General features: G+C 40.0%; 11 protein-coding genes, 2 long non-coding RNA genes and 1 other non-coding gene across 22 annotated transcripts; 6 read left to right on the top strand and 8 right to left on the bottom strand.

Moving 5' to 3' along the window:
* The first annotated feature begins 7818 nt into the window (after nt 1-7818).
* Nucleotides 7819-73070, top strand: LOC124881259. 2 transcript variants are annotated; one of them, XR_007041595.1, is made up of 6 exons: nt 7819-7989; nt 8095-8161; nt 27558-27697; nt 72166-72293; nt 72799-72859; nt 72954-73070. It is a non-coding gene; the product is annotated as an uncharacterized LOC124881259 (long non-coding RNA). The 2 variants fall into 2 exon arrangements; XR_007041598.1 differs by lacking the exons at nt 27558-27697; nt 72166-72293; nt 72799-72859; nt 72954-73070 and adding an exon at nt 9911-10616.
* Nucleotides 13211-33409, bottom strand: LOC124881043 (transmembrane and coiled-coil domain protein 3-like). Its single transcript, XM_047386532.1, has 4 exons — nt 33125-33409; nt 19120-20084; nt 18580-18715; nt 13211-16215 (listed from the first exon to the last, which is right to left on the bottom strand). The coding sequence occupies exons 1-4, from the start codon at nt 33188-33190 to the stop codon at nt 15910-15912; spliced, it is 1473 nt and encodes a 490-aa protein (XP_047242488.1). The 5' UTR covers nt 33191-33409; the 3' UTR covers nt 13211-15909.
* Nucleotides 43206-51405, bottom strand: nr2c1 (nuclear receptor subfamily 2, group C, member 1). Its single transcript, XM_047386447.1, has 14 exons — nt 50529-51405; nt 48284-48418; nt 47900-48133; nt 47665-47743; nt 47383-47562; nt 47146-47296; nt 46649-46745; nt 45781-45965; nt 45238-45391; nt 44993-45114; nt 44741-44883; nt 44440-44577; nt 44236-44341; nt 43206-44083 (listed from the first exon to the last, which is right to left on the bottom strand). The coding sequence occupies exons 2-14, from the start codon at nt 48353-48355 to the stop codon at nt 43912-43914; spliced, it is 1833 nt and encodes a 610-aa protein (XP_047242403.1). The 5' UTR covers nt 48356-48418; nt 50529-51405; the 3' UTR covers nt 43206-43911.
* Nucleotides 47189-47640, top strand: LOC124881267. The gene is made up of 2 exons (XR_007041600.1): nt 47189-47321; nt 47402-47640. It is a non-coding gene; the product is annotated as an uncharacterized LOC124881267 (long non-coding RNA).
* LOC124880926 (FYVE, RhoGEF and PH domain-containing protein 6-like) lies at nt 53162-85521 on the bottom strand. The gene is made up of 21 exons (XM_047386370.1): nt 85314-85521; nt 77052-79044; nt 72939-73083; nt 72673-72740; nt 70886-70916; nt 64107-64255; nt 62316-62472; nt 62100-62187; nt 61626-61676; nt 60816-60874; nt 60652-60723; nt 60423-60491; nt 58668-58751; nt 58478-58557; nt 58268-58370; nt 58007-58156; nt 56242-56347; nt 56008-56087; nt 54122-54250; nt 53884-54023; nt 53162-53793 (listed from the first exon to the last, which is right to left on the bottom strand). Exons 2-21 carry the CDS (start codon nt 79040-79042, stop codon nt 53757-53759), a joined length of 3789 nt encoding a protein of 1262 aa, XP_047242326.1. The 5' UTR covers nt 79043-79044; nt 85314-85521; the 3' UTR covers nt 53162-53756.
* Nucleotides 85522-88090: 2569 nt separating this feature from the next.
* Nucleotides 88091-91450, bottom strand: LOC124881172 (uncharacterized protein C3orf20-like). The gene is made up of 4 exons (XM_047386711.1): nt 91373-91450; nt 89562-89925; nt 89145-89261; nt 88091-88236 (listed from the first exon to the last, which is right to left on the bottom strand). The coding sequence occupies exons 2-4, from the start codon at nt 89859-89861 to the stop codon at nt 88102-88104; spliced, it is 552 nt and encodes a 183-aa protein (XP_047242667.1). The 5' UTR covers nt 89862-89925; nt 91373-91450; the 3' UTR covers nt 88091-88101.
* A 15335-nt stretch (nt 91451-106785) lies between these two features.
* On the top strand, nt 106786-115454 carry LOC124881028 (methionine aminopeptidase 2-like). Of its 2 annotated transcripts, none has more exons than XM_047386516.1 (11): nt 106786-106969; nt 107634-107765; nt 107903-107965; nt 108461-108563; nt 108757-108918; nt 109020-109201; nt 109967-110061; nt 111630-111726; nt 111827-111930; nt 113110-113225; nt 113328-115454. In XM_047386516.1, the coding sequence occupies exons 1-11, from the start codon at nt 106792-106794 to the stop codon at nt 113578-113580; spliced, it is 1485 nt and encodes a 494-aa protein (XP_047242472.1). In that variant the 5' UTR covers nt 106786-106791; the 3' UTR covers nt 113581-115454. The 2 variants fall into 2 exon arrangements, with proteins under 2 accessions (XP_047242472.1, XP_047242481.1); XM_047386525.1 differs by having other exon boundaries at nt 113309-113488.
* Nucleotides 115455-116703: 1249 nt separating this feature from the next.
* Nucleotides 116704-131769, bottom strand: LOC124880959 (netrin-4-like). 3 transcript variants are annotated; one of them, XM_047386434.1, is made up of 10 exons: nt 131448-131769; nt 130782-131341; nt 126945-127217; nt 126397-126523; nt 125122-125310; nt 121297-121504; nt 121047-121159; nt 120876-120944; nt 119411-119584; nt 116704-118531 (listed from the first exon to the last, which is right to left on the bottom strand). In XM_047386434.1, the coding sequence occupies exons 1-10, from the start codon at nt 131506-131508 to the stop codon at nt 118389-118391; spliced, it is 1917 nt and encodes a 638-aa protein (XP_047242390.1). In that variant the 5' UTR covers nt 131509-131769; the 3' UTR covers nt 116704-118388. The 3 variants fall into 3 exon arrangements, with proteins under 3 accessions (XP_047242390.1, XP_047242398.1, XP_047242397.1); XM_047386442.1 differs by having other exon boundaries at nt 121297-121468; XM_047386441.1 differs by having other exon boundaries at nt 130782-131338.
* Nucleotides 131770-148660: 16891 nt separating this feature from the next.
* Nucleotides 148661-148747, top strand: trnay-gua. Its single transcript is given in 2 exon segments — nt 148661-148697; nt 148712-148747. It is a non-coding gene; the product is annotated as a tRNA-Tyr (tRNA).
* A 1585-nt stretch (nt 148748-150332) lies between these two features.
* On the bottom strand, nt 150333-158996 carry hal (histidine ammonia-lyase). Of its 2 annotated transcripts, XM_047386410.1 has the most exons (20): nt 158662-158980; nt 158457-158517; nt 158284-158311; nt 158133-158207; nt 157978-158050; nt 157800-157866; nt 157671-157708; nt 157446-157571; nt 157151-157290; nt 156936-156983; nt 156128-156275; nt 155915-156010; nt 155584-155642; nt 153976-154056; nt 153784-153849; nt 153543-153708; nt 153306-153440; nt 151416-151524; nt 151235-151304; nt 150333-151010 (listed from the first exon to the last, which is right to left on the bottom strand). In XM_047386410.1, the coding sequence occupies exons 1-20, from the start codon at nt 158906-158908 to the stop codon at nt 150879-150881; spliced, it is 1965 nt and encodes a 654-aa protein (XP_047242366.1). In that variant the 5' UTR covers nt 158909-158980; the 3' UTR covers nt 150333-150878. The 2 variants fall into 2 exon arrangements, with proteins under 2 accessions (XP_047242366.1, XP_047242377.1); XM_047386421.1 differs by lacking the exons at nt 150333-151010; nt 151235-151304 and having other exon boundaries at nt 151412-151524; nt 153535-153708; nt 158662-158996.
* A 6131-nt stretch (nt 158997-165127) lies between these two features.
* Nucleotides 165128-173235, top strand: LOC124881146 (ETS domain-containing protein Elk-3-like). The gene is made up of 5 exons (XM_047386681.1): nt 165128-165438; nt 167906-168114; nt 168378-169142; nt 171759-171881; nt 172589-173235. Exons 2-5 carry the CDS (start codon nt 167908-167910, stop codon nt 172685-172687), a joined length of 1194 nt encoding a protein of 397 aa, XP_047242637.1. The 5' UTR covers nt 165128-165438; nt 167906-167907; the 3' UTR covers nt 172688-173235.
* A 1141-nt stretch (nt 173236-174376) lies between these two features.
* LOC124881012 (cyclin-dependent kinase 17-like) lies at nt 174377-217479 on the bottom strand. Of its 2 annotated transcripts, none has more exons than XM_047386498.1 (17): nt 217113-217479; nt 204437-204585; nt 198815-198973; nt 196720-196853; nt 188229-188354; nt 186243-186299; nt 185876-185990; nt 183351-183445; nt 183096-183158; nt 182681-182804; nt 182346-182466; nt 180158-180255; nt 179901-180006; nt 179467-179509; nt 179210-179300; nt 178993-179070; nt 174377-175442 (listed from the first exon to the last, which is right to left on the bottom strand). In XM_047386498.1, exons 2-17 carry the CDS (start codon nt 204561-204563, stop codon nt 175405-175407), a joined length of 1575 nt encoding a protein of 524 aa, XP_047242454.1. In that variant the 5' UTR covers nt 204564-204585; nt 217113-217479; the 3' UTR covers nt 174377-175404. The 2 variants fall into 2 exon arrangements, with proteins under 2 accessions (XP_047242454.1, XP_047242462.1); XM_047386506.1 differs by lacking the exon at nt 217113-217479 and adding an exon at nt 208748-208884.
* Nucleotides 217480-222188: 4709 nt separating this feature from the next.
* ucmab (upper zone of growth plate and cartilage matrix associated b) lies at nt 222189-231246 on the top strand. 2 transcript variants are annotated; one of them, XM_047386713.1, is made up of 6 exons: nt 222189-222327; nt 222688-222759; nt 222924-222986; nt 223069-223164; nt 230773-230871; nt 230964-231246. In XM_047386713.1, exons 2-6 carry the CDS (start codon nt 222702-222704, stop codon nt 231059-231061), a joined length of 414 nt encoding a protein of 137 aa, XP_047242669.1. In that variant the 5' UTR covers nt 222189-222327; nt 222688-222701; the 3' UTR covers nt 231062-231246. The 2 variants fall into 2 exon arrangements, with proteins under 2 accessions (XP_047242669.1, XP_047242673.1); XM_047386717.1 differs by lacking the exon at nt 222189-222327 and having other exon boundaries at nt 222603-222759.
* A 1705-nt stretch (nt 231247-232951) lies between these two features.
* On the bottom strand, nt 232952-271938 carry camk1db (calcium/calmodulin-dependent protein kinase 1Db). Of its 2 annotated transcripts, XM_047386591.1 has the most exons (12): nt 271550-271931; nt 271246-271426; nt 257802-257933; nt 254292-254366; nt 246096-246234; nt 245685-245811; nt 242668-242743; nt 241732-241844; nt 237415-237493; nt 236636-236723; nt 236375-236528; nt 232952-234663 (listed from the first exon to the last, which is right to left on the bottom strand). In XM_047386591.1, the coding sequence occupies exons 1-12, from the start codon at nt 271566-271568 to the stop codon at nt 234515-234517; spliced, it is 1332 nt and encodes a 443-aa protein (XP_047242547.1). In that variant the 5' UTR covers nt 271569-271931; the 3' UTR covers nt 232952-234514. The 2 variants fall into 2 exon arrangements, with proteins under 2 accessions (XP_047242547.1, XP_047242553.1); XM_047386597.1 differs by lacking the exon at nt 257802-257933 and having other exon boundaries at nt 271550-271938.
* Between the last annotated feature and the right edge of the window lie 568 nt (nt 271939-272506).

The raw sequence follows: 272506 nt of genomic DNA, 5'->3' as shown, positions 1-272506 counted from the left end.
ATGGCCTTTCCTGCTTATCCGTGGTTGGTCCAAATAAAAGATAATTTCCTCTTTAACTAATCCACACAAAACAAACTCATTTAACATTTCTCATAAACTTATGAAAGCTAAAACTGAAAGAACATCTCTGGTGATCCCAGTCATTCTTTCCATGAACATCCATTTCTGCAAGTTTACTAGAACGTAGTGGGTTTACCATGCAGGTAAAGATGCGTGTGTGATAGCAGAGACGTAAACTTTGGATCGCTATCACAAGAAACTGCCCATTATGAGCTGCAGGTGAGGCAGCATGAGCATTGAGCATGCTCTATATACATGAGACAAATGCAGCATTTCAGAGAAATTAAGTAAAGAGATAGATGCTATGATCTTCTGCTGCGGCTACCCATATGCAGAAGGAGGTATTGCAAGGATTTAAAACTTTTCAGATTATATATATCATTGTAAATCCAAAGCCAGTCACTCCCTTTGGTTCATTTTCTCTCTTTGGTTCCCAAGATAATCTGTTTGCTTGTAAGTGTAAGTTTGCTGTAAGTGAACCACACCAAAGTCCACTTGCAAGTGAACCAAAACCCATGCTTTTAGGTGGAACAGAGTTCACTTGTTTCAGATTAGATTTACTTATAAAACTTATTAAAGTGATCAGCTGATCATCATTGGGTTATGGTGAACTACTGTTTAGTCCTTGATCAATTCCACATTAATTCCTTTGCAGCAAAACAACTTTTTATGGCCCTTATTAGGAAATATCACCTGTCCATCTTACAGGGTCAAAGTGTGGCCCCGGGGGCATTTTTAGGGCTACATTTTTATTGTCTTTTATTTACTACATTTCTACTTTGATTTTAATGTCAGTGTACGTAGGAACATAAACATGGGCAGTTTTAAACTTGGCTAAATGCGCTTTTTTTATGTGCGCCCGCTAGTATTTTCAGCATGGTGATTTTGATCCAAGTGGAAAAAAAGCTGGACACCGCTGGTCTACCGGGTCCGGCAATGTACCTGGTTTTAAATCCGCACCAAGGGAGCTTTTGTCTGCCAATACAACCTTGAGCATTGTGGTCTGTCAGCTATCTGTGTTACAGTCCAGTGGCTTTCTAATCACTGTGGCTTTGTTTTCTTCTTCTGTTGTACACGGCATTGTGGGTGTATGGCTCCATGTACAGTTTTGTTAAATTTAGCTTGGTTTTACTGTTCTTTGTCTTTGCGGTCAGGTTTTGTTTTTCTTGTTTTATTTTAAGTGTCCCAGTCAGTTTTGCTTCATGCTCACTGCGCACCTTGATTGAGTTTACTTGCTTTCACATCTGTCTGCTGTGACTTATTACCTACTTCCGTGTCTCAGTATTCCCATGTTTCTATTGTTTCTTGTCACATTCTTTGCTTTTGTGTTTCTCTTTTTGTCTAGACACTTTCATCTTTATCTTTTCGTCTTCTGATTTCACAGAAACCCTGCCTCAACAACAAATCTTGTTTCTACAGATTATTTATGCATCATTCACCTGCCTCTAAACACTGGTAGCTATTTAAATGATCTTTTTCACTCAAATACACCTGAATTCACAGCCCTGCATTGGCTGTGGGTCAGGTAGAAGGGACAGACACATACTGGAAAGGTTCAGACTTAACTTAGGAGTGACTGACGTCAGGAAGAAGACTACCGAAGTGTCAGAGGTCAGTCCAGTTATGTGTCCTGTGATCCGTAACATAAACTGAATGCATGGCGCCCTGCCTCAATGCTTCTCAACTGTCTAGCCCAAGTGAGACTAGCAAGTTGAACCAATTTACTACTAAAATCAACATGGGGACTAAAGAAATTTGAACTATGCAAGCCTGAGAAGCACACAAACCCTGCCTCAATGCTGTTGAATGAGGGTGTCCATAAAAGTCTTTGAATGTTCTTACAGCCCATAGTTTGTTTTGATCAGTAGTGTGTGTGCATGGAGCAAGTCTTTCTGTTGACAGCAGACTAATGCAAACGGTAAATGAAATGTGCTCCTAAACATACATTCCAGATGGGTTCAACAGTAAATCACACAAAAGGGAAACATTAATAAGTAATTATTATCAATCAGTTATCTCTGCAATTTTTGAGGCCATAGTTCAAAAGTGCAATGTTGAAACTAAATAATTCAAGCAGACATAAAGAAATTGCCAGCTGATGGTGGTCAGAGGGCCCGGTGGTGCCAATTGTATGGCGGTCTCACTCCTGTCAGTCTGTCCCAGGACAGCTGTGGCTATAATGTAGTCTACCACTGTCAGTGTGTGAATGTGTTTATGAATAGGTGGATGACTGAATGTAGTTTAAAGCGCTTTGGATTTGATAAAGTGCTAAACAAGTGCGGTACTGATGGTGTAGGGGTTAAGCACGCAACAATATACGGAGGCTACAGTCCTCAAAGCGGCCGTCCCGGGTTTGAGTTCCGGACACGGCGACATTTGCCGAATGTCTCCCCCCTCTCTCTACCCCTCTTTCCTGTCTGCCTACTGTCAAAAATAAATAAATAAATAAAGGCCACTAGTGCCGAAAAAATATCTTTAAAAAAAAAGTGCTGAACAACTGTAGCCTATTTTCCATTTTACCATACTTGCACAGTACCCTTAACAAAATGCCCTGGGAAACATGGTTATAAGACTTCTCCAGTTCCACAGTACACATGTGGATTGTGCAATCAACGGTCCCATCAGTCAGTCGGAGTCTCCAGATGAGTTCCTAATCTTGAATTGAACCGATTTGCAACAGGCCTTTGTTACACCTCATACATTTTTGATCCTGTATAAGCTATGAATGCTTGCATATCTGAGTGGAGTAATTTACATTGGTGTGAACTTATGGATGCACAAATTTAACAAAACTGAAAACGAAACGAACTTATACTGCACTTTCTAGTCATAAATACCAATTATATTATTACTAGAGACCAAATTCACTTAAATGTAATAACAAATTTTCACCTATTCATACTTCAACATACAATTTGATAGGTAACATGGCCTTAGGTTTGACCGGAGGAAGTTGGAATTGAACCAACAGCTTTTGGACTGCAAGGCAGCTACTCACTGAGCTACAGTCACCACCCATGAATTAAACAATACAACTAGCTTGACTCACAGAACAATATCAAAAATCAGAAGTGAAAGGGAAACAGTAGTAAAAAAGTAGTAATTATCAGGGGGAAAAAATTAGGCACATGGCTTTTAAAACTATAAAAACAAAATTCGAGCAGAGCTGCTGAATGAAAGGGAACTAATGCTTGCCGTTACATTCAAAATCAGTTTGTAGATGTGAACATTTTCTAGTTCTTAGCTTATTGACCTCCAGATTCACACATGTAAATCCAGGCAAAATCTTGTAACTATTATCAAGTTGGAGCTGGCTCAGTTTTGATTAGCTGCTAGCAGAACACAGTACAGCAGTGCCAGCAATAGCACAAGACAGCCCAATCTTAGCAGTTTTTTGGTTTGTTTTTTGAGCAATCATAATTGCTTTCTTGTTTTACATAACTACATCATTCTATTAAAAAAGACACAGTAAAAATCTTAATTAGATAGATTTTTTTTACCTTTATCACACTTCAAAACATACTTCTGTAGTGGTGATCCTTCTGTCACCCACTTTTATTTTTTACTGTAACTTTTCAACTTTAGTGTTTAAAAGTCTTTTGTCTGACAGAACACAATAATGGTAAGGCATTAACTGCAACACAATTGCAACACAGCAACAGTATTTTACCTGAAAAATTCTAATTTGCTTTTCAAGTTCCAACCCAGAGGTCTCATAATGAGAGCAGAGAGACATAACAAAGCAAACTCATTTTTGAATGCCGCTCGGGGAAATCACGGGACAAAAAGATGTGCCAAATCTTACCTCTCACTGTTTCTCATAGCTTCTGTAATCATACAGATGCACATTTAGTTCCTCATTTGCTCATGAACATTTTGGTTAGAGGCTCTATGCCAAACTAATTTACACATAATGAGATCCAGACAGGCTGCTGCAACAGAGGCTGACAGCTAGCTTTGCAGATTACTGATTACTTCCTCTTTATTGTTCATTTCCTACCCTCCTCATTCTGACTGTGTCTCACTGTCTGCTGCTTGCAAACTAGTGCTATGAACAGCACAAGAACCATAACACCAACCCCCACTGTTTTCATCACATGCATTCTCTTTATATCTGTTTGTCCCTCAGTTCTGTCTCTCAGCAGCTATCACATCTGGCAGCTTCTGTTGGGGGGTACGTAAGGAACCAGAAATGTGAGGTGTGTCAGGAAACTCAGAGGATGTGTCAGCAGGGAGAAAGAGAGAAGGCCAGGCTCAACTTTTGTCTGTACCTGCAGAGGATATTCCTATCAAAGCACTGTCATGGAGCAGGAAGTGCTCTGCAGGCACGCTGACAGCACAACGAGATATAAACACACGTGTTCTCGTGTACAACCTGCTGACGTCTGAAAGAGGAAATGTTGAAAAGGAAAGAAGAAGTTTCTGAGATGGAAATAGAAAGAAGAGCTCAGCAAGAGCGGGTTCGCACCTGCTGTGAACAGCAAGTCATTATGCACGAAAGGGCGAGAGGACGATATGAATAAAACTTGCTAAATTAAAAAAAGGTGAGGTCTGCTACTAACATCTTAAAGTGCCATGCGAAAGCATTCATAACCATTTTTTATATTATTACAACAGAAATGTTCACCATGCACCATTCACACATAAGGTATTTCGGAGTGCATTACAGGAGTAAAAAGAAACATGGATTATAGTAAAATAAATATATTAAAACAGCTGTGGGAAGATTTATGTGGCACATAAAAAGAAAGAAATGATAAAATGCAGACTTAAAACAAATAAATACCTAAACGTAGTATAAATGACCAGATAACGCTATGTTTGGCCTTTATGGGAAAGCTGCAGTAAATAGAAATGTTTGAGTTTCTGCACATCGCAGGTTTTCAGAGAGTTTGCTGTGGTGTTGAGGAGCATAGAAACCAAATGCTGCCTCCCCTTGCTTAGTTCGGGTCCTGGGAACATTGCATAAAGAGGTCTGTGATGATGTGAGGAGTCTACATTGTTCATACTCAACCAGCAGCTCAGAAATGTATTTAGGCCTAAAAGGATTTGGGGACTTAAACACTAACAACAAGATTTTAGGAGCTACCCTAGAAAACCACAAGCACTGTTGGTGTTCATTAAACCTTAGTTGAACCCCTTATGGGTCAAATTAAGTACCATGAAACACATCTATGGTAATCTAAGACCAAAATGTAGCTTTTTCTCTGCAAGTAAAGCTCTGTGTATAGAGGGATACCAACACTGCACATCACCCTGAAAACACCATCACCATGGTGGTGGCAGCATCATGCCCTGGGGATGTATTCTGTTAGCAGAAAAGGTGACTCTGGTCACTTTTGCTTTTTACTGATAAAAATCTATTCAGATTTCTATCAGTAAAAAAACTGAAAACCCCTCTCCCCCAAGGCACTGGTCTATGTTGTTTTGTCATATAAAATCCTAATATTACATTCAAGTATTTGGTTCTTAGCCGATAAAAATTGGATAAGAAAAAGTTTAACAGGTATGAATAAATTTCCAAGGCACTGTATTCACTTCTCTATGGCCAGCACGCAGCGCTGCTCCAGCAGGTATAATCCCTAGACGAAGCAGGGAGACATCTTTCAGTTTAAAATCCTCCAACAGTCCTTTTCACCACACACACATAGAGAAGAACTGGCTGACAACACATGACAGGGAGTTGATAATGAGCTGACAATGTCTGGCTTCAATCCATAAGTGTCACTGTGAAGTGGAAGCAGTCTGCTTGCAGAACAGAAGAAACAAAGACAGGAAGCAGACTCCATCAAACTTTGATCATAATATTAGTTTTTTTCACCTTGAACTACACATATTCATGTAAACCGCTTTATTATTACGCTTTTTGTCTTTTTACTGAAGTTGAATTTTAAATGTTTCAACACAACTGTGGTAGTAAGAGTAAAATCTCTGCTTTAAATTAGGCGTTAACAAACAGAAAAACCAAGCAAATAGCAGGATGTATTTGGATAAAGTCTGATCACCCTGTACTGGGGGAGTGTTAGAAAGGAGTAGCTTGTTCTATAACAGAGTACTCCCATAAGGTGTGAGATGATATGAGAAGTGTCTGTCCTCTCTTCTCATGATGTGGTCTTTCTGTGGTCCTGACTCTGGAGCTCACAGACATGTTATCCACAGCTAAATTAATAATCAATGAAATATAGTAGTGACTGATATTCAACAGAGATGGACACATTGGGGAAAAGAGAGTTGCCTCGTGACAGATTCCTTATTTTTCTCTTTTTTGATCATGAATATCCGGATTTGAGTGCTAGCTTGAACTAGGCCACTTCAAAACCTACAAAATCAACTTTCTGGTTTTCTTTTAGATCATTGTCCTGCTGCATAACTCAAGTGCAAGTCACTTTAAGGCAGCAAAGCAGCCCCAGACATATCTTCCCTTTCTAAATGTTGTGTTAGTTTCACATCGATTGTATAGGTTTGCACATCTTCCAAAAATTCCATTTTTGTTTCACCTTGGAATAATCAGGTTTGGTTTTCTTGCAGATGTGACACTGGCTTTTGCTTTCATTTTGGTTACTACTGGTTTGGCCTTGTATTTCTGCCGTGGACGTCATTTTGTTATTGTAACCCTAACAGAGGCAAGGGAGGAATGCAGTGCTTTAGATGTTGCCCTGAATTATTTTGTGACCTCAAGGATGAGTTTTCATCCATGTGAATGTAAACCACTAATAGCTGTCTAGTTTAAAAGATCCCACCAGAGCAATGATTTCTGCAGCTTCTCCAGAGTTACCATGGGCCTGGCTGCTCCTCTGATGCTTTACCTGGCCCGACCTGTGAGTTTAGGTGGGCAGCCATGTCTCGGTAGGTTTGTAAATGTGCTACAGCCTTTCCATGTTCAGATGATGGACTGAACAGAGATATTGTTTTATAATCTGAACTTCTCCACAACTTTCTCCATGACCTATCTGCTGTGTTCCTTGGTCTTTGTGATGCTATTTGTTCACTAATGCTCTCTAAGAAACCTCTGTGGCCTTCACAGAAAAGCTGCCTTTCTACTGAGATTAAATTTCTCACAGCTGGATTCTAGTTGATTAGATGATTTAATGCACTGGGTTGCACTGGATTTTATTTAACAGTGTCACACTAAAAGGGGCTTAATGCAAATGCATGACACATTTTTCCAGAATTTTATTTGTAGTAACGTTTGAAAATCATGTATCTTTTTCTTTCCACTTTTCCCAATTATGCACTAGTTTGCCTTTGCCTATCGCCTAAAATCTGACAGGACGAAATGATGTATTACATTAACTGGGGCAAGCACCTTCTTCCCTCAACCAGAACTCTACAGATGTTGCAACATTACCCTTTCTGCAGTTTGCTACTAGTTGGAATATAGTTAAATAAAAGATTTGAGGTCAAAACAGGTGCTATTTCAATGCCACAGTGTGTCAGGTCAAGGCTGTCAAAGATTTACTGAAACTGTTAACAGATTCTTTCTTCTTCTGTGACTGTGGCTGAGTTGCAGAGATCTGGTAAAAACACTTAGCTGACATAATTTGTTAGTGGAATATGCCAGAGGAATGAATAGGGGTGGATAATTACTCAGCAGTGACAGTGTATCATTGTCACTGTCAGCTGGCCATGTAATGAAACCTCAGAGCTATAAAAGATAGTGATTCAGGCAACAATCCACTTTTTCTCCTCTGGGTTGTCAGCCTTTAACCACGGAGCATCACTGTGGCGTTCCGTGGTTGCCTAGCAACTGAACGAAATTGGAGGTGCCTTTGAATTAGGGCATTATGGGAGGTGATTTATATGTTGCTTTTAATGACAAATGTCTCCATAAAAATTCACTAATTTTCTACCTACTATTTATATCTGTTCATCATTGGAAGATCTAATTCTGGTCACAGATTCTGCATAGTCACCGAGCTGCTTGTTGAGGTGGGTGGCTGAGGCTTGTTGCATTACGTATGGTAAGTTTTTGTGCTACTACAACATGGAAGCAGAGGAAAGGAACACTGACTTTTTCCATGACACCATAAACAGGAAAGGGGAAGGGCGTCACACGACCAGAAAAGGCTACGTAAATCTGAGTGGAAGCTGCTAAAAAAAGGTCAGAGCTTTCCCATATTCATGCAGTTTATACATGACTGTCAATTCAAAACTTGACTGATTGAGTTTTTAGCACTTAAACTGAGTTAGGCAATATACAATGACTTGCAAAAGAGGTCATGAAAGCTGACACCTTTTGGATTATTTGCAAAACATGTTGAAAACCGTGTATCCTTTTTTCACTTCACCATTACTTTGTGTGGGTCTCTGAAATAAACTCCCCCTAAAATAGATATTTAGATTTGTGTATGTAATGCAATAAATCAAATAAAAAAACTAAATTGTATGAATATTTATGCAAGGCACTGCAATATGGAAACAATTAAAGCCAACCATGCTTATAGATAACGCATTTCGTGTCCTGTGTGGCGGTTCTTTCTGGTGGCCTCCTTCAGGTCTTCCTCCCCCTACAGTCGCCATGCCAACCAATGCGAAGAGGAGGCTTTGCTTTGGCCCCCAAAGAAACTTGATGAGGTCCTGGGATAATTAGCAGCTTATTATGGAGCCCAATGAATAGGCCGGTGGGCTTCAGGAGCCACACAGGACTGAACAATGGAAAACACTCTGAATTGAAGCTGAGATCAAAGGGAAGCGCTCGGTCATATGATAAAGAGCAGAGAGAGATCTGAAAGGAAATATTGCTCTACATACACACCTACAAATATAGCTCATAATCCCTGTTTTTAAGCCTCTGTGATGCAGTGTGTATTAGGATTTCTGTATTTTTTTTTTCCTCCCCAGGGGACTTGGGTGCTGCAAAAATGTCTGAAAAACAGCTGGTCCTCACCTCTCACAGGCACACATAGACATACATGCTTAGTACTCCCCATTAAACAACTGAATTTTATATCAAACATAGGACCTATGCAGAGCTAGAGAGCTCCAGTTATGTATGGGAATTGGATCCAATCTTATTCAATTTACAATATTGATCAGAAAAACCATTAAGCACAGCTTTTAGTACTGTTGAACACATTATACTATTAGATAGGATCAAATAGATTTAAATGCTTGGTTCAAATCATATCTAACTGATTTATTTATTTGTAAATGTCCTCTACACCAGTGACACACAGCTTTACATCCACTAACTGCTTTATTAGGTACAGCTTAATAGTACCAGACAGCCCCCTTTTGCCTTTAGAATTTCATTAATTCTTTGTAGCATTAATTCAGCGAGGTGTCAGAAACATTCCTCAGAGGTTTTGGTCAGTATTGACATGATGGGATCACACTGCCACAGCAGATCTGTTGCCTGCACATCTATAATGTGAATTTGCCATTATCACATCTGAAAGGTGCTCTAATTGATTGAGATCTGGACTGTGGATAACATTAGAGAACAGTCAGCGCATTGTCATGTTCAAGAAACCAGTTTAAGATTCTTTGAGGTTTGTGACATGGTGCACTATCATTCTGTAAGTAGCCATCTTCTAACTTAGAAGATGGCTACTCTGTGGTCATAAAGGGATGGACATGTTCAGCAACAATATGCAGATATGCTGTGGCGTTTAATGCTTATTTGGGACAAAGGGGCCAAAAGTGTGGCAAGACAATATCCCTGCACCATTATACCACCTCCACCATTCTGAACGAATGGTACAAGACAGGATGGGTCCTTGGTTTCATGTTATTCTGACCCTTCCATCTGAATGTTGTGGTAATCAAGACTAATCGGACCAGGAAACATTTAACAACCTGTTGTAACCGCTGTAAATTATAGTGTCATTTTCCTGTTCATTGTTGACAGAAGCGGCACCAAGTTTGGTCCACTGTGGCTCTACCCAATCTGCTTCAAGGTTGGATGGGTTGTACCTTCACAGATGGTATTCTCCATAGAATATCATCATAGGTGACAGCAAGAGTGATGCATAGCGCTCTCCTGCATGTGTCTCCTTCTCTCCTGCTCAACGTGAATCAATTTTCATCAGAAAACTGCACCGAGGCCCACTGCTCCCGCATCAAGCGTAACTGTTCTCTGGCTCATACAAGACGAAGATGCCTGTGCCTGGTGATGTGGTCAGGTACCCTTGCAGCTTGTCCACCACGCAGACCACATTGATGTAAACGGTTTGGAATGGTCTGACAACACTCGGGTGCCTCTCACCTTCCTTAAATGTGCCTGGAGTTGAGTGGCATTCATCATCTGGTTCTGCAGGGCACTGTTCACAATGAAGTGGTCATCAATGTAGGATGTGGCCAAATAACACCCACTTCTATGTCTTTCTGTGACTCTTCCTGTCTCTCTGATGCAACCTGTTGATATCACTCTGATACTCTAAGCTCAGTGGTTACTTCCGTTTGAGAACATCCTGTCTTGTAGTGGTGTGGTACTGTTAATCAAATCTCAGGTGTCATCTTGATCTCATGATGTCAAAAAATGTACAGCATTGTGAGGAGGCCTGTTTAGATAACAAATCTGATTGAAACAGGAAATGTGTTGGTCAATTCAAGGATTAAACACCTGTTGTGAATTTTGCCGTTAAGTTTGTTAGAAAACAGCAAGTTTAGCAAAAAGTACAAAAACATTGAACAGCTGGACATCACAGAATCAAAAAAGGTCTTCAAGATTGCCCACTGCAACCCAAAAGACCCCAGTCTTCTCAGCAGGTAGAGTCTGCTTTGAACCTGTAAAGAGCATTAGTGTTGTGGTTTCAGTCCAGTTTAATGTTTAGGTGAACACCCAGGTATTTACTTGAGTCCACTATCACAGTGTACACTACCTAGATGTTCTACAGTGTCAGTGTCGTGGGTGTGCCTGCAGAAATCCACCACCAGCTCCTTAGTTTTTATTGCACTGATCTGGAGGTGGTTCCGCCAGCACCAGTCCTCAAAATCCTGTGTCCTTTCTCTGTACTGTGAATCTATTTTAACAAGTAACTTTTCATTTAAGTATTAATTTATCTGTTTGATCTTCATGTAGTTTTTATGTATGTCTGTTTTTAACCTAGGCAAAACAGCTTTTGTTACAGTTGGTTGTCTGAAAAGTGCGAATCAACTTGATTTCTATAGCTGCTACTACTTACCAATCAACACCTCCACTTACATCTACATAAGCAGTGTCTAATTTAAAAAAAAATCCATTTGCTTGTCCTTTTAGTATTAATTCTTACCTTTAATTGACAACCTGATCTGTGCAATGCTTTCTGAATGTCTGGCTGGCACATGAAAGCTGAAAAACTTCAGCCTTTAACATTTGGCAGGCAGTTGTTCTCTGATGAAAACTCTCTTTTAATAATACAAAAATCCAATTGATAGTTAAGCCCCAAATGCTCTGTTTACATTCCAACCTTTTTGCATAATGCTGTTGCTTTGCAGGCTTCAGTAGTTGCTTTTCATTGAGGTTACAGGTCCCCATCTGATTCATCCGACTCATCCATGAAAATCCTTTTTGTGCACCAGTGCTGTGCAGGGAACAGTGCACCTTCCTTGCACTGTTCCCTGCACAGTATGGGGGGTGGGGGGGGACCATTGTTTCATCTCTTCATCTCAAGACGGAACCATTGTGATTTGCCCTTTAGTACATTTTCTTTTTGGTTGTAATGTTTTGTTTTTTATAAAACACCAACCCTGATGAGGATAAATCAATTTTTCATATCAAAAAGAAAGCATGCTTGAACCACTTTGGTACAATGAAGTCAGTATTCTGCAGCTGTTTTGTTTGATCATGAGCCCAGTCAGATTAACAGTGAAACACTTATGCCCCCAACTGGTCATATCAGGCAACTGCAAAGACTTTTAAAGCCCATGGTGATTGACGAGCTCCGTTTTTGTTTGCCCGTTCAGTTACTTCATCAATTTTAGAAAGACTCAGTCCTAACTTTATGTTTGTATAACGTTTTTTTTTTTCTTTCTAACATCCTATAATTATGAAATAGTTCCAAGATGACACTCAAAGGAGTCTAAAAATGGTATCTGCCAGGCAGACCTTTCTTGCTCTTTTTCTTTCTCTCTCTCTTTTCTTTTTCTTTCTTTCTTTCAGCAGTCAAGGAAACCTCTTGAAATTTAATTTTTTAAAAGGTTCTTAAGTGAAATTTCAGGGTTCGCTAATGAAAATTCCCTATCATTAATATTACTTGTACTTTACAACCTTACTTTAGTAAAGGTTATCTTATAAAAAAAAATAAAAAATTGAAACGCATGGAACAAAAGGGGCTTTGAAAAATTTCCTTGGAGAATTTACATCTACTTTTTGGGGAAATTAATGTTATATAAAGCCTATTTTGTAAAGGCATCAGAAAACATTTGCCCGTTTTATGATTTTTTTGGAATCTTCAGCAAACATTTCCCATATTATTATGCATATCTAAAAATTTTCCCTGCACTTTTCACCTATTTTCTCCCCGCTCCTACCTTGGGATGTATCAACTGAGGGTTGCTGCTTAACTTGGTCGTTCCAAAAGTTTAAAAAAACAGCTTTGTTCCACTCTTTTCCCTCTGACTGCTCACACACACATTCCATTCTGTATGCATAATTGTTTTTTGTATAAATATATCAGAAAAAAACATAACATATATTTCTTTTATAACTTAATGAACAAATACCGGTTTAATATAAGATATTAGGCCCCAGTTATCCCGTTATGCCCCCTAATCCTCTGATATCCACTGACACAACCCAAACTAAATATGTCCCATCTCATTAGTTTAGGTCTTCTTGAATTTCTTCATGACACCATCCCCTGTGTTTACTTTAAGGGGTTGATGCAGGGTGTTCGTATAGCATGCTAAAACCACTTCAGTATAATTACAGTAATGTTTTTCTCTAGCTACTATGATCCCCCAGGGATATATAGGCTGAAAAGCCAAAATCTGTCAATGCAGAGAAGACGCAATGTCCTCTTTTACCATATAAATAGATCTTTTCCTGAAACTGACCATGCAAATTTCCAGGTTTCCTCCACTTCTTTCTTTAGAACAATGAAATAAAGACACGTAAAGCCTAATTTTCTGATGGCATTTTCCAACACTCTGTGCAAAAATAGTAAAAAAGATCATGTGATATTGCAAATGCATGATTTGCACAGCAGTTTGAAACTTCCGTAACATGTTGATTAAAAAGGTTTGTTTAATTTAACAGGAATGATCAGACAAAGGCACAAAATGCATAAACATACAACTGATTGATCACATAGTGCACCACAGATAAATACAGAATGTAAATGAGATCATAGTTCTGCATGGAAAACTTCCTCAAATGTGTCAAAAAATAAGAAGAAAAAAAATGAAATGAGTAAAAATAAAAAGGTGCAACAAACCATGACAAAACTGCTATTACGGTAACAAAAAAAAACCCAACATCATCAGTGGTCCTTATACATTTATGTGCTGTCCTCATAGACAATGTTCATAAGATAAACATAAAATATTACAATAGTGATTTCAAAAACATTGGCTTGTAGTTAATCACAAAAAACAGTGACGTTCTCCTTTGAAACTCAAGGCAGTTGTTAAAAAGAACTGCACTTTTTCTAAGAAAAAAGTCCTATCTCACAGTATAATCCTCCTCCTCTACCTCACATTAGAAAACAGGGCAATGAAACTGGGCAAGGCCTTAAGACTTTTATAAAACAGAAAATCAAGTGACAAAATGTGTTTGTTTTTTTTTTGCCTTTTTGTGCATATGTGTGTCTATGGCTGTACTAGAGTACTGTTGGGTTGCTGTTACCATGCCACTGTCAAGATAATGCAGCGCGGCATTGATTTTTGGCCTTTAAGAGAGGAGACATCTGGTTTTATCAGACTCCAGCAGTGGACTAGATGTTTATGGATCTCTCATGACAGCATTAATGACACTTCTTTACATGTGTTTTCAGCAATAACCCTCTGTCACTCCTGTAAATCATTAATGTAAAATGCTCACTCCTTTAAGAATTATTTTATAAATAATGCTCCTAGAAGTCAAACATATTGCACATTAAAAACAGCAAGTTAAATGTGATAGAGGAACACATTGCATAAATAAGACTGCAAAGAGTAACAGAAACTAAAAAAAAGATGTCCAGACACTTCTGCTTTAGTTTGTAGTTTCTCCCTTAAGTAGAATATTTTAACATTTTGGAACCCAGCAGTCTGCAAACGAAGCTCACACATAAAGTGAAAACAAGAGCAAGCTGCTAAAACAGCTCTGTCCAAATGAAAAAAGAAAAATTAGCAAACCAAGCTTTTCAAAATTAAGAGGCTGTGTTTCCAGTTTGCATATTTTGGAGAGCTTTCAATTCAGTGTTATAAAGTGAGCTTATCAATTTGATGGTATTTTAATGATATAACTTAGCTAAATGGCTATTAGCACTAGCTTCCTAGCTGCTAGAAAGCAAGTATGTGTATTTTAAACGTGTCTGCAAGCCAGACCTTTATGCTGGCATGCAAAATTTGGACAGCAACTCTTTTGAGAATCTCAAATGAGGTGTTTAGCTTAACAGTGTTTTTTTTGTTTTTTTTTTTTTTATGCTAAACTGAACCAATTACCTGCTAGAACTATCTTATCAGAAACAAGAAAACAGGTGTTCATGTTCCCAACTACTGTTTTAGACAAAAAGAAACAATGAATCATCTCCTTCACATAGAGTATTTCAGCATTTTAGTAAGAAGCAGTCTGATTGTTTAGGTCACATACAGTGAAAATACGTTAAAGCTTCTAGCTCTGTCCAAAACCAAAAAGCTTTGCACTCAATATTTTGAAATTAAAAAGTTTTGCATATTTTGACAGTATCTCATTTGTGCAGCTCAAATGAGAATCTAGTGAACTGGTTTGCTATCCGCAGCATTAGAGCATGTAAGTATATTTTAAAACTGTCTGTACATAAAACAAAATTGAAGAGGTTTTGGATTGCCAATCTTGGACAGCATGTCATTTTAGTTTTTAAAATAAAATGCTTGACTTAGCACTTCAAATTGGATGCTAGGCTAATTGGCTGCTAGCACTAACTTTTAAGTTGCAAGAATGCAACTAAGTGAATTTTAAAAATGCTTGGAAACCAAACTTATACAAATTAAGAAGCTGTTGCTAGTTAGCACATTTTCGGAAGCATTTTGTGTGTGACTCTAAATTGAGGTGATTAGCATAGCAATCCATGACTAATCTAAAGCTAAATTAGCCTTACACACTGCTAGCATTAATTAAGCGGGTGAAAGGAAGCAAAAAGGTGTATTTTAAAAATGCCTGCAAACCAAACCTTCTCAAATTGAGAGATTTTGGTGTTAGTTTGCTATTTAGGGCAGCATCTTGTTTGTGAATCTGAAATAAGATTCTTAGCTTAGCAATATGTTGGTATCTTGATGCTAATTCAAGTGGCTGCTGGCGCTATCCAACCACTCTTTTAGACCAAAAACACACTATCAGTAACATTTTGCTCCTGAGTGTGTTTCCGATTGAGCTACATCATAAATCTGACTGAAACAAAATGGGACAGAGTGGGTTTTTTTTTTTTTTTCAGTAAACAAACTTTCTTACCTTTCTTTATCCTAACTTTGACCTATATTATTTTATGACAATTTTATTAAGAAAGTAGCAAATGTACTGTAACAAATATTGTTTTTTAGTTTAACAAAACAAGTTAAACCAATTTCATTTTCCATTCAACCAAAACTAAAAACCAAAATTTTATTTAAGTCTGTCTTTAAAAACATAAACCACTAAAATGATAGCAATCACATCTTCTGAAGATTGTACAACCAATCTTCTGAGACCCTTCTATTACAACTAACATCGATAAAGTGAATATTATTTTTAGAGTGATCTCCTCATTGCTATTCAGGCATCAGCATCCTGTCTATGGCATACTGTAAACGGTCCCAGTTCTTCCAGAATACGGTCAAAAAGCACACACCCAGCAGCGTTGCTACCATATGATACCGACTCTTCATGAGTGGAGCGGCAAATTTGGCAACAGTGGAGACACACACCAGGATAACAGTAATGATGGCCAGCATGATGTTGATGCTCTTCCCGAGCAAGACCCGAGCGTCTGGGCTTTCAAGCTGCACTGTTTGCTGCTGGTGCTGCTGTTGGAGCTCCAGCTTGTACACCCGGGTCTGACATGACTCCAGGGCTTCCTGAGACACATGGAGAGAGATGCTTTCAATCACAATGCCCCTCAGTTTGCTGCAATTCCTAATCATCAATCACTCATCAAATAAAGTTATTAGCAAAAAAATATCAGGATATCAGGATGTCACAAGAATAACGAAATGTCATCTATCTATCTATCTATCTATCTATCTATCTATCTATCTATCTATCTATCTATCTATCTATCTATCTATCTATCTATCTATCTATCTATCTATCTATCTATCTATCTATCTATCTATCTATCTATCTATCTATCTATCTATCTATCTATCTATCTATCTATCTATCTATCTATCTATCTATCTATCTATCTACAGGGGTTGGACAATGAAACTGAAACACCTGGTTTTAGACTACAATAATTTATTAGTATGGTGTAGGGCCTCCTTTTGCAGCCAATACAGCATCAATTCGTCTTGGGAATGACATATACAAGTCCTTCACAGTGGTCAGAGGGATTTTAAGCCATTCTTCTTGCAGGATAGTGGCCAGGTCACTACGTGATACTGGTGGAGGAAAACGTTTCCTGACTCGCTCCTCCAAAAAACCCCAAAGTGGCTCAATAATATTTAGATCTGGTGACTGTGCAGGCCATGGGAGATGTTCAACTTCACTTTCATGTTCATCAAACCAATCTTTCACCAGTCTTGCTGTGTGTATTGGTGCATTGTCATCCTGATACACGGCACCGCCTTCAGGATACAATGTTTGAACCATTGGATGCACATAATCCTCAAGAATGGTTCGGTAGTCCTTGGCAGTGACGCGCCCATCTAGCACAAGTATTGGGCCAAGCGAATGCCATGATATGGCAGCCCAAACCATCACTGATCCACCCCCATGTTTCACTCTGGGCATGCAACAGTCTGGGTGGTACGCTTCTTTGGGGCTTCTCCACACCGTAACTCTCTCGGATGTGGGGAAAACAGTAAAGGTGGACTCATCAGAGAACAATACATGTTTCACATTGTCCACAGCCCAAGATTTGCGCTCCTTGCACCATTGAAACCGACGTTTGGCATTGGCATAAGTGACCAAAGGTTTGGCAATAGCAGCCCGGCCGTGTATATTGACCCTGTGGAGCTCCCGACGGACAGTTCTGGTGGAAACAGGAGAGTTGAGGTGCACATTTAATTCTGCCGTGATTTGGGCAGCCGTGGTTTTATGTTTTTTGGATACAATCCGGGTTAGCACCGGAACATCCCTTTCAGACAGCTTCCTCTTGCGTCCACAGTTAATCCTGTTGGATGTGGTTCGTCCTTCTTGGTGGTATGCTGACATTACCCTGGATACCGTGGCTCTTGATACATCACAAAGACTTGCTGTCTTGGTCACAGATGCACCAGCAAGACGTGCACCAACAATTTGTCCTCTTTTGAACTCTGGTATGTCACCCATGATGTTGTGCTCATTTCAATATTTTGAGCAAAACTGTGCTCTTACCCTGTTAATTGAACCTTCACACTCTGCTCTTACTGGTGCAATGTGCAATCAATGAAGACTGGCTACCAGGCTGGTCCAATTTAGCCATGAAACCTCCCACACTAAAATGACAGGTGTTTCATTTTCATTGTCCAACCCCTGTGTGTGTGCGTGTGTGTGTATATATATATATATATATATATATATATATATATATATATAGATCCAAAAAATTTTGAGTACCACGAAATACAACTGTCAACATAAAATATATAAAATTGTGATAATTTGGAAATTTTATAATTGGCAGTGGTTTCCAAATTTTATATTAAGTAACTCCTCACTAAATGCTAGATTTTTCAAGTACCCCCAAACTGTCAGGACAATTAAAATTGCTATAGGATTTGGACTTGTTCCATTTCTAGTGTTTTGTCACAGAAAAAGGAAAATAACTTTTATTATTTTTCCTGAAAGTTTGACATAGAAGGTTTTCATTCTAAATTCCAACTTGAAAAAATAAACACGAGGGCCTTCCGATGTCAGATCCAAGATGGGAAAACTGAGGTTTCTCCCCAACCTTATTCTCAAAAACCAACAAGGCACAGTGTTTTTTAAATATAGTGATTACTGCAGAAATAAACATTCTGTTTATACTTTTTAATTTCACTAAATCTTTTATGTATGTAAAAACTTGTACAACCTGTATGTGAATATGTTTCTTCAGAGTTTGAATGTATAAAATCCACAAAGAACTATTAGCCACCAGTGGCACGTACCAGTTTGACAACCATCTATGTGATATAATAATAAAATATTCAGAGAGTTCTGAAAAATCTGAAAAGTCTTCATTGAATGGAGGTATACCCTTGGGGCTCCCTTCATGACTGTTATAAAATCTAACAAATTATTTGACTTGTATGAACCTGTATGTCCCGGGCCCTTTCATGAGCCTGGTAGGCCACCCTCTCCTCTATGCTGGCCCGCTCCTGCTTCAGATTTGTCATCTCATTTTGATGAAGTTCTGTTAGATCATTCAGCTGGTCCTCCAGATGCTCATATCTGCCAATCAGGATACAGAAACACAGATTAGAGAACCTTTTTTTATGGAAATATCATATTTGGGAAGGGTTTATAGGCTCTACAGGGTTCTTACACTTTTCTCATTTTGAAATCTCATACATGTTTGAGTCCTTGGGTTCTCAGTCCTTTATAGCCAATTTGCAAAGAACAAACACAAAAATTGACTATGAATTTATAGCATATACCTCTACAGAGGTCCGCCTTTAAATATAGAAAATTCAAAAGCCAGACGGAAATGAGAATGAATTCAGAACGGATGGATGGATGGAAGCTAAGATATTTTTCCATGCTCCACGTTCATTCTCAAACCTGGAGAATACTTCTCATTAAAATCCATATCTGTCCAGAATTCTACACAACTCTGGAAGCAGTAAATAACTCACCTGTACCTCTCCTCTTGTAGTGTTTGGCTCAGAATGCTGTACTCTCTCTTGAGCTGCTCTTTAATCTCCTCAATGTCCTCCTCTAGCTGGCTCTGGGCTTCCTTGATCTCTCTCACCTCTTCATAGCAGAGCTCCAATCTGCCTTGGCTGTCTCCCACTACTTGCTGCCCCTGCCCCGGACTCTGCAACTGTCCTACAATGGATCCGCCCATAGCAGGGTTCCCGTTGCTGTCTGCTGAAATAGAGGAGCACTCATCATCACTGGTGTACTTGGGCTTGCTCACCATAGAGGTGCTGCTGCTCAGCCCTTTTCCTACACTGTCAGAGGGCAGCGCAGAGGACGTGTCCAGATTGTTTTTGAGGTGTGCGATGTTATCTGCGCTGCCAAACTTGTTCCTGATGAGGTTGGCAAACTCTCTGGGCTTGCTGAAGAAGAAAGGAGGGGAGAGAGAAACGCCAGGTCCAATGGTTTTGATCTTGTCCATTGTTGGGTGCCGGCCGCTGCTGGTCATGTCCCTCAGCTGTCTGGGTGACTCCCTGGGTATGGTGCTGCGTTTGGCCGAGGAAGTCCGATGGGGTGGACTGTGAAGAACATCGCTGTCCTTCATCTTTCGATGGTACTGCTCCAGCTTCTTCTGCATCTGCGCAATGTTTTGGGATGACTTGTAGTTCTTCTTCTCAAACACCTGCTTGATGCGCCCTAACTGCTGCTTGTCCACACTGTTCACCAGCTTCAGGTACTCGGCCACGTTCTCGTCCCGGGCCGTCTGCTCTATCTTCAGCTGCTCGGTGACCTTCAGTATCTTCTGCTGGAGGTTGTCCAGGCAGGAACGACTCCGGTGGACCTCCGAGACGAGAGCAGAACGAGGACTCCCATCACTGAGGTCTAGGTCTAGGTTGTTGTCAGATGAACCCCGACGCATTGATGGAGGCAGGCTGAGAAATCCAGCTTCTGTGCTCCGGTCCTGCAGTGCAAACAAAAAGGAGAAGCTCTATTAAGACTGATGCTCTTATGGACAAACCGTTCTCCAACAGAAATGTGTCTCATCAGCAATAGTGTCCATCCAGGAGGAAATGAATGTACAATTTCATGCCTTAACAGTCCACAGGGTATGGGTATAACTTTATAAATATTGCATTCATTTGCAGTTCTAGCAACTTTACATGGCGTTCCTGTAAAATCTTTCTGCTAATGTTTATGTTTTTGACTTGAATAGCAAAGATCATCCTAGTTACTTTCTTAGAAGTAGTTACATTAAACATAATAATAACATTAAATTAAGTTTTAAAGGTAAAAACAGTTCATTAAAACAAATCTCAGTAGTTAATTGTACATTAATACTATGAATTTTCATGTAACCAGCTGGTCATGTGCAAGTTCAATTTGTGAGCAGTTACCATGGTTACAACAAAATCTTACATAGGTTTGATAACTTCCTGGCTGATATTTAATAAAAAAAGTAAGAAAGCAGAATTAGTCTTCTAATGGCCTTTATTACTTGAGTGTGAACTTCATTTAACATTTGCCTGCTATTTCGCTTTCGACACCATGAGACCATCTGGGTATATCTGTAATGCTCTTATTTGGCACATCTGCTCCTTTTTAAGAGCCAGCCTGTAATCCCATTTGTTTGTGGTGTTAAACACAGACGACACAGATGACATTATTCACATTGCAGCTATTGAATATGTGTGGAAGAACTGGAGCATGGGGATGTAATGTAGGTTAGTAATAACGCGACAGGAAAACCCCAGGGCTAACTAAATCCCAGCCTTTCCTCCTTCCAGTTAATTACCGTTTCTCCCCAGCAGGACTAAACAGTCCACTCACTTTTTCACTGAGTCAAAAGTTCAGTGACCAGAACAGAACTAAGGCTCGTATGCTCGTTCCGAGGAAGTAGAGAAAGATGTGTAAGGGTCACGCACGCTAGTTTAATAATGGCAGGAAACCAGAAGACGCTCGATAAAAAAATATGGGTTTTGGCAGACAACATAACTTCAAGTGTAATGAAACTGCAACAGCGGTGGTGTGGCATCTCAAGAGCCGGTCACAGCTCAACACTGGTGTTATGACAGGAAGTGTAAGCTGATAAAAGCTAAAGCAAAGTGTGTACAGCGAGTACCATTGGTGGTACGAAACTGCGCCAATCCCCGCCAAATATAATGCTGCTATTCAAGCAAATAAAGAGATCACAGCTGAATTAAGAGGAGTTAGATCCCAATCCTGCTTAGCGTTGCAACATCACCGTGGACTGGTGACATACTGCAAGCTTCGCATTTGAGCCATGGATTGCAACACACTGACGTTAACGAACACATGACTGTCATGAGGAAATAGGGGGAGGCTTAACCTCCAAATGGAAGGATTACAACTAGATGTGTGCTGACAAAGATTGAAAGAATAGTCAGACAAGAACAGAAGGCACATTCTCTCTTCACACAGTTACAGTTTGATCCAATTATCCATACAGATTCCAGTTACTTGCTGGTGACCCCCTAATAGCAAATTATGCCATGAATATTATCATTTTGCACAGACAAAGGTTTTTTTGATCCATTTTCTTCATAAATCTCCCCCCTTTTCAATACTAACCAAGTTTGGTCTTTTGGGAGCATGAAAGCTGCATCATTTCTCAGCTATTAGCATAACTGTAAACTCAAGTTTTTAAATGTTAGTGTCATACAGGAATGGGTGGGTTAACGGGATCAGGGTATACCAGAGTTTCAAAAAGTTACCCTTTCAAATCAACAAAGATTTTCATTATTCGATTTTGGCAGGTTTTAATAAGATGCAAGAGAAAGTTCTGGAGGGTTCAGAGTATTCTCTGGCTTTTTAGAGGAAATTCGCTTTGTACTTCCCTTCTCCAACCAATTACTGAGTGGGGATTTCCTAAACTAGGCATGGGCTGGTTACAAGTATCAAGGTATGCCAAGATATTAAAAAGTACGTACGCTTTTTGTCCTACCATTCCTACGGTTGAAAGTCCTTTTTTAGAGTGACCTGAGTTTTCTCCGGCTACATGGTGCAGAAAGAAAGTCGGCGGTAAGGAAAGTCAAACTAAAGGGGCACTGCCCATTACTTCTATTAAGGCAATGCTGCTTTGAAAGTACAGCTAGCATTCTAAGAGTTTAAAGCAGCATGTCTGTTAAGTGGCAAACTGCAAGCTCCCTGTCAGAGCAGATAGCCTGGCTAATTAACCAGCTAATGTCAGCTTGGTATACTTCTAGTGTTATTCTATGTTTACTCCTGCACACATCTTTAAAAGAACTTGGTTGTTTGGAAACATGTTCTAAGTATAAGAAACACAAACCATCATGGTGTGGACACTAAAGGAGAACACCCACACATCTCACTTATTAAGGTTGAAAACTACAGTTGGCAAGTCACGAGGGACATGGTTGTTCAGCAGCAGGTAACCCGACTAACTAACCAACTAAAATCAGCTTGGTATACCGGGGTTATTCTATAAGAAGGAAAACAACAAAAAATACATAATAATTAGCAAAATAAGCACCTGAAAATTAAAATTAAACGTGGTAGGTATCTTTAACTAAGTCTAGGTTTAAATTAGCAATACATCATGTTCTATATTAGCATATCATAACTGTACTTACTAGGGATGCACCGTTTATCGGCATTGACATCGGTATCAGCCGATGTTAGTCATTTTTCAACATATCGGTATCAGCCCGATACGTAAACTGGGTCGATATTAATAACTGATATTTATTACCATCTTGTCGCTGTTTGTGTGTGTTTTTGGAGGGAGAGGGGAGGGGGTTGGCTATGTGGTATTTGTTTAGACAGGTGACCCCCTAGGACTGTAGGGTGTTTAACTGAAGCTGAGAAGCAATGTCAGCGATGTGGATGTTTTTTGACAGTGTTGAAAGGGCAGTGATATATATCATATATAACATTAGTAAATATTGGTTATCTGCCATAACGGTGTTATTAATTTCGAGTATCGATATCAGCCTGAATTTTTAGATAGGTGCATCCTTGTTACTTCCCAATATGTTAGATTGTTTTAACTGCAGAAAGAACAATTGTTGATTTTTTTGTCTAAAATTGTAACAATTAGATCATGTTCTTCTTAAAATTAACACAGAGTGAGAATCTCATCCCTGCCCAGGACTGGTGTCAAACTCTTTAGATTACACTATACATACTCAGCTATTACTTATTTATGTTTAGTGTCTGAATAGAGCAGGAAATGTTCATTTCTTCAAGCCTGCCTCTCTCCTCATCCCACCCTCCCATCTATCTTCCGTGAATACAGAACTCTTTGTGCTGAGATAAAAAAGCCCACTTTGTCATGTCCCACCTCTGACCGAGCTTGATACATATGGATTTGTCGGTCCGACGTACGTATCGTCTGAGGGGCCCTGTGTCCAGTCCAATCACTATCCAGCTCTGTCCAGTGTGCAGGTTGCTTATCTAAATCATTCACACATTCCAAACGCTGCCCTTTCGTCAAACCTGTTAGCCACACAAAAGAAAGTGAAGCCTAACTACATCCTTTTTAAAATAAAGCGTCAACCAGATTGGTGTGTTGGTTGCTTAAACTGTCAGGTCTATTGGTTTACAAATGATGAACACAACAAACTGCCTGTTTAACCCAGCAGGAGAGGAAACAAGCTGTTCCTGAACAACTGGATCTAAACCTGACACTCAGGCAGCCTCCATCTCTGGTGCTTACTTTAAAAAAAATATGAACAACAGCAGTCCAAATCTTCTCCATGAAAGCTCTGTCGTATGTTGATGCAGTAAGAACAAAATATCCTAATTAGGTATGAATGAAAAGACAACATGTATAGCAGTGGATCATGCTTGTGTCAATACATCCACTGTATTTACACTGAGCCCAGAGCACAAGATATCTCGCTGAGTTTGTACTGCACGGCCGAGGGCCAGGGGTGCATATTTTGAGAGACAAAAACAAGACAGACTTTGGCAAGATCGGAACTAATTCACACAACAGGGTTATCGCACAACACACATCTTTGTTTACAAACCACAACTCGCCAGCAAGTATGGCATCAGCCAGTTTCCTGGTGAGAGATTTAATGAAACCGTACTTCAGCTGAATGAACCCTCTTTCATTGCCGCTGCTGGATGCTAGAGTGAAAGTCACTCTGAAGTGAATGTGCTCCCTGGATGAGTGGCCCGGCTTAAATGAAGTAGCCTCCCGCTGATGGAAACGTCCACATAAATCTGATGGTGTGCTGCCCTACTTTCACACTCATGCAGCAGTTTGAGATGTAGCTGGGTGAAAAATGCTATGCTCAGAAGAGAGAGGTCAGATGATTTGGTATTTTTAAACAATATAAAGAACTTGTGAGTGCTGCGTTTAGGTCTAGGTTGCCACAGGTTAAAATTGGTTTCCAGCTTCAAGTTAACAGTTTCAAAACAATTAAAACTTTCCCTCATTCCCATTATGTGGATTAAACTTCATGTAATGTAATGCAAAAGACGGTGCAGGGCTTTCACTGATCAATTAGAGCATGAAGTAACACTGAACACGGCTAAATGACAAATGGCAGGGAAAAGATCACATTCTGGGCAATAAGCACATTTGAAACAAATATTTCAACAAGCGAGTTCCCGTGTCTGTCGATAAAATAAACAGCCCACCGCAGGTATTTTAACAAGATGGAGAACCCGGCTAAATAACAAACAGCAGAATAAACACAATAGTCTGTGCAATCAGCATATTTACCTACAACTAATTTTATCCAGGCACAAATCTTTAATTTTGTTTAGTGAATAAACAATAACTTTTTTAAACTTCATGGTATCTTTGAGGTGTTTCACTTTAACTTGTATCTCAACACTTTAAATTAGGACTTTAACATAAAATATTTATAGCACACACTGAAATTGATCAGAATCTGTTTTCTTATAGCACATCAACCTAAAAATGCATGAATAAATGATTAATCACAACAATAATAATTAATGTAATGGCAATCTGTGAATGGATTTTTTGCAGCAGAAGCAATAGCAGCTGCACTCTGCAAAGCAAAGAGAAGATGTTATGCATTTTTGCATGTTTTAAAACCGGTTAAGGTTATTATATCATCAGAACCTCATACTAGCTCATTGTTGTGTCTCTTGCTCTTGATTTCTTGTAACAAATGTCAGTTTTTGTACTGATTGTGTTTTCCACACCCCAGGTGCTCACCCACTGCTGCCTGATTTCCAGGTCAAAGCAGATGTGAAACAGCAGGGGTGAAAAACTCAAACAAGACTGATAAAAGAGATGGTAGGAAAGGAAAAGATGATGCTAAACAGCTCACATTCCTAGAATAACCATCATTTATACCAACACGATTTACTCAACTCTCCTCATGACGTCTGAGTGCCTCTTCTATACCTCAGCCCTGTAAAACCCCTGTCACCCTCAATACCCTACCTATCTCAATCCTAACATCACGCTCCATTTAAGACCTCTAGGCAGAATAACATAAAGATCCATATGCCAGAGCCTTAATCTTAACCCAACATGCACACTTAAGTCTCAGCAAAGTCAGAGAAGTCGATAACAACCTGCCAATGCTGTTTATCTTGCGCTGCAGTTTGTCCTCCCCCTCATGGATCAATGATGTAGTTGGTGATTCAACTTTCTTTTGCAAAAGCACCAGCATCATATGATATAAGCAGAGCATCAGTTTAGCTCTGAACCAGAGCAGGGTGAGAGCTCACAAATTATTTAAAACAGACTGGTACCCCAACAGTCAAAAGTTTTAGAACCACTTTCTCATTTAAGGGTTTTCTTTAATTTTTTGACTATGTACATTGTACGTAGATTCTCACTGAAGGCATCAAAACTGTGAATGAACACATATGCAAATATGTAGCAAACAAAAAAATGTAAAAGAACTTTAAATGTTATATTTTAGAATCCTTAAAGTAGCCGCCCTTTGCTGTGATGACTGAAATATTAACCTTTGGCCGTCTCCCAATGAACCTCTGGGAAGTTCTTTCAAGACTCTTTGGAAAACCATTCCAGGTGACCACCTCATGAAGTTCAGGAGAATACCGAGACCTAAGTAAAAAAGTAATCAAACCAAGGGGTGGCTATTTTAAAGAATGTAAAATATAAAATTTTTTATAGTTATTTCAAACCTTTTGTTGACTTTATAATTCCATGTGTGTTCATTCATAGTTTTGTTGCCTTTGGTGAGAATCTACAATTTAAACAGTCATGAAAATAAGGAGACCCATTGAGAGAGAAAGTGTATCTAAAACTTTTGACCGGTGGTGTATGTAGAGGGAATTTACTGAAAAAACTGAGCTGGACCAGTAGAATAAATACTGGTTCGAGTTAGCAGAACATACAATAAACCTCCTGGCTAAACTCATTTTCTCCTCCCTTCAGGCAGAACATTACAAGAACCAGAGATATTCTCGTATGTAAACAGGCTGCACACATTGTACCCATGATGAGGAAGTTATGCTCTAAGTGCGCACAGTCACAGCTGTATTCTCTTGAAACCACAAGGTCAGGTCATGAAGGCATGCAGGGACTCCTGCAGATACAAGCACAGGTGTTTGTGGTGGTCTGGCCTGCTTAACAAGACCCTTATGTGTTGCACAAGAAATGGCACTTATTAAGCATGGCTTCTGGCAGAGGGCAGTCCACATGAGCAAAAAAGGGGGAATAGAGCTGGCATGCTCATGGAGATGGAACAAAACCGTCCCTTCAGCAGGGAACAGAACCGCAGAGGGCAAGAAGCCTCCAACGCTTATTGGTATTCCCTCCAGCTGATCCGCATGGATACAGACTCTCTCCCAGGCAGGACTCACACAGAGAGAGATGGAGAGAGGACCAAAGACAGACAGAGGAACAAGGGGCACATCTTTCATTTAAGTCAAACAACTGACCCAACATCTCCTGCTCCTTCTACTTCTCCTCCCAACTGCATCCCACAGCTGCCTGTGTAGTCAAACTTTGAATTTTTTCTTCAGAGTGAACCCAAACAATGGCCCTCATTCAAAGCAAAGTAGAAATGAAACAAAAAAGAATTAACAAGGTTTTCTGAATGAATAATCCATATGAGATCAGGGGCATGAATTGCTTTAGGGCACATTCAGTATTATCCCACACAGACAAGCTGTTCCAGGGCTAAATCAATAACCCATTAACAGTACCAGTGTCTGCGTGCTGTATATTGAGTGGGATCTAATTACAGTAAATATGCTGGTATATTCAGTGTAATGATTCAAAATTAGATGAATAATGGAGCCAGTGATATATCAAGGCTGGTGAGGGCGTAAAGCGCCTAACTACCCACGAAAAATGTAACAGCCTGCCTAACCTTAAAAAGGGCACAGTTAACAATTCTGGGCATAATTTCAGAAACATGTTAACAGTAATTAATGTCTGTCTTTCACCTGATATATTAATTTCACATATTTGCTCCTTCTTGTTAAGATGGATTTTATGTGTGGAGGGACAACATCACGGCGTGACCTCTAACCTACTAAATCTGCTGAAAAACATCTGTCTGAGGAACAAACCTAGAATGCCATTGACATCATTCAGAATGAGGAAAAAGACAGCTATGTAGTTAGGTAAGTATGAAGAAGTCAAATGTTTTGTTCCATTTTTTTAAATGTTAATTTCACATCACTATCTGATCCTATAAAGGGAGACTTCACAATGTTTGTGAAGTGACGTTCCGATAAAAAGTCAAAAGCAGTTAATATCTTGCCTGTATTGAGAAACTTTCTTGGTTTCTTTAATTAGTACAAAACAAGTTATTCTAAACCCAATTTCTCAGAATATGTTATGAGCCAATTTATCAAGCACTCCTATCAAAACAGAGAGGAAGCAAGCTATTGCTAGCTTAGCCCCTTTAGCTGAAATAGCATAGATGTTTAGGTTTGGTCACCCAGTTACATAAACCGCATATACACCACATGTTCCATTCCCACAAGGGAAGATTGTTAGGTAGACCACCTCCTACTTCATTTACTGTGTCATCATTTGCTTTGGCATAAAAATTTGCTCAATGGAAATGAGATTGTGATTTGAAAGTTCATGAAATCGCATTTGCATAAAAAGTTATGTTTTTTAGATGGTAGTTAATTAAAGAAGGTACAAGTCTGCTTTGGCCTTAGCTAAACATGAGCCGGTTCCTGATATCAAGGTATATCAAGGTTTTGGTTCTTAAATCCATTAAGACTTTCTGTTATACCTTTCCTATGGTTTGAAGTTCTTCTAAGGAGAGGCAAGAGAAAGGGCAAGAGTGACTGGAGTTTCCTCCGGCTATATGGAGCAAAGTAATGCAGTAATGCACTTGTTTCAAGGCAAAGCAGGTCAGCTGGCTGAATAAAAGCTGTTACACTTTTCCATTGCAAGAACGAGATATGTATCTGTTTGGAAAAACTTTCAGTCATGAAAATCAGCGCCAGCGCATTGGTTGCTCTATAAAGAGCAGATGGCATTAAGCCCTTGAGCTGCCACTAAATTCAGCAGGTGTTCGATCTATAGTTTTGCTTAAGTCTAAGCATCAAAATGGATCAAAATAACAAATACAACATTTCATACATGTAAAAATCAATAATTGTTGATAAATACACATTATAATTCTTGGTTTTCTGCTGTGACTAAAAGCAAGGCCTCTTGGGTAAGCTGCTTGTGTCAGCCTAGAACAACCTACTCTGGACTCATTATAAATGAAAATGCCAAGCGAGTTTTCTACTGCAGGTAGGATATTGCTTTTAACAGAATCTCAATTTAAAACCCCTGAGCTGTTAAGTGTGAAGGTTTCGAACTCTACTAGAAAATATCAATATTTCACAATTTAATCAAAGGTTTCCTCTGTTTTGTAATGGGACAGCTGAGGTTCCTTATTAATGCATTTAAACCAAGTCCAAAGAAAAGGCTTGGCAGGGATGAAACATTACTTAGAGTTAGAGTGATTAAGCTCCGGTCTCAAGGTTCAGGTCAAGACTTTCTGGTTGTTCAAGAATCGCACATTCTCACTTCTCTGTGTCACTTCCACCTGGAAAACCTGCTTTATGCAATGCTTTAACTGATCAGACCAAGATATGAGGGGACTTCTGAACTTGTCAAGCATTACTACCACAAGTACCAGAAACACTGGAACATTTTAAACCTCTACTGAAGACACAGTTTAACCACTGGCTTTTAGCATGTTGACCAAAACAGTTTCATTTTAACAGCCCTAATCATTGTTGCTTTAGCTGTTTTTAATCGTCCTATTGTAATTTATTGTCATTTATATTTCTATCATTGTTTTGCATTTTATTTATTTTAGTTTGTAAAGCACACTGTGCAGCTTGATTGGTTGAAAATGTACTATATTAATAAACTCAACTTAACTTGATTAGAAGATGTTTCTGTGGCCAAAAGCCAGAGAGGCATAAAGGATTTCTAGGGGAATTCCTATATTCAGATTTTAGGCATCTAAAATAATCTGGAGCAGTAAATTTTGCAGAAGTAATGTGGGGGAGAAATGGCAAACTCTTGTAGTATATATTTATAACAAGAGTTTCCAGTTTGTAGCAATTGCATTTTTTAGAATAAAGTATGTGACCAAAACATCAACTTAAACCACAAACATTCCCCCTTTTTCCATAACAGTTTGGATACATGCCAGGTATCATTTTGTAGTACTACTTAATCTATAAAACATTAAGTAACAGATGAAAAGTTTTTATTCTTATTGGGAAATTAATATGTTTAGGTAACTGCTCATATCGTGTCTTTGCTGTTTTCATACTTTTGCACTTTTTTGGCTGAGAAACTGAACTGAATTCCGCAACATGTTTCAGATCAACCCTGCGTATATTAATACCCGCCTTGAGGATGTTCACTAAGTGCTTTGACAACCTCTGATTTAAAATAGCTTTCTGTATTCTAATTGTGTCCACTGTAGTGAGGTCTGATCAAATACAATGCCAATAAATGTTTTCTACAAGCAGGAGGTCACTCAGATATTTTGGATTGATCAGGGTTTATAATCTGTCATATTCCAAAGGAGCCAGCTGGTCTATAGGAGGATCAGAACCACAATCAATGAAAACACTATAGCTATGCTTACATGCACAAAATTTCTTGATCTGATTCAAATATTTACATACTGAAAAAATGAAAAAAAAAAAAACAGAATTCACCATTTATTTCAGCGCAAAATCAAAAAATCCAATCATGACGTGTGTTTACATGCACCACCCCTCATTGAGAATAGAAGCTCTTTGTTATGTGCAGAGTTGTTAAATTTCCCAAAAACAACCGTGCTGAAAAAAAAAGGACAATCACAGAAGTGTGTTGGTCCTGAGTACCTAGAATAGATCCATAATTAAGCTACAGGCTCAGCAACACATGATTTTGCTGTCCGTCTTGACATAGACGTGGTTCGTATTGAGGATTGGCATAAACCACCCCCTCTCGTTCGGAATACAATTTCTTTCCGATTAAGCCAAATCAGATCAGAATCGTCCCGACTGGCGTGTTTACATGGCGCATTTTTATTCCAATCGGCCCTTTATTCAGAATACTTTCAGAATATAACTAAATTACATTATATATCAAATTTGTGTATCTTTACAATTATATATCTTCATACTTCGTCAAGAATATCAATTAACAGAAATAAACTAATATGCAATGGTTGTGTACATTGGCACGAAATGGAAGTCCAAAGAGGTACAATCGCAAGAGTCTGTTCATGTTTTAATAAATGAATGTTCTCCTCAGAAACCAGGAATGGAGACTAAATGGAGACTATGTTTTCACCAGAAAACAAAAGTAGATTAACAACATCTACATTTGTTTTGTACATATTTTAAACTTAAATGACTTTACTGGCTGAGATAAACAATTTTTTTTTATCGCACTGTGAACCTAACCTCAAAAACATTCACTTCTAATGTAAAATCCCAGGTTGAAGCACAGCAACAGAATATGAGAAAACAGACCAATTTTTTGCTTCTCTTTGCTTGTTCTTTTGCTTTTATGACATAAATTAAAAAGAAAATCAAAATTAATTACACTTTTCCACTCATCCAAAAACATAAAATCACCAAAAAAGACAAGTGTAAACTGACCTATTTTCTCATATTCTGACACCTCTCTTGTCTCTACTTGTGAGAGCAGTGTTCATCCTATGACATCACTGCCCATATATGATAGGGGACAATGTTTTTGACACATGAAATAAAAATTGCTACATTTTTGAAAAGCATTATTAAAAAAATATTCAATATTTGTTTAGTTTATGTTTGTGCTTGTTTATATTTGCTTTTTGGTGAAAACAAAGTTGTGGGGACACACCTTTGAGGTTTACAGAAGGAACAGCGCCTCCTACAGTCTACAGTATGTGATGGTAGAGCGCAAATTTAGGTGCCTGTCAAGGAATGAGGAAAAGTTTGTTTCTGGCCACAAGAAACAAACAGGCTTGTATATCAATGTAATATTTTTAAAACAATAATCAAATTACTGCGTATTTTAGTTTTTGGCATCTGGTTTAATGAGAAAATCCAAACATCGCCACAAACCGCCAAAACCTGGGTACGAGATGTGGGTGTGTAGCAACCAACAATAAGATAACGGCCAATGACATAATACCTACAGCCAATGTGATCACTTTGGTAATTTTAAATGTAATAAATTAGTAACGTAATAATTTGCCAAATAGTATAATAAAACGTGTGAGCCAATAACAAAGAATTTTGCCAATACCTGTGTTACACCTGAAGGTCACATAACCTCTGGTCTCCTCCAGTAATCTACATTCCACTGAGGGATTTTACAGTCAACTGCACTTCACAGTAACTGTTTAAATAATATTTACCCCTACATTAAATTACGGATTTACATGTCTATCTAATACTTTAAATAAACATAAAGTACAACAAAATATTCTCAATATTTTAACCAGGATAAAGGAAGGGTCCTGAATGAAAGTGTAAGTGAATGATGACTGACATCAACTATACCCAATTTTGATGAGCAAAATGCTCAAAAACAGCAAAAGAATTGTGTTATTTCCAAGACGTGCAATACTATTTATGTATTATTACTTTATCAGCTGCTGTTATTACATTTTTTTTCAAAGAAAGTTTTCAAATCTACACAAATAAGGCTGAAAAACTTTATTGCACCATTGGCAATTTTATCGTGTAATTGGGTTTATTACATTTAAAACAGCCAGAAATATTACATCATTAGTAGTTACATGGTGTACAAAATTGGGAGGATTTAAAAACATATTTGTGCATCCAGTGTCATTTACAGGAAGATTTAGAGGGAATGGAAGTAAGAGGCCAGTTAAAAAATAAACACTGGGACAGAAACTGATTCACTGAGTGACCACAAAAACAGAAACACATTTATAAACCAGTGCGACTCTATAAATACATTATTCAAGTATTTCAGTTTCTGTTTAGCCAATTAAATTTGTGCTGTTGAGTCAGGTTTATGGTTTCATTACAGATTGCATTTGGTGATAGAATCTGCTGATGACCAGCACTACCTGCGCACAAACAGCCTCACAAACGGCTTCATTTGATGCTCATCATTCAGTAAAAGGTGAATTTCTTTTGTAAAAAAAAACATCCTACTTATTATTACATGAAATGAGATATGTTGTGAATATGTGATATAGAACATAGAATAGAAATCTGCTGTGTCTTATAACATTTGACAATATAAATAATTAAAACACATAAGGAAAATAATGAACTTCATTAATCATGGCCACATCCGCCCCAGCATCACAGATACCTTCAAGCTTCATGTTCTACCACATCTTCTACGTCCATTTTATGCGCCTAAATGCATAACCGGGTTACTTAAAGCTCTTTGTTTGGAGAAACTGTGGAGCTTTAAAGCGGCGCAGCTGTTGGCCTCACATGACGAATAGCCAAACGGACAACAATGCAGCGCTGGTACGGCGTGGGAAGCTCGGTTCTGACACAACATCATGCAAAAACAAAGAAAGGGCAGCAACTCGCTCCGACATCACTCACCATCCGGCTGCTGAGGTATTGCTCCACTTCAGACAAACTTCGCACAGACACGCTTACCCCGGGCATAATAACCTCCCAGTCGGAGCCGGAGAGGCGCTAAAGGGGCTTCAGTTCGGTACTGGGACCAGTTTCCAACTCACGTCTGGAGTCCTATGCATGCTTAGCCCCTTTAGCGCCGTTTTTTTTCTCTCTCTCTGTGCGACCCTGGGTTCGCACACGCTGACTGTACTCTTAGACAACAACTGTGTGTGAGGGCAAAACTCCGCCTGTTCTTCTCCGCAGAGAGGAGGAAGAGAGAGGAGGGTTTAACCCTTTCAGCATGCCTGCCTATCAGCGGTAGATAAAGAAAAACTGCCGAGCAAAAACACATTACAGCACCTTGCGAAAGTATTTACACCCTCTCCCTTGAACATTTCCTCATTTGGTTACAAAATGCAGTGTATTTCAGCGGACATTTATGTGATAGATTAAAACAAAGTAGTGCATAATTATGAAGTGGAAGCAAAATTACACACGGTTTTCTACATTTCTTACAAATACAAATCACAAAAGCGTGCCTTAGACAGGGATTGGAGAACATTAGGAAAACAAAAGCATCTCGGATTAATGGCTCGGGTGGAAAAGTCTGTTTGCAGGACAACTTTTAGTCATGCACGCCATAAATCTAGCATTTCATGGAAAAAGGGTAAGAAAAGAGCCATTGTTGAAAGGAAGTCAGAACAAGGCACGTTTGCAGTTTACCTCAAGCCATGGTCAGATGAGACCAACATTGACTATGTGGCAAAAAACCTAACAATGTACAACACCAGGAGAATGGCATTCCCTTGATGAAACATGGTGGTGGCAGCATCATGCTGCAGTGATGCTTTTCTTCTTCAGGGACAGAGAAGCTGGTTAGAGTAGACGGAAAGATGCGACACAAGACAGGACAATGACCCCAAACAGCAACATAGAATATACAAGGAAGTGCAATAGATTACTAAAAATACTTAGTTGCGTTCTATAAATATTTATTATTTGTGTTCATGATGTTCTCTCAGTTTGTTAGAAAATGTTACAATATGTAGCTAATTACATATCTCACATGTCTGACTAATATATATTGTTTCCCACAGTTATTTTGGAACATTTGGAACAAGAAATGAATACTAACCTCACAAAACAAACAAAAAGCGGATGAGTATTTTTCATTCTGGTACACAGTATTCAGTCACAGAGTCCTTTTACTGCTATGACATGTTTCTGAAGATATGCCCTAATAAGGCTGGTAGTCATGCAGGAGCTGGTTTCTGAGTGCTCTTTATGAGGAGGTCTATGAAGTTTGAAGGCACCAGCATCACAGAGTAAGCACCAAGATAAACCTGCTATTTTAACACATTAGGTAAAAAAAAAAAATCTACTTTATTGGTAGATGCATTTACCTATCAATTGGTGACATAACTTAAAACTATGAAGTTATTTATGGGGTTCCAATTACAGTTTAACTGTTTTTAATGAATAAACAAAATGATTTTTGTTGCGAAAGTAGTGACTTGAAGTGGGTGTATAAAATAAAGCTGGAGGACTAATGTGAAATAATCATAGTATTTTATTTAAAGCTGTGAAAGTTTGAAATGTTTGAAAAGCAACAAAGAACATCTCTGAAAAGTACAATAGAAATGCTTAACTTATCAGCACATAGGTTTAGCAGGAAGTGTGTTTCAGATGTCTCATATGTATCATAAAAAGAAGAGAATTTTTATTAAAAAGTCATTGCTCAAGTTCCCCTCACATTTGTGGGAATTTAAACTTTATTTAAGAGATGTACAGTGGTGTGAAAAAGTATTTGTATATACAGATTTCTTCAGATTTTGCTTTTTTTTTCTCACACTTAAATGTTTCAAATCATCACACAACTTTTAACATCAGACAAAAATCACCTGGAAAGTACAAAAAGCATTTTTTTCAAAGGATGAGTTGAAAGGGATTTTAAATAGTGATTGGCTGTGATGGACTGGCGGCCTGTCCAAGGTGTACCTTGCCATGACAGCAACAGATAGGCTCCACCCTCCCAGTCATTGTTCATGATTCAACAATAAGTAGCAGAACAAAAATGGGACAGTTCCAAGACAGAAACCACTGCTGACCAAAAGGAACAGAAAAGCCCATCTCACCTTTGCCTGAAATGATCTTGATGAATCTTGAGACTTTTGGGAAAATATTCTGTTGACCAATGAAACAAAAGTGGTTGATTTTTGGAAGGTGTGCGTCCCCTTACATACTTACATACCTGCGTTAAACATACACTGCATTTTAGAAAAATAACATCATACAGACAGTCAGACATGATGGTGGTAGTGTGATGATCTGGGGCGACGTGCGGTAATTGATGAAACCATTAATTAATTTTGGCTCTTCTTTTAAAGATTATAAGTAGAATGTCTGATCTTAATCTCATTCACGCTTGGGTTGGAGCAGCAGGACAATGATCCAAAATACACCAGCAAACCAAACTCTGAAAGGCCTATAAATGAAGAAATAAATATGTATATAAACACTTTGGAGTGTTTATATACATATTTATTTCTTCATGTATATAAACACTTTGGAGTCCCCTCCTTGAACCGTCACCTTAAAAAAAAGAGATGAAATCTGTAAGAGGGAAAATACTTTTTCAAGCTCTGTATGGTTGTTTGTTTAATCAGTGCTGTTAAGTTGTTTTGCAACACACCTCCCATGCCGTCCAGCCACCCAGGAGTCCATGAAACTAATCCAACTGGTTTTTCAACTCACATTTATTCATAATCTATCTAGCATTAAACACAAAAGCCTGAAATGCAACACAAATCTATGACCCCTTACAGTTTCAATGAAGGGTTTTGTCATTCTGAAGTATAGGAAAAGATTATAAAGCAACCAGAGCATTTTTATAGGTGTGTCCAGGCTGAGGCCATGATTCTCAGATTCACATTCGTTTCCACCTGCTATTTGAGGACATGCATTAATGTCATATGTAACACGTATGTTGCATATGTGTTCGTGACTGCTATGTACAAGTGAAACATATTAATGTGAAAAGATCAGAATGAGGTTAAAACAAGATGTTCTCTGAATTGTTCTGAAAAGTTATTAGCATTTAATATTTTCACACACATAATGAAAGGGGTAGCATAGTCAAGTGTCCTTAAACAAGATTATTAATTTCTTATTTGCCTGCTGCGAAATATTGAGAGTGGGTGTATAGTAACAAATCTGTCACAATCAGAATCAGAAATCTTTATTGCCAAGTACATTTTTGGACATACAAGGAATTTGTTTTGGCGTAGTCGGTGCAATACAATACAAATTAAACAGTATAAACATATCTACAATATAATAAAAATACAAGTGCACAGTTTTAAGTGAGTGAGAGTAAATATAGAGCAGTATAGGATGGCAGAGCGGTACAACAGTGCAGGTGATCATTGTGCAAGTAAAGCAGGAGTTCAAGCTGAGCGTTAATGTAACGCATAGAGTTGCAAGTTAACAAGTGTCCTGTCAGCAAAAAAGGGGGGGTGTGGGGGAAAGTTATAGTGTCAGGGTGGTCATGGCAGGGTCTGCTGCCGGCAAGTCAGATGAATAAAAGTGATGTTGCGCAGTATTGGAGAAGTATAGTTTTTACATGACAGGAAAACATTAACTACTGGTAGGTAATGACACTTGACAATAACAAAACAATTGTCAATATCTTAAAAGAGAAAAAGACAGCTACCACTCTATACATTTGTATACAGGTCCTTCTCAAAATATTAGCATATTGTGATAAAGTTCATTATTTTCCATAATGTAATGATGAAAATTTAACATTCATATATTTTAGATTCATTGCACACTAACTGAAATATTTCAGGTCTTTTATTGTCTTAATACGGATGATTTTGGCATACAGCTCATGAAAACCCAAAATTTCTATCTCACAAAATTAGCATATTTCATCCGACCAATAAAAGAAAAGTGTTTTTAATACAAAAAACGTCAACCTTCGAATAATCATGTACAGTTATGCACTCAATACTTGGTCGGGAATCCTTTTGCAGAAATGACTGCTTCAATGCGGCGTGGCATGGAGGCAATCAGCCTGTGGCACTGCTGAGGTCTTATGGAGGCCCAGGATGCTTCGATAGCGGCTTTAGCTCATCCAGAGTGTTGGGTCTTGAGTCTCTCAACGTTCTCTTCACAATATCCCACATATTCTCTATGGGGTTCAGGTCAGGAGAGTTGGCAGGCCAATTGAGCACAGTGATACCATGGTCAGTAAACCATTTACCAGTGGTTTTGGCACTGTGAGCAGGTGCCAGGTCGTGCTGAAAAATGAAATCTTCATCTCCATAAAGCTTTTCAGCAGATGGAAGCATTGAGTGCTCCAAAATCTCCTGATAGCTAGCTGCATTGACCCTGCCCTTGATAAAACATAGTGGACCAACACCAGCAGCTGACACGGCACCCCAGACCATCACTGACTGTGGGTACTTGACACTGGACTTCTGGCATTTTGGCATTTCCTTCTCCCCAGTCTTCCTCCAGACTCTGGCACCTTGATTTCCGAATGACATGCAGAATTTGCTTTCATCCGAAAAAAGTACTTTGGACCACTGAGCAACAGTCCAGTGCTGCTTCTCTGTAGCCCAGGTCAGGCGCTTCTGCCGCTGTTTCTGGTTCAAAAGTGGCTTGACCTGGGGAATGCGGCACCTGTAGCCCATTTCCTGCACACGCCTGTGCACGGTGGCTCTGGATGTTTCTACTCCAGACTCAGTCCACTGCTTCCGCAGGTCCCCCAAGGTCTGGAATCGGCCCTTCTCCACAATCTTCCTCAGGGTCCAGTCACCTCTTCTCGTTGTGCAGCGTTTTCTGCCACACTTTTTCCTTCCCACAGACTTCCCACTGAGGTGCCTTGATACAGCACTCTGGGAACAGCCTATTCGTTCAGAAATTTCTTTCTGTGTCTTACCCTCTTGCTTGAGGGTGTCAATAATGGCCTTCTGGACAGCAGTCAGGTCGGCAGTCTTACCCATGATTGGGGTTTTGAGTGATGAACCAGGCTGGGAGTTTTAAAGGCCTCAGGAATCTTTTGCAGGTGTTTAGAGTTAACTCGTTGATTCAGATGATTAGGTTCATAGCTCGTTTAGAGACCCTTTTAATGATATGCTAATTTTGTGAGATAGGAATTTTGGGTTTTCATGAGCTGTATGCCAAAATTATCCGTATTAAGACAATAAAAGACCGGAAATATTTCCGTTAGTGTGCAATGAATCTAAAATATATGAATGTTAAATTTTCATCATGACATTATGGAAAATAATGAACTTAATCACAATATGCTAATATTTTGAGAAGGACCTGTACATTTATGTAGAGTGGTAGCTCTATAAAAACTCTTTACATTTGTTTAACCTGGTGTGATAACTTTGCATCAAGTCAAACCATTTCTGTTTATATCAATCACATAAACGTAAAGCCGACTCATTCTAATATGCAGGCAAACAAGTGTGCCAGTGTAACTGAAACTGGACCAATTCCACAAACCGACGGTACCAGAGGCCCTGAAAGTATGGTGGTAGAATCTGTTCACAGGACGACAATTAGTCATGCACTCCACAAATCTGGTCTTCAGGAAGACTAGAAGGAAAAAAGCTGTTGTTGAGGGAAAGTCACATGAAGTTTAATTTGCAGTTTGCCACCCATGTAGAGGCCACAGCAAACATGTAGAAGAAGGTACTCTGGTCAGATGAGACCAAAATGTAACCTTTTGGGCTGCATTGATATTCAAAGATGCTCCCCATCCAATCTGTTGGAACCTGAGCTATTTTGCAAAGAATGGGCAGACATTTCAGTCTCTAGATATAAAGAGCAGGTAAAAACAAAGAAGCTTTTTTCTGCAGGTGTAACTGTAGAAAAGATAGTTTAACAAATTAGATTTTTATTTTGACTTAATTTGAAATCCATGTATCATTCTCCTTTCACTTCACAGCGATGCCTTACTTTATCTATCATATATATTGCCGTAAAGTACATTGAGGTTTGTGGTCACTGGCAAATCTAGACAGTGTCCCTGTAGAACTGGTCCTGGCCCCTGTTATGGCCCCCTGTACTGAAAACATAATACTAAATCAATTTCTTATAATGATATGTGCTGGCACAGAATCCGTAACCAGTTGGTCCCTTGGATCATTTTCATTTTTTACCCTTACAGTTTTACTTAACAATGAATTAAAAATAAAGGTGTTGCACTTTTAGCTTTAGCTGTATTGAGACAGGATCACAGTTTTCATCTTCTAGATCAGGGGTCTGCAACCTGCAGCTCCAGAGCCACAAGTGGCTCACTTAATATATTAATTGATGAAATATTGCTGTTTTTCAGCAGACTAAATGAGGTGGTGCTATGCCGGGACATTGCAGAATAACACAAAGAAGCTGCTTGATAGACTTCTCGATGGTCTTCTAAAGACAGAGCAGGAAATTGTATTCATCATCTTTTATTACTGCCATTACTGTCTTCATTAGCTGGATGAATTTATGGAGTAACTAAAGCAAAGAGAAGATTAGAGACACCGTTCTCTGCTCTCTACTGAGCCCCAATGAAAAATTCATCAACTAATAACACTCTGAAAGTCTAGCCCACCCAGCAACAACTTACGTGTTCCTGACACTTGACACGAAAGCCAACAATAAGTCACTGGGGTAGGATAGAGATTTAGCATAATTAATTCAGGAAAGGCATGTAAACAATCTACTTTTTATAGAAGCCGGGGCGAGTTCTGAGAAGCATGATTAAGCTTTGACTTACCTCGCATATACACCCATTAATTGGTTTCTTGGAACAGGAGTGCATGTACGTAGGAAACAATGTGCTTGCAAAAATCCAGGAAACTCCAGCAAATTTTGAATAATAAAATGAGTTGGTTAAAATAGCTTCATATTTGTCTGTAAACATTTTTTCTTTTTCCATTATGGATGTTCAACTTTGTTTTTCAAAATGTACCCACTAAATTATTTATGTAGACCATTTTATAGTAACTAATAAATAGAACCTTTTCAATTTAAAAGGCTTGAGCTGTTGACGTGTGTGTGCATGTGTGTGTGTGTGTGTGTGTGTGTGTGTTTGTGTGATCTCTTCATTTATTCAATTCAGATGATTTGCCCTTCTCAGAGTTACAGAGCGGGGTCAGAAGTTTATTTAGTTTTATTTACTGATCATCGGCATGAATGTTGTCTATTTTGGGCTTTCGATTATTTATTTATTTGTAACGTAAAGATTATACAACAGGAATTGTGTTTAAAAGCAAGGATAGGGAGCACAGCAAGTCAAGCCTACAGCCTAAAATACAGTACATATACCCCTACTTATATTTGGTTTGAATAGAAACCGCATGCGTTATGTTGCCATGACGAATCCTGGCGAGGTTCTGGGTGCATATTTCACCTTTCTTTTGGGAGGAATTGGTAGAGCACCTTTAGCTTGGAAAGTTACCGGGCACAGATACAGCTTTTGAGTACACTCCACCAATTTTTTAATTGATTTCAGGTCAGGATCGTCCCACAAGCTTGACTACTTTCTGCATTCAAAAATTCACATGTACCAATGGCAAACCCTCAGCATGGTGCCACCTCCACCAGGCTTGACAGCTGGAACAGTGTTCCCCAGTTTAAAAGCGTCATCTTGAATCCTCCAAAAATAATTTCTCGAATTTTGATCAAACAGCTCAGTATTTGTCTCCACTGACCATAAAACCTTTCTCTGGGATAAATGTCCTTTAGCAAGTTGTACCACAACCACATGCATTCATGTAACCAACAAGCTTCCAGCATAATGCTGATTGCATATTTGACCACTTTTCACATCAGAAATACAGGTCCTTCTCAAAATATTAGCATATTGTGATAAAGTTCATTATTTTCCATAATGTCATGATGAAAATTTAACATTCATATATTTTAGATTCATTGCACACTAACTGAAATATTTCAGGTCTTTTATTGTCTTAATACGGATGATTTTGGCATACAGCTCATGAAAACCCAAAATTCCTATCTCACAAAATTAGCATATCTCATCCGACCAATAAAAGAAAAGTGTTTTTAATACAAAAAACATCAACCTTCAAATAATCATGTACAGTTATGCACTCAAAACTTGGTCTGGAATCCTTTGGCAGAAATGACTGCTTCAATGCGGCGTGGCATGGAGGCAATCAGCCTGTGGCACTGCTGAGGTCTTATGGAGGCCCAGGATGCTTCGATAGCGGCCTTTAGCTCATCCAGAGTGTTGGGTCTTGAGTCTCTCAACGTTCTCTTCACAATATCCCACAGATTCTCTATGGGGTTCAGGTCAGGAGAGTTGGCAGGCCAATTGAGCACAGTGATACCATGGTCAGTAAACCATTTACCAGTGGGTTTGGCACTGTGAGCAGGTGCCAGGTCGTGCTGAAAAATGAAATCTTCATCTCCATAAAGCTTTTCAGCAGATGGAAGCATGAAGTGCTCCAAAATCTCCTGATAGCTAGCTGCATTGACCCTGCCCTTGATAAAACACAGTGGACCAACACCAGCAGCTGACACGGCACCCCAGACCATCACTGACTGTGGGTACTTGACACTGGACTTCTGGCATTTTGGCATTTCCTTCTCCCCAGTCTTCCTCCAGACTCTGGCACCTTGATTTCCGAATGACATGCAGAATTTGCTTTCATCCAAAAAAAGTACTTTGGACCACTGAGCAACAGTCCAGTGCTGCTTCTCTGTAGCCCAGGTCAGGCGCTTCTGCTGCTGTTTCTGGTTCAAAAGTGGCTTGACCTGGGGAATGCGGCACCTGTAGCCCATTTCCTGCACACGTCTGTGCACGGTGGCTCTGGATGTTTCTACTCCAGACTCAGTCCACTGCTTCCGCAGGTCCCCCAAGGTCTGGAATCGGCCCTTCTCCACAATCTTCCTCAGGGTCCGGTCACCTCTTCTCGTTGTGCAGCGTTTTCTGCCACACTTTTTCCTTCCCACAGACTTCCCACTGAGGTGCCTTGATACAGCACTCTGGGAACAGCCTATTCGTTCAGAAATTTCTTTCTGTGTCTTACCCTCTTGCTTGAGGGTGTCAATAGTGGCCTTCTGGACAGCAGTCAGGTCGGCAGTCTTACCCATGATTGGGGTTTTGAGTGATGAACCAGGCTGGGAGTTTTAAAGGCCTCAGGAATCTTTTGCAGGTGTTTAGAGTTAACTTGTTGATTCAGATGATTAGGTTCATAGCTCGTTTAGAGACCCTTTTAATGATATGCTAATTTTGTGAGATAGGAATTTTGGGTTTTCATGAGCTGTATGCCAAAATCATCCGTATTAAGACAATAAAAGACCTGAAATATTTCAATTAGTGTGCAATGAATCTAAAATATATGAATGTTAAATTTTCATCATGACATTATGGAAAATAATGAACTTTATCACAATATGCTAATATTTTGAGGACCTGTAATGTAGCTCATTTAAATGCATTGGTTTCCTGGCGAAAGACTCGGCTTCTAAGAATAGTCCATAAACTTTCAATAGAGCTGAGGTCTAATAAGGTTAATGTTAGCCTGCTATATTCATTCAACAACCATTTTTGGTGTTTATTTGGAAATGACTGTCCTGCTGGAACACCCAACTGTGTCTAGATTTCAACCATAAATGTTAAGAGGTGCAGTTGAAAACATTGGAGATAGTCCTCTTCATTATTCCACCCACATTTTGTGATGCACCAGTACCACTGGCAGTGCTCTTTGATTTGAAAGCCTTACCTTAATTCCTTCAGATATTTATGTCAATATGACCAAAACACTTTTGCCTAATTAAATATTAGTGGTGTATATATAATATTGATCTTGTGTGATCACAATTATAACATTCACACAACCATGTAGCCTTTCTAAACCATATGCTGCTTATTACAAAGCCAAAACAACCAAACACATAATTGCACAGCCAAATATCTCTATCTTTACTGTATTAACCTAAGTTTAAGCTTATTTCAATGTAAATTAACAATTACCCATATCCTGGAAGCTAGAATTAAATATTGATTGTGAAAACAACTCAAAACCATGACTGAAAGACGCTTTTATTTTCAAATGACACGACCATCTTTGTCCATCAACATTTCTTTGTCCAAAATGGCAGAATACACAAATTACCAAATCTTGCTTGTATAGCTTTCTCTTGGTGCATTTTATATATAAATATATATACACTTACTTCAGATCCACATGATGTCAAGTATTAGAGGCGTGATGCTGCCAGTCCGTTGGATTAGCAAACTAATAAGACATAAAGGTAGTAACCTTTAATGATAACATCTCACAAATTTATTTAACATTTTCTTTTCTCATAATTACCTTAAACATAAAGTATGGCCATGTCAGAGAAGTGATGAATACAAAAAAACAAACCATGCTGATTCATACAAAATACAAAGGCTTAAATGGTATGAAGCATAAAATACTATACAGTAAAAAGCTAAATCTGCTATGCAGGTTTTGAGAATTGAATTCTCAATGTCTCTGGAGGTTGTCCTATTAGTGAGCTGAGCTCGACTGACGGCTTACGGAGAAGGCAGGAGGAGGAGAGAAGTTAAGAGAGAAAACAGAATTCAAAACAGATAATGGAGATAATAGAGTCATGGATCTGGTTTGTTATACTCATTCAAAAACCGGTTTGAGGAGTTCTCTGAATTCTCTGTTTGTCAACCTTTCACAATCCAAATATAGCTATTTAATAAAAAAAAATAAAATAAAAAAAAGGTACAGTTGTCAGACACTAGAGACTGTTTGGCTGTTATAGTCAGTGGATTCCATTTTGAGGATGTAAGGGATGATGCTGTCAATCTGCACGTTGCCGATGAGCCCCGCGAAAAACAGCTCCTCTGTGACAGCTGCACTTATTAGCCTGAGGGCCGGAAGACGCAGCAACAGCTTGGATAACCTGGGAGTAATGAGGCAAAAAGGAGACATGGAACTAAATACATGAAGCAAGCACATCTGTGATAACATCATCAATCTGCCCTACTTTAAAAAACAAATCTGGCCTGCTGCACCACTGCTTTTCCATCACTGTTAGCTTCACATAGTACAAACCGATAAGAGTCTTCTGGGTACGCTCTCGTAACGTAGTCCTGCAGCTCTGTGTAGGCTTTTTCCTGGAACATCTCTATCTGCGGGATGTTATCTATGCCTGGGTGATCTAGCACAACAACGCACACGCTGAGTAAGAAAAAGGTACATACTAAGCATACGTTAATATCAATGCAGATAAAAGAAAAAACACTTGTTTTCACACACCAGGGCTAAAGAGAACAATAGCTTTGAGGTAGGCATATTCATAAGAGTCTGGTGACAACTTGGACATGCTGTTGCAGAACTCCTGCATCCTCCAGATGTGCTCCATTACCAATTTTCCTCTATCTGGGGACAGCTTCTCTAAAAAATGAGACAAAAACAGGCAATTTTGGAAGACATGGACAAGTAGGCAAAAATTTAACCTATTTAAAAAACACACAGCTCGGCACAGTCAAACTGCTTCCTGCCTCAGAGATTACTCTCCATTAATGGGTGCTTGCAGCCAGTCGCAGAGCCCTCCTACCTTCCTGTAAGCTGGTCTGCAGATGGTTGATAATAGCACTTAGGATGGTACCAACATTCATAACGTTGGAGCACTGTGCCAGGCCCAGGGCAAAAAGTTCATTCCAGCAGGCTTTCATCAAGTTAATCTCATTTTCTTGACCGCTGGAAAAAGAATAAGTCACCATTGTAAATGTAGTAAAGTGTGGGTCACAGCAGAAACACCTGTTCTTAAGATGAAAATTAAAACCAAAAAAGGTAGAAATCATCTTACCCTAAGGCTTGAAAGGCAGGTATGGAGCGAGCCCAGTGCATAGAGAGGAAAAGTAGCCGGGACGCTGACTCACAGATGTAGTTGACATTGAGGTACTCTGGTACAGGCAATGGCATCATTAACTGGAGAGAAATAATTTTGAAGTATAAGGGAAAAATACGATGACAGCGGTAATCCTAAAATACAAACCTGGAGTTAATTTGTGTCATCGCAAGCAAGAACTTTAATGAAACTGCTGTTTTTACCTTGAAAGGGATATGGCTCTCAGAAAGCAGAGGCCCATCCAGCTCCACCACAGGACCTGACTGGTCTCCTGACATCAGCTGCATCGTTGTTTCTAAAGATTCTCCTGCTGAGCCGTCATCAGGATGTAGGACTTTGGCCAACGTGTCAAAGGCTCTGGACATAAAAAAAAAAAAAAAAAAGAAGCAAATATGCACAAAAGGCTTATATTAGAAGATGAATATTTGGTTCTTACATTTAGTTTACAGAAACCAGGAGATTTAACATTCAAACAAAAGCAATGAAGTAGGCCCCCAACTCAAGATGGAACCTTTAGTGATTGACAAAGAGTAAATCTAATTAGGTCCATATTGTTGGAGTCAGAAACCACATGGCCCTGGAAGAAATTCAATTGAAGCTTAAAAAAAAAACATTAAACATTAAAAACAACCCCCCTGGTTTCCTTCTTGTGCTGCTGGAGAACTCAGGTCTACACACCCAGTCATACAAACACAACAACATGTAGTCAATATCCAAGCCTTCTATTTCCTTATGACAGCTCTCACCTAGTGATATCACTGGCAGTCTGATCATCGCCTTGGATGTCTGTCATTGGGCCGTCACCATTGCTGAGCGTCTCAGCTTCCATGGCGTCATTCCCGCTGTCACTCAGCTCCCTGGTCTTGTTAAGGTGGGCAAGTGATGTAACTACGTTTGCCAATGTACCAAGATCCCCTTGTGATAGATCATCCTGTGGGGAAAAGCACTTTTGTAACTAAATATTTTCCTACACATTTTCATGTCAAAATTCCAGATGGTGTTCAAATTCAAATTTCCTGATTTTTCTAACATTTTCTTAACAACAAGCAGAAATATTACATATGAACTTACTACAGATATTTCTACAGAGTAGAAATATCTATCTTCCTTTTAAAATGGAATCAGCAAAAATTACAACATTGATACATGGATGGACTGATGCATGGATAGTTTGATGGTTGATTAGATGGATGGCTGAATGGAGGCCAGACCACTGGAAAAATTAACAGATGGATGAACGCCTAACAAATGGATGGACAGATGAACAAACAGATGATGGACAAGCGGATGGATGGATGTTAAGATGTGGGAAAAATGAATAGAAATATAGGAAAAATGAACAAACGGATGGATAATTAGATTGATGGATGGATGAACAAACGGAAGGAAGGATGGACAAACAAACAAACAGATGATGGACAATCAAATGGATGGGTGAATGGATCAACAGATGTATAGAAGGACTGATTAATAAGCAGATGGTGAATCTTAAGGATGGATGACCAACATTTAGAGAATAGGACAAGGAGCACAGTCTGGAAATACAACTGCCAAACCTTCCCAAACTTCAGGAACACTGCGGGTAACTCCTATGTATTATAAACTCAATGTTACCTTATCAGGGGAGGCTGGAATCAGGATGGTGTTTTCCAGCTTAGGGAAGGGCTGCTGGATGTTGAGCAACATGCTAGACTCAAGCAAACTTGTGGATCTGAAAACAGACATTTATGATTAGACAGCTATGTTGAATAATTATAACTGAAAACATACATTAGCTTTTTACAAAGCTAAGTACAAAACAACTCAGCTGTTGCATTTAAAAACTATATTTGTCCATATAACAGATATGTGCTGATATATCTCATACCTAGTTATTAAAGTCAGACCAAGTAATTAGAAGCCACTGACAAGCATAATATTAGGGTGTTTGATTGCATTCAGCTATTATTGTATTACATTGATCCAAAACAAACAACCAAAAAGACACCTTTATTTAGCACAGTTATAGATATGCAAACACAAACTCAACAGTAAACTCATTTATTGTATACATAGCTCAAAGTCAATATTGCAAATAATCACTGTGTTATCTTTGGGTGAATGTTATGTACCGAGCAGTTTCCTTCTCAGATACAAAAGTGGGTGTGGCAGCCAGAGGACTACAAAGGTTCTTTCGGATGTAGATCTTTTCTGTGGAGGCCGCACAATTCACAGATTTCTCTCTGGTGGCAACTTCAACAGGCTTCCGCTCACACTGCACAGCTGGAATATAAAAGAGTATCTGACAGTAGGTGTATGAATCCTTAACACATTATCAAATGTGTATGTACAGTCGAAGGGTGCCTTACAATCCTGTTTCATGCCCAGAGCTATGCAGCGCTGTAGTCGGCAGTACTGGCAGCGGTTTCGGTGGAGTTTGTTAATGGCGCATTCTCCAGAGCCCCTGCAGGTATACACCAGGTTCTTTCTTATGCTACGTTTGAAGAAGCCCTTGCAGCCCTCGCAGCTGACTGCTCCGTAATGACGCCCTAAAAGTGAAGGAAATGTCGGGGTTTGTTTAAAAAAAAAAAAAAAAGGTTTGGTTTAATTAAAGAAAAATGTCACTACTTGAGTAAACTGTTTATTTCTACCTGATGCCTTGTCCCCACAGACAACACAGTACTCTACCACAGGCTTGACAATAGACTGGTCCGAGCCTTCAGTCACAAACTGACAAACAAGCCAACACAATGGACTGATTTAATACAACAAACACTGCAGTAGGTTTAGGCTGACTAAACATGCTCATGCTTCAGTCATATGATTTTTCAGAGTCTTGTTTACAGAAACAGTACCAGGGAGAAAACACCATGCTTTGGGCAGTACCTGAATATGCTGTCCTGACAGTTCCGGGGCAGCAAATAGCAGCTGGTTAACCCCGGAGCCGTCTGAAGAGGCGAGGATCACCTTGTTAGGAGAGCCTTCCTGCTTGGCCAGAATCACCTTCCCGCCAGGGGAATAGTCGGCATTCGTCAAGATAAACTGTTGCTTCCCAGTGGAGGAAGGCTCAAGTGCTGTGACAAATTGGATCTTCTGCCCAGTCTGCTGATCAGTTACGATCTATCAGAGGAAATTATATTCAAAGGTTGAGGGAATATCCAGGTTTTATACAGACTTAAAAAATGGCGGCAGTAATATGTTAAAGTGAACTGTGCGAGTTTCTGTACTACCGGTCCAACCGCAATAGTTGCCTTTAGGCCTTTGATTCACCTGGATTCGATGTCCTAAAGCCATGCTGTTGTCTGCTGACACAAGCTGAATCTTGCGAGTCTGTCCATCCATTCTAATACTGTGCAAACCTTCATCCGCTGCTTCTCACATCAGTGCCCCATAAGGCAAACACACCTGTACACAAAAAAAAAAAATAAAATCACCACAGTAAGACATCAATCATTTAGCCCAATTACTTCAAATTTGAAGTCCCATTATTTTATCTGGTAAAAAATGATATTCATACAATGTACGCAGATTCATGTTACTGGGACTGCTCTAGAAAAATAAGCTTTTCAAGATACAAACATTTTGATAATAACTTGATTAAAAGCTTACTTTTATTAAGATCTTTTCCCGACCTTAGTGCAAAATATGGTCAGTAAGCTATAAATATCAATTTAAGCTATGTTGAATACTGTGCATTAAGCAGACATGTACGCAGGTGCATATCAAAACAATAGAATATAACCAAATAGTTCTGATCAAAAAAGTGGAACTCATAATATATAGATTCATTATTTCTGTTCATGTTGATGGCTTTAGGAAAATCAACACCTAAATTTAAGCTACTCAATTACAACACTATATAAGACCAATTATCATGTTATCATCTATACAATCATGGGGAAGACTGCTGCCTTACATATGTCCAGCAGATAGTCACCAACACTCTCCACAAGGAGAGTAAACCCACAAACGGTCATTGCTTAAGAAGATGACACATTGCTGTATCCAACAATATTAATGGAAAGTTGAGTGGAAGGAAAAGTGTGGTAAAAAATGTAAACTAGCAACAGGGGTAACCCAAGTTGCTTCAGTTATAATGAGAAGTTTCCGCAGTCAGTAATGATTGAGAAACCATGTACCTGTGTAATTATCAAGGTATTACTGAGCTTGGTTGACCTGCAAGTTGGCCTGACCTGAACCTCAAAGGTATTGGGTATTGCCAAGAGGAAGATGAGAGACACCAGACCCAACAATGCAGATGACCTGAAGGTCCCTATCAAAGTAACCTGGGTTTCCTTAACACGTCAGCAGAGCCACAGGCAGTAAAAGGGGTCCTGACCAAGTATTGAATGTGTACACTGTAGAGGTCATGGACATACTTTGCTCAAGGTCTGCATTTCTGTATTAAAATTTGTGTTGTTGTGATTTATCTTTTGTAATATTCAGATTTTCTGGTAAGGTGATTTTTTTTTTAGTAAGTCTGAGCTGTATGCCATAATCATTGAAATAAACAAAAACAAACGCTTGAAATAGAGTTTTGAATGTCTTAAATAAAAACACTTCGTTGATATTCCTATTGCCTCGCGATAAAGTAGGTTGGTAAACTAAAACAGTGAAAGCGACGTTAAAATCGGACTTTACCTCCACCTTTATGTTTCAGCATCTTATCCAAACTCCTCCACATGGCAAACGCACCGATGTTATCTCTCTATCTGCGATTAAGCTGACATGTATCACTTAACTGGACATTGTCTGAGTCAAAGAGTATAAACAACCACTTTATTTATTGTGTTGGGAGGTCAGAACGTGTTAATTTGGAGCTTTGAAACGGAGCTACCGCTAGCCAAAACCTCCGAAAAACAGCACAACAGCAATGCCCAGTAAAATCAGATTTGTGGTAAAGACACTACATTTACACATGCCACTGACAGCCGGCTACTTAAAATCTATACGGAAGATAAAGGTATTTCTTTTCCTGTCGGTGAAAGGTCAACATTGAAGGGTTAAAGCACACTAGAGTTCAAGGCCCGTGGAGCCAACAGAGACTGTTTGTTTGCGACAACCGGCCGAAATCCGTTTTGTTTTGGCTCTGGATCTTTACCCCCGTCGTCTGATTAAACAGTCAACCGACTTTTTAACACCGCAGCCCGCTGATATGACGCTTATATGTGATACGGATGCATTTGTTTAGGAATCTACGGAGCAGCGCTAGCACCAGAGGTAGCAATAGCGCTGTTAGCTAACACTGCTAGGCTAACTAGCTGTCACCTCTTATCAACAACATTACCTTCGTTCAACGTGTCTTAACATCCACCTACTGGCACATGAGGCTACTATAGAAGTATGGCTTTGTAGGAGCCTTCGCACAACAGAACTCGATGGATCTCCGGACTATAACGAGCTATATTAGCCGCTTGTTAGCTAGCAGCTAATGACAACTTCCTTCCTGCTTCTCCAACATCGTGATGCTATCTCATGAGTCTCGCATACCTACGCAGTAATAAATGCCTCTTACCTTCCGAAAAGCCAATATGTTAAAAAAAAAGTGTTGCTTTCAAAGCAATAATATTGTGTTTTCTGCAGTTGTTGGGAGGGTCAGAGTTCGTGACCTTTTTTCATCAATAAAGGGTTTGACGCACATGCGCATTAAGGTAGCTGCGATTTATGTCAGAGCGGCTGCGGTGTGTTGACGGTCCGTCATCTGACTGTCTTTTTAATGTGTTTTTTTTATATATTAACATTGTTGTTGGCTCGCATTTAGAAAGTCTTTCAGAAATATTGAGTGTGAATGAAACTGAAGATAAATATAAAAAATATATATACATAGTTACTTTTATTAACTTTTAGACCACTTGTTTGAGATAAGTACATGTAGATTTGTAGTTTTGTTTTTAGTTTTATGATCATAGTTTTCAAGTCTTATCAGGAGTTTTAGATTCAATGCTTAAAGTATTTTTCTCAACATATTTGTTTCTCTGTTTTTTAAACCCGTGTTACCTGTTTTAACTATATATACATTTCTATATACACCCCCTCCACTCCCCTCCCATGTTTAGGACTGTCAAGCACAAATGTTTTTTTTTTTCCTTTTTTCAAAACTGATTGATTAGTTGATTTAATGTGTTTTCCAGTAAGTGAATCTGAATATTGTGTTTTATGAATTCATATAATAAACCTTCCTTATGCTTGTCTTTACATCTCTTTTGTAACTGCAGTTGGATTTATTGGAACCAAGAATTGTTTTATATCAAAAAATTGTAAATCGGAATGTATATCTGGCTATTACTTTATGAATGTTTGTCAGCGTATTGGTTTATGCAGCAGGGCAATGATCCAAAGCAGTCTTCAGCTCTTTCCACAGATTCTCCATTGGATTCAGGTCTGGACTTTGACTTGGCCATTCCAAGACCTGGATACGTTTATTTGTGAACCATTCCATTGTAGATTTGGCTTTATGTTTTGGATCATTGTCTTGTTGGAAGATAAATCTCCGTCCCAGTCTCAGGTCTCTTGCAGACTCCAACAGGTTTTCTTCCAGAATGGTCCTGTATTTGGCCCCATCCATCTTCCCTGTCCCTGCTGATGAAAAGCAGGCCCAAACCATGATGCTGCCACCACCATGTTTGACAATGGGGATGGTGTGTTCAGGGTGATGAGCTGTGTTGCTTTAACACCAAACATATCGTTTTGCATTGTGGCCAAACAGTTGGATTTTGGTTTCATCTGACCAGAGCACCTTCTTCTACATGTTTGTTGTGTCTCCCAGGTGGCTTGTGGCAAACTTTAAACAAGACTTTTTATGGATATCTTTGAGAAATGGCTTTCTTCTTGCCACTCTTCCATAAAGGCCAGATTTGTGCAGTGTACGGCTGATTGTTGTCCTATGGACAGACTCTCCCACCTCAGCTGTAGATCTCTGCAGTTCATCCAGAGAGATCATGGGCCTCTTGGCCGCATCTCTGATCAGTCTTCTCCTTGTTCGAGATGAGAGTTTAGAGGGACAGCCGGGTCTTGGTAGATTTGCAGTGGTCTGATACTCCTTCCATTTCAATATGATTGCTTGCACAGTGCTCCTTGGGATGTTTAAAGCTTGGGAAATCTTTTTGTATCCAAATCCGGCTTTAAACTTCTCCACAACAATATCTCGGACCTGCCTGGTGTGTTCCTTGGTCTTCATGATGCTCTCTGCGCTTTGAACAGAACCCTGAGACTATCACAGAGCAGGTGCATTTATACGGAGACTTGATTACACACAGGTGGATTCTATTTATCATCATCAGTCATTTGGGACAACATTGGATCATTCAGAGATCCTCACTGAACTTCTGGAGTGAGTTTGCTGCACTGAAAGAAAAGGGGCCAAATAATATTGCACGCCCCACTTTTCAGTTTTTTATTTGTTAAAAAAGTTTGACACATCCAATAAATTTCATTCCACTTCACGATTGTGTCCCACTTGTTGTTGATTCTTCACAAAAAATAGAATTTTATATATTTATGTTTGAAGCCTGAAATGTGGCAAGAGGTTGAAAAGTTCAAGGGGGCCGAGTACTTTCGCAAGGCATTGTATGTCAAAAAAGCCAAAACACCAAACATTTGTTAGGGGTCAAATACTTTTTCACAGAATTTTATTTAAGAAATCTTTTGTTTGTAAAACTTAAAATGAGGCAAATAAAGCACCTGATTTAGCCAGGCCTAAATCAATTCCAGATGTGCTTGGACAGGTTCAGCACTGAATCCAGAATGTATGATTATTGAAATCTTTATTGTACACACCCGCCCCAAACAAAACTGCAACTGGTTTAAGGTATTCTTGGTACCAATTCATGTACTCATGTTGTGAAAGCACGATTTTACATGGTAGCAAATAAAATTGGCATTAGAAGTAAACATCGCCTTTGGCAGTTTCATGTTTAATACCTGCTTTTAGGCTAAGTAACTCTTTTTTCCTGTAACAACCTTTGCAACACAATACCTAAATTAAAATGCAAATTACACAAATACCCCCAAAATCTATGAATAGTTCCCTAAACCGCTGAGCATACAATGCAGTACTTTGTCATTATATTTTAATAAGGCAGCTGGAGTGGATCATTGCATAGAGTGCAGTAAAATGAACAACTATGACACAAAGAATTTAGGATTCAATTATCTACAGAAGTTTGACTTTTATTTGCTTTACAGTCAACTTGTATTTCACAGCTTACATGTCAGATTCCATATGTACATCCATCTAAGTGACTTAAGTGCAAAATATATTACAGTGAAGTTGTTTTTTACAGTGCGTCTTTGACCAATAGAACAAATGTGGGGCCCTGTGATATTTTTCTTAAACTTTGTCAACACGGTGTTAGGGAACAACAAGGAGCTACAACATGTAGGTGATTTGTTTTGACCTTTTTCAAAACTTGAACATAGATGCAGCAAAAATTATACTTCCAATATTTGTCAGAAATTGGCATCTATCATTAACAAATCTGATAAAGGGGATGGGCATGAAGAGACAAAAGCCTGAAATTACTGAATACTAATTATGTTAGAGTTAAAATGGTAAAAATCCTGGAGAAAACATTTCTCGTTCATATAAAAAAAACATTTACAAAAATTTTTAAAAAATCCAACATGAAAAATATTTTTTAAACTGAAACGGTGTCTCCAGATGATTTTTTTTAAATCTATGGAGCACTGAGGTAAAATACTTCCAAACCCGTTGACAAACCCACATAGAGATCCTCAACAGATGTTACAACACAACCGCCTCTTTGAATGAGTTGATCCATCTGTTCAAAAACAACCAAAAAATATTCTTGACATCATTTCTGTCTCAGTGTGTAACAATAAACAGCAATCACCTTTCGTGCTGTACGTACCTTTGCGCTGTTTGGACATCGTCTGCTTTAAAAATGTAGTAAAGTGTGTTTTTGTGGTAGAGCTTAAACTGCTGCTTCTGGGAAGAATCCACTTTTAACACAAAGCCCAACAGCGGTTGACTCTCTAAGGCTGCGACATCCTGGCGGTAGAACCAAAACGAAGGCAAACATCAGACCTGTTATAGTTCTGGTTAAGGTATACGTTTCTGACACTGCTGACACAGTTGGAGATGCATACCTCACTGGCAGCGTACGTGTACAGGACTTTGTCTTTAATGACGAACCACAGCCTTTTCCCCTGCTTTTTATTGCGCGTGGATCTCTGCAGATAACCACTCATGGAGGAATCATCTGTGTTTGCGGACACCTGAAACAAAGAACAGGCAGTCACATGAGTTTCCCATACTTAAGTAAAAATGCACTTGTGTTGTAACAAGATAAAAAGCAATTTTAGTGTCAGAACACTGAAACATCTGGTCTGAGCACACCATAGGAAAGAGTGTTGTCTATTTTCTAAACAGTGCCCTGTAGAAGTATTCATACATGTAATTGTTTTTTACATTTTCAATATATTTTATTTGCAAAAGACTGGACTCGGGGTTCACTGAGACAACTATAAAGAAAGATTTCACAGATATTACCTACAACTGAAAAATGCAAAGGGAACCCATCATTTCTGAAATCATCAACAAAAACATGAATAATGTTTGTGCCTTGTTTGCTACGGTCGACAGTTTAACAATCCCTCCTGAGTCTGTAGCTTCTGAACTCCCCTCTAATAAGGCCTGCAATGGATTTTCTAAACAACTTCTTTACTGAGAAAAATTCAGAAGGTTAGAAAGGCAGTCTGGAAATCAATATCAAGTCCGGTATCGATGAAACAATTCTACCGAATAAACTACAAAAACGTAGAAGAAATTATACATCAGCTAAGTTCCTCCACCTGCTGTCTCCATATTTTACCCACATAATGAAGTCATCCCTTTCTCAGGTGTTTTCCTCTAGGCCATGAAAACAGCCATTGTCAAACCACTTTTGAAAAGGAACAATCTGAAAAAGTTGCTAATGCCAAAAAAAACAACAACAAAAAAACAAGCCCATCTCAAACCTCCCATTTATCTCTAAGATTATTGAAAAGCTGTGTTTTAACAGTTAAATACCTTCCAAACAATGAGCAGCCACTTTGACATCTTCCAGTCAGGTTCCAGTGTACACCACAGTACTAAGACTGCCCTTGTCAAGGTGTTCAATAACATTTACATAAATGCAGACAATGGAGGAACCCCGGTGCTGGTATTATTGGACCTCAGCGCAGCATTAGACACTGTTGATTACAATATAATTATGGAGTGACTGGAGAAATGCGTTGGTCTTTCTGGTACAGCACTTGAGTCTTTGAGTCTTACTTTAAATATGGCTCCTTAAATTATAAAGTTTGCTGAGTCCTGGTCTATGACATAAAACTTCAACAAGTATACATTGAAATGTATGGTTGTTGTGTGACACAATGGGATATGACTACTCTGACAAAGCACTAGAGTCATATTCAGTAAATTAAAATATGCGTTCTGGTGAGACTGGTTCGTCAGATTAAAAGTACCCTCAGGTGACTGTGGCTCAGTTGGGGCGGTGGTTTTCTTAGAATCCTAAGGTTGTGGGTTCGAATTCAGATTCCTCCTGCTACTTGCTGACGTGCCCCTTGGCAAGGGACTTAATGTAGATAATGCCTACCGATCTGTGTAGGAATGTGTGTGTGTTTGTGAGTGCGAATGGGGGAATGTGGCTTTAATGTAAAGCATGTTGAGTGGTTTGTATGCCTGGAAAAGAGCTATGTAAGTTCAGTCCATTTTACCATTTACTTTAAAAATAACAACCTTAAAAGCAGGTATTGTACATTTACTGGTCTGATGTAATATTTTAATCCTAAATATTGTGTTTTTATTAACTGTAAGTGGAAAATCATCATAATTAACAGAAATAGAAGCTTGAAAACATAAGTCTGTGTGTAATTAATCTATATAATGTTACTATATAGATCATCTGAAAAAAATTAACTTTTTAATAATCTAATTTATTGAACTGTATATGAATAAAATGTCCTTCAGATCACAACAAAGCATTAACCTCTTTAAGTGCTGCTGGTATCCTCTTCTGCTTCCTTGTAAATGTCTTGCTTCCAAGTGTTGCTGATGAGACGATTTTACCTGATAAACAAAAAGGGGTTTAACTCTCAGAACATGTTTATGGACCTCCAGTGTCTTATCCACAAAGATCTGTCATGTTAAGTGTAGAAATGTAACAATGGCAATGTGTTGGCATCAGATTGCAAACAATGACTCTAAACATATCCAGGCTTACTTCTCTGTTGCTGAAGAATGAAGAAACACTGGTCACACACTCGTGCCGACTGGTTCTTTAGATATGCCAGACAATGTTTATTGGAGGAACAAGACTGGCAAACCACCTGAGGGGATGGAACAGCACAACAATTTCTGTCACATAACTGCTAATATTTTTGTTTAAGTACATTAAATGGTCAGCTTGGATTTTCTGAAGTGAAGAGCTGAGATGTTATTAGTAATAGTTCCCTTTCCTGTAGTAGAAAGATGTCATATCACCACAGCTTGTGGAAAAGTAAATAAAGCCTCTGAATGGTGGAAGCTAACAAGCTAGTCAAACGTATCTGTTTTAGCTGGCTTTAGTAATTTAAAGCAATTCAAACTGAAAATGTTCAGTGGTTTGGCATGCTATGTTAGTAGACATTAACCGTCTATAATTTCATAGCAGACCGTTGGTAGGTTTGGTGCTGTTTTGTTCAGTCAAATGACGTTAGCTTGTTAGCTTCAACCACTCAGAAGTTGTATTTGCTTTTCAGACAAGCTCACATTGAAATGCTGTCCTTTAATAACAGGTAAGAAACTAATTTCAACTACTTTACAGAACTGCACTTCAAAAAACTGAATGAACCCTTTAAGGTTTTCAGGGTTTCATGAACGGGTCTCAGATTCAGTGTCTTGTCAAAGTATTCATGGACCCTACAGACTTTTGTCATGTCACACAAACCACAGACTTCAATGTGTTTTAATGTGACTTCATGTAAAAAATCAACACATAGTAGTTAATAACTTAAGCAGCAGGAAAAAGATTATGCACAAATGAACAAATCTGGAAAGTGTGCATTTGTTTTCATTTGATCATCTGGAAGTCTTTTTGGGTATGTCTCTACCAGCTTTGTGTATGTAGCGACTGAAGTGTTTACCTTTTTTGCTATGAAAAATAATTCTTGATTGAAGAGAAAACAAATTTTTGAGTCATGCAGCAGATTTTTAATCGGATATAGGTCTGGACTATGACTGGACCATTTTAAAACATGATTATGCTTTGATCTAAACCTTTCCATTGCAGATCTGGATGTAGGTTAAAGGGTGTTGTCCTCATGGAAGGTGAACCTTTGTCCAATTCTGGAGCCTTTTGCAGACTCCAGGATTTCCCTGATTTTAGCTCCATCACTTTTCTTCTCAACTCTGATCAGCTTCCCTGTATCTGCTAGAGAAAAACATGCCTGCAGCATGATGCCGGCACCACAATGTTTCACAATGGTGGTGATGTGCAGTGTCTGGTTTCCTCCACACATCATTACAATGGTGCCTTCGTGCCATACGCTTTACATTTTCAGACAACTGATGAAGCTGTGCTCTGTAAGATATCTAAGGCTTGGGATATTGGTTTATAAACGAACATTGCATTAAACTTATCTAAAACTTCCCTAGTCTCTCTTCTGTGTTCCTTTGTCTTCATAGTTCTGTTTGTTAACAAATGTTCAATTGGTTGCACCAGATATTATTTAGATGTATTAGATTACGGTATGCACGATACCCACTTTTGATTTTCATTTGTACAAATATGTAACAACCATGAATCGCTTTCTTCCACTTCACACCTAAGCACCATCTGTGCTACGTTAAGTGGGTATGTGAATACTTTTGCAAGCCACTGTACAAATTTACTGTACAAATTAAAGAGTTTCATTATTCTTTTAAAAAGGTAATCTACACTTCTTATTTATCATGTTTGCCTCTGAAGGGTGGGAACATATAAAAAGAGCATGTGTTTGTCTCCAAACCTTTCCACATGCACGGCAGTGGTGTCTCCTCCACGTCAGGGTAAAGTCACAGGTGCAGATCATGCACATGGTGGTCCGTGGGTCTGGGATCCAAATGGGGGCTTTGGATCCCAAAGAAGCACCATCAACACTCAAATCCCCCAAATTTTCCTGAATGAAAGGAAAACAATGCATTTAAATTACCACTCACTGCTCAAACATGCACTCTGAAGTCTGAATGTTTAAATCACGGTAATAGTGTAGACTGAGACTTATTCTCACCTTAGCTGGGGTGTTGGTAGATATGAAGCTAACTTTCTTCTTTGTATATTCGCTGATAGTCGAGGAAATTGTCTTAAGCCATTCATCCCGCTCTGCGGCCGAACTTCAGAAAGAGAAAATGTAAAACCCTCTGCATAAACACAGCCAGAGTAATCTCATCTAGATGAAGGATATTACTCTAATGAGAACAAAAGCGTTTTCCTAACTTACCTTGCAGAGAGAATAAAGGACCGCTCCACACTTTCTATGTTCAGCTCATTCTGATAGGCCTCTTGACTGGGTTTGCTAACCTGTAATTTTTATCATTGTGAACGACAATAGCAGCATGAAGCTTATCTCTTCATAATATGAATGTGATTATATGAAAGCACAAGGATGAAGAGAAAGGCAAAGCGCTCACCTTCATCCCAGCCAGAGACAGCATGTTTTTAAGCTTGTACTGGCCTGACTGAACAGGGGTGGTATACAGCAACACGTCGTTAAGCTAAAAGACAAACAAAAAGAGGTTTTATGACATGTAATACAGATGAAGCAGAACAGATGCCCAAGATGTGACATTTTTCCCTCTCAGGTCGTGAACAGAGTAAGTATACTGGGGTTGGCAGCAGAATAACTGTTTTCTCCAAAGACTCACTGATAACAAGATACTTTGTTCCCCTAAGGGAAAGATTTAAAATATGGAATCATTACTTTAACAAAACGTTGAAGCTTTATTTACATATAAGATTTTTGTGTGGCTCTATTTAATGACGTGATTCTTATTATATGGTTATTAAACCATAAGGCCAACATTTTGGCAACTTTTCTGTTTGAATGTGCTTTTGCTTTGATCGATCAACTACTTTAGATGATTTGTCCCTGATCCTGTGTGGAAAAACAAGTCTATGACTTGAAAAGAATAGATGAGGTGGTTATAAAGTACCAACTCTTCTCTTTGACACATATCCGGTATGGTGGCTTCCACTAATTGGTTTGTTGTACCAGATGTTGTATGGACTTTCAGGGGGAAGGAGACATTTTTGTGGCTGGCAAGTTGAAGACGCCAAAAAGACACTTGCCATCTGAGGGACTTCCAGATCCATCACTCTCTTGAGATTGTTTAGAAAATATGTTGTCTGCATATGTCTGCTTCCCATCATGCCCTTTCGCCGACCAAAGGCTGCCTGAAGCAAGCCACTAAAATCTGTGCTGAGAGACATAAACTGTGGCTGTCTCTGTGTGAAGTGATCCCCCAAGGCAGACTCAAAGGACTTTGCGCCAATATTTCCCACCATAAACAGACGAGGGTGGGAAATATAGGAGATGAGGGGCTGCAGCTTGCTGCCAGCTTGTGACTCCTGGACGAGGAGAGACCAACGTCTTCGGGACTGATGGGATTGTTTATATCATTGGCCAGCAGGAGTCAAGGACACAAGAGGTCCACTGGGATGGAAGTGTAGCCTGTTTTCCTGTTGCAATCTGGTCTCCATTCCTTTAGGAGATAGCTGAATATCAGATAAGGGTCTTGGGAAAGTCTGATAGTTCTTAAAGCTTGAATCGTTTGAGTAAGTTGCCAATTCATTCATTATTCTAGTTAAAGCCCTCTACATATATTCTGATTGATTTTCATTGTTGGTTTTTATGTTTGTGTTAATCTGTTTTGTTAATTCTGTTTTTCATCAGTTAATATCTGTAAATATAGATCAGTTTGATTAATAACACATTAACACTTGATTTTTTTCATTTAGTTTAGATGAGTTTTTTCACCAGTGGTGGAATATAAATCATAGCACTAAAACTGAATAAAATCTTATGAAACATTTAACAATTGATAGTGCAATAGGGAAGGACAATAATTCACATCCAATTGATAATTAGATCATTTAGTAAATAGGTAAATACATGAGACTGCATTACTTATTAATTTTATGGTAATATAATTCAAAATAGCTCTAAAATACAAGACAGAGAGTTGAGGAATTAAAAAGGAACATGGATTAATTTGGCCGGTTTTCACCATGGGAGCCTCTGTGGTGCTTTGAAAAGAGTCATTCTCAAGGTTGGGAGCTTTGCTCTAATGATGTTCTGCTGGACTGGTTTGTGCAGCTTTAAACAATGCGTGTTTACAGTACTCGTTATGAAAACAAATACAAAAGGAGGTAGTTGTGTACTCTACCAGGAAGAACATTCTGGGCTGCATGACCTTCCTGGACAGCTTCATCAGGACACCCTCTTTGATGAAGAGCTGGAGCATAAAATCAACAAATTAATTTAAAAAAGAAGGTTAAACATAGATTTATTCAATGCAGCTGCTTTGGTCAAACAGTCGTGACAGATTTGACACTTCAGAAAGACTTTAATCACAAAGTTATGTGAAGACTAAAACGGATTCTTTAGTGCTTTACCCGTCCTGGTTGGACGATCTCGTGGTTGCCGTTCAAACGACACTGAACCTGAATCAGCTTCTGGAAGTTATCCTTGAATAAAACAAACATGGATAAGTGACATTTACAGGCATTACATGAATATGTTAATAACACTGCCTTAAATGTTTAGACACTGCTCTCACCCCATGTTTCATGATGTCATTGGCATGATTGGCCACTTCTTTCACAAGAGCAAGGGCAGCTAATTGGATTAAAGATAAAAGTGTTTTAACTCGTGTTTTCAGATTTGATTTGTTGATCCTATGCAGTGATCAACATACAGCACCTTCCTAAAGCACTCATGGCCCTTGACACATTTTGTGTGACAGAATAACACAAAGTAGCACATAAATGAGATGTTCAAGAGAAAGGACACATGGTTTTGACTCTTTTTTTCTAATTAAGAATCCAGAAAGTGTTGTGTGCTTTTTTATTCAGTTCATTTCATGCGGACCCTCCTGAATAAAATCCAGTAAAACCAACTGCCTTCACAAGTTATGTGATTAGTCATTTTTAAAAACACACAGCAGGATGGACAGGGTTGATGGGAAGATGGATGAAGCCAAATAATGGGACAATCCTTGAAAAACATCTGTTAGAAGCAGCACTGACTTGAGACTGGGGGTAGAGGTTTATCTTCCAACAGGAAAATACCCCTTAACGTACAGAAAGAGCTACAGCGGAAGGGTTAATATCAAATTTCATGAGCTAGAATGGTCCAGTCAAAGTCCAGACCTAAATCCAATTGATCCAATCCAATCCTAAACGTCTTGAGGTTCACCGACATTTTCCTTCCACCTCATGATTATGGACCAACACATAAAATCCCAATATTAAACATTTCAGTTTGTAGCTGTAATGGGACATAATGGGAAAAAGTTCAAGGGATATGAATACTATAGCAAAGCGCTGTATGTTTCATGTTACACAATAAAGCACAACTGTGAGTTTACCTTCAGTGTCTTTGTGGTCATCTGCGTCTTCTGACAGATTCTTTAGGTAATCTGCAAAAGGAAAGAACACATTTTAGATTTGGGATCAACTATGAAGGCATATGAATGGAAAACTTCGATTTTCACTCCAGGTTTAAAGTAATCGCCTTTCTGTGATGTAAATTCCACGAATGTTTAGGAAATGCAATCCTGGATCAAAAGAGTCTGCAGGTGCTTATGTAATGTAATTACACAACAGTGACGTAGAGAACATTTTCGACCTGATCCATTCCCCTAAACACTTCTAAAGCTCCTGTTATGTCACCAAATCTGATTTGGCCAGCTCTTTAAAAATCTTATATGTGGACTACGTAGGCCTTCTTGTATGTTTTGGACACTAGAGGGCAGCATGGCATAGAAAGTGATACCTTAAGGTATGAATGAATGAAGACCTTACGACTCACGATTTTTAAAAAAGACAGGTTTTATATGTACCTGTGAGCAGCAGCTGGTACTGAGGAATTCTCTGAATTGGCTTCAGCAGGTAATGCTTTACAGCCAAATTGGCACAGCGAGGACTCGCCTTAAAAAAAAAAAAGAAAAAGAAAAGATTATTCATTATCATACCCTGACATAAACTATGAAATGTCACCAACATAGACACACCTCCTCAAAAAGGAAAAATGAAACAGGTTTGGCCGGCAAGATTACCTCAAAGTCTTTCACCACAGCGCCAAATGCAGGGTTCTTTTTACTATGCTCTTCCAGTAGGGCCACATTCTTGTCGAACTCGCTGATGTATGTGGAGTACATCTTTAGATAGGGCCCTTTCTTCAAGAAGATGTCAGCCACCTGGGAGCTCTCATTCCTGTGCACAAGACAAACCGGGTCAACTTGATCTAAGGATGTGGATGCCTGAAGTTCCAGTGTTTTTATAAACTACAAGCATAAAAATGCAACTTTTACAGGAAAACTTTAGAGTCCGATAACTTTATTTTGTAACAGGTGCAACGATTTACACTTGTGTTAAAAATAATAGCAGTGTGTTCAAAGAAGGTGAGTAAAACCGAGATTCTTAAAACACCTTTTATTTTTCTGCATGCAACTACAGCGGCAGCATGGCACAACCTACTTTAAAGCAAAACATGAAGAGAAATGTACCAAATTTGTTCTCAATCTACAACAAGTGAGAAAAATGGAATATTAGACTGTTCAAATATACCAGTATCTGCAGATTTCTTTAAAAACTCAAAGATTTAAGCTGAAAATGCTTCAATATTTAGGTGTCCTAGTTATCTCTGATCTAATATTTGTCTATCCACTGTTTCTGAGAACTCCTTTAAATCTGTGTTGCATAGAGTCAAGCAGGTATTCTAGCCCAAGACAATTGGACTATGTTCCGCAAGTCCTCTACAGTTCTTGGTCCTGCCTCAGAAACATCATGTTTGATGTCATCCCACCCGTTTTCTAATGCAGCAACGTTCAGCCCTTCTACAACTTTAAATTTGTTGGTCAACAACCTATATGCTGCTTGCTTGCTGACATTTTGGGGATTGTTGTCTTGCTGAAATGCCTATTTCTATACATTAGCTTTCCAGCGTAAGGCAACATGGCCTCTTTTAAGTATTTTGTACCAGCTTGAAATGATGATGCCTGGTATGCAATAAAAACCTTTATTGCACGAGAAACATTTCCATGTTATGATGGCTGAACCACCATGCTTCACAGTGAACTGTTGCCTTAATTCAATGTTTTCAGGTTGCCTCACACACCATCATTGGCCTTTAGGTCCAAAAAGAACAATCTTGCTTTATCAATCCATAAAATGCTGCACAATTTCTCTCTAGGCCAGTAAGTGTGTTCTTTGGGAAATCATAACCTCTTCAGCATGTTTTTTCTACCTTGGCAGGGTTTCTAGCTTACAACTTGGCTTAGGGACCCTCTAGTTCTGATAGTCCTGCCCAGGAATTGTAGACCTTCTTTGACCCCTCTTGGAGCTTATCATTGGCTGAGTCTTTGCCTTGCTGGCTGTTCTTAGATTCAAATGGTAGTTGTCCACTTTCTTTCCTAATTGTATGGTCTTCGCTTAAAAGCATTTGAGATCATTTTACCTGGGCATATCATTTTCTGCAATTCTTCATCTGTTTTCCTCTTTCTGTCAAAGTAGGCTACTTTTCTGCCTTCATCTTCAAACAACGGCAACCTGTTTTTTCACAGAATAGATGACCTCACTGATTGAACTCCACATGTATTCAGAAAACACAACTCCATCTCCTTTCAGCTAATGATTCAAACACACAGAACCAATGGCATGCAAGTCTAGTCCTGCATTACACCCATTGGCAAAATGTAAAAATATTACTAGAAATATTTATATATGTATACTAGATCTGGTTAGTGATTTTGGACTGATATTAATCTGAACACAACCGGTGCTATAAAGCCTGGCATTTGGTGGAATTCACTGCCTTAAATAGATTTGATTATAAAGTGATGTTATACCACTTGGCAACTCTCTGCGTCAGCTCCTTAAGCAAGTCTTTGTTGAGTTCATACAACTGAGGGAGGTAGTACAGGATCTGATTGAGAAGACGTTCCTCAATCACCGGCTTCCCGTTCTGAGATGCCTTGCGCACGGCTTCACGGAAATCCTGTAGGTTAGAGAGAATGACAACATTCAACCCTGGAATTCGCATGCAAGTACGCACAGAAAGACAAGGCTGTGCTAAATAATGGGGTTTTAGGCCTGGTGTTATATTACTTTAGAGGTTCAGGAATTGTACTCCCTGCAAATCACTGAACATTGCCTTGAAACTATGACTCAGACATCCTAAAGTTTTCAGTTTAAAAGATGACTAAAGAGGAACTCTTCTGACCCAAGCTGATACACATTAGGAAGTCTTATATTTCCCCAAACTATGAATCAGGACTGAAGCGAGAAAGCAGAGAAGCCAGAGGCACCACTGAGCAAATCAGATGATGTGGAGTCTTTTACATGGTTTATAGGGCAGGTGCCAAACAAACAGCTCCTGTGGTGATCATTTGCGGCTCAAACAGTTGATGCAGATAAAGTTGGGTAACGTGGAAATGATGTGGTAGCTAACTAGAAAAACCGTTAATGTTTCAGGGGATAAAAAAAGGATGACTCTGCAGAGAGTTCAGATAACAGAGTTAATCATTCTGATAAAACTGCGCGCAGCCCAAAACAAGGCGAGCAAAAGGCTGCAGTGTTCAGTTTGGAGGATTTTGACATTTTTTTTCTCCAAACATTGTTTAGACCTGAATATGTGACTGTTTTGCATTACTGGACACCCTTCCTCCACAGACAACAGGGACTTAACCACTTCCTGTTCATGCACTCATGATTCACTCCAACTATGCTCTCATTTCATGACCTTTTTTCTGCAAATATCTTCTCATTTGGTTGCACGCCTTTGTCTTAAAAATAGGGATGTAAAAAACAATAAAACAATGGAGGGGGGGCAACCCTTTCTACTAAATGGCCCTTATATGTGAGCAGGTAAACATGTGAGCCTTTTTTCCAGTGTAAAGCAAATACAATTACTATACAGGTCCTTCTCAAAATATTAGCATATTGTGATAAAGTTCATTATTTTCCATAATGTCATGATGAAAATTTAACATTCATATATTTTAGATTCATTGCACACTAACTGAAATATTTCAGGTCTTTTATTGTCTTAATACGGATGATTTTGGCATACAGCTCATAAAAACCCAAAATTCCTATCTCACATAATTAGCATATTTCATCCGACCAATAAAAGAAAACTGTTTTTAATACAAAAAACGTCAACCTTCAAATAATCATGTACAGTTATGCACTCAATACTTGGTCGGGAATCCTTTGGCAGAAATGACTGCTTCAATGCGGCGTGGCATGGAGGCAATCAGCCTGTGGCACTGCTGAGGTCTTATGGAGGCCCAGGATGCTTCGATAGCGGCCTTTAGCTCATCCAGAGTGTTGGGTCTTGAGTCTCTCAACGTTCTCTTCACAATATCCCACAGATTCTCTATGGGGTTCAGGTCCGGAGAGTTGGCAGGCCAATTGAGCACAGTGATACCATGGTCAGTAAACCATTTACCAGTGGTTTTGGCACTGTGAGCAGGTGCCAGGTCGTGCTGAAAAATGAAATCTTCATCTCCATAAAGCTTTTCAGCAGATGGAAGCATGAAGTGCTCCAAAATCTCCTGATAGCTAGCTGCATTGACCCTGCCCTTGATAAAACACAGTGGACCAACACCAGCAGCTGACACGGCACCCCAGACCATCACTGACTGTGGGTACTTGACACTGGACTTCTGGCATTTTGGCATTTCCTTCTCCCCAGTCTTCCTCCAGACTCTGGCACCTTGATTTCCGAATGACATGCAGAATTTGCTTTAATCCGAAAAAAGTACTTTGGACCACTGAGCAACAGTCCAGTGCTGCTTCTCTGTAGCCCAGGTCTGGGGAATGCGGCACCTGTAGCCCATTTCCTGCACACGCCTGTGCACGGTGGCTCTGGATGTTTCTACTCCAGACTCAGTCCACTGCTTCTGCAGGTCCCCCAAGGTCTGGAATCGGCCCTTCTCCACAATCTTCCTCATGGGCCGGTCACCTCTTCTCGTTGTGCAGCGTTTTCTGCCACACTTTTTCCTTCCCACAGACTTCCCACTGAGGTGCCTTGATACAGCACTCTGGGAACAGCCTATTCGTTCAGAAATGTCTTTCTGTGTCTTACCCTCTTGCTTGAGGGTGTCAATAGTGGCCTTCTGGACAGCAGTCAGGTCGGCAGTCTTACCCATGATTGGGGTTTTGAGTGATGAACCAGGCTGGGAGTTTTAAAGGCCTCAGGAATCTTTTGCAGGTGTTTAGAGTTAACTCGTTGATTCAGATGATTAGGTTCATAGCTCGTTTAGAGACCCTTTTAATGATATGCTAATTTTGTGAGATAGGAATTTTGGGTTTTTATGAGCTGTATGACAAAATCATCCGTATTAAGACAATAAAAGACCTGAAATATTTCAGTTAGTGTGCAATGAATCTAAAATATATGAATGTTAAATTTTCATCATGACATTATGGAAAATAATGAACTTTATCACAATATGCTAATATTTTGAGAAGGACCTGTACAATGAATGGTAAATAATTTAAACCCTTAACTAAATTGGAAATGGAAAATAGTCCCATCTATGAAAGGCTAACACTGTGAAATGTTGGACTCCAAGTCAATTTACCTCCATTTCATCCATTCCTACGTTTAGTACTTGTAAATAAACTATTTCTTACGCATGTGCCTAAACCATCGTGTATCAGTTTATATTTCTTTGTTCAATAGTTTTATGAATTATGGAGACAATCAAAAATGTTCAAATCTCATGTATAATTTAAATTAGTTATGTATTATTTTCTGAAAACTTTGCATAATATCCTATTTTAAATTATTTTGGGGTTGTTTTCCATTTGGGCCATTTGACTCTTATGAATATGACAAATAATGACCCCTGATTAGGAATGGGTCGATTACTGACATTAAACTGGCATTTTATATCTATGAAAATTTTCTATCATACTGTTTCTTCAGCCTAAAGTTGTTTTAATAAGATGGTAATCCTGTATCAAAAGGACAGCTGGCAAGCTATGGGCTGGATGTCTGTTAAGCAGCTGACTGTAGGCTAGCTACCAGAGCTGACAGCCTAACTAATTAATTAGCTACTGTTACTGCATAAGGAACAGAATGGCAAAAGGTTTAATGTTCTGCCCAATAAGCAATTTTACTTCAAAACTACTACTAAATGTAGCAGGTGTTTATTTGGTATTTTTGCTTTAGCTTTGTATTAAAATTAAAATAATGAATTAATAGTAAATATTTAGTTATGACTGTTATGATCAATGTATTACACTATTTTAGATGGAGGAAAAACTTGTTTACCAACTTTAAATAAAATGACATATTTTACATTTTTGTTTTAAATTGTGTAAATACCATAAACCTATGGGAATTTTTTTTACCATGAGATCCTCATACAGACTAATGCCTACCCCTGACTAAACCAAAATAGCCGTGCTGCTTGGCAAAGAGAGTACAGAGGTTTTCAGTCCTCGGTACACATGTCCTGGGTTTGAATCCTCATCTGGGACATTTACTGCATGTCTTCCTCTTCTCTCTCTGACCCCTATTCTGTGTATTAAACTGTGAAATGAAGGCCATTAATTAAATTAAATTAAATAAAAACAAACAAAAACAGAAGTTTTGGCCATTTTTCAGTGAATATGAATGATAACACAAAAAACTATTATTTTCACTCATGGTTAATTGTGTGACACCATTTATTGTGAAAGAACTGTGTTTCCTCTTTTTAAAACCACGATGACAACAGACACCACCTAAATGACCCTGATCAAAAATGTACATACCCCAGTTAGTAATACCATGTTTTGCCCCCCTTAATCAATGACAGCTTGGAGTCTCTTGTGGCAGTTGTGAATGAATATTTTCTGTGATGGTAAAGCTGCACATTCTTCTTTGCAAAAAGCCTCCAGTTCCTGCAAATTTCCAGGCCGTTTTGCATGAACTGCCCATTTGAGCTCCAGTGAGTAGCTCAAATGATACTGAGGTCAGGAGACTGAGATGGCCACTCCAGAACCTTCACTTTGTTCTGCTGTAGCCAATGACAGGTCAACTTGGCCTTGTGTTTTTGGATCATTGTCATGTTAGAATGTCCAAGTACGTCCCGTGGCCAGCTTCCGGGCTGGTGAGTGCAAATTGTCCTCCAGTATTTTCTGGACATGCTGCATTCATCCTGCCATCAATTTTGACCAAGTTTCCTGTGCCTCTGTAGCTCACACATCCCCAAATCATCAGCGATCCACCTCCATGTTTCACAGTAGGAATATTGTACCTTTCATCAGTGGCCTTGTTGACTCCTCTCCAAATATAACGTTGATGGTTGTAGCCAAAAAGTCTCATCAATCCAAATGACTTTGTTGCAGAAATGTTGAGGCTTGTCTGGTGTTTTGTAAATGGGATACTTTGTGAAGTACTTTGTGATATTTGTGTAGTAAAGGCTTTCTTCTGGCAACTCGACCATGCAGCCCATTTTTCTTCAAGTGCCTCCTTATTGTGCATCTTGAAACGGTCACACCACTTTTCTTCAGAGAGTCCTGTATTTCAGCTGGAGTTATTCCTGGGTTTTTCTTTGCATCCCAAACAATTTTCCTGGCAGTTGTTGCTGAAATTTCTATTTGTCTACCTGACTGTGGGTTGGTTTCAATATATTCCCTCTTTTTCCACTTTTTAGAGTTTGAACACTGCTGACTGGCATTCTCAGTTCCTTGGATATCCTTTAATATCCCTTTCCCGTTTTATACAGTTCAATTACCTTTTCCCACAGATCCTTTGACAATTATTTTAATTTCCCCATGACTCAGAAACCAGAAACACCATTGCAGCACTGGATGAAAGATGCAAGGTTCTGTCAGGAGCCCAGAAACTCACTGACCAGTTATGCACACACACTGATTACAAGCTAACAGATCACAGACATAGTTACCTTTAGTAGCCATTTAGCCTGATGACCCTCTCGAGATTTGGTTGTGATAAACGTGTTTACACGACAACGATCCATTGAAAACTGGATTTTCTTTTTCAGTTTGTTATCACGTCTACACAAGAAAGTTTTAATTACATTACAATCTCCGTTTATGAGGAAACAGCAGAGACGTAAAGATGGTGTGATTCCCCACCACACACCTAGGTGGAGGTTACATACCCTGATGGAATGTTGTTCCAGTGTTTGTGGAAATGTTTTAAAATGTTGTTGAAATGAAAGTTTGTACATGTAGTTGAGTTCTTTGAAACTCAACATGTACAAACAATTCCTGCTTACAAAGCAGGGGAGAAAATTTGCACTTTGTTGGAGAACCGTTGCTAGATTTAAAAGAGTCAGCAGTACAAGTAAGTACTCTGCAATCCACCATTGTTATGTTGATATCTTCGTCTTCTATAGCTTTTCAACTGTTCAGCAGCCATTATGTTGTGCATGTGCACATTGAGCTAGGGCTTTCCCATAAGAAAGATTGCATTTTTCCGGTCTACACAACAACGGAGACCAGGACGTTTTCAAACCATCACACTCGGAAACCCTTTTTTAAAATTGTGCCATTTTCTGAGAAAACGTGTGCCGCTGTCATGTAAATAAACAGTAGAAAAGCAACTAAACTTTTCACTTTTCACCAGAAAACAGGGCATCTGTTTTACATGTTTGAGAGTCGCTCTGCAAGACTCCTATTTTTTGTCACATTTGTGAACACATCTGTTTGAAACTTCGGTAAGTTCTTCCAAGGGCGTCAACCAGTTCTAAGTTCAAAGTGAAGAACTTCAAGACATCTAAGTCTGAAACAAGACAGACCACCACTACAGTTTAATCTGAAAGTGACCTCAGTGGGTTTTCAGTGTCCAGATGTTGTCTCTTAGACAAAGAGACAATCAAAAAGGGAATCCAAAATCTGTGGGGGTACAGTTGGTCAAATACACAAACAATACTAAAAAAACAATAATATATGCTGGACTCAAACATACACTTTGCCCTTGTCCTAAATGAATTCTGATGTGAATATTGACTAAACAAATGACACTAGCTGCAGGTTTAGCATTGCCCTTCGCATTTCAGCTCTTATTTAGCATAAATATTAAATCACGCTTTAGTTTTCATTTGTTTTTGAATTGGATATTAAACCTGTCTGATTTGTCAGTTTGGTTGTGTTGTAAGTTTAACTATGAGCTATTTTTTAAATACATTCATGACGTTTTATATCAGAGGAGGTTTAAGCAAAACAACTTTAGAGTTAGGACTCAAGGTATGAAGGAGCAAGGTAGATATTACTTGTCTGTCTTGTTCTTTGTCATTTACAGCAAACACTTTACAGGATCTGCTGCAGGGAAACCCATAATCATCTGTCTGTGCCTTAAATTTCTCCAAACATGAAGAGGTTCATCTGTCTAAATAACCCAGAATGAATTACTTCCATCGGATTTTACTCAGTCTGGGGAACATCAAGAGGAATGTGAAAGGGGGCTGAGGGGGTTAGGCTGCTCAGGGTGTGCCCCCATTTCTCTACTCATGAAACACATCTGGAGCAAATGAGCTCAGGCAGAGAGGGGCTCGGTGCAACACAAACAGAAAAACATCACACCCTGTTATTGTAACAGCAAAAACAAAGGTGGTTTTATGTGGACATGAAAGCTATTTAGCTGACATTTGTGGTTACTTACAACATGTAGCAGCTTGAGTACATCCACAAACCTACAAGAAACAGGAAAGGAGAAAAACAAAACAATGTTACAATCAGCAAGTGAGGAGCTTCTTTTAAGACTAAACAAGTATTATTTAGAATCCTTTCCAGAAATAATTTTAGATATCTATTTTTCCGTACAAACTGAGCTAGCATCAGTTGATGCTTGTTGCTTAATTGTGCTTGTTACACTAATAAAAATAGGTTAAATGAATTATTATACACATATTTATAAAGTAAAACAGCATCTAAAACGTTTGATAAAATCCGTCTCTGAAGCAAAAGCCTCTTCTCTGGATATTATTTGAAATTTCTGTTAAGTTGCTACATTTGATCCAGTGAATAGGAAGAGATATTTCAAAACTTGGACTTAACTTGGATTTTGTGTAAAAGTGCATAACTTTTAAGTGGAAGGTAAAACTATACAGGGTTTCCAAACCTTTCTACAAATAAAATCTGGAAGGTTTGGCTTGCATATTCAGCCCCCTAAGTCAGTAGTTTGTAGAACATCCTGTGCTGCAGTTACAGCTGTATGTCTCTATGTGTATATCCCAGCTTTGCACATCTAGAGACTGAATGTCTGGACCTTTCTTCATTGCAGAATAGCTCAAGCTCAGATGGAACGTGTCTTATGAACATCAATTTTCCAGTTTTGCCACACATTCTCAGTTGGTATTATGTCTGGACTTGGACTGGGCCATTCTAACAAATTCTAAAACTTTTCATCGTAGCTCAGCCTGTGCATTTCAGAATCAGAATCAGCTTTATTGCCAAGTTCGTACATACAAACAAGGAATTTGACTCCGGTACACTTTGCTCTCTGGGTTTTTAAATACATTTTAAATATATTTGTGCATATTTCTTTATGTCCTTAAATATACATATATACAAAGGTGCATTTGCAACTTCAGTATGCAGTTGTTTGGTCGTTATGTGGCTGAAAGGTGACCCATCGCCCCATCTCAGGTCTTTGCAGCTTCTAAACAGTTTATTTCAGGGTTGCCTTGTATTTAGCTCCACCTGTCTCTTCAGAGTGATGTTCACTGTTGGTTTTGTTGCCATATAGCATTTGCACGCAGGCCAAAAGGCATAATTTCAGTCAAAACTAAAGAGAGCACAAAATTTGCTATGTTCCCATGTAGCTTATAGCAAACTCTAAACCTGGCTTCCAACAGCTTTAATTCAACACTGGCTTTCTTCTTGCCAGTTTTCCATGAAGGTCAGGTTTGTACAGTGCACAACTAATTGTCATTTTGACAGATTTTCCCACCTGGACTGTGGATCGCTGCATTCCTCTTACTCCAGGGTTACCATGGGGTTCTGGGCTGTTTCTGTGATTTCTGGTCTCCTTGCTCGACTTGCCAGTTTAAGTGGACATCCATGCCTTGGTAGGTTTGTAGTACTCTGCATACTCTTTTTTTTGGATGATGTTTATTTCTTGGTCTTTGTGATGCTGTTTGTTCACTAATGTTCTCCAACAAACCTCTGAGACCTTCGCTAACCAGCTGGATTTATACTGAGATTAAATTAGACACTATTTACTTATTAGGTGACTCCTAAAATAAATTGGTTGCAGCTCATTTTATTTAGGGCTATCAGAGTAAAGGGTGCTGACTACAAATGCACAACACTTTTCAGATTTTTTTGCTATTTTGTGGTTTGGAATGTGACAAATGTTAAAAAGTTCAAGGGATATGAATATTTTTGCAAGGCACTGCATAAGCTAGAAAATATATCTGAAGAACAATAAAAACATTAAACTCTTACACACTCTCGGAGGTCATGATTTCTGTGGCGATGTGTTGTATCTTGCTTTTCTTCCTTCTACTCTGCACCTACCAAAGATGCAGAACCAGACTTTGATTTAGCACGTTATACATTTCTCTGTTACAGACAATAAGCGCATGCAGTGCAGCAGAGAATGTTCATGCAGAGCTTCCTTTCCAGTGCTGAGGTGCACAATGACAAGAAAAGATGAACAAATGATGTGAGGTGATTCTTGATACACATGATTAACAATGTCTGAACCTCACCATACTCTCCTCTAGATGCTCAGGGTCATCTTTACTTGAGTTGCAACTGCCATCATCTCCATCCTCTTCATCAGAGGTGTCGACTGTGATGTCATCGTCGGAAAAAGTCTCGTTAATAAAAGCCACCTCCTCATCAGCTGAGTTACTGATAAAATAATGCATAAATAAACATGTGAATACACAGATTAGCAAACTTTAGAGGCTGATGAACACATATTTAAACATGCACATAGCGAACAGGAAAGAAACCAGGCTCTTTATAGTAGATGAGGGAAGATTTAAAATGACAACACTTGCTAAAGCACATTATCTGATAAATTGCCCACATGCAAACAAAGCTTCTTTATCTTTTTACATTTCCTGCTTTAATCGAAAGGGAGTTTTACAAACATACACCAAAACCAAACATAGCATGAAAGAAAAAACCCCTGAAATGATAATCACTTATTACTGTCACGCCCCACTAATGCCAGTCCGGCTGCTTGTGTATAGTCAGAGCACGCTAATTTGGCTACATAGTGCCAAACCCAACAGGTGTCTTGGAGACATAAACCAGGCATATATCACTAACCATGACACAGTACCTGTGCCATGGTTGCAGCTTTAAAGATTAAAGTGGAAGAAACTGCTTTGAAGATGCAACTTGTGTCTAAAATTCCACAATTCCCTGAAGGAGCGCTGCATCTGAAACTGAAACTGCGGCACCACCCTTAACAACAACTACAGAAAACCATTACAGCTGAGATCTGAGAGTCTTTAGTTCATACTTGGTCATGTTTATTTTAGCTTTTGCACTTAACTGTGACCGTTCTTTGTTTGGGATCTGCTCAGGACCCTTATTAGCATGTGTCTATTACTCAGTTTGAACCTCAAAAAAAGAGGCACATTTGACCATACAAAGCAGAGACCCAACAGGCTTTTATTCAATGTTCATTCTTAGAAGAATTTGCGTGCACACATGCATTCCTTGCAATACTAGTACCACACGTTCACAAGTAGTAAAAAAACTAACACCTAACTGCTCTGGCTGACAGCTTTAAATACGAAATTCACTTCTGATAACACAGAGCTATAAACAAAGTTTCAGCAAATACATTAATTCCTACAGTGCCATTCCCAATTACTGAAACATTTAGTAGAGATGTGCAAAAAGTCTTAATATAAATCCATCATTTTGCTCCAGTTTTCAAAGTTAGACCTTTGGAAATTAGTTTAGCTTCCAGAGTTTGGGCTTCCAAAGTTTGGTCCTTGATAAGCTTTGACTAACACAGCCTGGTATAAGAAAGTGTGATGAGAACCTTCATAGGGCCAGAAATGACTTGAAGAAAATCTTCTTTGTTTGAACTACATTCACAATGGGGTCCCATGTATTTGCTTTAATCACCTGACCTGAAACATTTCTTTTTTTTGTTTGTTATTTATGTACTCCTATGAAGATCAGCCCACATCTGCCCTACTTAAATGGCATGCCCTCTTGTTTTCCCTATTTTGATCAGTGCCTTAAAGAAATGGGGTCTGTGTCACATCATATCTATACCTCTGGAAAACAGTGAGGTTACTAATTACAGGTTCGTTAGCACTCTGCTAAAACATTTTACAAAGAAATGCTTTGGTTAGTTAAAAAACAGCTATCTTAGCAGGGGATTTTTCCCATTGAATAAATGTAATCAAATTACTGGTTGGGCAATACATATTTTCAGTGGGAGATTACACTGAATGAGTTTCTTCATTTGTTAAACTTATAACACCAAGTGAGTCAAAAATATGATGGGTGCTGCATGGAGGACTTCTGCATGGTCTTTAAACGCTTTAAACAGAATGAACTCAATTTTAGGCATTAAAAAGTCTCAAATGCTTCCACATTTGTCCCACCAGGTATTCAATTATCTTTATTTAGGTCTTACTGCCCCATTCGTACTCTCCAGTGATGCCTTGGTAGTTAACACTCCAATGCTAAATGCCACCCATAATCACGTCTCTCCAATCTCCCTCTGATTTAATTAAAAACAGTATCGAACAATAAACTCTCCTCTTACCCCCTTAAACCACTATCTCTACATCTTTTGAAAGAGTTGTTCAACACAACTGGTCTTTCAGTTCCTTCCCATCATAAATAATTCTCTGATTTCTGGTTGAGACCCAACAGTTTTTGAGCATGCAGTTTTACGGCTTGTTAGAAAACCTGGTGCTTCCACAGATCCTAAGAACTAAAGACCAATTTCAAACCCCTCGTTTTTAGCTAAGACACTTGAAACAGTTGGATTTTAGCAACTTCAGTCATTCCTGTCAAATAATCCTGTATTTGCTGTAATTTACTTTGGTTTTAGGGCAAACCAAGAGCACGGAACCAACCCTGATCTGCGGCCTCAAACAACTGTGTGACATTATTGGATCTCTGTGCCACATTTTAAGGGTTTGTGTGGCATTGGTGGCCTTTATTTGACAGTTTAGATCAGGGGTGCACCGATTGATCGGCTCCGATGTCCTTAATTTTGGGAGATTGGTGATTGGCCAATACTTACATGTGAAACCGATCTTTTCCACTGATCTTATCTACTTGTCTAGCCCACTGGGCGAATTTTGTTTCTTTTTAAAATGTGAAAAATGAAAGACTAAAGGAACTGCAATGCTCTAAATGTTTCATTTATATTTAAGAGCACTGCCCCATGTTCAGTTAAATTTGTATTGTTTTACGGGTGTTGTTCAATGTTTTTGAATAAAATAAGATTGGAACTTTAAAAGGTGTATTGTGACCTTATAACACCTGACAGTGTCAGTCATAAAAAAAATTGGAATTGGCAGGTCAGGCTTTTTAAAGATCGCTAATCAGTTATAGGCCAGAAAACTGCAATTGGTGTACCCCTAGTTTAGATGACAAGACGCATTGAGAAGTGTTAGCCACTGTACATGGTGTGCCTGCTCTACCCATTGCACTACACTCAACATTTGACACTGTAGATCACTGCATTGTTTTAGAGCATCTAGAGCGCTGGGTGGGGGTCTCTGCTCTGATCTCAGCTTATTTGCATCTCATTTAAAATCTCAAACATTTTTCATTATTCAGTGAAACATCGTCCACCACTGGTCTGAGATTTGAATCATAATGGTCCCATATTATCACAAGTTGATCTTACTCTTTGTTTATGAATAATTACATTGCTAGAATTTAAATAAATGTTTCAAGAGGCATTGTGTGCATGTCTAAAGACAGTAAAATTGTGGTGTATTGATTGTTTTCTTCATAAAAACTAACATATGCAGTTGCATAGGTGGAGCATTTGCTCACTAAATGTCCCCATGATTGGATTATCTCAGTAGTAGCACATTAACTCTATCAGAATGTAGTAACATCTGAGGGATGCATTTCTCAGAATCAGGTCTTTTAGATGTACTGGCTCTTTAAGAGGTGAAACAGGTGTTTCAGTGGAGCGTTAGCCTCAATGTAAACATGCACTGTATGGGTGGAAATCACGTTGGTACACAGGAAGGTATTTCATTCAACACCATGACGTGGTGCACAGATAAACTATCTACGTATTACTTCTTGGCAAATGGCTGTATGCCATTTTTGCATAACAATTGCAATTTGTTGGTTTATGTGTACCAGTTGGCTAAATACCTAATTAATCTACACATGGTTGTACACATAACCCACTACACATGTTAAACTGCCTTCGAATTTGCAACAAGATCCAAAATGTCAATTGTGTCCTCTTTTTTGTCTGGTAATCTGAAACTCCCACCATATTAAATTATATGTCTAATTAGGGATGTAGTCTTAAACTATTTAACCCTCTAGACTATGGGATACTTCAAGACCAAACTTGAAGGCACCTCGTCTTCTTATAATGTCTCTATTTGCTTCCCTTGATGTTCTTTTTTTCTACCCTCATCAACCAGAGCCAAGCTTACCAAAAACAGTATCTAGTTTAGAATACTAGTAATTCTTTGTACATTTGGTCTTGATTAGTCATCTTTTGGGCATCTACAAGATGTTTAAAACAGAGTGAGTCAGGTTCTGTAATTTAGCAAGTATTTTGCAGGTGAACAAGCAGAAATTGTCAGGGACATCATGCATAACACATTATTGGACATAACTAAAATTAAATCTACCTGTCGTATTCTGTTGGTGTCTGATGCTGTTGTGAGTTTTTCACCAGGGAGAAATATGGGTCCTGTTCCTCATAAATCCCATCATCATCATACAAAGAGCTCTGCCTGCCCTCTGTGTGGAAGGCTGTAGGAGCAGAGCCAGCCTTTCCCACAAATACATTCTCGTAATCTGGAATATCATAATATAGAGAAATGGTTTCATAGATGGGAGACTTCTGCAGCTCAGGGTAAATCTCCTCTCCGTCAACGCTCTGTTCAACACCAGTTTGCGAATAATGAAAATTACTGTCACTGCCAAGAAATGCTGGCAATCTCTCATATTGATCCCCTTGAGGATTTGGTACAGAATCCTTCCCTGTGGATTCAGGAGTCTGGCCTGATATTGCTGTCTCCTTTGGTAATGTCTTCTTGCCGAGTTTCCGTTCTAGGATTTTCCTGAAGGAGTTTCTCTTCTGTCCTTCAGAGCAAATGAAGTCAGCAGTAGAAAATGACTTGGCTTTCATTTTGGTGAGGCTAGTACGTGAAGGCTTGATGTTTCCAGATGTTACAGGTTTATTGTCTGATTTCTCATGTGGAGGTAAAGGCAGTTCCCTTCGCATTAATTCCTTTGATACTTCATCTGGTAAAGTATTGGCTTGCATTGCCTCAAAGTCCTCTAATTTATTTATACCTTTATCTTCGATGGATTTCTTCTTCTCAACCAGTCCCAACGTGCTGTTGTTTCTACGATGCTTCCTTGGCATTTTGTCCCCTATCCATTTGTCCTTTGCTGGCAAAATGATTGTTGGAAGATCTTTGAGTTCAGGTGGACCAAGCAAAGTCTTAGGGGGCAGAGGATACCTTTCTACCTGATCATCCACGACTTTCTTCTGCAACTCGTCAGCCTTACTGTCAACACATAACTCCATCTCATGGATGCTGCTGCCCCTACTCGAATCTTCAACATTCATATCCTCAGAAGGCGTCTGCGTAGCGGAGAAAGGTGCTTTCAAGGGGTTAGTTAGTAAAGGTTTTTTCCTGGAAGGAGGGACTGGTGGTGGACAGGCCCACCTTGCAGACAGAAAAACGGGTGGACTAATTTCATTGCTGGGTAAGCTGGCAGACAGGAAAGAGCCTCCCTTTTCGTCTGATGACACCTCCACCTCTTTGACACTTACTTCCTTCCTTTCCTGGATAGCATTTTCATCCACATCCTTTTCCTGGTGAGCTGGAACATATCTCCTGGGTTTCCGTGGAACAGGGACAGGGTGAGGCTTCCTAAGGACTGGTTGGGGAAATCTGGGTTGTGGCATAATGGTTCGCTCTGAGCCAAGACTACCACCCTGTTGTCCTGTTCCAGGTACATCTTGATGTATTGCATGGATATCTTTGCTATCACTCCATGTTCTGAGAGATGGCCCAACAGCCTGTTCAGGACTAAAGGTGTTAGAGTCAGTGTTCTGGTTTTGGGTCTTATTATCTTTATCATGATTCACGATGTGACCATTGTTTAAGGAGTTGTTCATCACTTGGGACTTGGCATTGCTTGTTTTCTCTTGGTTATTTTCCTGAGACACCCGAGGTATAGGAGCAGTCTTTTTGTTTTCTTCAGTCTCGACACTGTGTGATGCTTCAAATTCGTTTTTCCTCAGCTCGAGCTTCATGTGGTTGATGCATGTGCAGTTTTCTTGGCTGCACAAGCAAATAGGAATAATATAATCCCAGTCAGGCTTCTTGCTATGTGGAATCCCATTGTGAGAATTTGGATTGACGACCGTCCGATGGGTTTCCAAAGCAGATTTTTGTTGCGTACTCTTCAAAATCGGGGGCTTGGACTCTAAGGCAGTGGGGAGTTTAGACAAGCAGGGCTTTGGAGAGAGCACTGGTTTGACCATCCTTGGTGTGCCAGTAGATAGAGGTGAGAGGCCATCTCTTCTGGGTACTAAAAGAGACAGGACTGGCCTCTGGTTGGAAATAAACTTTGGCTTTGGGGCTATAGGTGGCTTTTCCATTCCTGGGGACAGAAAAGAAGTAGAAAGGGACTTTAAATGGCATGCAAGAAAACACCAGACATCTCATAACTGGAGAGAAATATGCAAACAAGTTTATAGGAAATTGTGGCAAAATCAGTTTACCATTTCTTACCATAGGTATTATTATAGTAGAGTCAGTGTCTATATTTTTATTGTGAACTGCAAACATTTGGGTTTGAAATGAAAAGATGAACATGAAACAAGACATCAAAGTTAAATTGACCAACTGAGAGAAAATGAACTTGTACAAAGTGATGGAAAGGCTAAGATTTGGAGAAACAAAATTGCGCATGTTCTCAAACATACCAGCTTATATGTGAAACACAGCAGAGGTAATATAGTTTGGGCTGGCATGGCTTCTTCTGGGACAGGCTCGTTAATCTTTATTGATAATCAAACACAGGAATGTCCAAGATGTTCCCAGGTTCAACAGATCAAGTGTATGATGCATTACGCGGCTTCTGCAGACCTTCATGAAATGCAGATAAGGTCGCTATGTGACTTATTAACCTGTGTTGGCGTAGGGACACTTCTAAACCATGCAGGACACTAACTTATAGGGAGATATTCAATATGCAACAAGATAATGATCCAAACCACATAACCATACCAAAAAAATTTTAATCAGGGGCAAGAAGTGGAAGATTTTGGATGGGCCAAGAAAATCTATAAACATCAATGCCACTTGTTATTTCTTACAATTGCCGGGGACTGCGTGTCGGTAAAACAGCTGGAGATAAAGCACGACGTCTGGTTGTGGATAGACTGTTGCAAAAATGTGATGTTCTTTGTTTACAAGAAACCTTTTTATCAAAACAGGATTTGGGAAGTCTGAACTGCATTAATGACTATTTCAGTGGAGCTGGTGAGTCTACTGTGGATCTTTCTATGGGTATAGTGAGGGGGCGAATCGCAGGAGGAGTAGCCATTCTATGGCACAAAAAGCTGGGTCCAGTTTTAAATGTCATCAGAACTGGTGTTGACTGGTGTTTTGCTGTGCATTTAAAAAGTTGGAAACAAAGAATTTGTCATTATTAATGTTTACATACCATATGAGTGTCCTCAGAATGAAGACATTTATTTGAATAGACTTGCTTTTTTGAACTCTTTTATTGACAACCATTATTTTACCTCTGTGTATGTAGTAGGTGATATGAATGCAGATATATCTGATGAATATTCTTCATTCGCTAAACATATGCATCAGTTTTGTGATTATAACAGTTTTGTATTGTCCAGTCAGCTCGTGCTACCTGCAGAAAGTTATACCTACAGGTCCTTCTCAAAATATTAGCATATTGTGATAAAGTTCATTATTTTCCATAATGTCATGATGAAAATTTAACATTCATATATTTTAGATTCATTGCACACTAACTGAAATATTTCAGGTCTTTTATTGTCTTAATATGGATGATTTTGGCATACAGCTCATGAAAACCCAAAATTCCTATCTCACAAAATTAGCATATTTCATCCGACCAATAAAAGAAAAGTGTTTTTAATACAAAAAACGTCAACCTTCAAATAATCATGTACAGTTATGCACTCAATACTTGGTCGGGAATCCTTTTGCAGAAATGACTGCTTCAATGCGGCGTGGCATGGAGGCAATCAGCCTGTGGCACTGCTGAGGTCTTATGGAGGCCCAGGATGCTTCGATAGCGGCCTTTAGCTCATCCAGAGTGTTGGGTCTTGAGTCTCTCAACGTTCTCTTCACAATATCCCACAGATTCTCTATGGGGTTCAGGTCAGGAGAGTTGGCAGGCCAATTGAGCACAGTGATACCATGGTCAGTAAACCATTTACCAGTGGTTTTGGCACTGTGAGCAGGTGCCAGGTCGTGCTGAAAAATGAAATCTTCATCTCCATAAAGCTTTTCAGCAGATGGAAGCATGAAGTGCTCCAAAATCTCCTGATAGCTAGCTGCATTGACCCTGCCCTTGATAAAACACAGTGGACCAACACCAGCAGCTGACACGGCACCCCAGACCATCACTGACTGTGGGTACTTGACACTGGACTTCTGGCATTTTGGCATTTCCTTCTCCCCAGTCTTCCTCCAGACTCTGGCACCTTGATTTCCGAATGACATGCAGAATTTGCTTTAATCCGAAAAAAGTACTTTGGACCACTGAGCAACAGTCCAGTGCTGCTTCTCTGTAGCCCAGGTCAGGCGCTTCTGCCGCTGTCTCTGCTTCAAAAGTGGCTTGACCTGGGGAATGCGGCACCTGTAGCCCATTTCCTGCACACGCCTGTGCACGGTGGCTCTGGATGTTTCTACTCCAGACTCAGTCCACTGCTTCCGCAGGTCCCCCAAGGTCCGGAATCGGCCCTTCTCCACAATCTTCCTCAGGGTCCGGTCACCTCTTCTCGTTGTGCAGCGTTTTCTGCCACACTTTTTCCTTCCCACAGACTTCCCACTGAAGTGCCTTGATACAGCACTCTGGGAACAGCCTATTCGTTCAGAAATTTCTTTCTGTGTCTTACCCTCTTGCTTGAGGGTGTCAATAGTGGCCTTCTGGACAGCAGTCAAGTCGGCAGTCTTACCCATGATTGGGGTTTTGAGTGATGAACCAGGCTGGGAGTTTTAAAGGCCTCAGGAATCTTTTGCAGGTGTTTAGAGTTAACTCGTTGATTCAGATGATTAGGTTCATAGCTCGTTTAGGGACCCTTTTAATGATATGCTAATTTTGTGAGATAGGAATTTTGGGTTTTCATGAGCTGTATGCCAAAATCATCCGTATTAAGACAATAAAAGACCTGCAATATTTCAGTTAGTGTGCAATGAATCTAAAATATATGAATGTTAAATTTTCATCATGACATTATGGAAAATAATTAACTTTATCACAATATGCTAATATTTTGAGAAGGACCTGTATATAAGTGAAGCTTGGCACACAACGTCATGGGTTGATCATTGCATTAGCTCTGCTGGTGCCCATGCTGTTGTAAAATCAATAGAAATCTTATATGAGTATTCTATGTCAGATCATGTTCCATTTTCAATGATGCTGGATATTAAACGTCTTCCAGAGTTTATATGGGGGGCAAATGATGCCCCCACAGTTAAGTTCAAATGGTCTAGACTATCTAAAGATGACATATTAGCATATCATATGAAAACTGATCTTCTTTTGAGTAAAATAAGTCTTCCTCTTCAATCTATTATGTGCTCAGATGTTAATTGCAGTGATATTTCTCACTGTACTGACCTTCATACTATGTATGATGGCATTGTGGATGCTTTGTATGAGAGTACAAGACCATACCTTACATGCAGAAAGGCAAATAACATAAGGCCAGGTTGGAATAAACATGTAGCAGGATATCATGCAGAAGCTAAACAGGCATATAAGATGTGGGTACAAGCAGGTAGACCAAGAGAAAGGACTCTCCTAGATTATAAAAAACTCACCAGTGCAAAATTTGAATATGCCATTCGATACATTTCTAAATGTGAGCAGAACATGAGAGCAGACTCCATGGCTGAAAAACTGCTTTGTAATAATGCCATTGGCTTCTGGAATGATGTCAGAACCTTAAACAGGTCTGCTGCATTACTCCCCAGTGCCATAGAGGGCATATCTGGGGCTCATAATATAGCAGATCTATGGAGACAGCACTATTCTGCCTTATTTAATTGTGTAAAAAGTGAACCCTATCGACTGGGAAACATTGCTAAGAGTGATGCGGTTATAATAACCCCTAGTGAAGTCCAGCAGGCTATAGTGTATTTGTGTGAGAATAAGGCAACAGGTTCTGATAGCATTACAGCAGAACATCTGAAATATGCTAGCCAAAAAGTGGCTGTGCTACTTGCAATGTGTTTTTCTGGGTTTATGACCCATGGGCAATTGCCTGATTCCTTATTATCTGTTACCCTTGTGTCGGTAATTAAGGACAAAGCTAGTAAGGTTGGTAGCCTTAATAATTATAGACCAATAGCTTTAGCTAGCATGATATCTAAAGTATTAGAAAAAATCCTGCTTGGTCGGCACAATCAGTTTATTAGTACAACAGATAATCAATTTGGTTTTAAAGCCTTGTTGGGAACTGATTTCTGTATTTATGGCCTAAAAGAAGCATCAAGAGCATATCTAAGGAAAAATTCATCGGTGTTAATTGGGTTTATTGATGCCTCTAAGGCCTTTGATCGTGTCAACCACTTTAAGTTATTTGACAAATTAAAACAGAGAGGTGTTCTAGATATTATTACATGAATTTTAGTTTACTGGTACTCTAACCAGAAAATGCATGTAAAATGGGGCAATGACATCTCTGCTTCCTTTGGTGTGCGTCAGGGTGGACTTCTTTCGCCTGCCTTGTTTAACTTGTATATGGATGACCTGTCACAAGAAATGAACCCCTGTAAAACTGGATGTATGATTGGTGATACGTTGGTCAATCACTTCATGTATGCTGATGACCTGGCTGTCCTCTCACCCAGCAGTGCAGGTTTTCAGCAGTTACTGAACATCTGCTCTGATTATGGGTTGAGTTTTGATGTGCAGTATAATGCTAAGAAAACTGTTGTACTAGTTTGTAGGACTAAAGCTGACAAACAACTTTGCTTCCCTGATTTTTTCTGTCAGGGCAAAAGTTAAATGTTTGTTTCAAAACTAAATATCTGGGTCACTACATCACAGACCAACTCTGTGATGATGATGACATTTATCGGCAGTGTCGCATGTTGTACGCACAGGCCAACATTCTGGGGAGGAAATTCCATATGTGCACTGATGAGGTAAAAATAAGCCTATTTAAAGCTTACTGTACATCCTTGTATACAGCTCCTTTGTGGTATAAATTTAAAAAAGCATGCAGAAGCTTAAGGCTGCCTATGATGACTCTTTGAGAATTCTGCTCAAGAAACCCAGGTTCAGCAGAGCAAGTGAGATGTTTTTTGATGCACATGTCAGAACATTCCAGGCACTTGTGAGAAATCTGATATATAAGTGTATGTGTCGTTTGTGCAGCTCATTGAACAGTCTTATTGTAATGTTTTCACATCCATCTCTTAGTACGCTAAGATACCAGTCGGCTCTGTGGAAACATTGGTATGCAAGTCTTTTATAATTTTTTTTTTCTTCTCTCTTCTCTTTTTTATATGTCGTGTTGTTGTTTTCTTGTGGACCATGAGTCTGTTGAATAAAGTAATCTGTATCCACAATGCATGCATTTTATCTGCCAAAGAGGGGCCTGAAAGGAGTAACCCTAACAACAAACAACAGCTGAAAGAGGCTGAAACGTTTGGTGAAATCAGTGGGTCACAATTATTTCAAGTGAAATTATTTAAAATTAGTTATCAAGTATAATTAACTGTAATCTATATTAGGTTTATTTGTTCCTATTCATCTGCTCAGGTAAACATTTGATGATTTGGTGTTTCATTAAAAATAATGTTTAATTCTTAGTTGTGTATTACATCCAGATGTAAATACCTGGAAAAACAAGTATTGATCTCTTGTCTGCTAGTCATCCTCTCATCTTAAACCCAAATGTTTGGAGTCTACAGCAAAAAAATGAAAAACGCTGGCCTCACTGCTCACTTCGTAAATCTACTAATCCCAACTTCGAAAGAACTTAATGTACAACCACCTTAAAGAGCCCCTGTGAAGAGGGTTTAAACATCACATGGCTTTCTTTTGTCACCCCTCAGCACAGTAATATGCCTCATAGCAGGCAGGAGGAAGAGGACAGATGGGAGATGAAGAAGTGGGAGGCAAGCTGAAGAGGAAGGGGTACAGGGAGTGTCAAAACAAACTAGTACATCTGGCTGAACTAGTGTCCCAAATTCATTTGTGCAGGTTAGAAAAACATTCTGCCCTGCTGTCAGAAAGGGATGTAGCTGTCAGAGAGTTCCCTGTTGACCATGACACGGTGTGAACAGCTAAATGAGATTAAATCTATCACGAATTAACAAAGGAGGGTTGTAATCTGCAGGTGACAAGAAAGAAATACAGTCAGTTGTTTTGACAGTTGGATTCTAGCAGTCTATTAAATTAGAGAGATAATATGTACTTAATAGAGCAGGGTATTGTTTTCTTTTCTTTTCTAAAAATAGTCAAATAAAACACATATACAGACTACAGAAGAGAAAAAAACACAAACTTCTACTCTTAAAAAGTTCTTAGTTTTGTAATATTAGTAAAACTAAACTAAGCGCTTCTCAGATTACATTAGCTCAGTGGGGACAGCTGTCACAAGCCGATCGTTAACCAATAAAAAGACGTTCGTCGCTTACCTGCGCTTATTCTGTCCTCATTCACTTCGCCTTTAAAATAAAACCTGGAGTGCAAAACAAATCCTTCATGTCCGGAGACACTCCACCGTCCGCTCAGTAGGAGTTAACCGAGTCAAATGCAGGCCCTTTCTTTGTCTCTGGATCGAACAGCATTTGTAATATTTCGACCCAGTTGATCGGACCAGCTCCAGTCACCTGAGACGTGTTGAAGAACTTCCTTTTAGTTCCCTTCAACTATCCACTAGGGGGCCCCAGAGGGCACTAATAGTCAGGAACAACCAGAAACAAAAAATGTGGTTTTGGATAAAAAAATGAATCATTTTGAAACGTAAAAGCGTAAGCGGAAAAGAAAAAAAAAAATGTACTGATACATTTTTTTCCCTTAATGTGACCTACAAGTTGGTCCTTGTCGTATTAGGCAACAGTTTCTTAAAGTGACTTTCCAGTCACATATCTTTCAACATAGATCATCAGTTCTAATATTAACTGTCTGACTAAGAAGCCAAAAATATGTTTGGAACCAGACTGACAGGCATCACCTGCGTTTTGCATCTTCAATGCAAGGGAAGAAAGGAGTAAATGTATCTTGATTTCTCTTCCAAGCTGTGCTTGTTCATTCTGTATATGATCAGCAGGTTTTAGTCACCTACAGGAAAGGGTAAAGTAAAAGGTCACGTGCCAAGATTATAAAAGATACTTATAAAACAAAAACAAAATTTATGATTTTATGTGATTAAACAACAAAAAGATCCACACAAGAAGCAGAACAAAAATGATGCATGATTTTGGAACCTTTTACATTTATAATTCAGAAAAGCCATTACTTTGTAAACTGCCTTTCACTGCTATATCTGTACGTCTTTTAGGGCAATGTTTACCAGCTTTGCTTATGTAAACTAAAATGTTTGCTCGTCTGTTAAAAATAATCAGATTGGAAGGAGAACATCTGTAAACAGTGATTTCCAAGTATGGACCTTGACTGGGCCACAGTTCTGGCTGTATGTTTAGGATTGTTCTGCCAGAATGGCACCTCTGCCCTAATCTCAAATATTTTACAGCCTCTAACAGGTTTTTTTTTCCAGTTTTACCCTGTATTTAGCCTTATCCATTTTTCCATTTACTCTGGCCTGCTTCCCTGTCCCTGCTGAAGAAAAAGGAACCCCACAGCATGATGCAACCACCACCATGTTATTGCGTAAGTATGATGTGTCCAAAGAAATGTGTAGAGTTAGTTTTCTACAAACATAACATTTGGCATGTAGACCAGAAATTTCAACTTTGGTCTCTTCTGACCAGAACACCATCTCCCACATGTTTGATGCATTCCCTATATGACTTGTGGCAAACTACAGATGGTATATCTGTTGGCAATCTTTCAACAATATCTTTCTTCTTGGCATTCTCCTATAAAGCACCAATTTGTGGAGGACACAACTAATAGTTTTCCTAGCAACCGATTCTCCCAATTGCGATCTCTGTGGCTCCTCAAGAGTTACCTTGTGTCTCTTAGCTGATACTCAGATTAATGCTCTTCTTGCTTAGCTTGTCAGTTAAGTTTGCTTTTGTGCCATATTCTTTCTATTTTCAGATGATGGATTGAACAGTGCTCCCTGAGATGTTCAAAGTTTGGGAGATTTTTTTTTATAACTCACAGCTGCTTTAAACATCTCCGCACCTTTCTCCCAAATCTATCTAGTGTGTTCCTTAATCTTCATGAACCTCTGAGACCTCTGCAGAACAGCTATATTTATGTTGAAATTAAATAACACACAGTAGGCCTCTATCAAATCCAAAGAAAATACCATAAAGTTTATTGTTGCCAACCAGACAAAATGTGGGAAAAAGATCAAGGAGTACAAATATCTTTGCAAGGCACTGTGTAAATCTACAGAAATGTTACTCTGAAGTCATGTATATATTCTCTGATGAAAGATGTTTTGTTTCCTATCAGCATCTCAGTTTCATATTAGACTCATTAGAGGTGGTGTCAGCCTGAAACTTTATTTTTGCATATGAAAACAGCTGATGCAAAAGGGAGACTATTTATGAAGATTTAATCATTTCTGGGAACACCAGGAATATGCTTTTTTAAATCTATGTCACTGAGGTAATGGCTCACAAACTTATTTTACTCTTGTCCAAAAAAGAAAAGAAGAGAAAACAGGGTTACAGAGAGAACATCTGTTTATTTCTTTATCTTCAAAGTTAGTGAGAAAAACAATGAATGAATCAGTTAACAAACAAATAAATAAATAACACTTGTGAGGAATCGTGAACTACTGTTGAGGCCTTAAATTTGTTACATTTAAATGAATCAATGTAAATTTTAAAACATGTTTTTCTTTTCACCCATTAAAAGTTAATTAATTATTCCTAACATTAAAATACACTTAAGCAAAGGGGGGGGGGGGGGGGGTCGTCTACAGATTAACCAATCAAAGCCAGCAACACTGTTGTAATCATGTTTTAAAGCATAAAGTAATCAACCTTGGTTGCACTTTTAAATCAGCTTTAGCATAAACCAAAACAGATACATTCTATAAGATTTCTAACTAGTTACATTAAATATGCAGCGAAATAAACTAACAGAAGTAATGAACAGTGGCTGAAGTCATAAACGTTGCATTGGTCCCTTTTTTTTCTTCCTCAAAAACAGCCCGCTTGGTGTCACATCCTGCTGCTTCTGATGTAATCTATGCTTCTGTGGCTGCAGGAGTTTTTACTGCATCACTGTGATAATAATAATAATACGTCGGTGAAAATGTCATGTGCTTTGAACTATTTCTCTTTATTCTGTAGGGAGACTCAAACCTAGTCTGTGATCTCTCCTGGTCCTGCAGATCTGCCTTTGAAGATCCTCGACTAAGCAGCTGTCACTGGTGAATATGTAGCCTACAAACAGCAGTTTCCCTTTGAGGTACATCTGTCACACACAGAAATATTTTTTTAAGACAAACAGACTTTAAATCAGGTCCAACCAATTTACTTTAGAAGTCACTTAAATAGTACAACTGTGGTTAATTTAATTTCATTATAAATCCAGTTGATCTGTGAAGGCCTCAGAGATTTTTTAGAGAACATTAGTTATCAAACAGCGTCATCAGTGTATTTGTACACTCCACTAATCTTAACTTTCTTACCTAGAGAGTGGCAAGACTTACTATGAAATGGTTGGTTAGAAAGGCCCAATCCAAGTCTAAGTTCAATGGACAAAATTTTGAGATTCTAGATACATTTGCATGCCACACCTTTTTGCTTTTCATTTGAAAACAAAAATTGAATAACCTGTATATAAAATCCCGAATACATTGAATTTCTTCTCTTGTAATATCACAAGAATTAAAATAATTCTAGCTGTTATTTTGTATCTTGATTTCAGAGTTTAATAAGCTATAGAGCGAATTTGATCTTTTCAAAGCATAAACATGATTAGATTCCCTAGTCTATCCACATGTGTGTGCACTGATAATATCAGTGCTTTGTGAGGATAAGATCCCTTGGGCTGCAGAATTTAAGACAATTTCATGCTATGACGACTTTAGTCATTTTTGTTTGATTTATGGAGAGAATAATAATTTTTCGCTGAAAAGCAGAAATCAGTCAAGTCGATATCATGACTTTGGGCCACAGATTAGCGCTATCTTTAGTGATTAAGAGGCAGATCTTCCTAATGCTTGTCAGCTCAAAGTATCTTTAGGATAAATGTGGCATAATGGAAAGGACACTCCATTACCGACCGTCTATCCTCCCTGACAAGAGCTGCTGCTGCCACCTAGTGGCGGCCATTAGGACCTGCAGTTCGAGCATGCAGTCTGCAGTTAGTTCACCTACCAAGAACATCCCAGGAGCAGCACCGTGTCGCTGCTGCAGCAGAACGTTCTCCGGCCCAAAGCCTGCCATGCCGGCCGACATCTCGTACCTGACCAGGCGAAAAGAGTCCATCTGGCACTGGATAAACACAAACAACCTGTTACTGGGTTTTCTGTAAACTGCTGACTGGTCTATGTGTCAGTTTCTGTTCATTTGTTTATGCAACACCGCTTATATCCTTGAAAAAGGGCATCAGCATCAATAAAATTCCTGCTGATTGAACTGAATATTGACAACAGTGATGCTACCGGATGATGATGCATGCCCTTGTAGCTAAAGTAGAGACTTAGTTTGGTGTTTGTGTGTGATTTTTACATGCATCACATGTATCTGGTTACTTTTTTTTATTTAATGCACTGCACAGGGTTCTGTTCACACCTGGATACATGGCATGGCCCTGTTCTTGTTCCTCGTCCTGAAGAGATCCTCCAAAACATCCCACCTGGTTGCTGTGTGTGTGTTAACAGATGGCTGAGGTGGGGTAACACACACCACCAGTATCTGTTTGCTGTCAAGAGGTTGGCCCATGATGAAAGCATCATACTCCAGGTCGGTGACTACTGGCATCAGTGTTGCACTGCAGCAGCACCTCCTCCGCTGCTCCTCCCCCCCTTGCAAGGCAACTCTCAGCAGAGCAGGGCATGTTGTGAGAGGGATGGAGGGAAGAAGCGGCACCATATCTCCCGGGCCGTAGCTGGTGGGGGGAGTTTCAGACTCTGGACCGTGTGAAAGAATCACTGACCTGGGAGACAGTCAAGCTCATGTTGGAAATATAATTGAAACCAGATATTTACATATGCTGTATAAAGATCTCTTCTGACATTAAATCAAAAATAAATGTGTCCTACAGTTAGAATGGGCTAAATTATTTCTATTTGTTAAATGCCAGAATAACAAAAGATGAATTTATTTGAGATATTTTACTTACTTTCTTCATATTCAGACGTTTGCAGCATTTGACAGAAGCACACCTGTGGGTGTTTTATAAGGCAACACCTCAAATACACTGCTTCCTTGGGTGTTATCAGGGAAAGCTCAAAATAATGCAGGCAAGGTACAATAACTGTGGACCTTCACAAGTCTGGTTGTGCCTTGGTTACAAGTTCCAGATGCCTGAAGGTTTTCCTTACATCTGTTCATACAATTATATGCAAGTTTAAACAGCATGCTGTCCAGCCATCAGGAAGTAGACACATTTCTGTCTCCTTGGTGTAAAATGTGCATATTGAACCCAAAAGCAAACGACACTGAAGTAAAGATCCTGATTATGAAATAAGTTGTCTTCCCAACATGTGCTGAGGCTCCTCAGTGAGGAAGAAGCCATTACTCCGGAAGCAAAGTAAAAAAAAAAAAACAGACCACAGTTTGCAATTACACACAAGAAAAAAAAACCCTCATTTTTTGAACATGTTTTGTGGTCTGATAAAACTAAGACTCAAGAGTCATATTTACTATTGTAACAAACACTGAGGTGGCAGCATCATGTTGAGTGGGTGTTTTGCTGCAGGGGAGGCTGATGCACTTTACAAAATAGATGGCATCATAAGACAACAGCATTATGTAGGAATATTGATGCAACATCTCAAGACATCAGCCAGGAAGATAACGTTTTGGAAGGCCCTTCCAAATGGACACTGCCCTAAGCATGCTGCCAAATTAGTTTCAAGTTAAGGACAGCACAGTCAATGTTTTAGAGTGACCATCACAAAGTCCTACAGAATATTTGTGGGCAGAGCTAAAAAGGTGTGTGTAAACAGTCCAGGCTACAAACCTGATTCAGTTACACCGGTTCTGTCAGGAGGAACGGGCCAATATTCCAACAAACTGTTGTGAGAAGCTTGTGGAAGGAAGCCCGAAGGGATGACCCAAGTCATAGTTTAAAAGCAATTCAACCAAATGTATGAAAACCTCTGACTTTGAATTAAGGTTTTTAATATCTGTAGATGTATCTCTCTCATTTTTCTGACATTTAGCAAGTAGAAATATTTTTGTTATTCCTAACTGACCTAAAACAGGAAAACTTTAGTTGTATTTAATGTCAGACAGAAAAAAAATGGTTGTGTCTATTTATACAGTGTATGCAGATATCTGGTTTCAGCTGTAAGGCTCTTAAAATTCAGTAAATGTTGTTTTAGTCAGTTAAAAGACGTTACATGTTTGCACCTTTCTGTAATACAAGCAGCTCTTACTCTGGTTTGATGTTGCCATGGATACGAAGGGGTCCAATCTGTGTGACAGGAAGCTCGTTTCTGCCTTGCTTCTTAAGTATCCTGGAAAATGCTCATTTATTGAGGTATTCATATAGCAGGGTACAGTGTATTTTATCTAATCTTTATACAGTACTATACTATATAGTTGAAGCAATGAGCTGGATTCTTCTAATGCAATAAAAAGGGATGTATAATGAATATGTGGAGAACTGGCCTGCAACATTGGGTTTACCAAAAATGCTGAGTTCCACTTTCTACATGATTTAATATCACATAGGACTAAACAGTTTCAGTTAGGTTTATCCTAAATGGCCCAAAATAAGACAAATAAGACAGACATCAGGAGAGGCCCAGAACGACAGTCAAGTGGCTTTTCACTCACTAAAGACATTAAAGAACTAAAGGATGTAAGACCCAACAAGTGAACAACCGGAGCATCAATAAAAACCTGATAAGGCATCAAATGAAACCAAATCCATTCAGTTTTTTCAAAGCATGGACCCAAGATATTGTTATTATTTTTTCTAAAAAGAACATAACAGTTACACTTTTATTATTTATTATTATTATTAAGTGGACTGTATAATTTTTACTTGCAGCAAAATGCATCTGACCAGACCATAAATTGACAGTTTTTAACATTTAAACTTTTTAACATTTTTTCAAGTCACATCCACATTTGATACAAAGTGATGTCAAAGTCAATAATTTTTGTTTTAATGCAATTAGAGCTGCAGGTGTTTTTAGGTATTTGTCAACCAGCTTTACATCTAGAGACTAAAATGTTTTGTTTGTTCTATTTTGCAAAATACCTCAAGCTCAGATTGTCAGGAATTCTATATTCGATTTAAGTCTGGACTTTGACTGGGCCATTGTAACCCATGGATATGAGTTCATGTGAACCGTTCTTTTGCAGCTCTGGCTGTATGTTAAGGGTGGTTCTCCTGCTGGAAGGTTGACCTCGCCCCAGTCTCAAGTCTTCCACAGCCTCTAACAGATTTTCTTCCAGGATTGTCTTGTGCTGAGCTCCATCCATCTCCATCAATCTCCATCCATCTCCATCCAGCTCCCCTGTCCCACCACAGGAATGTTGTGTTCAAAGTAATATGCAGTGATGTCCACTGCTTTGCATGAAGGCAAAAGAGTTCAGTTTAGGTCTTGCAGTATCTTACCAGAACACCTTATTCCAGAGGTTTGCAGTGTCTCTTGCATGGTTGATGGCTAACTGCAAATTGAGGCCTCTTGATGTTTTCTTTCTTCAATGTTTTTCTTTAGTGCGCAGAACAGCTCCATTTAAACTGGAATGAAACTGTCCACGCGAGCTCGGTTTATCAATTTAGGTAGCTTAGTTATGACTTTTTTTTTTTTCTTTATTTCATGTGTCTTATGTTTTTATGCTTTTATCTGAGGCTTTGTCTTTATGTTCAAGTAGATGCTTTCTTTAATGTCTGTTCTTTATTTCTGTGAAGCACCCTGTAATTGGTGGCACTGGATTTAATGTAAGGGTATCGGATGAAAAGGGACTGACATTTATACCATGCACAGTATGATTTTCTACCCACTTCATAACTACGCACTACTTGGTGCTTGAATATCAAATTAATTCTAAAAAAAATCCAGAAACACTGAGTTTTGTGGTAGTAAAGTGATAAATTATAAATAAATAATAATAATAATAATAAATTTAGTGGCCAAATCTTACCAAAGGTCACCCTGATAATTTATTAATGAGCTAATCTGTGTAGGATATCATGAAAACCCGCTACATCAGTCAGCACCTCTGTTTCTGGATGAGGCGGTCCTGAGGTTTCTCTGGTGATGCTGATAGGCATCTGTGGCTCTCTCTGAGCTCGTCCTTCCTGCTTCTCCCAGCATGCAGCAGTGCAGCCTCTTTGCGTTCAGGTGAGTTCAGAGAGGGCAGAGCGGCCGACTGCGCCGCTCGTCTTGGCTGGGTCCCCAGTTGGCCCCCTAACAAACGCTCCGCGTCAGGACACTTGATACCTGAAGGAGAGAAAGAGGTCACTAACGTCCACAGGCACCGAGTGACACGACTGACCGTGAACAAGATCCTGATGGAACTATTCAATAATGTTGAGTTTGCAGGATGGGGTGATACTGTAACGTTTTAGCTTCAGCAAATTACTCCTTAGAAGCCCACCAGGTCAGATTGCCTCAGCATTTGATTTTCTGCACTTTGCAGCATAAAATGCTTCTCGCATCCAGCATCTTTAAGCCACATTGTAAGAATTTGCAAACATTGTGAAGATGTGTGAATGAATTCAGCTTGTAGATACCAATGGCAACGCGATAACAGTCTAACCAGGCTTCCGCAGCGTTTCGCACTCTCTGCTGAAGCCTCTGCAGATCCCTCACAGCATTTTGTCGCCTTCTCCACAAAGCTGATGGCTCCACTTGCTGCTCCTCCTCTTTGACCATCTGGTGAAGGAAGCTACAATGACTTACTTTAGACATTTGAGGGAGATTTTCATAACAAGAGGTACTGATAAGAATATATTAAAACAAAAATCTTGGTCTAATAATATGTTTGTTAAAATGCTCCTAACCATGTATTCTGGTACAGTGAAGAAAAGAGTCTTACGAGTGTTTTCCTTGGATTCCAGGCGCTCTTTGGAACCGTAGCAGGACATTTTGGCTTCTTTAGCAGATGAAGCTCCTGAGCAGCACCCAAGGTGAATTTGTTCTCTTTCTGCAAACAGGGCTGCATGAAATGTAGATTGTGGAGAAGAGAATTGTTTCCAGATCACCTTTTCAAACTACTGGACGGTTATAAGCTCACCATTTTCTTTAACTGGCTTTTATTAGTGACAAAACAAAGTGTAAGGTGAACACTTTCATTTTGACATCTGAAGCTGAGCACCCCAGACATCCCACTGAAGAGCTTCACTGAGATCTCCTCGGAGACCTGTAGGAATCAAAGAGAAAAACAAAATAATGATGTGCAGTAAACTGGCAGCAGGACTGATTAATTTATTCATCTCTCTAGATTATCCAGAGTTCTGGTTCCTCTCATATGCTAATCTCTTTTCCCCCCACAGGTTTTCGGGTGGGTATAGGGCAGGGGCTTCGGCATGGCCATGGGAAAAAGCTGATTTTGTTTCTGGTGACTTATCGCTGTATGATTTTGGCTATATGTTCAGGATCATTATCCTGCTCTAAGACCCAGTGTCTACCGGATTCTTATTTTAAATGTCCTAGAAAGAGTGTATGATGTCATGCACTTTAACAGGATTCCCAGTGTCTTACTCTACCTTGCAGCTCACTTTATGCGTCAAAAATAAACTTGGGTCCTCGGCCAGCCATGTTTGTCACAGTTCAGTTTTTTGTAAATGCTTAAATTATGGCTTTGACTGTAGATATGGACAAATTAACTGAGTACTGTGAAGATCTAAACCTGCAGATTAAGAATGGCTAAGAGAAATGGGCCTCTGTTTCACATAATATTCATTCCCCAAGGAAACAGGAAGTCATTAATTACTGAGTAAATGGTTCTAGACACTCTGATCCAGTCAAATGCTTCAGTTAAAATAATTTCATAGGAATTGCAAGAGGTGCCATTAAGTGTGGGACTGGTGATTATGTGAAAAAAATATTTCCTAACATGGAAAATATTTCCTACTTATTAAATTAACTAGAAATAAAATGTTAGATTTTCCAAAAATTGTACATTTGAGGTTATGCTGTTGCAATGCAAGCAAAAATGTTCATCCTCAGACATTAGACAACTTTATCAGGGTTTCCAATTAATGTGGAGGGTTCCGTATTTTACCAGCGATAGGCTTAAACCACAGAGATTTATAAAGCAAATATTTGCTTCTTGATGTTTCTTATCTCAATTAATCAAAAACACTTTCCGCTAATGTTTTTAACGTTTCCTTGTCAATGTCCTGGTTAATGATTTGATGACCATAACCTCACAGTGTGCAGAGTTTAATAAAAACAAAGAACACTGAAATTTAGAGACAACATGCAACACACACCACCTGCAACAAATGGCTGTTGTCCTATCTACCACACACTACAACTGGATGACTGAGAAGGGGACAGATTGATCAAAACGCTAATGCAGCATTTTATGATACTGAAACAAATGTGTGATGCGGTGGGGAAATATCCTGGGCTAGAGTCAGAGATCTGACCTCAGTCTGAAGGAGCAGCTCTTCACTTGCTGAGGGTGAGAGAAAACGTGGAGCAAAAAGCTGCAGGAAGCCTGGGAAAGCCTCACCAGAGAGGAGAAAAAGTAAAAATCCTCCACGTAAATATTTGTGCACATCTATGTGAATGCACTAAAAGCAAGGCACAGTTTAGTTATTGTTGTGTCATTTATTTCACATGGCGGAAGAAAAAATGACTCATCTTTTCTTTATTAAGCCAGTAATTCTCACCTGTATGATAACATTGCTCCTCAGTCTGTGATATGTCTGCCAGCTCCACTCCTTCGTCGTGTTTCCGAAATGATCTAACATGAATCCGCCATCATGATCCCACACGGCTGTGATGGTGGAGCTGCAGAACAGAAATCGAACAATTAAATGAAGCATATAATCAAAGCGATCACAGCTTTAAAATATTCAGCATCATTTCTGTATTTATAAATACAGATAGAACAAAGCGCTTTTCAACAAAATAAAGAATATTGTTTTCAGGTTTTTTTTCCCAATACTGGTACCTAGATCAATCTTTATAAAGGTATTATTTAATGCATCAGGTCCATTGAGCTGAGAGACTCATTATTGACAGTTTTGCTTAAAAAATATATGAATCACTGAATAGTCAGAAAGACATCATAGCTTTCAGCCCAATAGATAAAACACCAGAAATGTTATGTGATGAAAATGACAAAAATAAATAAACTGAAACAAGGAAACAAACTAAAAAAACAAATAAAGCATCAAATTTGGAATTGCAGGTCTGAACTCACCTGAGAGGGTGTGTGACTGCCCCGTATCCAAATGGCGTGATGGTCACAAGAGTGACAGGGCGCTGGCCGTCACTGAACACGTTGGTGTAGAAGCCTCCGCAAGGCAGACCTGAGCGACTCTGGCATACTGCCACGCAGCCAGACGGGTAGCTCAGAGAGCACGGTCAAGGACCAAAAGGTCAGCCAATGTGACACATTTTACTCATGCCCTACGTTGTGTTTGCTGCTCTGACTGCCACCCCAAGTAAAACAACTAATAAGGATACTATATAAATGAGGAGCCATCATTTATCCCATAGTGCAGTTTCTGCTGGTCTGGATTCGGCAATTTTACTTCTGGTTTCTGGGGCAAACCGTTAACCAGAGGGACAGACGTCTTTCTTCTCTCATTAAGATCACCCTTTCCATCATCGTAATGACGGAGAATAAGAGCTTTACTCAGATCTTCATCAGGTTGTGGCAGATTTCTACAAAAAGATAGGGTCAATAGTTATGTTTTAAGTCCTTTTAGAGGGAAATCTGATGGAAAACTGCTAAAATATTCATACCCCCTGAAACCTTATCACATTACTATAACAAACTTTTATATGATGGTTATAAAAAGGGAGTGGATGACTGTGGAGAGCAAGGGAAATGATTTTTCTCAATTTTTATTAAAAAAGTAATGATTTAAATTTTTAATATTAAAAATCTGACAAGCATATTCATAATGTTAGAATGGCCCAAAGTCTAGCTTGAGCAATTTTGCAGATGAGAATGGGCAAAAAATGTAATTCCTAGATGTTCACCGCTGGTAGAGACGTACCTTAAAAGAACTGCTGCAATAAATGCATTAAAATATTCTACAAATTATTGAATCAGGGAGACTGAATAAAATTGTCCAACCCGTTTTTCTAATTGTTGTTTGTCCAGTAATTCAAAAAATTGATGATTTTGCTCCCATTTTAATATTATGCACCACTTTACCTTGATCTTTCATATAAAATGCAAAATTTTCTGACTGTAACTTGACAAAATGTGGAATCTTTATACTAATTTCTTAGCGAAGCACTGCTAACCCCTTTTCCTATTCTGTTTATTCTTCCTTTGGTATTTGATTTACATGAGCTTGAATTATGAAGTCCCAAGCACAATGGTAGACTCTCTGGCAAGCTTTTTCCGAGGAATTTGATCATCAGGTATAAAAGCTTTATAAAGTAATCTCGCATTGCCACACAGTATTTAAGGCTGCAGAAGCAGAGAGGGTAAACCCACTCAGGATTTCGTGCTGCCCACAGTCGTTCCACCGCCCACTGACACACTCTGATGCTTTCAGGCTCATCACAGGGGCGCTGCTTTGGCTGAGCGATCCCACCTGGACACAAAACACATCCAGCTGAGGCAGCAGAAGTGCAGCAGAAAGACAGTCAATAGCACAATGCTCTAGCACCACATCATACCTGGATCTCTGCAGCTACAGGCTGAGATGGAGATTCTGACTCCTGTGGAGTTCGGACCTGTCGGGGAGTGGGAATGAGCAACTTTGTCATTATATTACATGGTGTAATTCATTCACGTATGTTAGATTTGTATGAGCATGTAAGTCAATGAACCAAAGAGTAACTCGATAGCCTTGCCATCATCCATTATCAGAGAGAAGAGCCTCTGTGCTACACTACTACATCTGATCTAGTAAACCAATACCCTCAGTACCACAAGCCTGCAACCAAAGCTACCCTACAGGAGCATTTACATTCACAAGCTTTTACTGAAAAGGCAAAGTTTGTAAATTGGCTGTGGAGTAAAAATTGTGAACTATATGCACACTAATGATCATTCACTTATTTTTGTTAGGATGCTTCTTATTTTAGTATGACTGTCTTTTAAATATGATCTAAGATCTGGGTTAAGAAGAGGCTCTTAATGTTTGTGATGTTGAGTTTGACTTTGTATCCTCTTGTTCAATAACTAAGAAGACAGTTATGTTGGATTTTATTTATTTTTCTTTCAAACAGAACCACTGAATAACTGAAACTAAGAGCTAAATGGTTTGTTCAGAAACAACTTTACATGACTAGGCTGCTAGAGGAGGACTTTTCTATGCTCTATGTTCTCCTGCTATTCACCATGTAAAAAAACTAGGATACCCTATGCCAACCTGTGTGTTTTTCTAACACATGGACCTATTGATATTTAATGCCAATTTTCACAAAAACAAAGCAAGATACATAAATGATACAACCTGAAGAAAGAACTGTTAACATGTTCCCGTGAGACTGGTAGGCAGATGGACCTTCATACTGAGCCTGGTTCTGCTTGAAGAATTATCTTGGTAAAAGGGAGTCCTTCCACACTAGCTACCACATGCATGCTCACCAGGAGGGGTTGCTGCAAGGTCAGTGACTTGATGCAATCAGCTGGGACTTCTTAGACAACGTTTTACCAATTTATTAACTGAATTTGGTGTTAATATATTCTAATAAGATAATGAATTGGATTGCATATTAGATCTAAATCTGGTAATTTGATTGTAGATAATTAAATTCCAACAACTTGGTTTTACCTCAACTGAATTGGGACCAAACATGATTCTACATTGATGCTTTGTTGTGAGGTGATGCCACAAGTAAAATTAAGTCAACTGAATCAAATTTATGAGAGGCTAATTACCCATATATTTATGGAAAAATATACAACTATGAATAACATAAAAAAGTTACCTGTTTAGGAATGTTTTATTCCTACACTCTAAGCTACATAAGAGAAATGTTTTGCCACTAATTTGCACAATATGAGTATACTGGTCGTTGTTCTTGCATCTCAATGTGGACATTTTGGATTTATTTGGGCATGCTACTTTGTCTTGGTTTGGACACTCTGTACATTGGTGATTAAATGGGTCATTTTGGGTTTTGTTGTGGCCACTGTATGCCTTCCTTTCATTGTTTTGCTTTTGTTTTTCGATCATTGTCTTCCTTTTGGACTGTTCTTTGCTTCACCTCCATGCCATTCCACTATTTTGGATTTATTTGTTTCCCTGTTATAACTTTGAAGACATATTTGTCTTTTGTAATATATATCTTCTGAGATTAGACCAGCAAATTCCCCCCACCCCCAACTATGAGGACCTTAATTTGCCTAGTCAGTCTGTGCCATCATTACTCTGCTTCATTGTAGGTAAAGTAGAAGCACAGGAAATCTATTTCAGAAAAAAGTGGGAGCTACAATCAAATTACTTTTCCTGCTCTCGCATAACTAAGTTTGACACATTATGATTTATAAACTATAATTACATTTATTTATAATTCCTTAGGGCATAAATTTGTCTCAAATTAAATTTACCTCCATTGTAGCTTTGTTTTTTGTTTTTTTCACATTGATTTGCTTTAACTTTTCTCAGAAATGAACCAGCATTTCTTTCCTCCTTGGCATCGTCAGACAACTGACGAGGTGTTTTCTCCATCTTCAGGGAGACTTTGGACCTCCTCTGTCTCTCTGCCATCGCCGCTGGACTCCTCATGCGGAGCGACGCCCCTGCAGTCAGATCGTGCCAGGAGTAATTCAGGATATTGACAATGCCGCGGGGGATGCAGTCTTTCTCTGACCATTTATGCTGTGAAAGTAGATGAGCCAATTCGTTTAATAAGTGAGGGGCTGCTCGCCTGTAGGCGTCCACTTGATCCTTGGGTGTAGCACTGACAGATGATGTTGAAGGACCAGCTTCTTCATCCTGAAAGGCTTCACCTGAGGGCTTCTGGTTGTTTAAATCCTTGCTTTCACCTTTTTGCTCCTCTTGCTGACTGCGAGAAAATGGGTTGTTGTGTAAGACACACAGCTCAGCAGCAAAACCTATAGGCAGGATCTTAGTACCTTAGTGGTGTGCCTTCCAGCTGTGGCCCTCCACCGGTCATACTGAAACGTAAAATGCCGCCTTTAATCCGATTTTGTCTTGTCGGCTGCAGGGAGGTAAACAATGAATGTGGATTTATTAATTTTTAAAATAGAATCAGCAGAATGAATGTATAGAAGCCAACCTGGTCAAAGAAAAACACGGGGCCACCTCTGTCTGTCTGCACAGCAGCAGAATCCTTCATTGCCTGCATGGATAAAACACACTTTATTAAAACAATAAAACTGGTACTAAATAAGTGAGCTTTCAACCATATTGTTTTAAATCGACTTAAACTTTAGACACAACAGGCAATATTTGTCAATTTATTAATCTAGGTTTAATTAGTCTATCTTCTGTTTTTTTAAACGTATCCTATTAAAATGCTAGAAGAGTATTGAAAATGTTCCTTTTTGTGTTTTTTCACAGACTAAAAGTTTTCTGAATATTGCACTGTGTTTTAAAAGATCTCTGCTCAGTGTAGAATACGTCTGGTCTTAATGGGTCCTAGCAGTAGGCAGAACGAACTCATTTCCCAAACAGTGAAACTGTTTCTCTTTCTACCTAAAATGAGGTCAGATAAATAATGTAAAATCAGAATCAGCTTTATTGCCAAGTTCGTACATACAACATACAAGGAATTTGACTCCGGTACACTTTGCTCTCTGGGTTTCTTTTTTGTTTTTTTTGTGTTATAAGATATATTCTGCATATATCCTTATGTCCATAAATACATATATACAATATACACATATACAAAGGTGGATTTGCAACTTCAGTATGAGGTTGTTTGGTACTCTATTAAATGTTCATCAGAGATTAACATTTAATAGAGTAGGGAAGAAACTGTCTCTGTGGCGGCTGGTTTTAGTAAACAGTGCTCTGTAGCGGCGGCCTGAGGGTAAAACTCTAAACAGTTTATGTGCAGGGTGTGTGGGGTCTGCAGAGATTTTTCCAGCTCGTTTCCTGACCCTTGACCTGTATAAGTCCTGGATGGAGGGAAGGTCAGCTCTGATTACTCGTTGCAGTCTGGACCTGTCCTGTTTTGTGGATGAGCCAAACCACACTGAGATGGATGAAGACAGGACAGACTGAATGATGGCAGTGTAGAAGATGACCAACAGCTCCTGTGGAAGGTTGAACTTCTTGAGTTGCCTCAGGAAGTGCAGTCTCTGCTGGGCCTTCTTTCGAACAGTGTCTATGTGTGAGGACCATCTCAGGTCCTCAGAGACGGTGGTTCCTAAGAACCTGAAGTGGTCCACGGCCGATACAGTGTTGTTGAGGATGGTGAGGGGGGTGTATGGGGGTGGTGTTCTCCGAAAGTCCACCACCATTTCCACAGTCTTGAGTGGGTTCAATTCAAGGTAGTTCTGACCGCACCAGTGTACCAGACTCATCACCGTCCTGGATCAGACCAATGACAGTGGTGTCGTCTGCAAACATCAGGAGTTTCACGGACGAGTCCGGTGAGGTGCAGTCATTTGTATAGAAGGAGAAGAGAAGTGGGGATAGAACACACCCCTGGGGGGCACCAGTACTTATCGATCTGCTGCTTGAAAAGATGCTCCCCAGTCTCACCTGCTGCTGTCGATTTGTCAGGAAGCTGTTGATCCACTGACAGGTGGAGGCTGGGACGTTGAGCTGGGTGAGCTTCTGGTGGAGGATGTCTGGTATGATGGTGTTGAAGGCCGAGCTGAAGTCTACAAACAGGATCCTGGCGTACGTTCCTGGATGGTCGATGTGTTGCAGGATGAAGTGTAGACCTAAGTTAACAGCATCATCAGCCAACCTGTTTGCTCGGTAAGCAAACTGCAGGGGGTCCAGCAGGGGGCCTGTGATGTCTTTCAGGTGCTTCAACACCAGCCAGTCAAAGAATTTCATGACCACAGACGTCAGGGCTACAGGCCTGTAGTCATTTAAACCTAGGATGGTGGGTTTCTTGGGCACTGGGATGATGGTGGATCGTTTGAAGCAGGAGGTCACCCCGTCTCCAGTGACTTGTTGAAGATACGGGTGAAGATCGGGGCGAGTTGATGTGCACAGGCTTTCAAACATGATGGGGAGATGTTATCAGGTCCTCCAGCTTTAGCGGATGCTTCCTCGTTGCTAATGTAACCCGGTGTTAATGGGCTAACGAGAAGTTTTTTGTCACCACAACTGCGCAACTCAAGAGCTACCTCCCTTTGTACTTTATAACAAGAGTTATCTCTGCCAAAAAAACCCGAATGATGAGGATATGTTTTCACAGCTGTTGTCATTCGTGCAAATAAACAAGTTTTATGGATGCATAGGACCCTCTCACATAGACTGCTGGGTCCTCCATGGCAGAACAATCAAGATTAGTCAAGTTTATTTATATAGCATTTTTCAACAACAAGGCAATCAAAAGCGCTGTACATGAGGTTGTGGGTTGTCACTGAAAAGTTATACATCCCACCCAAGATGTCAAACTGAATGTTTTCTGAGATACACGTCATCTCCCGGCTCACGTCCCTTCACCATGGGAAAAAACTAGGCCATGGCACGAAGTTCCGGGAAGTAAGAAGGACTGTGAAAGCTGGACCGCTCAATAACATGTCAGAATAAGAAGAACCAAAACATCGGCTCTGATTAACCTAAGCTGTAATGCAGTCCAGTCTGATCATCTGGGCCTAACACAACAATTAACATTACTTTGTTTGTCAAACGTTGCTTATTTTTCTGTCTGCGATGCTCCTGAAAATCTGTTTTCTCTACTAGCCTTTCTAAAAGAGAGAAGTCTTTTCTGTGCGACTCCTAAAGAGGCTGTTTCAGTGTCATCCTGGGGAACCTCCTATGACTAAACCAGGCCTGGAACCTTCCATCTATCAGATACCCTGTTGAGATCTGGTCCTGGCTGGGATCTGAAAGACTCCAAACACCCCAGTTGGTTGGACAGACACCTACTTTCTATTCCTCAGAGGAATCCACATTGTGAGACTGAAATGCCAGACTTCCTAGACTGGACAGAGTTAGAGGGCTGGACTGCCATCCTCACTGTTGCCTAAGAGCCAGAAAGTATCAGATTTTTCCACAGACATGGGATGGAAAAATTATGTGTTACTCTGCTGAATCAGATAAGATATGATAGAAATCAGATAAAACACAAAGATCTTTGTATACAAAGTTTCTTGAAAATTTGATGAGGCATAAAGAGACATTTGCGCCTATACCATTAAATAATGTGATTTATGACACCGGAGAACATTCTTTTATAACTTTAGACACATGTCCTTTTATTCTTACCAATAGAAGCTGATTGGTTGATCTGTGTTGTTCGTTTAATATGTACATTTTATTATTATTATTATTATTATTATTGTCAATCTACTTACTAAATGCATCTAAAGGAGACATATCATGCTTTGAAATCCTTCCATTTCACATTTTAATCAGTCAGTTGTGGTTTGTATAAAGTGGAACTGCAATGCTTTGGTCTGAACACCTTGTTACTGTAGCTCCACAGGCTCCTCTTTGACCTGTTCTGTGGTGCGTCTGAGAGCAACTTGTTTTGGTGCCGTCTCTCTAAATGCTACTGAGGCACTTCACACCCTGCCCCCTCCAGGTCAAAGAGCATTCCACTTTAACCCGTTTGGCCATTTTTGTAGTTTGAATAGAGATACAATTATGTAGCGCCACAGAAACAAGACAAAAACTGCAAAAACAATGCTAAACTGTTTATGTAATAATAATATTCAACGCACGCAGTACAGTTCTGTCCTCAAGGAGCTAAAAGCAGCACACAGCGCTAACATTAGCAAAAGGCACAATGCTACTGCTGTCAAAACAATGGTCAGGATGTCATATCAACACACAATAAATTAATCCTCTTGCAGCATAAGCATGCTTGAGCTTGGACTACAAAATCACAGTGAGAAATAAATATGGCGGATATGCAAAATTGATCAGCCGGAATCCATAATCGCTGCAAATACCATGATGCAACAGTTTGAAAAATGTAATAGATGATATAGAAAACTGAACATACTGAAAAATATGCAAACAGAATATAAACATATCTCTGCAACACCTTGAGAGACTAAGTTCAACTTTTCTACATTCCTACAGACTCCAAGTTCACAATAACATGTATTTAATGGCTAAAAAGTGGATTTTACATGACATGTCCCCTTTAAATATGTATTAGTTTGATTATTAATACATTTTCAAGGATACATTTAATAGATTGTTAAGTATACACAGCTGATTGATTGATTAATTGATTGATTGATTATACACTTGTATAATTTAATTTAGCACTAATATGTGCTATAGCTGTTAGAATTTAACCATTATTAAATATTACATTAACAAATTAATAAATTAGGACACAGTGTAAATAGTTAAAATGACTGATATTTAATACCAAAAAAAAATTCCTTTTATATTCTGGAAATAGTCCACCATAGAGTTGTTATACTCATAAAAGAAAAAAAAGCAATGTAAATAAATAATAATTTAACAACACAACAGGAAAAATATCTACCTTGTTGTTGTTGTTGCTAGGATACGCGCCTCTGCACACGTCTCCTCGTTTACCCATCATCGATTCATCAAATGCAATGGTATCTGTCACAGTGCAAACAGGAATACATCATCCCCGATAACAGTTAGGGCCCCGAGAGCTTTGTAGACTCGCAGAACAAGTGGCACACAGGCGGGGCTGCTGCTGCTGCTGCAGTCAGGTGCGCACTGCCAGGTAACCTGAAACCCTGAAGCGCCTGGAAGCCCAGAGAAAGTGATGAGTCTAGTGTGCAGTGCAACTTTGAGAGGCCACCCATGATGGACACACACATCTAAGCATTTCATCAGGACCAAGTTGCAGCCAGGGCCGGTTCAAGGCTGAATAGGGCTTTAAATAGGATTTGACTTGGGATCTCATCACTCTTTTATTTGCTAGATAGATAGATAGATAGATAGATAGATAGATAGATAGATAGATAGATAGATAGATAGATAGATAGATAGATAGATAGATAGATAGATAGATAGATAGATAGATAGATAGATAGATAGATAGATAGATAGATAGATAGATAGATAGATAGATAGATAGATAGATAGATAGATAGATAGATAGATAGATAGATAGATAGATAGATAGATAGATAGATAGATAGATAGATAGATAGATAGATCGATCAAGGGAAAAAACGTAATGGTGATGGCTCATCTCTAGCACTGCACCTCTTGTGCAGTGTTGTGCAATTGATCAAAAGTGGTCTGAGTAAGGGACATTTGTGAACAGGCCAATTGGGCACCAAAGGACAAAAATATAAAACTTATCTGCTCCTTGAACAGGGGATTTGTGCCCCGCTGCATTCTGCTGAGAATAGGGAGAGAATTTTACGTGGGTCAGAAGGGGGAGCTCACCCAGAGTACCCCTAATGCGAGAAACGCCACTGAAAATACAGGCCTGGATGCCCTAACAGTGAAATGTGATGGGGTTCATGACTGGTGAGGAACAGACTCCTCTGGAGTCAGATGAACAAATACATGAACCCAAAATAGGGGCTCATATTTCGGTTATTATACCTTAATTGAGACACTTAATTTTTTTAAAGCTTTCAATTTTCCTTTGATCTATCTCTGCTCAACATTGTCAAATTTGATTATTGTAAATTACTTTTTCATTAAAGCTGATCTCTATTTTTTATTAAAACTGAAAATTGTGTATGGCCTTGTCTTTATTTGCATATGAAGGAAGCAGGTTGCATTAATCAAGTCTTTTAAAATCTCCGGGTTCTCCCTCACCTTCAAGTTGTGGACGGTAATGTTCAGTCTTTGCTGCCAAATTTAAATAAGAGTACGGTTACAGGTCTTGTCAGTGAAAACACCCTTGCACCCTGCGTAGCTGAAGATTAGCGTCGTGCTCCTAGCTGTCTGTCCGTATGGGGCTCAGCACTGCCCCATATCAGTGCAGCACTGTACTTTTTGCATGACCCTGTCCATTTTCACGTGGCCATTTAGATAAATAATTATGTCACGCACATATTCATTAAATATGTTAGACAGACCGTGGAACATCAGCGTGTTTAGCACGTGTAATCCACAATGTATATTTGTGATATAATGAGAGACAGCAATGAGCAACTGCCTGCACCGGTCAGTGTGTGTGATACAGCGCCATTGATGGTGAGGCACAGCTATTCACTGCCTCGTCCTGCCTTTTTGCCATGTATTTGAATCGACAATGCGTGAATTCAGCAATTTTGACCATAAAACTTTTGAAATTATACAGTCAAGTGGACAAATTGATTTTCTCCTATCAGTGGCAGTATTTTACTTGTCATTATGGCAGGGAAGGCAGTGCCTCACCTGCCTCCCCTCACAGCAGGTCACTGTGCCCTCAGTAGCGTCTTGGTTCGCTTTTGCCTCTGGCCGGCTCTGGTTGCAATCCTGTTACAGTTTTGACCCAAACTGTTTTTTCGTAATAGATGAAAAAGTTACAAAGGTGTATTCCCCTCCTCTAATCTCAGAAAGTGAAACTGTCGTTAATTAGTAATTACTGGCCGCCAACATTTTTTTTTTTTTATCCTTTTTGACCACTTGGAGGCTCCCAGCAGCCTTACTATGCGTCACTTCGCCTCTCAGTCGTTGATCATGGCGGAGCCGGAGCCACAGCGCGAAGTGAAGCCTCAACTTCTCAATGGGGACGACTTTAACGACGGGGAAAGAGAGGAAGCGGACACCTGCGAAGCAGTAAAGAAAAAGAGAAGAAAGAAGAAGAGGAGCAGGGCCAGTGTGCCAGGTGAGACGCATCACTTTGAGAATCCTGCGGGGGAATGCAGCGCAAAATGTGGCCCCCTCTTTATTTCACTCCAGCTCGGTGTAGTAAAGGACCGTCAAACATGCGGGACAGGACAGAGAGTTTCCAACCTGTCAGATGTTTTTTTCTTTGAGGCTGCAACTCAATTTGGAAACAGAGTGATTACTGGAAAATGTCACTATAGGCTTCAAAATTGCTTCAAAGTTGTCGTGCAAGTACAAAATGAGGGGTATAATAAGGTCTTGTAAAAGATGGGTGAGTTTCATTTAATAGAAGCAGCAACAGTTCAGTGCAGGAAGACATGCAGGAAAGAAAAGAAAAGAAGTCACTGATAACTGCATCTTGGTTATTTTTTTTTTTGCAAGGAGGCACACAATCCAAAAAAAAAAGGCTGAGCTGCTTCTGCTGCATTATAATCCATGTTTATTCCATACAGCACTTATGTCATAATGCTGCAAGGAACATGTGCCCTTGAGGATGAAGACTAAAGTGTAGTTAAGAAATTATTCACAAGCCATGCCAAGTTCAGCATATAGTGGATGCACTTTCTTAAAATGAGCCACAAATTATCAACTGTGTGTGTGTGTGTGTGTGTGTGTGTGTATGTATATGTGTGCGTGTGTGTGTGCACATGGATGCACTTCAGTGTGTGACTTTGCAGCAGGGACAGATGAAACTGAGGGAGACTCTGGTGAAGCCGGAGGTATCGGTGAAGTGACGGCACAGCTGGAGCAGCAAACCTTGGAGGATAGAGAGAGGCCCGAGGATGCAGAAGAAGGTATCTCCTTCATCTCCATTAATGCTCACCTGCAGCAGAGGTGCTGAAGGAGCTCAAAGTGCGCTAAAAGTGCCACTGTGAGATTCAGTCCCCTACATCTGCAGCGTGATGTTTGAAACTAATGATGCCTTCAACAGATGGTGATGAAGGGGAAAACTCAGCTGTCAAAAAGAAGAGGAGGAAGAAGAAGAAAAAAGGAGGTATGGTGATGCAGCAAAATGCATCAGTCTACAATCAGTCAACAAATTTATTACAGTGTCTTGCAAAGCTACTCCAAACTCCTGAACGTTTCCACATGTTTTCATGTAACTTCTGCAAATTTTTAAAGTGTAACCAGCCTCCTTTAATCTAATACTGGTAAGTATATGAATACCAACACATACCAGACTTTAGTAAAAAAAAACTTTTTTCCACTTTATAATTATGCAGCACTTTAAATTGGTCTATCACACAAAATCCCAATAAAATACATTAAAGTGGTTATAATGTGAAAAAATGGGTGAGAATGTACAGCAAACATGCAATAATAATAATAATCCCTGAAATGCATGCTTTCTTTTTTCAAGCAGGTTATGATCTAAAAGCAGGAATTGTTTTATGTTCTCAAATGTAAATATCAGTGTTTGTTAACTTGTAATTCTGCCCTGTGTTCCTCTTCTTTCCCGTGTTTCTGCTTTTTTCTATCTGGGCCACAGTGAAGGGACAGACTGACCCTCCCTCAGTACCTATTTGTGAGCTCTATCCCAACGGGGACTTTCCAAAGGGAGAAGAGTGTGAATATCCCCCATCGAAAGACGGGTGTGTGACCTCCACACTTGGCCAGAAGTCTCCAACAGGGCCTAGTTTTTATTTAGGTCCCTTTACTTTGCATGTTTACTTTGGACATATAAACACATCCATCTACAAGAGTGTGTCCTGTCCTCTTTGACAGTTTTTGTGCAATGAGCAAATAATGAGTGCCTTGTCTTCATGTGGCCACAAACCCTTTTAGTCGCAGCGCAGCATGGCGGACCACCAGCGAGGAGAAGCGGGCAATGGACAGAGCCAACGAGGAGATGTGGAGTGATTTCAGGCAGGCAGCTGAGGCCCACCGACAGGTACGCTCTTACGTCAGGAGCTGGATCAAACCGGGGATGACCATGATAGAAATCTGGTAAGAAACAAGTTGAAAATCTTTCTTCAAGGCTCGAATACTTCCTGCCCCCTATGTTCTCATCCTCCATGTCCCTCTATGCTGCTTTCTGTTCGTGGCAGCGAGAAGCTGGAGGATTGCTCCAGGAGGCTCATCAAAGAAAACGGGCTGAACGCCGGCCTGGCGTTTCCAACCGGCTGCTCCATCAACCACTGCGCTGCCCATTACACCCCAAACGCAGGAGATCCGACCGTGCTGCGCTATGATGACGTCTGCAAAATTGACTTTGGTACACACATCAATGGTAAGAGTTCTTTAATAATTGCTTGAGTGCTTGGAGTTATACCATCCTATTTCACACTTGAGACAAGATAAATTATTTTAATGTTTTATTCCTGTAATAAACGGTGCCCACATTGCCTTTTAAGTATTTACATCCCCCTAAACTTTTTCACATTTTCAAGTCACAACCACAAACTTCAGTGTATTTTGGTAGGATTTTATGTAATAGACCAGCACAAAGTTGTGCATAACTGTGAAGTGGAAAAAAAATAATACATGGATTTTGAGGTTTTTACAATCTTGGGCAGAGGTTCATCTTCCAGCGTGACAACAATCTTATACATTCAGCCAGAGCTACAATGGAATGGTTTAGATAAAAGCATATTCCTGTGTTGAAATGGTCTAGTCAAAGTCCAGACCTAATAGAAACTGACACTAAGTTACAAGGCCTTAAAAGTGACGTCTACAGATGCTCTCCATTCAGTCTGACTAAGCTTGAGCTATTTAGCAAAGCAGGATGGGATAGGGACAGACCCTGACACACTTACAGGGAAAGTTTGAAGGATGGGTAGATGCTTCAAATTATTACCGTAGGCCATGCCATACTTTTTAGATTTTTATTTTTGAAAACAGTATAAGTATGATTCTTTTCCTCCCACTACACAAGTACTAATAATGTAGATGAAGGGCTCTAAAGTGACAAAATATAAAAAATAGGTTGACAATTTAGCACAAGTAATCATTTTCAGAATGTGAGAATAAAGAATTAAGTTGTTTTGTCTTTCAGGTCGAATAATAGACTGCGCATTCACCGTCACTTTTAATCCAAAGTACGACAGACTGCTGGACGCTGTGAGAGATGCAACAAATACTGGCATCAAGGTAACACCATTTCTGGCCCTCTTTTATATTAGGATACACAAATACATCTTATAAATGAGAATCTACCTAGCTAGCATATTTACAGAAATCATATCTAGATATAGCTTGTTTGTGGTTCAAACTCTAAAGTAACTCTAAAGTAAAACGTGCTTCAAAAGGCTGATTCAGAGAAAACCCTCAATGGGTAAACATGAGCAAATGTGACAGAAAATTGCTCTGTAAGCAAACAGCATAATTCACAGGGGGTAAACCGGACATTTCCTTCTATACATCTAGAGAAGGTAGTATTGGGCCTTTCAGCAAAATTCTCTGTAAAAGGTATTGTTTTAAAGAAACTGGAACAAATGGGACCATACCATACTATGCCACTTTATTTATTAAACACTTTAAGCAACAATTAAGCTGGCCAAAGCGCTGTACAGCGTTAGAGTAGTTAATGTAAAAAAGTAAGTAAAGGAGCCTGACTGACGTGCAAAGGTACAGAGTACCAGAGTTCAGGAGCTGCAAAAGAAAAACCTCTGTCACCTCTTGGTTTACATAGTTCCTTAGGAACCACTAAATGCATCTGGTCCACTGCTCCAGTTGGAACAAGAAAGTACATATGGGTGCCGCAGTTCTGAGGAATAAATTGGAGTAGGATTATTGAGAGGCTTAAAAACAAATAAGAGAATTTTAAATGAATAAAAAAATAAACAGGAAGCCAGTGAAGGGAATGCAAAGTCAGTGAAAGGTGGGAACTTTATACGTCCCAGTTAAAAATCCATCACCTGTGTTTTGCACCAGTTATAGGGGAGCAGTTGATGCCTTACTAATACCAAGCAGAGCGCATTGCAGTGATTATGGCGAAAGGCAATGAAAGCATGTATATTATTGTTTCCAGGTTGGTTTTGGAAAAAATGGGCTTCATTTTTGACAAACGCTGTAACTGGAAAAAGCAGGGTTTTACTACTGTGTTTACATGACTGTCACTTTTCAAAGTGGGATCCATTTTTACTCCCAAATTTATAATAAAGAATACCTCATAGAATGCCAAGGAGAAAAACTCAATGCAAGAGGGGCAGGTAGGGCCATTAGGTCTTAACAATGTGACTTAATTCTTGTTTTTATTTAAAAAAAATTATATTTAAAGCCAAACAACTCCTAATGTCAACAAGATAATCAAGGAAAGGTTGGACAGAACACCCACTTGTTAACACTTGTGTTTAGTGGAAAACGGAAAGTGATGTTGTGTCTTTGACAATAGCACCAAAGTGAAAGCAGAAAAAAAGAGAAAAGGAGAGGTCCAAGAATGGAGCTTTGTGGTACCCCACAAGGAATATCAGCAGAAGACATAAAATTGTTAAAATGAGTTTAACCCCTCAGTTTTAAGAGTAAATACATTCTGACAAGATATGAAGTTTTATTATCTGACTGTATTACAATAGTGTGAATTATAAAGACAGCAACCTGAGTTCACAAATACCCAACAGAAAAAAAACTTCCTTGTAAAGTTTTTCATCTTGAAAAATAATGACTTCTGTGTCCCGTGATGGTTGTGTCATTCACCTGGAGCACTGGATCTCTCCTAGTGTGCTGGAATTGATGTGCGCCTGTGTGATGTTGGCGAAACTATCCAGGAGGTCATGGAGTCCTATGAAGTGGAGATAGACGGGAAAACATATCAAGGCAAAAGGAGGTTTATGTTTTGCACTTTCTCCCAGGTCGGCCTCTGCTGTGAACGTATGAATGAAACCCTTTTTTTTTTTTTTTGGTGTTTCCTTTGCAGTGAAACCAGTCAGAAACCTCAACGGCCACTCGATTGGACAGTACAGGATACACTCAGGGAAGACTGTTCCTATTGTAAAAGGTGGAGAGGCAACCAGGATGGAGGTTTGGACTCAAATTAAGCCTTTGACAAATGTGTTTGTGACTGAATTCTCACACATAAAACCCACCCGCAACTTCTTTTTACTGGAGCAACTGAAATGAGGGACCTCTTGGCTGTTTGACCTTGTAAATAAACCTTTTTAATTCTTTAGTGTAATTGGATGAATATTCGGCTGGTTGGGTTACAAAAAGATGTCGGGATGTGTGCCACTTTATTGCTCCTTAGTCACATTCATCAGAACTCGTGTCTTTAATTGAACAGTTTGCCAAAGTACTCACACTCATTGAAAATTGTCTTTGGCACTGTGGTTCATAAAAAATAATAATTACATAAACATAGGACAACATTTAACCAACAATATATTAATAAATCATTAGAAAGAAGGGTTAGATAAAGGAGTTTGTGTATGTATGATATTTAAGCAGATCTTTATTAAAATATTGACTGTTAATTTTTTTGAGGAATCTGAAAGAATATTGATAGATGGGTTTCAGATTATCGTACAAAAAAAATCCACGCCCCACCCCATTCACTCTGTAATACTTTGTGTTGGTCTATCACATAAAATCCAAAGTTAACAAACATACCAAGTACTACCAGACAAAGATCTCGGCTTTGTCTAACACAGCTGCATTTGGACAGAAGCAAGCGTTTTTAATTGGCAAGTTGCTGCGTCGAGCTTTTTACCTGAAGGCTGCAGGAGGGAAGGAACAGGGGCAAGGGAGGGTTGCTGATGTGACACCTTTTGCGCATTGTATTTTTAGCTGAAGTGTGTCGGCATAACAGAGCCATTACCCCTGCTTTTGTGATCAGAGAGTGGAGTAGCAGCCGGGCGTGCCGTGGGGCTGCGAGCACTTTGACTGATTATCGGTGCAGCGACAGAGGGCGGCGCAGTGTTATCAGCTAATACCACAGGGACTCTGGCAACAACCCCAGGATGATAGAGGCACAAAATGTCAGCAAGACGTAGCTAATCAAAGCCGAGGGTCGCTGCTGTCCTTATTACACCTTTCATAAATAAATCAGCAGCTGACAACTGGAGGCTTCTGTCAAATTTACTCTGTCATTCACCCTGTTTCTGCAGTGTCTGTGTCCTCTCGTTCCTGCCCTTTTTAAGTTTTCATGGCAATTCTTCATGTTATGCCAGCAGGGTAATGAGTGCCTCTTTTGCTGCCTTTCAGGAAGGTGAAACTTATGCCATCGAGACGTTTGGCAGCACTGGAAGAGGTGCAGTCCACGATGACATGGAGTGTTCTCACTACATGAAAAACTTCAATGTTGGACATGTGCCAATAAGGTTTAATCTTCATTTTTAACCTCCTCACTGGTACTCAAAGGCTGATTTAAAGTATTTTATCTGTGTGTTTGACACTACAACAGTTTCACACTTGTGTTACAGACTACCAAGGGCTAAACACCTGCTGAACGTGATAAACGAGAACTTTGGGACGCTGGCCTTTTGCCGCCGCTGGCTGGACCGCCTGGGTGAGAGCAAGTACCTGATGGCACTGAAGAACCTGTGTGACCTGGGCATCATAGACCCTTACCCACCTCTATGCGACATCAAGGGCAGCTACACCGCCCAGTACGAGCACACCATCCTCCTGAGGCCCACCTACAAGGAGGTAGTGAGTCGAGGAGACGACTATTAGGCATGCAGCTAAGACCCTCAGGTGAAACTGCCGGAGCATGACAGCTGAGCAACAGCAGACGTCTTCGCACTGACAGCAGTTATGGAATATCTCTCTGACCTAACTTTACATTGCTTGAATCCCTTTAGGTACAGTGCCTTGCGAAAGTATTCATAGCTCTTGAGCTTGTTCGAATTTTGTCACTTACAACCACAGAATGCATAATTGTGGAGTAGAAGGAAAATGATTTGTGTTTGTTTTTTTTTTAGATGATGGACACATACAAAAGTTTTAAAACAAATGACAATCTGAAAATTGTGGCAAGCATTTTAAATCAGTAATTCATAGAACCACCTTTTGTTGCAATCACAGCTGCAAGTCTTTTAAGGCATGTCTCAACCAGCTTTGCACATGGGAATAAGATTTGTGCCAATTTTTCTTTTCAAAATAGCTCAAGTTTGGTCAGTTTAGGTGACTGATGTCTGTGAATGTGCAATTCCAAGCCTTGAGACAGTTTCTTAATTGAATTTAGATCTGGACTTTTAGTAGGCCATTCTAACGCAGGGGATTTGCTTTGATCTCCAGCAGGTTTTCATCCAGGATTAATCCCCATCGTCACATTAGCTTTGACCAGCCTTCCTGTCCCTGCTGAAGAAAAGCATCCCCACTGCACGATGATGCCACTACCATATTTTGCTGTAGGGATGGTGTGATTGGGGCAATGTGTGGTGTTTTCAGTTTGGTCTCATCTGTGAATTTCAGCTGTGGATTTCTGCAGCTCCTCCAGAGTTACCATGGGCTCTTGCCTGCTTCTCTAATCGAAGGGCTTTACATACGCTGCGAGATGTCGCAGCTTGTTCTTGAAACCTCAGTTAGACATCAGTTGGCCACAACGTTTTTTTCCCTGTACAGTGTTGAACAAATGTGTGATTGGTCAAACGTTTCCATGGAGCAGAAAAAGTGCATGCTGCAGTGGCCCTATGAGAACTTCCCAGGGATAAACAAACACATTAACTGGTTCTTATGGATTATGTGCAGCCCATTAATGCTCTCTGTGCCCCAGTCCGTGAGTTTAGGTGGATGGCCATGTCTTGGAGGTTTGAGGTTTTACCATACTCTTTCCATTCTCAGATGATGGATTGAACAGCACAGCTGATATGTTTTGCTGTGTTTCTTGGTCTTCATGTTGTTTGTTCACTAATGTTTTCTAACAAACCTCTGAGGCCTGCACACAACAGCTGGATTTATGCTGAGATTCTGTCAATCACACATTGCTGGACTCTGTTCAGCAGTTAAGGGACTTCTGAAACCAAATGTTTGCACAGGATTTTATTTTGGGTTTTAGGGTAAAGAGAGCTGAATACAAATACTGCCACAATTTTTAGATTTTATTTGTGAAAAATTCTGAAAACCTTGTATAATTTTCCTTTACCTTCATGATAATGCTTTCATAATAATGCTTCATGTAATACTTTGTGTTGGTTTATTACATAAAATCCTAGTAAATACATTGAAGTCAGTGGTGGTAACATGAAAACGTTTGAGTGGTATGAATACTTTTGGAACACTTATTGTAGCAAAACAAAAGCCTTGTATCATGATAAGAGCTTACTAGTATTTTTGTTTTCTTTAAAAGGATCAAGCCAGCAGAAAAAGGGCACCTCTATAATGAAAGTACCATTGCAGGCTTAGTTAAAAGTGCTGCTTTCATTAATGCAACAAAAACAATAGATTTAGATAGAGCAGATGTCCAGAAAACACATTCAGCTTTATTGCCTTGTTAGAACCTCTTGGGGAAAGAATGAACTGCTATAAAATATTTGTATTCCAATATTCTGCTGCTTTATTTTCTTTTGATGCAATTTTTTTAGCAAATAAATTGTTATACATCTGGAGTTGGCGACTGCATCCATATTATGGTTTGTGAACATTAATAAACTCTTGACGGTGAGCTTTTTGGAAATGAAAGAAATATAAAATGACTGCCAATCGCCTTTGTTCTAGGCTCTATGCAATGTGTCTCGGGACCGGGATGATCACGTGAAAGTTGAACAATCCGCCATCAGCTACATGTTCTGAAACAGACCACAGTCCCCTTGAACACCATTAGGGAACATCGGAACAAATAGGGACAGAACACCTTCTCTATGGTCAAGCACGGAGGTAGTACTATAATTATTTGGGGATGTTTTTCTGCTGAGATGCAGGCCAACTTCACTGTAGGAGTCTATGGATAAGGCCATGTTCTGTGAAATCCTAGAGGAGAACCTTCTTTCTCCAGCCAGGACACTGAAGATGGGTCATGGGTGGGAGCCCTAACTGTACAATGACTCCAGATTTACCGTAGAAAAGAATGTAATTAGGGCCCTGGAGTGGTTTAACCAATCTGCAACATGTGTGGAGCGAGCCAAAGCTTTGAGTTGCCTAGAGAGAGCCAAGAAACCCAAAGGATGTAGAGGAGGGGAATAAAATACTTATTTTATTCAATGTTGTGTAGATTCATTTCAAACTTTTATTTTTTTATTTTGGTTATATTGATCTGTTTCTCTATTAAAATGAAAATACCATATAACTGAAAGACTGCAAGTCAGCAAACTAAGAAAATCAGCAGGGGATAAAAATATCTATTTGAGATGTAAATCAAGTTACGGGACCTGAAGAGATGGAGGAATATGTAGCAAGAAGGATTTAAATACACTAGTTGGGTTTTAAAAATAACAACTAAATAAGATTATGTTTAATGTTTGTGAGTCATTAAAAGTTCTGACAAAACTTTGATATGGAAGAACCTATTGTGAGTATCTTATATATGAAGTAATGTACTGAAATTGCAACAGCAGATGAGACCAAAGCTGATAAGTAAAATCTGGAGCATTGACCTTAGAAGTAGATTCACACCACATGCTGAAAGCTCAGCTTCATAAACATTTATGACATATGTATGGAATCATTTAAACAGTTTTGCTCTAATTATGTGCTCTTTACATTTTGTAGTATCTAGGGCTGCTTCTGGTTGGATTTGTGCAGACGTTTAAAGGTTCACCAATGTCTGATTATCAGAAATCTGGTATTAAACATAGCATACTCAGATTAAAAGTTTCAGTGTATATTTAATACAACCGCAACAGAATCAAGATCCATAAATATTTTTTCAAATAAATATTTATAAGTGATAGTTACTAAAACTGTAATAGATACATTAAAAAAAGACATAAATATTGGATAAATGTGCCAATGATACATCAAATACACAATTAAATAAGAAAATAAAAAATATTATTTAAATTCATATATCACTTTTCTTGTAAATACACTGATAAAAATTCTCATCGATTAAGTATTTTTTTAAAAACACAATTAAATATTTAACTTTCAAAAGGAAACGGAAATTTATTTATTTTTTTCATGCGTTTTACTGTGCAATTGTCCAAATACAACAAACTCACATTTTGATCAATGCATTTGATGAATTATAAAGTCAGGTTTTTTTATTATTACAAAAACATGTATGTAACTGTAGATTAATGTATTTGTTTAATGCATGCATTTCCAATTTTATTAACAGTGTCACACAACACAACAGAAGCTGCATCTCGAACAAAATTAAATAATTTCTCAGATGTACTTTCAGCTAAACTAGACATTTACTGTTTACATTAGAAGTCTAGATCATCTGGAAATGTTTTACTCTCTTATAACCAAAGGAGGGAAGAAATCATACATGGCTCATTCAGCTTCATCTGAAGTAAATGCATATCCTGGTATCCATTCTTCAGTATCCAACCAAATTTTATTTATAAAGCCTTTAAAAAATAATTCAAAGGGAGCAAAGTGCTGTACTGTGCAAAACAATCAAACCAGAAAACACTCATAAATATTGTAAGAACAACAAAAATAAGAGCTAAAAAAGAAACAAATAGAAATAAAAACAAACTTGGTTTAGAGTGAAGATTTAAAAGCAGCTAATGAACAGGACAGCCTGATACGTAACAGGAGGTCATTCCATAATTTAGGGCCCGAATCATGGGAAAAAAGAAAAGTATTTTTTAATTTTGTTGACATGTTTGGGTTAATTACATTGCGGATGATGTGATTTCTGAGGAAGTCTTTGCATCTAGTCAGGCTGTTTGTTGCTTTCCTTGGAGACAGAACATCAGGTCTATTCTGAACTTGGCCTCCTACGAAAATGTCCAAATATTTTGTGTTTACTTCTGAAGCTCAGAAGACACATGTTGAGAGCACGCCCACAAACACAAAAAAGGGTTTATGATCCAACATGAGAACGCCTCAGAAGCTCCTCAGATGGAAGTGGATTTTCCATATGACAGAAAGCAACCTGATAATTAGTCTGATTGACTGTAAACTCTGTTTACATAAAAGGCTAAATTACTATATTGCAAAGCAAACAGAGTGGAGCAGAAAGGTTTTTCTGCCAAGGAGTAACACACACATTAAAGTTAACTTGTCATAATTTATTATTATCCGAGATCAAAGGAATTATTTAGACTGTGACTTTGAAAATGTTCAAGTACTTTTCAATAAAATAATCGAAGCAGGACCATAAACACTTTTTGAAACTTTGGCAAGAAAACATAATATAACTGTGTGTAGATAAAAACAATCTGGAAAAAGGATCAGAAAACACTAAATGTAAAACATTAGTTCTCCCTGTATAGAAGTCTTTATCTCTTCTGCATCCTTTATTGACAGATTAAAACCCAAGTCTTTGGTAGTTTTCTGTCTTACAGACATCAGCGTTCAGTCTTACAGGTATCAGTCATACAGACGATGATCCACCATCTCCATCCTTTGTGGTTCTTGGCAGCCTTTTACCTGCGCCCACAGTTCTTTCTGATAATGTAGAGGAGTTTGCGTCCCAGGCTCGACTTCCATGGCTTAACAAAGCTCCTGGTATTCACCATGAGACGGCCAGTTTTCCAGTTTTTATGACCAGCCACTACATACTCATATCCTGGAGAGGAGAGGAGGACAAAAATGGCAGAAACTATTAGTTTTTCTGGTGAGAAAATGAGGGAAATTCACACCTGTGGAGAAAACTCATCATTGAAAAAAAGAAGTTACATTGCCGGTCAGAAGTTTACATGTGTATTATAAACAAGAATGTTATTTTGAGGCTTTCAGTTACAAATAAGAACACTATTCCTTTCACTTTGTAAAATGTGGCACCACCATGCTTGGCAGTTTACTCAGTGCTCTCAGGTTTGAAAGCCATCGCTTGACTTCTCAAATTTTCTTTCTATTATGGTGGCTAAATAGCTCAATATTTACGTCATTTGACCATAAAACCTTTCTCTGGAAGGAATTAGACTTGTTTATGTGAGCACCTGGAAGTTTCTACCAAGCATTAGGGTTTAGATTTTTTTTCTTGGTTGCCACCATATCAGTACTTAGTGATTAAACCTGGCACTAGTTTATGATAAGCTTGAGCTTTCGTTGAACTTGGGTTCTTCTTTAAAATTACAACAATTTTTCCTTCAAATGAGGCTAACATCTTTGGGTCAGATGGATGAGACTTGGACACAAGTGGCCGTTGCAATTTCCAAACAATTTCCAAGCAAATTCCGACCTGTATTCTCAATTCTTGCTTTTTTAGATTCATTAAAGTTGTTTGTTGCATCATCATTTCACCTTGGAAAAAATGTTGAAAGAAATCATTAATAGGCCTAAATTATTATGAGATTCATGACGATGCTGAGTGGGCGTAAACTACAGATCTTTACCATAGATATTACTGCAGCCTTGGATGAAAGTTATCAGAAATTCTTACTGTATCATTTTACTTTTAAAACTAGTCTGTTCCATGTTTTCTTTGGAAATGAATTCGGTTTACCTGGATTGAGGATGGGACAGGTACAGCCTCGGACGGTCCAGGACTCGGGATAAAGTGTGACACTTCCCTGCTGGATCTTCATCTGAGGCTTCTGATATAGAACCTTTTTAAGCTTTACCTCCACCTCGGCATGAGAGCCTTTATCATGAGCAGACATCACTTTCACCACCAGAACTGCAACACAAACAGTACATCTGAAAAATAATTTACAAAAAACAATAACACTAATTTCATTCATACAGTGATACAACACACAACATCTGGATCGTCTCTTTTTACGTCTTTTGGGTTTAGACAATGATTACTAAAAGATGTGCTTTTTAAAACCTGTATTATGAATAGAGATGGGGTATCTAAGAGTCATCTTTAGTGTATTGCTTCAAAATACTGTTTTACAGCTACTTCAGGTCAGTTCCTGTGGTTCTTTGGCAAAAAAAGAAGTAAGAAAATGTGTTTATTTTAGCCTGTGCGTCCTTTCCAAATTATGCCTAAACAAATTAGGTGAAAGTCTGGTTGGTTAGCCATTTTGATTAACACAGAACAAATTTTCCAACACATTGCATGTCTTGTATGTCTTATCTACCAACTTTTTGCTTGATGGTGCAGTTTGTTCCCATATTTTAAAGAGCATGGGTCATTGCTTTAACAACGTTTCCTTTTCAATTTGTGTTACAATAACCATTTGCTTGTTTCTCATCCAAAATCATGAAATACAGAAGAGAAACAGTCGGGAGACATTTTGTGAGGGAGCAGCTGCCAAGAGGGCTAACAAACTTTCTATCCAGGAATTTAGGAAAACTCTGTGGCAAACCCAGTCTGTCTCTAATCCACCATAGGGGCAAATGACTGCTTGTGACAAACATTTGCAGTCAAGAAAAAGCAAAAATTCTAACAGTATTTCGGTTGTGACTTCTTTTTCGGTTGGCTTACAAATAGCTGCTGCTGCTAATTATCATTGATGAAATGCTACATAGTTTCACCGGATGTCACCAGACATCACATTAAAAGTAAAAACCACACTAAAACAACTAATATTCCTATGCAAGTAACTTTATGCTGACAAACGACTGCAGGTGGTGTTTGTCAGCATAACGTTTGTCAGCATATGTCAGCATAAAGTGCTACCCTCCATATTTGTCTGAATTATTAATAAGCAGCAACAAAACAATCTGACATAGTCTTGCTTAAGTTCTTTCTATTTTTAATGACGTGTGGCTAGACTTTCTGCTCTTTATCTGCAGAATTTTAACTGAGCATTTGAATTCAAAAGATATGAAAATAAATGAAACAGATTAGGCACCCAAAGACTTTACTGCATTTTATCTATGTGCATTAAATTTAATAATATCAACACTGCTGAGGTTTAAGACATCGTGTTTGTAATTAAGTCTAGATAACATGGTTGCCTGCACTCTGTATAATGACTGACGTACATAGTTCTGAATAATCAAAGATTTCTACTTACCATAGTCAAACTTAGCTACACAGAACCATTTAGGGCTGCCCAGGGTACCTTCAATACATTCACATTTCTCTGCAACACAAAATCACATAACCAATATAACTATTAAACGATACTTTCTTCAACAGACTTCTGGATAGAAACAGGTGCAGTTTTATCTGCCTAGTTCCTCACCAGAGTGGTGCAGTGCAGAGAAAAGCTCCTCTACTCTTAGGAGTGCTGCCTCACTATTATTGCTGCTGTTTCCTGGGTTTCCAGCAGCTGCATAGAGGAACTCCACATCTAAGCTGTACAGAAGAGGTAAAATCAGTCAGAGACAGAACACAACTCAGTGTTAATACAGAAAAAATGTCTAACTTCACACCATGCATTGCTTTATCTTGATTCATTTATGCTAATGAATACAAACACATTTTGCTCTTACCCAGATATGCAGTCACCCGTGTAGGGGTCACAGTCCCCTACGCAGTCACATGGACGGCAGCCATATTCATGAAACCCCCAGTATCCCATTATGCACTTGTCACAGTGGGGGCCTTCCACACCAGGTTTACAAGCGCATTCCCCGCTGCTAGGGTTGCAGAAGGTGCCACCACCTGAGGGAACAGAACCAACAGGGTGGCAGGAGCAGGCTGTGAAGCAGACAGGTGAAGGAACAAGTGAAGTGCATGTTAATATCTCTGTAACGTCTGCATCTCTGGCACAGAGCTACATGGATTTGGAATACTATCAGCATTGCATCATTCAAAGTACAGCTAAACGTAATGAGGTGCAAGCAAACAAAACATATACAGTGAGATAACAAAGCCATAAGAACACTGACAGGACAGCTCATTGTCTTAGCTGCAGCAGACGGAACAAACAGGGATACATTCTCATAGGGGAGGCTTTGCCTCGAGCAGAGGAGTTAAGTTTGTTGACATCTTGTTCACAAGTGATGGTAGGATGGAGCAGGAGATGGATATATTGACTGGGGCTTCGCCTGCAGCAAAGAGGGTGCTGCTCCAGGGTGTTGTGGTAAGAGCTCAGCAGAAAGGAAAAGCTCTTAGCTTACCAGTCCATCTGTGTTCCAACCCATGAAAAAGTATTTCTCCCCCTTTTAGACTTCTTCTGTTTTTGCTTTTTTGTCACTTATAACTGTTTTAGATCAAACTAATTTTAATCTTAAAGATAATCTGAGTAAATACCACATGCACAATGACTTTTTAAAAGAAAACAAGCTAATCAAACCAACTTGTCTGTAAGTAAAAAAATAATTGTTGATAATTGTTTTAAAACATGCTGCACGGTGGCACAGTTGGTAGCACTGTTGCCTTGCAGCAAGAAGGTCCTGGGTTCAATTCCCGACCGGGGGTCTTTCTGCATGGAGTTTGCATGTTCTCCCTGTGCGTGGGTTCTCACCGGGTACTCCGGCTTCCTCCCACAGTCCAAAGACATGCCTGTTAGGTTAATTGGTAACTCTAAATTACCCTTAGGTGTATGAATGAGTGTGTGTATGGTTGTTTGTGTGTTGCCCTGCGATGGACTGGCGACTTGTCCAGGGTGTACCCTGCCTCTTGCCCATAGACTACTGGAGATAGGCACCAGCTCCCCCGCGACCCACTATGGAATAAGCGGTAGACAATGACTGACTGACTGACTGTTTTAAAACCATGACATAATTGCCCCTGAACCTAACAACTGCTTGTCCCAGCCTTGGCAGTAACTGGTAATGAGTTTTCACATCCCTGTAGAGGAATTTTAGCATATTCTTCTTTATAGAATAGTTTAATTTTAGTCACATTGGGGGGTATTTGAGCTTGAATGGCCTATTTAAGGTCCTCCCAAAGTATCTCCATTAGATTTATTCCCAGACTTTGACTAGGCCACTCCAAAACCTTTTTGTTTTTTTAAGCTATTTAGAGGTGCACTTGCTAGTACATTTTGGATCATTGCCCTGCTGCATAACCCAAGAGGACACGAGCTGATGGCCAGATGGCAAATTACTCCCAGGCCATCAGAAAATCCCCACAATGTTTGATTCTCTGCATGATGTTTGTTTTTCTAAAATGCTGTGAGACCTGCAGTGTTTTCGATGCAGCCCTGGGTTCTAGCTTAGCTTTGACTCACTGCTCCCTCAATCTTACTCAAAAACAATTACAGCAGTAACAATAAATCCATGACTGTCTGTAAGAAAACGCCACGTGTGTTTACACTATGATAGTAAATTATGAAAGTAAAGCCAACATTACTATTATTATTTTTGTATAATTTTTTTTTTAAACAGCACACGCGCACTCTGTCACACAATAAACTTCTAGGCCGGAAAAAGTCTTCACATCGAACTGTTTTATATGTGACATGAAGTTGATAAGGATTGAGAGACATTTAACAGAGCACACTTTTCAGTTATATCTTGGACACATCAAGTGTGACTTTTTTAATGTTTTTTTGCAGCACTAGTGGCCTTTATTTTTCTCAATTTTTACGACACTACGCAGACAGGAAACGGGTGGAGAGAGGGGGAAGACATGCAGCAATGGTCACGTGTGCCGGGAGTCAAACCTGCGACGGCTTTGTCGAGGGCTGAACCCTTTGGATATGGGTCGTGTGTTTCACCCCTGCACCACTACCGTGCCCCACTGTGAAATATTTGATGTGTGCAGGTATCTGTGTCTGGCAGCAGCACACTAGCCTGAGCAACCAGTTGCAAGGACGTGCAGTGGTGGAGAAGAAATGGGGGCTAGGTGCCCAACTAGCTCATCAAACTTGCTACCATCCCTTCAGGAGTATTCAAAGTGTTTCTAGCTGGCCAACGTCTTCATGTCCTTCACCAGGTTATTGTATTCCCCCTCTTCGTCCCTAGTCTGGTTTAATGGCCTTATATACCACCTTCTCTTTTTTGGTTTTCACAAAGCTACAATGCAAATTAGCTGTTTTTCCTTGTCCAATGACGCCATGGCAGAAAGTGTGTGAAATGTAGGAATCTGTCGCTAGAAATGTAGGAAATTGGTAAACTCGACCATGGAATCTCGTCTACGGACAAGAGACGCGTGGTACCCCCCGACTCTGTGGGAGCCTTAGCTGTTTTTCTTTCACTTAGACTGAATGTTCAGGCAGTGGAGAACCCCCCGGGAATATGGATAGTGTAAGGAGTGTAAGAAAATATGCCTGTGCACTGTCGCTTGCTATTGATACTGAAGTTGGTGTCTGATCTAAAGTTTCCACTCACTAAATCAAAAGGGCTGTTTTAAGGGTTTTTACTTTCAACAGATTGTAGGATGCATTACATCATCCATAGCTTAAAATGAGAAAAAAGTCTAGGTAAGGTGGGAATCAAACAGATTGATATATTTTTAGTTTGTAATATTTATGATAAGTTACATAGTAAAAAGTGCTTGTTTTTGTTTTTAAGATAAAGAGGTTTGGCTAGAGCAGCATTCATGCAAGAACGACCAGTGATTAGCATAACATCATTATTGTTAAGTGGAGAAATGATAATATATTAATATTATGGGAAAAGTGATGAAACCATCTATAGCAATTGCTTAGAATGCTGAAACGTTTTGAGTTACAGTTGTTTGATACGGTGGATAGTAATAGTTGTATGGACCTTGCCCTGAGATGTGTTTAGCTTGAATACAGAATGAGAATTTCTCCTTGATCCTCCAAACTGGGAACATTTTGACTGTTGCAGGTATGATACTGATTGCTCACTTGCACTCCACATAGCACTACATTAAAAAGAACGGCATTTTATTTAGCAACAAGCTGAAAGAAAAATGGACGTGTTTTCAATGGACGCATCAAAAACAAGCATTAATGGAATGCTCATATGCTTGTTGCAATTGGGTTTCTATCTTCCAAATATGTGACATCTTCTCTTCCAAAAATGGCATGTTTGCAGCCGAATTCCTTCGGAGGGGCGGTGAGCGTAAGAATCGGAAAAATGTACTAAGGTGAAAATTCCTCTGTTGTTGGACATTACAGTCACATTCCAAAACAGTGATGCAGTTACTTCAGGAAAGATAACGGATATTACAGCATAAGATAAGGATGGGGTCATCCTGTCTCGTTACTGATAACGAAGCGACGGATGCAAATGCTCTTATCAGAGAGATCGGCCTGCTTTAATCTGGAGGCCAATAGGGAAATGAGATGTATTCAAAGCCACTCCTCTTAATTAAACTTTTCTGTTGGCATCCATTTATGGTGTGAGGACAAAAGAAGGAAGACTTAGAATAAATATAAAAATATTAAATGCCCTTACGTTTGCAGGAGTCTGGTGCAGACTTTGGATGACTCGGGTCTCTGTAGAAGCCCTTCTTACAGTTTTGACACTGACGCCCCTCTGTGTTGTGGAGACAGTTGTCGCACACACCTCCTCTCCGCCGTCCCATAGATAGCCACAGTCCTCGGCTGAAGTGGCAGCTCCTGGCATGACCGTTACACTTGCATTCTAGATTTAAACAGAAATGCACAGAAAAAAAAAAAACAACAAAAAAAAAACATGGAGGTTAACTTACAGTGCTCTACACTTCAAGTAACTTTTTTCCATTTTGCCACCTTAAAACCACGAAGTTAAATGTATTTTATTAGGATTTTATGTGACAGACAAATGTTAATCATAACTGTGAAGTGGAAGTTTATTACACATTAAAAACCTAAAAAAAATGCATCCATTTGTGTTGAGCTTCCTTACTCAGATACCCCTAAATAAAATCCACTGTAGCCAAGTACCTAATTGGTGGAATTAATAAATAAACTTAACCTATGTGTAATTAAATCTCTAGAAATAGATATATTTTATCAACACTCAGAGATTTAAAAGATGGGGGTGTCAACATCATGCAGTGGTAATGATTTTTCTTTAGCAGAGACAGAGTATCAGCTGGATGGAGCTAAATACAGGGCAATCTTGGACGAAACCCTGGCTTTGAAAGACTTGAGGCTGGGTCAAAGGTTTACTTTCCTGCACCAAAATGACCCTAAATACACTGCCTGGAATAGTGTTAGTAAAAGCATGCGTTAGAATGGCCTAGTCAAAGTCCAGACATAAATCTAATCAAAAATCTGCTGGATATCTTTAAGGGGCTAATTTACCAAAAACATTAGCACAAGTTTGTGTACAGCCAGTAGAAAAATATCCCAAAGACTTTAATTGCGGTAGTTATTATTCCTTGTAATTGCAGGAAAAAGATAGCTGTCCAAATGTTTATTAAGGGGAGCTAAATACAATTGCAAACCGCATTTTTAAGATTTTATTTTTGAGAATACTTAAACATTTTTCTTCCACTTCACAACGGCGCACTGCTTTGTGTTGGTCTTTAACTGTAAATCCCAATAAAACACATTGAAGTTTATCGCTGCGGCATAACAAAATGTTAACAAACTCAGGGGGCATAAGCATGTTTGCAATGCAATGCACACGGTGCATTAGTGTCTGAAGGGTTGCATGTGATTTATGATGCCTAATTTATTTTCAGGACATGTCAACATACAGTGGCTCCCAATCTGCTTTTGACTTTCTTGCTCCATCACTCACTCTGGCATTCATGTGGTGTACCCATGATGCCATTGGCTGCCTGCCATGGCAGGTCATTGTAGAGAGGGGCACAGCGCTCGCAGTGGTCGCCAGCTGTGTTATGTCTGCAAACGCACTTGCCATGGACCTGCCAGTTGAACAAAAAGAGAGAAAATAGTTTGTGGTTGATGACAAGTGCAAGAGTCAGATTACATGTGTGCCTACTTCAGAAATCCTTGCATTAGATTTTAGAACACCACCCTCCTTCTGCAATATTGCAACCTTTAAATGCATGCTGACAAACATGTCTAAGCCCCTTCAGGCTTGTTGGCAATAAACCAGTACTTTTATTCTCTTGTTACACTGCAGAGAATAAAATACCTGAGATCATAGGCTGTTAAAGTCTTAGGCTCAATACTATAATTGAGGTTTCCACATCGTTAAATCCCTGTAATGGTAGGTAAAACAGTGGTCTTAATTCACATTAAGTCTTAATTCACCTCTCAGCTCAGGCTGCACATACAAAGTGGCACTAGAGCAGAGTCAGTGTTCATTAAATCTAAACTCACCATGCTATTCGCCGTCTCTGGGCCCGGTTGATAGCCCCTGGCTGGCACGCAGTGGTCAGCATGTCCGTTACAAAGGCAGCTGCCTTTGACAACGAAATCGTAGATAGCGTAGTGGTCCATTGGGAGAAGAGCAGCTCCAGGACCTTTGGCCTGGCATGGGCACTGCTGTCTCTGCAAGAGACTGACTCTTAGGTTGGTGATAGTGAGCTGGTTCTGAGCAACTAGTCCGTAGGGATCCACAGAGTGCCAAGGTGACAGGGCTCGATAGATTACCTGTAGATTAAGCGACATGACCAGATGAAATGATGATTTCTTACAAAATGCTTTAAGAAACTTTAAATAAGCGTGAAAAAAACAGAATATTTCTTTTTTCTCGGTCTGTCAAATAAAAAACATCAGTCTGGTTTTGATTTCTGGTTTGATTTACTGCCCCTCTAATAGCTTCTAATATAGGAAAACTTAACTATCTCCAATATAAACATACACCTGCATGTCAATAAACTAGAATATTCTTGAAAAGTTAATTCATTTCAGTCATTCAATTAAAAAAGTGGAACTCATTTATTATTAAGATTCATTAAACACTGTTTTATTTCTACATATTTTGATGATTATGACTTACAGCTAATTAAAACACAGAATGTTCTTTCTCAGAAAATATAATAGAAGTCACAAAAATCCATTGCTAAAGAAGCTTGGTGTCCAGTGTGCTGGATCCAACCTCATTAAGGGAAGGTTCAGTGGAAGGAAAAGATGTGGTAGAAAAATATTCACAAACAACATGGATAAGTAATAAAAGGATTGTGAACCAGAGCTCATACAAGCATTTAGGGAAGGTTCCCAAACCATAGACTGTGGCTGCAGTCAGAGCTTCAGGAATCACCACACACATACAGTATGTACCCAGGACATGGGCTACAACTGTCACATTATTTGTGTTAAGCCACTCCTGAGCCAGAGACAAGGCCAGAAGCATCTTACTTATCTTACTTAGGATAGGAAGACTGGACTGTTGCTCAGTGGTCTTTTTTTCCTGAAGGTTTTTGTTTTTTAACTTTATTTAGAAATCAAGGTACCACAGTCTGAAGGAGGAGTGGAGAGGCAGAAAATCCAAGTTGCTTACAGTGAGACGTTTCCACAGTCAGTGATAATTGGCAGAGTAATGTCATCTGCTGTTGTTGGTTCACCCTGTTGTCACAAGACCAAGGTCAGTGCAGCCAAGCTGCCTAGCAGGATACTTCAGAGCACTTAATCTTTCCTTTTGCTTAGAAGCTTTATGGAGATGCTGTTTTCATTTTCCAGCAGAAAAATGAAACCAGCATCACCTGTTCACACTGTCTAAAGTACCAATACCTGGTTTAATGATCATGGTATCACTGTGCTTGACGGTCCAGGAAACTGGCCTGGCATAAACCCCATAATAAATCTATGTGGAGGCTGTTATTAAAGCAACCTGGGCTTCCTGAACACCTCAGCAGAACCACAGGCTCATCACCTCTATGGTATGCTGCACTTGTGCAGTAATACATGAACAAGGAGCCCTGACCCAGTACTGAGTGCATATACTGAATACTTTCAGGAGGCCCACATTTCTGTATGAAAATCGTTTTAATTGGTCTTTTATAAATTTCTAATTTTCTAACAAACTGAACTCCATGGGCTGCACAGAGGTGAAGTTGGTGGCACTTCTGCATTCTAGCAAGAAGGTCCTGGGTTCGAATCCCAACCTGGGATCTTTTTGTATGGAGTTTGCATGTTCTCCCTGTGCATGCGTGGGTTTTCTCCGGGTACTCCGGCTTTCTTCCACAGTCTAAAGACATGACTTTTAATTGGTGTGTCTAAATTGCTCTTAGGTATGAGTAGGAGTGTACCTGGGTGTTTGTCCCTGTGTTGCCTATGATGTACTAGCAACCTGTCCAGTCTTTCCCAATGACTGCTAGAGACAGGTACCAGCTCACCTGCAACCCTGCACAGACAATTGGGTATGGATGATGGATGGACTGAACTCTGGATTTTTATTAGCTCTAAGCTGTAGTCTTAGAACAATGCATCTATATATGTTTTCTTTTTTTACTATTTGAACTGAATTACTGAAATAAATGAGCTTTGAGGATCCTCAAATTCACTGAGATGAACCCGCAGATTTCGTTATTTTATCTTTTTGATACACAATAAGATCAGGGATTTAAGCTGGGTTAGAGAAGAGACTTTCCTATGATCAACACAAGGAAACAGGAGTGAATTGGGCCCACATCAGATGTAAGTAAAGGTCCATCAAATATCATCTAAAGCTGCACATTAGAAAAGATTTTAACTGGATCCTAATTGGTTTGTGACACAAAAAGGCTTAGTGACTAATCTATTCATAATATTAATTATGTCTGGGCATATCAAGAACATTTTGACTATCGGTGAAAGAAGCTTGATTAATCCATGTTTTTGAATTTACAAATCAAAATTTAACTTTGGGTTTATCTTTAATCTTATCTGTAAAAATGCTGCAGGGCAAACATAATAAAGCTAGCAAAAATCATACTTGTTATGACCTGACCCCCATTATGAAATCAGCAGGGTAATAATTAACTTACTGAACCAAAACCCTACCATAAGCTCTGAGGTTCTTTGGAACAAAACAAATATTAATCAGACTGGTCCATCTGCAGCAATCTGTGTCCGGCTTGTGAATCAGACAGTTTTATCACTCAGACCCCCTGTGAGGGATCTGCATGTCCATTTTCTACCCAATTATAAAAGTAAAAGTGAACCCTGACTTCATAGATGTGCATGTCCAAGCAGTAGGAGAGTTTAAAAGGCATAGCCCATCTGAAAGGACACAAAATCCACATTCTGCCAATAAATGGAGAGCAAAGGAGAGCAGCAGATGGTGTGTGCTGTTGCTGGGGCAAGATGACAGGATGTTTTCAAGTGGACACTCTGATCCCTGAAATATATTTTTCTTTTTATCATGAAACTGTTGCATCCTTAAGATCTCCTATTCCTCTTATTTTCATTCTATATATTCAACCTAATACCTTTTGTTTTCTAAATTTATTAAAACAGATTTAGATTTTTTTTTAAATGTTGTCACATCAGTTGCCAAAACCTCAATGGATTTCAATTAGATTTTATGTGATACACCAACAAAAAGGAGAAAACAACTGACAAACTGACAGGTTGGGCAGGGTGAGCATTACTCAGAGAAGAGGTTAAGGTTAAGAGGTTGATAGTTTCATGGTAGAAGGTAAAAAGTCCAGACCGACATCCAACAGAAATTCTATGGGAAGAATAGAACATTTATATTCAGAAATGCAATCCATATCTGACTGGGCTTGCAAAGCAAAACGGGCCAAACTTCCAGTTTCTAGATGGTAAAAGTTGAAAGTGACATACAGTACCTCAGAAGACTTGCAGCTACAACTTAGGAGGCTAAACATAAATATACGGCACTCGCTTTAGATTTTTGTCAAAAATGTGTCAAATCATGGCTGGAAAACCTCTTCAATCTTTAGAAAGAAATAGCCCACTATCATGAGGTTTTCTACTTTGTGAGGTTGTTTAACACAGTACAACTTTCAGAAAGTGTTGTGTAACTTCACATTTTTCTAACTCTCCTATCTCTCCACATTTCTCTTAGAAACAAACATTCATTTACAACTGGAACAAATTCTAGTTCAGAAATCCCAGGGAATATTTTGCCTACTTGTTTTCTCTGCTTAGTGTCCCACTAAGTCAACTATGGATATTATATTTTGGTTGTATTTTATTATGTGCTGTGATTAACATCTCTTTGTTCTTTTTTGGCTCATTATTGTTATGTATTGCTCTGGGGACCCTCACCTCTCCTCTGGTGCAGGGGAAAGCTCCTGAGTATTTGGAGGTGCAGGTTACCCCGCCTTCCCCGACAGGTAAACCCTCTGCGAGGCCGAACATCTTTTCACAGTGGTGGGCAAAATATCTAATGGTCCTCCATGTGCGTCCAAAGTCTTGGGAGCGCTCCAGCACCATGGCAGCGGGGCGGGGAGACCGGAACACCAGGATCAGATGAGTAAAGAGAAACTTCGTCTCCAGATTCAGCTGAAGCGTCTCCTCCTCCACTCCCTCAGCTGACTGCCACCATGTGTCTGGGTAGCGGAAAGAGGAGTCACTCATGGCCGAAGGAGGGTGAGCTTGACTGGGCTTGGCAGCATTGCAGCGGGTGCATTTAGCTGGAGAGCAGGACTGCTTGCTGCGGGGCCCGGCAGTCTGCGTAAAGAAGCAAAAGCGCTCCGAAGAGTTGGAGCCACAGACGGACTGCGTGTTGAGCACTCTACCCAGAGCCAGGTTACCGATGCGGGGGTTGCAGGCTCGGTCAACGCAGCGGCTCTGTGGACCTGAATCCTTCACTTTAGATAGTTCTGCTGGGAGAAAGGAAAACATATAGTGATGGGGCAGTAGCTTCATTTTACACAAAATAATTTTAAAAAATCATTATATTTTGGCTAAAAACGTTTGATCAAAGCTCACCGGCTGACAGAGAGGAAGATGCGCACATCCAAATAAAAACTAAGAAAGTTCCCAATTTCATCCTGCAGGAGCTGTAACTTCCACAAACTGAAATAATCCGCTGCAGAGCATTTAAAGGCTCGGTTTAGGGAACCCACTCATTAACTACATGCCTCTTCCTGGTTTAAAGATTTTTTTTTCTAAATATTTGCCGCAATGAGCTCACGTCTATCTGTGGGAATATATAATCATCGTTAATCTTATCTTGTTTTAGAGCTCCGCGGTCCTTATCCTCGCGTCATTCCAGGATCCCACGCACTTCGGGATACTCAGTGGAAAGTTTCATTGACATTGGGCACTTAAGGACATTAGCTCCACCCTCCTCAGACCTCTCCACTCCTACCATGCCTCTTATGATAGGACTTCAAATAACTATAGCAGAACTTAAAACAATTGACATGCTTTGCAAAATGATTCATACAGTTTGAACTTTTTAAACCTTCTGTCACGTCACAAACACTTCAATGTACTTTTTTAGGTGTATTTTAGGTGATAGACCAACCAAGAGTACTGCATAATTATGAAGGGAACAAGAAATTATAAAACGTTTTAAAGCTTTTTCACACAAAAAAAATCTAAAGCTTGTAGGATTGGGCTGCACGGTGGTGCAGAAGGTAGCACTGGTGCCTTGCAGCAAGAAGGTTCTTCCAGTGCATGTGTGGGTTCTCACCGGGTACTCCAGATTCCTCCCACTGCCCATGCCTGTTAGGTTAATTTGTCTCTCTAAACTGCCCTTAGGTGTGTGAGTGTGTGCATGCTTGTTTGTGTGTTGCCCTGCGATGGACTGGCGACCAGTCCAGGGTGTAACCTGCCTTCCTCTCGCCCATAGACTGCTGGAGATAGGTACCAGCTCCCCCGCAACCCTCTATGGATGGAGCGGTAGAAAATGACTGACTTGTAGGATTTATCTGTATTCTACTGAGGGGACATGGGGGAATTTTTTTCTTTTGCGTTCGCTCGCAAAAGTTGTTAATCACCTTGAGAAAGCTGTGTATTTTGGAACAGCAGCACAGATGACAAACTGCTCATAAAAAAAAAAGTACTGATATGGCATTGGTATGGTTTATTTGTAATATGTAGGTTAACATGCAGTCAACAATGCGATTAAATGCTTAAGAAGAACTGTTCAAATCACGATAAAAAACAAAAGCAATAATGGCGTCCAAAAAAAAGTACACATCATGCAGCAGCAATAAGCAAAAAAAGTGTCACAGATGTGGTTTCGTGCAGTATTATTGTCCAGAGTTCAGTAGTTTGACAGCTTGTGGATAATGACTGTCTTAGATCCTTTTATCTAAGGCCAATTTCAAAATAAAACTCAATAAGTCTCAAAAACGGGTGTGGTGTTTGTTCCACTTTGCAGTTATCTAGTTTGGAAACTATCCCACAAAGACTATTGCGTGAGATGCAAAAAGTATTGCGTGGGGATGCAAAAAGTATTGCGTGAGAACGCAAAAAGTATTGCATGAGAACGCAAAAAGTATTGCGTGGGGATGCAAAAGTATTGCGAGCGAACACAAAAGTATTGCGTGGGGACTTCAAAAGGAAAAAAAAATTCCCCAATGTTCCCTCGCGGGCTCCGTAGTATTCAACTCCTTTAACGTGAAAACGCCTAAATTAAATGCAGTGCAGCCAACTGCCTTCTGAAGTTCCTACATTAGTACGTAAGTTTCACCTGTTTGCAATTTAATCTCAGTATAAATCCAGCTGTTCTGTGAGGGCTTCAGTGGTTTGTAAGAGAACATTACTGAACAACCAGCATCATGAAGACCAAGGAACACAGCGGACAGGTCAGGTAGAAAGATGTGGAGAAGTTAATGAAGGGTTAGGTTAGAAAACAATGTCCAAAGCTTTGAGCATCTCCCTGAACACTGTTTATCCTATCATCTGAGAACGGAAAGAGTTTTGCACAGCTGTAAAACCGGCAAGACATGGACATCTTGGTAGTTGGTAACTGACAAGCCAGCTAAAAACATTAATCAGAACAGCAGCCAAGAGGCCCATCTTGACTGTGGAGGAGCTGCAGAGATCTACAGCTCAGGTGGTAAAAATCTGGCTTAAGAATGGTCTGAAAAAAGCGGTTGTTGGAAGAAAGCTGTAAGAAGTCCCACTTTCAGTTTGCATGGTTCTTACACCTTTTTCAGTTCAAAATTTCCTACTTTTCCACATTCACATTTTTAGATTTTTCTCTGCAGTTTTAAAACGGGTCATTCTGCATTTTTTGCATCTAGACTAACTTCTACACACTGATTCTTTAGCCTTTGCACTTAAGGTTTGTCAGGTCAGCGGGAGATACCCGAGGGAGATCCAGCAGCGGGCAACAGGAGAGAAGCACCAAGAATGGGCGGTTTTACACAGGGGCCAACAGGATCCAGTGCCCCTGTAGAACCGGCCCTGGCCCCTGTTGTGGCCCCTGTGCTACAGAGATAATTTCCTAATGTGGTATGTGCTGGCACACCGCCGCAGCGTTGCACACGGAGTCTTCAGAGAGCTGCACGCTCTGTTTAGCGCGGGCATTTCTGAAAGAGAAGAGGAAGAAAGGGTCAAAAAGGGAACCACTACACATTGTTAAAGACAACAAAGACGTAAAAAGACGGAGGGACGGAGGTAAGCTTTCGTTTCGTTTCGTGACGGCAATGTTTGTCTCATAGTCGCGTGTTACTGTTGTTAGCTGCAATGAAATCCGGCTTCATTGTTTTAACTTACGTTTAATCCAATTCTTACAGGGTTAGGACTGATTAAATTTTTTCCTTCCTAGTAAATTAAAGATGAATTTGTTCCAATTTTCCCCTTAGCTATATTAAGATAGGATCATTGTTTTCACCTATTAAACATTATAAATTACTTCCTCTCAGCACTGGACACATCATCAGTGGTCATTAAAAGAAAAAGGGACATCATGTAATGTTTTGCCGCTGTTAATAAAGAACGTAGAGAGAGCGAAGATGAAGATCATGAGGAAGCTGAGGGGCAGGATGAAAGAGAGAAAGAGGAACTGATTGGAGAGGAAGCTGAGATTGAGAGATCATAAACAAAGACTGTCAATCCTGAGTGAAGAGGAACATACAATTGTGTGTAAAAGTATTTGCCCCCTTCCTGATTTCTTTTTTTTTTCATTAAACCAATTGTAATATTAGTCAAAGACAACACAAGAAAACACAATGGAATTTTTTAAATGAAGGTTTTTATTATTAAGACAGAAAATAAATCCAAACCTACATGATCCTGTGTGAAAAAGTGATTGCCCCTTAAACCTTATAATTGGTTGGACCACCATTAGCAGCACCAACTGCAATCAAGCGTTTGCGATAACTTGCAGTGAGATTTTTCCAGCACTGTGGAGGAATTTCACTTATCTTTGCAGAATTGTTGTAATTCAGCCACATTATATCATGAATTGCTTAGATAGTCGAATTAGAACAAAACCAGTGGATGAAACAGACTCAGCACACAGGATAAGACGGTAAATTAGGTTTATTTCTACTGTAGACTTTGTTTAAGGAATCTTGAGCTGGAGTTGTCCAGAAGCCAGAGGAGGAGGAGGTAAACCCAGGAATCCAAGGAGAGAGAGTACTGGTGATGAGAATATTTACAGTGCAGTCCTTAGGAGAGAGTATTACCAGATGTTGGCAGGCAGATAGGCAGGTCGACAGGCAGACAGGCAGGCAGACGGATAGGCAGACAGACAGGAGTCCACATAACTGAGGCTATGTTCCAGCAAAGGTCTGTATCAGCAGCTACCTTAAGAAGCCCATGAGCTCATTAGGAGAATGCGTTGCAGCTGCAGACAATGAGCTGCCAGAACCAACCAGAAGGGGAGGAGCAGAGATCCTACAGTACCCTCCCCTTAACGATTGCCTTCAGGCAATCCAGAACGCTTTTCAGGATGGCGTTTGTAAAAGGACGTGATGAGAGCAGGGTCCAGGATGTGAGAACGGGGAACCCAGGTTCTTTCTTCAGGTCCATATCCTGCCCAATCCACAAGATATTGAAAACCACGCCCCCTACGCCGAACATCCAGGATACGATTGACCGTATATGCAGGGTGGTCATCAATAAGTTGAGCAGGGGGAGGGGGTTTGGTGGGAGGACTCAGGGGGCTTTCCGAGACTGGCTTGATCTGGGAAACATGGAAAGTAGGGTGAATGTGCATGGAAGATGGTAGTTTGAGTCTCACCGCAGATGGGTTGATGATCCTCTCGATGAGAAAAGGGCCAATGAAACGGGGGGCCAACTTTCTAGAAGTATCTTTTAATTTAATATTCCTGGTGGAAAGCCAGACTCTCTGATTGATGCGGTAGACAGGTGCAGCAGAACGGTGACGGTTAGTGAACCTCTTATTTTGTTCCAGGGTGCGTAGGAGGGTACTCCTGGTCTGTTGCCAGATCCTACGACACCTGGAAACATAATGCTGAACAGAAGGGACCATGATGTCAGATTCAACACTGGGAAACAGCGGGGGTAGATAGCCCAGTGAAGCCTCAAAGGGGGACAAACCAGTAGCAGAGGAAATATGTGTGTTGTGAGCATTTTCGATCCATGTGAGATGTTTGCACCAAGAAGAGGGGTTGTCATTTATTACGCACCTCAAGGCGACTTCAAGTTCCTGGTTGCATCTTTCTGTCTGTCCATTAGATTGGGGGTGGTATCCAGACGAAAGACTTACGGAGGCACCAAGAGCTTTGCAAAACTCCTTCCAAACTTGCGAGATGAACTGCGGGCCTCGGTCAGAAACAATGTCCAAAGGTATGCCGTGGATGCGGAAAACGTGGAGAACCAGGAGTTGGGCAGTCTCCAATGCAGACGGAAGCTTGAGTAAAGGAACAAAATGGGCTGTTTTAGAGAATCTGTCAACAACAGTCAGGATGACTGTGTTACCGTCAGATGGCGGGAGACCAGTGATGAAATCAACGGAAATGTGGGACCAGGGGCGGCTAGGGGTGGGCAGAGGTTGAAGAAGACCAGCTGATTAGTGTTCTTGTTTTGAGCACATGTGGGACAAGCTGCAACAAAACCTTTATTGTTGAGGTTCATAGTCGGCCACCAGAAAAACCTTTTGGTAAATGTGATCATACGAGTCACCCCAGGATGACAAGTCAATTTATTGTTGTGCACCCAATCCAGAACTTTATTGACGACAGAGTTGGGAACGAACAGCTTGCCCACTGGGCCAGTACCTGGGTCAGGTTCGGACCTCTGTGCCTCCCTGATGTCCTTTTCAATGGCCTAGGTGAGGGCGCCCACAATACAAGAATCCGGTAGGATGGAAGCTTCAGTCTTGAGTTGGTCAGAATGAGAGAACTGGCGAGAGAGAGCGTCAGGCTTAATGTTCTTGGAACCGGGTCTGTAGGAGATAGAAAAATGAAAACGAGCAAAAAACAGAGACCAACGGGCTTGTCTGGGGTTAAGTCTCTTGGCATTTTGAATTTAGGAGAGGTTCTTATGATCAGTCCAAATGAGAAAAGGGACTTCAGTTCCCTCTAACCAATGCCGCCATTCCTCAAGCGAAACTTGATGGCTAACAGTTCACGGTTACCCACATCATAATTTTGCTCTGCTGGAGACAAGCGACGAGAAAAATAGGCACATGGATGTACCTTATCATCCAGAGGAGACCGTTGAGATAGAATAGCCCCTACTCCAATGTCAGAAGCATCAACCTCTACAATAAATTGTGCACATGGATCAGGATGGGTCAATATGGGTGCTGAAGAAAATAGTCTTTAATTCCCCAAATGCCCTTTCTGCTTCAGGAGTCCAATGGAATGTTTTCAGAGAGGAGGTGAGTTGAGTAAGAGGTGCAGTGACCTGACTGTAGTTCCTTATAAACCTCTTATAAAAATTTGCAAATCCCAAGAACCTTTGAAGTTGCCTGCGATCAGTTGGAGTAGGCCACTCTGCCACTGCCTTGGTTTTCTCGGGATCAGTTCTGTACCTGCCTGCCTCAAAAATAAAACCCAAAAAAGACACAGATGTGACACTGAATTCGCACTTTTCGGATGATGTGAAGCTGAGGCACTTTAAATCTCACTTGAGACATGGTTTGACCAGTGATGCCAGTGACAGAAAGGGAAGGGTTGAGGGACTGAGAGGGTATTTGAAGTTTATCAACCAGATCCGAGGAAATAAGATTCTGTTCAGCACCAGAATCAATAAAAGCGTCAACAGGAAACTTCTCTTGGCCAACAATAATAGTGACCGGAAAACACAGACGAGAGACAGGGGAAGAATGGGATGTGCTCATCAAAGTCCCCTGACCTATTGACGAGCCCTCTCTTTTCCCTTCTTGGGGCATCTTGTGATAAAATGTCCTCCTTGTCCACAATATAGGCAAAGACCACCCTCAAAGCGGCGTTGTCGTTCCTCTGGGGAGAGTCGAGTGTGACCAATCTACATTGGCTCCGGTTCCGCAGATCCCTCTGAAGAGGAAGTGGGTGCGTCGAGGAAAGTGGTTCGAGGCGCCAGAGAGTGCTGCCACTGTGAATTGTAGTTCCTTTCTGTTTGTTTCTCTCTTAGACGGTTGTCAATGCGGATCGATAGGTTGATTAATTCATCCAGTCTTTCGGGTTCATCTCTCAAAACCAACTGGTCCTTTACTTGATCTGCAAGGGAATTAACAAAAATACCCTTGAGTGCCGCTTCATCCCAACCCACCTCCTGCGATGCCACCCGGAAGTCGATGGCAAACTCAGCCAACGCTCTCCTTCCCTGTTTGAGGGTGAGTATCTTCTTAGCCGCTGCCTCCTGCTGGAGTGGTTGATCGAAGACTCTCTTGAAGTGACTGAAAAAAATGGCATAACTAAGAGACTCAACAGGGTTAGATGCCAAATAGGCGTGCGCCCAGCACAGAGCAGATCCCTTTAGCGAGGTAACAATATAAGTAATCTTGGAGGCAGCAGTAGGGAAAAGGGAGGGGGAACGACTAAATGCTAATTCACACTGGAGAGAAAAACCACCAAAGTTATTAGGATTACCATCAAACAGTTCAGACGGACGGAAGTCAGGCTCTCGGATCCCAGAAGATAGAATTGTGGGTGGCTGAGGATTCTCTAAACGAGCTGGAGGATTGGAAGAGGCAGGTGAGAGTTTGGTTATGATTTCGCTTAAAGCATTTACCATACCACCAAGTTCTGTGAGATGAGAATCCGTAGTCCTTTGTTGTTGCAGTAGCTGTTGAAGCATGGTTTCAGTAGATTGTAGGCGTTTCTTTAAGGAAGTCTGTTCATCATCTGAATTGTTCTTCGACATGTTAGATGGCTGGAACATACTATCATGAATTGCTTAGATAGTCGAATTAGAACAAAACCAGAGGATGAAACAGACTCAGCACACAGGATAAGACGGTAAATTAGGTTTATTTCTACTGTAGACTTTGTTTAAGGAATCTTGAGTTGGAGTTGTCCAGAAGCCAGAGGAGGAGGAGGTAAACCCAGGAATCCAAGGAGAGAGAGAGTATTGGTGATGAAAATATTTACAGTGCAGTCCTTAGGAGAGAGTATTACCAGATGTTGGCAGGCAGATAGGCAGGTCGACAGGCAGACAGGCAGGCAGACGGATAGGCAGACAGACAGGAGTCCACATAACTGAGGTTATGTTCCAGCAAAGGTCTGTATCAGCAGCTACCTTAAGAAGCCCATGAGCTCATTAGGAGAATGCGTTGCAGCTGCAGACAATGAGCTGCCAGAACCAACCAGAAGGGGAGGAGCAGAGATCCTACACATTAGAGGGTTTTCGAGCATGAACAGTGTTTTTAAGGTCATGCTAGAGCATATCAAAGGGATTCAGGACAGGACTTTTACTGGACCACTTTAAAGTCTTCATTTTGTTGTTCTTCAGAGGTGGACAAGCTGGTGTGTTTTGGATCGTTATGCTGCTGCAGAACCCGAGTTCATATCAGCTTGAGGTCACCAACACATGGCTGGACATTCTCCTTCAGGATGTTTTGGTAGACAGCAGATTTCATGGCTCCATTTATCACAGCAACTCTTCCAGGTCCTGAAGCAGCAAAACAGCCCAGACCATCACACTACCATCGCCATATTTTACTGTTGGTATGATGTTATTTTTCTGAAATGCGGTGTTACTTTTACGCCAGATGTAACGGGACACACACCTTCCAAAAAGTTCTACTTTTGTCTCATCAGTCCATAAAGGATTTTCCCAAAAGTCTTGGGGATCAAGATGTTGTCTGGAAAAATTGAGCCTTAATGCGGTTTTTGCTCAGCTGTGGTTATTTTCTTAGAACTCTGCCATGCAGGCCATTTTTGGCCTAACTTTGGTTGGCCTGCCGCTCTTGGGAAGGTTCACCACTGTTCTATGTTTTCACCATTTGTGGATAAAGGCTCTCACTGTGATTCACTGGAGTTCAAAAGCTTTGAAATTACTTTATAACCTTTTCCAGACTGATAGATCTCAATTACTTTCTTTCTCATTTATTCCCGGATTTCTTTGGATCTCGGCATGATGTCTAGTTTTTGAGGATCTTTTGGTCTACTTCACGCTATCAAGCAGGTTCTATTAAGTGACTTCTTGATTTAGAACAGGTGTGGCAGTCATCAGGCTGGGTGTGGATAGAGAGAGTGAACTCAGGTGTGATAAACCAGTTATGTTTCAACAGGGGGGGGGATCACTTTTTCACACAGGGTCATGTAGGTTTGATTTTTTTTCTCCCTTAATAATAAAAACCTTCATTTAAAAACTGCATTTTGTATTTACTTGTGTTGTATTTCACTAACATTTTTATTTGTTTGATGATCTGAAACACTTATAAGAAATAAGAATCACGAATAGGGCAAAAACCTTTTCACACCACTGTATAGACTGTAAGGGAGAGATTCATCTCCTTTCAGATTTTAGCAAGTGCAAGGATAATCCACCAGTGTAGCCTAATTTGAAGAGCGATTCAGGAGCAATTCACTTTGTTGGCGTTCCAAGTGAAATTCATATATTATGATAAACAATAAAATTTTGCCATCTTTTGCTTCATTCTTTTTTTCTGTGCCCCCATGAAAAAACGCTGGCCCCACCTTGGGCCCCGTGGAAAATTTGGCCTTGAACCACCACTGGTAGCAAGTCGATACACTTAGGCACATTCCAGGTAATTACTTCTTGAGTCTTGAGGTGAAAGTGCGAGATCAGTGAAGGCAACTTGAACCAGAACGAGAGGCAATGTCAAGCTGGTGAGCAAAAACACTCTGACCTCAGCCTCAAGGATGCTGCTTCTCTTTATGCTCCTCCTGATTAGTGCTGATGACTTGCGGCTGTGGATCAGCACCTGGCAGTCACGGCCTGCAGGAGAGAGAGAGAAACCCAAACACATACCCAAACCAGCAGCTCACCGCTCAGAGGATATGAGGAAAAAAGTCTGGAAAATTGAATATTTTTCCATACTCAATACTTTTTTCCCAAATTATCCAGACCTGGAAATTCTTAAAAAAATATTCCATACTTCTCATGGCTCAGTAACAAGGTTCTCTGGTCAGGTGAGAGCAAAATTGAATTTTCTGGCCAGCATGCAAAATGCTAGCACGGCACATCAACCTGAACACATTATCTTCACGGTGAAACATGGTGGTGGCGGCATCATGGCATGGGGATGCATATATTCCCCAGGGACAGAGGAGATGGTCAGAGTCAAATGAAATATTGGATGGCTGTGAAAGACTTTAAACTGACAACACAAATGCACACAACACTTTATAGTTTTTTTTTGTTTTTTTTGTCAAGCAATTTAAAAACATTTGTAATATTTTCCTTCTACTTCCCATTTATGTGCTACTTTTTGTTGGTCTATCACATTAAACCCAAATAAAACACATTAAAGTTTGTGGCTGTATGTGACAGAGTGTGAAAAGTTCAAGGGGTTCGTATACCTTTGCAGTGCACTTCATCATGCCTTTTTTTCCTACATTTTTTTAAAATAATCTGCAGCATTAAATAGAACAGCACATTCTTCTATGACCAACACGTTGTAAGAAGGAGCTTCAAAACTGCCGCTGGTGGTATAAAACATTAACTGAGACATGAAGATTGCCTCCACATTCCTGAAACATATCATTAGGAATACCTGGCATTTATTAACCACACCTTGTCTGTCTCCTCAGACAGACAACAGCCCTGGACCTGGGGAGTTGCACAACCCTTGACCCATTAATCATGCAGCTGCTCGCATGCCTTCTGGCCCATTTATTCATTTCAAAGTTACATCACCTGACTCAGTCAAGAAACAAAAGATTTGTCAAGATGGTATATATAATCTAAACATACGCAGATTGAATACAGAGCCTGAGTCTGTTCACACTGAAAATTAACAGTTTCATTAACCATTCGAACATCATTAAAAGACAAGATGAGGGGGGAGTCATAAATATTCTTCTCCTTAGAGCATCCAGACCCTTACATTCCTGGGATTCTGCAACTCTCATCACAGCAATGCTTCAAAGGAAACAGGTTTGATCTTAAGGTGTTTCTAGATTTACATGGTATATTTCAGTCTTTCCCAGATTGTCTCTCGCATAGCAGACCTCTTTTTCTTTCTTCAAACTCCAAGAAATTCCAGCCAAAACTGTCTCAGGAAGGATGTCTTTATCTTGGATGATCTGTGTTGTATTCCCTTGGCTGGAAGAAAGGTATGCAGATTACAAGCAACTTCCTTTACTCTTCTAAACTCCCAACAATTTCGTTGTTTTTTTTTTCCTTGTTTGGTTTCCATTTACCTATATTAAGAAGAAAAACTAAGGATTGGCTTATCACTATTACAACTATAGGAAACAGCCTGAATTAATTACACAAGATGATTTGGTTTTGTTAAAAGCAAACTTAAGCTCACAAATTATAGTACTGCACAGTTTTTATTTGACAAGTGCATACAATTTCATAAAATTCAGATAAAGTTGTTCAAGAACCCTTAAAGACAGCTAAATAATCAGAAACACATTCAAGCAAATTTTTAGCCTACTTGATTTATGTTTTAATTTCATTAAATGACAACTCCTTCTAAGTTTTAAACAGTTTTTAAGTTATGACCTTGGCTGCTTTTAAAATCTATTTTTGTTAGATCAGTGTTGGATGATCTCAGGAAGGGAGAAATGGATCCACATTTTAATTAGTTTGGTTCAAACCTTCAACAATGTGAACAGAAAAGGTCAGGAGAAAATTCAAACAGGGATATCTTATACAACCACCATGAAATCACAGTGATGGTTCTGTACAGACAAACGAGGGATTTGACTCTGTTACACGTTGCTGTCAATAATAAATAATATCTTTTTAATTATACATATATACACAATTGACTTTATAACGGAATATAATGTGGGATCAGTCCAAGTACGCATGATGTTGTTCTGGAGCTCTGACTGTCAAGTGTTCATCAGAGAAACAGCCTGGGGGAAGAAACTGTCTCTGTGGAGGCTGGTTTTAGCGGACAGCGCTCTGTAGCTCCGACCTGAAGGTAAAGGTCTAAACAGTTTGTGTGCTGGATGTGTGGGGTCTGCAGAGATTTTAGCTGCCCTTTTCCTGACCCTAGACCTGTGTAAGTCCTGGATAGAGGGAAGGCCAGCCCTGATTATTCTCTCTGCAGACCTGAATACATCTAATGATTAAACTTGAGAATGACCCGAAACATACAGGGGTTGGACAATGAAACTTAAACACCTGTCATTTTAGTGTGGGAGGTTTCATGGCTAAATTGGACCAGCCTGGTAGCCAGTCTTCATTGATTGCATATTGCACCAGTAAGAGCAGAGTGTGAAGGTTCAATTAACAGGGTAAGAGCACAGTTTTGCTCAAAATATTGAAATGCACACAACATTATGGGTGACATACCGGAGTTCAAAAGAGGACAAATTGTTGGTGCACGTCTTGCTGGTGCATCTGTGACCAAGACAGCAAGTTTTTGTGATGTATCAAGAGCCACGGTATCCAGAGTAATGCCAGCTCCACAGGGTCAATATACACGGCCGGGCTGCTATAGCCAAACCTTTGGTCACTCATGCCAATGCCAAACGTCGGTTTCAATGGTGCAAGGAGCTCAAATCTTGGGCTGTGGACAATGTGAAACATGTGTTGTTCTCTGATGAGTCCACCTTTACTGTTTTCCCCACATCCGAGAGAGTTACGGTGTGGAGAAGCCCCAAAGAAGCGTACCACCCAGACTGTTGCATGCCCAGAGTGAAGCATGGGGGTGGATCAGTGATGGTTTGGGCTGCCATATCATGGCATTCCCTTGGCCCAATACTTGTGCTAGATGGGCGCGTCACTGCCAAGGACTACCAAACCATTCTTGAGGACCATGTGCATCCAATGGTTAAAACATTGTATCCTGAAGGCAGTGTCGTGTATCAGGATGACAATGCACCGATACACACAGCAAGACTGGTGAAAGATTGGTTTGATGAACATGAAAGTGAAGTTGAACATCTCCCATGGCCTGCACAGTCACCAGATCTAAATATTATTGAGCCACTTTGGGGTTTTTTGGAGGAGCGAGTCAGGAAACGTTTTCCTCCACCAGTATCACGTAGTGACCTGGCCACTATCCTGCAAGAAGAATGGCTTAAAATCCCTCTGACCACTGTGCAGGACTTGTATATGTCATTCCCAAGACGAATTGATGCTGTATTGGCCGCAAAAAGAGGCCCTACACCATACTAATAAATTATTGTGGTCTAAAACCAGGTGTTTCAGTTTCATTGTCCAACCCCTGTACATGGACTAAAAGTTTGTGATACAACATTGTTAGCCTTCTACTTGTCTCCAAGGAGCTCAACCTCGGCTATATTTAAGAAATGTTAGGCATCTAGACTGGTAGGCTAAGCTTAAGGTCTGAAATCTTAAGTACAACCCCCATTCCAATGAGGTTAAGATGTTGTGTAAAATGTAAATAAAAATAAAATACAATGATTTGATAATCCTGGTCAACCAATTTGCAATTGGTCAACTAATTGGGGCCTGCCATAGCAATGCATAGGAGAGCAGATAGCATAGGAGAGCTATCTGCACTGCATAGGAGAGCAGTGCATTGCTTTGCAATGCACTGCTCTCCTATGCAATGCATGGGAGGCACCTATTACTATTCACCTGGTCAAAACCTATCCACTTTAATGCGTCCCGAACCGCAGCGTGCACCCCCACAATATATACATCAAAACGTCCGGCTCGGTCCCGGGAGGTGTGCTATTACTTTTATTGGCGTTTCGAGTTACCATGGCGACGTAATTTACGAAAAACCACCCCCCAAAATCCCCCATAGGAATGAATGGAGTCAGGGGCGAAGGAATCCTCAAAATTCACTGTTTTTGAGGCTCTGCTGTATCGCCATACTTTCACCTAGAAACACAGTTTGACTTTCAGTTTGTAGAAAAATCCGCCAGCTCTTCAGAAGTGAAAACGGTTTGTTTATAACTCCTACAGTTTCTCTAAAATTAGACTCCAAGCGACACAAAGTTTGCGAGAAAATCACACTAACAGTGGAGATGGCAGTTACTAGAGCGTAGAAAGAGGGGATTTTTTAAGGAAAAAGGATTTTTAACTGGCACTCACGGCCACAGATTTTGCTCTAAAGTCACAATTTTCCGTCAGTTTGTAGGGCCGGGCCTCTGCTTTCACACAATAACTTCAAAATTGTTCCAGGTCTCATAGTTTTCTGTCAAAACACCCTCGATCGCCAAGAGTCAGTAGATTTCTGTAGGCCTTCTCCCATGAATTTTCAATGAGAGCTTGACCAGTAATCCATGACTGACACCATTTATTTCGATCCTCCTATTTTATATTGTGAATGACGTAGAGCTATGAAAATCTCCATGATTGGGGACGAGGGATAGCTGTCGACCACAGTTTAAAAAATTTTCAAATACCATGTACGGATTCCGAGATATTACTTTGTTCGGGAGCATGTTCAGGCATTTTTGTCTTTTTCTCCATTTTCCCTCTCTTTTCACCCAGTGTTGTGTCTTTATTATTATATTTTCACTAATAAAGGATGAATATTAATGTTCCCCTGTCCGTTCTGATAAAAACGGTCCGAGAATGACATCGATCGCCCCTACGGTTTCCGAGTTATGGCCAGTCGTTCGGGAGCATGCACCTCCATGTTATAAAGCCAGGCCAGGGGCAGACAGAGTGAGGTGCTGCGTGAGTGAGAAACAGCAGGTGTCAAAAAAGGATAGATATTATCGTTATTGATCCAACACAAACATTTACAGTTCTTTTAAGCTCTTCAAGGCTCTACCATGAATCCTGATGCGAGATAAGCTTAACTCTGCCACAGTTTGGCTCTGCTCGGAGCAAAACGCACCAAGAGGCAGGCCCCGTCTAAATTGCTTCCGAAATGTTCTAGTTATTCAATTGCAATTTGCAATTGAATAAACCACAAAGACAAGATATTTAATGTTCAAACTCATAGACTTTATTGTTGTTTTGCAAATATTCAGTCAGTCAGTCATTTTCTACCACTTATTCCATAGTGGGTCGCGGGGGAGCTGGTGCCTATCTCCAGCAGTCTATGGGCGAGAGGCAGGGTTCACCCTGGACAGGTCGCCAGTCCATCGCAGGGCAACACACAAACAACCAAGCACACACTCATTCACACAAGGGCAATTTAGAGTGACCAATTAACCTAACAAGCATGTCTTTGGACTGTGGGAGGAAGCCAGAGTACCCGGTGAGAACCCACGCACAGGGAGAACATGCAAACTCCATGCAGAAAGACCCCCGGCTGGGAATCGAACCCAGGACCTTCTTGCTGCAAGGCAACGGTGCTACCAACTGCGCCACTGTGCAAATATTCACTCATTTTGAATTGTATGCTTGCAACACGTTCCAAAAAAGCCGGGTTGGGGGCATGTTCACCACTGTGTTACATCACCTTTCCTTGTAACAACACTCAATAAGCGTTTGGGAACTGGGGACAATAACTGAGTGCTCAGTTTAGTAAAGGATGAGCACAGATTTCCACTGGTTTTTTTTTTTTTTTTTTTTTCACCCACTGACACCTACCGGACACCGTAAATAACAGCAACTGAAGTAGAGGAAACAGATGAGGGACTCACACTCAAAACCTAACACAGGCAGATCATGACAACTGTACGAGAAAGAGGAACAAAGGACTCGGCACAAGCCTAATTTTAAATCGGATGACAAGGGTTTTTATTCTCTTTCAAACATTTGCAAGTCCATATATGCAAAAGGGGACACAGTCCAGTTCATCCATCACTGTGGAGGAACAGGTCTTAAAGTCCTGCAGATTGCTGAGGTGAATGTGTCTAATGGCATATGGAAGATATGAATATGAATGGTAAAATATAATATCCTTATAATAAGAGTATAATTTGTGCCATTTAGTTCTTTTTTACAAACTACATTGAAATGTTAGGAAATTTTCAAATGCCACACAAAACCTTTATCTGTTATTTGAACATTTCCCTGAAATTTTAGCAAAAACAAAGTGGATTCAGTCCTTTGTTGTGTTTTTTTTTTTTTTTTTTTGAAGATTTGAACAAAAACACAATTTTCTCTTTTAAGATTTGAACAGACAGAATTTCTCTAAATAAAATCCACTTAATGCAAGCAGAACAGCCTGGTGTTTAGCACTAGTGTTTTACAGCAAAACATTCATGGCTACAAATCCCACGCAGTGCCTTTCTGCCTGGAGTTTTTATGATACCCGGACAAAACATTTATACTGGTACTGTTTTACAGTCCAAAAACATGCAAAATAGGATCAATTGAGATTCTTAATATCCCGTATGTGTGAGTGTGCGTGTCGCTCCGTGTTGGGACTGTGGTGGATAATCTTGGATATACCCCACTCCTGCCATACCATCAAAATAACATCTTTTCTATGACAATCTATGTTTCTTTGTATGTCTTTCTGATTATTTGCTATGTTACTTTTTAGGGTTTATTATTTTATAAGTTCAAACCAGAGTATCTGGAGAAATTTAAACCCAGGACCCACTCGCTGCAAGTGTTCACAACTGCATCATCGTTCAAATTTATTTAGAATTTGGGGTTTTATACCTGTAAATATTGCATAAAACAGCAAGTATTTCACATAATTTTATTTTTGTATTTCTCTTTCACAGTAAAGTGACAAAACATTGTCCAAAAAAAAACAAAAAACATCTGGCACTTACTACTGTAAACACAGCTGATTCTAAAATGCCACATTTACATAAATTGTAAAGCCTCTTGTAGCTAATTAGAACATTCCTTTTAACTGACACAACTCTATAAATAATGTTATTTAAATATGAAACACCCAATGTACCAGTTTGCATTAGAATTTATTTCTGACAAGTGTTGAGTTGCAGATAAACATGTTTTTGTTATGTAGGTGTCTGTTCTGCACCTTCCAGTGTTTGGAAAGGTGACCTTCATCCTCATGTAACATGTAGCGGACTGCCTTCCTTTCAGAGAAAGCAGCATGAGAGAAGGTCATGGGCTTTATATCCTACTTTCAACACTTTAGGGTAATCGATAATTATGATCATTTTGAAAAAGAAACTCTTTACAAGCATTCTTATTATTATATCCCATTCACTTACAGTAAACAGCCCTAAACAAGACCCTAAATTAAAAGGGTATTATTGTCTAAATGTTACAAATGGAAAAAACATGTTCATGTCGCCATCTAGTGGTCAAAATGTGGTATGTTTAAATAAAATAAATGGTTATTACATATGACAAACAAATAAACAAACAAATCTTAAACCTTGTAACTGATGGGGTAGCTAAATAAATACTAAAAAGGAATAACCTAATACTATTTTTTTCTATTCTTATACAAAGTTTGAAAGCAATAAAAATGAATAGCACATTTTTCCAGACTTCAAGACTGCGTAGGATCTCTTCTATCAAATACTTAATTAAAACAACCCATTACATAAACAGGTTCAGGTAACTGCAGACTTGAATTCACCTGAGGGTGTGCAAACTGCATGTTTATTTAGTTGGTCGAAACTGCTAATTAAGCAACAGGTGTGGCATTCAACCATGCATTCTACGTTGTTTTATCACAGAAGAAGCTAGAGGTAACCTCTGCTGACTTTTACAAGCGTTTTCGTTACTACTGCAGGATGACGATAGTAACATATACGGGAGCCACTAATATGCGGAAATATCAACGGCGGGCGCTTTGAAGTACGTCACTCCGTGTTGGTGACAACAGCGCCCCTTCGATAGCTCAGTTGGTAGAGCGGAGGACTGTAGCGGTTGTAGCGGAAATCCTTAGGTCGCTGGTTCGAATCCGGCTCGAAGGAGGTGAATGCTTTTTTTTTTTTTTTCTGTCTGTTCCAACAATGATTTTGTTTTAAATAGTGGCGCTTACGATACTATATCACACTTTTCAAATGATGGCACTTGAGCCGGCCTTAGTGGCACTCTGAAGGAATGTTGTCAACGGTATCAACATGTTATTCTCGTACTTCGATCTTTTGGTTCAAAAGTAAAATGCATTTGAGAAAATGTTGTAAACCAGGATGCTGGTGGCTACTTACGCTGCATCAGAAGTTGGAACATCGAACACGACCAGCTTGTTTGGCATCTCATAGTAATAGACACCCATGCTTTTTATATGTGACTGCCAACGTGAAAACTCATTTAATGTTTGTGAATACATTCCACAGTGATCCATCGTACTGATTAGACAAATTAATAGGTGTTCTGCCACAAAAACATTGCTTTATTTATAAAGAGATTTCTTCATTTGCTAATGATTATGTATAAACTTTGTAGTCATAATATTGTTGTAAAGTCCCTTTAAAATAGAACAAACTAGCGTCCGCTATTACAGTGTTGACATAATTTCTACTTAATTCACGCAGGCTGTGTGCTAATGTTTGCAAACTATTTCATCAACCTTTAAATTCGTTGAACAAAGTTTCTTTCATAGATCAGTGAGAGCTGCTTGATTTTCTGTCCAGTGCCTCAAGGTGGCAGAGTCGTCCCTCAGTCTGAACTAGTAGGTCTGAAAGACTTCAGCCAATAAAGGTTTTGTGTCCTTAGATTTGAATGAATGTTTTATCCTCTCACATTAGGAGTACACACAGTTCAGGTCAACTCTTTGTTGAAGATATTTCTATTTATCAGTAAATTAAATATCTTTTCATTTAGTGTCAAACACTGCACAAAAATAGATTAATTTTCAACTACTCTGAAGCTTTGAAAAATAATCCAACCTTTAATTTAGTCCTACATAGTCATGAAAAGCATCCAACATTGAGAAATAATAATTTGTACAAAAATGTCAGGTCACATCAAGCCCACATGGGGTGTGGCACAAGTTATTCTGGGACTTCTCATCTTTTAGCTGGAGTGTATGAGTGGTACCTTTAACTACATCCAGCCAAGAAATGTAAAGTAATTAGACTTCTCACATCTTTGCTTTACTGGAGGTGTAAATTTAGGGGCGGCAGATCGAGTGGATCACCTAGAGCACCATTTATGTAAGAACTGCCACTGTTGATAGCAAGGCATGACAAGAACCCATAAAGTTTTATCGCCTCCTCTTTTTCTGCCACTCACAGTCATAAAAGCTCACTGCTCACAATAGCCATTAGGTGGCATTTACGTACAGGCCAACGTGTTATTTGGGAGTTATAATAGAAAAAAACCTTGTATGTCGTACCATCACAGATGTAATCATATGCAACAAGCACAAGTGAGTCTGGCATGAAACAAAAGAAGAGTTAGTACAAGAGCACCTCATCCCCACTGTTAAGCATGGTGGAGAATTTGTGATGCTACAGGCCTATTTTTCTTCCAAAGACCCTGTGAGCCCTGTTAGGGTTTAAGGCATCATTAAGTCTTTGAATAAAAAAAAATCAAATCAAATGTAAACGTGTGTATATAAGTGAATATAATTTAATTAGTTCTAGACATGATTAAACGTATACAGTGACATACTGTAACTATAAACCAAGGCATTCTGATTGCAGTAATAACAGTGAAACCTAAAACAATTTTATGAAGCAAAGTAAGAAATATACCAGGAAAATTCGAAGGAATTATAGTAGAATCTAAAGACAAGAGAAATTAAATTTAAAATACAGAAACTACTGGTGCATGAACAGCCTACCAGCGAATAATTACGCACAAACAAATTATATTTAATCAGAGCAGTATTACTGCCACATCATTAAAGGCTTAAGTGGCTATAAAACTACATTAGCAACAATAGCCAAGAGTAAAACAGGTTTACTTCGGTGTTGTAGGGGAAAGTATAAAAAAGTACAACACATAATGATTTCCCAGAGAAATATACCATCTATAGACTTTCATGTCATGAATCATCCAGGGTGTTACCAATAATTCATATCATAGCGGTTTTTGTCAGTGCAAATTACCCGAGCAGAACAGCAAGAAAAATAGAACTTGATTTGAAGCCTGGTTTCACTCATGGCGGACACGCTTCCTCGGTGATGCTGGGGGGTCCAAGGAAAAGGCGGTAGGAGAAACAGGTCGAGACTCTGGGATGTATTCTGTCTGATACTTCTCAATGTAAGGCTTGGCCACGTTCCACACCTGATATAAAATTTCAAATATCCAATTAAGAAAGTTCAACTGTAAATTTTAGGTTGATTTGTTTTTTAAACATTTTGAAAATCTTTGTGTCGTTTTCCTTACACTTTTCCACAGTTATTCACTTCTAACTGTTGGTCTGTTCCATCAAATTCCAATAAAATGCAATGAGGTTTTTGGTTTTAAAGTGACAAAATGTTTGTAATTCAAATGTTTCCAGAACTTGCCTTTTGGTCGAGTAGGAGACGGTGAACAGCTTCAATGTCTGGAGACAGGAATCTGTCTTTAATCCATGGCCTGTTAACCGTTCAAGTAGAAAATGAGAAAAAGGAGACAAATATTAACTATCCTGTGTATAGTGTATGTGGACTGTAAGCTGTGTACCTTGGACACATCTGTCTGACTTACTTGACGACAGTGCGCACAAGGTCATAGACCTTTTCCAGAGGGGTGGTGGTACGAAGTGGGCGGAGGAACTCAATACCCTGACAGGCCGCCAGCAGCTCTATGGCAAGAACTGATCACAAAAATCATCTGTTCAGTGTGCTGAAATAAACAATATCTTTATCTACATGTTTTTGGGTTAAAATGACCAAATACAACCAGCAAATGATGCCACACTAGTTAGTAATTGATACAACTTCTGCCAGGTCAATGTCATTTCCAATACTGTATAACAGACACGTTGTTGCACGGAGCTGAGCCAAATCTTGCGTAGACGCAACACTGATTATTACTGAGTTACTGACCAACAAACTGCCTTTCAGACAAGATTTGTTTTAAACATTGCTGAACGCTTCTCCTCAGGTAGCTTGTTTTTTTCGCATTTTAATTAATTCCAGCACAACTGTAAGTGAGGTATTTCACCTCATATTTATTTATACTTTCCTTCCAAAGAGTTGACTTCCTTGTAACCTTTTAAATACTCTTTATAAATAGTTCATTAGGCTTTCTGAAGGCCTTTCAAAGTTTTTTCTTTGTGTTTGGCTTCCCATATTCTGTCTATGATCATGACAAAAAAAAGTGGCAAGCCTAAAATAAATATGTCCAGCTGATTAAATCTATCCTAGAGTTATGTCTTTCAGAAACAGGAAAAAAGTCCAATAAAGACAAGCATCTTTGAAGCAGGTCCTGTGACAGGATGTGTCGTAATCTACTGTGTGATACCTTCTCAACTAATAGCCCTAATAAGACAATATTTTCTCACGTATTTATCATAGATTAAGATTAAAAAAAGATAAATGTTTAATTTTAACAAGCTACAAGAAATGTGCCACTAGATGTAATTATAAATTGGTTTTCTGCTTGCTGTCAGGTGTCAACACAATGTTGGTTTATCCCCTGAGTTTCAGGACCTTCTATGCCTGATTGACTCAGATAAGTGGGTAATAAACCAAAACATTGATCTAGATATGGGACAGGTACTGCACTGAAAGTGAGTGGAAAAGCAGCCAGAAACTAAAAAAAAATCTTCAGAAAGGTCAAAAAAATTTTAAGCTTACTTTGAAAGATTGAAAGGAAGTCTGGCTACTTGGAAGAAATTAGGCATGATTCAAGGATTTAGCACTGTACTACATTCATTGAACATTTATTAAACAACCACCATGCAAATATTTTTAGACTAATTTGTCTCCATGAAGCTAAAAAAATAGACTTTTAATGGTTTTAAAGTTCAAGATCAGCAGTGTTAAAACAGGGTTCCTAAACAGTTGGGAAAAGTATAGAAAAGTAGGGAATATGATTCAGGTATTTTCCAGGTCTGGATAGGTATCATAAATATTTGTATTTCCAGACTATATTCCCTATCCCAGTCTCTAAAGGTTCCATCCAACCATCTTTGATTTTTGCCATCAATTTATAGTCATTAATAACAATAAAATATATTCAATGAACTGTGCAAAGGACTGTCTGGCCATTTATTTATTATCACTTTTGTTGGTTTTTCTCCTCTACTAGGATTAACTGAATTCAGCATTTAAAGCATTTTGTTTTCTGTTGCTACCCATCAATTGTTACTCTTGTTTAGTCAGTCAGTCAGTCATTTTCTACCGCTTATTCCATAGTGGGTCGCAGGGAAGCTGGTGCCTATCTCCAGCAGTCTACGGGCGAGAGGCGGGGTACACCCTGGACAGGTCGCCAGTCCATCGCAGGGCAACACACAAACAACCACGCACACACTCATTCATACACCTAAGGTCAATTTAGAGTGACCAATTAACCTAACTGGCATGTCTTTGGACTCTTGTTTAAATGATCAGAAATATCCCAGTTGTGCTAGGAACGGAGAGAACCTTTCACCTTGCTCCACATGTTCCACGACCCTCAAGGCTTTCCGAGCAGCCCAGCCTCCCATAGACACATGGTCCTCTGTAGCTGCGCTGGTGGACAAGGAGTCCACAGACGAAGGATGGCATAAAACTTTATTTTCTGAAACTAACAGGAAGAGAGATTTGAATTATTTTTTTTACTCATATTGAATAAACAAATAGCACTAATCTTAGGTAACATCTTCATTTGTTATACTCACAAACCAACCTAAAGAAGCAGCAGTACAGTGGGCAATCATGAAACCTGAGTTGAGTCCCCCCTCATTAACAAGGAAGGCAGGCAGCTCACTCAGTGAGGGGTTACATAACCTCTCGATTCTCCTTTCACTGATGGAAGCCAGCTCATGGACAGCGATGGATAGAAAGTCTAGAGCCTTTCAGAGAAAATATGGCGTTAGAAGTGGAATTAAATCCACAAAGACCATAAAGCTGTTTTATTACCCACAAACCTTTGCTGGATATTCTCCATGGAAATTCCCACCTGAGATGGTTTCACCTCGTTCTGCAAATACCATCTTGTATGGCCATTAAGGTAAACAACTTGTTTGAAAATCCTTTGTAGAAATTGAATGAGTGGTTTAAAAAAGCATCAGACTCATGGAGGGGATTTATCATTTAGTTTACGTGACAGTGAAGGATACAGGGTTGTCCGTAGCGCTGTTGATTTCTGTGTTGATGATGTTCTGCACAAACTTAATTGTGTCATTTGTTATTCCATGGACCTGCATACATTGGACTATTTTAATCAAAAGCCATCTAAACAATACCTATTTTATGACATTGGTATGACATGGCGAGTGTTATTTGCAATGTCAAAGGTTTTGTCTCTTAATTAGAGCAGTGTAGGGTGGGAAAAACGTTGCCTCCTGTTGCTACAGCAGCTCAGAGGCACATGTGCAGGTCAATAAATTAGAGTATTATTGAAAAGTAAATTTATTTAAGTAATTTCATTTAAAATTTGAAACTCACATGTTATATAGACACAGTGATATCATTAAAGTATTTATTCAAGTTCCTCTTTAGGATTATTTGCATCTAAGAAAATCAGAATCTTTCCTGAGACAGAAATTTCAGCCATGTTCTGTACAGTTTTCACTCAACACTTGCTCAGGGCTACTTTTGCATGACTAAGTGCATCTATGCAGCATAGCGTGGAGGGAATCAGACTGCAGCTCTGCTGAGGTGTAAACGGAGCCCAGGTTGCTTTATTTGCAGCCTGCAGATCATCTGGTGTCTCTCATCTTCCTCTTGACAGTACCCCGTAGATTCTGTGTGGGGTTCAGGTCAGGCCAGTTTGCGGGCCAATCAAGTGCAGCGATACCATGGTCATTAAACCAGATATTGGTATTTTTAGCAGGCCAGATCATAGAGAATGAAATCAGCTCTTCCATTGAGTTTGAACCTGATCACACACAGTAGACCAACACCTGCAGATGACACGACTTCCCTAATGATCACTGACTGTGGAAACTTTGCACCTGACTTTAAGCAACTTGGATTATGTTCTTCTCCACTCTTGCTCCAGACTCTTGGGACGTGATTCCCAAATGAAACAAGAAAAGTTTACTGAATACTAAATTTGACCTTACTTCAACGCAGATGTCCCTGTTGCTTGTGCACCTTTTTCTACCATAGGTTTTCCTTCCTCTAAACTTTCTGATAAGATGGTTGGAAACAGACCTGTGTGAACAGCCAGCTTCTTTAGCAATGACCTTTTGTGGTGTTTTAATTCATTAGGAGGGTTTCAGTGACTGCCATTACATGGCTAGAACATAATATTTCTGAATAATAAATACTCTTTTGTCTGTCTTGCGTAATATTACATTTTGAGATACTGAATTTTGAGTTTTATCAGCTCAGCTGTGAGCTAATGAAATTTTACAGAAATTAAAACGTACAATGTATCAGTCTATGTCTGATCAATCTATGTGGTTTCAATTTTGAATTACTGAAGTAAATTATCTTTTCACTTAAAGTCAAATTTATTGAGATGCACCTGTACATGATAAATCTCAGAGCTCTAGTTTATTTTATTCTTATTGCTAACGATGACATATACAAAGTACTTTATCTAATTGTGTTGTTACTGTACACTGGGAAATACCTGGGTAAATGATTGGTTCAAAATGTCACATATAATTTTATTCCCAAATTAGGTGAAAATGTAAGATTGTCTTGGAAATATAGAGATGCTAAGCTTCAACTTTTGGATAATCTGACTAATCAAGTTAAATTTGACCTGAAGTTACCTGAGGACAGCAGCGCATAGTGTAGGCATCCTGGACTCTATCACAGAACCTATGGCTCTCTGAAAATACACATTATCATTACACACACAAATCAAATGCCTAAAGGTTCAGTAGATATGTAATATAACAAATCCACATGGGCAAAAGCATTGAATGTGTTTGATCGTTTCTAACGATACAGATAAGATCTGGGCAGAACTGAAGTTTGACACAAAGTGATACAAACAGAAGTCACACACCTTGTTATGGGTGACAACTTAAATGTGTTTAACTACAGCAATTTGGGATCATTCCATTAATTCTGCTTTTGGCTTTGGGTTGGTCTGCTGACCTGCAATCTCAGATGGATGGTGATCAGAGTCCAGCAGCGAGCGAAAGCGTAGGGCGACTTCCGTCTGTCCTGGATGGGGTCGCAGTGAATGGATGTCTATTGGAGGACAGCAATATACAAATATGAATTGTGGGTAATGACAACAGATGTAGGACGTGAAAAAGTACAACTTGTTCTCTGGATTGATTCACATCTGCTCCTGCTGCTGCTCACCACTGTCAAAGGCCTTAGTGGTTCCCTTCAGCACCTCCAGCGTGAGGGCAGCAACGATATCTGCCTGCTGGGCGATTGCCTGGGCTCGCTCCACTGCTTCTGCCCCTAAAGAGGTGATCATCTGGGTACCATTGATCAAAGCAAGGCCCTGGGGGAGCGATGGACAGAGGAATAGGTGTTCATTTGTGTGTGTAAGTTTAGAAGTTATTTGGCAGCGGGTAAAATGGGGAGAAGGTATTAAGTACATCAACTCAGTCACAGTATGACTGGGATTGGTAAAAGTATGTAGTGTTCTGGTCAGAAACTAACATACACGTGTCATCAGAATAAATGTGACATACATTTAGGTGTTACAATGGATTATTTAAACCTTTTTGGGAATGATGATATATACAACTTTTTAAACAACTTTTAAAAATACAAATTAGGTGTGCACATTAGAATTTATTGTGGATTTTCTATAATCCACACAGGATTGAATTATGGATAAAGGCTCAAGTATATACATACACCACTGCTCAGTCCCTTAACAAGCTACAGAGTGTTTTTACAATACCCCAAACTGTTGCATCATCTATCCACCCTGGAAGAGAACAGTTCAAATAAAAGCTTATTGACTGACTTCATCATCTGCTAGTTTTCTGTCCCAGTTACGTTCTGAAGTCCATACTTAGTATACATTTATAAAACAAAAGATAGGATGCTGTAATTGTCAGAACAAGGTGTGCACTTTGATCACTTTGTCTCAGATAAACAAATACTCTCAGATAAACAAATACTATACCACATGTATAGTTTTTAAATGTACCTCTTTGGGTTTTAGTGATATTGGCTTTAGGCCGTGCGCCTCCAGGACCTGACCAAGAGTAAAAGAAGAAAGAACATGTACAAAGTCAGGGGTCATCAAAAAGCAAATATGTTTTCCCAATGGACCTAGCAACCTTTTGCTTTTCCAAAAACGAGGCTCATTTCCTTTAGTTATTACACAGCTGATGTTTTGAAACTATGGAAAGGTGACTCTACATATTTGGCATCTGCCCATCCGCTCTTGGGGGACCACATTTTCCCCTCTCCCATCAGTCCCAAGGCAAGGTGTGAGAGAGGGGCCAAGTCTCCACTGGCTCCAACAGTTCCCTTCTCTGGAACGAAGGAGAGGCAGGAAGCTGCGAGGGCAAAGTAGGATGGAGACAAGGGTTAGTCACATGACAGCCAGCTCTGGAACACTGACCCTTTAAACAGGTTATCAGAGTTGATTGAGAGGATGTCATAACATATCAGCTTGGGTAAACTGAGGCTGAGGGGTCATGTTGAAACTTACCATTGAAGGCCTGGATCATGGCTTGAAGGGTTTCCAAAGAAATCCCGCTGTAGCCTTTGGCTAAAACATTGATCCGCAGTGCGAGCAGCATGCGGGTCCTCTCAGGGCTCAACGGGTTCCCCAGGCCTACAAATCACAACGAACTCTAAAGCCTTTTCATTTTCTGAGTTACTGAATGCTCAGAAATGTCAGTCTCAGGGTGAGCTTTACAGACTATTTTATTACCTGCTGAGTGCGACCGCACCAAGTTTTCCTGGAGCTCCCTGTGGAACAGAAAATGTGTGACACATAAACGAGGCCCATTCTGCAGCAGTTAACAGAGATCAGAGATTAAACCATAAATGTTGCCTTTACTTGAGCTTGCTGACAGGAATCACAGTTCGGGCAAATTTGCCGAAACCTGTCGTGATACCATAGACGACTGCAGGAATGACAGATACAGAGAAATAAATCCATGGTGTTATCAATTCGGAGGAAAAACTATTTACATCACACCTTCTGCAGTTAATCAAGTGTTAAATAGAAGTTGAACCTTTGTTTTCTTTGACAATGGTGTCCAAAAGTTCTCGTGCTTGCACAACCTTTCTCTCTGCCTCCAAAGTCAGCTGAAAAAAAGTTTGGTGGAGGGAGGCATTACATTAAGTCAAAGATTACCACACACAGAAAAACACAGTGTTTGATCATTACCTTTATCTTGTAGAGTCCTCTGCCTAAATTGACCAGATCTGTGGAAGTCAGGCTGTTGCCATCCAAACTAATGTACTGCACAAGTAAAGATGTGTCACACGAAACAAATCTGACATCATTTTAAGATGTTCAATAGAAAACACACACTTACTTCTGCAGGTTCTTTGTATGCAGCTGTGCTGTTTTGTACTCGAGTTAAGGATACATTTCCTCCAAATTTGCCTGTCACTTCTCAGAAGTCACTGTGTTGTTGTTACTTGTATTTAATTGAATGTCTCTAGTGTCTGTTTTGTATGAACAAATACTTAGCAGGTTTAAGGATACATATTAGAAACTCCAGGCTGACATGGAATGAACTCAGAAGACATGGTGTCTCCTTCAATAGCTAGAAGCAGTTTAGAAAAAGGAAACGGTGTTAAAATAATTACATCTTTGCATGAATCGTTGCGCATTTGCAGTCTACCGACAGTAAGGGTTTAATAATCTACACCTTCATTGCGTATCTTGCATTTATGCTTTAAGTCATTACCAAGCTCAACAAAGTCATTATCCTCCAGCACATCATCGATGGTGTCATCCGGATCCAACAAGCCCGAACCCTGGCACCTGCGCACAATGAACCGCGTCTCCTTCACAGACCCGATGCCGCCGTTGTCCGGTTTGTTCTTTATGTACCGTTTCAGAGCTTCCTGCCCGAGCCACTGGATGGTGTTGGAGGTGTCCCGGCAGGCCACTGCCAGCCATTCATCTCGGATGTGGACAGTGAAACGAGGCATTGCGCGTCTGGGAGGCTCTGCGGCAGTGAGCGCTGCGCTCTGCGCTCCAGGCTTCCACCTTCAGCCGCACGCTGCAGGGACACCAATCAGATGCGGCTGAGGCGGACACGCCTCGCCAGAATCACGCCTTTGTTTTTTAGAGACCAGTGACCTCCTCAGGTCGTTCACACAGATATTTGATCTCATCGACCAAATGTATCCATGTGATCTGAGCCCAAAACGCGCAACAACAAGAGACCTTAGAGGTGGAGGTGCTTCAGATCTTGAAGAGGGAAACAGACTGTTGACTAAATGATTCATGCCAGCAAAATGGATGTAGACCATCAATATGTAGATGCTTTTTGGGATTATGGCAATTAATTTTATCTTGCACTAAAGAAAATGAATGTTGCTTTTAAATGATGCATTTTGTTAATCATACGTTTCTTTTAACATTCACAGTATTATGACTAATGGCCACTCAAGCAATGAGTGGCCATAACATTATAATGGCCATAGCATTATCAAGGTAAATAAGATTTGCATGTTGCAAAATTCTTTAGTCATCAAGATCTTTGCAGAAATGTCACATTGCATCACTTGAGGTGCTTTCAGTTAAGTTATGTTGAGGGGTAAGCATCTAATGACAACAGGTCACAGAAAACTATGAACATTTTCTTACCAGTATGTGCATTGCGATTACAACCAAAGTAGTGTCATTTATACACAATCACATTTGGCTACAGATATGTTTTTGAAGACGTGTCTAAAATTTGTTTTAAAGACGTGTCTTTAAAGTCTTGTATGTACTTTAACTTTAGTATCTCTCTGAAACATTGAGCTTCATTATCAAACCTGAGAAAATGATTGCCCTGAATATACCACATTAACTGCATTCATTTATTTATGAATGAAACATTTAGACTGCCTTTCTCCCAGAGTAAACATAGTGTCTGGTGAAACTCTTTCCAAACAAATATTTCTTCAAAAGTCAAATGTTGATCACTGCAATCCAGTCTGTTTCATTATTTATATCAATATTCATTGTGTCATTGCTTAACAATGTTCTATTTTATTTTGCTTTATTAAATGTGGATGCAATCTTTTCTCAATCATTTAAACCTTTAGTTATTTTTGAAATATCCACTTGTCCTTGCAGGGTCGAGGGGGGCTGGTGCCAGCTGTCCCTGGACAGGTTGACAGTCCATCACAGAGCACCACAGATACAAAGGACAAACAACCATGCAAGCAAAAACACACACACACACACACACACACACAGAGATTCCTAAGGGCAAAGAAAGAGAGCGATTTACCTAACAGTCATGTTTTTACCGGAGCGTCCAGCGATAACCCATGCGTGCACAGGGAGAACATGCAAACTCAATGCAGAGAGACCCCAGCCTTGGATTTTATACAGACTTTTAACTTTATCCAAATAATTTTGTCCAAACGTTTTGAGACTGACACAAATGTTTTTCACAAATGTTACTGCTTCAATCTTGTTAGGTATTTTTGTCAGCTAGTTCTATATTATACCAAAGTTCAAACATTTCATAGGTTTTTAATGCCATTCTCGCTTTATCTGTGCTTGCAGGTTGTCACATTTTTGTATACGTGCTCTTTGTGTAAAGACCACAGGTTCTGGATGAGATCAATATCTGTCATAGACCCAAAAATTTAATGTTTAGATCCCTCAGCTACTTAGTTATCATTTCTGCGGCTGGATTTCCAGTGAGAAATAATAGTAAAGGCAGAGTAATTTGGTGATATTCTCCTGCACTCACACTTTTAACAGATTTTACACAAACATTCGCTCATGTTTCAAAACAGTAGACCTTATTTGCTCTGAATAACAATTCTCTTTTCACAGACACCTACCCCACTTCTTAATGAGGAGCAGCTGTGCAGAGCCTGGAACAAAAGGCCACATGCACATTTTTAAAATACTCAATAAATATTCAATAAATAGTTAAAACTTCAGATACACACTGTGTGATTATCAGCTGTCTTCGCCATAATCTTTTGCAATGAAAGAATTGTGAAAAAGAATCTCTGGTCATGGGCTTAAATCAGTGATCTGTTGTCGTTAAGTGTGACAGACGCACAAATTACCGATTCAGCTTTTTTCAGACTAAAGACAACCTATGACACACATTAAGCACTATCAGATATTTTCTGGGAAAACCATCTGATTCTTGTCCATTTTTGCCCAGCCATGAGTTCTATTATCACTGTCTCTTTTCCCTCCTCCTTCTCTCCCTGTTTTCAGCGTCTGATTTTAAGAAGTGCATGAACACCCTTAACTAGCTGTACATTTAATCGATGGTCTGACATCTCGGTCGGATGTGTCTGAGGTGATTTTGCTGCAGGAACAACTTGCTTAGTCTGACATCTTCCATCGAGCCGTGAGACACAGGTATTATTGGGATTTTATGAAGTCGAGATTGCACAGCATGACATGTTTAGGCCCTCCCTGTCCTTGAAGTTTTTCATGAGCCCAAAGGTGGTTGATTTGGGTGCACTCTTACTTGCAGCTATAACCTTGCCTTTGATGCAAAGCAATGATGGCAGCAAGTGTTTCCTTGGAAGTAACCATAAGGACTTAGATACCACTTCCTTTCAGAGCAGCCAGTCTGCTATTCTTATTCAAACAGCTTGACAGACTGATATCAGCTGCCCAGTTACTCATGAAATTATGCTAGCAGGTCTTCCCGGACTCATCTCGGAATGTCACTATAAAAACAGAAGCAGTAAAGGTAGGTAAAAACAAGACTGGTGTCAGCCTCGAAACTTCTGGCCATGACTGTGGTTCAGTTGCACCTCTAGTTGAGATTAATGGCCCCAGAGGCAACTCCTCCTTTTGCTGCCCAGAATACAACCAAACCACCTTACTACCCCAGACGAAGTCCATTCAACAATATTTTAAGGGAAACTAAAAATCCCCCGTTTTCACTTATAAAGTGAAGGTATTACTAAACACAAACTCTTTAAAAATATGTTTAAGAGCACAAAATAATTCAGTCCAGGTTTGACCTGCTCATGAATTCCACTAATCACAATCATGTCAATCTAAGGTGGAACGAATGCCAAGAAAGCATTTAAACACTCCTTTTTGTTTATTTAACAGATAAAGTAGAGGATTTGATAAATCTCAAACTGTGTTTTAAAGAATCTCTGTTCAGTGCAGAATGATCCAGCTGAGGTCTGACCAGCGAGAAACATAGAACTTTGGATTTGAGATGGTCACTGCTTAATAAACACCACAATGGCCAGAATCATAAGATGACAATCAGACACAAGTTTCATCATCAACCTTCACCACAGTATTCAGTAATGTTTTCTCACAGAACTTCCACTGTGCCTGTTCCTACTAACTGCATATGCAAATATTAAGGAAAATTATGCTAAAATCAAAGTGAAAAATTTATAGATTAACCAACGAAAAAAGTCAATGAAAAAAAATCCTCAAAGAACTAACCAGAAACACAACAAAGGGCTCTTCCTTCCTCCCTATACTATGAAGCAGAATCAACTTTATGGGCCAAGAAATCTGACTTTGGTTTCACACACTTTTGTACAAACATTAGGTATAAATATTTAAACTTTAGAAGAAATAAAATAATAGATAAAAAGAACTGTATGTGTGTATGTACTCCTTAACTTTTTTAAAAGCCAGGTTAGATAAGTGCAAATTATCCCTATTTTGTGTCATAGCAGAGTCGCTGACTACTGTGGCTGTAAGGTGCTCATTGTGTTAATCCGAGAGAGAGCCTGGAGCAAGAAACTCTCTGTGGTGGTTGGTTTTTGCCAATAGTGCCTTGTAGCGCCGCCCTGAAAGTAAAAGTTTAAACCATTTGTGTGCAAGATGTGTGGGGTCTTCAGCTGGCCTTTTCCTGACCGTAGATTTGTACAAGTCATGGATGGAGGTAATGTCAAACTATAGAGACACTGGGTGTGGAGAGTGTTGAGCATGCATAAAGACTGCTTGATTGCACTTATAGTGAAATAACAAAGTAGCATACATTTAGTAATTACTTATAAACATTGTTTGGTCATTATTATTACACCTCCGACTGTATTTAACTTTCTCTGACACTTGACCAGTACAAGTCCTAGATGGAGAGAAGGTCAGCCCTGATGATTCTCTCTGTTTGTTGCAGTTTGGTCCTGTCCTGTTTTCCTGATTAGTGCCTTATCGAGGTTCATTTTCAGTATCACAAAGCTGTTTCACATCTCACTTTGCTCTGTTACCACTGTAGTTTTGATGAAAATCTAGTTTGTAGATTAGAGATCATGACCATGAATGCATTACCTCCTAACTAATCAGTGCCCTAACAATATAAAAAGGTGAAAAAAACAGCTGTTTTTTTGTTGTTTTCTTTTACCATAATGTCTTTATTTTAGTAGGAAATCCTCCAGAGAGAAATCTCCGCAAAAATGATACTTATGTAGTAACAACAGAGACTGATCATTCTAAAATATATCTCGTCATTTATCAACAGATTTATGAGCACAGTATCTCTGCCTGCTGGACTGAATGGTTTTCATCCTTTTATGTAATTCAGTATAAATAGGATTTTTTTTTAAAAGGTAAAAACTGCTGTTTTATTACAAGAAAAAAATGTGACGGCAAAGTATTAGGCTGCAGTATTGATAGGCGCATTAATTTTCACACTGTGGCTTTTTCCTCCCTCTTTGGTGGCCAGCTTTCCTTCTGCACCTTCATTATAATTGGTCCTCCTATTTCAACTCCACCACATGAACACACACATATCAACAGCCAGTAGGTTGACAATTAACTTCATAGTACAACTTTGATGTTAAAGTTAGTTAAGTCAGATCTCAAATGTGTTTTGTTGTACAGAGCCCAACAATCAGTAAGAAAGAAACCTGAACTACCAATCTGGAGGGAAAAAGCAGCTTCCCTTTCTCTCTGTGCTCTGTTCTTGACAAGCAGTGAGGAGTCAGCTGGGACCACTTATCTCCAGAGTCTCCAATAGGGCTTAAAGCTTTATATTAAACTGTGCTGGGAACCGTTTCATTTGTGGAGGCTGTACGGGCTCAGCTGTATGATCAAATGCTAAAGGTCACTAATTACAATAAGATGGTTGCCAAAAGTCTTATCTTTGCATGTTGTTTAAATCTTTGCAGTGGTTGCATTCTGGAGAACTAAATCCACACGTGCATACATTTCTTTCCAAAAAATGTATATTTTAAAGAAGACTGTGCCTTTAAATGGTATGTGAATGTTTATTAGCAAACACTTGGTAAAAGAAGTCAAAAGTCTAAAAAGGGATAAAAATACATGATAAATTGTACATTTTTAACCTGCTATCTGAAACTAATATGGTCAAACTATAGACATGGGTGTGGAGAGGGTGGGACATGTTTTGGGCTTTCAAGATACTCTGCATCAAGACTGCTTGATTGTACTGACGTATAGAGAAATAACATAGGAGTATACATTTAGTAATTACTTATGAGCATTGTTTGGTCATTATTATTACACTTGACCTCGCATTTAACCTCTACTGCCTGGATTAATTTGCAATTACATAAAAACACGAACTGTTTGTGTTTTTGCTGTCGAACAGACGTTTAATTAAATTCAGATAGTTGGAGTACATCTCACACAACAGGGAAATGTGAATATGTAGTGTGCACATTTTCAGAATTAGGCAACTCTGACTGCTAGATCGAGGCATATGCATCAACTTGTGTCAGTCATGCCTTTGGCTGCATTAAGACCCGGGGTCTGCAAAGGATTAAAGCATGTACTGACTCACCTAAGGACACAGGGCTTCATCTGAAAATGCCCTTCCTACACTGTTTGGAGCTTTGCTTCAAGTCACAAACAACAGGACTCCAAAGAGAGGACTGTACCTTAACCAAACGTGCACCTCTGCATGTACAATGGAACATGGCATAACCGTTTTTTGAATTGTAGTGGACCCCTAGGCCATGCCACCCAGGTTGGAAAGCCTTGTGCACATATAAAAATCTGTCACCTCAGAGGTTTGAATCTGTTAACATTTTATCCAATGAAGCAGGTCAAAACAAGTTTAAAAAAAAAAAAGCCAGATAAATGGCTGGTTGGGTGAATGAGTGTCAGGATAACTAATAGACGGTCGCTTGCATCATTTATATTTAGATCACGTGACTTTGCCCCCTTGTAGTGCGGGAATTTGAAGAAAACGAGGCATCCCTGAAGGCATCACAGCGGTACCGGTGATGTCAATTCACGGACTGTAGGAGTTTCCGCTAGCATGTGTGCCGACAGAGAGTAGGCCCACTGCTGGCCGCCGAGGAGGGGAGGAAAAGCGTGTTTACACAGACGGCTAACTGCCTGGGGAATCATAGGGGAGAGGAAGTCAGCCGGCTCTGTGTCTGCCTGCTCCAACTTCCTGCTCAGAACGAGAAAAAAGCCCAGGATCTGATTTCAGTCCAGCACAACCGTGCAGACCAGGAGTCAGCATGGAAAAACAAGGGATCACACAGGCTTCGACGTAAAGTTTCGCGGAGTGAAGAGACCCAGCCGGAGATCGCAGGTAAAGTAAATCAGAACGGGCGTTTTTTTTTTTTTTTTTTTTTGGGAGGGTGGTTTAGCACAAAAGGGGCTTTGTTGGCTAACGGGAGGTCTGTAGAGATTGGCCCAACAGACAGTGGAGGATCAGAGGAGCTTTTTACTTTATTGGAAAGTGTCGCGGCTGTGAGCTTCTGCCTCATGTTGAACCTCTTTAGAAATAGTTTCAGAGTTTCAGACAAGTTAAAGTAGAGGTTTGAGTCGGACACGGTGCCTCCTTCCGGTCCGAGCAACATCTTGAAAATGAGTCAGTGGGACAGGATGATGAAGCAGACCTCTGCGGATAAATACCTACTGAAACCTCTCCGATGTGGAGCACAGTAGATCAGTGAAAGGCCATCCACGCCACTCCCTCTGAGAAGCTTTCCTGATGGCGTCTTGTTGAGTTTTCCACCGCTTGTGAACAGGAAGAGAGCAGATTTGGTCATGGCTAAATAATGTCTGCATACACCATCTAATCTCATTAGGAGTTTCCGTTCAGCCAACACACTGCATGGCTTTGTGCTCACTGAGAAACGTCTTCATCCGAGCATCAGCAGCAGGACTCCTCATCCTCACCTCCTCTCTAAAAACACAGCAGCGATGTTCCTAATAGGAGCAGAAACATCTCAAAGCTGCTCTGGTTAACAGTTTCCTTACAGGTCACTGTGTGACATTCAAGTTCACCAGGACTATACCTGCTGCATCTTCGGTCGCAAGTCATCCTGTACTAACTGCCAACTAACTACAGGCATCTCATTGGCTGTCAGACAAAGCTTTACTTTGTCTGACAGCCAAAGTGAAGTCCAGGTTGAGAGCGGGTCGCTGGGTGGACCTGAGAAGATAGGACAATGTTGTGATCTTTTGACCTCTTCCCTCTGGGATTGTTATGGGAAGTGTGGCCGGATCGGGGAAACTTCCCCCTGCTGTGGGATCCCCTCACCTCACCATTTGTCCTTGAAAGTAGAATAGTAGGAAGTCCTGACTTTGACAGGTTTGTAGTTTTACGTGGCGGACTGGAGACTCTGGGGGATAGCTCGTGTCGGAAACCGGCCCCAGCCCTCTTTGGACGGTCGAAATGCTGCTCTCTATTCACAGTTTTTATCATGTTTTTCATTTGTTGCTTCTCAGATAAGATAATAAAATATATTTCTATCAATCTATTATCTTTTCACATTTTGTCATCTTATAACCACAAACTTCAGTGTATTTTAAGGGGATATTATGCGATAGAGCAAAACAAAAAACAGCATAATAGTGAAAAGGAAGCCCGGTTTCAAAACTTTAAAAATAAAATGGAGTGTAGCCAATTCCCTTTAGAAGACACTTAATTGGTAAATAGTTCACCTGCTTCTAATTTTATCTCAGAAGGAGAGGAAAGATGAGACTGAGGATCTGCATATCTTTCACAAAACCCATCCAAACAGTGAAAAATGGTGGTGGCAGCATCATGCTGTGGGATTGGTTTTCCTCAACAGGTACAGGGAAGCTGATCAGAGTTGATGCGAAGATGGATGGAGACAAAAACAGGGTTACTTTGGAAGAAAACCCTTATCAGCTGCAAAAGACTGGAGCAAAGGTTCACCATCCAGCAGGACGACTCGAAATATGAGGCTAGAGCTGCAGTGGAACAATTTATATCAAAGCACGTTTCTGTGTTAGAATGGCCTAGTCAAAGTTTCAGCCGCTAGATGTGCAAAGCTGGCAGAGACATACCCTAAAAGCAGACTTGGCACTGCATGATTATGCACTACTTTGTGTACATCAGTCAGATATTTCCTGATAAAATAAATTAAAAGGATTGCGGCTGTAACATGACAAACGTGTGAAATTTATTCAAGGCACCTTATCCATATGACAGTTTAAATGCCCTGTTGCCAGGGAAATATTCATTTATAATCCCTTACTAACAATATTGATGTAACAGGTATTATGTCCATCATTGAGATCCAAATCCTGATCATATTTTCTCTGACTGGGACGCAAACGAGCAGCATTTCCCTATTGATCCTCTGTTCCTTATCTGCTAACAAACTGATCATTTGAGCTCCACATTGGTTCCACTATCTGTGAGAACTAGAGCAAAAAGGCTGGATTTTTCTGCGGTCGGGTTGTTGGGGACAGAAGGCTCCTAGTAAGCAGACAGGAGCTCGGAGGCTGCACATTCCTCTATTAAAGGAATAACCCACCCTGGGCCCGTCATGTTTCCTGTGGAGAGAGGGCCAGGTTGAACCGCAGCATATTTGTGGCTTGAGCTGTTGTTCCTCCTTGTATTTTTTCTCTCTCCTGCTGCTGCTGCTACATTACACCATATTCTTTTACACACACTGTTCTATTCATGACGGCTGCGCTCAGACGGGCCGTTTCCGCCCCCTGAGATTCAGCCTGCATGCAGTGAAACATGTTGGCAGGAATAAAGTTGAACCAGAAAGCATGCCTTCCGCCCGCTGCAGGTATGGACAGCGCAATCACTCTGTGGCAGTTCCTGCTGCAGCTGCTGCTCGACCAGAGTCACAAGCACCTGATCTGCTGGACGTCCACGGACGGCGAGTTCAAGCTCCTCAAGTCGGAGGAGGTGGCCAAGCTGTGGGGGCTGCGCAAGAACAAGACCAACATGAATTACGACAAGCTGAGCAGAGCCCTGCGCTACTACTACGACAAGGTTATTTCAGCCAATCATGAGCTGTTTACTTCTTCCTCTGCAGTAGTCTGAGTAATCGTGACCCTGCAGGAGTTTCTTTTAGCTAACAGTTAAAAATAGTTGTAGTTTCTTGAAAATAAGCTTTATTATTCTCTTTAAGCCCATAACCTCTTGCAATACCTACTTCTGCTTCCTCTTTTTCATCTGATGCAGAATGCTCTGAAATAAAGTTTCAGGGCTTTGTTTTCACTTTGTCTTCATTGTTTGTAACGTTTGTGTTACAGAACATCATCAAAAAGGTGATTGGCCAGAAGTTTGTCTATAAGTTTGTGTCCTTCCCTGAGATCCTGAAGATGGACCCGCAGGCGGTGGAGATGGGCTTAGCCTCTGGAAGGTTTCCTCTCCAAGAAGGCGAGGTCCCGGAGCTGGAAGCAGAAACGGAAGAAGAGGAGGATAGTGAGGAGGAGGCCCAGAGGAGGACCCTCGCAGCCTTAGGGGCACAGCAGTGCCAGAGGGATTACCTCCACTCAGGTCTTTACTCGTCCTTCAGCATCAGCTCCTTGCAGAGGAGCCTACGCGAGCATCAAGAGGTGCCGCGCTCCGTCATCCGCTTCGGCACCAACCCCAGCGGGAAGATCTCCCCTCCCTCCATCAAGTCGGAATCCTACGTCTCACCCAGGGCATCCAGACTCCCCTCACATTCCCACTCCCCAACCTCCCCGTTGCACACCCAGCGCAGGCGAAGCTGGAGCCCCTCTGCTGAGGAAGAGGACGAGGAGGACCAGAACGCTCAGCCCCTCAATCTCTCCTCAGGGCACAGGGAGCGAGCCTTGCAGCCTCCTGAAAATAGGAGCAGCAGTGGAAGGAGTAGCTCCACAAACAGCAGCGGTGAGCAAGGAGATGGACTCCCACCCAAAAGCAAAAAGCCCAAAGCTCTGGAGATCTCCACCCCGTCCCTGCTGCTGGCAGGAAGTGACATCGGCTCCATCGCCCTCAACAGCCCGGCTCTGCCGTCCGGCTCCCTCACACCTGCCTTCTTCACCGCACAGGTGAGACGCTCATTTCAGTCAATAAAAAGACACATCAGGAAGCTCGATGCATGAAATACGTGACACCATTTCCTTGTTTGTAGATGTGAGTCACAGGGTTAAGAGCTTTGGGAAAAACTGACTCAGTTATGTTAGCCTCCTAAGGTGTTTTCCAGCCTCATAGAGATCAAATGCCCAGACAGGAGTGACACAACCAGCCATAACATCAAAACCACAGACAGGTAAAGCAAGTATCAGTGAGCGTTTCATTTGTGCTGTGGCCCAAAATCGAATCCCTCGAAATTATTCCAGAACAAAGGTCCTGTTTCCTGTTAGTCAAACCAAACATAATCAGAGAGGTGTTTTAATGATGCGTCCGATTATTTACTGATGTGTGTGTGCTGTGAACCATGCTGTGATTGCTCTGAAACTACCTTCACTTCTAACTTGTCACAACATGTTTCCACACCCTTCCGTCTCCCACTCTGTGCCTGAAGTCAGACTGGATTCTGTCACTTTCTGCCAGTCAAAAGCAGAAAATCACATCCCAAAAACACGAGAAGGCAACCCTTTCTGATCGGACACGCTGATCAAACTTTTCCTGGCTCATATCCATTTCCGGGTTTTCTTTGAGGCCTGACCTGCTTATTCCAGTTTTGACAGATTTCCCTTTTCCTATTTTCTTAAGGACACAGAAGAGAAGAAGAAACAAATCCTGCAGATTTTAATTCAACACAAAATGAAGGATTTAGTAGATTATTACCATTTTTATTCATCAACCTTTATCTGACAAAAGTGCATCATAGCACATTTTGTTGTGTTTACAGATTGGATATGATTGAAGTTCTTTAGTTTTATATGTTAACTGAATAAGAATAAAAACCAGATTTGTCAGTGTTGGACCTGCCTGAAGGTGTCTAGATGTTCCATATTTTGTCCAGATTACATTGAGTTATGTTTTAAATTAAATAATCCAGCTTCTGTTTCCAGCATATTTAGTCAGTTAAAATCAAAACGTTTCTGTTATTTTATCGACTTCTAGCTCCTTCTTCGTGGGAACGTCTGTATTACATGAGGTTTGGTTTGAAAACATATTTCTGTCATTAACTAAAACTTGTCAACAGAAAATATTTTGAGGCCTCTGGTACAGCAGTAGTGAGGCGTTAAAGTTAGGTCAACTATAGGCGTAAAGACACTGGAGTTAAATGGCTGATCAGAAAAGCACAAACAGGTTTACAAATTTATATTTAGTTTATTTTTGCTAACTTTTTACAAAATGACCGTGTTTAAGTAAGTTAATTATGATTTATTATGCCATTGATTGAAGTTAAAAACAATTAAAACATTAAGTAATTAAAATATAAATGATCAAACTGGTACGTAGGTTAAATATTATTTAATTCAAATGTAATTTAAGTAATAAAGTAGGTTAAATAAAATGTATGAAGTCGATTAAATGTAATTTAAGTTGGTTAAATATAATGTATTAAATTATATTTACTAGGTAGGTTAAATATAATTTAAGTAAATATAATTTAGAAAGTAATTATGCCTAATTCAGTGAAAGTAAATATTTAATAAAAAAATGTTTTATGTAATTGTTAGTTATTAAATAGGTAAAAATGATCTCTGAAGATACAGTAAGTCAAATATTATCAGTAACTTGAATATAATTTATTAAGTCACTATGTAGGTTAAATGCAACTGATGGGGTCCGGTGGGTAACTGAAGGTACTGACACCCTGCCAGAAGCAGGTTGAGTCCAACATGTTCCCACAGGTTCTAAGAATTGAAATACCTCTGTGTGAGGACATGAAGTCTACACCAACATTAGTTTGATTTAAAGAGTATGTGTCTGTTTTTTCCCCATAGAAAATAAAGGATAAATGTTTCTTAGAGAAGGTTTTGCTACAGGTAAGAGCAGCAGCATCAGGTCTGTTTATGAGTCAAATATTAGTTGCCTTATGACTTTCCAAGTTCCTCGGTGATGTTCATCCAGACTCCCACTACCTTCAGCTCATATTTGACCGTCTGTTTTACCTAACAAACGTGTTGACTTTGGAGCCGCCTTCAGCAGATCCGTGGTCTTGTTCGCATAGTTTTCCTCAGCCGTCTGTTTATGGGAATCAGGGGAAAAACAAGTAGTTTACCGAAATCCTCAGCAAGTCCAGGCTGTAGAAGAGAGAGGGGGGTGACGGTCCCTAAGTGATGCCATATGCTCCAATAATCCCATTAATAATGGGAGCAGGGCCTGGTCCCTGCACTGCAGCTCTGCCTCACGTCGCTGAGGTGATACAGGGGAAAGTGTGTGTGTGTGTGTGTGTGTGGGGGGGGAATAGATGTAGAAATTGATTTCATATGTTTTCTGTCTTACGGATCAATGCCCCCCTCCCCCTGCTCTCCTCTCCTCTCACCAACCCCGCATTCAGGAGACGCCACAGGCTTCCTTCCTGCTCCCTCAGTGTGTTTTTTCCAGACGCCAAAGCGCATCCATTTACCATTTCAGCATGTTTCACATTATTAAAGCCCTCAGAGCAACGTTGTCCAACCCTGTTTCTCCTTCACTCAAAAAAAAAAAAAAAAAAAAAAAGTTTATTTCCTGTTTTTCCTTTATATGCTCGAACCTGTCGTTCACAGACTCCGTCGGGTTTGCTGCTGGCTCACAGTCCGCTGCTGTCGGGGATCCACTTCTGGAGCAGCCTGAGCCCCGTGGCCCCTCTCAGCCCCGCCCGGCTGCAGGGCCACGGTTCGCTCTTCCAGGTAGGAAGCACAGCGCAAGCAGGTGTGGTTGGATGGCGGAATATAAAGGGCCAAAAATAGCAGAAGAGAACAACAGAAGGTGTAGACAGAAAAAAAAAAAAAAATTGTTTTACTGGAAGTTCTTAAAAAGCGGAGGAAGTGAAAAACTGGTAAAAGAAGTGCTTCTGCAAAACGCTTATTCCCCCAAAAGGTTGAGAACATTTGGTTTTGAAAGATTGTTTGCAGCAGGTCTACACTTTGCAAAAAATGACCTCCAGCATGCTTTAGTTATTTGCGAAGCAGCAGAAACCAACAGTTGAGAAACAAGTTCAGACTTTGTACGCAGGTCCTGCAGAGGTGTCCTGTTTCAGAGCTCATGAGAGGGAGAGGAAATCCTGTGAATACTTCCTGTTTGAGCCCAGGGGAGCCAGTCTGAACTGGGCGGACTGGTTTGAGAGCTGCTCCTCATTTATGAAACACACACACACTGAGACACTACCCTCTGCAGGGGCACACACACATTCACCACAGTGGATACCGTTTTGCACAAATAACACAGACTCCTCGTTCTGATGTAGATCTTAGACTTAGAGAGACGAGAAGGAAGGAAGGACGAAACAGGCAGAAAGAAAAAAAAAGAAAGGAAAGCAGAGCAGTGACAATGCTGCAGTTCCTTACCGGAAAGCAGCCACCCGCTAACTCTCGGCCCGTCTCTCTTCCCTCCACAGTTCCCCAGCCTAATCAACGGACACATGCCTGTCCCCCTCCCAAACCTGGAAGGAACACCCTCCTCCCTGCTCCTGGCCCCCGCCACCCACAAATCCTGATCCAGGCTCTGCGACACAACCTCCGAGCATCATCGTCATCTGCGGACGAGTTCATGTTCAGATTCTGCTTAGAAATAAATAGATAAAGAGACGTGACCTCACTCCTTTTTGCACTTGAGTTGCTCCAGATTGCAGTTGTTGAAAGCACTTGGTAAAAGCCATACAGCACGACGTCTCAGAGACGTCTGTGGTAAAGGAAGAGCACATTTTATACAGGCTCCTTCTCTGCAGAAATTCGTTTTTTAATCTTGTACAAACATTTTCTTTTCTCTTTACAATGTGAAACTGCTGGTTTCACTAATGTTGTAATGTAATGTATGCACTATGCTTTCCAGATAGTACCAGCTGTGCCTTATTGTCTTTTTTTTTTTTTTTTTTTTTTTGCTTTATTACAAAATCTTTTTAATGAAGACGAGATTTCTAATCAATAAAACCTTTTGTAACAGTTATGTACTTTTTTTATACTGGAGTTGGCCAACAGTTATGCATTATGTATATGTTTTGTATTGTAAAAATGTCATTTCCAAATAAATGAGGCATTGAATGCGTGAGAACTCGTTTTCTTTTTTCTTTAAAAAGTATTGCAAAAGTATTCATGTCCCTTTGAACAAAATAGTCCATAATTGTGAACTAGAAGGAAAATTGGTTTGCAACATTTCTCACATGTAAAAATTGGAGAAGTCGAGCATGCGTCTGCTTTCTGCTCCCCAAAGAGGCAATATTGTGCAGAACCTCCGTTCGCTGCAGTCACAGCTGCATGTGTTTTGAGAAATGTCTCGACAGAAACCTCCATCCCTGTCTCAAGTCTTTTGTCGTTTCCTTCCAGGATTTTCTTGTATTTTAGTTCCATTTATCTTCCCATCAACCCTGAAATGTTGCCCTGCCGCTACTGAAGAAAAGCATCCCAGAGCATCATACTGCCAACACCGTTTTACGCTTTGCAGAGTTAAGTTTTTCACCACATGTAGTTTTGCTGGCCAGCAAGTCTTGCCACAGTTTCTCCCTGCTAAAGAAGAGCATCCCCACAGCATGATGGAGCCGCAGCCATGTTTTATGGTGGGGTCTTTGTGTTCAGGACATTGTTTTCTGTTTTGCATGTAGGCCAAAAAGTTCAATTTTGGTTTCATCTGACCAGAGCACCTTTATCCACATGTCGGTCATCAATTATGGCTTTAAACTGGACTCATAGCATTTTGCCACAGTTGGACAAAGGCCAGTTGACAGGTTCTCACACCTGAGCTGTGGATCTTTGCAGCTCCTCCAGAGTTAAAATGGGCATCTTGGCTGCTTCTCTGTTTAATGCTCTCCTTGGCCGACCCATCAGTGCAGGTAGACGGGCCACGTTCTGGTAGGTTTGCAGTTGTGGCATACTCTTCATTTTCAAATGGTTCCATGAGAAGTTCAGAGACTGGGATGTTGTTTCCTTAACTTTGCTTTAAAACGTCCCCACAGCTTTATACCCAAACTGTCAGCTGTGTTCTTTGGTCTTCATGATTCACTGATAGTCTCTAAAAAATCCTCACAGAACAAATGGATTTATACAAATATTAAACACAAATGATGCAAACTATCAGGCGACAGGTTGCTCTATTGCCAGATAGTTCAAGGTGACAAAAAGTGGGAAATTACAGAGGGTATGAATACTTTTTAGGCAAACAGAACCTGATATTAAAGACAAAAAACAAAATCTTTGTTTAAACTTTAAATTTAATTTCTTTTACTCTGAAAAAAACTCAAACATGGGAGGGGCATCTGCAACACAATCCCACACTGTTATCTGTTATTCACAAGTAAAGTTAAAGAACATCATAGAAAACATTTGTTGTAACACTGAGGGATGAGCGATGACCAGGGGGAGGCAGAACTACACCTAGCGCTTCCTGGTTTAGGAGCTCACCTGCTGTGTGCTTCATCACACAACGGAGCAGGCTGGTTCAACACAAAGATGGAGGCAGAAAAAAACAAGAGAAACTCGCATGACTCCCAGAATAAAGTAGAACATGGAGGATTTCTTCCAGTAATGCCCTTGTTAGTAATTCCTCTATCCCTGCTTTTGTTTCCTTGGTCATGACTGAGACCAAGGCGTCTTAGAAGAACACGAGCTTTGCACCGGCATTCGGGGAACATCTTCGGGTCGGGGCGAAAGCGATCAGTTATTATATGAAACCTGGCCTCGGAAGCCTTCAATGGTCACAGATGATTTGTGCAGCACCGTTTAGAACAGACAAAACATTTGACCTCCACTGAGCTGCTACAGAAACGTCGCTCTGTCTGCGCGCCACAAACGCACAAGGAGCTGTGAAGGTGGAGTGGACGTGTTAAGAGAGACCAAACAAACACTGATAGACAAAAAAATATGCCACTTCAAAACTCAAAAAAAGACACACAAAAAAAAGAAGTTAAAAATCTATACACATGGCATGTGTTCATTAAAGTGACTGAGCCAGTTAGAATTCTAAACAGTAGTTGGATTAGCAGCAAGATCTTCTGTCAATAAATATAAATGTACAGTAAATAAATGTCTCTTATTGGAGCCAGGTTCAGACTAAACCTGGGAGGAGGATGGAGGGGCTGGGAGGGAGAGTTGTACTGGGGACAGGTGAGGTTTCCCAGTGATGAAGATCATTTCAACACATCCATCCACCTCTAGGAACTGATCTGTCTGCAGCGAGGTCCTTCTCATCAAAATAAAAATAAAACAGTCCAGTCCAGAGTTTTTAAAACAGCATGCTTTGTCTTCTGTTCTTTCCGTTGCCTGGCGGAAAGAGAAAGGAAAAAGCAGGATTAGAACTCGGTTTCTGTGATTTAAAACAGATGTCTTCAAAACCAGACGCTGGATTTCCTGCAGGCGTGTGGTCACACCGAGGCTTTAAACACATTGGAGACAATAAAAATAATCGGAGTAAACAAGAAACAATCTTTTTTTAAATGCAGTTTGTAGCTTCGTTTTAAGTTTGTGGGAAATGAGTCAGGATTTTTAAAACCATTGTTTTTAACCATCAAATGTAACTATGAATTAATAAACGGAAATAAAACAAAAAGGAGAAACAGTTTTTCCATTGGTGCTTCATTCAGGTGGTTGTTAAAATATCCCACTGAGGAATAGGACACTCCTGCAGGAAACTGATAGATAATCAGTTACAACTGATTCCTGTTATGCAAACATATCCTCATACAGCGAACGCTGCGTAAACCATTAGCAGCCATGCAGCAGATGTCAGAACACACTGTTAGTTAGGGCAGAACCATACTACCTGGTGAAAACTACATCTGCTTGAATGCATTTAGATTTTTAATAATACTGCAAATATACAAAGCAAAATACACAATATGGGTGTTCAAAAATAGTCTTTAAGTATACTGATCTTTACACATACAAAGGGATTGCTGATTAAGTCTGTTAGCAACTATGCTTAGATGACATTAAAAGTTACTGAGATCCACTTCTATACTTATAATGCTGTGAAAAATGATTTAATGAAAAACGTGCTCCACACATTAGCACAAGAGTAAGAGGAAATAATGCCAGCATTGAATTTAAATGGAATTTACAATCCTTCATGGCTGCTTAAAATGAACAGGGCTCTAAGCAAAAGCCTTTACACCTCTATAGATTTCTTCTCTTTCTGCTTTTTTGTCACCCTTACCTGACCCAGATAATTTTACACTTTAGATGTTGTTTTAGAGGTTGTTTGTGACCTCCAAGGTCCCCTTGTCAGGCCGGCCACTGCTGTGAAGAATCACCACTCTTCTTGCCTTCTCCATTTGTGGATAATGTGGTTTGTTGGAGTCTCAAAGCCTTAAAACGTAATTTCCAAAATTGAAAGAAGTCGATGACCTTTTTCTCATTTGTTTTTGATTTGTTTTTAAGACCAGGACATGATGTGTGTATTAGCCTGCTTCGTTTTGTCAGACAGGGTCAAATGCTGTTGATTGAACTGAAGTCAGGCAGTAATCATCAGACCACGACGTGGCAGATGAAACTGAACTAAGCTTCCCGGGAGAAAAAGTGCCGCTTGACTGTTAAATAGTGATTAAACCTTTTCACAGGTTGGTTGGGACAGCTTGTTCCTTCAATAAAAGGAAGGCATCATTTGAACATTTCTTTATGTGCTTACTGTGATTACCTCGTCAAATAATAAAATTGTTTGACATTGAAAGATGCAAGGATTAAGACACAAACTGAAGAAATCTGAAAGAAGACAAATACTTTTTCACAGCACGTTAAGTACGTCAAAATGTAACATACATGGTAATAAATGGTAATACTTCTAAAGTGAACAAAGCAGAAATGACAGTGTTTTTTGTTTACTTATAAACTACTCATCAGTACTTATTGTGCCACTAAAAATATGTGAAAGACAAAATACAAAAAGCACCTTCACAAACACATTTCACCCCTTTATTAAACCAATGCATCCCAGTATCCAAGGCTTTTAAACAATATGGCAGAAAGGAGGGATGATTTTCACCTTTTTAGACAAATTCTGTTTAAAAACATTCTTGAAAACTTAAAACACTTTTCTTTTCCAGGTTTTATGTAAGAAAATAAATAAACACAAGTCTGGTATAATGATCTGGGTCAGCACTATTCTGTACCCCTAAACAGACCACTTGGTAGTTAGGCCATTTAGCCCTAAAAATATTTAAATCTCATGTTTACCATTTGATGTTATATATTTTGTTAGAAACCATTATCAGTGGCTGTGGTTGTGATTGCCATTAAGGAAGGTTGACTCCGGTGAAATAATGAACCAAGACAACTCTGAGCGACCTCCTTCTGGAGCTACATTTAACTATATTCCCTTACAGAAGCCCAGGAGCCGATTCTAGATGATTATTGCAAAACCAGAGACTGTTAAAGTAGGTAGAAAACGTCCCTCTGGCTGATACACACAGATGCCTGGTCGGTGTGAAAGACAGCTGTTTTGTTTAACCAAAAAGGCAGAGAGCGACCCAAACAAAACGACTTGAGGGTGAAATACCAGCAGCCATCCTGACAATCTCCCATTGAACCCTCAAACTTTGCATTAGGTTTTAAAATGTATTCATGGCCTGATAATTGTAGTGCAACACGTTTAGTTACTCAAGCTGCAAATTATCCCAACTTAAAGAAACTGTGCGAAACAACTTGAAACGTTTCCCATTTGTTCATCTCCGCACTTTGGCGGCATTAAGAGGAAAAATGTTCTTGATGCTTAACTGTTTGCACAAATATACAGGAAGCTATGAAAGGATGGCGAAGTTTACGGTTTAAAGACAACTTGATTTCTAATATTTCTGAGCAGATTTATGAGCGTGATCAGTTCTCTGAATAAATCTTTATCTGACTGTTTCACCAGGACAATCAGGGACTTTTCTTTAGCTTTTGATGCTGCTGATCATCAAATATGAGCTTCTTTAAAGGTCACTGCTGCTTTGAGTGCTGATCTTGTTGTTACAGTGCCTTGCAAAAGTGTTCATACCCTTAAACGTTTTCAAATTGTGCCACATTGCAACCGCAAATGTCAGTAAAAGTTACTTTTTATTGTATTTGTCAGACCCGAGGCAAAAATGACGACCTGATTAGTAAACTGGGTCGATTTGTGGGCAAAAAACAGCTGCTGGGTAAGTTGTGGAGAAGTTTAAGGTATGGTTCGATTATAAAATACGAGATCAAAAAGTAAACTTTCTGGCCTACATGGAACGCTTCACATCACCCTGAAAACGGCACCTCTACGGTGAAACAGGGTGGTGGCAGCATCATGCTGTGGGGATGCAGGGACAGGGGTGGTGATGGGAAGGCAGAGGGTGCGACATCCTGAAGGAAAACCGGTTAAAGGCTGCAAATGGACCAGGTCAGAGGTTTGCCTTCCAGCAGAAAAACATCCCTAAACAAACAGCTGGCGCCATTACTGAATGCTATAGAACTAAGCATATTCTTGTGTTAGAATGGACCTGTCAAAGTTCATAATTAAATCTAATTTGGAAATTTGTAGCAAAGCTGGTAGAGACTTACTCTAAAAGTTGGAACTCCAGTGAAAGATGGAAGGGCTGAATGAAAATGCCTTACTTAAGATAGTTGTTTAATAAAAAAATGCCACCATGAAAAGAAACATTTTATTTCACAATCATTCACTATGCTGTGTTGGTCTACTTCAAAATCCAAATAAAAGACATTGAAGTTTGTGGTTGTAACCTGAGAAAATGTAAAAAAAATAAATATATCTCAAGCGGTATGAACATTTCTGCAAGGCACTATAATGTAGCAAAAATCACATGGCCACACTGCAAATATACCTCAGCTTACTCTGACCGTCTCTCACCTGATTCGGCATGCGAGGAGCTCCGGTAGCCGGGATCTCGCTGCAGCTGCACCTCCTTCAGTGTAAATATGGACATGTCTGCAGATGAAACAAGAGTCGGTCACCTGAAGTCTGAGTCTTAGTTGGAAACCTCCAACCGATCCCCCTCTGCTCTCTGGAATATCTTTTGAGCTGTACCTACTTGGCTGCATTTCTGCATCACAATGCGATTACTCACTCTCTGGCAGTGTGTGCACGCGCAGTCCCAGGGTCCTGAAGTACGGCTGCCTCATTGCTTCATCAGCGGAGATCCTCTTTTTGGATTCGTACTGAAATTTGGGACAAAGGTTTGGCTTAAATGCATTTGAAGAACAACTTATGATGGCAAGTGAACACGTTGGCTTGTCATGACTTCAAAAATGCAATCTTAACATAACAGCAAAGTTCTACGCCCTGCCGTCAACACTGCATCAATTCAGGTAACATGTGACTCACTTTTAGGAATGAAGTCAGCAGTTCGATTCCATCGTTATCCAGCCTGCATGGAAAGGAGGAGGGGAGAGAGGAGAGGAGGGAGTGGGGTCAGTAAGGTGGGGGTGACTCACAGATGTTGGCTGTAAGGAAGGAAACTCAGCTAAACAGAGTCAACTATTCCACAGGATTTCCTTACAGGAAGTGACAAAGAGCACACACTCCTAACTAAACAACCCAGTTACAAGAAAGTCCACATCTAACAGCTCAAAACATCTAAATGTGAGCTCCTCTGTTATACCTGGGCCTGATGAGAAATACTTCCTCATTCCCACTTCCAATGATTAGTGGACTGGCACAAATAAGTAGGAGGTTAGGTTAGTGGAAAGGTTACCAGCGGCTGTGTTCATCTAAAAATAAACACACATCTAGAAGATGACAGAATAGCTCTGTCCTACCTGGGTGCATGATTGATCAGAGGCTGTGGCTTGTACTTGGAGAACTTGTAGGACCTGAACTCGTCGATGGAGGATATTCCAGGCCAGCTGTCTTCTGTAGGAGTGCCTGTGTAGGAACATTTAATCAGAGTCAGGCCTCACCGTGCCAGCTGAAGGGAGGGGGGGGGGGAATCTACATGCCAGGGTTGATGCGATTAAAGGCTCATGTCAAAGTTGAGTGTTTCTTCCCCTCACCGTCACCAGGGGGCAGCACTGACCTAACAATCTGAAGATTAGGTGCAGCTCGTCCTCCACTGTGGAACCGGGGAACAGGGGTCTGCCGGCAGCCATCTCGTAGAAGATGCAGCCCACCCCCCTAACGGGATGACAGATGGAGAAAACTGAGTTAAACTCTCACCAATGTTGTGTATCAAGTTCCCAGAGCTGGACATTAATAAGCTGCTTGCAGTCTGTCAATAATAAAACTTACAGAGAGCTAAAGCACAGGTGAACTTTTTGGGATACCATTTACCAGATTTCAGCTACAGTTGCTTGCAAAGCCTCTTCATATCTTGTCTAGTTAGGACCAACAAGTATTTGGACGAAAAATGATTCATGGTTTGATATTTCTATAAAAATCTGAAAATTATGTTGTGCCTTCAATCAAACCCAATCAAAACTTTATTTATAGAGCGCTTTAACATATCATAAGGCTCCCAAAGTGCTGCTCAGGTGAATAAAAAACAATGAGGAAAAATCATAATAATTAAAGAAGTTGGCATGAAAAACACAATAAAAACAATTCAATAAACAATAAAAGACAACAGACAGTGCAAGGACTGGCCAACTGATTGTGCTCTCTGGAGTTAAAGGCCAGTGTAAAAACATTCATTTTAACAGTGATTTAAATTCATTAAGAGTTCTGGCGGACCTCAGAGAAAGAGGGAGACTGTTCTAGAGTTTAGAAGCTGTGAATGAGAAGCTCTGTCTCCCCTATTCACAAGTCAGGTCCTAGGAACCTCCAAGAGCATTTGATCTTCAGAGCTCAGAAAGACAAGTAGGTGCCAGCCTACATTTAAAAACCAAGAGTAACATTTTAAAAACAATTCTAAAACAAGCAGGTGGCCAGTGAATGTAATATTGGGGTAATGTGCACACAGTGTACTGAGAACTTTTATTTTCTTTGAAGAAGAGGGAGTTCAGCTCCATCCAAGTGTCAACATCCTTAAACACTTCTGCAAGTTCTCTATATATTGGTTTTCACCGGATTTGAAAAGGTAAATAAATGTGGATGACGTCTGATGACAAAAAAAATTACTTTTTTTTTTTTTTAAACTGACCCTAGTGGAAGAAAGTAGAGAGAATATAAAATGGGGTAACTCAAAACTCCACTTTAGAGATCACCTAACTAGTTTACCGACTCCATCTGGGCATAATTTAATCTCAGCTGTTCCATGAAGGACCCAGAGGTTTTGTTAGAGAACATTAAACAGCATCATGAATACCAAAGAGCACCGCAGACGGGTCAGGGATACCGCTGTGGAGAGGTTTAAAGCTGGGCTAGATTATAAAACAACATACTGAGTGTTTAACATCCCACAGAGCACTGCTCTAACCATCATCTAAAACATAGAAAGATTAGGACACAGGGGCAAACCTATTAAGATGTGGCCGTCCATCGAAACTGCCAGGAGAGGAGAGCATTATTAATTAGAGAAGCAGCCAAGAGGCCCGTGGGAACTCTGGAGGAGCTGCAGAGTAACAGCAACTTCATTGGTTAAAAAGCGCAACAGTTTATCAGTGAAGATCCATCCATATGTCAAGATAACAATACAGAAGAAATTAAGGAGCAGTTTGGAGCTCTTTCACGCTCTTTATCTAAAATTAAAGCACTTTTAAAACCCTAAAAAGACGAGTTGAAATTTAAGCATTTTCAATTGAATTCATTTTGTTAAAAGAGAACCAAATGTTGGGAAAAATGTTTTCTAAGGAAACCAAGTCGATAGCATCAATACACTGGCTTGCAGCAACCTATCCTCCTGAACGAGCATGTGATTTCAAGCACCTTTAAGAACCCCTGTGTGGTCAGATGAAATTTACATTTCTAGTTTACATTCAAAGCAATATGCATGGCAGGCCACTAAGAGGCTCTCACCATGAACATGCTATTCCTACTGTGAAACTTGGCCAGCAAATGAAATTATAGTTTGTGGTTGTAGCGTTATACAATGTGAAAAGGCTCAAAGGTTTGGAGTATTTTTGCTAGACGGTGTAAGTGCAACACACAACACAATAATACGAGAGGCCTTACATCTGCACTGCGTCCACATGCACCAGATTTAAGCTTCTAACAGGAAACCCTGTCCGTTTTACAGTTCTATCTGGCTGTCCGTCCACTGTGCGGACATATGGAAATAAAGACCATCTAAGAGTTGCTATCTCCCCTGCAGGGTGAGGCCCACTCACCACATGTCTATCTGCGTGGAGTACTCCGAGGAACCCAGCAGCACGTCAGGAGGACGGTACCAAAGCGTCACCACCTCGTTGGAGTATGTTTTAGTGGGCACGGACTTGGCCCTCGCCAAGCCTGTGTGGAGCACGTTTAGAAAATCAGAAGCAACGAACATGAAATTCCTAATTTAAAAAAAAAGTCAGGTGGTGTTCAGAAAATACTTTTTTCACAATGAAAACGAAGTCTGTAAGAGATGACCCAAACACTGATCTAAAGAAGAATAAGACTTAAGAACCACCTTAACCTGAAACTGTTTAATAACACCTGTAAGAACAGCGTTGGCTCCTACCAAAGTCAGCCAGTTTGAGTTCTCCTCTGTCATTGATGAGCAGATTCTGGGGCTTCAGGTCTCTGTGCAGGACTTTCCGTCGGTGACAGTAGGCCAAACCTCGCAAAATCTGGAACAGGAAAATCTGCAGAAACAAATTTCAGGGGTTAATAAAACATGTACTGCTGCTGTATTTCATGGGCTAAAAATCCTTCTGATTAAAGGCCCATCAGGGCATTATAAATTGCTGCTACTTCTAACAATCTTCAGTCAGAAAAGTCTTAAAATCTTTAGCATTTTTCACTGATCCTTCTAGTTTCCACACTGTGCCACCAGGGGGCACACACACAGCGTTTCTTAGACCAACACCAGAGGACAGAAAACCGTGACAGCTCATCAAGGCAGCTGGGCCAGCAGGCCACCTGTGAAGGCTCACCTTAACATTCTGCATGCTCAGGATGTTCCCGCAGTCGTCCATGTACTGCTTAAGGTCTTTGTCCTAGAAAAGAGAGCGAGGCCGTTAAGAGCGGAGAGGTAAAGAGCCCATGACCTGCAAGAGTTGGTAAACAACGGCCGACTCTGCGCAAGGTCATGAATAATAAACGTAGGAAATGCATAAATCTTAGCATCCATGATGACAGGAAGGCATGAGTCACGGACAAGGCGACTGCCGAGGTGAAAGCAGCCTCACCAGGTATTCGAACACCAGTGTCAGCGACTTGTCCGTGTGGATGATGTCGTGCAGCGTGACGATGTTGGCGTGCTTCAGGTCCTTCAGTAGAGACACTAAAAACAAGAAAGAGAAGGCAAAGTTACAGTGAGGATGTGATTTGGTTCTACACTGCCAAACAAACCTAATGAGCTAATTTAACACATTACTGAATGTAATTTATGACCTTTTATGGAAGATCTTGGTGTATTTAAGACTATTTAAGGACCAAAAAATTAAGACTTTTTAAACATTCTTGAAATCCTGTATTTCTAACCAAAGATCTGACTCAATACGTGGAAAATCTTTGGTAAACTCAAATCTTGCCTCTGCTGAGGATCTTTGCACAGGGAGCAGGTGCTAGGCTAAAAGAACTCAGCAAACTGTCCGTCATGATGCGAAACGCTGATAAATTCGGCTCCTGCCGTGTTTTCACTGGAGTTCTTCCCCAAGTGTCTCTCCAGCATCATGAATTAAGTGTTTTGCTTTCAATGTCGCAACACCTAATGACTACACCTGTGCAACATGCTGCCTTGCAACAGTCATAGTTTCAATGTTTGCAAAATCACAAGTGCGAAGGACTGCGACATTTTGTTAGCTGTAATATTTCAGGTGCCATGCATTCAAACTCTGCTTGCCAGTAATACCGGGCAGTTGGAAGGACCGTCACCTTAACACCTGATTATGATCTTAGTGATTGAGATGCTAAAGCTCAGGGAGGTGGTGGGGTCATTGTGATGGTGGAGAAGAAAGAGCAAACTGAGGAAAATGTAGGTTAATTGAAGTGGTAATTTCATGATTTCCTTGCATGGTGCAGCCCTGTAAATAACTAGTGGTATTTGCTCATGTCTCCCAGACGGCTGTCCGTCTGAGGGAAAGTAGAGCCTCTGCTAAGTGGGTCACATCACATCGACTGTAAGGGAGCTGAAACCAGAGATGGACATCTTTACCCTTTTACCCATCCAAGATCAGTCAGACTGGGTGGATGTCAGCTTTGAGCAGCAACTTAACATTTCAGCCAGAGATTCTCCGTGCCGAACAAAAGCATCCCCAGAGCATGATGTTGCCAACACCGTGTTTCGCTGTGGGGAAGATGTGTTAAAGGTATGAGCTTCCAGATGACATAGCATTTAGTATGTAGGTTGAAAAGTTCCTACTTCGGTCTCATCTGACCAGAAAAAGCCTCATCCACATGTCTGCTGTGTGCCCTAAAAAGCTTGAGATATTGTTCAATAAGTAACACGGTTTTAAACGTCTTCATAACTTAATCCATGACCTGCATAATGTGTTCTTTGGACTTCAAGATGCTGTGGTTGTAATGTTATAAAATGTGAAAAAGGTCAAAGGGTAAAACTATGGGGGGTCAAAGTAACAAAAACTAACTTGACATGAATCGAAGGTGTGAAACATGGCAAAACTGAGTGCCATAAAAACCAACATGTAATTAATATCGTCTCTGTGAAAATTAGAATCCGTGAATTTGGAGGTCATTAAAATAATAACATGCTAAATATTAATGTTATAAATAAAATTCCCTCCCTCTTCCGGAGAAGGTGTCTGATTCCCGTGTTGAAGCTCCCACTGGGTTTAACTACTGGGTGGAACGGTGGAACCCACATTTGTCATTGTCTTTTTCCTTGAAATAAACCTTTGACAAGATATACTCCTGTTTGTATATTGGACTCTTTTGAATAACAGACTACGGCCTAAACCACAAACCCATGGTGCGTATCAGTGATTATTTGAGTAAAGTCCTTAGTTTGGTTGATTTGTTTCCTTTGACAAATAGTCACCATACACAGCCTGAAAATAATCCTACAGTGTCCCACTCATATTGGCAGTTTTTGAAAGCGCTGTAAGCAGAGTTCTGGATCCTAAAGAACTTGCAGCAAATCACTGCCGTACTATTGAAAATGCATGCGAATGTCTATGGACTACAAGTACTCCGCTGTCACGCCGGGGCTGCTGCCGTATTCTACCGGAGGTAACAAAATTACACTGTGAACGCGATGAATGATAAAACTGATGTGGTGAAAATGGAGGCGCTAAAATCAAGGCAGTGATTTAAAATGGCAAAATTAAATTTGATAACCTTAAAATTTATAACATTAATATTTACAATGTTATCATATTAATGAACTCCAAATTCACGGATTCTAATTTTCACAGAGGCGATATTAATCACATGTTGGGTTTCACAGCATTCAATTTTACTTTGTTCAGTATTTTACACCTTCAGTTCATTTCAAGTTAATTTTTGTTACTTTGACCCCTCATATAAAACTACTTTTGTGAGGCACTGCAAATAAATGAGACAATACCGCAAATCTTCAACAGTCCTACCTTTCTTTATGCAACATCAGTCACAGACTAGTCTTCTTGTAGACTGATGTGACAACCATCTCCTCAGTGCATCAGGATCATGCATCTGGTTTTAATGTTGCACATTAAAAGCAGATGGTAAACCAGCTTTGCTTGCTTGTTACAGTACCTCTAGGTCTTCTTACCTTCTCTGATAGCTGTACATGGGGCCCCCTCCTCGTGCTCTAGCCGGATCTCCTTCAGCGCCACCAGGTTGTCCGTCAGCTTACTCCTCCCCTTGAAAACAGTTGCATACGTGCCCTGGAAAGCAGGACAGGCGGAAGAACAAAAAGGCCTCAGAAGCTTGACAGAAGCAGCGTTCCTAAACATTTGTAATGTAAAGATTGCAGATTTTTTCCCCCACACTCAACTTTCTAGTTGTCAGACTACCCAAGAGCCCTGGTAAACGGTTAAATCTAACTTGGAGAGCCGTCTTGGTTTTATCAGTCACTATGAGACCGTTAGCGCCTGGGAGACTAGAGGAAAGATGCAGAAGATAACATTCTCACATACCTCCCCCAGTTTGTCCAGTTTGATGTACGTCTCCAGCTTCCCAAATCCGATTTCTGACTGGAGGAAAGAAAAGGACAAACTTCATTAATGTGGGCAGCATCTTTATTAGCAGTGACAAGATTAACAGACACGGCGACAAATCCTTACGACTGCCACGCAGCATGAAACGAGGGGCGATATAAGGAGGTCAAATGCCCGAAACCAAATCAGAACTAATTAGTTGTGACTAAAGAAAGTTCACTTTTGGGTTTTGGACTGTGTTTGCAAACGGTACAGCTAAGCAATAACAAACGTTCCCAATTATAAGGCTTTAAACTTCAATCTGAAATAAAGAGAATTTTTACAATAGACTTTTTAAAAAGGGAAATTCTTTCCTGAATTAGTTTCAAAACTCAGATTCTCTAATGTATGAATTTGATGCAATCCAGAGGGAAGCCTTTGCAGAAGCCAAAGATCCTGCTGAGCAGAAAGGTCAGGGTGTCTGACATATGGCTGAAGCCATTCAGAGCTTTATAAACAACCCTGCAGGGGAGCATGCATGCTAACAACTCAAACTGGGCACAGGACAGGGTTACGTTCTCCTCACTTTTACTGTTTTTTGTCTTTTCTTTTTAAAGATGCACGATCAAAATAAAATCTCGAGCTTATTACAGAGGCTGCTAACAAAGCAAACACATAACAAGCGGCAAGTGTCAGATTCTCACTTCTGCTTCTCGCTGCTTTTTAATAAAACGCCTCTCAAAGCTAAACTCGCCATGACCCAACAGCTCCGTTTCTATTAAACTCTCGTTTGTCTTATTCACAGGTCATCACGCTCAGATGTTGGCACAAGGAATTGACTTTTATTTAGTGTGGTTTCAGATGCGATCATCATATTAAGTCAGGAAACTAAAGACTTTTAAATCAATGTACCTGGCCTGGATATTTGTGTTCTGGATAAACTCACCAGTTTCAGCTTTGCCTCATTATCATACAGGAATGTTGCTCTAACAAGCCTCTGGGAGAATCAGCCAGTAGTTTGGCAATTATGAGCAGCATCCCATTGCATTAACTGCGAACCAAGCCCACAATCCAGATGTATCCGTCATCTAACCAAACAACATGCTTACACTATTCGTCTTTGTTGTTTCTTAGACTTTGTCTACGTAGGTTTGTGCCAGTTAGAAAGCAGGGTTTAGTCTGGTTGTTGTCCAGAGAGGCCGCTGCCCCAAAATGTCACTCACAAAGCTGGAAAAGAAACTCCAACTTTTAATTTGTAACCCAAATACAAAGTCTGAAGGAATCATATGCCTCTTTTCTATTCAAAGCTCCGCTGCGCGCGGCCTCGCTCTGCTCCACACGAAACCCGTTGCGTCCCACTGACTCTCTGACGGCTGGAGGTGTGGCTTCAAGCCGTTAGCGCTTTGCTTCATAATCGTGCGACCAAAACGTAGGTCGTCATTTTTCCGACACACCATCAAGCAGCTGTTGAATATTGCCGTCTCCTTTGATGCACAGAGAAACCCTAACAGGACCTGCTACCGAGCAGGTACCAAGAAAGCCAGAACCGGGCCGGAACAGCCAGTAATAGAAACTGATCACAAAGTGACGAGCAGAACCGGTCCGAGTAGAGCCCAAGGAGCTATAAAGCAGGTATCTGTATTTTAACTTGAGAAATTTGCAAAAACATGTTTCTCATATGCTTTTTCCAGTTTTGTGTCAATAAAAGAAACACTAAGCAGACAATACAATTGATCAACTTTAGGTTTTGAGAGTTATGTTTATGTCGTTTCATTCATTTCCCCATTTTTTGACATTCTGAGGCAACAGATGTGATGTTGGCTTTCACAAAACCAACCACCTTTTAAAGCATCAAAATGATCTTTTACCAACAACTAAATAATTCAATAAAATGCAGGTTCCCTTTTAAAGTCAAAGCCTGTTCCAGTCCAATAAGTTACTTAAAACAAAACTGCTATAATAAGGAAAACGTCCACCAGTGCTCACCAGTGATGCTCTGCGGGAACGTCGGCTCAGTGGCTGATCGAAGGGTGGGCTGCTGAACTGCAGCTTCTGCAGGTAGCCGTCAGGTATCCGGATGTCGGCTGGTAGAGACAGACGCTTGTTCAAGTCCTGCGAACGCGCACACACAGATAAAACGTGAAACAGATTTTAGCAAACTCCAGGGAAAAGCAAATGTTGTCACACTAGAGAGAGACAGATAATGAATCTGGATTTTCAGCTTGATTGGTGCCGACTGGTGACCAGCCTGAAACGTACAGATCCAACTTTTTTCCTATCAGTGAACACACCATACATACTAGATGGCGCTAACAACAACACTGCTCGGTGGGGAAGGTGTTACTGGGGGAAGAAGAGTCAAATATAGCTATTTTTACCATCTCTAAGGTGTTTAAAATGTAGTTAGAAGCACAGACGATGAGGGGACGTGTTTGCAGTTCATTCAGACCACAAAAAGGAGGCGACTGTGGCTCAGTAGGAAGAGTAGTTGTCTTGCAATCAGAAGGTTGTGGGTTCGATTCCAGCTTCCTCCTGCCGTGTCGATGTGCCCCTGGGCACTTAACCTCAAGTTGCCTACCGATCTGCGTATCGGTGTATGAATGTGTTAGTGAGTGCGATTGGGTGAATGTGGCGCTAGTGTAAAGCGCTTTGAGCGGTCTGTATGACTGGAAAAGTGCTATATAAGTTCAGTCCATTTACCAAAAAAGTGAGAGAGCGCAAGACTTTCTGCAGACATTTGGAAGGTTGAATGGAGTGCTGTTTGTTTGTTAGCTTTTGTGAGCATTCAACCTTTGTGCATCATGGAATATGATGGATTTGGAAAATTTGGCAGCATTTTGAAAAGCTCAGGGTTAAGGTTAGAGCTATATTTATAGAATAAATACAGATGTTTCTTTTTCAGGCATGCTAGCCATGCTAACCACGCTGACAGCTAATACAGTGTTTTACAGAAACTGCTCTTAAAACACATGATGCCACATTTGCTGCTAATACAAGCCTAAATAATTAATGACTGCCCAGAGCAGGAAAACTAGACAAAATATTTTGACTGGTGTTTATATACAGTACAGACCAAAAGTTTGGACACACCTTCTCATTCAAAGAGTTTTCTTTATTTTCATGACAATGAATATTGTAGCTTCACACTGAAGGCATCAAAACTATGAATTAACACATGTTGAATTATATACTGAACAAAAAAGTGTGAAACAACTGAAAATATGTCTTATATTCTAGGTTCTTCAAAGTAGCCACCTTTTGCTTTGATTACTGCTCCGCACACTCTTGGTATTCTGTTGATGAGCTTCAAGAGGTAGTCACCTGAAATGATTTTCCAACAGTCTTGAAGGAGTTCCCAGAGATGCTTAGCACTTGTTGGCCCTTTTGCCTTCACTCTGTGGTCCAGCTCACCCCAAACCATCTCGATTGGTTTCAGGTCCAGTGACTGTGAAGGCCAGGTCATCTGGTGCAGCACCCCATCACTCTCCTTCTTGGTCAAATAGCCCTTAAACAGCCTGGAGGTGTGTTTGGGGTCATTGTCCTGTTGAAAAATAAATGATGGTCCAACTAAACTCAAACCGGATGGAATAGCATGCCGCTGCAAGATGCTGTGGTACCCATGCTGGTTCAGTATGCCTTCAATTTTGAATAAATTCCCAACCGTGTCACCAGCAAAGCACCCCCACACCATCACACCTCCTCCTCCATGCTTCACGGTGGGAACCAGGCATGTAGAGTCCATCCGTTCACCTCTTCTGCACCACACAAAGACACGGTGGTTGGAACCAAAGATCTCAAACTTGGACTCATCAGACCGAAGCACAGATTTCCACTGGTCTAATGTCCATTCCTTGTGTTCTTTTGCCCAAATAAGTCTCTTCTGCTTGTTGCCTGTCCTCAGCAGTGGTTTCCTAGCAACTATTTTACCATGAAGGCCTGATTCACACAGTCTCCTCTTAACAGTTGTTCTAGAGATGTGTCTGCTGCTAGAACTCTGTGTGGCATTGACCTGTTCTCTAATCTGAGCTGCTGTTAACCTGCGATTTCTGAGGCTGGTGACTCGGATGAACTTATTGTCCGCAGCAGAGGTGACTCTTGGTCTTCCTTTCCTGGGGCGGTCCTCATGTGAGCCAGTTTCTTTGTAGCGCTTGATGGTTTTTGCGACCGGACTTGGGGACACTTTCAAAGTTTTCCCAATTGTTCGGACTGACTGACCTTCATTTCTTAAAGTAATGATGGCCACTCGTTTTTCTTTACTTAGCTGCTTTTTTCTTGCCATAATACAAATTCTAACAGTCAATTTAGTAGGACTATCAGCTGTGTACTGAATCCACCTCCTGCACAACACAACTGATGGTCCCAACCCCATTTATAAGGCTTGAAATCCCACTTATTAAACCTGACAGGGCACACCTGTGAAGTGAAAACCATTTCAGGTGACTACCTCTTGAAGCTCATCAACAGAATGCCAAGAGTGCGGAGCAATAATCAAAGCAAAAGGTGGCTACTTTGAAGAACCTAGAAAATAAGACATATTTTCAGTTGTTTCACACTTTTTGTTCAGTATATAATTCCACGTGTGTTAATTCATAGTTTTGATGCGTTCAGTGTGAAGTAGAGGGTGGCACGGGAGTGGATTTTTTCTCCTGTCCCATCCCGCTCCCACAGAAAAATGTCTTGTCCCATCCCAATCCCAGGCCAGCATAACGAAAAAAATCCTGTCCCGTCCCACTCCTGGTAAATTGACTCCCACTCCCATTCAGAACAACTCCCACTCCTGTGCCACTCCCATTTTTGTTTTTTTCATTTAGTCTTTTGGCAATTTATTTCTTTGAAGGACCAGTTAGGTCCCTGTTTTTAGCTGTAGTAAAGGCCAGTTAAAGTAAAAAGAATAATAATGAAGAAATAATAAAATATCAAACAAGGAAACAGACCATGCCTATCTTAGTTGAATAAACAAAATGTACATAGTTGTATTTTACTTATTTATTAAGTGATTGTTTCCTTTGAACAATGACATCACTTTTATGTTTCAAGTTGCTGGAACGAAAGAAAAATGCACCTAGTAAGAGAACTGTACTTATTGAACAAAAGGCCAAAAAGGCATTACCTTCATAATTTAGAAACTGTACCTCAATGGTTCACAGCCCTGGTCCTCAGGGACCCCTTCCCTGCCAGTTTTAGATGTGTGTCTGCTCCAGAACACCGGATTCAAATTCTGACATGACCTCCTATACAGGCATCAAGAATGGAGGGTCAAACTGGACAAAATGAATACAATAAAATCATCATTAAATAAATAAATGTTGTGAATGTCCCATAAGTGAAGTAAATGTAACATGAAAGAAATGTAGCATTAAATGTGCCATTAAATTAAAGGTACCATTTATTTTTTTAATACATCATTAGAAATAATAAATGTACCATTATATCATGAAATGGACTATTATGCAATTAAATATGCCACTGAATAATTAAGTATAATTTTAAAGACAACATGACATAATTAGTGGTACATTTAATATTTAATGATGTATTAAATAAATTGTACATTTAATGGTACATTAAATTTTTTTCTATTTCACAACATATTTATTTAATATCTTCCCTTGATGAATCCTTTCTATACGCAGCCCGCGAGGGAACATGGGGGATTGTTTTCGTTTTACGTTCTCACCCAATAGTCTTTGCTTTATTTCACAATACTTTGTGGGATAGTTTCCAAACCAGATAACTTCAAAAATGAAACAAACACTACACCCGTTTTGAGATTTATTGAGTTTTATTTTGAAATCGGCCTTAAATAAAATGATCTTGAATCAGACATTAGACAGTTTTTATCCACAGGCTGTCAAACAAACTGCTGAACAATTATACTGCACGAAACCACATCTGTGACACTTTGTTTGCTCATTACTGCTGCATGATGTGTACTTTTTTTTGTACATCATTAGTGTTTTTGTTTTTATCGTGATTTGAACGGTTCTTCTTATCCTAAGCATTTTATCGCATTGTTTACTGCGTGTTAACCTGCATATAACAAATAAACCATATCAATCACATATCAGTGCTGTTTGTTTTATGAGCAGTTTGTCATCTGTGCTGCTGTTCCAAAATGCCGAACGCAAAAGTATTGCGTGGGGACGCAAAAGAAATACATTTCCCCATGTCCCCTCACGGGCTTCCGTACCTTACCTCTTAAATCTTTAGTGCACATGCAGCAATTTTGTTGGTCAGATGAGACTTGACACATGTTGGTACTTTTGGTTTGATGAATGAAGAGATGCAGGGCTGATTTAATCCAGAATCTGCGTTAGAAGTGTCCCTTAATCACTGGTGAACTTGATTACAACTAAACACGTTTTACAAGCAGCAGACAGCGTGTTAACACCAACTCTCCTGAAGTTCGGTAATATTTGCGACTTTTCTGTCAGCTCTATGAGTTTAATAGATAAGTCTTTACTTCTGACTTTACGTTACAAATCCAATTTTACCACGTCCAGTTCTCCACCTGCGTTTGCTCCCTCCATCCTGAACGCAGGTGGAAAACATCGAGCAGAAGCACTGTTGGCTTGTGGGTTGTGTAGTTCGTTTGACTCACATTATAGTATAGGCTTCTTGGAAAAAAAACTACACAATGGCGGCGTCGATTCAAGTTTTTTTTTCTTAAAGTTTATAACAAAGTCTCAGTTTTACATTTCCAAAGACAATTGATCCTAGTTTATTTTCCCTCCTATTGGTTAGCTCCCGCTCCCGTCTGCTCCCGTTCATTTTTTATCCTGTACCGTCCCAATCACGTGATCTTTACTGACGCTGTCTCCCGTCCCGCGGGATTCCCGTGGGACTCCCGAAAAAATGTCAGCCTCTAGTGTGAAGCTACAATATTCATAGTTATGAAAATAAAGACAATTCTTTGAATAAGAAGGTGTGTCCAAACTTTTGGTCTGTACTGTATATTCTTAATAATATATTTGTTAATGAGAAGGGTTACAGCTTTGCACAAAACAGTTATGGATTGAATTAAATATACTTCATCAAAATCAGTAACTGCCAACAAACATCCCAGAAGAACGGCCAGCCTGAAGCCTCATCAGTCAGCAGAAACACTGAGTTTACATGATAAACCTGCAGCAGAATACTTCTTGTTTTAAAGTATCTTATGATTTATTACAGCCTGATGAAGGCTCCCTTTGAGAAATCCTAGACAAGTCCTGGGCTACCAAACTACTACACCGTGATTCCGTTAACTTCTTACATAAACTCAAACAACTGGATCCTTCCCAAAATGCATCTCTACTTCCAACAGGAACATTTTCACCTAAACTTTGTCTTTTCAGCCAACCCTGACAGTTATGCAACTAACACTGCAGCACATGGTAAACTGATAAATCTATAACAGCCTCCTGGACTGAAGGTCAGTTGACCTTCAGTCACTTATTCAAACGCAACAGTGATCATGTTTAATCTCACAACCAAATAGATGTTTTTAAATAAGATTTCAATCTATCTCGATCAATGCCGTCTTTGTTTGCTTTTATCTAAAGCCGTTAAAAACAATGGCTGTAGTCGAATGGACGACATCTGTTGCTCTTTTGACCATTTTTTTGGAACAACTTGCTGATGGCAGATTATTCAACAGTCACATAACAACAGATGCTCGGCCTGGTGGCAGGCTGCTGGGATGTTTGCATGTTTTCATAAACGTTCCCCTGCTGCCCTGTCATTTCTGTCTAAGCGGCCAGACTTGGCGGTTTTGTCCATACATCGCCTGACCTTTGCACCCATACCACCCTCCTCCACTCGTCCAATTGTCCCGTTCTAATCCCTGACAACATGGGCCCATCTGGGCAGTATTACACTAATCCTGGTGATGTAATCCCAAAACGGCATGGCTTCCTCTGCAGAAAAGCAATCCATCATCTGAGCACGCACTGGGATGCTCTCATTTCTCACTTTGTCATTTCTCAGATTGTGAAGCCGCCGCAAAAGACCACAATGACTGCTCCTCATTAACAATAAGCCAGGAATGCGTCAGATTTACAAAAACAGAGCAGAAGTTTGCACTGTTGGCAGATATCTGCTAATTTCACCTTGGCTTCCATCATAATAAACGTCTTTTGACTGTGAAACAGTCACAGATGTATTCTATATGTGGGCAGCACAAAAACTCACAACACAAGTACTTATAGGTTTTATTCTAACCTCATGTAATCCTGCGCTCATGGTTTATCTGTATCTTGTTTCATGTTGTTCAACATAATGCCAAAAACAACCAGAATAGGAATGTAAAGGTGAAGGAGGGATGTGTTTGCTCTCTTGGTCCTCTGACTCTGAGCAGTCCCTTGGTGTAAGTGGACCGACATTCGCCCTGATTCCTGATTCATGTCAGGTGTTCATCCTGTAAATCCAATTAGCAACAGGTGGCCCGTTAATGCAGGTGTCGTCTGAGATGGACTTGAAGCACCAACTGTTCAAATGAAATGCATATTAAACCTGAAATATCAAGTGCAGTAAGATTTTAATAAACCAGGCTTGTTGCAGGAATAAAATCAGTTAAACGTTTTGTAAAACAAGAATAGTAAAACTCTTAGGCCCTCAAGTCCATCCAACATGGCTGTGTCTCTTTTCTGCATGGGTTCATGGACAGCGCGTCTTCTCTGCGGTTTTCCATGGAGGAAACAATCGCCTCAGTAATTATGTATTTGACCTTGTCTCCTTCCTGGACAGACTGTGTTCAATTTGTTTTTTAATCCTTTACAACTACTGGTCAAAGTGATTCTCCGTTAAACAATTTTCCTTTTTTAGACATGACCACCAACTGAGCTGCTATGAAGTTGATTTACTGAGCATTTCTGTATTACTGGAAATGAACGGTACCCGACATTTGTTGGGAATTAGCCTCAAATCACCAACTTCATTGAATTACTTAATTTCTGTGCTGCTAATACTGAATTTGTTAAGAAATGGATGAACGTACTCTTCAGACAGGAAACGGGCAGAGAGAGGACGGGGAAACGACTATTTAGCTAGTCGAATAGTCTGTTGACTATGTTTTGATTAATAATATGATAGCAAAAAGTGCTCAATAAGTGATTCTTTACAGAATTTGAACCAGATGAAGCTAAAGATATACCACTAAAGAAGTTCTGCATAGAGCATAATTACAGAAAAGAAAATTGTTCATCTTAAATGCAAAACGTAAATGTTTTTTGTACAGTTATGGCTTAATTGCTGCTCTGAGTAGGTTGTTCTTTCAGCAAATGGCATGTTTTAGAGTCTGTATATTCCAGTTATTGATTTTACGATTACTAATTTAGTTGACGATTATTACCATAACCGATTTATTGTTTCAGCCCTACTAAAAAGCATATTAAATGATTTTGTTTCTCTTGATAAAGTTTACAATACTTCCAGTACTTTTTTTTTTTTTTAACCTTGAACAATATCGCATATGGAACAGTTGTTCAATTTAAATGAATTTTATGAGTTACTTTAGCAGAATATCATTCTTTAACCTGCTCTATAACCAAAAGTATTCTCACCCAAATTTTATTTATGTAAGAGTTGCAAAAAACACCCTTTTAATTTGCACCTGAATTCAAAAACACAATCAGAGGTCGTTCTCAACATTATGCAACCACAAGAGGTACATCTCTCTCAGGTTGCTCTAGGCAGGATGTGTGTGTGTGTGTGTGTTCTTGTACTTGTTGTTGAGTGAGAACCATTTTTTGTATTTGTATCGCAAAGTGAGGACATTTTGACAAAGTGAGGACATTTTCCTGGTCCTCACTTTTCCAAATTCCATTCTTGGGACAGGGGTTAGGTTTAGGACTAGGGTATGAATTGAGTTATTGTTAGGGTTAGAGTTAGGTATTAACTGGTTAGGGTTAGGGTTAGGTACAAAAAATCAAGGAAAATGAATGGAAGTCAATGGAAGTAACCGAAAAGTCCTCATAAAGATAGTAAAACACGGATGTGTGTGTGTTTGTGTGTGTGTGTGTGTGTGTGTTTGTGAGAGAGATAGGCAGAAAAGGGGCTCAGAGTAGGCGGACGTAGTAACAATAGTAAAAGCTTCCAAACCACACTTTAAAACTCTTTTCTGAAGAACAATACGTGGAAGAACAGAGAGTGTGTGTGTGAAGAATATGTGAGCAGTAGAAGTCTTGTGTGTGTGCTCATGATGAGAACACGCCTACGTAGAGATGCTGCCTGTCTGCTTTCAGCAGGAAAACCTTCAGCGAGATGATCAGGCTCCTCTTTATTCCTCTGACGTCTTCCAAACATACGTTCAGCGGCAAAGAAGAGGCTGAATGATCAGACAGTAACACACTCGGCTGAGTTAATGCGTTGGTGTGTTTTCATGTGTCACAGTTTAAGGCAGGGAGAGCGATTCACATCCAACAAGATGTCTACAGTTTGATGAGCAGACAGGAGGAGTGAGGACATAGACAGACTGAAATGTGAGACTGAAGCTCACCTCAGCAGAGATCCGTCTGTTTCCTTTGTTCCTCAGACAGACACCCGTGGGAGACTGCACCTCATCAGAGGACGTCCCCGATGCCTGATCGCTCTCCCCGTCTGACCCCATATTTATATTCTCATGAACAATATCTGGAAAACAGAAGGAAAACAGTAAGGCTGGGGTGTGAAACATATGGCTCTAGACCCACATGGGGCTCTTCAGCTCTTCTAAAGTGGCTGTCCTTAACTTAGTTAAACATAACACACAGGAACAGTTTTATGCATAATGCAGACATTTTACACAGAATATCTGCATGAGAACAAACAGAGGAGTAGGTTAAGCTGCCCTAATGTGTGCATTTATCTCATATATTACCAGACATTTCAGCTGCTATGAACACACAGTTTTTCTGTCTTTATTTATCTTTTGTTATAAATGGCATGTTGCCTCCTTGGCATCATCCTAATCTTTAGCTCGGTTCATAGATTCAAGCCATCACTCTGGCCGGACTCCAGTCAGAAGAAACAACCTTTAACCTCTATCTGCCAGGGGTCTGAATAATCTGTGGGCTCAACTGGGTGAGCTCATTAACCTGCTTTCCATGCTTTTATCCAACGCTTGGAGCCAAATCGTCACAGCTAGGGTCAGCCTGCTCTTCCTGAACAACCCCCCCCCCACTCAGCAGAGACCCTAAACAGGGCAAGATGCGAGTTTACCGAGTCAGATTGTCATTTAAAAATAACTGATAAGGCTACGCGTCTCAAGCAAAGAACGCTGTTCTGAAACTCAGAAGGAATCAAATGTTCGGTCGCTGTGAAAAATAACAACAAAAAGCATAAATATGACTGTTGTAGCTGTGCTGGTTAGAACACACAAAACTATCGTGGACTGTGATTTCATAACACTCATATGATACAGAGTGCTACAATTTTACAACAATATCTATATATGTATGGAATATATGAGCTTCACAAAATCATTAAATCTTCAATAAATCTGGGTACATTTTCTATTGATTCATCTATTTCATAAACTAAGGCTGAAGTAAGCATTTGCTTTGTGCTACATTAAATTATGAAAAATGAAAATAGAATTAGAGAAATAAAACAGGATTTGAAAAGAAAAGGTTATATTAAAGAGCGATTTCTTTGCATCATTGCTTCGATGTTACTGCATCTTTTAGCATGCTGAATTCGGGTTCTTTAATTTGTTTATTCTTGTGGGTAAAGTAAGACACTAACATATTTCTTATAAAATTAGAGCAGCTCACAGTCACAACTAAACAGCTGTAGGCGTAAAGTGCCTTTGGTTTTGCTTGTAACTTTTAAACAAATGTAATCAACAAGATTTGCTCATCCCTAGTTGTTCTCCAAAGACCAGATTTGGACCTTTGCATATAAAGATGGAGAACCCCTGCTCTGGAAGCACTTTATTTAGAGTGGGAAAGAGCAATAATGGCTCTTTGGAACAGGAAGATTGCAGAAAATGCTGGACATTAACAGGCCAACAGGATTCAACAGACATTTCTCATTATGAGCTCTCTCTGCCTCATCTAGCCTCCTATTTGTATGTGGCAGAGGGCACAGATGTAGTAAATAAGGTTGAATCTCTCTGACAGGTTTTATTTATGTCACTGGCGATGGGCCTTATGAGAAAAAACCCAAGCATCCAATATGATTCTCCTCATGCCTGAGCACACTCAGAAAAAGGGACACCTCCATTCCCTCTGGGGTTTATTTTCATATAAAGTAATGATGCAAATCTGCATTGTGAACCTGAACTCCTGGTTTGAATCTCCTTTACTTTCCAGTTACTATAAATAAATACGTGAAAGAAAAACAGGCTTTGCTGAGGCTCCTGTGAACTGTGCGCGTTGACATATAAGCATGTTACTCTGTGCTCGCCCTCATCAGACACAGCTCAAATGTTCTACAAACATCTTCAGGGGAACTAAGATGTAACGCTTTCAGAATCTGATTTTAACTCATTAACTAAACTCGCTGCGGCAAAGTCGGTAGTAGCAGAATACGTTCCAGCACTGTTTTCAGCTCTCAAAGCATGTTGTGATGAAGACATTAAAGCAGGGCTGTGCAGCATCTGGGTGTCTCACCGAGGCGGCTGCCGTTGCGAGGCATGACCAGACCCAGGCCGCCTCCGATGACGCTCTGCGGCCGTCTCATTGGCGGCTTCTTGAAAGAGCCCGTGTACTGGTGAAGGAAAGAGTGGACGCTGTGGGCCGACGGAGGACGGCCGTTCCTCACTATGGGCTCTGCAGGACAGAGGAAAGGTTCTGTCAGAGGTCACATGCACAGATCTAGGTTGGACTAAACACAAAATGTGACATGAAAACACAATAACTGGTCAAGAAAAGGCAGACTTTGATAGCCGAGAACATTTCTATTAATCCCTGAAAATTAAAACTAAACTTTAGTGACGCATGGAGACCAAAGAAAAGGTTTTATCTGCCTTAAAACATATTTAAAAAATAAATTCCATAAAAACTGCTACAGATTTAAAACAAGTCCCTTATTGGTTAATTACCTATAAATTATAAATACAGGCACATGTCCAAATTTGAATATCATGAAAAACTTCAATATTTTTAGCAGTAATTAAAGCAACAGGACACCCAACAAAGTACTGACTGCATAGAAATGAACACACTTTTTACAAGTCTCACTGTTCTGTGTAAAATATTTTTCATTGATCTTATGTCATATTCTAATTTGGGGTTTTTGTTATCTGTTAGCCAGTATTATACTCTATGTGTAATGACTCCATACAATTTCACTTTCTGAAATGAGGGACAGAAAACCTTTTCCAGATTTTCTCTCTCTCTCTTTGTTTTTGTTTTTTAGATGTACCAGCATTAATTACCTAAGAATAACATTCTGATCATCAATTTTACCCAGAAATCAACATTTTCATAGGATTTAAAGTCAAACACTAACATTAAAATACTCTTTGTACCAGTTTAAGACAATTTCAATATGAAAATGCAAATCTTACAGGAGCTGTAGAAAATGTAAATGTTTTTGGGAGATTTTGTGAGGGCAAGTCATAAACACATTATAGAGGGAAAAAATAAAATAAAATACAAATAAAATAAATAACACAAGCATGTGTGAATAAATGCTGCGACTCATTCATGCTGGCCCCAAATATCAAATATCTTGCACCCTCCCATTTAGTGGCTCTGAGTTCAACCTAGATGGTAAAGCTTGGGTGCGAACTGACATGGCTCAGCCTCCACATCCGTTATTCTCTGGTGGGGACTTTAAAATGATCCGAGACTTTATTGTCGGTAGGCCTTTCCTGAAACACAACAATGAACCCCTGACAGCTAGGTCCAAGTTCATTTTTATGATAAATAATATTTTCCTTGCTATTACACGTCCGTTACTGACAGTTATACGAGGCCGATGTTTTTATAGGTTTCTGTCCAACACTAGTTAAGAAGTGCCACCTAGAAAGGCTGTTAAAATTGTTTTTTATTGGAGGCAATCTATCCTCACATTGCTTAAGTTTTGATCTATTACGTCCTTCCACTGACTCTAAATGACCAGATTTAAACAAAGCTGTGGAATAGTGTTAGCTGCTCTGCACTAGACAGAGGGTAAAGATTTTGTGGGCATCTAGAAAGACACACCGGCCGTGTCACTGAGAAGAAAATGGATCTGCAGCTAATTGAGACCCAGACGGAGGAATACTGCATGACTTGGACGGGGATGACCGGGTCACAGCATGAGGCTGTAGCGCTGAGGATGATTGTTCTATCAGAGTTATGGATTACACAGATTAGTGTGTGTCTCTGTCTTTTCAGGGTCAGAGGGAAAAATGTTCTCATGTGTTTATGACTGATGGATTTGACTGGCTTCCAGGTTTCAGAATCAGCGCCGGACGTACATATAAATGCTTAGCTCAAACAGGTCCGCTAGCCCATAGCGCAAGATTTATAGCAGATTTTTTTAAACTTAAAAATCTAATTTCAGTCAGCAGCATGCAAAGCGTCTAGAGTTCACAGTTCTTTGTTTGGGTACGGGTCCACAAACACGAGAGGAAATATAAACTATGTTGAAATTTACCACAAAAAAGAAACAGCTAAAGCAGCCAAACGTTTAGGAGAAAATGAATAATTTAGTATTTAGACCCAGCCCTGTTGCCCAATAGGCATGGTCTGGTTTCTGATATTAAAAGTTACAAGGGTTTAAAAAATTTCTTTCAAAATCCTTGAAATCCTGGAATGAAATGCAGCATGGGGCATACAGCATCACAGTGTTGTCCCTCCCCCACCTGCTGCTGAGCACTCCCAATCAGCTGGCTGAAAGACGGTTATTACACTGGTCTTACGCTTACAACAAATACGGAAATATCTCTGTTAACAAAAACACAGGTCATGGACTGAACTACAGGAGCGCCACCTATCGCTCATATTCAAGTAATGCTGTGTGAAAACGATAGTTGGGAGGCTGTGAGCAGCATGAGGCTGGCTACTGGAGAAGACAGCCTGACTAATAACCTAGTTAATACCAGCTTGTCAGATTTGAGTCACTCTATAAAGGAGCGGAGCAAAAAAAAACAACTAGAAAAACGCCCACTAAGTTTACTTAGTATTTAGTCTGTATTTGTAATAACGTCCATCTGTCAAATGTAAAATATGTCAGAATGTTTTTGCAGAAGTAAAAATAGTTGCTTTGCTGTTAACAAAAGAAGAAATTAGATCCTGTTATGAATTTGTCGTTTTAAATCTTGATCTAAATACTGCAACACCGAGAAATTTTGACTTGAGGTTCTCATAGCGTCAGAGCTATTCATGTGTATTTGCTATCCTAATTGGATGTGTAAAAAAAAAAAAACTTCCTAGAATTCAGATGAAAGCTGTATACATACAGCCATGTAATTTCCCAGTCCTCATGTCACTTCCCCTTTATCTCTGGGTAGCTGCTGCTGGCCTGATTTATGAGCGTTACATAAGCAGATCAGCACCAGACCCAATCACACAGTTCAGATCAAATCTCATCTGGCTACTCTATTATGTCTCGTCTCTGCCCTGCTTACTGTTAAACAGGCTGCTAAGGCCCTTTCTCTCTCACACAGAAACGCAAAGATTCTGCATCTCCATTAAACAAGTACAGAATGCTCCAAACTTGGTGTTAATCACGGCACAAGAAGCTCGTTACAAAGCCCAGTCAGTTCTCAGAAAGAGAGTTAGAAGGGGAGGGGGGGGGGGACTGGGACCAGAGGGTCAATCTCTGCAGCCAAAACTGAAAAAAAGCAAAGAGTAAAGGTACAGGGATTAAAAACAGAGGGGGCCATGAATAAAGATGCCTGGATGATTTCACCAAGTCAGCCAAGTCGCCGTGGCAATGTTATGGAAATTCAAGACCGTTTCCAGACCTTGAAAGCCATAGCAACGACATGATAGCTCACCGAGGCATGCCCCCTCCCCTCCCGTGCATATTTAAAAAAACAAAACCAAATCACTAGAGGCAGGGCACCATGCCACCCTGCTTTTACCCGTTCCCTCAAAGGCCACAACCTTCAACAGGATCCAGGAGAACAATAAGCAACTGCCGTCTTCGCCAGACAAGTACAAAATGTTTCTACTCTGACATTAAAACACAGGAAAGTCATTTTCTGTACAATCCCCCTCTCTCTATAGGCAGATGACATTAAAAGGAAAGCAGTTCACAGATTGCCTGGGTTTAAACAGTTTACAACAACTCTGCTACAAAATTAGTCTTTTAAACAAAGTTTAAAATTAGACGGCTTTTCCAGACCGGTCCCCATTTCTGGTTTTAACTGACATCTGATCTACAGATCCCAATTTAGACAGTTTGCTTTTTTTGAGGATAACACAAACAAAAAATGTGCTGTAGGTGGTAGTTTAGATTGAATAAAAGAATTACAAGATTAGACCTTGTTACATTATTATTTTATATATTAAAAAACATTTTCCTAAACTATATTCGACTTTTATCAAACTCAAAAACAGTGCATCAAAATACACTGTGATGCCTTTAAAGACCAAAAATGCTGGGAGATCTTAGTTTCGATACATTTATTGAATAGGACAAAAAGTCCGATTTTTCAGTACTTAACCCATCAACCAAGGTAACTTTGCAAGTTCTACTCTTCTATTCTCTGCTAAGGTTCCCTCCCTATGGAGGTCCAGGTTATTTACTTCAGCTTACATCCAAAAGTTCGTGAAGTGTGTCATACTAACTTATTATTTATTAAATAAATCCATTGACACCCATCAAGGCAAATATTTGCAGGAAGTTGAAAGTCAAAAATTAAATCAAGTAGACTTAATTATTATTATTATCCTTGACAATTTATGGCCTGGACTGTTTTTGTTTTCACAGATAAACATTAAACACAAAAAAACACAAAAAAACACAAATACATATATACTTTTACATTACATTATCGTACTTTCTGCCAGAAAGAAATATGACAGATGACCTGAGCAATTTTGTCAGATTTAACTCTCTCTTGTTTAAATCACCAAGGTGATTCAGTTCTTCCCAGGATGCATTGGTGTGGGAGCTATGCTGCCTTACTCTTACCTTTCTCTGAAACGTGTCTTCGAGATAAGAGATCATCTGTGAGAGCGGCGTTTACTGAAAACTCACTTCCTGTGTTTTTATAACATAGTGCTATAGCACCAATCCATTCTAATGCTAAAGTTCAGAGACTTTTAAAATCATGCAGGTCAGAAATGCTTTCTTGTCAAAAATCTGACGCATGAAGCTTAGTAAAGGATTGAAAAAGTCAACCTTGAAACACGTCAAGATGTGAAAAATGAGGGAGACCATCCGACTCAAGTGTCTTCTTTAGCTCCATCCATCTTCCCGTGAACTCCTAGCAGTTTCCCTGTCCCTGCTGAAGAGACGCATCCCTGCAACATGATGCTGCCACCACTATATTTCATCGTGGAGATAACGGGTTCAAGGCCATGTGATTTGGTCTCATCTGGCCAGAGCACTTCCTTCCATATGTTTGGTGTGCTCACTACAAGGCTTGTGCAAACTGTCAATCATTTTCTGACCTGAGAAAATGAAAACTCATACATTGAGACCAGATGTGTGTACTGCGTGGCTAACAGCTGTACGATCAACAGATTATCCTAGCAATCCAAAGGTTTGGATATTGTTTTACATTCAACTTAGCTTTAAACCTCTCCACCACTTTCTCTGCGAGCCGTCTGCTGTGTTCCTTGGTCTTTATGATGCCGTTTCTTCACTAACGTTCTCAAACAAACCTCTGAGGTCTTCAAAGGACGGCTGAATAAAAGCATGCCCATAGCATAATGCAGCCACCACCCTGTATTACCATGAGGGATGGTGTTTACACTAAACTTACTTTGGTGGATAAAAAAAAACAAAAAACACAGTTTTGTGTTGGTCTATCACATAAAATCCCAATAAAGTGAATAATCGTTTGTGGTTGTGACGTAACAAAATAAAAATATGAAAAGGTTCAGTCATGAAAACCTTTGCAAGGTCCCTGGTCTTTTTAATGGAGTCATTATCTGCAGATTGTTTTGCTTGTTTTGATAAGGAATGCATCTTTTTTCCCCTTCTAGTCATTATTTTGAAACACATCTTATGAAAAATACATCCCTTTAGATCTACATTTACGATTAGCAGTGTAAATGCTTGGAGATGCTTTTCACTCCGTTTTGCGAGACACAAGTCAGCCTTTAAAAACAATGAATGAACCTTACCGCTGTCCTTCAGTCCATTCTCCTCTATCGTAATCTGCTCAGCCAGCTCTGACAGCGACTCGTCGATGGTGTGGCTGCCTCGTAGCGTCTGAGTGAGACGTCGCTTGAACCGCTTCATCTTCTCCATGGAGCTCTCAGGTAGGGGAGGCCTTCAGGTGGCAAATAAAAACTAAATGTTACTCAACATAAGGCAGCGATAACAGATTTAGCTTGTAGGCCGTCTTCCTGATACAGGGCTTGAAATTTCACTCTTTAAAAAGAAAACAAAACAATCAGTTACATAAACTTGTTTCAGGTGAAGACGCCTCATGCACCTTCTATCATGTTTCGCAATGCCACCCTAAGCCAGAAAGAAGACCTAAGATCAACAGGAATCTGACGGGGGCAAACAATGAAACGGACAAATAAACACCGGGACAATAATCATGACTCAGCTCTGCATTCTTCACTCAGGACAAGCATGACAGGTTGATGAGAGATTCATACACGCAAGTTTTTACAGCACAGTGGCACACTGTGCTGTAAAGCCAAACCATAGAAAACAGAAGGGATTAGCTGCTGAATGGTGCAGGACGAGCCTGGGCCGCTCTGAGTCCACATCACACATTCCAGCTTCATTTATAGGCTGCGAGAACGTGGCTGACTGGGGGAGTTTAGAGATGGTACGAGTGTGCAGAGGGAGAGAATCCAGCGAGATGGTGAGTGTGTGAGAGGGCAAAAAGACTGATGATATTTGCAGATTAAACAAGCAGCCTTTCCCCATGAACTCATATAGGGATCCTGACTTCCTCAGCAGATCCGGACATGTGTCTGTCTGTGATACTGATGAGTAAGGCCAGACACGAAAACCCAGGAGGAGAAAAACTCTCTCAGGGTTCAACGTTAGGCAACTGCTCCCCAGGGCTTCAGATATCACTGGTAAAACTGTGCAGACAACCAGCTGACTAACAGGTGATTTTTATAAATTCATATAGAGAGATACAGTTTTACAAATATTAAGCAACCTGTTGTAAAAGTACAACCATCTGCACAGTTGTGACTTGTTCATGCATCACTTTGCTGGATAAAATATTGATGGCATACCTTTAAATTATTTCTTTATCTGTATTATGGTCTAAAAAATGTTTAGACAAGATCTCATCTTTTTTTTGACCATCCTGCAAATTCTCTTGGGGGTTTAGGTCAGGTCTGTTTGCTGGCCACCCAAACACAGTGATACCGCAGTCATTAAAGCAGGTGTTTGGCAGTGTCAGCAGGTGCCACGTCCCCCTTGAATATAAAGCATCTTCATGAAGCGTGTCAGCAGGGGGGAAGCATGACGTGCCCTAAAATTTCCAGGGCATCTCTGACTGTGGAAACGTCACCCTGGATCTCAAGCAACTCGCATTCTGTGCCTCTCTTTTTCATTCGCTGTAAACCATCGTCATCAAAATGAACAGAAATAAACACTTTAAATAAATCATTCTGTGATCACACAAGTTTATTTTTTTTGCCTTTAGACTTGTTATTTCCACTTGTGTCGTCTCTGCTTTTAAAACGACGTAAAATTGCAGCACGACAGAGACGTCTTATATTTAACAACTTCTCAAAATAGAGCTGAAACTTTCTTTTTTCCATCAACACTTCCTTTCAAACTGAAAAGACTGTGAACTGAGGTCTATTTTCATGCTGTGGGAGGCAAATTGTATGTGTCGAGCAACCAGCAGTTCATAACACGATCTAACTCACGTGATGACCTATTGAAACAGAAAAGCTGCAAAAATATTTTTATTTAAACAATATAAAATGCTTTTAATTAACTAACTGCAGAGAGTTGTTAAAATACTAACTTAAAAAGCTCAAACTTTAGAAGATTTACAGTATTTTACATGATCAAACCCTAAACCTAACCTAAACTCAATACATTAGTCCTAAAACTAACCACTAAGCCAAGAACAGCAAGAAAAAAGTGAAGACCAGGAATAGGTCCTCACTGTGCTTGTAAAACACAAAAAAATGTTTCTCACTCAACAGTAAATACATGTATACACACATACACACACACACGGCAGACTGACCTAGGCTTCCGGCCAAAGCAAATGAGGACAGTGCAGAGCAAACTACTAATCTGCACATCATGCATCAGTACATCTAGCTCCATCCTCAATTTCATTTACCCAAAAAGGGTGGCAAAATAAGTGGTTCAACTTTTCAGAAACGGTGCAAAACAACATTAATTTACTGCATTCAGTCATTCTTTAGGAGCTGAGTGCAAAAAAGACCTTCTCTCCTAGTTTCATTGAGTCACACACATGATCGGTGGGTCAAATACTGGAAAATCTGCCTTTTTCCTCCTATTTAGCAAATGCATTAAAACTAAGAACGCCCACAATGTTTGGTCTATAAGAGCAGGTACTTTAATATTTTTTTATTTTAAATCAGTTGACAGTATAATTAAAACTTGATGCACAAATGGGGATAATTCTGTAATTCCTTAATTTCCTATTGGATTTGATCCAACTACTTCTATCAAAAAACCAGCAGAACATTTTTCTATATTTTGTGCACAATGAAGTTCTCAGACCTCAAAGAAAATTAGAAATCTGTAGAAAAGCCTGATCACTGCATCTGTTGCACACATATAGGACTCCACAAATTACAATTCAGGCAAAATCTAACCAAGAGCATTAAAAAACATTTACTGGCAAAAAGGTATATGTATCGGTAATAATTACAAATAGATACCAGAGAATATTCTGAGAACACCAAGGTTGAACATCTGTGCAGGGTCCTTCAATCATGTTCAGGTACCACTGACACAAAATACCAAGATCATATTCTTACAAAACAATCTTCTCTTCTGCAGCTTCTCCCCTAAATGTCTTCCTAGGTAGTTATTCACCAAGTTATTCTTAGTCAAAACACAATCAATCTGATTTTCCGCAGGCCGAGATGAGGGAGAAAGACGTCAACACGCCTGTCATAACATTAGATCTGTTAGTTCCACCTCGTGACACGTCAGCGGCCGCATGGTCGAGCAGTCCATCATCTCCTGAACAGCTCAGTGCTTCGCCTGCTGCAGTCACACACACAGCCTGCAACATGTGTGCAGCACACTCAGAACTTTTTACTGAAAAAATACATTTCATTTTGGCTGAAGCAGGCCCTGAAGGTGGTAACATTCCCAATAAAGCCCTCATCAGCCAAACAAACAGTAAATTATACTATTACTTCCATAACCGTATGATAAGGACCACAACATACATGGTGGTGGCTTATTTTTTATTTTAACCAAAGGCATGAAGACTTTTCCTTTAGGCTACAGGTAATTCTCAGAAAAAAACGCTGACGGATGAATCAGTAAGAACCATAACTGATACTTGCAGGCCAAACATATTACTGTAATGAATCTGGAAAGTAAAAAACCTTTCGTGAGTTTAGTGAATGAGATGAGATCAAATAAGGATTATGTGGCACCAAACTACAACAGGCAACCTTTTTACTGCTTTTCCTCCTTTTCCAGCATATTGTTCAGAATCCCTCGTCTAATTCATGGATGCAGATGACAGGAATATCAGGGTTGCATAATTTAGGGTTTACGTCAAAATGTCATACCATACAGATTCAACTTCCAGAGGTGACAATGGACTGATAAATGATTTAATATAAGGACAGATCAATAGATGAATGAAGAAAAGAATTAATGAATTAATTCATTCATTCATTAATTAACAGATAGATAGATGGATGGAAGAAAATGCAGATGATGGATGGATGGATGGATGGATGGATGGATGGATGGATGGAAACTACCTGTAGACAATGGAATAAGGAATTAAGTCAGGAAATACAAATATTATTCCATACTCTATTTTCTTTTCCTCTACTTATTTAGAACTAAAAAATCCATTTCTATCAATTTTGAAACCTCTAAACTTTTTACAAACTATGCAGGGACTCTGATAAATAACTAAGACAGGTCCTAGGATCCAGAAAACAAGCCACGGCAGTAGCAGAAGAAGAGTGTCCAATAGGCACTCGAGTCCACTCTCCTGCATTCCTGTTCTAGGAATGAGTGGGGAGCTTTGGACTTGATCCTTGTTCTGAACTTTATCCCTGCTCCCATAAGTAGACTGGTCCGAGCTCTGACCTCCAGATTTGATTTGAGGGGGGGGGCTGTGGGAGGAAGGGAGTAAGAGGAGGAAGGGAGCCCCTGAGGTGTAGAACAGAGGGGTCCGAATACTGCGCCATTTCAGGATCATTTGTTGCCACGGCAACCCCAACTGTATTTTCCATGCTGAAAATGCAAAGCACTGCAGGAGTCATACATACGTGCTGATTTTCCGATTCTCTTCATCTTGAATCCAATGCCGAGATCCCGCGTGTCTGGTTCTTTCATTTCATCACCTCAGCCTGAGATTACATCTCTTTTAGCCTAACAATGTTCAGCTCCACCTCTCCAGTAAGAGCAGGAGATGGTGAGGCTAACACAGGGAAGGAATGGAGGAGGTGATCACTGCAGATGCTGAACCGCTGAGACAAGATCCATATGCTATGCATGGATTGTGTCCCTTTCCTGATGCTTGTGACACGTAACTATGCTGACAACGAACAAAGAGCCTTATTCAACCCTCGGATTTCTTTTGGGACATGAACTGCCTTGTGATGGTTTCTGTCTGGGCAGCACACAAAACAGGACGAGCAAGGTCGCAGCCCCCACATGACCCCTGCAGGGCTCGGTAAAACTCCAAACATCACTGCCTCAAAGAACAACGGGGGTCCCAGAAAAAACTCACGTCTGCTGCGCTCACACTCAGGAGAATGAACCAGGGAAACATGCATGACAGTTGGCATGATTTATGGGTGAGCTCAGCCTCGGGTTTCTAAACAGCAGGCTTTTCTCCAAGCTGACGGAGACAATGAGGACATGACTGAGGGAGCTGGGTCCGGTATGGGGCTCTTACATAAAGGCTGCACTGTGCTGAGTAAAACAGTGGGCTCCCTAAGAGGAGCGCTGCGTGGTGCTGAACTCAGCAAACGAACATGCACCCGTCACTCACTGATGCAATATGTGTCATTTGTTCCTCATCGCTGACACATTTTCCCACTCACAGCGTTATCACACCAGTCACACGTGTCGCCTGTGTTCAAAAGGTTTGAATGGGGCAGATAGACGGGTCGGGGCTGATGTTTGTGGGAAACGGGCAGGGAAACCTCAGGGAGGGAGGCAGGGAGACCTCAGCCTCAGGTTGTGGTTGTCGGAGGTAGCGCAGTGTCGCAGATCTCAGTAAGAGTCTATCGCAGCTGCTATAGTTACAGCAGCCTGAGTGACAGGCCTGCTCCTCTCTGTGCCGTCACATCACAGACGAGAACACAATATACTGATGATCACTGCACTTCACTCAGCAGTAACCCAGGTGTACCTTTAGGACATCCAGAAAATGTGAAGCAGGATGGATCGGTTATGTAACATCCCACTTTAGCGAGCTTTAAAAACTATTTGTAAGACAAAGTTGAATTTATTATGGATTTTCTCTAATCATCACAGGGTTCGTACACACACATATTCAAGTATAGCTGTTCACCTACCCCATCTCATATGTAGATGAATGCCCCTTGGCAAGTTTCAGACGATCCAGAAGAAAACTTGACAAGATCCTGGCATCATCCTGGCTAACGTTGACCACTCTTCTTCCCAGAATTTGTAGAGTTCAGCTAAATTGGTTGGTTTCTTGGTACAGGTATGGCACAATTCACAAACCTAGTCTAATGTGTGTCTGGTGTCATTAACCTGTTGTAACTCCCAATGGTGTCCACTCTTTTAACCAGTGTTGATATGAGGGAGGTTATCTGGAGTAGAGCTATACGATATTAGGAAAACATGCGATAATAATGCTTTGACATTAACGTAGCAGCATCAAGGTGTTTCTGCTCTGGGTTAATTGTAAACAACCAGCCCAGACAGCGAGTAGTTTGTCCGGCTACAGAAAATGAGATAGCTTTGTTGAAAAGGTTGCATCTGGCTACAGCTGCTGTTTTGATGAGGAAACAACTTAGCTGTAGATTCCTAGTGACTTATATCGCACATTTTATCTTGCATTAAACAAAATGCAGGAGAAACGTTGAAAGCAAAATTGCAGGAAAAAGCAGCCTGAAAGAAATGATACATTTGAACTGTTTTTAGTTTGGTGTAAGTTGTGTAGACAGCCGTGTCCTAAAATCTGGAGGATTTTACTTTGAGACAGCTCTCAAAAAAATAATTTTACCAAAAACATTTTATTTTGAAAACAGCTATACAAAACCAGAACTCATAAATCAACCACAACAATCTCTAATCTGACCTGTAGTCAGCAGATAAAAGTAATCAGTTCTCCAAAAACATCCCCGTGTTCCTGGAAATCACGATGAGTAACATTATTTTCTAAAGGATGACTAATTAATACAGTAATTAGTTGGAGCGCGCTATCACGTGGGCCTCGCAGGTATTTTCCAGCTTAAACTCCTTTGATTGCTGATGCTCCCTGATCAACACTCCAGTCTCGGTCACACTGTTTACTGTTCGAAAGGGGCGAGGCTGAAATGCAGACAATCTCTGCTACCATGTACAAAAGTGGCACACTTGCATACCGTACATCCAGCAGGAAAAATAAGATGGGCACTAAAATCTACACACACTCACTGATACAGCAGTAACCCAACCAGGGCTGCACAACAGACCTGCAATGAACAAAAACTCATTTTAATTTCCCTTAAATGAAAAGGAAAAATTGGCTGTAGGCATCTGAATAATCAAATACATCACTGGTATAAATATAGTAGCCCAAGATTACTCGTTCCATTGAAATATTTGGCCAGTGTTATTAGGAAAGTCCTAATCCTGACAGATATTTTATCCCAACAGGAGTTCCTTAAGGACAGCCCACAGTCCCCATTAAACTCACATATGTTGCGCCAGCTGATTATCAGTTCATACAAAGCATTAACATTAGCTAACATTAGCTTGTTTACTCTCGGTTTTTACACGGCATTTTTAAAGTTTGCAACATATTTTCAGTGCAGGTCCAGTGAGTTGTGTGCAGACAGAACTTTGATACCCTGCTTCATTAAGTCAGTGCATGGCTTTAAATACCTCTACAGCAACAGCTGTCTGGACACAGTGCACAGAGCAGGTCGCATTATACAGACAGAGAAGAAAGTTGCAGCAGCAAGTAAAGTCTCTCTTTCACTGTGAACGTTGCTGTAAAGGGTGAAAACCATCTAGATTGTTTGGGTAAACCCCACGTTGTTGTGGGGTGAATAGTAGTCTTCCAATCTGAACGTTTGCCCCTCCACATACTGATGTGGCCCTGGGCAAGGGCCTTAATCCCAAATAGCCCACCAATATCTGTGAGTTGGCGTATGAATGTGTGTATTGGTGGGTGAAACCTAAAGTAAAAAAAGAGCTATTAGCAACTAACAATTACTTTGCTAAATGATTAATATGTCGACAATTTTTTTTTCCATTAACCAATTGATAATAAGATAGCGAAAGGTGCTTAATATGAGATGTTTTTAACAGAATTCGAACCAGGTGAAGCTAAAGCTATGCACCTTGAGGAGTTCTGAATAGAGCATATTTACAGACAAAGACAGTTTTTCAACTGGTACCTGCACGGTGGCACAGTTGGTAGCACTGTTGCCTTGCAGTAAAAAGGTCCTGGGTTCGATTCCCGGCCAGGGGTCTTTCTGCATGGAGTTTGCATGTTCTCCCCGTGCATGCGTGGGTTCTCACCGGATACTCTGGCTTCCTCCCACAGTCCAAAGACATGCCTGTTAGGTTAATTGGTCTCTTTAAATTGCCCTTGTGTGAATGAGTGTGTGCGTGGTTGTTTGTGTGCTGCCCTGCGATGGACTGGCGACCTGTCCAGGGTGTACCCCGCCTCTCGCCCGTAGACTGCTGGAGATAGGCACCAGCTATTTTGATGATTTTAAAAGGTGGCTGAGCAAACTGCAACGTCGAAGCTCACTGGGAGTGCAGCTGACAAAAATCACAGGTAGTAGATTAACAATAGAAAAATATGTCATCATAAAAAATTAAAAAATACGTCACGGTTGAGATCCCAATCTGTTAGTTGGGCCAAGATTGGGACATCCCCAGTATTAACTACTAAATTTTTGGGATTTTAAAAAGCAGAACAAGATGATCGACATTTTTGACTTATAACTGCTTCACCAAATCCGTTCTAAAAAAGGCTGAGTGGCATAACATGACATTGTAAATGAACTACTGGACATGATTTGTCTTAGGAATGACTGACACTTTAATCAATTAATATTAATATATTAATATTATCTTATGAGCTCAAAGCAAAACAATGAACTACTTCTGAGAAGTAAACATGCATCAGGGAAAAACCTGACCGCAAAAAGCCTGATTATCCAAGACTCATACAAACCTAATCAAATGCAGCAATATATAAGGTCTTTATGAGACTGGTTTCTAAAGATGAGTTTAAAATGTTAGAGTTTTCTTTTTTTTTTTTAGGGTCCTGCAAAGATAACCACTACCACACACCTTATGTGTGCCCTTGCCATTAAAATTAACAGCAACATGTACACGCATTCAAAGGTGTCAATACTGATTTAAGGCACAATGGTATTATTACTGCAATCAGTTTGGCTCATTATGGAGATAATCAGACTCATCTGAGCTTCGACTCGAGTCGTCGCTCCTCCATTTGTGAGCCGAACATTAGCATCGGAGAGAGCGTCAATGAGCTCTCCCTCTCAGCAGCAACCCATTTATGGCTGACTGGGAACAACAGGCTGGGTCCCAGGTACAGCAGTCAAGGCCAGATGGTAGAATAATGTTTTCAGATACTCAGCGTTTAAATCAAAGGGCAAAAACAAACAGAGGCTTCTGTAGAAGCACTGTTGGGCGCTACACTGGTTGCGTGAAACTTGAAACATTTTAGTTTTTTCCGTAATTAAATAACCATCTGTAACAAAACTTACTTCACCATTGATTTAATCTCTAAAAGTTGAAACAGCACTGAGAAGAAAAACCAGTTCAAACGGCTGAAATGAATCATTTAACATCCACAACTTCACACAGAGTTTGAGCTTTCCAGGTGCAAGGCACCTTTCTCGGTTTGTTGCGTAAACTGATTGTTATCATGCCTTCAGCGGCATCTGATTTGAGGCTTGTGAAATCATCGAGGCAGACTGTTGCACTGGTTTCTTACATGCTAGCTGTAAAACCTGATCAGGCAGTGATTCAGAACCAACCTCCCCGAAAAAAATCAAACTGTATATTTAACTATAGGAAACAGAAACTAGTCAGAAAAACAATACAAGAAGCGACTTGTTACACTAGGAGTCAGCGAGGAGTATGACATTTAATCTAATAGGTGGAGAAACATTAATTAAATAAAACATCATTAATTATGAAGGTGCTGAGAAATCAGATCAGATTTTCAGCTTGATCAGACCTGATCGGCGAGAGAGAGCAAGACGAGAACAAAGTTTTATCCTCTCGGCTTCGATTTGTGTGTCTGTTGTGGAACATGCAGGACTTGAACATGCCAGCAGCCGTCTAGAAATCTCACAGATCTATATTTGCCTGGGTAGACACACGGACACCGCCGTTTCCTTAATTCAAGCTGTACTGTAACCATTTTATCTCAGTTTAAAAATAATAGTAAAACCCAGTTTTAAAGCCACTGCTCTGTTACACTGCACTGCCTCTGCTCCCGATAAAAGTAATAAATGACCGCTAAACACTTTTTATGTCGTTTTTATATCTTCTATTACTTTTATGTAGTTCTTGAAAATAAATCAGAATTGACTAAAATGTTATCAGCAGGTCAAAGCTTTCCAGAAGCACGAGATCAGCTGTAACATTTTGGACTTTGGTTGATGTATTTCCTATTGGTCCTCTGATAGGAAAAGCTGCCATATTATTAAACGACTAATGTTAGTCATGACCTGCTGAACTGTGACCTACTTTCACCATCTCTCATTAGAAACACCTCTGAGCTGGAGCCAAATATCTGAAGGGCCTGTGGTCTACGTTTAGATTTAAAAGAAGAAAAACAGACTGAAATCCAAGGTGGATTTTTTTTTTTTTTTTTTTTATCAAAGCAAAGAGAAGTTAATTATGAGCGCATGACACTGGGCACTGGAAATATGTACAGCTTTGCCGGCTCTAATAACACAGGCTCAAATGACCCTGTGTTTCTGTCTCCAAATAAAGCCCAGACCAGCGTTCAAACATCTCACGCTGAACCTGCCAAGAGTGAAAAAAACGAGAAACAAAAACGTCCACCTGTCTCTAACTACTGCGACAAATGACTGAGTGAGTTCCTAAAGGAGGAGTTACACAAGTCCTCAGCCAACCCGCTGCAGGCTGCACGACCATCTTTAAGATCAACAGACACTTGAATTAGAGAGACAGAGTCAGGGAGTGGAGGCTGGCAAACGTGCAAGCAGCAGCAACTGCATGCGAGCGAGCAAGCTGAGCTGCATGCCTGCGTTAATGCGGCAGAGAAAATGTGGAAGAGTTTGTATTCAGGGCTATATATATATATATATATATATATAGACGGGAGCGGAAGCTGCGACGGAGCAGCTGCTCCCCCAGAGAGCAGTGGCACATTAACCTTCAGCCAGCTGTCTCAGTCTGCAGCTTCACTTCACTGACAGTAAAACTTCCAGGACTTCAGCGGACGTTAGATGCATTATTTTGGACTTTACAAAACATCTTCAAAGTAAATTTGGAAGATTGGCCGGATTTGTTCCCCATAAAACCGGCTGTGGTAACAAATTAGTGATTCCTACTCACACAAAGAATAACTTGCATCTGTAAAAGATAAAGGAAAGAAATGAGAATAAACTCCCAACTGGAAGGGCTGAATATATTTCAATGAAATCCACTCCTGTGCATGCTCACACACCCATTCCTATACTGGACCATCATCTGATCCACACTGAGACTCAGTGTGTGTGTGTGTATGGGAGGGGGGGGGGGGGGATCAGCACGGCAGGGCTACAGCTGTTTCCACTGCGGGTCAGGTTACCCTCCCGCCACCATCCCCAAGGCCTTCACCAAGGGAACGGTCCCGTGTCAAAACAACATGGGTACATCCTCCTACCTCCAGCAACTCCCTGTCCTCCTGCTTCTACTGAGCGCTGCAGCGGGCACTGTAGGCTGAAAACACGTTACAAGGAGGCCTGTCAGCTTATGGTTGTCAAAATGAAACCTGTGCACAGGAAGTGAGCACGGAAACAAAGTGCTTGAACTGCAGAGTAACACAATGCTGCTGCACCTCCAACAGTTGCTGCACAATACCAGTCAGCTGGCTGAAAGAAGGCTGCAACACACTTTCCGTCATCAGCCTGAATAATTCACCAGCTATCAACGTGTTATACCCCTCAGTGTTATCCCCTGAACACCAGAACAACAACAGTAAAGTGTTTAGCACAACAAGCACTAAAATCAAAATTATAATTTAACAGGAGCTTATTCTATATTTGTGTTTAAGTCTTAAGTTACAGATATTATTTTAAACTGTAATCGTCAGAATGTTAGATTAGCTAGTATCAGAACTGATGATTTTTGTGCTTCTGGTTTTATTATTGATATATATTTTTTATGTTAATACCATGATATCAAATGAGGTTAATCTTGTAAGTGCTGGTAACAGGCAGGTCATTTCGTGCTTTTGTAGTTTGGACCTTCTCTTTTATCTTACATACTAGCACAAAGGATGGTCTTCCACGCCATAATTTGTCCCAACTATGCCTCACCTTGGACCTGCCAAGGAGACCTCTTGAACCTACTTTGAGGACTCTGCTGAGTTTCTGAGCTCTCCTTATACACGTCTTTGAGGGTTCAACAACTGTACTGCTAGACGAGGACGGTTTGCAAACAGTGTTTAGATGGCCAATAAAGTAAAATCAATATGAATACCAACATCCAGAGATAAAGCCAGCAGTTACTCACTCTCCCAGTCAAAGGTTATAATGTGGAAGCTGATAACCTGGCTCATTGGAGCAGCCTGCATACTCAAAATGAAAGTAACTTACTGAGTGTTAATTTAAAAAAGTATATATGTGTTACTTCTAAAAGACAGAGGACCTCTTCTCAGGTTTTATCCCCGCATCAATAAGAGACTGCAGGGATTCAGAGGGAGCAGATGGAGCGCTTCAGTCCGGGCCTTCACACAGCAGCATAGCCGGGGCTTGAAGCAGCTCTTCCGGGGTGCGTGTGAAGTCTGAGGCCGGTGTTAAACCGTGGAGCCAGAGGACAGGACATCTCTGAAATGTGGGTCAAAGAATGTTTTGGTGGCAACTATGCAAGATGATCCACGCAAAGCAACCGGCCAACTAGCCCCCTTTTCTATATAGTTTGTGGAGCTCTGAGTGGCGTGAAACAACAAATGTCTCACCATGAACTCACCGGAGCACCAACTATTACCTCCTCTGAAGTTCATTCAGCACCATGTAGCTACCCTGGCTGTGTCTCGGTGAACTGCGGCCATTCACGCAAACTCAACGGCATCTACGTTAAACCCGAGGTAGTAAAGTTCAGATTTGTACACTGTTAGATCGTTAGAAATCTTTCTGCTTTTCGTTTCTAGCGTCAGCGAGGCTCAAACGTGAGCCAACCTAACAGAAATTTACTAAATAAATGAAGTAAAAATTTGACGACCCTCACCAGAAGCGATGGAGACTGCTCCGACCGGAGTCCCCGACCTCGGAGCTTCTTTTTCTCAGGCCGGATGCCGTCGTTCCCTCCGAGCGAGAAAAAAAAAAAAAATACACCAAAGCAGCTGCTGTGGTTTCTGTGAGGTCGATCCTTTCTCCTCCGCGGTGTCGCTTATATCAGCGGGGTCAAAGCGTCCAGAGCCATGATTTGTGGCTTACACCTCAAAGTTTCTCTTCCTGTACAGGATAGGAAGCTCCGTCGAAGGGTTGTTCGTCGAGCAGACCACGGCAGAGGGGGCGGCAGCGATTAGTTGATCCGTGTCGGTCCCTCTACGCCAGCTGACTCTGCCTTCTGCCACCAACCGGCCGCTGAGCTATCAGGTCGCCACAGTGGTAACAGCGCCCTCTACCGGTAACCACGAGAAAATACACAACATCAAATGTGACTCAACAGCGACATCTGATGGAAAATATGGAAAATGGTTAACAAATAAAAGTGTGAAAAACGTGGTGTGAATATGTACCCATGAATACCCCGGAAGAGCAAAACAAATACAGTCAGTCATTCATTCATTCATTTTCTATCGCTTATTCCATAGTGGGTCACGGGGGAGCTGGTGCCTATCTCCAGCAGTCTATGGGCAAGAGGCAGGGTACATCCTGGACAGGTTGCCAGTCCATCACAGGGCAACACACAAACAACCATGCACACACTCATTCATACACCTAAGGGCAATTTAGAGTGACTAATTAACCTAACAGGCATGTCTTTGGACTGTGGGAGGAAGCCAGAGTACCTGGTGAGAACCCACACATGCACAGGGAGAACATGCAAACTCCATGCAGAAAGACCCCATGCAGGGAATCAAACCCAGGACCTTCTTACTGCAAAGCAACAGTGCTACCAACTGCACTACCGTGCATTGTGGGGGAAATTTAAAGCAGGATTAGTTTATAAAACAAATCCCGAAGCTTTCAACATCTCCTGGAGCTTTGCTGTAGGATACAAATCACGTAAGCGTCATGGCTAACATGGATCAAGGTGCTTTGATCAGATGAGATGACGAGATAACTTTCTGGCTAACATGCAAAACACTACATATGGCAGAAAGCTAACACAACGCATCATCCTGAACATACCCTCCCTATGGTAAAGCAGGGTGATAGAATCATTATGCTGTGGGGATGCTCCTATTTGGAAGGTTAAGGAAAAGTTTGCCAACGTTGATAGGAGGATGGATGGGGATAATTACAGAGAATTCCTGTAAGAAAACCCGTCAGAAGTCAGAAAATAGACTGGGCTGAGGATATGCCTTCAACGATCTGAGCATACAGCCAGAGCTACAAGTCCATGTCCAAGTCCAATTTACCTATAGAGCACATTTAAAAAACAAGTTTATCCAAGGTGCTGTACAAAAATAAGCTACATAAAAAATGTAAAACTAGGACATGACACAGATGGTAAAATACAGATATTTAAAATAGCATGTCAACTAACACTAGGCCGAAGACTATTGGGAAAATTGTGCCTTAAAAGAGACAAACAAATAGAAGGCGAAGATGCCTGTTTAATATTCAAAGGTCTCGTTTCAAAGCTTGGGAGCCACAACTGGAATGAAGTGGGGTATTTTAAAGCATATCCCTGTGTTAGAATTGCTCAGTCAAAGCCCAGATCTATGTCCATTTGAGAATTTGTTGCAAGACTGAAAAATTATTGCTCACAGATGTTCTCCATCCAATCTGAATATGAGCTTTTTTTGAATAGATGACAGGGCATCTTTGTCTAGTTGTGTAAAACTGTTAGAGACAGACTCCCAAAAGACTTGCAGCTGTAGCTGCAGCAAATGGTGGCTCTACAAGGTGCTGACTCAGGGGGGCTGAATGCAAATGCATACCACACTTCTCAGATTTTTTTGTTTGTCCAAAAAAAAAGAAAACCAAATATTACTCTCCTCCAACTTCATATACACTACTTTGTATTTATTTATATTAAATTCTAATAAAATACTGAAGTTTGTGGCTGTAAGTTGACATGATGTAAGAAAATTGGAGGGGTTTGAATATTTTTACATGGCACCGTACTTCTCAATAAACCAGCGTCTACAGCTGACACCAGGCCAATCTACTCAGCAGTTAGATGTAAGACACAATGCACACAATGACTCCTTTTTGTTATAAAACATTTTGAGCAAATTAACAGACACAAACTGAGTAACTCATTTTTATATCAAGATTTCAGGTGATTCGCATGGGACTAACGATAAGTATAAAAAATATTTACATTTTCCAGTTTAGGCGCAGTTTTGTTGATGTATAAAAATAAATAATTATTGGTTACTTTGAAATGATAAGCAAAAAGTAAATTTTTCAAATCATTAGTCTTGAGTGCCAAAAATTCCAAAGTTTAAAAAACAAAGAGATCAAGATTTATAAGTTTTGCGTTTTTTTAACACGTTTTTTAAAAGGAAACCAGAAAAAAATTTGTGTGCGTCAATGAATTAGTTCAGATAAGAATAATTCAGTATTTATTCTATTTATTCATGCATGGCTCCTTTACCATAGTGCATGAAATAAGTTGCTGTGGCTTTTCTAAGAGACCCAAGCATATGATTGGTTGATCAGTAAGTTCACAATTCACATTAAATTAATTTCAGACCAATTATCTTTACTTGAGAAGTGTTAGCCTTGCCCAGTGACTTTAATAGGGAAGCATGAGAGATTAAATCAGTTCGTGCTGATCACATGTTCATTAAATAAGCAAATAAATGGTAATAATTTTTTGTTTTTGCATTAAGAGATAAATATATTTGATTTATGAGATGTTTATCAAACCATATAAATTAATCATAAATATTTCTTATTTAATCAGTTGTGTATTGGTATGCGGTTTTAATTAAATGACACATTTCAGTAATCATTGAATATCTTTTTTAATTATGGCACCTTTATACAGGATCGTAAAATAGCAAACAAATGTGAAATAATTCAATGTGTGTAATAGATTGATTTATGATATGTTTATCCTACTATATATATTCAATATCCAATGTTCATTAGATATTGACACATCTAAGTCATATTTCAATATTTAGCTTTATTTTTTTATTGAATTGTGGCACTTTTGGACCCCCATACACACGGGCAAATACTTCGAAAATAAAAAGCTTAATAGTTATTACTACACAGAATACTTAAAAAATATCAAACTATTTTATGTTTTTATAGGATAATTTACAGTAACAGAAGTAGGGGAGAGTGGGGACAGTTGCAGCAGTTTTTACTTTTCCCTCAATTTCTCACAGGCTATTTGTATTTGAATGACAATATTTTAACATAGTAAACTCACACGTTTCCCCTACACATCCATACAAGTGCAACATTTGTAAAAATGTAAATGTAAAGCAAGTAACATGTGGTTGAATAGAGATTCTCAAATGTTGCAAGTTGCAACAGACACGAGGGACAGTTGCAACAGCAATTTATTAACAAATTAAACTCATTTTTCATCACAGTTTTTTTCAAATTATTGGCTTATTCAACTATTTAACCAAATAATGTCTGTTTCATAAATAATCATATTACATTATCATTACATACCATCACATAAAAAACTGATATTGTTATTCTAGAAAATTATGAGAATCCGTTAGAATTTTTACACAGCAACACCCTGTCATAGGAATAAACCCAAGATGGCAAGGCAGACCTGGAGACCAGAGTTGGTGGTGGTGACTAAAACAAATTTAATACTGAACACAGATTTAATAACAAAGACACCCCTGTCTGTTGTTCTTTTCCTGTCTCATGACATGCTGGAAAAAAAACCAAAAAAACACAGAGAAGGTGTGGGATCTTCTGCAACTTCGGTTAAGTCTTTAGAGATCAGTTTGGTGTTAAATAACTAGACACCTGACATATTAATAAATATTCTCTACCGCATTCATTAAGTTGGCTTTTATTTATTTGTCACATCTTCACCATTGTGGTCATGAGGGACAGTTGCAACAGTGTGTTGCAACCTCGCCCTAACTATCATCTTTAAACTAGCAATGCTAACTTAAAACATAGTTTTGGCCCATGGTGCCTATGGCTGTTAGAAGCTAAGAAACTGCTGATTCAAACTGTATAACTGTCATACATGCAGTGTGGGCGAGATCACAAAAAAACTAATCATTAAAAATATTACTTTTTTACCTTGATTTTTAGTTCTCCCAGAAGGAATGACAGGGTGTGGCTGCTGTCTTCCAGAAAGAATGAGGGGATATCTTCTGGATAATTCTCATCAGTCCAGCTGAATGTTTTTTGGTTAAATCAACAATGTTGCAAGTGTCCCCACTCTCCCCCTACATAAACTACAGGTAGGACTGATATTATCTATGCACAAGTTCAGACTGTAGGTGTTCAAAATTACTTACACAATGTGGAATAAAATAAAAATCAAATCAAATCAAATCTTGGATGGATCTTACATTTAGGTGAATTATGTCAGAATCTTTGGAAACTGGGCTGTGTGGTGAAGCAGCTGTCTGCAGTGTTGCCTTGCAACAACAAGGCCTTGCTGTGGCGTTGCATATTCCACATGCTTCTCCTGTTTCCTCATTTATTCTAAAAACATGCATGTTGGTTTATTCATTCATTAATCTTCCCGTAGGTGTGGGTATGTGCATGCATAATTGCTTGTCCTTGTGCCGTGCATCTCTGTGCTGCCCTGCGACCTGTCCAGGGTGTTTTCATTGACCACTGAAGATAGGCACTCGGCTCTGCAACCCTGAAAGAATTAAGCAAGCAGAAAAAATAGAGGGATGGATATTTTGGAAGTTTCAACAAATATTACAGGTAAATTTAATGTCCCAATTTGACTGAAAGCTGATGTTTTATTTGTGTAAATCTGAATCATATTTCTCTTAAATTTTTATGCTGAACTGAGTGAAACATTCTCTCTCAGTGTCCCACCTTCTCAAACCATCCCGCATATTTCCTCTCACTTTCAGGTGAGCCAACATACCACCACCTTCAAATTTCTCACAAAACATTGGGACATTCACTGTTTTCTGTGGCGCAGCCAGGATCCACGTCGAAAAAAAGTCAAGCAAACACAGGGCTGCTCATTTCCTGGCTCAATTTACGCAGAGCGGAGGGAGTAGGGGCCCCGTCTCAAGGGGCCCATCTCTGATTCGTGTAGGAGACGTTTGGCTGGAAATCTAAGCATACTCTTGTACAACTAGGTTTGTATCCTTCTCTGACTAAACAGCCCAGTTAAAATAATCTTAGTTACACTAGTGGAAATCTCACACTATGCATCACCCTGAAAACACCGTTGACACATGGCTGCCTTATACTGTTGGGATGCTTTTCTTGAGAGGCAGGCAAAGGTGTCAGAGTTGGTTAGAGAAAATTAAATTGTTTAATAGTTCAAAGATAAACTGCCATGTACTATCTTGTCACTTTCTCTGCTCTTTTTATTCCCAAATCTGCAGGGTCCCTCTCTCCCTCCCCTGACGAGTAGTCGGGGTCGCTCCAGGCTCTCCAGCCCACCTCTAATCCAAGTTTCACTCATCTCGGTCCCTCCTGTTTTTCTTTTTCAGACACAGAGTTAAAAATGTCCTGGACGTATGCAACCCTCCTGGTTCTCCTTGCAGTGCTGATTGCACTGAACTGTGAGTCTAATGCTTTTATATGCAGGTGGATTAAAAATCCACACACATATGAAATGTTATGCAGGGTCTTATGCAAGGAGATTAACTGTTTGTTTTGTCTGCGCTTTACACAGGTATGCTTTTTATTTTTAGTAAGACCCGTCTCATTTTGTCTCCAAACACAGTGTCTGAAGAGGCTGAATCTGCAGCTGTGGCCAGCAACACAGCCAATGCAAAAAGTCCAGCAGGTGTGGAGCTGGATTTCACTGCTGGGCATCCTATTGTTGTTTCCTTCAGTGCTGAAAAACCACAACCTGTTTCCCCCCGCAGGTCCGCTGAGGAGGATCTTCATGAAAGAGGCCGATGCCTCCAACTTCTTCAGGAAACGCAGCAGACGGGCTGTAAAATCCCAGGATGAGATCAACGGTGAGTTTGTGGAAGTTTGAACTATGGTCAGGTTAGAGAGGTTTTCGGTATTACTGCATGTGGGTATGTTAATGTGGTCACCATGGCAATCAGTGTGTTATCATAAAAGAGAGGATAGTTTCACTGGAGAGGAACCTACACAGCTGTTTGTCTTCTTGGATTCATTTAAAATTAAATGCTGCAATTCAGAACAAAATAAGGCTCAACACCCTCATCATCATCATCATAATCATGATCATATTATTATTATTATTACTATTAACAAAATAATAATAATATTAATAATAATATTATCGTAAACATAAAATATATCTTGAAATGTTTGCATTTTCTGGACCGTCAAAACATACCAAGGGGACAACGACTACTGGCCGTTAATGGAAAGTGTGCAACAGAACTGATTGCGTGTCTGTCTTAACAGTATGTGTCCAACCTGAAATGTAAATGAAATTGTCAGCAGATTTTTGGTCGATTGAAACATCAGACAATGTGCAAATGGAAACATGTGTTGCATGTAAGAGATCTCAGTTAAATCACTAAACGTACATTTAATGTCATGTCTGTCATGGTGATTTCTTTCCAGGATGACAGAAAAAAGTAATTTTTCCCAAATGTTTTTGTCCACATCCAGAACCTAGACAGGGTGGTATTGTGCAATAAATACGCTTTAGCAGATTTACCCTTGCTAACTGACAATATTTCTCAATACATAGTAAAATAACAAATGACATGCTGCTGTGATGCTTACAACAGTCTGCCTTTATTGGTTAACTCTTCCTGGACTTGGACTGACCACAGACAACCGCAGACTGGTTTATCTGCTCCAGCAGGAGTCACAGGCCAGCATGGAGCTCCCACACCTGCACCAATCCCCCCTTTGCTAGTGATCACCTACTCTATGATTTTTTTCTGGAGCCTTTAGGCGAGATGTTGTATAACATGATGTGCGTCTGCCAACAAGGTGACAGTTTCTGCAGGTAGAAGAGCAAGAATGCAAAGCTGGGAACAGAGGAATAAGTGAGTACGTGAGAGAGCGGCTGGGAGTCAAATGAGGAATGTGCAGCCGCGTTACCAGACAGGGGTCAGAAAAAAATCCTTTAGACCAGTCGGATAAGCTTTACATGGACTTTCCTGCATATCACGACCATAAAAGCATCGAAAATAATGATAATAAGAAAAATAATAAGAAAAAAATATATATCCCTGAGTCTTGTAATTTATGGTCGTCTGACATAAACTCTTAGCATGTGCTGCAGCTCCCAGTGAAAGCACACACTTGAACAGTGAAGTCTTAGAAAAGGTCAGAGGCCGTGAACTTTCTTTGAAAAGGGTGGTACTGCAAAACCATACTTTCCCAATCAGAGTTGATTTTTTTACTGTTACTGTAGCCAGTGTGAGTTTCACTGACAACCTGCTGCCAAAAAGGCTTTCAGAAATACAGTGCTGGGAAAAAAAAATTTGCTTTTTGCCATTTAAGCATTTAGGGTCAGATAATATCAAACAAAGATGACCTAAGGATACACAAAAATCTTATTTAACTAAATATTTTATTTATTTTAAACTATTATTAACTGTGATTACCTATATTTTCGGCCCAATTTCACTAGACACATCCGGTACCAAATACTGCTAGATCCAGATATAACTTTAATTCAATTCAATTCAATTCAAAAATACTTTATTAATCCCAAAGGGAAATTAAATGTTATTATAGCTCATATTATGAAGGTTTCCTCAAAGAGCCGTTGTAGATGCTGATGGCTGTGGGCAGGAAGGATCTCCTGTAGCGCTCCGTTTTACAGCAGATCTGAAGACGCCTCTGACTGAAGTCTCTGTTGTTGTAGGACAGTCTCATGAAGAGGATGCTCAGGGTTCTCCATAATGTTCTTCATTTTATGAAGAATCCGTCTTTCCACAATGATCTCCAGAGGAGTCCCCAGAACCGAACCAGCCTTTTTTATCAGCTTGTTGAGCTTTTTTAAGTCCCTGGCTCTGATGCTGCTTCCCCAGCAGATGATGGTAGAAGAGATCAAACTCTCCACAACAGACTTATAGAAAATATGCAGCATCTTGCTGTAAACACCAAAGGACCTAAGCTTCCTCAAGAAGTACAGGTCCTTCTCAAAATATTAGCATATTGTGATAAAGTTCATTATTTTCCATAATGTCATGATGAAAATTTAACATTCATATATTTTAGATTCATTGCACACTAACTGAAATATTTCAGGTATTTTATTGTCTTAATACAGATGATTTTGGCATACAGCTCATGAAAACCCAAAATTCCTATCTCACAAAATTAGCATATTTCATCCGACCAATAAAAGAAAAGTGTTTTTAATACAAAAAACGTCAACCTTCAAATAATCATGTACAGTTATGCACTCAATACTTGGTCGGGAATCCTTTTGCAGAAATGACTGCTTCAATGCGGCGTGGCATGGAGGCAATCAGCCTGTGGCACTGCTGAGGTCTTATGGAGGCCCAGGATGCTTCGATAGCGGCCTTTAGCTCATCCAGAGTGTTGGGTCTTGAGTCTCTCAACGTTCTCTTCACAATATCCCACAGATTCTCTATGGGGTTCAGGTCAGGAGAGTTGGCAGGCCAATTGAGCACAGTGATACCATGGTCAGTAAACCATTTACCAGTGGTTTTGGCACTGTGAGCAGGTGCCAGGTCGTGCTGAAAAATGAAATCTTCATCTCCATAAAGCTTTTCAGCAGATGGAAGCATGAAGTGCTCCAAAATCTCCTGATAGCTAGCTGCATTGACCCTGCCCTTGATAAAACACAGTGGACCAACACCAGCAGCTGACACGGCACCCCTGACCATCACTGACTGTGGGTATTTGACACTGGACTTCTGGCATTTTGGCATTTCCTTCTCCCCAGTCTTCCTCCAGACTCTGGCACCTTGATTTCCGAATGACATGCAGAATTTGCTTTCATCCGAAAAAGTACTTTGGACCACTGAGCAACAGTCCAGTGCTGCTTCTCTGTAGCCCAGGTCAGGCGCTTCTGCCGCTGTTTCTGGTTCAAAAGTGGCTTGACCTGGGGAATGCGGCACCTGTAGCCCATTTCCTGCACACGCCTGTACACGGTGGCTCTGGATGTTTCTACTCCAGACTCAGTCCACTGCTTCCGCAGGTCCCCCAAGGTCTGGAATCCGCCCTTCTCCACAATCTTCCTCAGGGTCCGGTCACCTCTTCTCGTTGTGCAGCGTTTTCTGCCACTTTTTCCTTCCCACAGACTTCCCACTGAGGTGCCTTGATACAGCACTCTGGGAACAGCCTATTCGTTCAGAAATTTCTTTCTGTGTCTTACCCTCTTGCTTGAGGGTGTCAATAGTGGCCTTCTGGACAGCAGTCAGGTCGGCAGTCTTACCCATGATTGGGGTTTTGAGTGATGAACCAGGCTGGGAGTTTTAAAGGCCTCAGGAATCTTTTGCAGGTGTTTAGAGTTAACTCGTTGATTCAGATGATTAGGTTCATAGCTCGTTTAGAGACCCTTTTAATGATATGCTAATTTTGTGAGATAGGAATTTTGGGTTTTCATGAGCTGTATGCCAAAATCATCCGTATTAAGACAATAAAAGACCTGAAATATTTCAGTTAATGTGCAATGAATCTAAAATATATGAATGTTAAATTTTCATCATGACATTATGGAAAATAATGAACTTTATCACAATGTGCTAATATTTTGAGAAGGATCTGTACAGTCTGCTCTGTCCCTTCTTGTAGATGGCTTCACAGTTGCATCTCCACTCTAGTCTGTTGTCCAGGTGAACACCGAGGTATTTATAATAGAAGCAGATAGCATGAAGAGAGCTAAAATATCTCAAAATAAACCACCTTAAACTAAAGAAACAGATGAGAAACAAATTTATTAACTTGTTTCAATCTGGAAACAGTAAATCTATTTCTAAAACTTTGAGACTTTGAGTTTTGTTCATGTGGTCATTTCACCTGGAGCACATCCTGAAACTATTCAAGATGTCACACATGAACGTAGAACATCTAAAGCACAGTAGGCCTCAGTGACCTCAGTTAAGGTCAGAGTTCATTATTCCACAATAAGAAAGGGACTGAGCAAAAATGTCATCTATAGGAGAGTTCTGCAGCAAAACTAATCCCAAACCAGAATAAAATCAGAAAGATCTACTTTCATTTGACAAAATATAAAAAATAAAATAAATCCCTAGGATGGTTTGGGAACATAATATGTGGGCTAATCAGACAAATTTGGAGCTTTATTGAAGGTGTTTGTCCTGTGAAATCTGCCGTACAACTAACCCAGTGTTTCAGAAAAAACATCATACCAGCAGTCAAACATGCTGGTAGTGGTATGATGGTCTGAGGCTGTTTTACTGCTCAGAAACTGGATAATTTGCCATCACGGATAGACGCATGAATTTTGCTCTCTAGAAGGAAATGCTAAAGGAGATCCACCCATCGGGTTTATAACCTTAAGCCAAGCCACATGAGTTATACAGCAGGACAATTATCTGAAGGTACACCAGCCAGTCCACCTCTGCATGGCTACAAAAAACAAAAAGACAACAGAATGAAGGTTTTGGCCTAGTTAAAGCCTGGATTTAGATTTTGATTGAGATGCTGTGACATGATCTTGGTCAGGTTGTTTTGGATAGCTTTTTCCCTTAACAAGTAAAATTATAATTTTAAAGAAACATCTTGTTTTTACTCAGGTTATCTTAGTCTGGTATTACAATTATTTTGATAAATTGAAACATTTAAGTGGGTCAAAAAATCAAAACAGATTATTTAGTTCTTAATTGCATAGGGAATAGTATGAATAGGGCATAACCAGGGTTTCATTACAGCTACAAAGAGCCGTTGTAGATGCTGATGGCTGTGGGCAGGAAGGATCTCCTGTAGCGCTCCGTCTTACAGCAGATCTGAAGAAGCCTCTGACTGAAGACTCTGTTGTTGTAGGACAGTCTCATGAAGAGGATGCTCAGGGTTCTCCATAATATTCTTCATTTTATGAAGAATCCGTCTTTCCACAATGATCTCCAGAGGAGTCCCTGTCTCTGATGCTGCTTCCCCAGCAGATGATGGCAGAAGAGATCACACTTTCCACAACAGACTTATAGAAGATATGCAGCATCTTGCTGCAAACACCAAAGGACCTAAGCTTCCTCAAGAAGTACAGTCTGCTCTGTCCCTTCTTGTAGATGTCTTCACAGTTGCATCTCCACTCTAGTCTGTTGTCCAGGTTAACACTGAGGTATTTATACTCCTCCACCACCTCCACTTCTTCTCCCATGATATAAATTGTTTTTGACTTATTCCTGTTTCTCTTAAAATCTACAATCATCTCCTTTGTTTTAGTCACGTTCAAGATGAGATGATTGTTTCCACACCATGCCACAAAGCGGTCCACCACCTTCCTGTACTCAGATTCTTGTCCATCTCTGATCCACCCCACGACTGCAGAATCATCCGAGTATTTCTGCAGATGACAGGATTCTGTCTTGTACTGGAGGTCTGAGGTGTACAGCGTGAAAAGAAATAGTGAGAGTACAGTCCCCTGTGGTGCTCCTGTGCTGCTGACTACCTGGTTAGACTCACAACCCTTCAGTCTCACAAACTGTGGTCTGTTTGTCAGTAGTCTTTGATCCAGGAGATTGTTGAGGCCTCCACCTGAGTCTTCTGGAGTTTCTGACAAAGCAAATCAGGTTGGAATGTATTAAATGCACTGGAGAAATCAAAGAACATGATCCTCACAGTGCTGCTGGTTTTGTCCAGATGACAGTGGGTTTGTTGAAGCAGGTGTATGATGGCATCTTCAACTCCAACTCCACAGCAATAAGCAAACTGAAGGGGGTCCTGATGATTTACTGTTTGCTTACTCAGGTGGGCCAACAGGAGTCTCTCTAGGACCTTCATGATGTGGGATGTCAGGGCAACAGGTCTATAGTCATTGAGGACTAAGGACATTGTCCTGCTATACATACCATTCAATGTTTAGCTTTTCCAACCAAATGGTATGCATCACCAGTTTGTTAATTGATAACCCTTTCAGCATGCTGCGTATTATTCTTTATGACATACCAGCAGTGTCTTATTGAGGTCAGTCCATTTTAAAAGCTTGACTTCAGTATTTTGGCTTTAATTCTTTGAATGTGTCTGGACGAAGAGCAAAGCAATACTCCGATCAGATGGAGTGAATCTAGCTGATGAAAACACGCTGACTAGGTTTCTATAACAAATGTTTGTGAGATGTAACCTCTGTGTCTGCTTCAGGTAGACAACCTTATCTGTGTTAAAGATAGTGTGTGGGTGAGAAACGTTTAACATCCAAATGCCTAACTTTTACTTCACCAAATTAAGCTTGAATTAACCATATATTAAACATACTTTTCATTAAGCCCACATTTCTGTATTAAAATATATTTTTTTTTTACTGGTCTGATGTAATATTATAATCTTTAAGGTTGTATTTCCATTAGCTGTAAGCGGAAATCATCCTAATTAATGGAAATAAAGGCTTGTCGGTGTAAAATTAATCTATGAACATTTGAATAATATTCAAATTTATTGAAAATGACTGTATATAAAGTGATTTACAAAGCAATTCATCCCCCTTTACCCTTTTCATGTTTTGTCACGTTATAACCACAAACTTAAGTGTATTATATTGGAATTTTATGTGACACAACATCACGAAGCAGCGCACATTTGTTTAGTGGGTAAAAAACTGATACATTTATCTAAATTTTTCACAAATAAAAGTCTGAAAAGCATGGAATGGATTTGTATTCAAATCTATCACCACTGGAGAGCTTCACTGCCCCTTCAAGAAAATCCCCACAGCATGATGCTGCCACTACGGTTCACTGTGGGTACGGTGTATTCAGAGCGATGTGCAGCGTTGGCTTTCTTCTAGACAAAGTTTGGTGTGCTCACCAAAATGATAAAATTTGGTCTGACCTGACCAGAGCACCCTCTTCCACATTCATTGTGTTTCCAACATGGCTTATACAAAAAGGGACTTTGTGTGTGTTTTTGTTTTCTCAAAATTGCCATTGTTTTTGCCATTTTTTCATAAAGGCTAGATATGCAGTGGGCAAAACAAGTTGATCTACCACCTGACCTGTGGATCTCTGCAGCTCCTCCAGAGGTACCATGGGTCTCTTGGCTACTTCTCTTTTTATGAGCTCCTTAACTGGCCTGTGAGTTTAGAGAGTCGTGTCTTTGGTAGATTAGAGGTTGTGGCATACTCTCTACTTTATTTTTCTTTCACTTCACAATTATGCCTCCCCCGTTGTAGTGCTGTTTCACATAAAAAATGTAATAAAATACAGAAGTCTAACAAAGCAGTTTACAGCATGAGGATTTCCACTGCATCTATTGTGTCATAATTCTGGTATAAACTGGTCCCTTCGACTTTTATCATTCAAACAGAAGGATTTCCATAAAAACTCATTTAAGCTGATGTTCTTAGTTGTTTTTAAGTACTGTTTGTTCACCAAGTCTGATGGAGCAACTGCCAGCAACCACAAACATAACACACACCCCTTTTGAATCTAAAATCCAGATCATTACCTACTTGGTTCATTTCTTCCCTGCTGTGTTTGCAGCGGAGCAGAGGCAAGTTTTGGCCGCAGACGAGCGAAAGAGGGAGTTTCATGAGGAGAAGAGGAATGAGTTTGAGAGCTACGCTGAGGAGGACCATGATGGTATGTGAAGCATGTAGAACAGATGCAGCTGAAGGAGGGAAAATGAGTTTAGACCTTTTTTAAGCTCATCTTTCTCCTCCTGGTCTCTTCAGAGCAAAATGAGAGGACCAGAGAGAGCACCGAGCAGTGGAGGGAGTTCCACTACGATGGGATGAATCCTCCCCACGAGTACAATCGTCACACCGCCTGAGACCCATGCAGGGGGGCTGAATGACTATGACAGCTGCCAAACATTGAGGAATAAACTGTATTAATACAGGTACATCTCAAAAAATAAGAATATCTTGAAAAAGTTCAATATTTTACTTTGTCAAATTTCAGAACATTTTAGAAAGTAAAACTCATGTATTATATAGATTCATTACGCAAGGTGAAACATTTCAAGTCTTTATTTCTTGTAATTTTGACGATTATGGCTTACAGATAATAAAACCCAAATTCAGTGTTTCAGAATCTTAGAATATTACATTTTTACTGATTACAAAATCAATAAAAAAGGATATTTAAAAAAAGGAAATTTCAGGCTCCTTTCTATGCAGTCAATACTTGACTCCTTTCACATGTATTACTGCAATAATGCGGCATGGTATGCAGACGGTCAGCCTGTGGTTTTGCTGAGGTGTGAAGGAAGCCCAGGTTACTTTTATAGTGGCCTTCAGGTCGTTGTCATTGTTAGGTCTGGTGTCTCTCATCTTCCTCTTGACAGGTCAGGCCAGTTTGCGAACCAATCAAGCACAGCAACCACAACACTATGGTAATTGAACCAAATATTAAACTTTAATTATATTCACATTTTTTAAGAAGTATCTGTACTTGTTATATATATATAGTATATATATATATATATATAGTCACCTATTTGCTTTTGTCTGTGATTAACCCAGTGGTTTATTACTGCCACAACTGATTTAAAAGACCAAATGTTAAATAGTTTAATTTACAGAAGTAATTTCTGATATGTTCACATTTTAAAGAAAACTACATATTTTTACAAACAACAGTGAAATAGGTAAAGAGAACCAAAACAAACCTATACATAAACATTTAGTCATTTATCATGGGGTGAAAATACTAGGTTTACATATCCAATAATTTACACTTCAAATAATTTTTGCTCATTTGTCTGAACAGATTAAGTTGTTATAGTTTCCAGTCACGGATTGATGCAGGCAAAACCATAAAACCACCACCTTCATGCCTCACAGATGACATTTTAGGTGTCCTAATATCCTGAAGTTTTGGCTAAGCAAAGTTCATTGGGAAAAACATTAATAAAATGTGTTACACCTGTGATTTGCATAGCAAATAAAACAAGCAGGAGGATAATATTTTCTTCCAAGTTAATGGCAGTGTTAATATTCAGTGCTTTAATTTGTCTGGTGGTTTGTAGAGATGTGGACAGGGACCATCCCTGATTGCCAGCAGTTTTGCCAGCACCCTGTCCTCCACCACCTCCTGTGGTGACCAGTTTAGCGGCCACAATACTCTGCTTTCTGCTTTCACATCCATTGAGAATAAAAAAAATATCAACACATCCCTGTTAAAATGTCAGGATTTTGCAATGTAAAAAATGAGTTAATAAATAACTTCAGAACTTTTTCCACATTTAGTGTGATGTATTCTGTACATCTCACGTGAAAAGAAACCTTTTAGGGGCAAAAAAACCCAAAAAATAAAACCCAAGAAGCTAAAATACTGCTTCTGCAGGAGTGGGCAGCCCGATCAACTCATATTTGGAACTGTTTATAACTCCCTACACTTTGACTAAGACCCTAGCTCCAGCCGAAGAAAAACAGTCCCAATGCATGACACTGCCGCTACCGTGCTTCAATGTGGATATGGGGTTCTTTTGTTTGTTGTTTGGTTTTCAATTGAGTTGTAAAGGTCATTGGTCATATAAAAAGGGAAAAGGCATCTGAAATTATTTAGCATAGAATTTTAACATGGATGTGTATACTTTATATATCCAGTGTATGCATTGGAACTTTTTCCACTTTTCACTCAACTATAGACACATATCTGCAATACTCTGTTATATGTGAATTTAAAATCTTAATCTTACAATAAACACACAAGACTGTTGAATGTTGTAGTTTTTGTATTTACAGTAAGTAGATATCCAAAATCTTTCATATTAACCATATTTATTGATGGTTAAAAGGTGGTAAAACCTTAGATACTGGCCATGCACTTGTTTCTTTTCCAGATTTTTTTTTAAAATTCAACATTCATGTTGAGTGATTAAAGTAGAGAAAGCACAGAGAAAATACAAAGATGGACCCCTTCTCTTCTCCGTGAAAGCCAGTCTTTAGAGAGCAACAGAGCAGAAGGGGGGGAAAAGGACAAGAGTCTTTCTGCTAAATTCAACAGGCTGGTATGAAAACACAGTGATTAAACACAGAGTGGCTGAGCTGTTCTCAGAGCAGCCACTTCAGGAGCGGAAGCAGAGCACGATACTTTAACTGCACCACTGTACACTCATCTGACTCTGCAGCGGGAGCAAAATTTACCAGGATACCTTCACATCCGTATATCTTTGCAGTCAGAAATGGACACATGGGTTGTCATTTTCAAGGTTTACCAAGAAGAAACATAGTGTCAGGATGTAAACATCTATCCCTGTGGAACATGGGGATAAAAAGCTGTACTTGGATGGGTTTTTTAAATCTTTTTGATAGGTTGGATGAGTCAGCTGTGATTGATCACACAGAGGCGTTTGGTTAGATTCTAGCACACATCCCTGCAGATCCCTGAGAACTCATAAAGCGCCCTCCTGTGGATAAAGGAGGACTTTACAGTTACATCAAAACTCATTAAATAAAACAGCAATTACAAAGTCACATCTATTAGATACTGTACTTATGTGGCAACTAACTGCAAGTCCAGTTTTAATAAACATGTACACATCTCAGCAAATTATATTCTTACAAAAAGTTATATATTATAAGAAAATAAATATTCCAATAGATAATCAAACATTTGCGATCACAGCCATGACCAATGCACATTGTCGTGCTCTGATTGTAACCATACCAGAAAAAAAAAGCAAACACGCAACACTGACAGCCATACTGTTGGAAGTTATGATGCTGTGAGCCATCACAGCAAACACCTCAGCGGCTTGGACAGGAGCCGCCCGAACAACAGGAAGTTCAAAGTGCAGTTGATGGCACAAGTATTAACCACGGCTTGAAGCTTGCATTTCACCTGCATAACATGACTCTACAGAACGGTTCCAGGCAGGATATTTACACAAGGCATACAAGGGAACAACCTTTCACAATCAAGACAGGCAGCAGCTCTAAGAGAGAGTTCAGTTTAGTCCTGCGACTCCCACAGCAGCCGCCTGTTGGCCTTCCAGACAAGCCGCCGTCTGCACACAACCGCAGCTTCAGGTCAGTCTTCCCTTCCCCCTCTGAACTTCCAGGTCTGCGTGATGATGTGAAGGGAAGCATTGGGTGTCGCGCCCGGCCGTGCTAAATGTGGCCAAGCCAGCACTCCTCAAATTCCTCCCCCGGGTTTGGCATGAACAGATGGGAGGCAGCGGGATAGGCAAACTGGGCAACCATGTCGCATCATGAGACCCAAAACTGTGGTCTCAAAGCTCGGTGGTCTCCCAGCTCACCTCCCGCGGAACCTGGCGTCATTTAGTCCCAGTGTGGATGACCGTGACAGTGGAGGGGCGAGGCCGAGCGGGTTCAGCCACCACCTGGGGCTCCTCTAGGGGTACAGGAATGTCAGAGTCCCGGTTGTGCACTTTAACAACAGATGGAAGAGGAGCTATAGGAGGACCTGTGAGAGACATTGCATTAATTAGGAACAAAAATCAATTGTACTGGCTTTAATTAACAATGCGTTGCTGGTTAGTTACACTACGTATTTAAAAGTGAGCCCGGAGCCCTATAATAATCAACATCACCAAGCAGGGGATTGTTATTACATAGTTGAGCCCTGGAACGCTGGAAGGTATCAGTTGTTATGAGGGCTGTACGTAAATTTTGATCTGCATGACAGTCTTCCGTGTACATGTCTATTAAAAAGAAAAATAATCTTTTTTTTTTCCAACAGCCATGCCATCATTTCTATTCATACCCCTAGATTAGAATTAGATTCTTCTTTGCAAACTAGTTACAGCTCAGTCAGGATGGATGAGCATTTGCGAACAGCAACGTTGAAGTCTCACCAATTCTCAATTGGATTTAGGTTCGCACTTTGACTAGGACATTCTAACACACAAATATAGTCAGATCCAAACCTTTCTGTTTCGAGTGTACGTTTAGCTTTGTAGTTCTGCTGGAAGGTGAAGCAGATAAACTATCTAGTGTTTAGCGGCCTCCAACAGGTTTTCTTACAAGACTGCCCTGTATTTAGCTCCCTCGATCTTCACGTCAACTCTGATAAGCTTTCCTGTCCCAACTGAAGAAACACATCCCCACAGCGTGATGCTGCCACCACCATGTTTCACGGTGGTGATGGTGTGAGCAGGATACAGGGTCCCGACCCAGCCTGAAAACTCTGAAAAAGTCTGACATTTGCTTTCAAGATTTTCCAGGCTTGCATAATTATGGAAAAAAATTAGCATGGGAAAATGTTTGGTTTTCCAGAATTTTTTCCTTCTTTCAACTTCTCCATGTTACAACTTGATTTCAACACATTACTAATCTGAATTATGGTTTGTTCACTGACTGGCTAAATCTGCACCCATTCCAAAAATTTAAAAGGACTATTTTCTACTTATAAGGACTCCAGACATCTTGATCAGGTTAAAGATACAGTATTAAAAAAGGGCTGTTTATTTTGAAATAGTTTTATTTTTTAAGAGAACAGAGTTACCAATGTTTACAAATCGTGCTATTAACAAGTAGCATGAAATGCAGGATACTCCAGCACCTATCCACAGGTCATTCAAGTTTTGGAGCTCTAGATTTTAAGTTAAAACTTATTTCAGTCCGGATGGCGAACATAGCTGAAATGGCCCTATAGCAATGTTTTATTCAATGATATGTGGAACCTCCAATATTCTAAAATATGCTGAATGTTATAAAAACTTTTTAAAAATCTAGCAATTTTTCATAACCTTAAACCTCTGAGGCCATCACAGAAGTGCTGTATTTAAACTGAGATTCAATGAAAGTGAGAAAGATATTTTCCTATTAGCTGATTTTTCAAGACAACTGGTTGTACTGGATTACATTCAGAGGTAAGCGCACCGCGCTTTAACCAATTTAACAATTACTATATGTGCTATTTTCTGGCACACAAAATATTATCCAAATACATTTAAGTTTGTGGTTGCAATGTAAATACTTTGAATCTCTTGTATCTGTGGTGTTGTAACAGAGCTTCATGTATTTTTTAAAAGATGATATGTTAAACCCAACGGCAGCGGAAGCATTGATCATCTTGGAGGACTGGGCAGCAGAATTAAAGGCTCGGCTAAGCTCAGAGCTGAATGTTTAACATGTCTGTTTTGATCAGAGCTGGCATCCGCAGAGTCACTCACAGTCCTTCAGGGAGAGCGGGGCACAGTCCACAGACTGGCTTTTGGCCGGAGCTCGGCTCTGAGGGTCCGGTGCAGAGTTGGTGCTGCTCCCAAAGCTGGTGCCGAGCTGCAGGCGCCTCATGTGGCGGATCACAGCCGTCGCATTGAACGCTTGCTAAACAGAGAGGGTGCAAAACCCAAATTACTATTTTTTTCCAGCAAGAGGAAAGGAGGAAAGTTTTTTTTCCAAGTTTGATAAAAAAGATATAAAGTTTCACATACCCTCCATTTGCTTTTGGCAAAGTTTTTGCGCATCTGGCGACTGACGGATTCATGTATGTTCTTGCACAGAGCCGTGTCTCCAGCAATCCTGAAGAAAAAAAGCAGTCAGAGTAACCATTCACACACACCATAACAGCATGCACTGATGATATATATATCCATCCTGCCTGCAGAATAATCCCCATGCTGTTTTCATATTTACTCCTTGCGTTTATTTTCATTCAGCTACAGCACGTTTGAATGATGGGCTGCAGTTTCTGCAGGATTCCCTCTCACATTCATCATTATAGCTCTTTATGAAACCCTGTAAATGAAAGCCATTTCTCTCCATTATGGCATCTGTTCCCGCCGTCAAGCAGCATACATCCACATCCGAAGGACCACCTGCCCACCACCCAAAATGCCCATTTCTTCCTAACAGATTTACTGCCCCCTCGATGGGATACGTCAGCCCACACCATCTCGGCCTCGTTAGGACTGATGCAGACCTGGGAAGACATCCTGCTTGTTCATTAAGACTTTAAGATTGTTCAAGAATTCTTGAAGAAATAGGCCACTAATTGGCGGGCGTTTATTCAGAAGATTTCTCGCTGAAAGCTGACAGTGGTAGGCACTGCTGCTGCTCGGAGCCATGCTGACAGATGACTGTGGGAGGACAAGCTCTCCATGACACATGCGTAAGCCTGGCAATCTGCGTCACACTGCTATGAAATCACAGTGTGCGTGTGGTTCCCGGTAATTGTATTGCTGCAGCACAGTGTGGCGGATGAGTTCCTCACCAGGGGTGCTCAAGAGCCTGGTCGCATGTGAATCTCTTCTCAGGGTCCTTCTCCATTAAGCTGCTGATGAAGTCTTTGGCTGTGGAGAAAAAAAGAAGAAAAAGAGTCAAGAGCACGTCCAGCTGAGGACAGGTTCTTCACTTTCTGGCACTCCAGGGTTTATATTTTCATCTGATGTTGTACTTTAAGCGCCACACATCGTTGCAGGACTCCCATTAATGAATAAAACTATGGATTTTGGTAGAAAAACACGAAAGATAAAATTTTGATGCACAATGAAATCCTTAATTTCTCCTGATTGGTTCTGAATAAGTAATTTTACCTCCTATTCATTAAATGTATTGAAACTAATAATTCCCAGTTTTTTTGGTATGTAAATGTATCAACAAACAACATGTGCCTTGATACACCTTGTTTTAAGGTTAGTAAAAAATTAAAGGACAGTTAGGGACATATGCATTGATGGATACGTGAGAATCATCTTAAATCTACAACTTCTATCAAGAAACCTGCAGCACGTTTTTCTATTGTTACATTTTGTTACATTTTACACTCATGAATTGTATGTGCACTAATCCTTAAAGCACATACTTGTCACACTTGTTTTTTTACCTTGTAATGTATATTGTATTATCGGGTCATAATAACAGGTCTTATATTTTAATTTTCTGAGAAACTGAATATTGGGTTTTCTTAACCTGTATCTATAATCAAAAACTAGCAGAAATACATGCTTAAAATGCATTACTGTGTGTATAATGCATATATATATTATCTTAAATTCAGTTATTAAATCAAATTAGCAAAATAAATTATCTTTTTAATGCTTTCCTAATTTATCGAGATGCAAATGTATATAGCAGCTTAGAGCAGCAGCCTGGCCTAGTTGAACATCAAATTACATGCTTCAGTATCAGTGAAATGCAAGGCATTTGATGGGGGTAAATTGGCCAATTCAAAAACAGCAGGAACCTTGGGAAATTGGAAATTAGTATCTGCTGGTAAAACCCTTATCGGTGCATCTCTATTTTTCTTTGTTATAAGAAAGAAAAAAAAAACATACGTTATCTGTTGAGTGTGTTGGTAAGATACATTTTCTTTAAACAAATGATAGGTAATTGGAAACACCTAAATAAAATTATATAATCATAGGTCATTGCACATTACAATGAAATTTGTCCTCTGCATTTAACCCATCCCTTATAGGGAGCAGTGGGTTGCCATTGTGCAGCGCCCAGGGAGCATTCTGGGGCTCAGGGTCTTGCTCAGGGAACCAGAGTGGTAATCTGTGGGATACGAACCTGGCCCCTTGTGTCCCCTCTGGAACACAGACCTCCTGTTCTAACCACTAGGCCACCACACCCCTTACAGAGGTTTAGAACTAAATGTCTGCAAATTACGTACAATACAAACGAGATCTGAAGTGAATATGTTGCAGATTGTGTTTCCTCATATGCTTAATCCCAATCCATTTATGATGATTCCAGCCAGGGAAAAGATCCAACTGTGAGTCACTACAGGAAATATTTATGACTCCTTCACTTCCAGGACCAGATGAATCTGAAAAGCCCTCCTGCACATCACTCGGGAAATACTGCACTAATAAAATTTTGCATTGCATAAATTATTTCACGGTGCACGGTGGCGCAGTTGGTAGCACTGTTGCCTTGCAGCAAGAAGGTCCTGGGTTCGATTTCCATCCGGGGGTCTTTCTGCATGGAGTTTGCATGTTCTCACCGTGCATGCGTGGGTTCTCACCGGGTACTCCGGTGAGAACATGCCTGTTAGGTTAATTGGTGACTCTAAATTGCCCTTAGGTGTGTGCATGGTTGTTTGTGTGTTGCCCTGCCATGGACTGGCGACTTGTTCTTGGTGTATCCTGCCTCTCGCCCATAGACTGCTGGAGATAGGCACCAGCTCCCCCGCGACCCACCATGGAATAAGCGGTAGAAAATGACTGACTGATGACTAACTTATTTCAATGTGTGACAAAACCCGGTACACAATTCATAAAATGCTCGTGATTAAAACAAGTCTGTGGTTAAAATAAATGTAATAGGAAAACAGATTTGCTTAATTAATACAATTTTTCCTGTTACTGTCTGCTGGTGATTGGTGTTGGTATACTTCTACTGAACAAGGTTCATATGTGTTCCCAACTGAGCATTAGACTTGCATGCATTGCCAGGTTTCTACAATTGGCGTATTTGCAGGATTTGGTGACTAAAGATGACTAAAATCTCCAAACCACGTTATACAAAATGCCATTTGAAATCAGGTGTTGAATCTGGAAGACTCGTACAATCTGACAACTGACGATATAAAATAATATTTTATCCTACGACTCTGAACTCTAAACGCTCAAAGTTATTTTGGTTTGATCTGGGGTCATAATTTCTCATATTTGTTAAGGGTCAATTGACCAAAGTGGGGATCAGAACCAAACTAAATGGAAATTGGGTCAAATTAAAATTAAACAAAAAGTAAAAGAAATATAGCTGAGACTTTAGTATTTATCTTCACAAATCATAAAAATACTGAAGTACAGAAAACATATGGACATGGATACGTACTGGAAGTAGGACGAGACTAAATGCTAACACATAGATATGAAATGGGATGTACAAGATACAATAAAATCAAATAAAATCGTAAAATGTATGTTTTTAACAGATTTCAACGTGCGTAGTTCTAGTATTGGCTAATGCTAGCTATCTGGTATGTAAAAATTTAAAAGATACAAAACCCACTGTAATAGCGGCCTAAATAGTCTACCTTTTTGTAATTCCTACTTTAGCTGTTGTTCATAAGCACAGTTATGGTATGAGTCATTAAACATATATCGGTTGGAGGCGAGGTGACTCAGTAACTTAACCACTTGTTTTAAGAATTTTACATTCTATTTATATGGTCTGTTAATGCGCTAAACTGTTTCAGATCTCCTTTGGCAGATTGAGACAACTTTGTCATTAATCTGAGCAAATAAAGATCAACTATGGGTGTCCTCAAGGTTCCACTCTAGGGCTGCTTTTATTCAACATGTACATGATCCCTCTAGCTTAGATTATGGAGTACTACAACATTTATCTACGCTGATGACATACAACTTTATATATCTGTGTTACCACTTGAACATAGTCCACTACAGGCCCTGCGTCTGTGTGTCCATAATAGTAATGAGAGGATGATTTATAAATTCCTGGTTTAATGCAAAGAAGTCATTGTTTTTGGTCCCAAAATGCAAGATTAGAGAACAAAACTGAACCAGATTCACTGAAGCTAAACACTACAAAGGATGCCAAAGACAGCAACAAACCTATTACTATATCAGCCTACTACCACCGTAACAATACCTCCAGAACAAAGAATTTCCTGTCAAAACAGGACACTGAAACACTAATGCATTTATTTTAGTAGGTTAGATAGTTGTTATGGTGTCTACATAGGTTTCTGCAAAACAATAAAAAAAAAAAAAATACAAAAAATCAGTCAGGTGGCTGCAGCTCATCCAATGATTTGCTGCAAGAATCCTGATCAAAACAATGAAATTACTGAACTGGGTCCCTGTCTGTCCAAGGATAATCTATAGAACTCTGAATGGTCTTGGGCCTAAATACATTTCAGAGTTGCTGGACAGGTGTGAACCATTTAGACCTTTCACTTTGTCTTTAGTTTTGATTTGATGTAATGTTGCATTTTCTTTATTTATTTTGTTTTATGTGACGCTTGTATTTTTGTTCTTTGATTAACTTCTTGTTTTTAATTTGATTTTCGTATCTCTCTTGGTTTATTTTGGTGTAAAGCACTTGAATTGCCTCGTGTATTAATTGTGCCACACAAACCTCCATTGTCTTCTTTCTTTTTATGTAGGTGAGCTGCTCAAAGAGATGTTGTCCCACGATTGTTTGCCATAAAAAATATTGCAATATGCATCCCAGAAGATGGTGGTATACATGTCTAAAAACTTTCATGTCAAGTATGTATTATTTAAATGTAGCTTCACAGACAAGGTTTAAACTTGACAAACTGTGAGGGGGGTGCCCCTCTCCTAAAGTATGCTGAATGCAGCCTCTGATTCGTGATCACTTGCTTGTTATGTTTGACACCAAACATAGATATCGACATACTGCAGGATTGAGTTACCATGGTAGCTGCTGAACTGTGTCCCCTCATTACTTTACTTTTTGCCTCGTTATCCTGCTTTATACACAAGGTTGTTAGCTTCAGCAGAATTATGTAACTACAGAATCCCCAGGGGACTTGATTTACCCTTTATTTCAAACACAGTGTTATAACAAACACACAAACTCAGCTTACCAGAGTCTGAGATGTCATCCCAATATGGTGCGTCAAACTCATAGTCTGCCTTGAGAATCTGCTCAAAGAGCTTCGAGTCATTCTCGTCGTAGAATGGAGGGTAGCCACAAAGCCTGGGAAGATCAGGTTTGAAAGATTACGCAACGGTGGGCATGAAGGTTTTTATTCTGCTGATGTTAGTATCTTTAATTGCAATCTAAAATGATTTGCTGCAACTTAATCTCATTTACCAGCAGTTGACTTTTCGTTTCTATACAATGCAACAGAAAATATCTCAGAGGGATTTTCAAGAACATGAAAGAAACAGGACAATATAGATCCATTGTTGATATATAGGGTAAAATAGGCATTTAAGTTGAAGCTTAATCCATGCAGTGCATTTAGGCTTTTCATCTGAAAATAGAACAGTATATTTTCTACAAACAGACATGGACACAAAACAAACTTAAAACTCCTAACTCATAATGAATGGGTTACAGAATCAGGTGAGTTTCTTTTTGCTAACAAGTAAAAAGTATTTGCTTAATTAGGCTGGCAGCTTTGAACAAAACTCTCTAATGAAACCAGTTCCATATTACTGGAGCAGCAGCAGCTGTAGGGATCCCTCTGGCTGCTCACCACTTGATCCAGGGGTAAGTTACTAATGAATGGGCTCTAATCTGGAATCTAGCTGTATTTCATGATAAGTTAAGGTTTAACAACATCATGTTTCTTATACCAACAGCAAAGTTTAAAAAATGGCATCCTCAGTCAGTTGACAATCCTGGCTGAGCTTTGTGACGTTTAAGACGTCACAAAGATGTGGTCAGGGTTGAGACATTCTGATTCTTCCCTGTTGGTTTCTGACCTGAGCAAACATCCCTCATTCACTCATAAGGCAAATTATACCATCTATCAAACAAACAAAGTATTTTTTTGTTAATTATGAGTACTCACAGAATATAAGCAATGACCCCAATGGACCAGCAGTCCACTGCTTTACTGTAGGGCTTCTGCGCCAAAACCTCAGGAGCTGGAACAATGAAATATTTTATTGATCTATGCAGAACCTTTTACAGTAAGTCAGAGGCTGAAGAAAAAAAGTATCTGGTGGCGGGTTACCCTGTGGCCAGGCAACTATAGCGTCTAATCATGTAAGGGAAAGATCCATTTCAGTTGATGCAACACATACAAGGGTTGGACAATGAAACTGAAACACCTGGTTTTAGACCACAATAATTTATTTGGTCCAATAATTTATTAGTATGGTGTAGGGCCTCCTTTTGCGGCCAATACAGCATCAGTTTGTCTTGGGAATGACATATCCAAGTCCTGCACAGTGGTCAGAGGGATTTTAAGCCATTCTTCTTGCAGGATAGTGGCCAGGTCACTACGTGATACTGGTGGAGGAAAACACCCCAAAGTGGCTCAATAATATTTAGATCTGGTGACTGTGCAGACCATGGGAGATGTTTAACTTCACTTTCATGTTCATCAAACCAATCTTTCACCAGTCTTGCTGTGTGTATTGGTGCATTGTCATCCTGATACACGACACCGCCTTCAGGATACAATGTTTGAACCATTGGATGCACATGGTCCTCAAGAATGGTTCGGTAGTCCTTGGCAGTGACGCGCCCATCTAGCACAAGTATTGGGCCAAGGGAATGCCATGATATGGCAGCCCAAACCATCACTGATCCACCCCCATGCTTCACTCTGGGCATGCAACAGTCTGGGTGGTACGCTTCTTTGGGGCTTCTCCACACCGTAACTCTCTCGGATGTGGGGAAAACAGTAAAGGTGGACTCATCAGAGAACAATACATGTTTCACATTTTCCACAGCCCAAGATTTGCGCTCCTTGCACCATTGAAACCAACGTTTGGCATTGGCATGAGTGACCAAAGGTTTGGCTATAGCAGCCCGGCCGTGTATATTGACCCTGTGGAGCTCCCGACGGACAGTTCTGGTGGAAACAGGAGAGTTGAGGTGCACATTTAATTCTGCCGTGATTTGGGCTGCCGTGGTTTTATGTTTTTTGGACACAATCCGGGTTAGCACCCGAACATCCCTTTCAGACAGCTTCCTCTTGCGTCCACAGTTAATCCTGTTGGATGTGGCTCGTCCTTCTTGGTGGTATGCTGACATTACCCTGGATACCGTGGCTCTTGATACATCACAAAGACTTGCTGTCTTGGTCACAGATGCGCCAGCAAGACGTGCACCAACAATTTGTCCTCTTTTGAACTCTGGTATGTCACCCATAATGTTGTGTGCATTTCAATATTTTGAGCAAAACTGTGCTCTTACCCTGCTAATTGAACCTTCACACTCTGCTCTTACTGGTGCAATGTGCAATCAATGAAGACTGGCTACCAGGCTGGTCCAATTTAGCCATGAAACCTCCCACAGTAAAATGACAGGTGTTTCAGTTTCATTGTCCAACCCCTGTAAATATGCTGTGTGCATCCTTATGAGGCCAGCCTGAAGTTAAGAGGACACAATCCTCATATTCATGTGTTGTACCAGGTTTTTGTCTCTCGGGGAACATCGGTTATAGATGCCTTGACAAAAGTGTTTATCTACATTTTATGGAGCACAAACATCAAAGTATGCTATTGGGATTTTATGTGATAGACCAACACAAAGCAGTGCATAATTGTGAAGTAGAAGTAAATGTATTGTCATGCATATATATTCAGCTCCCCAGAGTTATACTTTGTAGAACTTCCTTTTGTTCTAATGACAGCTGCAAATATTTTCCGGTATTGCTCTACCAGCTTTACATATCTGAAGACTAAAATGTTTCCTCTTTGCAAAGAGGCTCAAACTCAGATTAGATGGAAAGCACCTGGGAACATCAATTTTCAAGTCTTGCCACAGATTCTCAATTAGATTGAGGTCTGAACTTTGACTGGGCCATTCTAACACACAAGTATGCTTTGATTTGGACCATTCTATGGCAGTTTTGGGTGTATGTTTAGAGTCATTTTCCTGCTAGAATGTAAACCTCCATCCCAGTTTAAATTATTTTGGAGGTTTTCTTCCAGGATTGGCCCATATTTAACTCTGTCCTGCTGTCCATCACCTTCTCGGTCCCTGCATCTGCCCAGCATGATGCTGCAAAGTGTGTTGCTTGTGGACCAAATCATCCAACTTTGGTCTCATCTGACCAGAGACACATCTTCCATATATTTGGTAGGTCCCCTATGGCTTGTGGAACACTGCAAATTATACTTCTAATGGTTTTCTTCTGGTCCCTCTTTCATAAAAAGCAAAACTAATAGTTGTTCTCCCGCCTCAGCTGTGGAGCTCTGCAGCTCCTCTAGAGTTACATTGGGTCTCTTGGCTGCTTCTTTGATTAACAGTCTCCTTGTCTGATTTGTCAGTTTAGATAGATGGCCATTGTCTAGGTGGGTTTGCAGTAGTGGTGTACTCTTTCCATAGCAAGATAATAGATAGAGGAGTGCTATGTGAGATGTTCAAAGCATAAGTTTAATAATCTAAACCTATTTTAAACTTTTCCACAGCTTTATTCCTTACATGTCTGCTGTGTTCCTTGGTCTTCAGGATGCTGTTTGTTAACTAAAGTTCTCCAATAAACTTCTGAGACTGTCAGATAAACAGATGTATACTGAGATGAAATTACACACAGGTAAACCCTACGAATTTAGCGACGGCCAAATGAAACTGGTTAATCGTGATTTTATTTAAGGGCATCAGCGAAAATGGGGCTGACTACAACTGCACACCAATCTTTTCAGTTTTTTCAGTTTTTCATTTGTAAACAAATTTGAAAAACATGTATCATTTTTCTTCCACCTTACTACTATGTGCTAGGCTGTGTTGGTCTTTCACAAAAACTCCTATTGAAATACACTGAAGTTTGTAGATAAATGCCTAATAAACATAAAACAGCTGTAAGGGTATGAATACTTTTCAAGGCATAGCGAGCTGGGAGGGCAACCTTACCGACATATCCAGGGGTCCCGCAGGCTGTGGCCATGACGCCACCTGTGCCTTCCATCTTTGACAAGCCAAAGTCACTGATCATGATCTTTGAATCATCATGAGGACTAAAGTACAGCAGGTTCTCTGGCTGAAAATACAAACAGGAAACAGCCAGCAGATAAACATGTTGTTTTCCCTCGTCTTAAATCATCCAGGCTAGGAAGTCAGACAGATTTGTCTTTTAATTTGGTCTCTTAAAGAGCTTTCACAGCTTAGTCAAGACCCTTCCACAGTTTACTGAGAAAGAAAATCCCCTGACATTTAACACAACGGGTGACAGCCACTATATGTGACATAACCCACGCAGATTTAAATGCCAGGGATTCCCCTTCTCAGGTAGAAAAATACCTCAAATATAAAATACTGCTGTACCTTCAGGTCCCTGTGCACTATGCCCATGGAGTGGAGATAGTTGACAGCATCCAAAACCTGCCGAATTAGCCGACTGGCATCCATTTCTGTGTAGAAGCCCTTTTCTACAATCCGGTCAAACAGCTCCCCACCAGACACCCTGTTAGCACAAAACGCAACCTATCTTATGTCAGTTAAATATACGCCTGTCTATTCAGAGAAATTACACAGAAAACAAAGAAAAAACAAAGTGATAAAGAGACAGGGCTAGTCAGTAGGTTTCATACAATCATCATGGCCATGCTTGTGACATTAAATTATTTATCTGATCTGTTCTTTCAGGGTAGAATGATGGTCCCACAAACAACTTCAAAAAATTAAAATAAAAAACAAGGAGAGTCTACAAAAGTTGGAATTTTTAGCAGAATTTCTCTAACCCAGACAGAGACAGATTGTCCTTTAGCAAGTTGCTTGTCTTTTGTAGCCATCAACAAGACTCTGGCTTAATTCCGTCAAGATATTTAACCACCACTTTAATCAGAAATGGTTATTTTAAATTGGTTGCTTTCCTGTATGAACTCTGTTTTTAACCATAGTCCATAAATGTTTGACAGGGTGGAGGTTGGGACCATTCCAGAAGCTGCTGACGGATCGACATAGTTGTGTCCATGTTTTAACTACCAGCTGTTAAGAAAACTCAACCCTCAGCATGATGCTGCCACCACCATTCTTGACAGCTGGGGCAGTGTTTATAGGTGTGGAAACCTTCTGTTCTCATTGTGATGACATACCTTTATCTCATGACCATAAAGTTTTTCTGCAGAAGGCATTTGGCTTGTTCATGTAGGCGGTGACAGATTTAAGTCATGTTTGAGTGCATGGGGATGTAAAACACACCACTTCGGAAAGAGCCACTGGTGTTCCAGCATCTTCCACTGTTCTTTTACCTGAGATCAATAAAGTCTAAATTGTTATTATTATTCAATTCAAATTTATTTATGAAGCCCATTTCATATGACAATCATAGACACAATGGGCTAAAAGGGAGCATATTTTAAATATTTATATTTATATTATTTAAAGGTTCCAAAAATATGCCAGTTTGTTTAATTTATAAATATGCTTTTATCAAGAATATCTATGATTATGATTATTAATAGTCCATATTGTGGATTTTTGTTCACACTTCATATAGGTTCATAAAAACATTTATGCAGAAAGCAAGTTAGCAAACAGATAAGGGACCCTAAACAATTTATGTTTTTTTCAATATTAGATATATATTTTTTTCAGACAGACTAATATCTGAGATGGACAGGGGACATGTCCGGGATGTATCCTACCTCTCAACCTGTGACTGCTGCAGAAGTAGAAATAAGATTGTGTCTTTATGCAGCGTATGTAAATATCTGGTTTCAACTGTTCATTACCTTTGCAAAGATATGATTGTTTAACACAAGGTTGTTTGTAAGTATAAAAAGAATCACCCAATAATGATATTATTCATATAAACGTTTCCAACAGCATCACCATGCTAGCATTACAATATATAATAACATTATGCAGCTCTGCAGCATTTGGCTCTGATAAGGCAGCCATTCTGAACTCCTTCAATCTGCAATTAGAAAAGGCATAGGTATAACAAGTGACTCATTAAGTTTAGCACCAAGTGTGAGTACGTCTCTGCTTTCACAGATGACTGGCAATCAGTGTTTATTTAAGAATGGGAGGAAGGCGACATTTAGCAGTTGTCAGAGATAAAGAGAGGGCAGGAGGTCATTGGCTAAACTAGAGATGCATTACTCACCAATGCTGTAAATTAATGTGAAGAGAAAGGGCCCTAAAATCTTGGAGATGAGCAATTTATACAGAAAAAACAGTAAAAAGAAATGATACTGCTGCTAAAAGTTGAATTCATAAGTATTCAGTAAACATGTGCCGTACACATGACTGTAATGTTACTGTAATCAGTACCAAACCATCCGTAGCTTAAAATGTAACACTAAAATAAAACATGATTAATTACCATGATGAATATAACTTTCATATCCTTACTAGAGCTGCACATTATCAGAAAAATATTTAATTGCGATACAACTGCTAAAAATTGAGACAGGATTTAGCTTAGTTTGTATCCTTAGCACAGCAGATTTAACGCCTTGACTGCTAATGACAGAAGACTTTTTGATTTGTTTGTATTTTAGTCTCGATTTTATAGGGATGTCATCAAAAAGGTTTCAGAAGAAAGAGGCTTTAGAATCATGGTATATTGTCTTAAAATGGGAAAACGCTGTAGCTTTAGCTTCAGAAAAAAAATCTTCCAAATTTTCTAAAACTCTTGCGAAAAAGAAAACAGAAGAAGAAAAGACAAAGTGGAACAAATAAAAGTCTAAAGAACCATTATGGAAAAGTCAAGACAGCAGAGCCAAATATGATGCAAAATGAGATGTTTTACAGGCCAGAAGCAATAAGTTCCCAGTGTGAAATAAGTTTTTAGTCCAGTACAAGCCTTTTTAATCCACAAAAAAAAACTAATCTCTGCCCACTAGTTTGGTAAACAGCCTTTTTCTCCTATTTGTAAGATCTCTTCAACAAATTAACCGATAATGTTACCTTTCTGGTCTTGCCCTCGAAGTCATGCGTGATCATCAAATGTGCAGAGTCTGCATTTTGTAGGAAGATGTCATGGGTCGTGACAGTTCAGACTAGCTTTCAGGTTCTAGCTTACAGAAAGTTTAAACTCAGTTTTACCTCTGTTTAAGTTACAGAAACTGCACTGAAGTGAAATTTATTGGTACTTTGCTAGTTAACTTGCAACATTAATGAAAAAAAAACTTCTAATCTGCCTTTTTAAAGCTTCTCTACCAAATATCTAACTGATGCTCTGCTTGATCAGCTTTTCGGGTAAAAATTTTATATTCTGTAACATTTGAATTGTTTACTCAATCCCTCACTCAATTATTACATCGGGTTCACTATATGATGGGCTATGAGATGGATTTGGGTAGCAAGCTGTTAGTGCATTATGAACACAATTGAGTTGCTGCACGGTTTTATAATTATGCGCAAAATATTCTAAGTCACACGACAATAATGAACACCAGCAGGATACACTGGAAGGCATGGATAAACATGCAGTACTGGTGGGTATAATTATGCTATTTTTGGTTGAAAAGTTGCTGCAATCAACACAATCTGTCTTTATAAAACTGATATTAGTTTCTATGACATAAATCTGATTTAACCCATCACACCTTTTGTTCACACCCATATACTGTATGTCCAGTCAAGAAACCACAGACTACTGAAAACATAAAAATTAGATACATAAAAAACATATTTTTAAATAACTCATACCACAGTTTTGAAGTTTTAACAAAAAGTTAAAAAGCAAGCACTCTGCAAAAACCTTTCGCTTTATCCTGCAGTTTATTACGATGTATCTTTGATGTTTTTCTGCTAAGAATTTTTAATTTAATCATGCTTGATTTCAACATAAAAACTATACGTGGACCTCCTTAAGACACAAGTCGATATATTAAAGTCGTGATTTCTATATTTTTTGTCTAGGTTCAGACCAAACAAAACTGCCAAGTCTGAAAGTGGTCTAAATTAGGATTTAAAACTAATAAGGTCCACAAAAAAAAGGTTTGTAAACAATGCCAAAATGCCAAACAGCATTAACCGAACGACGGCTTCTTTGGATTCAGTATTAGAAACTAATTTCAATACCACAATGTAAGACATTGTGGTAATAATATCAGTGTGTAGTAAGATATATTTTATTTCCTAGTGGCAACTTGTAACAATAACATAATATATGACAGGTTACTTACATATTTACATTGTATTGATGGATGGAAGTGTTCATTTTAATCTAAACTGAGCGGTACAGGATGTGCACTGAAAACTAGTCGCTTCATCGGTATCAGAGACAAAGTCCAGTTTGTTACCAAAGGAAAAATGTTAGTTGGGCAGCAAGAATTGCAATTTATAACCAGAACTCCCATATAGAGCTCATCTGGTTCTGAGTTCGTAACCCAAAGAAGATGCAGTGCCTACAGAATATTGCAGAATTAAAGAAAGGGGGTTAATTCATGTTAAAAATAATAATGTTTTTCGCCACATGAAAGATACATATGGACAGTCCTGCACTTAAATATTACAGAAATTTGTCTGGATGGATGGTACAGTCAGTAAAGCACTGGCTTGAGAGGTCCCGAGTCCGAGATTGGGCTGGTCGATCTAAACTAAAAACAGGTCCACATTTAGGCTTTTAGGACACATCTAAATCTAAATCCAGACGCTGAAAAAAACTTTCTGTTTTAAACCAAATATATACCAAATTTAGCCTAGACGTCACTGAACCATTTAGACATTGTTTAGATTTATTTTCTATTACAGAAAAGCTCACTGGGACCATATAGTGAATAAGAGGGTCAACTCGAACAAAGTTCTGGGCCCGTATTCACAAAGATTGTCAGAGTCCTCTCAGAGAGCTTCCAACTTAGCCAAAAATTTCCTGGCAAACATTCCCGGCTTCAGAGTGATTCAGTTCACTGCTGAGAGTGACTCTGAGCGAGGAGACGGCAGAAATTCCTATCTAAGTGAGGATGTGCGGTCGATCTTGTTGCTAGGTGGGACGCTGTCTTCTAAGAGCTGTGGTTGGTTGTTGCAAAAAACAAACCAAAAAAAAAGAACAAATGTGCTCCTAGTGATCAATGGAGAGAAATTAACCGATGATGGTATATAGACTGGATCTAGAAATGTGTAAATCATGTTGATGACCTAGCAAAATTAAATTAATTCTCTCATAGCATCAACATGTTGGAACGTAGCTTATTTATATGCTCATCATTATTCTAATTTGCTTATTATTATGTTTACTCACCATGCTGGTCGTTTTCATACTGCATCTATTTCATATTAATTAATTTCATATTAATGTTAAAATGTAGCATTTTACTGTGATCTCCTTCTTGTATAATGAGGTTTGGTTTGGTAAAATGACCAAAACAAAACGGCGAACAAACTGAACTAAACTGAACAGAGGAGCAGAACTTGCTGATGGAGGAGAAGAGAGGAGTGGTGAAAGGTGGATTTGGTTCTGGGATCACGGTGCAAACAAACAGGCATTCCTGAGCAGATCAATGTGTCTTTCCCTCTGTTTTCAGCACCAGCCTAAAATGTGTGCAGCGATGGTACCTGCTTAGGCTGCTGACATCATCATGTACAATAAAGCAAATACTTATTCACCTCATTAACATCTTCCTTTAAAGTATATAGTGCTTACGTTATTGTACAGTTGTCATATATATATATATATATATTTTTTTTTTTTTTTTGGCACTAGGGGCCTTTATTTTTCAACAGTAGGTAGACAGGAAAGAGACTATAGCCTATATATGTGGTCGTGCGCTTAACCCCTACACTACATGCTCTATATTAAAGTTTTAACAATTTTTTCCAAACTTTATTTTTGAAAGCATTTTACAGTCTAAATATAAATAAATAAAAAGCTGTACTATATTGTTTGTAATTGTGTTCACTTTTTATTCATGGTTATTTATTATTGTTTCTATTATTTATTTAACCTTCCTAATATTACCTTACTAGAGGCGCACCTTTAATTTGTGCTGCTGCTGTTTAACTATTTAATTTAGCCCTAGGAGGATGATAAAGTTTATCTAATCTCTATATTAACAATTGTTTGATATTATAGAAGTTTATGTGATCATTCACTTGACTGTTAATGGGTTGATCCCTGCGCATTGTTCGGAGATTATCTCTCCTTTCTCTCTGCCTTTCCTCCATCTTGCCTGCTTAAGACACTCTTAGGCTCACTAAAAGTCCTCCTCACTATTCTTACCATCTCCTCACGTTAGGAGCTCTCTTAAGGCCTGAGATGCTTCGTGAGCAATGTTCGGAACGTTACTTTGACTAGTTATAGTTACTCCTCCCAAAAATTAATTGAGTTAGTAACTCAGTTACTGCACTATCAAATTATCTAGTTACTAGGCAAAGTAACTATTCAGTTACTTTTTAGAATCTAAAATGATGTTACAAGTTGAGGACCAGAAAAATCAAGCCTTTTCAAGTGTCGTGGAAGGGTGAGATGATGCGAGGTGCTTCATAAGGTTGGAGTTACTGGTCATGTGGATAATTTCTTTGTTCCCGGACATAACTTGCAAATCATATACACATTTTTGCCTTTAACTTCAGCGAACGTGAAATATTACCTGTATGCCACTATTTGTCCGTGCCCCCCTCCCCCACCTCCAGCTTTTTCCATAAAGAGCTTTAAAAAACACTCACTGCAGCTGCAGGACAAAATCAGATATCTCCGCAGCAGCAGACTGTGCTCTTATTAAACCCCGCTTATTGAGTATTAGCAATAATACATTATTATGTGGATGGACTGGCGACCTGTCCAGGGTGTACACCGCCTCTCGCCCGTAGACTGCTGGAGATAGGCACCAGCTCCCCCGCGAACCACTATGGAATAAGCGGTAGAAAATGACTGACTGACTGACTGACAGACATTATTATGTAAACATCATAATGGCATTACGGAAATGAGAAAAATAATTAAATGACTCAATTACCAAAAAAGTAAAGCAGTTACTAACGGCATTATTTTGTAAAGCCGTTAGTCCCAACACTGGTCGTGAATAACTTTTATCTTACTGAGGGAAAATTCTATGTAAACTCGTAGAATTCCAGAAATTCTAAGATTCTTCTTAGAATGACGTCACTAGGAGCTACTTTTAGTCTTAGGATTCTTTGTGTATACAGGCCCTGGTCTATAGGTGAACTTAATCAAAAAAGAAAAGACAATGTTCTGTTAATAAAAGCCGAGTCAGGTTCCACTGTTTTTAGGGATTTGATGCTCTGTCAGCTTCACAAGTAATGGTTTATTCTAAATATCTCAGCTAAGGATTTCTTGATATCCCACAAAACTCTTTCATTTCATGTCTAATCAGTGTGGTGGCCCATAATCTGATCTGAGACCCTGGCAAAACGGCCACTTTAGCTGCTTTTATAGGATTTAAGAAGGTTGCAGCTCATCAAATGTACTTAATTAATTGATCATCAGAAGCTTTGAGCACCTCCGAAAAAAAAGGAAAGACAGGAGCTTGGCCAATTTGCGGGTCTGGAGCAAAAATGTTTATTTTAAAACAACGACAAGAAGGAAAGTGATCAGTGTTAAGATGGGAAAAGCAATCTTTACTGCCAGTCAATCTGAGAAGGGTTATAAGACCGTTTTCAAACAAAGTGAACTCTTTCCATTGTCAGAACGGTTACTCATAACTAAAAAACATTTTAGACAGTTGTTAACATCCTAAGAGTGGTCGACCCACAAAATTAATCCCCAATATCAAAACCCAAACACAGCCCAGTAGGATCAACACCCCATGCCAGCTGTTGAGCATCTGTCAAACATCTAAAGCTCTGCCAAAACTGTATCACCAACAACAGAAGGCCTGGGAAAAAGAGAACTGAGATGCTGCAATGGCCCAGTCAAAGTTCAGACCTCAACCTAACTGAAAGGGTGTGATGGGAACTTAACGGAACTATGCAGCAACATGCCAGCAAACCTCGAGAAGCTGAAGCTATGTTGCAAAGAAGAAGTTAAGAGAACCGATCAACAGCTACGTGTGAGACTGACAGATTTATGCTTCTTATAACTTATTGCTGCCAAAAGTAGAAAGAAATGCAAACAATAACTCCTTTTTAGGTGAACATAGAGCTTTGCATCATTTACAGCACAAGTCCAAGCAAACTTACGAGACTGAAGCTTAAACTTGCACTATATAGCTTCAATGGACTATATATTGTATTGTGCACATTAACGTTTACATCAACATCTGTTGTCTCAGCTGTAAAATAAGTGCAGTTTGGTTAGATTTTAGACAAAATACCTCCTGATTCAGTTTCACATTTACTCAAACATGACAATGGCATCAATATTCTCAACTGAATCTAATCAAGAGAGCAGAATAAAATATCCTCCCCAAAAAAACTTGGCAGCACATACTGCAGCTGAAATAAAAACTTCTTTTTTTAAACATTTCTGCCGTCACTTAAGCAAAGACGCCTCGAGGGCATTACAGGTGATCACTCAGGCTCAGCACACAACACATTAGCGAAATGACGGGCCAAATGGGAGGCCGAGAGCTGACCTAAACTAACAGCGTGGTGGGCTGATGTACTTACAGCTGCATTATGAGGTACAAGTGATTGGAGCTCTCGTAGATGTCCTCCAGAGCCACAATATTCTCATGTTTTATCCTGGAGGGAGAAAAGAGAAAATTAACTTTGCAACAGCAGAAGCCTCCTTCAGCCTTCAGTTAAAATGACAAACTGCCACCTGAAAGCAGATCTGTCTTTTGTTTCTTTTACACTTCATTGTTCGAATGTGTTTGTGTGTCAGGGCTTGTCAGATACACTGCTTTACGAAAATATTTAACTTATTTCCTGCTCATATGTATCTTATTGGGATCTTATGTTATATACCAACAAATAGTAGTGCATGATTATAAAGTGTAAGGAAAATGATACATGGTTTTCCATCTTTATTTCAAATAGAATTTGAAGTGCATTTTTATTCAGCCTGACTCAGACCTTATAAACCCACATTCTGCTGCAGTTAAACTTCAAAGCCTCCAGGAGTACTGTATGTCTATACCAGCTTTGCAGATCTACAGACTGAAACTGCGTGTTCTTCTTCGCAAGATATAGTAGTCCAAGCTCAGACAAAATGGAGACGTCTAAGAACAGCAACTTTCAAACCTTGCCACAGATTCTTTGGACTTGGACTGGACCATTCTAACACGTTAATATGCTTTCATTTAAACCTCTCTAATGCAGCTCTGGGTGTATGTTTAGAGTCGTTTTCCTGCTGGAAGCTGAACCTCTGCTCCTATCTAAAATGTCTAACAGGTTTTCTTCCTGGATATCTGCATCCATATTCTCTTCAACTCTGGCCTGCTTCTTTGTCTCAAAGCATTTTGCATGTAGGCCAAAGGGTTCAAATTTGCTCCCAATTTGACCAGTGTGCTATCTTTCAAATTTGCAATGATCCCTATAAGGATTGTGGGAAACAGCACTGCTTTTTCTGACTTACTTCTGTCCACTGCTTTAAGGAGCTCAGATTTGTGGAGTGCACGACTATTGCTGCATTTGATTTGTCTTAGAAGTCGGAGCTCAGAGGTGGGAATGATATCACACCCGAGTTGAGAGGTTGCGAGTCAAGAAATGGGGGGAACTTATGGGGTAAGAACGCTGTCAAAAACAATGTGTATGTAAAGATGGAAATGTGTGCATATTAGTCAATAGTTGTGCATAAGAAAAATCCAAAAGAGGTATTGTATATTTTCTCTGTAAGAATACAAAATAAAATGTTACAGCTTCAATAAATTACAAATACAAAGTTCAAGTTTACAGTTGTGGTTTATTCTTTATGAATACAATATACTATAACAGTTTGTGAATACGATTTATTTTCTTTGAGAATACGAATTTACATCAGCGACTTGGCGTCACGTGATCTCAGTCTCAGAATATAGTGGGTGGAGTTATACAATGATGTACAGTAGGTGGCAGTATGCACCTCTGAATTTGTTGCGAACCGCCAGCAGAAGAAGAGAAGAAGAAGTAGCAGCACTAGCGCCAAAAGAACGGACCAAGAGCATATATTAACGACATTAAGACATATATAAACTTTTTAACATTACCTGCCTTTGTACCGTAGTTTCTTGGTCCGTCATCTTGGCGCTAGTGCTGCTACTTCTTCTTCTCTTCTTCTGCTGGCGGTTCGCAACAAATTCAGAGGTGCATACTGCCACCTACTGTACATCATTGTATAACTCCACCCACTATATTCTGAGACTGAGATCACGTGACGCCAAGTCGCTGATGTAAATTCGTATTCTCAAAGAAAATAAATCGTATTCACAAACTGTTATAGCATATTGTATTCATAAAGAATAAACCACAACTGTAAACTTGAACTTTGTGTTTGTAATTTCTTGAAGTTGTAACATTTTATTTTGTATTCTTACAGAGAAAATATACAATACTTCTTTTGGATTTTACTTATGCACAACTATTGACTGATATGCACACATTTCCGTCTTTACATACACGTTTTTGACAGCGTTCTTACCCCATAGGGACTCGCCATTTACTATGGTGCAAACTAGTCGTAGCAACACAAGCCCATAAAAGTATATTTCTTTCAATTTCATGCATTCAAACAAAACTAGATTCCACATGTATATGTACTATTGATTTAAAAAGATACAACATATTAAAAGTGTTAATAAATTGTTTCTACCAACAACATTAACTACATTCAACATGACAGAGACAGCAATATTTGATAAAAGTTGCCCAGTGAGCTACAACTTTCCCAGTCAGACTTTGGGCTTCAGGACGTGTTCTGACTGGGAAAAACGTCACAGTTCCGAGTACAAAGATAACACACCATAATAGTTTCCTGTTGACAGATCCACCTGAGCTGTGGATCTCTGCAGTTCCTCCAGAGTTACCACAGGCCTCTTGGCCACTTCGCCAATTAATGCTCTCCTTGCCTGGCCTTTCAGTAGATGGACTGCCATGTCTGTCGCAGTCGTGTCACACCCTTTTCATTGTAGATGTTGGAAGTTTGGGATATGGTTTTATAATCTGACCCTACCTTTAATTTCTCCCTGTGTTCCTTGGTCTTCATCATGCTGTTTGTTCTCTAATGCTCTCTAACAAACCTCTGGGTATTTAATACTGAGATTAAATTACACACCAGTAGACTATTTGATAACTATGTGACTTTCAAAGGAAGCTGCATTTGATTTTATTCAGGGCGTCAGAATAATGGGGGCCTAAATTGAAATGCACAGCACAATTATTGCAACCTTCAAAAGCTTCACAGTTATGCACTACTTTGTGTTGGCGTACCACATGAAATTATTGGGAGTTTGTAAAAAAGGGGAATGAATGCCTTTAGTACATGTTAAGCAGAAAAACCCTGTATATATGAAAAATGAAACCACTGAGAGCATCTGCCCAGGCAGGCAAGTAAAAAGTACAAGCAGTGCAAAATAAAGTTAACAAAGGGTCTTCGAAAGGGCGACTGTTTAAAAGAGTGAGGTGGAAGTGGAGGAGGAGGAGGTGGTGAAAACCTCAAAGGACCAAACAACCTTCACAACTTCACTCCTTTCCAAGTCTGGAATGAAAATGAGGTTGCAGTTTGAGGACTGTCAGAAACAAGAAGAGAGCATAAAGAGAAGCAGAGGAAAAACAGATTACAAACCCAGAGAGAGAGAGAAAGAGAAAATGGAGGTAGCAGCTGTAACCAAGCAACTACAGCCAAGCACTGCAATGCTCACTTTTAAAATGACTGATAACTGAGCTTCTCTGAGTATTCATACATATGGCCCTGAAGGAGGATGTGTCACTTGATGTCAGTGCCATCTTATCAAAGCAACCTGTGCAGGTGTGTGTGTGTGTACACTCTGAAATCCCCAAAAAAGTCGATAGCTAGGACTCGACTGGGCAGTCACTTAAGCCTGTCAATGACCGCTAAATAAACGAAGATTAAATAAACCGGCAGAAACGGAGAGCAAAAGAACAACAGCTACCCCCGAGGATAAAGCAAGGTGGGTGACCCTTTTCTAAAGTTCCCCTCCTGCAAACATCTCAACAGTTCGGTCACTTGGCGGTGCATACTTCCTAAGCACGGCGATCTCGTTCTCGATGCTCGTCTCCTTTCCCTTGAGCGCCTTCTTGGGGATGCACTTGATCGCCACCATCTTTCCCGTGGCCTTCTCCCGAGCCATCACCACCTCAGAAAACGCACCGCTGCGGGAGACAGTGAGAGAGAGGCACGTCAGTCCTGCCATATATGAGCTCAGACAATATTGACTCATAGTCAGTGAGCAGAGAGAGGGTACTCAGAGGCAGACGGGCCAGAGTACACAAACAGCATATTGGGAATATTTACCGAGACCCGGGAAAGTCCATGACTGTGGTCAACCGCCCGCCGCACAGCGAAACACTTTTAAACCACCCCCTAAAAAACAGCCATTTAGGAGGACTGATAGCTTGTCTCCATCTACCATCTGCTTCCACACATGAGCGCATTTAAAAACAAAGCAAATACAGAATTAAAGGAATATTTGCTCAAGCAATCTATCTGTTGCTATGATACCACAGAGATAATAAGTCTTGCAAAGCAGTCACAGTGGTTACTTTTTCCTACTCGTGACACACGCTCTTTTGCCTCTGCGTATGTTGAGATTGGCTTCATGTTAGGATCCTGAAAAGAGCTGAAAAGCTGCAACTCTTTGGGTCATGATCAACAAGGATTAAAGCTGAAATGACCTAAACGCAGCAGTTATCTTCAACTGACTGCAGCTTGCTTTTATTACATGAAAATACCAAAAATGTTTGCTGTTAAAATGTTTTTAACCTATCCTAATGTTTGTATACTTTGCTCCCAGGAAACCAGACTTTCCTGGGCACACTTTTAAAGTCTGGTTTTAATTAATGCAGCTAGTGTAAAAAAAAAGTACACCAGCTATTGGGGTGTACTTAACTTTTCACAAACCTTTCTATTTTACCATCATCTTTGTTTGATGAATAACGAGATTGTGGAAACTGTGTTTTGGGATTTTTCTAATTAAGATTAGATTTAAATCATTTTCGAACCAGTATAAGATAATTTATACATTAAATACAGTCTTAAAGGAGGGTAAACTTTCTTTTTACCTGTCTGAAAGTCTTTTTAATGTTTTTCTTTGAATGTTGGCTGCTTTTTTATTCATTTTCTTCCCTGTTCTCCAACCTGACCAGCTACGGTTCTTGATATGTATGACTCACTGCTCTGGGTGGCATACCCGGGGGGAACGTCATGGACACTAAACAAAAACTCTTACGAGTTTTAAAAATTATTTTGCAACATTCTACTATGCAAACATGTCTTTATTTGGTTCTTCTGGTGTAATAAATGCACAAACGTAATGACTAAGCGTGTTAAATAATCACAATTGCAGTTTTGACTATAACAACTGATTCTGATTTTTTTTCCACGTTCAAGCAGCCATGATATTGACCTCTGTTCACTGCTAAAAGCAACTCCAGAGGGAAAGTGAGCATAACAGCAGGACAAACAGAGCAACAGAAGATGTCCTGATGCGATGACTCACGCTTTTTCTTTGACATCATGTCTGCATTCACTTGAGGAAAAATGTCCACATGGTGCACTTTGAGAAGAAGTTGGTCTTGATATTTTGTGCACTGTTCTGCACACAGTGTGCACATATAGAGAATTTGTAAGGCAAAACTGGAGAAGAATCAGCTTTTTACATTTTATGTGATCAACACAAACAGGAGCATATTGTAAAGGTAAAGTGAAGGATGCATAGTTTTCAAACCTACAAATAAAATTCTGGTAACTGTGGTGTGCATTTGTATTCATCCAACCTTAGTTAATACTTTGTAGAACCACCTTGCACTGCAATTACAGCTGCAAATCATTTATAGTATGTCTCTACAACCTTTGGACCTCCAGAGCTTGACATTTTTACCCATTCTTAGATTCTCAATTGGACATAGGTCTGGGTTTTAACTAGACAATTCTAACTCATGACTATGTTTTGATCTAAACCTTCCAATTTTAGCCTTGGCTGTATGGTTAGGGCTGTTGTCCTGCTAGGAGAGGAAACTGCCTCAAGCCTTCTGTATTGTTGGACATGCTTTCTTCCAGGATTGTCCTGTATTTATCTCTGACCATCTTCCCATCAATTCTGACCAGCTTCCCTCTCCCTGTTGAAGAAAACCATGCCCAGAGCATGATGCTACCACCACCCAAACCATGTGTTAGATTTTTGACACACCCAGCCTTTTATGTCAATAGGTTTTATTTTGGTCTCATCTGACTGCAACATCTTTTACGTGTTTACTCTGCCCCCTTCATGGCTTGTTACAGGCTTCTTAGATCTTTCTTTCAACAATGACTCTTTTATAAAGGCTGGATTGGTGAACTGGATGCCCAGGAGTTGTCCAATCAACATATTCCTCCACCTGAGCTGGGGATCTCTGCAGCTCCTCCAGAGTTATCTCTTTGCTGCCTTCCCGAATGATGCTCTCCTTGTTTGTTCTGCCAGTTCAGGTGGATGGCCATATCTTGGTAAGTTTGCATTTGTGTCAGGCTATTCCCATTTTCAGATGATGGATTGAACAGTGATCTGTGAGGTGGAATGTTGTTTTATACCCAACCCTGCTTTAACTTTATCCCTAACCTGTCTGCTGTGTTCTTTGGTCTTTATGAGGCCGTTTGTCCACTAATATTCTCTAACAAACCTCTGAGGTCTTTATAGAACAGTTCAATTAAAGCATCCCCACAGCATGATGCTGTCACCCCCATGTTTCACTGTGGGGATGGTATTTATACCAAGGTTAAATGGACACAAGAAGACCGCTAACCAGGTGACTTCTGTAATGGAGGAGAGTGAATACAAATGCATGTCAAACTTTTCAGATTTTTATTTATAATAGAAAAAAACATTTTACTTTACTTTTATTTATTTATTTCCAAATGACCTATTTTCTTTAGGTCATCGATTATGTGCTGGGATCGTAATCATTTCCTACCAACAAGCTCTGAACTCACACAGTCAGTTGCTGCAAGTTGCACCACAGCCACACTAATCCATCAATCCTCAATCACACAGAGGGGGAGGGTCAGTCGAAGCCGCAGCACACAAAAAAGCCATGCACAAACACAGCACCTGGCTTCAGGTGTGATGAGGTGGAACCCAATCACCGCAAAAAAAACAGAGCTAGCTTGGAGCGTGGGCACCTCTGACGTGACCTCATTCTGACACATGATGTGGGAGAAAATGTAAATGCAGGGAGGGAGTCGGCGCACTACTTGTTGGCCTATTAGAGCACTATCTTCCCACCGCAGCTATGGCCGTGGGGACAATAATTCATCATTCCTATTCAGCACACACCACAGATTTCCACAGCTGGCATGGACATAGGAGGGGAAGCGTGTCTTTCCTCAACCTTCTGTGTACTGAGAAGAGCAGAGCAGCTCGTGAGCGTGGTTTTCTTTTCAGAGCTTGCTCTCTGCAGGAGAAAAGGCATGGTGATAAAAACCACAGGAAACCTGTGATCTCAATGAGAATGTGTGCTGAGCTACATTTGTACCCCTACCCAGTTCACCACACTGACAAGCAAATACATCACTTCCTGTGAATAACCCCGACAAACTAGGATGCAAGATACAAATCATTTAATCTACAAAGCCATCATTCTCAGAAAAGAGCTTCTCCAGTGTTTGCTAGATACATGCATATGGTAATTCTGTTGAATCTGCACAAGCATGCCACCTGTTTTCTAGTATATAATCCAATTAGCTGGCGTAACAGGTTGAATATCCAAACAGTTTTTGGGTTGTTGGCAATTAAGACAATTTACATCATTAATTCACTACAATGTATTTAATTATTTAGGTGACAGTAACTGCTGGCTGCAGTGCATCTTAACGAGTGCAGCCCTGGACATCTGAGAGATCTCTATTTGATTTAACTCTTATCTCAACCTGTTATGCATTACAAATGAATTCAGAATTCCTTGCAGTGCTCTGTGGTCACAGCTCTGGATGTCCCTATGAGCTGTGTGACAGTCTGCAGTCACACAATGTGCAGGCAGCCAGGCCAAAACCGGCTGACTAATGCGAAAGTGGGCTGCTCTCTCTGTGTGAAACCGGTAGCTGTTGCTGCAGATGCAGAGCGAGCCTAGCTTAGAAAACTTTTCACCACCCCACCTACCTACTGGAAATGGCTGCAAACAACGCAGGGTGGAGCTATGGCGCAGGAGCTCTGGGTTGAATAACAGAGGCTAGCTCCTGGATGCTCAAAGCCGGCGCGTGTATTGTGTTGCTGCTGAGTAATCACCCTGAATCATCAGATGCATCACAGCAGCCAGTTATGCAACATAATGGAAAAGTCAAGAGTTGATAATGAAGGTGAAGCGACCGACCGGGGAGCCTCCAGGTCAGAGTCACCTTGTGAGCCAAAACGGATGATCTTTGATAAGTAAACCTCAAAGTGGAGCCATAGAGTGTGTAATCTTTTAGGAATAATAATAAACTCACTAGAACAACGGTGATTCTTCATTCTCACTTTTTGCCTTATATCATATCAATAAGCTGTACAGAACAGTTTAAAAGGCTTCACAAGAATGTCTTGCAAAAGTTTTCATACCCCTTTAACTTTTTCTTTTACATGTTTACAGCCACAACATCCAATGTATTCTACAGGATTTTAAATGACACACCAACACTAAAAGGTGATATATGGTTTTTTAAACCATATATTACATATTAAAATGGCATACATTTGTATTCAGCCCACCTGAGTCAACACTTTATAAAACCACCTTTCACTGCAATTTCAGCTGCAAGTCTTTTAGATGTCAGCTTTGCCCATCTACAGACTAAAATTGTTGCCATTCATCTTTGAAAACAGCTCAAGCTCAGGTAAATCTATTGGCAAGCCACAGTGTCTCTAGATTAGGACATTCTAACATTTCATTGTAGCTCGGGCCAACCAGTCTGGAGTTTTTTGTAGCTTTTAACAGGTTTTTTGCCTGTGACCTGTCCCCTGCAGAAGACAAACATCGCACAGCGAGATGCTGCCACCACTAAAACCATGTGTTAATTTGCCTCTACACATAGTGTTTTGCATGTTAAGTTCAACTTTGCTCTCATCAGACCAGAGCCCTCTCTTCCCAAAAAAAACAACACCATAGGGGTATGAATACATTTGGAAAAAGCTGTATGTGGTATAGTACCATGTTGTTTGTTCTTTAATTAATTTACACTGGCCAGTTTTTCAGGCTTTTTTTGACTTTCCCATCTGAGGCTTTAAAATACTTTATCAGATAAATTAAGACTATGAACTTACTGAAACGAACGTTTATTTAAAGAAAGTGAAACAACACTTTATGACTCATATAATGAAAACCTGTGATCACACCTAATAGAAAGGATGTGGGTTAGACAGTGCCAACACTGCCACAGTCATGTTTTATCAGGGTTTATGACTCTTACTAGATATAAAATTTGTGTCAGTTGTTGGTAAAACAGAACCATTGTGATGGTTTGTGGCCTGTTGACATCTCAGATATTGTGAACGACACATTAGAAAATATTCAAGTTCAGAACAGGTGTCCTGGTATTTTCACACACAAACATGTATGTCGGGCCACTCTCCAGCTCATTCTTGGGGATCCCAAGGTCCGCCAGCATAATCCGGGTCTACCCTGAATTCTCCTCCCAATGAGACGAGCCTGAATGAGCTGGAGAGTGTCGCCGGTCATAGGGATGGCTGGGTTTCCCTCCTGAAACGGAAAATGGACGGATGTTAGGGCAATTTACAAAGTCCATACAATATAAATAGCTATTCTGCGTGGATATCAAGTCACTTCCATAGGAAATGTGGAGAGTTTTTTTTTTTTACCTAGATAAAAATAAAATATTTTAAAAGGTTCCACAGATTTCATCCAACTAAGCAGCCCTTTCAAAAGGTTTAGATGTAATGTGACCGTCACCTTTACCAATTAGCTTCACATTTATGATAATTTTACTCTGTCCTAGAAAAATTTGCTGTTTAGTGACACCAAACTAGGCTCTTAAAATCAAAATCAAATTTATTTACAGACAAATACAAATTATCCCATCATAAATATTTTTTATTTATCTTAGATATGAAATCTAATATTTGCCCAAATTTGGATGGCTTAAAATGTACTAAAACCTGCCTTCACTCACTTTACTCCATTGCTTGAGTACATGCTTATTTCAGACTCAAATCCCTTGCAATTAGTTTTTTCCACATTCCTCATTTCAAGTAAAAATGTCTTGTTTTGTTTTTCCTGATAAAGTTTTTTTAAAAAAAAAAAAAATAATAATTTTGTTCCAGTTGTGGATCGAGCGAATTTTTTTGAGGACGTTTCCACTTTACTGCTTCTGCTTCCTTCCATTTATTTATTTCATGATATATTTATTTATTTAATTTAGTCTCTTTTGGCTCTCCATACACTTCAGGGGATACATCAAACTGATTCTGAAAATCATCTCATGACCCCCCACTTGGTGTCTCACGACCCCCCCCAGGGGGTCCTGACCCCCACTTTGGGAACCCCTGGGTTAGAGGAAGGCGCACATTATGTCAGGCAATAATTGTTGCAATGATGATCTTACTTACAAAGCAAAAATATGGGTAAGCACGGTATATTTCTTCTTGTTGAACTAAAACAACAGAAATAAGTTTGAATGTTTTACAGGTTTTGAAAAACGGGGAAAAATGCAGAACTGGCAAGCCGTCCCTCATTCAGAGGCGCAGACTGAGGCTGATGAGAGACAAAGCTGCACATGAACCTTTAAAAAAAACAAGAAAAGCAAAAGGTCCAACAGACGTTTCCTCAGAGATCAGATTATCCTTTCTGAAGCCACAGAACAGCTTGTTAGACAGAAAGTGAATTATTTCAGTAAATATGTTTTCAGCCTTCTGAGCTGTGATACTGTGCAGCAATGTGAGCTCCACCTCCACTGTGGACAGAGGACCATGAACAAGAGCAGAAACGCCAGAAAAAAGAAACCCTCCATGGCTTTCAACAGTCAGCGTAGGTTGAGGACAATGGTGGTGCTACGTGGTCTTCCAAAGACTTGGAACATCTTTGTTGCCTAGTTGCTGTATTCACAGTGTTCAGGGCCTCGATAGCAAACACATGGACTCCACTTCACACATGCAGAGCTTTGTCAGCTTTGACTGCTCCTACATGACAGACAAGCTTTAATTGTTCCTTGTATGATGAGTTGCCGGAGGGGATCATAACTGATTTGACTACATTTATGGCGTGTTCAGCCCTGAACAGGGAGCCGGCAGGAAACCCATTTCCTGTTAGAGAGTGGGATTCAGACAGCAGCTGGAAAACATAGGTCTCCTGTAGAAAACACAAGAAGCCTCTATTTCCTCAGAGAATCTAGAGGGACTACATCATTCTTCATAATTATTGGCTCTCATGGAAAAAAATCAATAAAAAAGCCTAAAGATAATTTCATCTTTTATTTGAAGATTTTATTTACCCTCCATTATCTTCCTCACTGTATGTGGTGGCAAGATAAATGAGTTTCTTGCCCAATCTTATCTGACACAGCAAGTTTAAAACGTTTCATGATTGACCTGACTGTAGAAATGATCAGGCTTTTTCTGACCAATACCTCCAAAACTGATCTGGTGATTTCAATTTTCATTAATTCAGATTTTTATTTTCAGGATTATGAGGCATAAAAGAGAAAATAAGAGAGATCTTTTGTTTGATTAAGGCAGTATGTGTGAATACGACAGAAAATTAAGACATTACAAGACAATTTTACTAAACTCAAAAAAGTGCATCATAGTTCATACTGTTGGAGCAAATGGAGTGAGGTCTGAGTTTTGGGGTGATTAAATAATGCAAAAAGAAAATGTCTATTTTGTTTTGTCTTTGACCGATCAATGGCCGATCAGAGCCAATCAACGAAATATTATCTGTTTCTGACATCTGGTCAATTGACTGGTGCATCGTCAAAGATGTCCTGACTTAAAAAGATCCACACCCATGAGACTAACTTCAATGACATGCTCTCCTGTCTTTTGCATTCTGAAGACTTGCTACCCCAAGTAAACAGGAAGTCCTAAATTACCAAAGGAAAGTTCCTAGACTTAAAAAAGAAGACATTAAAAATGCTTCTAATTTCTTTTATAGGAAATTATTGGGGAAGTTACTAAATGTGACACCAGTTAATCCTTAATGCAAGATTATGCAACTGCAATAAAAGATGATTTTTTTTTTTATGTTTTTTGCACATTTAGCAGTGGGGGGAGCACTAAATGTGGAGGTTGAACTGCACCTAAACTGTGGAGACAGATGTTTACCTTTAATATAGAGTATAATTCTGTTTATATAGGTAACCAACACTTTTCTAGTTTGAAATACCTTCTCTCGGTTCTGTAAAAGGCATTGCTGGATTATCTCAACTTCTCCACTCACCTTCCCTCACCATCTTTATCTTATACGATACCTAAAAAAAAACCTTTCTGTTTTAGTTCAGTCACTAATGTGGGTGTGATGGGTGGGGGTGGGATGGGGTTGGTAGCAACAGTTGGTTTACTTGAAAAGCTGAAGTAATCTGCTTTTTTTTTTAATAAAAGGGCTAAGCAGGGAAGTTCAGATGGGAAAATCAGTTGCAGTGACATTCTAAGGTTTAAGCATCCCAGGCGAACGTTTCAGCTGATGATATTTCAGAAGAGCAAGAGATGTAGCAAATTCAGTGACAGTATTTGTGCATATTTTTTTACTGCCTTCCAGTGTACCTGGATTTCAAAGCTCTCATTTTACAACCTTGACCAATCAACCAGAAATACTGAGCTACTGTAAGCGGTTGCCAAGCAATATGAAAATCTGAATAAATGGTGCCCATAACGCATGAGCGGGTTAAAAGAAGACAACAAATTATGTTTTCTCAGAGGCATTTCCAGTTCCTTGTTTAATCAGGAAATGCCAGCAGAGAGGGTCGATTTCTGTGTGCGGAAGAGCAAATAAACTACTAAAAAGAGAACTTCTCATTGGATTGTCAGAAAAGGACAGATAAACACAGAAAAGACTACAAATAAACAATTATCAGACTCTGAAGTAGAAGTCAGGCGTTCAGTTGCGGAGGTCCATCTTTATGACAGATATTTCAACATGTTTATAGTGTTTCTGAATCAGTTCAAGGGGCAGAACCAAACGACAGAACAAGCAAAACCAAGGAGACTGCTGAAATGTTCAGACTAGTATAGAGCTACCCATTTACACACACAAGGACAAACAATACAAAAAGAGCTGAAAGTATTTACTCGAAATAGTAAAAAGTAAAAAACACCAACCTACATTAGTCAATTTACGTAATTTAAAACGTTAATATGGTACGATAAGACCAGAATGAACCTGACGGGTAAATGATGAGTCAGGGTGCATCAGGGGGGAGGCTTTTTACCGTTGCGGAGAGAATTGATTGAATTAATGAGAACGTGATACCTTTAATATTTACAGGAACAGCATTTTTGGCCATGTTTTGTCATTAATGAACTGAAAAGCTTAATTCTGAGGGCATTATTATGTTCTGGGTATATTCCTGTTTCTCAAGTTCAGCAAAATAATGCGCCCTAAAAGGTTAGCTGTATGTAATACAATAAATGTCCAGATGTTTAAAATCCAAATGCTTAAAATTTGTTGATTGGAATTGTTTATTCCCGAAGGGAACGGCATTCCAAGATGACATGATGCCGAAAAGAAATTTTTACCAACAACTTGATCAGAACTGACTCTAAACTTCAACAGGTTTGCAAAGTCTTCACTCCTCCTATAATACATAAAACATCTACGAGAACAAACGAATGTAGCTCTGAACAGAAATAAATAATGCAATGCTGCATCAACTGATCAGGAACACGTCAACACTCCAACAAAGTGTCAAAGTGCACAGGTTTTCTGTTGTTTTATCTTTGTGCAGGTAGTGTCTGTCGACCCAGGAAGAGTTATTTTGGTTTGAATGTGAGAAATAATTGGTCACATTTTTACTATTGAACACGTTCTTAGTATAGTTTATTAAAACAATTAATTCTGACTGTATTGTGTCTTTGCTGGACACATTTTGTGACTCAGGGAAGCTTATCACGAAAGGCAAAGGCTCTACATTCCAATCAATACCTCAAGCAATGATCTCAAAACCTCCGGTGTGAGAGGCAACTGTGCCAGGAGCTTCACCTTCACAACACTTTGCCCACTGGGATCTCTGAACGTGCTCGCAGTTGGTTTACTTAACTTGCTTCCTCAGAGCATCAGCAGCTTAAGGGGCTGAGATTAGCTCCAAGGCAAGAAAGGGCCTAGATTCAGTGGTGGAGATCTCATTAGCGCTACAGCAAGACACATGTGGGAGAAGAGCAGCCAAAGCATTCATGACACGGCCACCAGCTTCCTGTTCGACCGCTATCAATATCTCTAATAAGTGCACAAAGGCACACATGCAGCAGCACCGCCTTCTTAGCTGCTGATCGGGATCGGACTCCCTTTGCCGAATGAGCAATTTATTTGCACTCTTCAAATGGTTCAGGTTAACAAATATCACTGGGAATGTAGGCCAGTGAAGAACATAAAGCGAACCATACTTTGCCCTACAAATTAACCTCAACCTAAGCTGACAAGTGGAGCAAGAAGAGGAGGAGGAGGATGAAGAGTAGGATAATCTGTCTCCCCCTTTGACCAACAGTCCTTCCTCTTCCATTTTTAATCCTCAGGCAAAGCTGCAGGCCTGCTGGATTTGTCTAGCCCAGGTGTCCTGTTGTGAACCCCTGCTGTGAGGCAACAAGCCTCTCTCTGATTAAGACTCGGGAACAAGCGAACCGGGCCTCAGTTGGAGCCAGACAGGACCTTTACGCCCGATTCTATACCAACGTGCTGGAGGGGGGGGGGATAGCCGGTGGCCGAGCAGCGACAAAAGATGTGAACCATGTGCTTGTGGGCGTTTCGTTCAACCTGGCCGTTTTAATAGACAGCACATCACTGTGATTCACCGGTGTTATTCACAGGCTCCTCACACAATTAGGCGAAAGCCTCGGGGAAATCAGTGCTGCCTCCAGGTAGGAGCGTCTGACTGCTCGATACGACAGCTGAAGCGTGGAGTCTGCTTTGCGAATCAGCCATCTGGATGAGGATTTTGTGATGCGGCTGCTGTTACTGCCTAAAAACAAAACCACACTGCAGAGCATGCTCGGCATTGTGGCATACAAAAGCCAGGAGGAGAAACAAAACTATGTGTGCCTAAGAAAGACACGCGTTTTCTCATTTGTAAAAACAGTTCAGCTGTAAGCACAGAGGTCATGTTTGTGATGATTTACACCAGCCTTTACGCCAAAATGAAAGAAAACAGGCCAATTCCCTCAAGGAGCCCTCTTCCTCAGTGCTGAATCCCAAGCATGATATATTCTTCTCAGCCAAGGCTGGACGGATGTGTCTTGAGAGACAAAATGGGTGACAGAAATAAAGAAAACAACACAAAACGTCTGTTAGCACCTTCAACCATCACTAGACTGACTGAGTTAGATGTCTGCCATGTAACCTGTTTTCAGAGGGTCTCTGCCTGTTACATTACAATTTCTAGAAAAAATCTAAACCAGGCTCACTGCAGACAAAAATAAACTCTGGAATTTGACTGCTCTGTGCTTCATGAGGCAAAAAAACTTAAACTGGAGAGGCCCTCAGTTCTCATAACTGTTTACAGCTGTACAGTGTCTTCCCTGAAAGATTACTCACATATATTGGACCTATTCATGTTTGGTCCTTACAACCACAAAATTTAATGTATTTTCTTGGGATTTTCGGCAATAGACCAACACAAAGTAGAAAAACTGTTTTTTCAATACAGTTATAAAAATGGCCTATTAAGAAGTATTTATACCCTTCTCAATATTCAGTTGAAATATCTTTATTCCAGCAATCAAACTCTTCCTATAGTTGATGACAAGCTTTTCGCAAGTCAGGAATTATTCTGTTATTTTGACAATTTTACTTTGGTGAAATGCTCAAAGTATTTGAGGTTGGAAGGCCTCTTTGCCATCACCGTAATCTTTATGTCCTCCACAGATTCTCTAACAGATTCAACTCTGGACTCCAACTGGGCCTCCCCAAAATTCTGAAATGACTTCCAGCCAGAAGAAACATGTTAGTAAATTTAAAGGATTACTTTAGGCCTAAATCTGCCAGGAGGTTTAATAATTTTGTGCCTTACTAGCTCCATTCATTCTCCCAACAGAATGATACTGCCACCTCCGTGTTTCACCATGGGGAATGGTGTGGCCAGGTTGATCTGCAGTGTCATCATCAGTCCATGCACTGAGGCCAAAATAGTTATACTTCAGTCTGATCAGGCCAGGGTACCTTCTTCCACATGCTCGTTGCGTACCCTGAATAGCTCCAATGTCCTTACAATATTGCCTTTCGTGTTGCCACAACTAACACTTTTCCTGTTAACACATTTTCCAACATGAGCTGTGGATCTCTGCAACTCCTCCAGAGTTACCACAGGCCTCTTGTATGCTTCTAAAATGAATGCCCTTGCTTTCTCATCATAACATGTCTGTTGTATTGAGACGATTCAGATAATAGATTGAAGAGCGCTATTTAAGAAGTTCAGCAATTGGGAAATTGTTTTAAAGCCAAACGTTAAGCTTCTCCACAACTTTCTTCCTAATCTTTTGTGTTCTTTGGTCTTCATGCTGCTGTTTGTTCACTAATATTCTCTAACAAACATCCGAGGCCTTCACAGAACAACTGCATTTATGCTGATGTACTTTATTTACTATTAATTATGGGATTTCTGAAGGCAACTTCAGGTTGCTCTGGGTTTGGGTTTTATTCAGGGTTATTCTAGTAAAAGAGCTAAATACGTAGATATTTTGTGTTGCTCTATCACATCCATTCCAATAAAATGCATTGATGTCTGTGGTTAGAATGACAAAAATGAGGAATAGCTGAGGGTTCTGCATCAGCGAGATAAGAACAGGAACCCATGGAGCCAAACATGAAGCTTCTCAGCTCAAAGCTTCCTCCCTCTTCCTGGAGAGGAGAGAAAGTGACTGAGCACTAAAGTCGCTGCAGATGCTGAATGCATGTCGCTTTCATTTGCTGTTTTGTGTATGCAAATAGGCGCCGCTCTGCAAAAGTGAGCACAGTTAAACAAATGGCTGCCAGCTACAAAGCTGTGGATTCATTCTTGAGTTGATCCACAACAACAAGCTGCTGCAGTTTGTGTGTTTTTCTGAATGAAAAGACACAATCAACTGGGCATGGCGCCTTCACAAGCACGTCTTCTGAATGAGAAATGACCCAATGAGGACCTGGGCTGCATTTAAAAAGTCTGTTTGAGAGCAGGAGAAGTTTAAAAGGCGCAGTCCGAACAGATATTCAACAGCTGTCAGTCAGAGCAGCGACTCTGCTCTCTCGTTTCCGTTCAAACGCAACAATGTGGCATTGTTTTCTGTCTGCAAACTTTCTGATCGTCGCCTGCACGGCTACTCACGTTCCGAGGACTTCCTTGAAGTCAAAGCTGCTCTTGATGTCATCTACGTGCTTTTTCCAAGACCCGTCGCTGGACTCGCCGTTTTCTTTCGCCATTTCGCACCGGGGTTGGTGGGAAAGGAAAGAAGGGAGGGTGGAGGAGAAGAGATGAGGAGACGCTGCTGGAGGATCACCACACTCGTCTCACCCAGCCAAAAGAACAAAAAAATAAATAAATAAATAAGAAGAAAGAAATAAAAATAAAAGTGGTGCACTTTTGTATTTCTCCAAGCTTTCTGGCTATCTGTCAGCGCTGTCTGTCTCACCCATGCAAGGCAAGCCCATGGGGGGATGGCGGGTATGTCCTACCCCGAGAGGTTATTTGAGTAATCTGTCTGACGTAGCGGATCCTGAGCCAGAGCCTCCCCGCTGATCACATCACCGAACGGGGCAACACATGCAAGCTTTCCTCCTCCTCCGCCTCTTCCTGCTGCTGTCGGGGCGGGGACCAGTCAGTGCTGAGCGGCGATGCTGAGAGCTGGAGGTCGGAGGATGGCAGCCGGCCGTGGAGCCGTTGTGCCATCGAGTCACACCGGTCGACTTGTGGTTGTTATAGCAATAGGAGGAGTGGGAGGTTCCTGCCTTTACTATCTAACACTGTTCGCATTGCACCAAACCGCAGAACAAGGTGGAAAGTCTAGTTTCAGGACCTGTCTCTGCTGGAGAAGGTTTCCGCATGTCTTGTTTTTTTTTTTTTAGACCTTGATGTTGAGGAGGAAATGCTTATCAGTGTGGTTTCACATTAAATAGCAGGGGTGTACCAAGGAGATATGGAGGTCCAGGGGCACCCTATCCCCACCACCTTTTGAATTTCTGTCATTTTATTGCTTTATTTGTGTTTTGGTGCCACAGCCATCACATTCTCAGCCTCTTATTGGCTGACTCGTGAAAGGTGTAAAGCAGCTGTCTGAATTATGGATTGGAAGGCCTCTTTGCCATCGCCTTAATCTTTATATCTTCCACAGATTCTCTAACAGACTCAACTCTGGACTCCAACTGGGCCTCCCCAAAATACTGAAATGACTTCCAGCCAGAAGAAACACGTCAGTAAGTTTAAAGGATTTTATATATACACAGGGGTTGGACAATGAAACTGAAACACCTGGTTTTAGACTACAATAATTTATTAGTATGGTGTAGGGCCTCCTTTTGCGGCCAATACAGCGTCGATTCGTCTTGGGAATGACATATACAAGTCCTGCACAGTGGTCAGAGGGATTTTA

Source organism: Girardinichthys multiradiatus, chromosome 2 (genome assembly GCF_021462225.1).
Source record: "Girardinichthys multiradiatus isolate DD_20200921_A chromosome 2, DD_fGirMul_XY1, whole genome shotgun sequence".
Classification (NCBI taxonomy): domain Eukaryota; kingdom Metazoa; phylum Chordata; class Actinopteri; order Cyprinodontiformes; family Goodeidae; genus Girardinichthys; species Girardinichthys multiradiatus.
Note: the sequence above shows the minus strand (reverse complement) of the source record. Positions and strands in the feature narration are given on the sequence as shown.

Bases quoted from the DNA above. Each gene is read 5' to 3' on its own strand.
- LOC124881043 (XM_047386532.1), bottom strand. From the start codon at position 33,190: ATGCCCGGGGTAAGCGTGTCTGTGCGAAGTTTGTCTGAAGTGGAGCAA. The intron at 18,716-19,119 runs GTGAGTTATTTA...CCTGATTGGCAG, and splicing joins CTACAAGAGGAGAGGTACAG to ATATGAGCATCTGGAGGACC. The intron at 16,216-18,579 runs GTTCATACAAGT...CATGTGTCTCAG, and splicing joins AAAGGGCCCGGGACATACAG to GAAGCCCTGGAGTCATGTCA.
- nr2c1 (XM_047386447.1), bottom strand. From the start codon at position 48,355: ATGGATGGACAGACTCGCAAGATTCAGCTTGTGTCAGCAGACAACAGC. The intron at 45,966-46,648 runs GTAACATTGAGT...TTTTCCCCACAG, and splicing joins TTCCAGCCTCCCCTGATAAG to GATGATCTATCACAAGGGGA. The intron at 45,115-45,237 runs GTAAAAACAGCA...ATTTCTCTCCAG, and splicing joins AGAGCCATATCCCTTTCAAG to TTAATGATGCCATTGCCTGT.
- LOC124880926 (XM_047386370.1), bottom strand. From the start codon at position 79,042: ATGGAAAAGCCACCTATAGCCCCAAAGCCAAAGTTTATTTCCAACCAG. The intron at 64,256-70,885 runs GTAAGTAACCAC...TCTAACCTACAG, and splicing joins TACTCAAGCTGCTACATGTT to GATTTCCGTGAAGCCGTGCG. The intron at 58,371-58,477 runs GTAAGTTAGGAA...CTCTTTCTGAAG, and splicing joins TCCTTTATTCTCTCTGCAAG to TTCGGCCGCAGAGCGGGATG.
- LOC124881172 (XM_047386711.1), bottom strand. From the start codon at position 89,861: ATGGTGCCGCTTCTTCCCTCCATCCCTCTCACAACATGCCCTGCTCTG. The intron at 89,262-89,561 runs GTGTGAACAGAA...GTGTTTATCCAG, and splicing joins GGGCCATGCCATGTATCCAG to TGCCAGATGGACTCTTTTCG. The intron at 88,237-89,144 runs GTAGGTGAACTA...TGTGTGTGACAG, and splicing joins CTGCTCCTGGGATGTTCTTG to ATGTACCTCAAAGGGAAACT.
- LOC124881028 (XM_047386516.1), top strand. From the start codon at position 106,792: ATGCGTCACTTCGCCTCTCAGTCGTTGATCATGGCGGAGCCGGAGCCA. The intron at 106,970-107,633 runs GTGAGACGCATC...GATGCACTTCAG, and splicing joins GAGCAGGGCCAGTGTGCCAG to TGTGTGACTTTGCAGCAGGG. The intron at 111,931-113,109 runs GTTTGGACTCAA...GCTGCCTTTCAG, and splicing joins GAGAGGCAACCAGGATGGAG to GAAGGTGAAACTTATGCCAT.
- LOC124880959 (XM_047386434.1), bottom strand. From the start codon at position 131,508: ATGAAATTGGGAACTTTCTTAGTTTTTATTTGGATGTGCGCATCTTCC. The intron at 131,342-131,447 runs GTGAGCTTTGAT...CCTTTCTCCCAG, and splicing joins ATCTTCCTCTCTGTCAGCCG to CAGAACTATCTAAAGTGAAG. The intron at 121,160-121,296 runs GTAAGAGCAAAA...TCTTCTGTACAG, and splicing joins ACGGGTGACTGCATATCTGG to CTTAGATGTGGAGTTCCTCT.
- hal (XM_047386410.1), bottom strand. From the start codon at position 158,908: ATGCCTCGTTTCACTGTCCACATCCGAGATGAATGGCTGGCAGTGGCC. The intron at 157,867-157,977 runs GTTCAACTTCTA...TCATTCCTGCAG, and splicing joins CATTGTCAAAGAAAACAAAG to TCGTCTATGGTATCACGACA. The intron at 156,984-157,150 runs GTAGAGTCACCT...ACTCTTGGTCAG, and splicing joins GATGGGCAGATGCCAAATAT to GTCCTGGAGGCGCACGGCCT.
- LOC124881146 (XM_047386681.1), top strand. From the start codon at position 167,908: ATGGACAGCGCAATCACTCTGTGGCAGTTCCTGCTGCAGCTGCTGCTC. The intron at 168,115-168,377 runs GTTATTTCAGCC...TTTGTGTTACAG, and splicing joins TGCGCTACTACTACGACAAG to AACATCATCAAAAAGGTGAT. The intron at 169,143-171,758 runs GTGAGACGCTCA...TGTCGTTCACAG, and splicing joins CTGCCTTCTTCACCGCACAG to ACTCCGTCGGGTTTGCTGCT.
- LOC124881012 (XM_047386498.1), bottom strand. From the start codon at position 204,563: ATGGAGAAGATGAAGCGGTTCAAGCGACGTCTCACTCAGACGCTACGA. The intron at 196,854-198,814 runs GTGAGACACCCA...TCTGTTTTCCAG, and splicing joins TCGCAACGGCAGCCGCCTCG to ATATTGTTCATGAGAATATA. The intron at 180,256-182,345 runs GTGAGTGGGCCT...TCATCCCGTTAG, and splicing joins TCCACGCAGATAGACATGTG to GGGGGTGGGCTGCATCTTCT.
- ucmab (XM_047386713.1), top strand. From the start codon at position 222,702: ATGTCCTGGACGTATGCAACCCTCCTGGTTCTCCTTGCAGTGCTGATT. The intron at 222,760-222,923 runs GTGAGTCTAATG...CTCCAAACACAG, and splicing joins AGTGCTGATTGCACTGAACT to TGTCTGAAGAGGCTGAATCT. The intron at 223,165-230,772 runs GTGAGTTTGTGG...CTGTGTTTGCAG, and splicing joins ATCCCAGGATGAGATCAACG to CGGAGCAGAGGCAAGTTTTG.
- camk1db (XM_047386591.1), bottom strand. The intron at 245,812-246,095 runs GTACAGCAGTAT...TTGTATTTTCAG, and splicing joins TAGTGCACAGGGACCTGAAG to CCAGAGAACCTGCTGTACTT. The intron at 234,664-236,374 runs GTGAGTGACTCT...TGTCTCTCACAG, and splicing joins CCCGCTCTCCCTGAAGGACT to GTCCTCCTATAGCTCCTCTT.